This window comes from Lepus europaeus, chromosome 9 (genome assembly GCF_033115175.1).
Source record: "Lepus europaeus isolate LE1 chromosome 9, mLepTim1.pri, whole genome shotgun sequence".
Lineage (NCBI taxonomy): Eukaryota > Metazoa > Chordata > Mammalia > Lagomorpha > Leporidae > Lepus > Lepus europaeus.
In genome coordinates, this window is record NC_084835.1 from 80,029,503 (window position 1) to 80,250,011 (window position 220,509).

The 220,509-nt window shown below is 41.0% G+C and overlaps 1 protein-coding gene and 2 pseudogenes across 3 annotated transcripts; 2 read left to right on the plus strand and 1 right to left on the minus strand.

The window, feature by feature from the left end:
• Positions 1 to 21,436: 21,436 nt before the first annotated feature.
• On the plus strand, positions 21,437 to 21,881 carry LOC133766346 (U1 small nuclear ribonucleoprotein C-like; annotated as a pseudogene).
• Positions 21,882 to 31,755: 9,874 nt separating this feature from the next.
• Positions 31,756 to 35,223, plus strand: LOC133766347 (ferritin light chain-like; annotated as a pseudogene).
• An 11,856-nt stretch (positions 35,224 to 47,079) lies between these two features.
• Positions 47,080 to 168,527, minus strand: TRAPPC8 (trafficking protein particle complex subunit 8). 3 transcript variants are annotated; one of them, XM_062201509.1, is made up of 29 exons: positions 168,310 to 168,527; positions 157,869 to 158,063; positions 147,497 to 147,586; positions 146,555 to 146,729; positions 143,437 to 143,590; positions 140,911 to 141,004; positions 140,025 to 140,281; positions 138,953 to 139,068; positions 137,787 to 137,937; positions 129,496 to 129,596; positions 126,752 to 126,857; positions 117,818 to 117,949; positions 111,310 to 111,534; positions 110,360 to 110,468; positions 106,559 to 106,753; positions 105,448 to 105,578; positions 103,069 to 103,143; positions 102,120 to 102,246; positions 98,975 to 99,129; positions 89,639 to 90,081; positions 87,897 to 88,041; positions 86,738 to 86,834; positions 85,428 to 85,496; positions 85,280 to 85,338; positions 83,913 to 84,086; positions 74,383 to 74,484; positions 61,083 to 61,228; positions 48,910 to 48,999; positions 47,080 to 48,137 (listed from the first exon to the last, which is right to left on the minus strand). In XM_062201509.1, exons 1-29 carry the CDS (start codon positions 168,464 to 168,466, stop codon positions 47,903 to 47,905), a joined length of 4,305 nt encoding a protein of 1,434 aa, XP_062057493.1. In that variant the 5' UTR covers positions 168,467 to 168,527; the 3' UTR covers positions 47,080 to 47,902. The 3 variants fall into 3 exon arrangements, with proteins under 3 accessions (XP_062057493.1, XP_062057492.1, XP_062057494.1); XM_062201508.1 differs by having other exon boundaries at positions 140,025 to 140,284; XM_062201510.1 differs by lacking the exons at positions 146,555 to 146,729; positions 147,497 to 147,586; positions 168,310 to 168,527 and having other exon boundaries at positions 140,025 to 140,284; positions 157,869 to 157,956.
• Positions 168,528 to 220,509: the final 51,982 nt, after the last annotated feature.

A 220,509-nucleotide genomic window follows, 5' to 3' on the forward strand; every position in this document is an offset into this window, starting at 1 on the left:
AAGAATTTGTTTTTGAGAACTTCTTAATGTTCTTACAAATTTTTTGAGACCCGTTTCTTGCATTTCTTCTATCTCATCATCTTCATAATCTTGAATTGGGGTGTCTTGTTCATTTGGGGGCATCATAATGTCTCCCTTGTTCTTGTTTCCTCGGTTTCTGCATTTGTTGCTTGGCATTGTGGAGATATTTTTTGGTTTCTTTGCTGTAGTGGTTTTTCTCGTTATACTATGACTCCAGATTAAGTGGACTGTCTGCTTTTGATGGATCCTTAGAGGCTTATGATGGGTGTGGCCAGAGAGCTCTGTTTGGTTCTTCAGGGTTAAGGGTGTACCAAAGGTGACTCACCCAGGTTGGGAGTGGTAAATCTTCTGTCTCTCTCGCGCTCTCTCTTTCTCTCTTTTTAATTCAGAAGGGAAGTAATTCTGCACAGCTGAGTGGAATTGAAGGTAGTCAATGTATGAAATCTGGCCCCTGTGGGTATAATATTCATGTGCTCTGCCCCAAGGACCACACAAAGGATCTATGCAGTCCTCAGTGTAATCTCAAATTTCTCTGCAGTCTCCCACCAGGTTGCCAAGGTTACCGAGTTTGTGTACTCCTTGAGTTCTCTCCCATACCCTCAGTTTTTCACAGTCTCAGTTCATTAGCTCCACACTTTTACTATGTCCTAACCTCCTGTTATTTCTCCCCACCAGAGTCAGGTTTTTCTGTTTGGCTGATGGTGGGCGCCACTTTAAATATGTCCAAAATGGTGCCAGCTCTTTGTCTTGCTTGCCTTTGTAAGGTGAGTGGAGAGAGAGACTTGCGTCCGTGCCGATCCTTTTTAATTATTTATTTTTTTTTTTCTCTCCTCTAGTTAGCCTGGTGAACTTTCCCCAGCGGGGCTTCAAGCCTCGTTCCCTCTAGGCTCTTTCTGCCATTTCCTTGTCAATGTCTTGGCTACTGAGGTTTCAGCTCACCTCCCTTTCCAGCGCTGGTGTGTAGACTCCGCAGCTGGGCTCCCAAGCCATGGGTGCCCTTGCCCTCCACATAGGCCCTCCGTGTCACACCCACTAGATCCGGAAGAGCTTCCTCTGCAGTTTTTTTCCCTGAACCTTTCTCTGAAACTACAGTAACTCCACTTTTATTAAACTATCTTTTCCTGGTCTATCAGTGAGTGCCCTCACTATTCCGCCATCTTGGCTCCACCCTGTTTTAATCTTTATTTCCTAAATATGTTTGGCCTCGTAATAAAATGCCAACTATTTGTTATTTTATTGTTTTTAAATGAGTTGTTACTATCTGTTTGCGTGTTATTTGGTATGAATAGGTATTGGCCCCTGTATGAATTCTCAGGAAGTTTGGAAAATGACTGTTATGGGTTAAATTGGGCCCCATGCGCCCCCCTCCAAATTCACATGTTGAAGTCCTAACCTCAGTATTTCAGAATGTGGCCTTATTTGGAAATGGGTCTTTACAGAGATAATCAATTTAAAATGAAGCCATTAGGATAGGTCCCAACAGGGCTGATGTCCTTAAAAAAAAGGACATTTGAAGACAGGCACATCTACAAGGAGCCACATGTACATGAGACAATGCAAGGAGAGAGGCATGGAGCCAATTCTCCTGCACAGTCCATAGAAGGAACCACCGCTGCCAACACCCTGAGCTCTGGCCTCCAGAACTGTCAGAGACAACACATTTGTGTGATTTAAGCCACTGTTACAGCAGCTCTAACAAACTACCACAACATCATTTGGGCAGTAGAGACGGCATTCTTATGTGGAACTTAGTCAGTTATGGCATTTTTGAAAGAATCTGCAAAGAAAATGGTACTTGGACTCAGAGTTACAAGCTAACTGTGACAAAGATGAATATATTTGACCCAGGGGGACTAACAATTCCTTTATCACTATCACGTTATAAGGAAAAGAATGTCGGTGAGCAACAGCTGATCCCTTCATTCCTGTTAGAAGTTTCCCAACCGGCTGCCTGGGGAAAAGTCACAGGAAAACAGAGACTGAAGGGTGCCATCTGACAGAACTGTGGCTTGTGAAGACACATAATTGTAAGACAGTCCTTCTTATGGGCAGCTGTTTGGCCTAGTGGTGAAGACACTGGTTAGGATGCTCACATCCCACATCAGAGTTCATGGGTTTAAGTCCTAGCTCTGGTTCCTGATTCCAGCTTTCTCTCTCTCTCTCAAATAAATACTTTAAAAAATAACGTCATTTTTTAGCAATGTGATTATAAATATTAGATAATACTGGATATTGGGGCTGGTGCTATTGCACAGCAGGATAAGCCACTACCTGCAGTGCCAGGTAGTGCTTAAGTGCCAGGTAGACACTTGTTCTAGTCTCAGCTTCTGCACTTCCAACGCAGCTCTGTGCTAATGCACCTGGAAAAGCAGTGGAAGATGGCCCAAGCCCTTGGGCCCTGCCACCCATGAGACCCTTTGTCTGTCTCTCCCTCCCTCTCCTTGTAACTTTGCCTTTCAAATACATAAACAAATCTTTAAAGGAATACTGTACATTAGTTTTAATGTGATTTGTTCCTCTACATATTTCAGGTATTATATGTTTATAAATTAACATATTTATTTTTGAAAACTACTGGTTTTCAAAAATCATTCTGAATATATTTATAACACAGGAAAAACCAAAGGGATAATAAAAATAAAACCAGAAGTTACTAATATGGCATTTATACCTGTGATTTCATTAAATTTGCTCAGATATTTAAAACAATTAGTTGAAATAGTTAAGTAAAATAGTTTAAAATAGTTAAAGTAATTAAGATTTAACATGGGTAAGAATAATAAATACCTGGTAGACAGGGACCTTCACCACAGCTGAATTTTAAGAGCAATGTGCTACTCTGTTCTTGTTCCACTTTCAGAGTGCCTGGGAGCTATGTGAATGCTAATCATGGCTCTCACTGAAACAAGAAATTCAGCCTCGCGGCAATCTCTATTCCAAAAACTCTATCATGTAGTGCAAAACAATAGCCATTAAATTTATGAGACACTTAATGTAACTTTTCTTCAATACATTTCTATGAATCTCATTTTCTCTGGATCATAGTCAATGACTTCTGTTGAAAAAAATCCAATAGAACACTTCCTCCTACTCTCCAGCCAGTTTGTTTCTGTTCTTGGGAGACTGCTCCAAACAGGAACAAATGAGACTGGGAAGCATCCAGACCCTCCTCTACATCAAGTGGCCACGTCAGTCACCTCTTCCCTCACAGGGAAATTGGAGGAAAAAATAAAAGAAAGTTTCTAATCTCCTCCAATCAACCCAGAGGCCAGTGTGGTTTTGACCCAACCTAGGTTTTTACAGAAGCTTGAATGCAATAGTATTTAATAAATTAAGAAAACACAACATATTCAAATATCTTATATATCTCCTATTAATGATCAATTTGCCACCATTAAAGAAAAATTGTTAGGACGGAATTCAATTTTGGCCGGCGCCACGGCTCAATAGGCTAATCCTCCACCTGCGGCGCCAGCACACTGGATTCTAGTCCCGGTCGGGGTGCCGGATTCTGTCTCGGCTGCCCCTCTTCCAGGCCAGCTCTCTGCTGTGGCCTGGGAGTGCAGTGGAGGGTGGTCCAGGTGCTTGGGCCCTGCACCCGCATGGGAGACCAGGAATAAGCACCTGGCTCCTGGCTTCAGATAAGCGCAGTGCGCCAGCTGCAGTGCGCCGGGCGCAGCGGCCATTGGAGGGTGAACCAATGGCAAAGGAAGACCTTTCTCTCTGTCTCTCTCTCTCTCACTGTCCACTCTGCCTGTCAAAAAAAAAAAAAAAGAAAAAAGAAAAATTGTTGGGGCAAGCACTGTGGGATAGTTGGTTAAGCCACCTGTGTCACTGGCATCCCATATGAGTGCACATTCAAGTTTCGACTGCTCCACTTCTAACCCAGCTCTCTGCTAATGGTCTGAAAAAGCAGCAGCAGATGTTCTAAGTGCTTGGGCCCCTGCACCCATAAGGGAGACCTAGAAGAAGTTCCTGGCTCCTGGTTTCGGATAGGCCCAGCTCTGACTGTTGCAGCCATTTAGGGAGGGAACCAGCGGACGGAAGACCTCTCTGTCTCTCCCTCTCCCTGTCTGTAACTCTGCCTCTTAAATAAATAAATAAATCTTTAAAACTTAAAAATTATATTGTCTTTTTTTTTTTTTTTGGAGAGGCAGAGAGACAAAGTTCCCATCTGCTGTGCTGGTGTACACCCAAATGCTGGCAGTGGCTGGAGCTGGGCTGAGCTAGGGCTGCATCAGGCCTGGGCCAGGGCCACAGCTAAGGCTGAGAGCAGGAAACTCAATCTAGGTCTCGCACATGGCTGGTAGGAGCCCAGCTACTTGAGCTACCACTGCTGCCTCCTGATGTGTGAATTAGCAGGAAGCTGAGCCAAGAACCAAATCTGATATTATCAAATCAAACCTGATGGGAGGCTGGGCATCTTAACCACTAGGTGAAACACATGCTTCTGTCCTTTTCCAAAATGTAGAAAAATAAATAAAAATCCAAAGAAGAGTAAAACTTATTATAGATCCATTCTTAATATCTTAATTGGTAAATGATGGCTGACAGAAGACACCTACAATGTTTCTCAATGGCTGGAGCACAGTTTCCCAGTCTCACTACTGTAGACAGGTAGAGCTGGATAATTCTTTGTTGTGAAGTCCTGTGCACTATGGAATGTTAACAGGATCTCTGGCCTCTAACCACCTGATGCCTGTCACAATCCCTCAGCTGTGACAACCAAAAATGTCCCCAATGATAAATGTCTCCTGGGGACAAAACTGCCCTTCATTCAGAACACTGGATTATATGCAGTGAAGCTACTAAGACAGGCAACAACACGTTAGTCGAATCTCAACAACACTATGATGAGTGAAAGAAGCCTTGGCCAAGAGTACATACTGTATGATTCCATTTATATGGAGTTCTAGGGCAGCCAGCACAAATCTATGGCGTGAAAGAAAAGAATGGTGGATGCCTATAGAAAAGTGGGCTCAGGTGTTGATGGGATAGTTCACGAACTTTCTAGAGTGATGATGACGTTCTGCAACTCCATAGGAGGTTAGATTGCACAGGTGCATGCATTTGCCAAAAATCAGCAAATACTCACTGACGATTTGTACATTTCATTTTATCTAAAGAAAAAAAATTGAAATCATATGTATGCTGAAGAATTTTTCACTTGTTACCTTTTTATGTTTTAACATGGAGAACATATTTCATGAATTTCATAAATATGATTCTAGGAATACACTGATATTTTCCTCCTTCTCTCCCTCTTCCTTTCTTCTTTTCTCATAATATTTGTGATAACACACTTGCAGTTTACTTAAAATCACAGACTCAATGCTCCTCTGAACAAAGAACTCTACAAATAACAGGTAGATAGAACACCGTTCTGCAGGGGTAACAAGGGTTAGGCAACAATCAAATCACAAGATGCCAGTTTATCTCCATATACATTGTTTTTCTTTTTCTTGTACTCTGTATATTAGCAAAAAATCAATCTGAGAAAGCATATGATATTTGTCTTTTTGGGTTGACTATACTGAAATATTTACGGGAAAGTATATTAATATCTTCAACTAACTTTGAAATGTATCCAAAAAAAAGAAATGACTTGACAAAGAGAAAAGAGATAGAGAGATATGTGATAAAGTTAAATGTTTAATTAGAACCTAAGTAATAGATTTAAAATTTTTACTAAAAAAATTTTTTTAAGTTTTCTAAATGCTTAAAATTTTTCATAATAAAACCAAGGGGAAAAATTACATGCCTAATTAGTGGTGCCAGATGTCCTAAGTTCCCATATATATGTTGATTGAAAAAACCAGTACTTTGTTCTCTCACTTAATTCAGGTCTCTACTCAAATGTCCGTTATCAGAGATGTCTCTCATCCCCTTCCATAAAATAATACCACAACCCATTCCCAAGTTCTTACCACTGCCTTCTGCATTATTTTTATCTGCAGCACTTATATAACCTAACACATTTATTTCCTAGCCATTCATCTCCTGCTGTAAGAACATAAGCTCAATGAGATCAGATTCATTGCCTGTTTTATACACTACTTACTGTCCAAGGTCTAGAGCAATTTTGGCATGCAGTAGCAGCTCAATAAATATTTGTTGAATTTTAAAATGCTGAAAAATCAAGAAAATTTTTCATGTGCGAGATGCTAGGCCAGGCATATAAGGCAAGAACGGATGTAATTTCTGTTCGCAAAGCATATTCCATCTAGTTGGATGGCACAGGACAGTAATAAAAAACAGTGACTCACTGTAGCATAGGGAAGTGCCAAAGGAAAGATAAATAAAAAGCAAAAAAGCTTTTTGGAGATGAGACTTAAGCTTTATCTCAAGGAAACAGTAAGGAATACCTGGTTTTCTTGGAAGTCTATACTTGTCACTATAAATATATTTGGACACCACTCTTCAGGGTTCTATGATGTATTCGTTGCCATGAATTCACTCAATCTGAAAGGTGCTGACACAACAAAACTTATGAGATTCCCAAAGCTGGAAAGGGCTAATGACAGAAGAATCTGAAGATAAGAAGTAACTAACAGCCAGACCTCAGATGAGAGAATATGATTTACAGCTTAGGCAGAGGAATTTGCTTGGGACAGGAAAAGGGATCTTCTCCTCAGCCTGGAGGGAAAGAATTGTAAATACAGAATTTGTAAATACAGAATTGAGTGAGAAGAAATCAAGCAGAGAATCGTGGCCTTCATTTTCTCTCCAAAAGAAGAGTAAGGACCTTGGTCAAAAGCTAAGTGTACAGGTTATGGATAAAGGCAACATCCATTGGTCATGAAGAAATTCTTCAAACAAAATGTCTGGGTTCAAATCCCAATTCAGGTACTTAATAGCAATGTGACCTTGAACAAGTTATGAAACTCCTCTGTGCTTTTATTTCTTCATCTACAAAATGAGAGGAGTCAATGGCCAGGGGTGGAGTGGGGATGTGGGGGTCACGGGGACCAGCTCATTACTTAGGATCTCACTTAGTGCTGTTCCTGCAGTGGGGAGTAGGAGGGGAAGGTGATAGGGATTGGACTGTCTCCCCCAAATTCATATGCTGACACTCAAACCCCAGTGTGACTGGATTTGCAGACAGGGCCTTTCGACAAGTAATTGAGGTCAACTGAAATCCGGTGGGTGTGCCCAAACCCCGTGTGACTCTTGTGCTTATAAGAAAGGGAGGAAATGGGAGATGTGTGCACTCGGGGAAGACTGCGCGAGGCCCCAGGGAGAAGGCGCCAACTGCAAGTCAAGGAGAGGGCTCGGGAGAATCCAGCTGAGCCAGCGCCTTACTCTTAGACTTCCAGCCTCCAGAACTGAGAAAGCAGATTTCTGTTTGTAAGCCAGTGGTAGTTCATGATAGCAGTTCTGGCAACACAACACAGAGAGTGTGGCCCATGAACTCACTCAGCTTTGCATGACTAACAATCTGACATTGCTGTTTACACAGTAGGTAATCATTAAGGCCTGACCTGTATTTACCAAATTCATAAAATGTTGCTGTGGAGAAGAGTCAGTGCGGATTTACTGCACAGGCGCAATAATGCCCGCAGAACTCGAATGTGCGCTGTCATCGTCAGGTCACTCTCTCAGCCAATACTAGGGGAGCAGAGTTCTGATACGAAGATCTCTGGGTAAGTGTTAGAGGATAGGGAAGTGGAGAGTTTTGGAAGACCTGCTGTGGTCAGTGCTGTGGTGACATGGGCCCACGACCACACAACGAGATTACATCCCCTTTGTTTATTCCACTTACCGGATCCTAACACCCCCTGGCCTACTTCTTTCAAAATGCCTTCCCCTGCTACTTGGGGGAGTTTCCCCAGCTCCTGCCTTAAGGGAACTGAACCACAGGGAGGTCTCTCTGTTTCTTCTGGACCAGCAAACCCGATGGCCTTGGGAGGATAGCCACCAGGAGGGGACAGCTGTCGCTCGGAATGACTACTCTGATGCACTCTCTCTGGTCCCAGTTTGGGGATCCTGTTGCTACTAATTCCCCTGGGGACAGCTGAGATTGGATGGTGATTTTTACTAATTTTCTACTAATGTAGGAACACAGAAAACGATACAAAGAGCACCTGCTACCAAGTGTAACCTCCAGAACCCCAGACCAGCTTGCAACAGACCTGCACCCAGCAGGGGATGGTGCCACTCCCAGACATCTCTAGGCTTCCTGGATGATGCCTTCCCCCGTCCTCCATCCTGCTAAGGGCTGTGTAAAGCAGTGGAGGATGGCCCAAGTGTTTGGGGCCCTGCTCCCATGCGAGAGACCTAGATGAAGCTTTTGGCTCCTGACTTCAGCCTGGCCCAGCCCCAGCCATTGCGACCATTTGTGGAGTGAACTAGCAGATGGAAGATCTCTCTCTCTCTCTCTCTCCTTCTCTCTCACTGTAACTCTGACTTTCAAAATAAATAAACAAATGCTTAAAAATTATATCACAGCTAAGGAGATGTAAGTGGGGAATGGAGTATACTTAGAAATTTTTTTTCGGCCGGCGCCGTGGCTTAACAGGCTAATCCTCCGCCTTGCGGCACTGGCACACCGGGTTCTAGTCCCTGTTGGGGCACCGGATTCTATCCCAGTTGCCCCTCTTCCAGGCCAGCTCTCTGCTATGGCCTGGGAAGGCAGTGGAGGATGGCCCAAGTGCTTGGGCCCTGCACCCGCATGGGAGACCAGGAGAAGCGCCTGGCTCCTGGCTTCGGATCAGCGCGATGAGCTGGCCACAGCGGCCATTGGAGGGTGAACCAATGGCAAAAAGGTAGACCTTTCTCTCTTTCTCTCTCACTATCCACTCTGCCTGTCAAAAAAAAAAAAAAAAGAAAGAAAGAAAAGAAAAAAAAATAAATTATTTTTCTTCATTTTATTTGAAAGGCAGAAAGAGATAGAAGTAGATGATGATAATGATGATGAAGATAGACAATTAGACGGATAGATGGATGATAGAGACAGAGCTATATCTTCCACCTACCAGTTCACTTCCCAAATGTCTACAATGGCCTTTGTTGGCCAAGTCAAAGCCAGGAGCCTGGAATTCAATCTGGGTCTCCCATATGTGTGGCAAGGACCTAAATACTTGAGCCATCACCTGCTGCCTCCTTGGGTACACATTAACAAGAAGCTGAAATCAGCAGAACTAGGACTCAAATCCAGGTATTCTGATATGGTCTGCGGGCATACCAGGCAGCATCTTAACCACTGTGTCAAATGCCCGCCCCAGACTAAACTTTTAAAAGCTTATTTTTTGGAGTCTCCAGGATCCTGAATTCCAAAGGAAACCAAACCAGAATACAAGATGAACACCATTTACATTAGACACAGTCAGTTGGTCTCTGTTACGTAAAAACCTGCTCTCCTGGCTGAATGGAGACAGCCAGGTCAGAATGGGGTGAATTGTGCTAAAAGAAAACATTATGCATCTATCCTCCTTTCCTTGGGGTCTCAAGAAGGTTTTGACATTTTCTATGGGACGAACACTGGCATTTAATAGCCCCAAATTTGCATAATGGCTTTCCTTTTGTAGCTTTTGCTGTCCTAGCTAATTGCTTTGGAGTACTTCTGCTACATCTGTTGGGTTTTGCCACTTTCTAATCAACTCAAAATTCTCAATCTCAGCCAAGTCCCAGGCCACCTATATAAAAGTCTGTAGTGTAGCTGGCAGAAATAGAATTCATGTGATTTGCCTGGTGATATACGCAAGGCACTATCAGGAAAAAAAAAAAAAAAAAAAGAGGTAACAACCCAGAGAGGACACACAGTTGCCAAAAAAATCTTGGTCACCAGATGAGCTTGGAACAGTTTTACTCCCTCCCATCTTGCTGGCAGCATCGTTCTGTCCAGGGAGCCTGTGATTCTATGACAGTTCCCAAACTCCCCCAGGTAACACCGAGAGCTGCAGGATCCTGGGACAATAAAACTCAAGTTCTAGACTAACCTGGTCTTTGCCACATGTCAGTCTGCTCTGGCCCTGTGGCAGCATGGGCTAGGTTGGTTCTTCTATTTCCCAGGCTGATCATTTTTCCCATTAGGGAGGACAGGGGCTTGTCCCAATGAAACAGGGAGGCAGAGGGGGCAGCTGACCCACCTGGGGGTAGTTCCTATTATTTCAACGCCTACAGGACATGGGTTTGCTTCTTCTTCCTCTGGAAATAAACAGACTCCCTGCCTAGATCAGACTCCCATCAGTTTAGGGGGCCAAGGCTGACTTAGAGTGACCTACAGCTCATGATATGCTGGTGACAAGAAATATCAGACCATATAAGGAGCAAAAAGGGGCAGTAGCTATGTCAGGAAGATTATTAGACATGAGTGCCTGGGGAGAGGCCACAAGAGTGAAACCAAGGATGCTGATCTCCACCCAGGACCCATACAAGACCACCCACGTTGCAGTTTAACTTGTGGTTAAAGTAGCCAGATAAAATCAATCGGAATCAGCCAAACCAGAAAGATCTAGTTTATAGCCACATGCACAGAGCACTCTAAGGTATGCAACTCCCAGATGTCAATCACAAATGCCAATCATGAGTGTCAGGGCCACATCACTAGTCAACACCCATCACATTGTGGGGATAAAAGCCCCAAACCAGGAAGAACAGTGCCACGGGCGCTCTCACTTGGCCTGTTCAGCCCGCAGAATGTACTTTAATAAACTTCTGCTTTATTCTCCCTACTTTCGACTCTCTGAACAGTAAATCGTTACTTTCTTGGTGAAAAAGAGTGGAGACAGGCCGGCCACCTCTGGTATCAGCTAGAGTAGGGGGCGGGGCAAGGAATTTTTAAGTACTTCCCAAGAAAACCCTGGATGCAAACTGAGGCTGTCCAGTGGGGCTGGGAGTCTATATATAAAGGTAATTAAAGTCTGGCCGGCACTGTGGCTTAACAGGCTAATCCTCCGCCTTGCGGCGCCGGCACACCGGGTTCTAGTCCCGGTCGGGGCGCCGGATTCTATCCCGGTTGCCCCTCTTCCAGGCCAGCTCTCTGCTGTGGCCCGGGAAGGCAGTGGAGGATGGCCCAAGTCCTTGGGCCCTGCACCCACATGGGAGACCAGGAGAAGCACCTGGCTCCTGGCTTCGGATCAGCGCGATGCGTTGGCCACGGCGGCCATTGGAGAGTAAACCAACAGCAAAAAGGAAGACCTTTCTCTCTGTCTCTCTCTCACTATCCACTCTGCCTGTCCAAAAAAAAAAAAAAAAAAAAAAAAAAAAAAAAAAAAAGTCTTAATGAAGAATGGGATGGGAGAGGGAGTAGGAAGTGGGATGGTTTGGATGTGGAGGGTGGGTATGGGGGGAAGAACCACTATAATCCAAAAGTTGTACCTATTAAATTTATATTTATTAAATAAAGGCTTTCTATATTAAAAAAAAATGGAATGCAACCTCCCGTTCCATGAAATGATCCCTGTGATGTTAAACAGTCCAGAGACAGGGCCAGTCCCCTGGGAATGAGCCCTCACTCTGACTGTAGAGTGTATACTTTTGCTGTCTCAAGAAAATGCTTTCTGCTTGCTGTTCTCTCATTCCTTTTGTAGCAAAGTTCAGAACAGCTGGGGCTGGCATTGTGGCTTAGCAGGTAAAGCTGCCACCTTAGCTGCTGCCACCTCATAAAGGTGCTGGTTCGAGTCTCAGCTGCTCCACTTCCAACTCAGTTCCCTACTAATGATCTGAGAAAAGCATCAGAAGATGGCCCAAGTACTTGGGCCCCTGCCACCCATGTGGAGGACCCGGATGAAACTCTTGAGACCATCTGGGGAATGAATCAGTGGATGAAAGATCTCTCTTTGTCTCTCTAACTCTGACTTTCAAATAAATAAATATATCTTAAAGAAGCAGAACCTGGCGCTGAGCTGGTGGTGTGGTTCAGCAGCCCATAGGGCGCCAGCTGGAGTCCTGCCTGCTCCACTTCCTATTCAGCTTCCTGCTAAAGCATCTGGGAAAACAGCAGAGGATGGCCCAAGGGCTCGGGCCCCTACCACCCACATGCGAGACCCGGATGGAGTTCCAGGTCCTGGCTTCAACCTGATACAGGACTGGTCAGGGAGACAGATTAGGTTCATTAGCTGGAGGCCACACTCCCCTTGCCCCCATGTAATCTCACCTGCATCCACCCAGACTATGTAACCACTCCCCTTCTGGAAGTGAGTAAGGGGCCTAGAGAGCGCTCGGCCCGGCCCCTCTGGCCTGCACACTCGCTTGCTGGCGCTCTCTGGCCTGCTCCCTCTCCTGGTGGACCCCTGGAAATGACTGGTATGGGGATCCCTGTTCACTCTTTCTGACTCACTCTCCCCCAAAAAAGACGTCATGTCCCTGTGCGTTCTTCTCACTGTCCTAAATAAACTTAATCATGCTGCATGCTGTTTTTGAGCCTCTGCTTAGAATTCTTCTCTATGTAAAAGACAAGAGCCTAAAATATTAATTTTAGTCTAACCTAGCCCACAACAAACCTGGCCCAGCCCTGGCCATTGCAGCCATTTGGGGAGTGAACCGGCGCCACTGCTCACTTGGCTAGTCCTCCGCCTGCGGCACCGGCACACCGGGTTCTAGTCCCGGTCGGAGCACCGGATTCTGTCCAGGTTGCTCCTCTTCCAGGCCAGCTCTCTGGTGTGGCCCGGGAAGGCAGTGGAGGATGGCCCAAGTGTTTGGGCCCTGTACCCGCATGGGAGACCAGGAGGAAGCACCTGGCTCCTGGCTTCGGATCTGCAAAGCATGCCTGCCGTAATGGCCATCTGGGGGGTGAACCAACGGAAAAAGGAAGACCTTTCTCTCTAACTCTGCCTGTCCAAAAAAAAAAGGATATCTCCCTTTCTCTTTGTGTGTAATTCTGTACTTCAAATAAATAAACAAGTCCTTTTAAAAAAGGAACTGGTGCCACCAGGGGCTGCTAGGAAATTATTATGGTCAAGTGGAAAGCACAGGAATGAAATCAGTAGATATTAATTCCAAACCAACAATTTGTGAGACCTGGGACACTTAACGCTATGGTCATTTCAGGATATTCATAGAATAACTTTAAAATAGCTACCAGATATTAGAGCTTAATATGGATCAGGACTCATATTTAACATCTTATAATAAGATATATGAAATAAGATAAAACAAATGGTTCTCATAACTTCAGTAAAACCAAATGCATTAATTTTTATTCTCATGGCATTTTCTTGCTAGAACAAAGGAATGCATTTAATCCCATTTCATCTATAAAACTGCTTGAAAACTCCACCACTTGGGGCGAGTCAGCTTAAGCATGTCCCAAATTATACATGCCCTCCCTCTCTTATATTTAACAGAAATCACTTTTCAGTTAACTTTAAACACCTAAGAAAAAACCTAAAATCTTCAAGTCTTTCATACAGGCAACAGAATACAAAACATGGTTAATGCCATTCCTGAAAAATTCTCAGAGTAGCAAAGATTCCCCACATAAATCAATGGTTCATTTAATAATGCAGAAACATTCCAGTAAATACAATACATTGACAGCACCTTGGAGCTATGACAGGATTTTGTGAGGACTTGCTAGGTCACTGGGACACAAGTGGCTACCTTTACAGCTGGCAAGCTGAGCCCAGTGAAGAGTAACCCTGAGCATGTCATGATGGGATTCTGTGGCCTAAGATTCTGCCCTGGCTGTCACAGCCTCGCTCAGGACATCCTGAGATGATAAGACCATGTGTTGTAAACTGTTAACTTTGATCAATGCCCTTCAAGAGGGCATCCTGCCCTTTTACGCCCACCTTCTAGCTGTGGGTGTGGGTCTCTGCACATCGGCATGAGCCTCTCCCAACAGACAGCATCAACAGGCTGCTGCCCAGTGCCTGGGGGCTGAGCAGACCCCTCAGACCCCTGCCCCCGTCCAAGCACACTTCTTCCCCGCCCCATCGCCCTTTTCTCTGCTATCTTGTCTTCACTCTCCTGCTTCATCAGTTGCCTCTTCACGTTATTGGGGGTAAAAAGCCCTAAGAACCTAACACATGTGATCTACAACAAATTATAGTTCAGGTTTATTTTGCTTAAAAAAAAAAAAGATCAATTTGAAAACTTAGTGGGACAATGAGAAGTGAAGCAAGTTCAGAGCAAAGATCAGCAGAACATTGTTCCTAAAGTTGTGTATTTTTTTTTTAATTTCTTCCAGCAAATCAATGTTGTGAGGGTTCCCTAGAATGGGAACAGAAAGTTAACCTTTGACAATCAGACTGTTGGGGCTGGTGTTGTGATATATTGGATAAAGCCACCACCTGCAACACCAGCATCCCATTTGGGTGCCAGTTTGACCCCTGGCTGCTCCACTTCCAACTCAGTTCCCTGCTAATGCTCCTTGGGGAGCAGCAGAAGATGGCCCAAGTGCTTGGGATCCTGCACCCACATCAAAGACCCAGATGAAGTTCTGGACTCTTGACTTTGGATCAGCCCAGTTCCAGCCATTGGTGACCATTTGGGGAGTGAACCACCAGATGGAACACATTTCTCTCTCTCTCTCTCTCTCTCTGTGTGTGTGTGTGTGTGTGCATGCGCGCCTCCCTCTCTGTAACTCTTTCAAATAAATAAACCTTTTACAAACAGAAAAAAGAAAATCAAACTGTTAAAATCCATTACAATATAAGTCCATGTTACCGAAAGAAATAACTAAGCTACGCAAGCTTTTCTGTTTTGTTTTTAGTGAGTGGTGCAGGATGTAGGAACAGAAGGGCATTACGTTTTGCTTACCCATCTGAAGGTCCCCAAGGAAACTCCTACTGCTACAGAAAGGTGGGAAAGAGAAACGCATAGAGTCAGCATTTGGTGCGGTGGTCAGGAAGCCACCTGTGGCACTTGCATCTCATAGCACAGTGCCCACTGAGTCCCAGCTCCTCTGCTTATGATCCTGCACCCTGGGAGGCGGCAGGGAAGACTCAGGTAGTTAGGTTCCTGCCATCCATGTGGGCGAGCTGGATTGAGTTCCCACTCTCTAGCTGCAACCTGGCCCAGCTCTGACTGAACCAGTGGCTGGAAGATCACTCTCTCTCTTTCTGACTCTGTCTCTCTTTGAAATAAAATAAGTTTAAAAAGCAAAACAGAGATAAGCATAACAAAGGTATTTAACCAAAGTTTTATATGACCTAGAAACCTTCACAAATGAAGATTCAAAGACCCAGGGAACACTGTCTGCTTTTATGCTTAGGTTGGTGACAAATAGACAGCAACTCAGAAATGTGATTGAACAAAAGGGCTTGATCCAATAGTCATTAGACCGTGGGGGAACGGAGCAAGGTCTGTCTGTCCAGAGTCTTCCTGGCTTCTCAGAGTGACATACAACAGGACACCGGTCACAAGAGAATCTTCAAGGGAGAAAGGAAAAGTTCAGAGAGTGGCCGTTCTAGACTTCACGACTTGTTTTGGGGAAGAGGACTTCCTCTGGAGAAGAGGAATTGTTGAGTCCAAATTTCCCAATCAATGCACAAGGCACAGTCACGATGCAAAAGCAGAGGTTTATTTGTTACCAGCCGGCTGGGACCTCCTACCCACACACAGCCGTTCAGCAGTGTACAGGCAAAAGGTCCCCTTCCACATACAAGAGAAGGTTTTATAGCCTCACATAAACAAGTATGCACGTTACCCCATATGTAGGTTACCTTCTTATTCTCTATTTGGCAAGATATTAGGACCTAGCATGTTCATTGGTTCATTTAAACATAAGGGCTATATGTTATGTGGTGGGAAGGCCACACAAAGGAGACGGGGCGGGGAGGAACTGGAGGGAAGCATTGGGCCATAAATTCCAGGGGAGCTGGTGGGGAGCAGAAGGTCATAAATTCCAGGGGAGGTTTCTTTGTTCTCAAGGACCCAGCCTGCCTCCTTCCCTGTCCAGGATGAGGCCTGTTATGGTGTTACAGCAGGCAAGCAAGCAAGCCAGAGTACAGAAACGAAACCGGCATTTAGCAAGCTAGGGACTCCAACTCCCACAGAATCACCTAGGGAGAAAGAAGTGCAGGAGACTGGAGGGCAAAAAGATTTCGCTTCTGAGTCCCTTCCAGTCTTTTCAGCTCAAAGCAATCAGCAGGCCAAGGCCCTTGCTTTGGGCTATTGTGTCCTGAGCCCCGTACTTCCATCCAGAGGATTCAGATAGACTTTTTTTGGAAGATAAAGTTTTACTCAATGTATTTAGGGATTTAAGATATATATTATTATATAATTAGCTATAATAAATTAATCCATCTGATTTGATTATAAAGATTAAGTAAACTAGAATGCTGACTGACAGAATCAGCTAAATGTTATACTGTATGCATACCTACTTTAAAGTGGAAGATAAGGGAGTTAGTGTGAACAGATCCAGAAGTGAGACAGATTGGGCCAGAATTCATGATGTTACTTTCTTCTGAAGTAGGGAAGTTCTTTTAAGATTTTATTTATTTATTTGAAAGGCCGAGTTATAGACAGAGAGCGAGAGAGATTTTCTATCTGCTGGTTCACTCCCCAAATGGCCACAACAGCCAGAGCTGGACCTATCCAAAGCCAGGAACTTCTTCCAGATCTCCCATGCAGGGGCAGGAGCCCAAGCACTTGGTCCATCTTCCACTGCTTTCCCAGGCCATAAGCAGAGAGCTGGAACAGAAGAGGAGCAGCTGGGACATGAACCGGTGGCCATATGGGATGCCCATGCCTCAGGCGGAGGTTTAACCTACTAGGCCACAGCGCTGGCCCCAGGAAGTTCTTTTGACTTAGGCCCAACCACATAAGAGTGGCAGAGGTTTCAGTTTGCATACTGAACCCTGATTATTAGTAAAGGCAATGTGAACCAGTGCGTTTTGAAGGATCCTGATGTTCAGTCTGGATTTAACACAACAGGCCCCATGCCCAGGTGGTACAGTGGCAGCACATTTGGTCTCTACAGCAGGCCTCGTATCTGTGAGTTCTGTATTCATGGATCTAACCACTGCAGATGGGAAACAGTTGGAAAAAATAAATTTGAATCTGTCCTGAACATATAGAAACTTATTTTTGTCATTATTCCCTAAACTCTACAGAATAACATTGACTTACATAGCATTTACATCCTATTAGGTATTATAAAGAATCTGAGATGATTTAAAATACACAGGAGCAATGTGTATCAGTTATATGCAAATACTACACCACTTAATTAGAGGGACTTGAGCATCTGCAGTTTTGGTATCCACAAGGAGTCCTGGTACCTCTCCCTGGCAGATACCAAGGGACAAGTGCATTTCTATTCCAGGTAGCAAATGAGACGTCTACTTTACCTGTAAAAGTTACAAACATTGACTTCATTTGTTAAAATCACAAAAATGAAGCACTCATTAACAATTCAGTTACTCAATGTAATAGTTCTTAGGTTATTTGATGAGCACATCACATAAAGGTCACATTCTGGCTAACTCAAGTAAAGTCTCAGACAATGTACAACAGGAACCACAGGGCATGAGAGAGGAATAGACCTTCAGTTATTTTTTAAAATTAATTTTAGGGGGGAGGGCGAGGGAGAGAGTGAGCTCTTCTCTGCTGGTTCACTCCCCCAAATGCCAGGAACCAGGAACTCAATCCAGGTCTCCCGTGCAGGCAGCAGGAACCCAACCACCTGGGCCATCACTGCTGCTTTCCAGAGTATACATTAGCAGGAAGCTGGAATTGGGAGTGGAGCTGGGACTTGAACCCAGGCACTACTTTTCAGAATGTGGTCGCATCAATCAGTGCCCATGTCAACCCCAAACTTTAAATGATTCTAACCCTCAAGCTGTATATATTCCAGCTGAGATACCAGCTGTTATAAAGCAAAGAGAAGCCATTCACTCTACTTATCTGAATTCTTGAGCCATGGAAATTGTGAGCAATAATAACTGATTATCATCACAAAAACTTGGAACCATTTGTAACTGCATAATGAACTTGAAATTATTAACACTGGAAAAGAGAATATCCCTCACTGAAAATAGATAAATGAGAATTCTAACTGAATTAATTTCCCCTAGAGATTAAATCTCTCTGGGACATTCATTATCAACTCGCTAACTCTACAAAGCTGAAAACCAGCCCTGGGTTGTGTTGGTCTCTATCCAACTTGAGCTGACTCATCCACTACCACACTGTAACTACAATAGTTTCCTTACAAATAGAGGATGAAACTGAGCCCACATGTTAAATTTATAGCTTGATTTCAAATAAAGAATTCCTTTGATGAAGTGGTATTTGCATGGATTCATGATTCTTTTCTCAAGTCCCATCCTCAGATGTGTGTGCGTGTGTGTGTGAGTGAGAGAGAGAGAGAGAGAGAGAGAGAGATCACTAATTACTTGAAAAGGGGGCCAAGGCAGATAAATGTAGGAAGTTGCCGATTGCAAATCAATCAGAAATAAAAACTGGAGAGGTCTTTTGGACTACTGATTCAGACACTGGCTAAGATTCCCGTGGTACAGTACTGGGCTAAACACTCGACTTCAGCTTCCTGCTACGGCAGATCCAGAGAAGCAACAGTAATGGCTCAAGTACTTGGGTTTTTGCCACCCACATGGAGACTCGAACTGAGTTCCTGCCTCCTGGCTCCAGCTCTGACCCAGGCCAGCCTGGGTGCTGTGGTCACCTGGGGCACAAATTAGCAGATGGGAGCTCTCTCTCTCTCTTTCTCTTTCTCTCTGTCAATCTGCCTCACAAATAAATTTTAACAGTTTTGAAAAAAAACTCATCATCTTTGAAATGTTTACACAACAAAACAATAAATACTATTTACTTTCAATGGATCCATCTACTTATTACAAAAAAGATGAGTCCATAGCACCGAGTCATAAGATCTTACTTATGGCCATTAGGAAAAGTTATTTTTCAAAAAGTACTTTATATCCTTTTCGAAACTGGGAGGATATGGGGCAGTCAAAAAACACCTGAGAGCTGCTGAGAAATACTCCAGACTTTGGACCTCCACTGCACAGTTCTGGAATCTCAATGATCTGTTCACCCAGGGGGATCAGGCCCAGGGAATACTGAGTCAGAATATTCAGGCTCACACAGGACTCGTTTGATGCCAAAAGCCACCTCTGAACTTTTACAATTAGAAAATTCTCTTTTCACTGAGAATTCTATGGGTAAAAACGCAGCTAAGAATTTTAATGCAATCAGGGCTCAGAAAGGTGTGTCTGAAAGCATATTCTTACCCCCTGCTCATGCGGCCACCTCCCACACTCATGCCAGGCAATATCAGAAAAGGTACCCAATGCCTACCAACCTCTTTCAATATGTTAATTCACTGCTTCTACTTCTCTGACCATATACTTAGATCCCTAATTTTTTGCAGCATGACTGTATTTCAAGCAACACCAATTGTCCTCTTTTCCCCTCGCAGGAACACAGGGTCCGTTGTCCCTATGTGGTGGGCCAGTCAGGTTGGCATTCATGGAAACATCCAGATTTCTTTAGCATTTCTCGGTTGCCAGTCCCATGGCATTTCTTTCATTCCCAACAAAGGCACTGAAGTCCCAAAAGCCCTTCCACGTGAATTGCCGCTTCACCCATCAAGCAAAGGGGAGGAGGGCTTTGAAGGCAAAACACGAATGTCCCCATCGGAAGACATCAGACAAAATTGGAGGCTCTGGGATCTGCCACCCTCTCCCTCAAGGTTGGCACCGCGGTAAAGACACAGAGGGCTGAGTGCAAAGGTGACAACAGCCCCTTCCAGCCCAATTCTCTCTTTCCCCACCTGTCCTCCTTGGTCACCCACAATGCCTTCAGAGTTTTCTTAGGAAGCCTGCTCTGGAGAGAATGGCACTCTTCTGTAAGCTCAGCAATTCTGCAAAATCTCTGTCCCCCCCATGAAGAAGGCCTCCCCAGAACACCTGGCACGCTAAGAGGGACTGATGGCAGCTGTGCGTGCACCGCCAGCGGGAGCGCCAGGCCACATGTGGCCCGGGAGTGAGGCCAGCGTGTCAGCTCCCTCTGCTACGCTCACAACTGACGCAGGGCGCACCGCCTGGGGCTGCCACCAGAGCACTTAGCTCTCTCTCCCTCCATGGCTCCACATTTCTTTTCTCTTTCCTTCTTTCTTTCTAGACGTCCCCATGTTATCCTTGCAGCCTGATCTCCACAGCCTCTCCCTGTGCTCCGTTCTTTCTCTAGGAATCATTCAACTCCCTATTCTTGCCTCTTGGCCACAGGCGATTGGCCAGAGGCACAGACCTGACTCAAGTGAGATCAAGGAGGGACTTGGGGTCTTGGGACCAAGAAGGAAAAAGACAGAATCTATTATAAACATTATAAATCTATAAATAAATAGAATCTCTAGATTCTACATAGAGAGTTTTATAAAATACACAGATATAGAATAATCTAGATGTATAAAATCAGAAGCTATAAACTGTAAGGGGTTTGCAACTGTTGGTAGTCATGTTTCCAATTATCCTTGTTCTGACTTGATTTGGTTTCCTCATTTGCCACCAAAAGGGTACAAATAAATATGCTCCTCATGCCAGCATCTTAGCACAGCTTCAATAAACACCACCCAGGTCATGTTTTCCTTCAAGGCCACATAACAATAACTGCAAAGCAGACTGTAAGTTCTCCCCTCCTGTCACAGGGCCATTTGCACTGCAACAGGCCTATACTAACACTTTCGCTTTCGGTTAGCTAACACATTACTTGCCAACGAACCCTTCTACCTAAATGTATTAGTATTAGTTTCACCTGTTTCACTGCCTGGCCTCTATAGATCATGCAGCATAGAAAACGCCACCCTGAAAGTGAAGGACATCGCTGCGTCTTTTGAAGAAAACTCAGTGACTTGCGGTAAACATGTCACATTGAAGATCTTTTAAGTAACGTTGATTCCTTCTGTCCACCTCCCTACCTTAATTTCCCAAGAGCTTGCATTATAGACCTTAGTTCCATGGACAAACACCAGAGCTGCCTCTGGACTTAGAAGTTTCAGACAAGCAGGCTACCAGATCAGAGACACAGAAGAGGAGTTCCAGAGACGACAGCTCATCTCTGAGCGTCAGGAGCACAGCACTGCAAGACCACAAGCTCTGTGCCTCTACTCTAAAATTCATCTCCTGCTATGGGCCTTTAACCTACCTCGGATGAACACCTACAAACACTCCCAGCAGGGCACCTCAGCAAGCTCAGGCCACAAAGGACCTGCCAGTTCCAAGCGGTCTTCTCGAACAGCAGCTAACTCAAGTCCCTTCATTCCTTGGGTAGTTTGATCCTGCAAATCGAAACGTAACCAATTAGACCAGAAATGTGTGCTGGACACAAAGACAGTCATCAACAGCAGTATTTCAGACGCCTCTAGAGACGCTTATAATCAAGCCTTTACGGGAACCAGCCCAGAACCACTGAATCAAATTCCTGGAGGGGAAAGCGTGATCTGCAGTTTAAAACACTCACCAGGTTTGGCGTCGTTTCCAGAGTGGCCAACAGCCTGGGGAGCAACATGCCCAAGTTTTACTGTGACCACTGCAATCCGTACCTCGCCTACTCTCCACCTGTGAGAGAGGCACACAGCAGTGTTAGGAAACACAAACAGAACGTGAAAGACTTCCATCAGAAATGGGGGGAGGAGCAGGCTCAGAGCCTGACTGACAACAGCTGGGTTTCAACCAGGAAAGACGCCTCCAACTCCGTTCTTGCTCCTCCTCCTGCAGGGCGATGACCCCATGGCCCCCCGAGTCTCCGGGTCCTCCTCCGCCAGCTCCCCATCTGAGAGGGCCTAGTTGATGCCCTCCTCCTGCTGGGATGATGCCAGTGGGACCTGCTCCTGGAATGAGGCCACCCTTGGGAGGCCACATGCCACTGATGCCAGGGGCCACCTGAAGAGACCTCGCACCCGTTCCATGAAGGGGCCCACTCGGCCAGGAATGACCCTGCCAGACACATAGAGAGGGGAGGCCTCTTTACAGTCGGTCTATGTCACCTGTTCTGCTTTACCAGGAGGTCATGGTGCTGTGACTCTGGTGTTTTCTTACAGCATGACAAGGAAGACTTGCTCCCCCTTCCCATCAAGGAGACAGTAGTTTTGGAGGGAGGAAGTGAAAATGAAATCGTCAACTCTTTTAGTTAAAAAATAAATAAAATACTCACCAGGTGATTCTGAGGATTAACGGTTTGGCAACCTCTGGCCCGTAATCAGAAGAGGAGGGGACCCACATGTGAGGGGGCCGGTGCCAATTCTTCCTCACAGGCCTGGGAGGAGTGGGTGCAGCCAGAGCCTCCTCTTGGGGTGTTTGAAGGCAGCCACAGAGAGACCTGGGAGACTCCCACAGAGGGCTGAAACACACGAGTGGCCATGGGAAGAAGCAGCGAGAGTCACTACAGGAATCGGAGGCGGATCCTGGGCATCTGGACAGAAACCTCACGAGAACAGGAAGTGGTGGGTGGAGTCACTGAGGGAAGAGGCTGCCTGGCCCCAAAGGCAATGGAGTTCTGGGTCCATGGGGATGGATGTTCAGGGGCTGGGATGATTTTTCTGCTTAACTTCCTGTATTTCCCCTAATAAAGCCTCTGGAAATGCCCTGAAAACACCTAATTCATTCAATATTCTCTTCCCTTAAAAAAAAAAAAAAAAAAAAGATTTATCTGAAAGGCAAAGTAGCTGAGAGAGGGGGAGAGGCCATGATGGTCTGGGCAGGCCAGGTGAAGCCAGGAGCCAGGAACTCCATCCGGGTCTCCCAAGTTGGTGGTGGAGTCCCAGGCACCTGGGCCATCTTCCATTGCTGTCCTAGGCTCATTAGCAGGGAGCTGGAGCAGAAGACTTGAACTGAGGCTCACATGGGATGTTGGTGTCGCAGGCGGCTTAACGCTGGCCCTGATAGTCTTCTTTCCTTAAAAAGACAAGGCAAACACGATTGCTAGAGGAATGAGCCCTTTCAAGGGCCGTGACAAGAGCTTCTGAGGCATGATTTCCACCAGCACATCTCCAGCCATCACGGCAGTTTGCAATCGTCTGTGCCTCTTCATGACGAACTTCATACAACTACCCCTTTTCACAGAACTTCCCACATTTACAACTCCTGTTTAAATGCTGTGCAGCCTTAGTCATAATTAGCTTTTTTAAAGTTTTTTTTTAATTTATTTGAAAGGCAGAGTTACAGAGAGGCAGACACAGAGACAGAGAAAGAGAGAGGTCTTCCATCTGCTGGTTCACTCCTCAGATGACTGCAATGGCCAGAGCTGGGCTGATCCGAAACCAGGAGCCAGGAGCTTTTTCCGGGTCTCCCATGCTGCTTCCCCAGGCCATAGCAGAGAGCTAGATGGGAAGTGAAGCAGCTGAGACTCAAACCAACACTCATGTGAGCACTGCAAGTGGCAGCTTTACCTGCTACGCCACAGCGCTGGCCCCAATATATTATCTTTTCTTTTGGACAGGTAGAGATATAGATAGTTAGAGAGACAGAGAGAAAGGTCTTCCTCCTATTGGCTCACCCCCCAGATGGCTGCCACGGCCAGCACTACGCTTATCCAAAGCCAGGAGCCAGGTGCTTCCCCCCGGTCTCCTATGCGGGTGCAGGGCCCAAGCACTTGGGCCACCCTCCACTGGCTTCCCGGGCCACAGCAGAGAGCTGGACTGGAAGAGGAGCAACCAGGACTAGAATCTGATGCCCATATGGGCCACGGCGCTGGCCCAACATAATTATCTTTAATGGCACAGCTAAATCTCCCAGTCATTTACTGTTTGCTCAAATTCTGTGACTTACATTAATTTTTTTTTTGTGTTACTCTGATTGTTTGAGGAACATTTAGGGGTCTTTCAGTCCAGCAGGAGCAATGATTCCATTCTGGTTTCCTAAGAAATCGAGAGCTGAGCCTTAATGACTTCCCACTTATGTCTCAGTCGCGTTTATTTAAAACACTGCGTACCAGAGGCGTATCTAGAGCTGTTCTTCAGGTCACACTGAGAGATCTCCTTCAGGAAAGAATACCCTTCACTAAGTTTTTAACTTGGAGAACACACACAATTACCTATGACTGTAACACCTGACACCAGAAACCCCAATCGTCAAATTGTATACTAAAGTAGAGAACACTTGGGTGGGAATTCTTTCATTTTCTGGTGAGGAAGCTTAAGAAGGCTCTGAATTTCACAGTAAGGTCATCCGTGGATGGGGCAATGCCAGGACACAAGGACACAGAATCCAGAGGCCCTGGTGGCCCCAGCCTGGACCTAAGGTACCCTCACAAGCCTGGGCTCTCTGGGAACAAGTTTCGTAGGTTTTAAGTTGATCCATTCCCTTGTGTTCACACAGACTGTCTCCAATACTGGTATCAAATATTGATTTCCTCCTTCCTCCTCCTTACAATCACTTTCTTGTCCCCTGTTCCAGAAATCTACATTTTAATAAACTTCAGACACATTATTTATTTACAGTTCACCCCTTCATTCTCCATCCAATATATATTTCTTCATGGAGACAGGTGTAGATCAAGGCTATCAGAGATTCAAATCACAGAATCCCTTGACTCCAACTCTATACACCACAAATGATAGTTGGATCTTAATTTTGCTTCCTTGTTAGCTTGACTGCAAGAAGCCAAATATGAGATCTGCCAACGTGAGCCTTCTGACCCTCTTCCCAATGGCATTGCTTTCTGTGAATTAAGAAATGGAAATGCATGACACATTCTCCTCAGTGCACGTGTGTGTGTGTGTACACCTCTATCTATACACACGAGTCTCTTCCTAGCTTTCTGTCTAAGCCAGATTCCTAAATAGTCAAGGCTATGGAGCAGTCCCCTCTTTAAAAAAAAAAGATTTATTTATTTATTTGAAAGTCAGAGTTAAACAGAGAGATGAGAGGCAGAGGGAGAGAGAGAGAGAGAGGAAGGGAGGGAGGGAGGGAGGGAGAGGGGGAGGTCTTCCATCCGATGGTTCATTCCCTAATTAGCAACAATGGCCGGAGCTGCACCGATCCGAAACCTGGAGCTACGAGCCTCCTCCTGGTCTCCCATGCAGGTGCAGGGCCCAAGCACTTGGGCCATCCTCCACTGCCCTCCTGGGCCACAGCAGAGAGCTGGATCAGAAGTGGAGCAGCCGGGTCTCAAACTGGCACCCATATAGGATGCCAGCACTTCTGGCCAGGGCATTAACCCACTGCGCCACAGCGCTGTCCCCTGGCGCAGTCCCTTGAGAGCAGTGAAGTGGCCAAGGTAGGTAGCAACTCACAAGGGCTCTCAGGAGTGGCCGCAGGTCCTGATGGGTTGACAGCCCACCTCCTGCAGTGCCTGGAGGCTTACAGCTTAACAGTCAAAGTGGCAACAATGTAAGATTTAAGAAAATGTATGTTTTAAGAAAATTTCATAAGTAAAAACTTGAATTTAATTAACAAGTTGTATATCAACCATAATCAGTTCCAACCAACCGGAGACAATGTTGTTTTAAACTTTATCTGTTTGTTTGAAAGGCAGAGTGACAGAGAGAGGGAGAGGTATCTTCCATCTGCTGGTTCACTCCCCAAATGCCCCCTGGAACTGAGGCTGTACCACATCAAAACCAGGAGCCGGGAGTTCCATCTGGGTCCCCGTGTGGGTGGCAGGGATCCAAGCACTTGGGCCATCTTCTACTGCCTTCCTGGGTGCATTGGCAGGGAGCTGGATTGCAAGCAGAGCTACAACTCCAGCTCAGGCACTCCCGTCGGGGAAGCAGGTGTCCCAAGCAGTGGCTTAACGTGCTGCACCAAATGCTAGTCCCACCACCATTGCAAAGAATTTTAATTTTCAAAATAGCTATTTTTATGGATCACTAAATGAATATTCACATTTATGTATCTTAATGTTGCAAACTAGAAAGAATGTAATCACACATATGTACACACACACACACACATATGTACCTGGAGGACATAATTTTAATTTCTAATGCAACAATCACAAGTTGCCATACAATGCAGAGCTTAATTTCTTCAATGAAGATCAACTTTTCTCTCTCTTTCTAAAATTGTGTCTTTTCTATTTTATATCATTCTACCTCACAAAAAAAGAGAGAATTAAAAATACTACAAAACACGAGCACTGTGATATTCCTGTCATAAATAAGGAAAAGCTATCTTACCTGGCAAGAGTCAAAAATCCTCCACAATATCATAGCCTCTCCTATGGGGGAAGAGTTGCACTAAATATAGAACATCTAGAATGCATGCAAAGCCGAAATGGTGAATAAGAAAAAGGAACTAACAAGCTGTAAACCAGGTGCCAGCCTCCCCAGATAGAAAGATCCTGGGACTGTTGAAGCCCTGCAACTGCTCTCTCAGTCATTTGAGGACACCCGGACCACAGAATAATTTTCTTTTTGTTTTCTTTTAAAGATGTTATTTATTTGTTTGAAAGGCAGAGTTACGGAGAAAAAGAGAGACAGAGAGAGAGATCTCGCATCCACTGGTTTACTCCCCAGATGGCCTCAATTGGATGGGACTGGGCTAGGCCGAAGCCAGGAGCCAGGAGCTTCTTCCAGGTCTCCCACGGGATTGCAGGGGCACAAGCACCTGCTGCTTCCCCAGGTGCATTAGCAGAGAGCTGGATCAGAAGTGGAGCAAGGGCCGGCGCCGCAGCTCACTAGGCTAATCCTCTGCCTTGCGGCGCCGGCACACCAGATTCTAGTCCCGGTCGGGGCACCGATCCTGTCCCGGTTGCCCCTCTTCCAGGCCAGCTCTCTGCTGTGGCCAGGGAGTGCAGTGGAGGATGGCCCAAGTGCTTGGGCCCTGCACCCCATGGGAGACCAGGAGAAGCACCTGGCTCCTGCCATCGGATCAGCGCGGTACGCCGGTTGCAGCGTGCCGGCTGCGGCGGCCATTGGAGGGTGAACCAATGGCAAAAAGGAAGACCTTTCTCTCTGTCTCTCTCTCTCACTATCCACTCTGTCAAAAAAAAAAAAAAAAAAAAAAGAGAAGTGGAGCAGGAAGACTCGAACCAGCACCCATATGGGATGCCTGCACTGCAGGCGGAGGTTTAACCTGCTATGCCACAACCCCAGCCCTGACAGTTTTCTCTATCTGAAAGAATTTCTGATGATCATCAGACAATTATGGCAAAACACCAACAGGGCCCCTACACCCATGTGGGAGACCCAGAAGAAGATCCTGGCTCCTGGCTTTGGCTGGTGCCGGCCATTTGGGGAGTGAACCAGTGGATGGAAGACCTCTCTCTCTCTCTCTCTCTCTCTCTCTCTCTCTCTTTGCCTCGCCCTCTTTCTCCATAACTCTGTGTTTCAGGAAAAAAAAAAAAAGGTTCTACTCTAAAGGATAAATTTGCAGGAGGAGTGCATTCTAATTTTGCCTCTGAACGTAACTCAAGAAATCTTAAATGCTCGAAGGTAGCCTCCAGAGACACCGTCTGACTCCTATTGGGAGACAGTTCTCCACTCGCCTCTTGGATTTTTGCCTGTCTTCTGAGACAGAAGCATGAATTGCCTTTTTGCTTCAGTCTACCTTTCTCTGCATGTCTGTGCAGTGAACAGCCTCAGAGCCCAGAGATCTGCCTGTCCCTGGAGCTGAGGGCGGCTGCTGCCTGCGGGAATCACAAAACTCATCTCTGTTCCTGCTGTGAAGGTTAGGTGGGCCTGTTTACAGCCTGTTGTAGAAGACACTTTATGAATATTTCATAAACCACAGTTTGAATCCATGTCACCTCACAATCAGGGGAAGCCCATTGAGACACATGGATCGATGAAGACTGGACTTTAAACTTCTGTTTAAATTTGGAAATTTTGCCAGTTGGGCAATTTCACTCCATTTTCCAGACTCTGGTTTGTGTTCTTGTGGACACCAAGTCTTCCCTTACATCTCATTCAATTGCTACAGTGCATGGTATCAGCTAAAATTTGGGGTTTTAAAGAAGGGCCTGAGTTTGCCTACAGTTGGAGCAAAGCATCATGGGAGAGGCTATGGTGGAAGAGAAGACAGAAGCCAGAGAAAGCAGCTGTGCAGCCCAGGATGGCCTTGTAGTAGAATAAGTGCCTTGGAGATGGCGAAGAGAACCTGCCCCATCTAAGACTGTGTGAAAATGACCCTGGGAGATAGGGAATTCAGAGGAACCATTCTGCAACAGTAATGCTAACCTCAACCAAATTCATTGCTATACTAAAAATTGGGTTTATATAATAAACTATGGCTCATTATACCAGTCTGCCTCCACAAAGGTATCAGGTTGACCCACCCATCAAATACATGTTTTTGAGCCTAGAGCCTGTGCCCAGGCACTGTGCTCAGATCCAGAAGGAGAACAGTGAGCAAGACCTGCTTTTAACTTTCAGAAGGACCACACCCCTCACCAGCAATCAACTTGGTTTTATCAGGGTATGCTAGCAAAAATATCAATAACTGGAACTTTTTAAAAAATTTTTGAGAGGTAGAGAGAAAGAACGAGAGAGCTCCTATCCAGTACTTCAGCTCCCAAATTCCCACAATTGGGAGCAAATAACTCGATCTCCACCTCCCACGTGAGTGGCCAGTCCCCAACCATCTGAGCCTTCACTGCTGCCTCCCAAGGTCTGCATTAGCAGGAAGCTGGAGGCAGGAGCTGGAGCCAGGGGTCGAACCCAAGCATTCTCAGGTGGGATGCAAGTGTCTTAACCCCGAGGCTAAGTACCAACTCCCAAGGATATAATTTTTTGAGAAGATGAGTTAAGAAATCATACTAGGTTATTTATAGAAAATATAATAATAAGAAAAATGATCTGAATGGTGTAACCCCAGAGCAGGCAGAATATGTAACCAAACATATACCCATAAATATTATAAAACATAAATGAAGCAGTAACAAGAGCCCAAGGCAGAGATTTAAGGTTACAGGGACAAGAGAATAAAATAAAATATAACCAGGGTACAGATGAAATCAATATTGGAAGCAACACAAATAAGAGACACTGATGAAAAGACAGAAATATTGAGAGCAGGATTAAGAAAACACAGAAAAATAAAATGAAAAGTACAAAATTCTTCAAAAGGAGACCACAGTGAAAATGTTGATAAGTCACTTTGGATTTATTATCTTCAGAAATAGCCAACATGTATTAATAAGGACACAAAGATACCTAAGTCGTTCTGTATATCAAATAAAATGGGCTTTTAAAAGGGAACTCTCGCCGGCGCCGCGGCTCACTAGGCTAATCCTCCGCCTTGCGGCGCCGGCACACCAGATTCTAGTCCCGGTCGGGGCACCGATCCTGTCCCGGTTGCCCCTCTTCCAGGCCAGCTCTCTGCTGTGGCCAGGGAGTGCAGTGGAGGATGACCCAAGTGATTGGGCCCTGCACCCCATGGGAGACCAGGATAAGCACCTGGCTCCTGCCATCGGATCAGTGCCGTGCGCCGGCCGCAGCGTGCGTACCGCGGCGGCCATTGGAGGGTGAACCAATGGCAAAAGGAAGACCTTTCTCTCTGTCTCTTTCTCTCACTGTCCACTCTGCCTGTCAAAAAAAAAAAAAAAAAAAAAAAAAGGGAACTCTCAGGGACCAGCGCTATGGCACGGTGGGCTAAGCCTGCAGTGCCAGCATTCTATATGGGTACCGTTTCGAGTACTGCTGTTCCACTTCTGATCCAGCTCTCTGCTAATGTGCCTGGGAAAGCAGCAGAAGCAAGTCTGTTGGGCCCCTGCACCCACATGGGAGACTTGGTTGAAGCTTCTGTCTCCCAGTTTTAGCCTGGCCCAGCCCTTGCCATTGTGGCCATTTGAGAAGTGAATCAGCAGATAGAAGATTCATTCTCTCTCTCTCTCTCTCCCCACCCCCTCTATTTCTGTAACTCTGCCTCTTAATACATAAATCTTCAAAAAAGAAATAAAAGGGAATTCTTTTTTCATTTTCCTGATGTTCCCAAAGTCCCAGGATAAAACAGAGGCAGACAGCACTGCATATTCCAGTGTGATGTATGAAATGGCCTATAAAGGATTCACAGCCAGCAGCCAGTTGACAACATCCACTTCAAGAGTGTAAAAAGGGTGAAGGTGGGGCCGGTGCCGTGGCTCACTTGGTTAATCCTCCGCCTGTGGTGCCAGCATCCCATATGGGCGCCGGTTCTAGTCCTGGTTGCTCTTCTTCCAGTCCAGTTCTCCGTAGGAAATGGCCCAAATGCTTGGGCCCCTGCACCCTCATGGGAGATCGGGAAGAAGCACCTGGCTCCTGTCTTCAGATCAGTACAGCGCTGGCCGTAGCGGCCATTTGGGGAGTGAACCAAAGGAAAGAAGACTTTTCTCTCTGTCTCTCTCTCACTGTCTATAACTCTACCTGTCAAATAAATAAATAAAGAAGGGTGAAGTTTAGAGACCTAAAGAGAACTTTGGTGGAACAGTTTAACCCAAGATCCATGGATATTGTAGGGAATAGCAGTAATGCCAGGCTCATGGCTGAAAAAGCCTAAAATCAAAATTACGTGTTTGGCTAGCTCCTCTGGTAGAAGGAGGAGGAAAGGTGGTTGCTCTGGGCACAGTCTACATCTGTGGTTTGTTGGGACTAAGTTTGAGATGTTGACCATGCACAAGATAAAGTCATCCTGCAGCTGGATTTAAAGTAGGTTCACCCAAAGAGAACTGGGCACCCAAAAAAGCTATAATCAGCCACCCAAAGAGGTACTGCCCACCTTGGGGAACTTCAGATGCAAGAGCTCCAACAACGGGAGGTCCCCCAAGAACCTTGAATACATTCCCTGATAAAGAAGCAACTTTAAACAATGGCCTGGGCTGGAGCTGGGGCTGGAGCTGTGGCGTAGAGGGTAAAGCCGCCTCCTGCAGTGCCAGCATCCCTTAAGAGTGCCGGTTTGGGTCCCGGCTGCTCCACTTCCAATCCAGTTCTCTGCTATGGCCTGGGAAAGCAGTGGTAGATGACCCAAGTCCTAGAGCCCCCTGCACCCACATGGGAGACCCAGAGGAAGCTCCTGGCACCTGGCTTCAGCCCTGTCCATTCCTGGTTGTTCCAGCCATTTGGGGAATGAACCAACAGATGGAAGATCTCTCTCTCTCTCTCTCTCTCTCTCTCTCTCTCTCTCCCTCCCTCCCTCCTTCTCTCTCTCTCTCTCTAATTCTGCCTTTCAAATAAATAAATAAATCTTAAAAAAAAAAAAACCTCTCAGAGAATAGATTATCAGAGTATCGGTGAAGTAAGACTTCCCCAACCTCTTGCTTCTACTTCATCCTCTTACCAAATTCTGTAGGATTCAGAGGTAGCCAAGGAATATTGAGAGGGGAAAGAGGAGAGCACATGATGGAAAAAGGGAGAGGCTGGCCACCTTCCTCCCCAGCTGAAGGCTGTAACTGAGGAAACTGTATGGAATTCAGATGCTGGTTGGTGGGCAGCAGGTTGAGCTGCTGCCTGCGACAACGGCATCCCATAAAGAGCATGAGTTGGAGCCCTGGCTGCCTGCTCCACTTCCAATCCAGCTCCCTGCTAATGTGCCTGGGAAAGCAGCAGAGGATGGCCCAAATACTTGGGCACCTGCCCCAGCCATTGTGGTCATTTGGGCACTGAACCAGCAGATAGAACACCTCTCTGTCTCCTCCTCCCCACCTCCACCTTTCGAATAAATAAATCAATGTGGGCTTTTTTGTTTGTTTGTTCGTTTAAGAATGCTGGGTGTTAAACAGCTTGGAAAACTTTGGTATTGAAATTGAAGCATTCTTGAGATTTAACATGATGGAGGACATTGCAAGAGCTATGGCACTCAGTATTTTATCAAAGGGGCTGGTGGGTTTGAGTGTGTTACTGGAAAAAGAACAGAATTGTTTTCTGCTGCATCCTATGGAGTCTTGCCCTTTCCAAATCACAGCTACTAAGCCATGAAGTTTGCATTTCAGGAGACGGTGCAAAAGGAGGAGGTGAGTGCGAGGGTCGGTTGATGAGATGCAGTCTGTGAGGTGGTAGGTCCGGGGAAGACGATGCCTTACTGAATGCTAAGAAACATCAAAGGACTTTCAGAAAAACCAAATGTCTGATACTCAGTGTCAGCTGTGACAATCCCCCATTGCCACAGATCTTCAAGCTTCTGTTAAACACAGATCTGAGGTCACAGATCCTTCAGAGAGTAAGACAAGCAGGCATTTTATGATGAAATAGATTGTCCTTGAGATTTTGTTTTTCTTTATTTGCACAGCAACGAGTCAGACGGGGGTGAGGGGCAGAGTGGGGAGATGCAGAAACAGAAACAGATAGAGATCTCCCATCTTCTGGTTCACTCCCCAGATGTCTGCAACAACCAGAGCTGAACCAGGCCAAAGCCAGCAGCTCAACACTCATTCTGGATCTTCCACATGGATGGCAGTGACCTAAGTACTTGAGCCATCACCAGTACCTCCCAGAGTGAGCATAGGCAGGAAGTAAATAACAGGAACAAAAAATTGTAGTTTTTACAGAATATGTAACCAAACATATACCAATAAATATTATAAAACATAAATGAAGCAGGAAAATACAAACAAAAGATTTCATTGTTTGATCTACATTTACATAGCTAAACATTTTCCTGCATCTTTCAAGTGTGAATTTCTGACTTTTTATACCTGCAACATTCTCATAGCTATTGGTTCAAACTTGCTACAACTGTTTTTTTTACACAACTGTTTTTTTTCTACAACTCTTAAGTTTAAAGATGAACATCTGCAGGTAGGCATTTGGCACAGCTGTTAAGCCACTGCTTTTAACACCTGTGTCCCATGTGGGAGTAGTGGGTTCAAGTTCTGGCTCTACTTCCAATTCCAGCTCCCTGCTAATGCACACTCTGGGAGGTACAGATGACGGTTCAAGTACTTGGGTCTCTGCCACATGGGAGACCCAGACTGAGTTCTGGGCTCCTTTGGCCTGGTGCAAACCAGACTGTTGAAGGCTTCAGGGCAGTGAATTTGCAGCTAGAAGAGCTCTCCTCCCCTCTAATTAAGACTGATGGCAACAGGAAACTTGGGGAATGGGTGGGCCCCTGTATACTTGACCGAGAGGGAAAACCCTGTAAAGTGGTTGGCTGCAGTTGGGTAGTAATTAAGGACCAAAGAGTCTCAGCCACGAATGCCACTGAGGAATACGTCACATGCAAGAAATGAGCAAATAAAAAATTGTCTCACACACAAAAATAACTCTGTGTGTCTCTGTCTCTCTGACTTTCAAATAAATGAAACTAAATAAATAATAAAAACGAACATTTCTAACATTAGATATCACTGCAGCCAATGCCCAGGATACTGCCTCTAACCCTGCCTTTTTAATATTGTTGAATGAATGACTCAATGGAACTTCCATACTTGAAATCACTTTTAATAAAAATTTTGGTCAAAAAAAGCAAATACAGAAGCAAATCCAAAGTATGTACTTTCCTAAAACTTTTCAACATTGTGTCATGGATAAAAATATTCAGTTGTTTTAACTGTCTTCTCTTTTTAAAAGACTTATTATTTATTTGAAAGGCAGAATTACAGAGAGGCAGAGGGAGTCACACAGAGAGAGAGCTTCCATCCACTGATTCACTCTCCAAATGGCTGTAATGGCCCGGGGGCAGGGCCAGACCAAAGCCAGGAGCCAGGAGTTTCTTCCAGGTCTCTCACATGGGTACAGGGGCCCAAGTGCTTGAGCCTTGCTCTCTTGCTGTCCCAGGTACAACAGCAGGGAGCTGTTGTCATTGAAAATCACACATTCATTCATCTTGTAATACACACAATGTTTTTCAGTTCAATTCTTCTATGAGACTCAACAAGAATTTCCAGTGTGTGTCCTGTGCTGCTCTGAGTATTAAGATGTGAAGGAAGGAAGGGAGCACCTGAAGAATTATGCACTTATCTCTTACTGTTTCAACAGTGTTTAGGGGCCGGTGCTGTGGTGTAACTGGTAAAGCCGCTACCTGCAGTGCCAGCATCCCATATGGGCGCCGGTTCGAGTCCCGGCTGCTCCACTTCTGATCCAGCTCTCTGCTGTGACGTGGGAAAGCAGTAGAAGATGGCCTAAGTCCTTGGGCCCCTGCACCCATGTGGGAGACCCGGAAGAGGCTTGTGGCTCGTGGCTCCTGGCTTCGGATCGGTGTAGCTCCAGCCGTTGTAGCCAGTTGGGAAGTGAATCGGTGGATGAAAGACATTTCTCTCTCTCTCTCTCTCTCTCTCTCTCTCTCTCTCTCTCTCTCCCCATCTCTCTCTGTGTAACTCTCACTTTCAAATAAATAAATACTTAAAAAAAAAACAACAGTGTTTGAAGGGAACAGGCTAGGGAACTCTCTTCTGGTCCCCCATCCCCTGCCAATCTTCTCTCCAGCTGCCACCTCCAAGGGCGTCCAGGGCACACGCTGCTTCCAGGACCAGCCAACGCTGTTTTTGTGCTTATCTCCTTGTTGCTGACAACCGTGACCTCTCAGATTCACCAGAATTACCGCACCGACATGGAGGCTACCATCAACCCCTTGACTGATTTGCACCTGCACGCCTCCTACTCTTACCTCTCTCTGGGCCTCTATTTCCATCCTGGTGATGTGGCCCTGGAGGTCATGGGTCTATGAAACACAAGGGTGCCGAGAATCTCTTGAAGATGCAAAACCAACTCAGCCAGCACGAGCGCGCCCACTTCCAGGATGTGCGGAAGCCAACTCAAGATGAGTAAGGCAAAACCCTAGCTGCCACGGAAGCTGCCTTGGCCCTGGAGATAAACCTGAATCAGGCCCCTTTGGATGTGTTTGCCTGGGGTTCTGCCCACAAAGACCCTCATCTCTGTGGCTTTTCAGAGAAGCAGTTTCTAGATGAGGAGGTTGAAGAGCCGAAGTGACTCCATTTAAAAAAATAAAATAAAAAGCAGTCTCCGTTTCCCGTAGCAGACCCGAGTCCTTGTAACAGCAGGCATTCAGGCATTCCGGAGATATCAAAGCTTACCAAGGACAGCTAGCTCAGCAGACCAAGGGCAGCTCAGTAGAGATTACCAAATGAGGTAACTCCCTGAACCCAAGCCAAACAGAGACAACCGCCCCCCGCCCCCCGACTAAGAGCAACCCGGAACTGCCCTGCCAATCACAAAAGGCCCCGCACCCTAAGCCTTGCTGACATATCTTCCCTTTAAAAGTGTCCCCAAACAAAGACCCGGGCCTTCCTCTGATCTCCGCTGTGTTGGCTGGTCAGATGGGGTCCCTGCCGCGGCTTGTACTTTTAAAATAAACCTTGCTTTTGCAGTTCGGTGTGATCGGGTCGCTGATAACTTCTTGGGGATCCACTTATCTGGGCATAACAGAGGTGACACTCATCAAGAAGCTGGGTGACCACCCAACCAACCTCTGCAGGCAGGACTGAGCGAGTCTGTCTTCCACCAGCTCACCCCCAAGCGCCACCAGGAGCCTCCAGAGCCCAGTGGCCTTTGGGAGGGCTCTCGGCACCTGCTGGTATCAAGAGCTTCTGCCTGAAATCTGTCCCTCCAGCCATGAGACAGCTTTGTAACAGCCCTGGAGCCCTCTCCCAAGCCTGGGACCAAATGGAAATAAAGCTTTTGGCTGTACACACACACACACACACAGATGCAGGAAGGAATCTCATGATGTGTGTGCACAGTGCTCAAATCCACAATCAGAGCCTTGGCCCTGGAACAAAATTGGAAGCTTGAAACAGTGCAGTGTGCTAGGTTTTCGGATTTTAGGGTACAGAGAAGGCGAAGCATAGAAAAGACTTTATTTTGGGGTACAGAATGGAAGTAGGGTTAAGGACAGTGGGGGTTCAGCCTACCCAGACAGAAAACTGGGATTTGAAGCCAGACAAATCTGCAGACAAACTGCCTACAGTGTTGACGGTTTGGAAAGTCCCAGGTGCAGGGCTTTCCTGAGCCATAAACATTCCATTCCGCTCTGGATTCTCTGTCTGCACCCAGTTTCATAGACTTTGGGGATTTAGGCCTCCATGGCCTAACAGATTCTAACACAGTGGTCTCTGTAGATTACTGTAGAAAGAATTGATTATAGGCAGAGGGATCACAGAGCTATCTGGAGAGTGCTCAATTGGAATTTAAGTAAATCATGCTTAAAAATAACAGATTTATTGCACACCGACTACTAGTCACGGAGCCAAGAGATTTGTGATCCTCCTAGTGACCCCGTGTGATGGGAACTGTTGCTGCAGCTCAACACACATGAGATCAATCAGGCTGCTGGTCAAGGCATTGCCCCAGGTTCTCAGATATGGCGGGGGGGGGGGGGTGGGGGCGGCAAGCCATGAATTCAACCTGAGCAGCTTGTGCACAGAGAGGATGGCTTCTTATTCACAAGTAAAAACACAGAGACCCTTATTCTATGACTTAGCATATAGTACAATCTGCCTTTAAACACTTCTGTAAATATTTAAGTACCCTGGAGACGTCAATCCTGGTGTTGATCTTGGAATTAAAAGGCACTAGAATGCCTGACTCACTTTGGCATAAGGACTGTTCTGGGTTAAAGGCCATTGAGAGAACCAGTAGATGCAGGAAAAGCTGCTCACCCCCCATCCCCCACAAGCTGCCTAAACATAAACTACAAAAATCCCCACATACATGTATATGTATAAGGGAAATTTCCATTGTAATGATGTCTCCCTTCCAGGAAGAGAGCCACAACTGGAAACACTCATCCCCTGGCAGAGACTCCCACTGGCCTGTGACCACCCCGACTTACCTTCCTTTTCTCCCTCCTCTTCCCAGAACCGGCCCCTCCCCACATACTCCAGACCCCCTCTGCTCTGCGTAGCCTCAGAGAGTATATAAGCTCAGTCTTCTGGCCATCTCCTGGAGCCATATTTTTCCCTCTTTCTTAAGATTTATTTATTTGAAAGGCAGAATGACAGAGAGAGAAGGAGAGACGGAGAGAGATAGGTCTCCCATCTGTAGGATCACTCTCCAAATGGCCACAATGGCCAGGGTTGGGCCAGCCCAAACCCAGGAGCCTGGAACTCCATCCAGGTCTCCCACATAGGAGGCAGGGGCCCAAGCACTTGGGCTCTCTTCTATTGCCTCGTGGGGTGCGTTAGTAGGGAGTGGAATAGGAAGTGGATCAACAAGGACTCAAACTGGTGCTCTGCTATGGAGCGTCACAAGCAGCAGCCTAACTCGCTGTGCCACACACTTGCCCTACAGTCAGATTTTTCTTTGAGAATTCCTCCCAACTCCATTCAGTGTTACCTCATTTAACACAGATTGCAACATTCTAAAAGTAAATGCACTGATGCAAAATTGCACTCCTAGTGCCCTCTAATGGAGGTAGATGGTTTCAGGAATCACTTGCTAGGTTCAATTTTATTTTATTTAAATGTATGTATTTGAAAGGCAGAAAGAGGGAGCTCTCATCTGCTGGTTCACTGCCCAAATGCCTACAACAGTCAGGACTAGTCCAGGCCAAAGTCAGGAGCCAGGAACTCAAGGTGAATGTCCCACGTGGATGGCAGGGACCCAACTACTTGTACCATCTGCTACTACTTCCCAGGGTGTGCATTAGCAGGGAGCTGGTATAGGGAGTGGAGCCGCCCAATTCAAACCCAGGTGCTCCGGTATGGGATGAGGGTGTCCTAAGTGTGACCTTATCCACCAAGCTGGATGCCTGCCTCCACCTGCTAGGCTTTCATGAGCTCTTCATTGAAAGAAACATTATAATTGTACAGTCATGTGTCCCTTACCTGTGGAGGCACACTCCGAGAAATGTGTCCCTAGGGGATGTCATCTCCCCCACCCCCATTTCAACTTTCAATTATTCTTATACACTATTGCTGATACATAGGAAATCAGTTGAGTTTTGTCTCTTGGCCATTCACTTGTTATCTCCACCCATTCCAGAGAGAAGAGACAAGTAGACAGACAGAACACCCATCTACCCATTCACCCACTAATTGTCCACAGTGGCTGGAACCGGGCCAGGCTGAAGCCCAGAGAGAGGAAATCAACTTAGGCCTTCCACACGGGTGGCAGGAACCCAACTTTTTGAGAAATCATTGCTGCCTCTTCATTAGCAGGCAGCTGAAATCAGGAGCCGGAGCGAGGTGTGGAATCCGGGTACTATGATGTGGGATGCAAGCAGCAACCTGCACCTTAACCACTAGGCCAAATGCATGCCTTAGAGGATCTCATCTCAGGGCTACCCTTCCAAAGTGAGTTTACACAAAGCTAGGTGGTGTTGGTCAATCACTCGCTGTGGCCTTCTGAGGCAATCACAAGACGTATGAGGCTGCTGCCCGCCTAACATGGCATACTATTTTATAACAAACCTGTTGTCTGATAAGTAGGCATACACTCTAAAGTAATCATAAAAAGAATAACAACAAAAACAAACTGGTAACAGCTTCTTTTAGAATGTTTATTTCTTTTCATCTACATGAAATGCAGAGTGACAAAGCCAGAGACAGATCTTCCTTTCACTGATTCACTTCCCAAATGAGTGCAATAGGCAAGGCTGCCTGAAGCCAAAGGCAGGAGCCAGGAACTCCATCCGGGTCTCCCACAAGGGTGGCAGAGGCCCAGGCACTCCAGTTATCCACTGCCTCACAGGATGCAACAGCAGAAAGCTGGATCAGAAGATGAGCAGCCACAATGTGAACCAGCACTCCCATATGAGATGCAGGTATCCTCAGCAGTGGCTTAACTGCTGTGCCCCAATGCCCCCCTCAACATAGTTGTTTTTCTTTAAGATTCATTTATTTATTTGAAAGTCAGAGTTACACAGAGAGAGGAGAGGCAGAGAGAGAGAGAGAGAGAAAGTCTTCCATCTGATGGTTCACTCCCCAATTGGCCGCAATGGCCAGAGCTGCGCTGATCTGAAGCCAGGAGCCAGGAGCTTCTTTGAGGTCTCCCACGCGGGTGCAGGGGCCCAAACATTTAGGCCATCTTTTACTGCTTCCCATGCCATAGCAGAGAGCTGGATCAGAAGTGGAGCAGCTGGGTCTTGAACCAGCGCCCATATGGGATGCTGGTGCTTCAGGCCAGGGTGTTAACCTGCTGCGCCACACGGCACTGTTTTTTTTTTTTTTTTTTTTTTAAGATTTATTTTATTTATTTGAAAGGCAGAGTTACAGAGAGAGAGAGAGCCTCTATCCGCTAGTTCACTCTCAAAATGGCCACAACGGCCAGAACTGGACCAGGCTGAAGCCAGGAGCCAGGAGCTTCTTCTAGGTCTCCCACATGCATGCAGGGGCCCAAGCATTTGGGCCATCCTCCACTGCTTTCCCACTAGCGAGAAGCTGGATGGTCACCCATATGAGATGCTGGGGCTACAGGCAGCGGCTTTACCTGCTGCACCATGGTGCCATCCCCAATAGTTGTTTATTAGTATGCATTATGCACTGTACATAACCGTATGTGCTCTACTTCTATACAGCTGGCAGTGCAGAATGTTTACACCGGCATCCTCGCAGACCCATCATGCACTGGGCTACGTGACAATGATTACATCACCAGGTGATGGGATATTTTCAGCTCCTTTAGATTCTGACGGAACCAGCATACTAATGCAGTCCTTTTGTTCTCCAAAATGTTGCCATGCAGCACATAACATGGTGTCCTCTCTCCCTTCCCTTCACTGATTTGCTGACCTTGTCCAGGTTCCCCCAAAACATTGGCAACATCACTCCATGCTAATGTTTGTAGGTGTGGCCAAATTCATCATCGCACAGCAGTAGGTAGAGAGCCCAGCAGGGAGGAGAGCTGTGACTAACGTGAACAGCCAGCTCATTGGGCCCAGAAGAAGGCCTGTTTATCCTGTTGGTCACATAATTGTCAGTAGTGTCATCTCTCACTTTGAAAATCTCTTTTTGGATGAAAAGTTATGTGGTCTTCCTATCTATAGTCTTTATCTACTTATACCTGGTAGAAACTACATATACCTGCCCAAGTGAACCTAATAACTGTTAATGGCAAAAGGGACCAACTGCCACCCCACAAACTGGTAAGAGTTCATAGTTATCTATGCTCAATAGCCAAGAAATAAAACTGGCAGACAGGTTGAGACCAAACAACCCCAGCCTAATTAAATATTTAACTGTGTATCTGAGCTATCGTCAACTCAATTTTTATCTCAGTATCCTTGAAGTAGAAAATTAATCTTTGAACAAATTGCTGCAATCTTAGAAGTATGTGTTGAAAACACTGGCCTGACCTACCTAGGACTTTCAAAGAAGAGCCTTTACATGATGGATCTGACAAGTTGGTAGGAAGAAAGAAGTCTTACAAGAATCTGCAGCTACACACAGTGTTTCTCAGGCTCCCTGGGTCAATGTTACCCAGTGGCATGCAGGTCCTGTTTTCAGAATCAGGGTTGATGAAAATCTCAACGTTTAAAAACAACAAATGAAACCAAGAAATCAACAGCAAAAATGTTTTACAGTCAAACCAAATCACAAAATTGGGTTAAGGGGATAGAGCCTCTGGAATTGTTAGTAACCACTCCAATGATTATGCTCACATATTTTTAGGATGCCTCCACTATAAGATTCCAAAAACTGGAAGATTTCACAGGATACCTTAGCTCCTGACGAACTACAAACTGAATGTCAGGGCAATTTTTCACAATATATACCCAGAGGTGTGCTAACGGCAGTTTGTATCAAATTATTCTCCAGGAACACTTCTGAACCAAGAAAGTCTATGCAGCATACAATATACAACTAATAAAATATGCAACACCTTTGATGCAAATTCCATATAGCCTACTGATTCTCAGTTCTTTATTTTTTGCTGAACTTTTACATAGCCAGCCTATGCTGCAATTGACAAATGAGAATAATTCCAGTGTGAATGTTGATTATTTTTTTTTAAGAGGAAGAGGAAATTGTGAGGAAACATACCAGTCCTTGAGTAGTTCATCAGTGACCTGACCAACTTCTGTGCTAAGCTGGCTAATGGTTTCAGTCACTTGTGGAGTATTTTTTCAACTATCACAGTGTTAACAGCTCTACAGATATGGTAACCATTTTAATATACATGACTAACATTTTCTCCAGCATTTCTTAGGTCCAGAGTAGAAAGCAAGAATCAGTAAATCAAGTCCTAGGGTGTAGTATTAGCCGATTTCTTTGTTGGGAATATCCCCACCCTAGCCAACCTCAAGCGACCAGCAGGATATCACCAAATATGGAGCAGGGAAGAGAAGTGTAGTGGCACGCCTTTGTGGTATTTCCACCACACACATACAATAGACATAAATGCCCTCAGGAATATAGGTGTAGTAAAACATTTAGGAAGTGGTGAATTTTGAATGTTTATTATCTTTAATATATTCAGTTCTAAGTTTTTTATTAGTGCCTGTGCTTTTCATAGTTTTTAATATTTATTTATTTATTTGAAAGGCAGAGTTACCCAGAAAGAGAGAGATCTTCCATCCATTGGTTCACTCACCAAATGGCCACAACAGCCAGAGCTGGGCCAGGCTGAAGTCAGAAGCCTGGAACTTCATCTGAGCAGGGACCCAAATACTTGGGCCATCATCTGCTGCTTTCTCAGGCACATCAGTAGGAAGCTGGGTTGGAAGCAGGCACCATAAGCAGTGGCTTAACCCACTGTGTCACAACACTGGCCTGCGTACCTATGTTTACAATTGGCTCCCAGAGTTCCTGAGAACTTACCAACTGGATGTCTGCACCTTCTGAGGATGCTCTAGGACATCGTGACTGAGCCTCCTGCTATTCTCAGATTTTCTTTCCTAGGCTGTGTGTGTGTGTGTGTGTGTTCTAATAAATCTACGGTCCAGGGGCTAGTGCTGTGGCACAGCGCATTAAGCCACCAGCAGTGCCGGCATCCCATATGGGCACCAGTTGAGTCTTGGCTGCTCTACTTCCAATCCTGCTTCCTGCTAATGAGCCTGGGAAAACAGTGGAAGATAGCCCAGGTACTTGGGCCCCGGCACCCACGTGGGAGACCTAGAAGAAGCTCCTGGCTCCTGATTTCGACTTGGCCCAGCCCCCACCATTGCAGCCATCTGTGGATGGAAGATCTCTGTCTCTCTGCCTTTCAAATAAATCATCTTTAAAATAAATAAATCCATGATCCTCAATTTTCATGAAGGAAATCAGTGTCCCAGATGTGCCCTTTTCCTCTCTGCCTTGTCCACACACCTCTAGATGCAGGATGGAGGAGCTGAGAAGCCAGAGCCCCATGTTAACACCCAGAAGCACTAACACTAGTTGCTAACTGGAACACTCTCAAGACAACCTGTTCTCCTATGGGTGGAATCTTCAGTTTTCTTGAACCTGCAAAATGAGTTCTTTTGATCTGTCTTCTGGCGCAGCACCCCCAACCTTGCCCCAGGGTTGCCAGGATTCAGAATGGAACAAACCCAGGCAGACAGCAAGGCCACAGAGGCCCTATCTGTTCCAGATTTGCTGAGCTTGTCCCAGCCCCTCCCACCGGCCTCCTCCTCTAATCACAAGGGATCTTCCTGGGGCCTGCGCTGTGGCTCAGTGAGCTAAGCCTCCGCCTGTGGTGCTGGCACCCATATGGACACCAGTTCGAGTCCTGGCTGCTCCTCTTCCAATCCAGCTCTCTGCTATGGCCTGGGAAGGCAGTGGAAAATGGCCTAAGTGCTTGCGCCTCTGCACCTGTGTGGGAAACCCAGAAGTTCCTGGCTTCGGATTGGCCCAGCTCCAGCCATTGCAGTCATTTGGGGAGTGAACCAGTGGATGGAAAACCTTTCTATCTCTCCCTCTCTATAACTTCCTCTGAAATATATAAATCTTTAAAAAAAAAAAAAAAAAAAAAAAAAAGGCCTTCCTTTGAAACGCTCAGCTTTATTCCTCTAGCTGTAGCAGGACCGGGTTAAAATCTCACGTGACTGTTTTTGGAAGCCAGATACTCCTTCTCTAGTTAAGAAGTTATTTTAAAACTAGATTTTTAAAACAACAAATACTAGTATTTTCAAAGGAGTTCAGACTTTTAAAATATATCCTGATGGAACGTTGTTGAATAAACACAATTCACTTGCATAAATAAAACTCATTGTTTTTTAAAGACTTATTTTATTTGAAAGGCAGAGTTACAAAGAGGGAGAGTCACAGAGAAAGAGATCTTTTCAATCCGCTAGTTCGCTCCCCAGATGGCCACAACAGCCAGGGCTGAGCCAAGCCAAAGCCAGGAGCTTCATCCGGGTTTCCCACGTGGAAGCATGTGGGCCATCTTCTGCTGCTTTCCCAGGCACATTAGAAGGAAGCTGGATCAGAAGTGGAGCAGCTGGAAATTGAACTGGCACCCATATGGGATGCTGGTATTGCAGGTGGTGGCTTAACCTGCTGTATCACAGCACCAGTCCCCAAAATTTGTTTTTAAAAAAGATTTTTCCACCTGTTGGTTCACTCCTCAATGGCTGCAACACTCAGGGCAGGGCCAGGTAGAATCCAGGTGCCAGGCACTCCATCCTGGTTGCTCACATGGGTAGCTGGGACCCAAGTACTTGAGCCTTCATCTCCTTATCGCACTCAGTCTCGTTAGTAGGGAAGCTGCATAGGAAGTAGAGTAGCTGAGACTTGAACCACCTTCCAATATAGGATGCTGGTGTCTCAAGTGGTGGCTTGACATGCTGCATGTTGGTTTCCTGAAAACTCATTTTTTATTTTGCCAAGAACACCCAATTCTCAAATGTATCCCTTCTTGTTACTAGGTTTTAAATTAATTAGACTTATATGCCAACATAATTAATTCTAGTAGGTAAGGAACTGAGAACAATTTGAAGCCATTTTAGCTTAAAAAACAAAACAGAAACGTATGGGGCAGAAACCTAACATGCAAGTCTTTAGAGACGGCTATCTATAGCTCCATGATTCTGGAAACAAGCAGTGGAACATAAACAGAGTTAAGCTTAAGCCAAGCCATGAAATGGACCATTTTTCTTTTTTTCAAAGATTTTATTTGAAACAGAGGAGAGAACCTTCCAACTGCTGGTTCCCTCCCCCAGATGCTTGCAATAGCTGGGGCTGGACCAGGCCAAAGGCAAGAGCTTCTTCTGAGTCTCCCAAGTGAGTGCAGAGGCCCAAGGACTTAGGCCATCTCCCACTGCTTTCCCAGGTGCGTTAGCAGGGAGCTAGATCAGAAGTTGAGCAACCAGGACCTGAACTGGAGTTCACATAGGATGACGGCACTACAGGCGGTGGCTCCACATGCTGCACCATAGTGCGGGCCCTGGACCATTTTTCTTTAGCAACCTATCACTTTCTTTATTAGCTTCCTATTCCCCATTCCTACTTCTCCTACCAGCACTCCCCATCATTCTTGTAGGTGCTAGTTCTGTGTCTTATTTGTCTTAAAGCTCCTTGACACATATTTTAAAGGTGGATCAGAATGCATTATTAGGATATCTATAGGCATTTGCATTTTAATAGGCATGAATCTGTAATCAAAGAATTTCAGGTTGGTAGGTAAAACCAAGCCCCTACCCAGTGCCTTTGATGCAGATACTAGGTACTATCAGGCCCTAGCCCCCTGTGGTAGTCTGTTTCCTTACCTTGGCATAAAGTCTCTTTGTCCTGCTTTGATGATTGCAAATCAACCTATCACTAAAATTAGTTCACTAAATTGAGAGAATGATGCAATAGGTCCATCCAGCCCCCGCAGGATACCAGATTTATGGGGCTATTTATTTACAGATAACATCTTGATGTTCAGTCTTGTCTTGAGGGTGTTTTCCAGAAACCCCAGGCCTTAAGCAAAAAGTAACTACCACCTGCACATATTCCCCAGACTGACTGCAGCCCATCTGGCCATCAACGAAATTCTCAAAAGAACATGGTACCAATTGGAGACCTGCACAAGAAATGGACACTTCTAAACCCCAGCTTCAATCAGTAAGACCTCCAAGGATTCCAGAAATTAGTGATAGCTTTCTGGCTCCTTGTTCTATGTTTTGTAAAAATACTTTTGTCCACCACCCCAATGTCAGCGATTGCCATTCTGTGCGTTGGGTAAGCGACTTAGGCTGGAACACTACTTGGGCTGCATAAGGCCCAAAAATTCTATATTCCCCTTCATAGCCAATCTATAAGGTAATTCCTGTTAAAAGGCACTTCCGTTAGCTTGAGATGAATAGACACTGTCTTTGCTGTTCCCACACTGCTCAGGCCTACCTTTCAAGTGCCTTTGTCTCTTTTCTACACATTAATTTGGGAGATTCCTGCCTTCCTAATCTCTACTGGGGAAAAGCTTACAATAAGAGTGTAGAAAGCCTGTTACAAGTTAGTGTTAAATTTTCCATTACATTTGACATTAGTATTCTCCTTCTAGTTATGCTCAAAGCTTGTGTTAGATGTTGTTTCATTTGTTTATTGATTTGTATACTTATTTGGAGGATGAATGGAAAGACTAAGAAGTTGCCATTACCCTAGGCCATCTGGAAGCGAACTCTGGTTTTATTCATTTGAAAGTATCTTTACTTTATCCCATTACTGAAGAGAATTCTTGTTTAGTGCTCTGGCTTAGCCATTACTTTTCTTGGAAATCCTCTGAAGATATCCCATTGTCTCCAGGCTTCCATTGTTTCTCTTAAGAAGTCAGCTTTTGGTTTAAGTATTGCTACCTAAGTTTATTGTTTTGGATTCAAGACTGTTTCTACCTGATGATTCATCTGGATATAAGTTTCTTTTTACTTATGTTGCTTGGGATTTACTGAACTTCTTGAACCTGTAACTTGATGTCTATTTTAGAAAATTCTCAGAGGGGCTGGCACGGTGGTGCAGTGGGTTAATGCCCTGGCCTAAAAAGCACTGGCATCCCATATGAGTGCTGGTTTGAGACCTGGCTGCTCCGCTTCCTGTCCCGCTCTCAGCTATGGCCCGGGAAAGCAGAAGATGGCCCAAGTCCTTGGGCCCCTGCACCTATGTTGGAGACCTGGAAGAAGTTCCTGGCTCCTGGATTTGGATCGGCACAGTTCTGGCCGTTGCGGCCATCTGGGGAGTGAACCATCGGATGGAAGACCTCTCTCTCTGCCTCTCCTCTTTCTGTGTAACTCTGACTTTCAAATGAATAAATCTTTAAAAAAAAAAAATTCTCAGAGATTCTCTTTAAATAAAAGGGGTCTTCAAAAAGTTCACTGAAAACATGTATCATGAAAAACGTATGCATTCACTTCAAAATTTCTTTGGACCAAACATTTTTTTAAATTCCATTTTCCCACTGACTTTTTGAAGTAGCCTATATGACTACTATCTTATTCTCTTCCTCTTTTTAGGACTCAAATATTAGATAAGATTTCCTTAACTAAACCAGTTCTTTTAGCTTTTTGCTTATTTTCTATCATTTTTTCTCCTTGCTTCAACTGATATGATTTTAACCATCTTTCCTTTTCTTCAAAGCTTGTCAAATTTTAAGGCTTGCCTTTTAGCTGCTTCTTCCTAGGTCAACACTTTGAAGGTAAAGAAATCCCAATAATGCTGGCTTCCCCTCCCTGGAATTTCTTCTAGATGTTGATCCACTAAGGACAGATAATGTTGTTAACACTTTGTTTTTAGGAAGAAGATTTTCTTATATTTTGTTCAGACTTTTTTCTTTTCTTTAGCAGGAGGACTACATAACCCAATCTGCTATAACCAGCATCAGATCGGCAGTGTAGTTATTTAAAACAGATTAAATAAGCTTTGATCTTCTTTTCGAGTAGGATAAAAATGGATTATCTGAGTTTGTAACCAAGCATCAGATATGGCTCATTTAAAGACAAAATTCGTTTCCTTATGTAAAACAAGGCCATAAAGAGCTTTAAGACCAAAAACTAGGAGGAGTTGTGCAGCTGATTAAGGTGCTCGTGTCCTACTGTGAAGTAGTTGGGTTTGATAATCCACCTCTAGCTTCCAACTCCAGCTTCCTGCTAATGCAGATTCTGATAGGGAGTTGTGATGCCTCAAGTAATTTGAGCTCCTGCCATTAATGTACAAAACGTGACTGAATTCCCAACCAGCTTCAGCTCTGCCTGGCCCAGCAGGTGGAAGCATCTGAAGAATGAACCAGTGAATGGGAGCTCTTTGTCTGTCTGTCTCTGCCTCTCAAATAAATATATTATTTTAAAATTAAAAAGAACAAAGACTACACCTTCAATTCTGATAATAAAGCTTTCTCAGCAAATTGGGCTGGTACCTGCTATAATAATATGGTTGGCACTTATTTTAAATAGAGAATATATTAAGTTCTCAGAAAACCAGGTTTTAAAAAAGGCAAGGCATCTTATAAGTCTATACAGTGAATAGCATGTCTTTATTCTATTTACAGTACATTTGTTATAAATATAATACATTTTGAAAAGCTTATTTTTAATTAACTTGAGTAGATTTATCATTTAAACAGATCAACTCATTGTTAAAGTTATATAATAAGAATATGATAATTTTAAATGACAAAAATCTCATATTGTGAAATAGCGCACTCTATACTGAGATGAATGAGGGGGAAAAAAAGTCAAACTCCTTTCAAAACTATATTCAAAGCATCAGAAAAAATTTTTTTCTTTTTACAAAGTTATGTATAAGCCATAGGGACAATCAGATACCGAAACTTGAAGACTCTATAACCAAAGTTCAAAACAGATTTTAGAGAATTTTGTGAACATGGAAAAATTTGTATTTAACACTCTATAGAATTTCACAGTAAAGCTGGAATTTATAAACTAATGGCTTAACAAGAGTATTGCCAACAAGGCCTTTCTTTCCTCAAAATCATCTCCTAATATTTGTATACCATCGATAAGTTGTAACAGTAGACTTAGACATTGCTTTTTAAGACGGGACTTAATGAGGTACATGGGTATGTTGAAATTCTGTATTATGAGCAGGTAAATTATTACCAGGGTTTAAAGAAATATGAAAACAAAAACAAACAAAAAAAGAACATAAGTATTCCCAGTCCAATGTGCTTTGCATCATCAACAAAATGGCAAGTCAAAGAATTCTGCAGTGATCAGACCCCAACCTCCATAATGTTAGGTATTTCAAATACTGCTGTAAAACCCATTCAGCAAAATTAAACTGATTCTTGTGGATTTCAGTACAAACTTGCAAGCTGTCACACATTATTGATGATGATCAGGGCAGGCATGGAATTCTGCTGACTTGTTTCAAACACTGTAACTTGGTCCGACAATTTGGCAAATATCCTAGGAGTTCCAAGATTATAAACACCTGTATGAACAAAGCATGCTTTCAGCTGCAAACTGTGGATCTCCTGGCCTTTAAGCTGAAGTTTATACTGTGTCTGTCCAAGCCATGTGAATGATCCATGGATTTCCAATGCTTCTGGACTAAGGGAGGAGGAAAATAATAAGTTACAGAGCTTCCTCTATATTATTTTTTTCCCCAGAGTCCCATAAACATATTCCTTCCATCCAACAATTCTACTTCTAGGAATTATTTAATGAAGCCAGATACTTATTAATAATAACAATGTTCTATTATTATAACAGCCAACATGTATTAATAATAATTATTTTTAAGCATAATGCTAATAGTGAGTTATCTCATTTAATTCCCACATCTAGTAAATGATGAAACCTGATTTCAAATCTGAGCTTTTAATCCCTTGGTTATTCATATATAAAAATAAATGTGTACAGAGTGGTTATAACACTGAAACTGTTTGTAAGACTGAAAAATGGAAACCAACTCAGTACCCAGTAACTAATTTATGATATACATAAACTTGTAAAATATCTGGATTTCAAAGAATTATTCCAAATCCTGTTTAAGATATATGACAGTAATATTCAGTGTATGCTTCAAACTATTTTTCTAAAAATCCAAAATTTCTAAATGTCAAAAAGCATCTGGCTCTAGGAGTACTAGATATGGAGATATGGCACTAGATTTTTTTAGGTATTATTTTATAATCGGAATTTTAATATTTAATATCTCTGTAACACTTCCATAACACCACACACAAAATCAGGACATGACTGAGTAAACATTATCTTTCCATGTTACAAAGTTATTTATAGAATAAAACAATATTAAATTGCTCTAAAATCACTTTAAAGCTAAAGCCACAAAAGAACTTTTCACTGAAAGAATCTTTACCTTGTTGTTTTATGCCGAAGATCAACTATTACATCTACATCAGCCTGAGAACAGTTGGAAAGTAAAAGGGTAACTGGTACTAAACAAAGGCTAAGGAAGAAAAATAAAGAGTTAGCTGGTATTTTTTCCTAAAATAACTTTCTTTTCTTATTTTTCAATCTGAAAGGGAAAGAGAGAGATTGATCTTCCATCCACTGGTTTACTTCCCAAATGCCAAGGCTGGCTAAGCCAAACCCAGGAGCCCAGAACTCAATCCAAGTCTCCCATGTGAGTGGTAAGGACCCAAGTAATTAAGCCATCATCTTTTGCCTCCCAGTGTACACATAATCAGGAAGGTAGAACTATAAGTAGAGCCCAGACTCAAATGTAGGCACTGATATGGGGTGTGGGGGTGGGTACCAAGTGGTGTCTTAATTGCTATGCCAAACACCTGCCCCTAATTCTGTTGTTTTTATGTTCATTTTAAAAATCACTTAACTTTTTAGAACTTGTCCTGGACTGACATTTGCTTTCCTAGCTAATTACATAAAGGCATATATTTTGGAGAACATGAGAGTTTTTTCTATGTAAGTTATTAAAAAAATTCCTTTCAAGTGGACACAAGTTCTCAGTTAGCCTAGTTTCTGATATCACTTCATAGATTAACTATTTATTATTAAAAATGATCAACTATTTGTTTATTAAAAATGATCAAAGCCTCGGAAAAGGACAGGTAGTGACAGAAGAGGAAATGTGAATGGAGTAGCAAAGGTTTTAAATCAAGAACATAAGAGAAGCCAGCATTGTGGCACAGTTGTTAAGTCACTGACTGACGCCAGCATCCATATTGGAGTGTTGCACATTGGGTTCGAGTCCTGGCTTCTTGGCTTCCAATTCAGCTTCCAATTAATGTGCTTGGGAAAGCAGCAGAAGATGGTTCAAGTATTTGGGCCCCTACCACCCAGATGGGAGACTGGGATAGAATTCCTGGCTCTTGTTTTTTATCTGGCCTAGCCCTATCTGTTGCAGCCTTTTGGGGGAGTGGATCAGGGGATACAAGATCTCTTTATGTCTGTCTGCCTCTCTGTTACTCTGCCTTTCAAATAAACTTAAAAAAAAAAGTAAGAAATGAACATAACCTATGCACAAACGAAGCCTGGGATCTTCAAAAAGCTCATGGAAAGTGTATATTATGAAAAAGAATTAATGAACTTCAAAAAATGTTTTGCACGAAAATAAATTTTAATTATTTCCATTAACTATTTGAAGCATCCTTCTGTCTACATTTTACTCTACAAACACACACACACAAACAGTAAAGAAGAAAAAATGAAATCTTACATGCTCAAACAAAATAAATCGACTCAACAAATTTTATGCTTACATCAACTTTGTGTTCTGAGAAATACTTTCTAAACAATGTTGTAAAAACTGATTTCTCTAAATAAAAACTAAGATGACTTCAAAATCATAGCTCAGTTTGTGCCAATGCTATGTCCTAACCTTTCCCACCAACTTCTCACATGGCATCAAAGCATAATGAGTAGGTTTTCATTCTGAAGCAACTCATTAGATTCTACCTGCCTAACTTGTAGACCAGGACAGGAATCTGGGAATTTCTGCTACCTATTCTGTTCCCATTTGGTCTTCAAATGTCAATTCCCCATGCCTCATCTAAATGCTCCTCGTAGAAGCAATGTGAACATCTGGATGTCTCCTAAATCCAAATATGAAACTTATTACCTCCATTTCTCTCTCACTACCTCAGTGAACAGCACTCTCACCTATATCAACAAAAGTTAGCCATCAGACTGACTTCTCCTGCCCATTATCCCCCACTCTCAATCTTCACAGAATCCTGTCAGTTCTCTTTCCCACACAACTCTGCAATCTGGTTTTAACTTCATATCATCTAATTTCCTTCCAAGTTCACTCGTGATGTCTTTTGGTTTACTGCAGCAGCCTTTTAACTGGTACCCTGTTGCAACCTATTTTTTACATAGGTGTTGCTCACACTTCAGCATGTACTAGAATTGCCTGCTGGTCTTGTTAAAAAAATTACCAGGGGATGGTGCTGCGATGCAGTGGGTTAAGCTGCTGTCTGCAGCACCTGCATCCCATATGGGTGCCAGTTTGCGACTTGGCTGCTCCACTTCCAATCCAGCCCCTGCTAATGTGCCTAGGAAAGCAATGGAAGAAGACCCCAAGTGCCTGAGCCCCTATACCCACATGGGAGTCCTGGAAGAAGCTCCTGGATCCTGGCTTCAGCCTGGCCCAGCCCTAGATGTTGCAGCCATTTGGGGAGTAAACCAGCAGATGGAAGATTCTGTCTCTCCCTCTACCTATAGCTCTAACCTTGAAATAAATAAATAAATTTAAAAATAAAAAACAAAAAACAGATCAACTGTCCCCACTTTCAGAATTTCTGATTTAGTATGTCTGTGGTGTGGCCCAAAGATTTGCCATTTCTAACATATTCCCAGATGATGTTAATGGTGCTGGTTTGGGACCACATTTTGGAAGAATTTTTTTATTCATTTGCAAGAAAGAGTTACAGGAAGGGGGGGGGGGTGGAATCTTCTATCCGCTGGTTCACTCCCCAAATGGCTGCAACGGCCTAGAAACCATGTTCTGATGCTTTCCCAGGCACATCAGCAGAAAGCTGGATGGGAAGTGGAGCAACTGGGTCTCAAACCAGAGCCCACGTGAGATGCCAACACGGCAGATGGTGGCTTTTACTCACTATACCACAACACCAACCTCTGGGACCATATTTTGAAAATACTACTTTAACATAAATAGTCTTTCTAAAATGCTAATCCAGTGAGCCAACCAGTGCTTAAAGACCAAACTGCTGACAACTACCCCCTACTCCTGCACCCAATCATTTGGTTATTATAAGGGCTTGTGTAAAGAGCCAGATTGCTAGTATTCAAACAACAGCTCAATGACAGTATACCTCAGTTTCTGAACCATAAACTAGGACTAATACCCACTGCCTCTTGGGTTTGTGTGGTGATTAGATAAGATAAAACATGCTACATGCTAAGAATAATGACTGGCACAGGTTCAAAACCCCCATAAACAATTCAATACTATTTTTAAAGCTTATAGAAGCTAAACCCAGTGTAAGTCACCTTCTCTCTTATATTCTCACTGCTCTCTGGCTCTGTTTGATTGTCATGATCAAACTGCTCTTTTTTTCTGAACCACCCCTCTGTTGCTGTGGATTTGTTTCTGTTGAGGATTTGATCACTATTCCAAACAGTGACTTGTAGGCATCTGTAAATGCACATGGTGCCATGGGTATAAGTTGATTAGCAGGGAAAGCATGTTTTGGATAGTCTATTTCTAAGGTTCGTCACGTCTGGAGTAGTCTGTCTGCTAGCAGGTGATTGTCAACCTGACAACTGTCAGGTGACTCCGCGCCTCTTGCCCCCACCACGCTCCTCCTCCCAGAAACGAATCCACAGCAACACCCCTCTACCTTAAGAATACTCTCCCTACATCCTCAATGTCTTCACGCTTCTACATCTTACTCCAAATGAGATTTCACTGAGGGCTTCTCCTAAAGCCCTCTCAACAATAGATGCTGTATTTATTCCAACATCTTCCACCTCATGGTGTCACTGACGTAGTTCTTGATGCCATTTCTGGATGATTTTTTTCCTCCAATTTCTCCTATAAAGACATCCTCACTATTCTGTCATAAACTACTACTCCAAGGTTTTTATTCATCTTTCTGTCTCCACACAGACAAACTAACGCCAGTAACAGTAACACAGTACAGTAAGACTTCTTTAGAAGAGGAGGAAGGAATGAGTATTTAGAAATATTTGTGATAAACATGAGGTATGTGAAGATTGAAAACACCTGCTGCTTTGTCTCATGTCAATTCAGCTGCTACATCTGTCAAGCAGAGGCACAGCACTGAGAACTCTGCCACAGCTCTCCTCTTCCACATCCTTTAGTGGCATCACTTTAAAAAGCTTCAGTGTGTTTGCTTTCTTCCTTGAATTCATTTCATCATCATTCTGGACAAGTTAATTACCTGGCCAGATGATTCATTCAACACCTTCTCCAATCCTTGACCTGCTATCTAGATAATCAGTACTATATAAAACTCAGCCATCTATCACCACACCATGAATTTTTATCAATGACCTAAAGTTAACTACTCTGAAATAATCCTCATTCACTCCAGTCTCTGACCACTGTGTCCCATCTTTCCAGCTCTCTAGATTAAGGCTCTAGTTTCACAAAGACACTCACTCAATCCTCTATTGCAGGGGTTCTCAATCTTGGCAACTGCGGTACTTATGATTATTATTCATTCAGCAGATATTAATTCCCTTCACCTTTCCACTGTGACGTCATAGATTAGCCCTGTTGATTATGGAGGTGAGGCTATTTGGCCAATTAATGTTGTTCGATGTAATCAAAAGTGTTAAATGTACTTTTGAGATCTGGGTGACTTTTTGTATTCCAGATATATGCCATGAGAAAAACATGTCCCTTTGGACTGAGTTCCAAATATGTACAGTACAGACATGAGCCCAGTCTTCAAGTGCCAAATCCAACTAACTCACAGACTGAGGGAGAGCTTTAAAGAAATCATAGTTCTCTAACAGATCATTAAATGTGGGAATAAACGCCTTGCTGTAAGTTATTGAATTCTGTAACTGTAGTGGTTTCTTATGAAGCATTACTGTGGCAAGAATGACTGATGGAGATGCACACTGGCTTTATGTGAGAACATTTTAAAAATACAAGATGCCTGGGCCCAAACTCCCAAGAATTTTGACTTAATTAGCCTGAGTAATGGGTATTTCAAAAATGCCTAAGTGATTCTAATGTGCAGCCAGGTAGAAAAAACTGCCACATTCTATTCTTGAACCTGCCTTATTTCAACAGAGTTCCATGCATAACTTTGATTCTATGATTATTTAACTCACTTTTCCACCTTAGTATGATTAAACCTGTCCTGCTTCATGTTTCCCTATATTGCCTAGATTCTATGGTGTTTTTTTTAATCCTAGTAGAATGATACAGGTAATATCCTAGCCTCTAAAGTATAGCCAAAGTTTCAACCACTAAGGATAAAAAGAATCATGGAATCTGCAATATTCAGTACATACATGAAGCAGGACAAGTTTGATAAATATGGATATAGCAGAACAGTGGGTCAATATGAAATGTCATGGAATCCACACTCTGCATGGAAGTACGTGAAGCCAAGGCTGGTACAATAATGATATAATATGAAAGTTTTTTTTTTCAACTTTGGCTGCACATTAGACTCACCTGGAGAACTTTATAGAAAATCCAGATGCCCGACTTCTACTACAAGCCAAACACATTGGGATGGGACTGAAGCACCAAGCATCTGTGTTACATTTCCCCTGGTGACCCCAGTACACACCTGTATCAGACAGAGTCACACAAAATGAGTACTGGGCCACATTAAGACCTTGACAAAAGTCTAAGACCACAAATATTTTTAAAGTCAGCACTCTTAAGATATAAGGCAGAAGAAATTTCCACATGTAAACAGTGGCTGTGCAAATATGAAGAAGAAAAATTTTTAAAAAGCAAGCACACATGCACCAGCAGAAGCATACAAGAATATTCACAGCAATAGAATTCAAAACAATTAAAGTGTAAAAATAATCCAAGAGTTCATCAATAGCAGAAAAGTTCTGGTATATTCAAACATAGCATATGGCAATGAAAATTAATTTTACAGCTTCATGCAATGGTAGACTCTTAATAACAAAATATTAAATGAAAGAAACTGGACATAGAAGGAATATAGTCTGTAAAATTCTACTTACATAATAAAGTTAAACTCCACAGAAAACAAATACAGAGATGATAGTTGCAAAAACAGAGCAAAGACATGATGACTATTCTTGGGGATGAACAGGGTAGTGACTGGGAGGGGAGACCAGGGGGCTTCTGAGATATCAGCACTGTTCTATTTCTTGAGCACAAGTGATAATTTGGGTGTTACCTTTGTGAAAAATTACTATGGCCAAACATTTTTGTTTCAGTACTTTTCCGTGTTATATTTCACAATGAAACAGTTTCAAAATGGTTAGTACCACTTCAGTTACTTCTGAAATATTTATCTTAAGTCACTATGAAGGTCTGTTTTGGCCCAGTCAGTTTTGTCGTCAGCTTGTTTCTTCTCAATTCTCTTAGTAGTTATCCTAAAATTTCACTTTTATGAAATCCCTTACCCTTTTCTCTCTTATCTCCTACATTACATTGAATAGTTAACTCTACTACTTTAAATACTCCCTAAGATGGGGGCAGTCCACAATGTGTAAACTGGTTAAAATTTCTCCCCACTTCTTTCCCTGTTTCAATAAGACCAAATCCCTTCCTTGGTCCAAAGTCAATCCTGTCATTCTTTGACATGTGTAACTTTCCATTTAATAAATTCTACTACTCTCTATCCCACCATTTCCTCAAGATCATAAACATACCTATATCCTTCCTAGTAAGAAAGACATAATGAACAGATATTCCTGATCTCTATTCATATAGCCCAGCTCCTTGAGAGAGTGCTCAATGGTATTTTATTAACTTACCTCCCACTCTCTCCTCAACCTACTGTGTTATGTTTTTATCCCCTCTATCTAAAATCATGAATGACTTCCTTATTGTCTGATCCAATGAACTGTGCAGTGCCTTTACTCTTATAGGAGCCTCCTTGTAGTAACTGCCCTCTATTCTATCACCTATCAGATTCTCCTTAGGAAAGGAATCTCTGGAGGAGTGCCCACCTGCTCTGGTGGATGCCCTCTCTCATTAAAATCTAACAATGGTGAGAAATCTCCAGTGGACTTCTTGTCCCTGGCACATTAGTCCCTAGCCTACAGTAACCCTTGAGCTCCACCTTGCAGCTGCTAAACCTTTTGTTTCAGAGGCAGCCCCAAGTAGCTAATTGCTGACTAGGTGTCAAAGGCTTAAGGTATTTTTTTCTTTGAGTAAAAGGAAAACTAGGTTGAAATTCAATTAGAATCTAAAATGATGTCTTTGGTAAATAGAATTTGGTTCAACTATAATTGAACATCAGGTTTAAAGAAATTTCTGTCTTTTGAATATAGGAAGATCACTGCCTTAAAATATTGCTTTGTAACTTGCAAAACTTGTTTTATAACTTGCTTTAACAGGTTTCTGATAGCAATGAGTAATCAATTCTTGTTATAGCCCACTCCCCCTCCCCCAAGGTGAATTTTAAAATCTCTGGTTCAATGTCACTGATTTATATCTAGAGTTGTATAATAAGGAGTAGAACTTGATATAAATGTAACTTGATCTTAATTCAGATAGAGGTATAATCTCAGCATCTTCAGTCATCTAGGTGTAATTGCTAAATGTAAAGCAAAGGAGATAAATGTGTCTAAATGTAAACTCTGGTACTCTTGGCACCTTATAGTCTATGGAAAACTATTTGCGTTTGCTAACATGTTTTCATAAGTTGTAATTTACTTCTAAAGGGTTATTTCAAAATATAAATCAGCAGACTACAAGCAAAAGCTATTAGTCCATTTGACATAGAAATAAAATCTGATCCTCTGTTAAAGCAATGAGGTTTCTGCAATGCATATATGTTAGTAAATATTCTGAAATAGTGTTAAAAATCTGTTTAAAAATGACAACACCTCCTTTTGAAAGTTTTGCTTAATAGGTGACAGTTTTCTAGCCAGCTCCAGTAGGCTATTTTCTCTTCCCTAGTTCTGACTCTATTAAAACTGTTCCAGGTTATGGAATAATTCCATGTGCTAACTAATTTGTTTTTATTTATAATTCTTGGGATTACCAAAGATGGATTTTGTGTTCTGTTTAAGTAATCTATTGTGTTCTCTTAATGTCTCTGTTAAGTTCTAATTGTTTAAAAACTGCTGAGTTTCTATCAGGAGCTATGAGTTGTTTAAATATACGCTTATTTTAAAGCATTTGAGTAATCATTTTGCATCAATGATCAAATCTGGTCTATATTATGTCATGATGTCAAGGGATCCTATTTCAACCAGATATTTTAAGCCTTCATGGCACCCTTGACAGGCATTCAAAAAAAAAAAAAAAAAAAAAAAATCCAAGTCCCAAATTCTCAGACTTTGATATTTCCAGTGTTGGGCCCCTGGAAATATCAAAGGATATATCTCTAACATTGTAGAGATAGCAACTAATATGGCTATTTGGATTATATTAAAGGTACTGTCAAGATGTGAAGCAGTGCTAAATTTTGTTATGATAATGTAAAATGCTACTGATACAAATGTCCAAAAGCTTAAAAGTCTAATCATCTTGTATTATCAGACATAATGATTATCTTAATGAAAAAGGTCCAGAGGCCTAAAAGAGTTAAATGTTTTATAAAATCCTACAGGTGCTTTCAAAAATATTGTGTGGAATAAGCAAGTGCCTCTTGTTGGTTAATGAGTTTATAATTTTAAACCTGGCTATTTAAAGCCTTTGTCATCCAGAGTTTTATATTTTACAAATCCTAAAAGTCAAATTTACTGCTCATGAAGTTAAGACATTGTTGGTTCTGTGTTTAAATATGTCCTTCTAGGTTTCAAAGGACCTCTTTTTCCCTGACCTCTATTGTGTTGAATACTCCAAGACAGTTCTGTAAGCAGATAAAGCCAATAATGTACTACAGGTTGCAATTTAGAAAAAGTATGGTTAATTCAGATTACTAAGAGTAGTAAGTAATTCTAATTGGTTGAGGGTAATAAAAAAACAGCTAAAGATTTTAGGAAACTTACTGAAGCTGCTTTATTGTTCTATCTTGTATGTTATGCTACACATGTGCACATATTGTATGTCTACATGGGAAAATTTATTAAAAGCTTTGTTATAAAATACTGCTCAAACTGCTAAGTTAATATAAGATACCTTTTTGGTTCGTGTGACCTAAATCTCTGTAACAGATGTTTTAAATTTGCTGACATGTTTGTGCTTGGGTTTGCAGGTCAAACAAGTTATGCTTGTGTTAGATATTTAAGCAATGTTTCCAAATACGTGCACTCTTGCCTTGAAATTTATAGAAGGCATTGGACCTTCTAGTAAATGTTTTCATAAGTTGATATTTAACAGTTAAAATTGTTTGCTAAGTCTTCATTTGATATTGTTATTGTCAGTAAGTGATCTGGGAAGCTTGACTTGTTCCCTCACTTCTCTATTCTCTTCAAGATAGGAAACTAATTCTATTTTGAAGGACTCTAGGATGTACAATTTGATCTTTAGACCTTAAAAGGGATGGCTAACACTTTAATAATAGCTTAGCCAATATGAGAGCTTAAATTATGATTCCACAGCTAGATTTACTTTGCCATGAGTACAGTAAACAGGTAAAAACCTCCCTTTTTAAACCAAACAAAGGTGAAGTAGGCAGGCATACAGGCTAAAATTGATTAGATTTGTGAGCTGGAAGACCATGCCTTCGCCATGCCCCTGTGTGACTTCATGCCCTACCTGATACCTTCACCATGCCGCTGTGTGACCTCATCCCCCTACCTGGCCAGACCTGGGTGCCCACCAGGCAATCAGATTAATAACCACTCCCCTTTTTGAAGTAAGTTAAAAGCCTGGGACACAGTGTGTCTGGCCTGCTCTTCTTCCCTGGCCTCTTGCCAGGATGGGGCCTGCTGTAACCCTGAGCCTCCAGGGCGCATGGCCTTCGGGCCATGTGCTCTAGGCTTCCTGGCCCAGATACAGGCCTAGATGCTCATCCACGTGGCTGGTTCCTGGTGCTCGGTATGAACCCAGATTTACCTCTCTCCTTTAATAAAGCTCTCACTCTCCTATGCATCTTTCTCATTAAATAAAAGCTTAAAATGTACCATGCTGCCTCATTTATCTGTGCCGGTATTTAGAATTCTTCTCTAAATATTAGGCAAGAACCCTCTTGGGCTTATTAATATTGGGGATTTATTAGTAAGCATACAGTGAAATCGTATGGCATCCCAAATTCCAATAGCACTTGTGGCATCCCAGATAGCAATTCTGGGGAACTTTAAGGGGTCACATTTTGTATAAATTTCAGGGGGTCATGTCTGATTTCAAAGGGAGGGAGTTTTACTAATGACTTAAAATTTAATAAATAAGGTGGTTATCATTTTGACATAGCTTTTCTCATGGGCATCACTATTAGAACAAGCCTATAACTACAGATTTCTAGTTTAGGCCACCAAAGATTAGGGTGTGAGCATCTCCTTGCCTTGCATTCTCTTAAAGGTTTCCTCTGGTCTGCTTTAACAAAAACCAGGAGGAAGAGAAAGCCAGGCAACAGAAGCAATGTAGAGACAGGTGGCAGGCCAAGTAATGGCTGCTTTACACAGTGATCTGACATTGAAGAAACCCAACAGGCCAATCCACTGCATTGGTTTTCAATGTGGAAAGCAGGGCTTCAGCAGAAGCCCGCTTATGAAGAGCCCTGGCAGCTATGCCAGCCACTCAGTGGAAATGGACCTGCCCTGGAGTCAAAGGGCTCCAGGTCAGAGCCACAGACCTTGTTCGCTCTAAGCTGAAAAGCCCTTCACTAGTCCCAGCTTCCAAAGTAACCACTGCTGTCAAGGGGAGGCCAAGTAGCGTCAACAACATTGCAGGCAGAACTGTACATTAAACTAAAAATGTTTTCCTTTTAGAAATGCCACCTACCTTCTCTTCAAGCCAGCTCTCCTCCCAGGCCAGCTAGGTTGTGAAAGTCAACAGGGTATCTCCCTTATGATGTACCCCATGTAAACAGATAGATGGTCTGAGCCTCCTAACTGGCAAGGCCTTGAGGCCCACATGATTATTTTCAAGCCTTTGTCAGTTTCTATTTGCCTCTCAATGAAAAAAAAACAAAAACAAAAACTTGCTCAAGGTTTAGATACCTTTTGTGGGGCCTACAACGACACTGTCCTCGGGTTTTAGATACTGTGAGTTTAACTGCATTCCCCTGGAGAAGCCACCTCCTGCTGAGACGCCACCTCCTGCTGAGACGCTACCTCCTGCTGGAACCCTGTCTTGACTCCCCTTCCCAACAACACCCCTTTTCAGCATGAAGCAGCCAGAGCGATCATTGCCCAGTTCCCCCTAACAGAAGTTAAGAGTTTCAATCCTTGGGAGGTGGGAATGTGAGGAGTCAGATGGGTTAACAGTAGTCAGGGGATCTCAATGGAATTTTGGGGTGTAAAATATTTGCTTCCTTTCCCAAAACTTTATCTTTAGCAAGAACAAACAGGCTGCCCTCCTTCCTTTGGAGTCTCCAAAGTTACCATGAGAATAGCAAGGGAGCTCTTCCAGAGCTCACAGCTTATGGTGAAGACAAGTTACCTACCCCACCCTTAGTAGGCCAGACAAGATGGAGAATTGTAAATCAGGTCTTTTGTTGAGTTTATCTCCAATTTGTTGACTGACAGTTTGGTTTGCAAGACTGCAGTTAAAAACCTGAATGCTATGGGGCCTTTTGGGGTTCTTTCCTCTTTTATTTATTTATTTATTTTTGACAGGCAGAGTGGACAGCGAGAGAGGTAGAGACAGAGAGAAAGGTCTTCCTTTCTCCAATGGCCGCTGCGGCCGGCGCACCGCGCTGATCCGAAGCCAGGAGCCAGGTGCTTCCCCTGGTCTCCCATGTGGGTGCAGGGCCCAAGGACCTGGGCCATCCTCCACTGCACTCCCGGGCCACAGCAGAGACTAGACAGGAAGAGGAGCGACTGGGACAGAATCCGGCGCCCTGACTGGGACTAGAACCCAGTGTGGTGGCGCCGCAGGCAGAGGATTAGCTTATTGAGCCGCGGCGCCGGCCTCTTTCCTCTCTTGACAGCAAGATGCCTGCTAAGATGCCCATGTTCCACATCAGAGAGCTTCAGTTTTAATTTCAGCCCCAACTCCTGACTCCAGCTTCCTGCTAATGCAAGCAGCAGCAACAACTCAAGTAAATGTGTCCTTGCCACCCATGCAGGAGATGCAGACTGAATTCCTGTCTCCTGGCTTTTGCCTAGGCCAGTCCTAGCCATTGCATGCATTTGAGGAGTAAACCATTAGATAGGAGTGCTTGCTCTCTGTCTCTCAAACTAAACGAAATAAACTTCTTAAATATTTGGCTAATGCCACTGCCTAAATAACTAAAGATGTGAATGTGTATGTGTTTTTATACTGAAGAAAATTTTTTAAAAAATTAAATCTCAAACCTTTTTTGATGAAATGGATGATTAAATGATTCTGGGTAGTGAAGACTCATTTTAATGAGATTAGAAAGCTGCTCTACTGATGGCCTTGAGGAAACCGTAGTGTTTTCTGGTCTGAAAAATTTTAATAGTTCCATTTCTGGTGGCTCCTAAAAATAAAAAAAATAACAATAAAACACTGTCTTGTCTAAAAAATTAGTTATATACAAACAAAAGTTAAAGCTAGTAGAGATAATACACAGCATGAATAGTACCAGTACTTTTTCTGCTATTATTCAATAGTTGTTACCACTTTCAAAATAATCTAAGATCAAGAAAACAGGATCTGGAATATTTATTCATTCCCCACTTAATCATATGTTGGAGTGACACCTGAAGTTCAGCAATTTCATGTATTAACTCTGTGATCTTAGACAGGTTACTTAGTACTTTAAAATTTAACTTTCTAGGGCAGGTGTTGTGGCACAGCAGGGTAAGCCACTGCCCACAATGCCAGCATCCCAAAAGGGTGTGGTTCCTGTTTTGGTTGCTGACCCAGCTCTCTGCTAATGGCCTGAGAAAAGCAGCAGAAGAGGTCCAAATACTTGGGTCCCTGCCACCTAAGTGCAAGACTCAGATGAAGCGCCTTGCTTCAGGCTTCCGCCTAACTTCAGCCCCTGCCATTGTAGCTACCTGGGGAGTTAAGAAGGGGATGTAAGATCTCTTTCTCTGTCTCTCTCATCTCCTGCTATAACTCTTTCAAATAAATAAATAAATTTTTTCAAAATTTAATTTCCTATATATAAAATGTTGTTCATGATGATTTCAAAGGATGCTGTGATTCTCATCTGGTAAAACTGCTTAAAACTTGTGCTGTAGACAACCAACCTTATAGCATCTACTTTAGTTGAAAACTTAAAATTGCCTTAAAATTCCACTTTGATAGATTGCTGCATTTTAGAGATTATAGTGCTTTAGCTAGAGAAACTGAGTCTTAATGTGGCCTCTCAGGAATATTGTAAATATTTTTCTTTTAACTTTTATTTAATGAATATAAATGTCCAAAGTACAGCTTATGGATTACAATGGCTTCCCCCCCCCCGCCATAACTTCCCTCCCACCTGCAACCCTCCCCTTTCCCGCTCCCTCTCCCCTTCCATTCACATCAAGATTCATTTTCAATTCTCTTTATATACAGAAGACCAGTATAGTATATATTAAGTAAAGATTTCAACAGTTTGTCCCCATATAGCAACACAAAGTGAAAAAATACTGTTGGAGTACTAGTTATAGCATTAAATAATAGTGTACAGCACATTAAAGACAGAGATCCTACATGATATTTTTAAAAAATTAATTTTCTATGCAATTTCCAATTTAACACCAGGTTTTCTTTTTTTTTCATTTTCAATTATCTTTATATACAGAAGATCGATTCAGTATATACTAAGTAAAGATTTCATCAGTTTGCACCCACACAGAAACACAAAGTGTAAAAATACTGTTTTAGTACTAGTTATAGCATCATTTCACATTAGACAACACATTAAGGACAGATCCCACATGAGATGTAAGTACACAGTGACTCCTGTTATTGACTTAACAATTTGACACTCTTGTTTATGGCGTCAGTAATCTCCCTAGGCTCTAGTCATGAGTTGCCAAGGCTATGGAAGCCTGTAGGGTTTGCCGACTTTGATCTTATTCCGACAGGGTCATAGTCAAAGTGGAAGTTCTCTCCCCCCTTCAGAGAAAGGTACCTCCTTCTTTGATGGCCCCGTTCTTGCCACTGGGATCTCACTTGCAGAGATCCTTCATTTAGGTCTTCTTTTTTTTTTTTTTTTTTCCCCAGGGTGTCTTGGCTTTCCATGCCTACAATACTCTCATGGGCTCTTCAGCCAGATCCAAATGCCTTAAGGGTTGATTCTGAGGCCAGAGTGCTGTTTAGGGCATCTGCCATTCTATGAGTCTGCTGTGTATCCTGCTTCCCATGTTGGATCGTTCTCTCCCTTTTTGATTCTATCAGTATTAGCAGACACTAGTCTTGTTTTTGTGATCCCTTCGACTCTTAGACCTATCAGAGTCATCAATTGTGAACTGAAATTGATCACTTGGACTAGTGAGATGGCATTGGTACATGCCACCTTGATGGGATTGTATTGGAATCCCCTGGCAAGTTTCTAACTCTACCATTTGGGGCAAGTCCGATTGAGCACGTCCCAAATTGTACATCTCCTCCCTCTCTTTTTCCCACTCTTATATTTAACAGGGATCACTTTTAAGTTAAAATGTAAACACCTAAGAATAATTGTGTGTTAATTACAGAGTTCAACCACTAGTTCTAGAACAACAACAACAACAATAACAAAAAAAATACTAAAAAAGATAAAGTATTACATTGTACATCAACAGTCAGGACAAGAGTTGATCAGGTCATTGTTTCTTATAGTGTCCATTTCACTTCAACAGGTTTCCCCTTTGGTGCTCACTTAGTTGTCACCGATCAGGGAAAACAAATGATATTTGTCTCTTTGGGACTGGCTTAATTCACTCAGCATGATGTTTTCCAGATTCCTCCATCTTGTTGCAAATGACCAGGCTTCATTGTTTTTGACTGCTGTATAGTATTCTATAGAATACATGTCCCATAATTTCTTTATCCAGTTTACTGTTGATGGGCATTTGGGTTGGTTCCAGGTCTTAGCTATTGTGAATTGAGCTGCAATAAACATTAATGTGCAGATGGCTTTTTTGTTTGTCAAATTAATTTCCTTTGGGTAAAAGGAATATTGTAAATATTTTAATAAGCATTAGCCATTACGATCTAAATAAAAACAGTAAGTGTCTCATTTCATTTCTTGGCTATTTTTTCTCTATTTTCCCTCACCATCCATGAGCATTTTGATATTCAGCTTCCTATTAGCCTACTCTGATTTTGATCTATACCAAGGATTGGCAAACTACAGCCCACAGGCAAAATCTAGTCAGTCTCCTGTTGCTATAGGCCAGCTCTCTGCTATGGCCCAGGAGTGCAGTGGAGGATGGCCCAAGTGCTTGGGCCCTGCACCCCATGGGAGACCAGGAGAAGCACCTGGCTCCTGCCTTCGGATCAGCGCGGCGTGCCGGCCACAGTGTGCTGGCCGCGGCGGCCATTGGAGGGTGAACCAACGGCAAAGGAAGACCTTTCTCTCTGTCTCTCTCTCACTGTCCACTCTGCCTGTCAAAAAAAAAGAGAAAGCTTTATTGAAACAAAGCCATATCCCATTTGCTAACATACTGTTTATGGCTACTTTTGAATTCTAGCAACAGAGATGACTAATTATGACAGAGACTGGTCAGCAAAGCTCAAAATATTTACTTCCTGGTTGTTTTCAGAATAAGTTTATTGACCCCTGATTTTCTACAGCTGCAAAAGCAAGAACTAAATATGCTACAAATAAAATAAAAACTGTGATACTGGTTCTAACGATAAAGTTCTAGATTAATCCTATTGCCAAGTAACAAATTAATCATATTACATTTAAGTAACAACCTGGTGCTACTGGTAAAACAAAGATAAATTTATGCAAACACAAAAAGAGTTTATAACCTAGAAGTGGTTAACAGACAAGTATATAATCACATAGGCCAGTAATTTCATTTCTACAAAATATGTAAAAAGCAACACATTCCAAACTTGTTTGAAACATAAATGTACACAGATTGATTAAAATACTGTAGAGAGAAAATTAAAAGAAATAGGGGGTCAGCATTGTGGCATAGTGGGGAAAACCATTGCCTGCAGTGCCAGCATCCCATACGGTTGCCAGTTCAAGTCCTAGCTGTTCTACTTCTGATCTAGCTCTCTGCTAATGTGCCTGGGAAAGCAGTGGAAGATGGTCCAAGTCCTTAGGCCGCTGCACCCATATGGGAAACCCAGAACAATCTCCTGGCTCCTGGCTTCAGATCGGCCTAGCTTTGACAGTTGTGGCCATTTGGGGGAGTGAACCAGGGGATGGAAGACCCTTCTCCCACCTTCTCTCTCTCTGCCTCTGCCTCTCTGTAACTCTGCCTTTCAAATAAATAAATAAATCTCTAAACAATTAAAACAAATAAAGACGAACTTGAATATATATATAAAAGAACAGTAATAGAATAAAGGAGGAGGAGGGCAGAGGAAGAAACTGACTGTTAAACAGTCAGTATACGTAAAGGCAGGTAAAAGTATTTTCACTTTAAAGATGAGGAAAATTAATTCAAAAAGGTTAAAAGTTGCCCAAGATATTTTTAAGTGGGAGAGGTTATACACACAGTCCTATTTTACTCTCAAAGTCATACATTTAATTATTGTGCTATATGGCTTTTGTAGTCCAATCTTCCTTCTTCTAACCAAATGACTTAAAATTGCTACTGTTCTATATTTAGTGTTGCCTAAATAGAAAATTTAGATTTAAAGGACTGTCACCAATACCTCACAGCTATTTTTATTTTCTCTAAGGTTAAATTAAACTTTTGTAATGCCATGAATGCTCTCTGAGACCTTATACATTTCTGCTCTGATTCATTGTACAGCATTTTAAACTTGGATAAACCATGTTGTAAAATGTAATTTTTTTTTTTTTTTTTTAATTTTTGACAGGCAGAGTGGACAGTGAGAGAGAGACAGAGAGAAAGGTCTTCCTTTTGCTGTTGGTTCACCCTCCAATGGCCACCATGGTTGGCGCGCTGCGGCTGGCGCATCGTGCTGTTCCGATGGCAGGAGCCAGGTGCTTCTCCTGGTCTCCCATGGGGTGCAGGGCCCAAGCACTTGGGCCATCCTCCACTGCACTCCCTGGCCACAGCAGAGAGCTGGCCTGGAAGAGGGGCAACCGGGACAGGATCGGTGCCCTGACCGGGACTAGAACCCGGTGTGCCGGCGCCGCAAGGCGGAGGATTAGCCTACTGAGCCGTGGCGCCGGCCGTAAAATGTAAGTTTTACAGAGATAATATATAATGTGTCAGATAACAGTAAAAATACCTTGAGACTTCTCTTTCAGGGATTAAAGAAAAATGCTTTAAAACTTTTCTTAATTCATCTGAAACAACCCAGTGAGCTCTTAAATTAAAAAATAATTAAACAAAAGAAATTACAATGATCACTCTGTTAGACCTGTAGTTTATAAACCTCCTTCTTTCTTTTTATGGTGAAAATTTTACCCTTAAGTGAGCTGTATAAACATTTACATTTTACCTAACATGTAGTAAATGCAAAATATGAGTACATCTAGGAATCAAAATTATTTGATTAAAATATTTTTTTGGTTTCTTAATGCAGGAGAATTCAGTAATTCAGTATTCTCTGTCGGTTCATTTAATTATTACCAAGTATTTTATGTGCTACCACTATCCTAAGAGATTGTACTAAAAGATGAAATAAAGCAGACAAATTCACCTTCAACAAAGTAAGCCTGAGGAATGGATGGAACAATGTGAAAACTAAAGTTATAAAACTTCAGCCAACCGATTGCTTTGAAGTTAAAAACAGGAAATAGCTCTACTTATTTCATGGAACCTCATTTGTAAAATGGGGATAATTCCAGCTGCCTTCCCTATACAGTATTATAAAGATTAAAGAATCAGGGCCGGCGCTGTGGTGTAGCGGGAAAAGCCACCACCTGCAGTGCAGGCATCCCATATGAGCACCAATGATTCAAGACCTGGCTGCTCCACTTACGATCCAGCTCTCTGCTATGGCCTGGGATAGCAGTAGAAGATGGCCCAAGTCCTTGGGCCCCTGCACCCACGTGGGAGACCCGGAAGAAGCTCCTGGCTCCTGGCTTCAGATCAGCGCAGCTCCGGCCGTTGAGGCCATTTGGGGAGTGAACCAGCGGATGGAAGACCTCTCTCTCTGTCTCGACCTCTCTCTGTAACTCTTTCAAATGAATAAATAAATCTTTAAAAAAAGATTAAAAAATAAAAATCACTTTGTATAAGCAACAAAAATTCAATATGCTCCCAATCATTTTGTGAGTAATTCCTTATTTTTTAGAACTAAAAGATCTTCTGGCATATCTTTCACAGTTCCTGCCTCAGCTCTGGAATCAAAGATTCTTCCAAAGAACCTGGTTCCTTTTACTAGAGGACAGTAAGCTTTATGCTGAATTTGTGTTGCAAATCAAAAAACTGTAAGAATGCCAAATAATATGAGTAAATATTGCAAACATAAACATTCAATGAAAGAAGCCAGGCAAGAAGTGTATAAATGGCTTCACTTACGCAAGTTTAAAAAAAAAAAATTGGTTTACCTTTTGACTTGTAAGGCTTAGAGAAGTAATTAGAAAGATACAACAGAAAAATAGAACTACAGACCAATTTCCCAAATAAATAGATGCAAAAATCCTCAACAGAATTCTAGCCAATGGAATCCAACAACACATCACAAATACACCCAGACCAAGTAGGATTTATCCCTGGTATGCAGAGATGGTTCAACATTCACAAATCAATGTGCTACATCACATGAACAACTGCTGAACAAAAATCCTATGATTATCTCAATAGATGCAGAGAAAGCATTTGATAAAATACAACACTCTTTCATGATGAAAACTCTAAGCAAACTGTGTATAGAAGGAACATTCCTCAACACAATCAAGGCAATTTATGACAAACTCATGGCCAGCATCATATTGAATGGGGAAAAACTGGAAGCAATACCACTGAAATCCAGTAACAGAAAGGGATGCCCACTCTCACCACTGCTATTCAGTATAGTCCTGGAAGTTTTAGCCAGAGCCATTAGGCAAAAAAAGAAATCAAAAGGATACAAATTGGGAAGGAAGAAGGCAAACTATCCCTATTGCAGATGACATGGTTCTATACATAGGGGATCCAAAAGACTCTACCAAGAGACTAGTGGAACTCATAGAAGAGTTTGGTAAAGTAGCAGGATACAAAATCAACACACAAAAACCAACAGCTTTTGTATACACAGACAATGCCATGGCTGGGAAAGAACTTATAAGATCAATCCCATTCATAATAGCTACAAAAACAATCAAATACCTTGGAATAAATTTAACCAAGGATGTCAGAGTTTTCTATGATGAGAATCACAAAACATTAAAGAAATAGAAGATATAAAAAAATGAAAAAATCTTCCATGTTCATGGATTCGAAGAATCAATACCATCAAAATGTCCATACTTCCAAAAGCAATTTACAGAATCAATGTGATACTAATCAAAATACCAAGGACATTCTCAGATATAAAAAACATAACAGACCCCAAATAACTAAAGTAACCTCATGCAACAGAAACAAAGTTAAAGGCATCACAATACCAGATTTCAAAACTTACTACAGGGCAGTTATAATCAGAACAGCCTGGTACTGGTACAAAAACAGATGGGGAGGCCGGCGCTACGGCACAGTAGGTTAATCCTCTGCCTGCAGCACTGGCATTCCATTTGGCCACCAGTTCTAGTCCTGGCTACTCCTCTTCCGATCCAGCTTTCTGCTATGGCTTGGAAATGCAGTAGAGGATGGCCCAAGTCTTTGTGCTCCTACATCTGCATGGGAGACCGGGAAGAAGCACCTGGCTCCTGGCTTCAGATCGGTGCAGCGCCGGCTGTTGCAGCCATTTGGGGAGTGAACCAATGGAAGGACAACCTTTCTCTCTATCTCTCCTTCTCCCTGTCTGTAACTCTACCTCTCAAATAAATAAAATCTTTAAAAAAAAAGATGGAGGCCGGCGCCGCGGCTCACTAGGCTAATCCTCCGCCTTGCGGCGCCGGCACACCGGGTTCTAGTCCCGGTCAGGGCACCGATCCTGTCCCGGTTGCCCCTCTTCCAGGCCAGCTCTCTGCTGTGGCCAGGGAGTGCAGTGGAGGATGGCCCAAGTGCTTGGGCCCTGCACCCCATGGGAGACCAGGAGAAGCACCTGGCTCCTGCCATCGGATCAGCGCGGTGCGCCGGCCGCAGCGCGCTACTGCAGCGGCCATTGGAGGGTGAACCAACGGCAAAAGGAAGACCTTTCTCTCTGTCTCTCTCTCACTATCCACTCTGCCTGTCAAAAATTAAAAAAAAAAAAAAAAAAAAAAGATGGAGAGACTAATGGAACAGACTAGAGATATCAGAAATCAATCCATGCACCTACAAACAACTTATCTTTGACAAAGGAGCTTTAATCAATCCTTGGAGCAAGGATAGTCTCTTCAACAAATGGTGCTGGGAAAACTGGATCTCCATATGCAGAAGTTTGAAGCAAGACCCCACCTTATACAAAAACCCACTCAAAATAGATTAAAGACCTAAATCTATGACCTGGTACCATCAAATTATTAGAGAACATTGAGGAAACCCTGCAAGACATTGGCATAGATAAAGAGTTCTTAGAAAAGATCCCAGAGGGACAGGCAATCAAAGCCAAAATTGACAAATGGGATTACATCAAATTGAGATGCTTCTATATTGCAGAAGAAATAGCAAAGTGAAGAGGCAATTGACAGAATGGGAGAAATTATTTGCAAACTAAGCAACCCATAAAGGATTAACAACCAGAATATAAAGGGATCAAGAAACTAAACAACAATAAAACAAACAACCCAGTTAAGAAATGGGCAAAGGACTTAAATAGACATTTTTCAAATGGGGAAATCCAAATGGCCAATAAACACATGAAAAATGCTCAGGATCACTAGCCACAGAGAAATGCAAATTAAAACCACAACGTTTCGCTTTACCCCCATTAGAATGGCTTTCGTACAGAAATCAACAACAAATGCTGGTAAGGATGTTGGGAAAAAGGTACCTTAATCCACTGTTGGTGGATATGTAAACTGGTACAGCCACTATGGAAGACAGCATGGAAGTACCTCAGGAATCTAAATACAGATCTACCATATGATCCAGCCATCCCCCTCTTGGTAATTTACTCAAGGGAAATGAAATCAGCACATGAAAGAGTTATCTGTACTGCCATGTTTATTGCAGCTCAATTCACAATATTAAGATATGGAGTCATCCCAAATGCCCATTAACTGAAGACTGGATAAAGAAATTATGGGATATAGGCCGGTGCCGTGGCTCAACAGGCTAATCCTCCGCCTTGCGGTGCCGGCACACCGGGTTCTAGTCCCGGTCGGGGCACCGATCCTGTCCCGGTTGCCCCTCTTCCAGGCCAGCTCTCTGCTGTGGCCAAGGAGTGCAGTGGAGGATGGCCCAAGTGCTTGGGCTCTGCACCCCATGGGAGACCAGGAGAAGCACCTGGCTCCTGCCATCGGAACAGCGCGGTGCGCCGGCCGCAGCGCGCTACCGTGGTGGCCACTGGAGGGTGAACCAACGGCAAAAGGAAGACCTTTCTCTCTGTCTCTCTCTCACTGTCCACTCTGCCTGTCAAAAAAAAAAAAAAAAAAAAAAAAGAAATTATGGGATATGTACACCATGGAATACTATAAAAAACCCCAGTCATTTGCAACAAAATAGATGAAATTGGAAAACATCATACTTATCATACTTAGTGAAATAAGCCAGTCCCAAAGGGACAAATACCATATGTTCTCCCTGACACGTGATAACCTAAAAGACAATCTTAAAAGTGAAATTGACACTTTGAGAAGCGGTGACTCTGAACAGCCCTTGTCTACATTGTTGAGGAACAGTTTATTTTTTTCATACTATTGTTGAACTCTTTACTTAACATAAGAGTTAATCATATGTGTATAAAAAAGAATCACCATGTTCCTAAAGTTATAAATACAAAATGTATGAAGTTTGTATTCCTTAAATAAAACGTTCCCAGGTGGGAAAAAAAAAAAAAGGAAAGTGCGTGCTGATAAGGTTTTAAGAGGATACTCCACCAAGTTAATGGAAAATGAAACTAAGCTTATTTTGGTTCCAAAGTTTTGAAATCTATACATAGTTTTCTCATAATCTGCATTTTCCATGAACTCTTTGAAGATCCCTCATAAACATGAACTCCAACAACATTTTGCATTAAAAAAACACACAAGCTATTACTTGAGATTTTTAAGTTATAATAAATAAATATGTATATATCACCTGTCAGGAGGAAAACATGCTAACAATGATTATAAAAGGATATAGACAGCAGTAAGCAATTTACTGAGGAGATGTAAGAGAATTTCTCTCTTTAACCAGCTTAAGAGTAGCAACAAGAATTCTCACAATAAATGCTGCATAATTTGTACAATAGTTTTTCAAGAAAGATTTGATTCCATTTTATGATTTCCACAAGAAAGTAAGGTATGAAGTAACAATACCTATGTTTTATAAGTGAATAGAAAGTTAAAATTCATCAAGTCAAGTAATTTGCACTAAGACATCAATCTAAAAATCTCTGGGCTCCAAATCCATTACTTACTGCCTTCTGTTCCATTATTCACTGCCTATGTTCCAAGCTTAGGTAATCATCTAAGGAGAATATAAAATATTTCAAAAGTGGCATATGGAGAAATATAGAATATATGCCCCAAAGTACATAAAATGGGAGTACAGTAAATTTCACAGAAAAACCCACTTTTTTCTGAATGTTACCTTGTCATTGTTTGCAGTGTTCTAAATTATCAAAAGTTTATGACTATTTAAAACTAAAACTCAGGATTTCTAAGTTAAAGGCATTAAAAACAATTTCCTTAAAATAAGCAACAGATTAAGAGTTAAATTTATATCTTCACTAAACCTAAGAGAAAATGAACATTATGTAAAGCATCAAAGAAAAAAGTAATTGATATTATACAACAGCAAAAAAGATGCTAACACTAGGGGATTTAAGCTCGATGAGGATTATTATAGTGAAAGAAAAAATAGAACAGTTATGGGCCCATAATTATATTTTTGGCTAACAACAGGGCACATATTTGATGGTGGCCCATAAGATTATAATGCAAAAAAAAAAAAAAAGATTACAATGGAGCTGAAATAATAGGCCATGTATCTTATGGTTGTCCATAAGATTATAATGGGGATGAAAAATCTCCATTACCTAGTGACATCATGGCACAATGCATTAATCAATCACTTGTTTGTGGTGATACTGTTATAAGCAAATCTAATGAGCTGCCAGCTGTATATAAAAGTAAGCACATACAATTATATACAGAACATTTCTTATGATAATAAAGATGGGGGCCAGTGCTGTGGTGTAGTAGGAAAGCCACTACCTACAGTGCTGCCATCCCATATGGGCACCAATTTGAGTCCCAGCTGCTCCACTTCCTATTCGGCTCTCTGCTAAGGCCTGGGAAAGCAGTAGAAGATGGCCCAAGTCCTTGGGCCTCTGTACCCACGTGGGAGATCCAGAAGAAGCTCCTGGCTCCTGGCTTCAGGTCAGCACAGCTCTGGCCACTGTGGCCATCGGAGAGTTAACCAGAAGATAGAAGACCACCCCCCCCCCCCGCCTCTCTGTAACTCTGCCTTTCAAATAAATAAATAAATCTTTAACAATAATAAAGATGATTTACTAGCTTTTTTAAAATTTATCTTTATTTAAAAAAATTTTTTTTGACAGCCAGAGTGGACAGTGAGAGAGAGAGACAGAGAGAAAGGTCTTCCTTTACCGTTGGTTCACCCTCCAACGGCTGCAGCGGCCGGCACACTGTGGCCGGCGCGCCACGCTGATCCGAAGCCAGGAGCCTGGTCTCCCATGCGGGTGCAGGGCCCAAGGACCTGGGCCATCCTCCACTGCACTCCCGGGCCATAGCAGAGAGCTGGACTGGAAGAGGGGCAACTGGGACAGAATCCGGCGCTCTGACTGGGACTAGAACCTGGTGTGCCGGTGCCACAGGCAGAGATTTAGCCTAGTGAGCCGCGGTGCTGGCCAAAGATGATTTACTAGCTTATGTATTTTTCTATACTATACTTTCTATTATTTTAGAGGATACCCCTACTTATTAGAAAAAAGTTTACTGTCTAACAGTACGCTTTGTTATATTGGCAGCAGCCTCAAATACTTGACTTATCAAGAAACCACATCAAGTCACCAAACTATACTACCTAGGTTTGTGTAACTACACTATAGTTTATGATATTTGTACAATGAAAAAAACTTCTCAGTAAAGTGTTTCTCAGAACATGTTTCCATCATTAACCAATGCATGACTAACTTTACCGTGGAGAAACACAGCAGATACTGCCTTAGTTAAATGATATATCACTGACAATGGAACAAACTAATGTCATATATATTACCTGAAATATCAAGAAGGACATAACATCACTTACGTATTTTCTAACACACACACACATAAACACGTAAATGTAATCTAATCACAAAGAAGCATGAGAAAATGGTACTATAAAAATTAACTGGTCTATGTTTTTCAAAAATATCAATGTCATAATTAGTAAATAATGGCTAAAAAACTATTTCAAATTAAACAAGATATGACAACTAAAGTCATCCTGAACTAGATCCTATACAGGGAAAAACAGAATATAACTGAAACTTTTAATGACAACTGCATACAGTCTATATATAAGCATACTACATATCAATATTAAACTTCCTGAATGTGATACTTTTTCATTATGTAAAAAACTGTCTGTTATTAGGAATATTTAGGCACAAGTATTTAGGAGGAATGGTGTGGGGGCTGGCACTGTGGCATAGAAAGCTAAGTCTCCGCCTGCAGTGCCAACATCACATATGGGTGCTGTTTCATGTCCTAGCTGCTCCTCTTCCAATCCAACTCTCTGTTTAATGGCCTGGGAAAGCAGTGGAAGATGGCCCAAGTGCTTAGGCCCCACATGGGAGACCCATATGAACTCTGGGTTCCTGGCTTCAATCTGGCCTATTGGTGGCCATTTGGGGAGTGAACCAGTGGATGGAAGATTCTCTCTCTCTCTCTCTCTGTAACTCCACCTTTCAAATAAAATAAATACATTACAAAAAATAAAATTAAACAATATTTAGGGAAAATAAGGAAGTATAGTTAATGCTATCATCAGCTGCTATACACTCCAAAGAGCACACTTTATAGTTTACAATATACCCCATGAAGTTCTGTAATGATGTGGTCCTATTACAATGAATAAGAAAATGTAGAGAATGTTTCCCTTTCTCTTAAGCACATCAATTCTTTTCCTAGAAATGAATTCTGGATTTAATAGAAGGAAACTGCAAGATCATAGGTGCCTCTCAATACTCTTAATAAAGGTGCTAATGAATTTTAAAATCAATTTATTTTCATTTCCAATTTTAATCTGTCTTCTGTCACCAATTCTTGACCTAAATCCCAAAATAAATACCTGAACACACCCTACCTTATTAAAAACACAAAAAGCAGCCAAAAAAAAAAACCCTTACAAATTCAGAGCAAAGTCCCAAACCAAACCATGCTATTACCTGTTTCTGAGGCTGTGAAAAGGCTTCTTTTCCTATAACATGAAGGATAACATGATGTTGACCTTCCAAAATAAGCTGCTTACTGTCTTCCACGACATATGCCTAGAAAATACAAAGTATACTGAACCACATGGCAGTAACCACAAAAATACCAACACAACATTTGACAGAAGGTAGAACTATTATGGCTAGTATCTATCAACTATCAACACTCATGGCTGTATCTGCATCTCTAATTTATTAATTCAATCAATAAAGAATTTGTCCCAAAAATCTAACTTGCCGCAACATACCATGATTGGCCTAGATATCTGAGACACACCTTGAGATCTTTTGCAATGTACTCCAGAACTCTTAAGAAACTACTTAAAAAGAACTGTGCTGACATCTGTTATACCATCTGTGACTGCCAGTTCAACTCCAAGGTGCTCCACTTCTGATCCAGCTCCCTGCTAATGCACCTGGGCAAAGCATCAGAAGATGGGCCAAGTGCCTGTCCCAACCAATGTGGGAGACCTAGATGGAGTTCTAGGCTCCTAACTTCCATCTGGTCCAGACCCAACTGTTGCAGCCATCTGAAGAATAAACCAGTGAGTAGTCTCTCTCTCTCTCTCTCCCTCTCTCTCTCTCTCTCTTTCTCTCGGCCTTTCAAATAAATAAATATATGTTTAAAAGATTTTATTTATTTATTTGAGAGGTAGAGTTTCAGACAGTGAGAGGGAGAGACAGAGAGAAAGGTCTTCCATCCATTGGTTCACTCCCCAAATGGCTGCAACGACCGGAGGTGCACCGATCTGAAGCCAGGAGCCAGGTGCTCCTTCTTGATTGCCCACATGGGTGCAGGGGCCCAAGGACTTGGGCCATCTTCTATAGCTTCCCCAGGCCATAGCAGAGAGCTGGATTGGAAAAGGAGTAGCCGGGACTAGAACCGGCACCCATATGGGATGCTGGCACCACAGGCTGAGGATTAATCTACCACGCCACAGCGCCAGCCCCAAATATTAAAAAATAAAAAAGAATAAAAATAAAAAACTGTGCCAGAACACAGGCTCGCATCTTTACTGCACTGCCAGTATACAGGCAAAAGACTTACTCTTAAATTCTTTGTTCTGAAATGCCATAGGGTTGGTCACCCACAGCAGAGAAAAATTTATGAGTATAATCATAAATCCTATAAGTGGAAATGTCACATTCTTGAAGAACACTTTAAAAAAGGGATTTTTTCTTCCTACAATATAATGAGCTGATTTCATCTATATTAAAATGCTTTTTCTAGGTTATAAATCTTTTCCTACCGAACTGCTACAGTTCTGAAAAAATACTGTAAATGATTGTGATTTACTATTATTGTCACATTATGCAAATAAAAGGCTTAATTTTTTCAAAAACCTAATTTTCTTTACCATTAGATTCACACAGACATAAAATTATTCAGTCAAAATGCTATGTAAGTTTCTAAAGATTTATTTATTTATTTGAAAGAGTTACACAGAGAGAGAAGGAGAGGCAGAGAGAGAGAGAGAGAGGTCTTCCTTCTGCTGGTTCACTCCCCACTTGGCTGCCATGGTCGGAGCTGCACCAATCCAAAGCCAGGAGCCAGGAGTTTCTTCTGGGTCTCCCATGTGGGTGCAGGGGCCCAAGAACTTGGGTCATCATCTACTGCTTTCCCAGGCCATAGCAGAAAGCTAGATAGGAAGTAGAACAGCCGGGACTCGGAAGAGCACCCATATGGGATGCCAGCACTGCAGATAGCAGCTTTACCCCTATGCCACAGCACCAGCCCCTGTACAAGTTTCTAAACACTTACTTTTAAGTTCTTTATCATGGACTAGTGAAAGTTCCTTTCAACATATGATACTTTGAAATGAGCTGCACTAAGGCACAGGATAGACAGGACTTGCTCGGCACCCATGAGTGCAGAAACCAGAAGTGCAGGAAGGGTTAAACACCTGATGGATGACCTTTAGCCCAGAGGGGATGTATGCTGACAGATGAGGTCCTAAGACATGACAGCTATCTTTCCAGATGGTTCCACGGGATTGAACAGCCACTATACCTATGGCTATTTCTGTAACATCCTCCACCCTGCACAAAGGCTTGGATTTTTAAAACAAGCTTTAAAAAAAAAAAAAAGAGATATATTTATATATATTTGAAAGGCAGAGTGACAGAGAGAGAAGAAACAGAGAGAGATCATCCACCCAATGGTTAACTCCCAATGCCACAATGTCAGGGTTGGGCCAGGCCAAAGCTGAGAGCCTGGGACTCCATCCTGATCTCCCAGGTGGCTGACAAGGCCCAAGTACATGGGCCATCATCTGCGGCCTTCCCAGGCATATTAGCAAGAAGCTAGAATGAAAGCAAAGCAGAAGGACTCACTCCAACTCTCCAATATGGGATGCTGGCATTGTAAGCATTAGCTTATTAACCTGCTGTGCCAAAAATACAGCCCATTTTTAATTAAGATTGGTTACAAATTGTACTATGTACCCTTCGTAACTACTCTTTTCATAAAAATGCCACCCAAGCTCTTAGCTTTCCTGAATCATATTTTATTCAGAATCCTATGTTTCCTCTGCATCTTATTCAACAATTTAAATTTCAAATCTGTAATTTAACAGGTCATTTTTTTGTGCTAAGTTACAGCCCTCACTTAAGAAATGTACCACTTTTTCAACTATGCACACAATAAACTTATGATAGGTACTTCATATTTCATTCTTTATTCAAATTCCCATTTTTCAGCTAAGGAGCATCACAGTCTTTTTTTTTTTTTTTTTTCTTCTTCTTGTGATTACTCATACTAGTAGTAGTCTTTACTTCAAGGAAATGTTTTGTTTTTAAATACCACTTCTCTAAACCTAACAAAGGTTAGCTATGGATATAACATTGAATATGCAATTCAGAAGCATTACTCAAAATCTTGTCTCATAAATATTAAAAATTCTTACATGGCATGAACCTGTGGAGTAACAGTCACAAATATTAAAGGTCAATTATACATAATGCATCATGGTTTATATTAAGGGGCACTGAGTCTGAAAATGAGATCCACTTTATAGCAAGCTTTATGAGCATTTGATTTTAAGCCAATAATGTACAACTCACCTTTCTAACATGAAATACTTTCTATAATCAATTAAAGTACCAACTCACGTAAGCAGTATTTCATTTGAAATTCATACAAACCCAGCTTAGTTTAAAAACAAAAAATACGGCTAATCCTCTGCCTGCGGCACCAGCACCCCGGGTTCTAATCCCGGTTGGGGCACTGGATTCTGTCCCGGTTGCTCCTCTTCCAGCCCAGCTCTCTACTGTGGCCCAGGAGTGCAGTGGAGGATGGCCCAGGTCCTTGGGCCCTCCACCCACATAGGTGACCAAGCTCCTAGCTTTGGAAGCACACCGGCTGTAGCAGCCATTTGAGGGGTGAACCAACGGAAAAAAAAAAAAAAGGAAGATGTTTCTCTCTCTTGAACTGTCTTACTCTGTCAAAAAAAAAAAAAAAAAAAAAAAAATGCAGGGGCCATTCTACATGGGCACCTGTTGCAGTCCTGGCTCCTTCATTTCCCGTCCAGCTCCCTGCTAATATGCCTGAGAAAGCAGCAGAAGATGCCCCAAGTGCTTGGGCCCATACACCCATGTGGTACACCTGGATGGAGTTCCAGGCTTCAGTCTGGCCCAGCCTCCAACAGCCATGTGGGGTATAAACCAGCAGATGGACTATCAGAGAGACATTTGTGATCTCCCTCTCTATACATAACTCTTCCAAATAAATAAATACTTTTTTTAAAAGGCTTATTTAAAAACTTGTGGTTTAATAAAAAGGACACTTTGGAACAGCTGAATCAATTCAAAATACATGAGTTGATCACCTACTACTGGTATGTTTCCACACAGATTCGTATCAGACAATACAAATTCAGAACTTCATCACATAGTTCAGGTGAGCATTTTTGGACAAGATATGTAATGTCAGTGTAGAAATATTTTTTACAGATAGGTAATGCATGTAAATGATACAAAAGGGTGCAATGTAAAAATAGGGCTCCTCTGTACTACAGTTCAGTTAACTTGCAGGGAGAATAATACTTAAGAAATCTCATTCTACCATGTGTGGACTTTATTTGGAGTCAGTTATTTCAAACAAAGTAAAATGGTATTTTCAAATAATCTGGAAAAACTAAACACAGATCCAAATTTAAATAATTATTAGGAATTTATTATTAATTTGGTTGGTTGACATAATAATACTATAAGGTTATATTAAGTAACCATCTGATAGAAGCACATAGAGAAGTACTGATAAATGAAATATCACCTAAGTCATTTTAAAAAATACTACAGCAAAAAATAAAAGATTTTAAAAAACAGGGGTTGGCACTGTGGTGTAGTGGGTAACACTGCCACCTGAAAATACCAGCATCCCACATGGATGCCAGTTCAAGTCCTGACTGCTCCACTTCCAATCCAACTCCCTGCTAATGTACCTGGGAAAACAGCTGAAGGTGGCCCAAGTGTTTGGGCCCGTGCAAACACATGGGAAACCCAGAAGAAGCTCTTGGCTCTTGGCTTTGGCCTGGCCCAGCCCTGGTGACTGCAACCATTTGGGGATTGAACCAGAGGATAGTAGATTGCTCTCTGTCTTTCTCTCTCTCTCTCTTTAACTCTGCCTTTTAAATAAATTATATGTTAAAAAAAAAAAAAAAAGGAAAGGAAAAAAGAAAAATAAAAGGAAGGAAGGAAGATAATGTGGGCAAGCAAGTAGATAAAATATGAGTATCAATAAATTAATGCTTGCTGGAGCCTGAGTAATGGCTATCTCCAGGTTCATAGTGATATTTTTCTCTTTTTAGAGTGTCTGAAAATGCCTATAATAGAGTTTAATATCTGCTTCCATGGACCTTGTCATATTTACAGTATTCTTGGTAATATATAAGAGAAAGTCATCTGATATAAATTAATTCTTTTTATAGGTAAAAGAAAAAGTCATATGGAGCTGTTACAAAATTATAAAACAACTTTTTTTAAGAAAGCTTTTTTTAATGAATACAGTTTACAAAAGTACAGCTTTAGGAATATAGTGGTTCTTCCCCTCATAACCTCTTTCTCACTGCGACTTCTTCTCAACTCCTACTCCCTTCTCCCATCCCATTCTTCATTAAGATTCGTTTTTAATTAACTCTATATACAGAAGACCAGCTCTATACTAAGTAACGATTTCAACAATTTGTACCCACATACACAAAAAGTATAAAGTACTGTTTAAAAACAAGTTTTACAGTTAATCCTCATAGTACAACTCAGAGGTCCTACTTGGGGAATTAGTGCACAGTGATTCATGTTGTTAATTTAACAATTAAGACTCTTGTGGGCCGGCGCTGTGGCTCAACAGGCTAATCCTCCGCCTTGCGGCGCCGGCACACCGGGTTCTAGTCCCGGTTGGGGCACCGGATTCTATCCCGGTTGCCCCTCTTCCAGGCCAGCTCTCTGCTATGGCCCGGGAAGGCAGTGGAGGATGGCCCAAGTCCTTGGGCCCTGCACTCGCATGGGAGACCAGGAGAAGCACCTGGCTCCTGGCTTTGGATCAGCGAGATGCGCCAGCCACAGCGGCCATTGGAGGGTGAACCAACGGCAAAAACCTTTCTCTCTGTCTCTCTCTCTCTATCCACTCTGCCTGTCAAAAAAAAGAAAAGAAATAAAAGACTCTTATGTATGATGACAGTGACCACCCGAGGCTCTAGACTGAGCTGTCAAGGCTATGGAAGCATGTTGAGTCCATAAACTTTGTCAGTATTTAGACAGGGCCATAAGCAAAGTGGAAGTTCTCTACTCCCTTCTGAGAAAAGTACATCCTTCTTTGATGGCCCCCTCTTTCCACTGGGGTCTCACAGAGAACCTTCATGCAGAACATTTTTTGCCACAGTGTCTTGGCTTTCAATGCCTGAAATGCTCTCATGGGCTTTTCAGCCAGACCAGAATGCCGTAAGGGCTGATTCTGAGATGAGAGTGCTATTTAGGGGATTTGTCATTCTATGAATCTGCTGTGTGGACTGCTTCCCATGTTGGAACATTCTCTCCTTTTTAATTTGATCTATTGTTATTATCAGATACTTGTTCTTATTTATGTGATACCTTTGACACTTAATCCTCTCTATATGATCAACTATACACTTATATGATCACTTTAACACATCAGATGGGAATATTACCACCTAGATTAATGGGATTTGGAGTCTCATGGCAAGTTCTTAGCTTTACCCTAAGGGGTAAGTCTGTGGGAATATGTGATGAATTGTATAGCTCCTCCCTTATTCCCACTCTAATTTTTCACTGGGATCAAATTTCAATTGATTTTATACACCTATGATTAATTCTATGTTAAGTAAAGAGTTCAACCAATGGTATTAAATGGGAAAAAATAAAATAATAAACTGTTCCTCGATAGCCAAGACAAGGGCTGTTCAAGTCACTGCTTCTCAGAGTGTCAATTTCACTTCTAAAGGTTTCCTATAGGTACTCTGTTAGTTGTCACAGATCACAGAGAACAAATGGTATTTGGCCCTTTGGGACTGGCTTATTTCACTAAGTATGTTTTCCAGATTCATCCATTTTGTTTGCAAATGACTAGATTTCTTTTTTTTTTTTTAACCGCTGTGTAGTATTCCATAGAGTATATACCCCATAATTTCTTTATCCAGTATTCCATTGATGGGCATTTGGGTTGATTCCATGTCTTAGCTATTGTGAACTGAGCTGCAAGAAACATGGGGGTGGCCAGCACCGCGGCTCAATAGGCTAATCCTCCGCCTGCGGCACCGGCATCCGGGTTCTAGTCCCCGGTCGGGGCGCCGGATTCTGTCCCGGTTGCTCCTCTTCCAGTCCAGCTCTCTGATGTGGCCCGGGACTGCAGTGGAGGATGGCCCAAGTGCTTGGGCCCTGCACCCACATAGGAGACCAGGAGAAGCACCTGGCTCCTGGCTTCAGATCAGCGCGGTGCGCCGGCCGCAGCGCTGGCCGCAGCGGCCATTGGGGGATGAACCAACGGAAAAGTAAGACCTTTCTCTCTGTCTCTCTCACTGTCCACTCTGTCAAAAAAAAAGAAAAAAAGGAAAAAAAAGAAAGATAGGGGTGCAGAGAACTCTTTTATTTGCTGATTTCATTTCCCTTGAGTAAATTCCCTTGAGTGGGATGCCTGGGTCATATGGTAGTACTATATTCAGATTTCTGAGGTATCTCCAAACTGTCTTCCATAATGGTTTTACCAGTTTGCATTCTACCAACAGTGGATTAGGCTACCTTTTTCCCCATATTCTTAGCAGCATTTGTTGTTTTTTGATTTCCATATGAAAGCCATTCTAACCGGATTGAGGTGGAACCTCATTGTGATTTTGATTTGCATTTCCCTGATAGCTAGTGATCCTGAACATTATTTCATGTGTCTGTTGGACATTTGGATTTCCTCTTTTGAAAAATGTGTTTTAAGTCCTAGGCCCATCTCTTAAGTAGGTTGTTTGTTCTGTTGTTGTGGAGTTTCTTGATTTCTTTGTAGATTTTGGTTATTAATCCTTTAATGGTTGCATAGGTTACAAATAACTTCTCCCAATCTGTTGGTTGCCTCTTCACTTTCCTGACTGTTTCTTTTGCTGTACAGAAACTTCTCAATTTGATAATTCCATCTGTTAATTTTGGCTTTGACTGCCTGGGCCTTTGGGGTCTTTTCCAAGAACTCTTTCCCCAATGTTCTCTAATAATTTGATAGTGTCGTGTCATAGATTTAGATTTTTAATCCATGTTGAGTGGACTTTTGTGTAAGGTGTAAGGTAGGGGCATTGCTTCATACTTCTACATGTGGAGATCCAGTTTTCCCAGCACTATATGTTGAAGAGACTGTCATTGCTCCAGGGATTGGTTTTAGCTCCTTGGTCAAATATGAGTTGGTTGTAGATGTTGGGATTGATTTCTGATATCTCTATTCTGTTCCATTGGTCTATCCATCTATTTTTGTAGCAGTACCAAGCTGTTTTGATTATAACTGCCTTGCAGTATGTCTTGAAAACTGGTATTGTGGGCCAGTGCCGCGGCTCACTAGGCTAATCCTCCGCCTTGCGGTGCCGGCACACAGGGTTCTAGTCCCGGTCAGGGCACCGATCCTGTCCTGGTTGCCCCTCTTCCAGGCCAGCTCTCTGCTACGGCCCGGGAGTGCAGTGGAGGATGGCCCAAGTGCTTGGGCCCTACACTCCATGGGAGACCAGGTTAAGCACCTGGCTCCTGCCATCGGATCAGCGCGGTGCACCGGCCGCAGCGCGCCAGCCGCGGCGGCCATTGGAGGGTGAACCAACGGCAAGAAGAAGACCTTTCTCTCTGTCTCTCTCACTGTCCACTCTGTCAAAAAAAAAAAAAAAGAAAGAAAGAAAGAAAAATGGTATTGTGATGCCTCCGGCTTTGTTTTTGTTGTATAAGGTTACTTTAGCTATTCGAGGTCTCCTGTAACTCCATATGAATTTCAGCATCATTTTTTCTAGATATGAGAAGAATGTCTTTGGTATTTTGAATGGTATCGCATTGAATCTGTAAATTGTTTCTGGAAAAATGGACACACTGATGATACTGATTCTTTCAATCCATGAACATGGAAGATTTTTCCATTTTTTTGTATCTTCTTCTATTTCTTTCTCTAATGTTTTGTATTCTCATTGTGGAGAGCTTTGATGTCCTTGGTTAAAATTATTCCAAGGTATTTGATTTTTTTGCAGCTATTGTGAATGGGATTGATTTTATAAGTTCTTTCTCAGCCACGGCATTATCTATGTATATGAAGGTTGTTGGATTTTGTGTATTGACTTTATATCCTGCTACTTTACCAAACTCTTCTGTGAGTTCCAATAGTCTCTTGGAACATTTTGGATCTCCTATGTATAGAATCATGTCATCTGCAATAGGGATAGTTTGACTTTCTCCTTCCCAATTTGTATCCCTTTGATTACTTTTTCTTGCCTAATGGGCTCTGGCTAAAACTTCCAGGACTATATTGAATAGCAATGGTGAGAGTGGGCATCCCTGTCTGGTACTGGATCTCAGTGGGAATGCTTCCAATCTCTCCCCATTCAATATGATGCTAGCTGTGGGTTTGTCATAAATTGCCCTGACTGTGTCGTGCAATGTTCCTTCTAAACCCAATTTGCTTAGAGTTTTCATCATGAAAAGGTATGTATTTTATCAAATGCTTTCTCTGCATCTGTTGAGACCATTGTATAGTTTTTTTCATTATGTGCTGTTTTTTCACATATTTGTTAATGTGATGTATCACATTGATTGATTTGTGAATGTTGAACCATCCCTGCATACCAGGGATAAATCCCACTTACAGTGGATGGAAGACCTCTCTGTCTGTTTCTCTCTGTAACTCTGCTTTTCAAATTAATATTTAAAAATTTTTTAAAAATAAAAAACTGGAAATTTTAAGTGTAAAAAAATAGTGGTATACATTTGTTCTTCAGCTTTAAGAATCCAAATAATTTGGTAACACATACCTTCCATAATATGATAATATTCAGATCCACCTCACTGCACTTTTGAATCAATCTCACAGCATCCTCTGCTGATTGTTTTTCTGGATGCATAGACAACTGAGCTTGTGGTTTTTTCAAGTCTGAGGATAAACTTCGATAAAAGAAGTCTGCACATGGACTTGCTGAACTTATTATCTGTTGAAAGAAGTAACTTATCTAAGTGATCTATCAATTTATTTTGTCACATATATTTAGTCTCAAATTCTGACAAAATTTATATTTTAGTATACTTACATCACTTGCCTGGAAGTATTCCAAGAGAAACATGATAAAAATCACAACCTTAATGTAATTTAGTAGTGTTGTTGATATTTCTAGAGATGTAAGAATTTTTTTTTAAATAAACAAAACAGATAACTGAAGTCCTCAAAGCTAAATTCAACCATTCAAGAATCACAGTATCTTCAAAAGTCCCACATGTGCGGGAATTACTGGGCTTCTGGAGCTTTGAAATATTTCTAAACAGCTGCTTCCTCAAATGATCAACTGATAATCACAATGTGAAAAGTGAAAAAGTGTAAGTACAGTTTTAATTATCAAGAAGAGCACACAAACAAGGTGGTATCCTGCCACTTGGAAATAATTACGTGGACTTTTACACACAATGTTCAGTATTTTTGAAAATAAGTCCCCAGTGAATCTCCTCAGATGACCTGCAGGACTAGTTAAAAATACATAGTCCCTATCTCCACCCAAGACATAATAAACCAGAGTTTTAGAGGTAAAGGGGCAAAGCCTGTATTTTTACAAAGCCCTCCAGATGTAGGTCCTTAATACTCAAAACTAGGATTTGCAGACTAACACCTAAACCTTACTGGGGTTGCTTGTAACAATCTAGAACATTGGATTCTATCCCACTTAAACTAAACCAGAATTTGCATTTTATAACAAAATTTCCAGTGACTTAAATGTACATTTTTTGAGAGTTTGAAAACACTGTTCTAGGTGATTCTTGTGCCTAGCTTATCATTTGGGCCTCAAAACCACAAGATATGCCAAAATCCACACAGTTTTAACAGCTAGATGTTTACTACGATCATTTTCTGAACTAAAAGGAAAGTTCCCCTAAATAATCTTTTTTTAATTCCAAGAGGTATACTTATTTCACATGACAGACTTAAAAGAAAGTTAACTTCAAATAATTAATTAAATAGTATAGTCCACATCCTATTTTTAGTTTGTTTACGGGATGGACATAGGATGCAAACTCAACAAAGATATTCATCTTCCAGAGACTGAAAATTACAAAAGCTATAGGTTCCAAAAACAATAAGATATTCCAGAACAACTTTGAAATAAATCAACCACTATTGTGCTTATTTGCATACCTGTTCATTTCCAAAGATGATATCTGCAAAAGTATACTTTTCTGAGGACTGTGTATTAGCTAAAAAACAGGAGGAAAAGAATATTGATACCACTGACATAAAATACAAAATGGTCATTTAAGAAAGTATGAAAGTAAAATGAGTTTACCTTCTTTTTCCTTACATCTTATTGCCTTGAAGCAAAACTTTCCTTTCTCCCTACTGGCAAGTTTGGCGTCTAGAAAAAAAAAATTTCAAAGATGTTTCTCAGTTTATGACATGGTAAAATCGAACTCATTATTCCAATTTTTTGGTCAAGCTGGAAAATAATTTATTGAGTATAATAGTGCTTAAAGAAAAACATCTTTACTTTCATCTCAATGAAACAAATGTTTACAAACATCTTAAAAAAAGAGAAACTTCAATTTTCTCAAGATACTCATATATGTCTGTGTGTGCATATATTTATAAGGATACTTCAAAAAGTTTGTGGAAAAATGGTATTAAAAGATGTTGATTTTGGCACAAAAATTTCAAATGCATGGATATATGGGATCTTAAAATCTTTGTGAAAATTTGGGTAGGTGACAAAGCAGCATGAATTCCGAAACTTTTTATATCAAACTAAACTTATCTTTTAATTCAATTTTTCCATAAACTTTTAAGTACCTTAATGGGTCTATTTCATTCCAGATTAACAAGAAGTTTCAAAGATAAAAACTCTGGGGCTTCAGCCCAATCCTACCATTCTGTCATTTATTTCTTCTTAGAAAGTTTTAATAGATATGATTTATACCAATATTATTATATGCACATACTTTGCTATGGTGCATTTTTCCATTATGGCAGGCAATCAAAAAAAATGTTAAAACATGTATATTTTAACAACTGAAAGAATCTGTCTGAATTATAGCATAATTTACATTAAAACTACACTGAATTTTTCCCTATAAACATAACAGTGTAATAAACTTCAGAGAATATATACATTTTCCCATATTTTGAGTTAATTCCCTTCCATAATATCCAAAAGTAAGGCTTAATATGATGCTAAGGGTTTAAATATTTTTATGTCTTTTGAAAAATATCACACAATTCTTTTCCAGTAAGAGCAAGTATCATTTTTTCAGCTTCACCTCAATCTTACAACTGCTGCCTCCCTGGGTGCAAATTATCAACAGGGTGCAGAGCCAGGAATAAAACCTGTACAACTGATAATAGGATCTGAACTGCTAGGCCAAATGCCCACCATATTTGAATTTTTGACAGTGATCATATGACTCACTGATTTTACAAATTAAAAAAAATAGAAAAAAAAGTGCAAGGGAATAAAAATATGGGAAAGACTGGATCAAGATAGGTGATTTAAAGTCACATAAACTAATGAAAACATAAAGTACCAATAATCTTATAATCTGGCACTAAAGCAGTGAAGATGTCAAATTTATTTTTTAAAAAAGGGGAAAAAAAGCCACAAACCTTTGTTTTCTGAGAGATTTACAGATTTATATAATTTCCAGTGTTTGCTGCTACTTGATACTTGTACTATATGGAATTCCTTAACACCTGCTTCACTCTGTCAAAAAGAGATGTGAGTCGTTTGGAATTTAAGAACAATAAATAAGAATATTCCAATGAGGACAAAAGTCATACATCACTATCAAAGTCAGTATCAATTAACATAAGATAAAATTTATAATTTGAAAAAAGTAACAATACATATTTCAACAGGTTTGGGCAATTTAACTATCTCTCTAAATATTCTTAAAAAAGAGAAATCGGGGCCAGCGCTGTGGTATAGTGGGTAAAGCCGCTGCCTGCAGTGCCAGCATCCCATATGAGTGCTGGTTCAAGTTCCGATTCAGCTCTCTGCTATGGCCTGGGAAAGCAGCAGAGGATGGCCCAAGTCCTTGGGCCCCTGTACCCGTGTGGGAGACCTGGAAGAAGCTCCTGGCTTCAGATCAGTGCAGCTCCAGCCATTGTGGCCATTTGGGGAGTGAAACATTGGATGGAAGACTTTCTCTCTCTGCCTGTGCCTCTCTGTAACTCTGCCTTTCAAATAAAATAAATAAACCTTAAAAAAAAAAAAAAAAAGATAAATCAACACTTTACCCAAGAAGTATTTTTCCCCTTATTTGAGAGGCAGACAAGAGAGAGAGAGAGGTTTGGGTGGTGGGGGGGAGGGTTTGGAAACAGATAAGCAATGGCAGAGGCTGGGCCATTCTTGAGCATATAATTCAGTCTAGATCTCTCCAGTTGGGTGGCAGGGACTCAAGTACTTGAGCCATCACCTGCATTAGAAGGAAGCTAGAATTGGGAAGGGAGATTGGACTTGAACCTAGGCACTCTGATATGGGATGAAGGCATCTCAAATGGCCAATTAATTGCTGTACCAACTGCTGCTCCCCAAGATCTCAGTTAGATTGAAATTACCACCATATGGGGCTACTTGTCCTATGAATATGTAGCATATTAGTACTAGCAGATCCTTTTATTTGAAGAGTTTGAAGAATGAAATTACAAAATTAATGGAGACGTAAGATGGTAGCACGTTATTTTAGTTTCTGTTCTCCTGTGACAGAAAAAGAACTGTTAAGAACAAAGAAAACACTTCAGACACAGTTAAAAACCAACTTACAGTATTGGTATTCTCCACATCCACAAAGACTAGCATATTGCCTCCTTTGCCTTCTTCATCAAGGGAATTACTTCTGCAAACAGTGGCTCGTACATTCAAAGATCGGCTGGTACAAATAACTGCAGTGTGTCTTAATATTCTGTGCCTAAAGAAAAACAAGACCAAAAAAGAGTTTATTCTAAGATCCTCTCTGTATGTTCTGATTCTCTAATTCCAAATAAAGATTTTAAAAAATGGATGAATCTGGTGAGCATTTGGCCTAGCATTAAAATGTGGATAAGAATACAGGTTTTCTGAGTCTCAGCTGATTCCCAATTACAGCTTCCTACTGTTGCAGACCCGGGGAGGAAGCAGGTGTTGGCTCAAGGACTTGGGTTCCTGCCAACTATGTGGGAGACCTGGATTGACTTCCTGGCTCCTAGCTTCAGCCCAGTCCAGCTTCAGCCATTGCAGATTTGGGGAGTGAAACAGTGGATGGGAGCACTGTCTGCCTCTCCAATTAAAAAAAAAAAAAAAAAAAAAAAGATACCCATAAAGTAAAATGAAGTAAAAACCTAACTCCAGTTCTACTCCTTCTCTATTTGGAAGGCAACTGGCAGTCTCCCTGACTCTGGGCATTTTCCCTGTACATCAAACTCATCTATATAATACATGAAATAACCCTTCATATAGTAATGTCTTAATTAGGTCTCTTCTCTGATAGTACTTCCAAAGTTACTGAACAACCACAAAATATACTCCAGACTTTAACCTGGCATTCAAAGCTCTCTACCATATAACTTTATATTGCAAAGGTTCATTCCCCCTTTACTTCTTTCACAGAGATTTTACACCATGGCTTAACTGTGTTTATTTTATATTCCCTAACTTGTAAATCTTTGTTCATAAACACAACCACTCCCTGGAGTACCCACTCCTCTATTGACTATCCTCATGATAGCCAAATTCTGAAATGTTCACTCTCCTTGGAGGAAGCTCATTTTACTACCAAAAGAGTCAACAAAGCTTTCCCTGATTGGGCCAGAGTACTCCCTCTCTCTATCATCTTCTTAAGGAGAATTAACACTTACTGAAGGTCTAAACTATACTCAGTACTTAAAAATATTATCTCATTTTGCCTTTCTGTAAGTTTTAGAAGACATTTTATTTAGATATTTAATTAAGTAAAATAATCATAGTACAATTACTGCTAGCTAATTCTCTAAAATTGACAACAGTGCTATCACTGTATATTTTGCTGTACAATATATAGGCTACAGATCCTGCTATGAGCCAGGTAGATTTGATTTCTTCAATGATTAATCACTGTAACACCACCATGTTCTGCAAATATACACATTTTTTTCACATATTCTCAGAGAAGGGAGGACATAAAGGAAAAGGAAAGGTATAATAATTTTCTTTAAAAAATGAATATAGGCAAGTTGTCTTTAATATATAAATGATACTGTTTTAATACATGGTACATGTTAATTTCATTATCATCTGATGATTGGCCACAATAGTTAGTCATATCTTTCTTAAATTTATAGATAGAAGCAACTAAAGTTAAATTTTTTCCACTTTTAGCTACCTAGAATGTATAGTTATATTCAGGACAATCTTAGATATGTATAATTTGCAAGGAGTATTTCTTGATACATAATGATATATATATATTAACAAATATCAAAATGTTCACTTGAAGATATGTACATATATTGAACATAAATGTTAAATCAAAAATGTTTTATAATACTCACCGTATTTTAGGCTGCCTTTTGACACTTTCATAGTAAAACAAAAAGTTAATTTCATGGACACCTTCTTCATCTGGCCCACGTAACCACATTGGTAGCTGAACTGAAGCTCCAGGTAGAAGAACAGCATCAGGAAGGGGAACAGGAATCACCTCTGGCTGACTTCCTATGCCAATGTCAAAGTCTACAGAAGAAGCTGATGATATGAGCGCTGTACACACAGAGGTAGAATCTGTCACAACAGTCTTGTACGCACTACAGTTTTCAGAAGCTGAGGGACTTAGTGGTGTTAGGACAGCAGTATTACCACCGAAAGTAAAGAACTCTGGACGTTTAGAAACAACCTTCAATCCAGTAAGAGGACATTTGCTGACATTGACAAATTCTACATATGCTTTTCGGATTTCTCCACAGAGGAGCCCTGTAGGAAAATGTATAAAGAACACCTGCATTGGAGGGAAAAAATATTATTATATTGTCTGTCAAAATTTCTGAACCTCTAATGAAAAAATGTTAATATGCTGTATTTCTTAACTAAAAGTTTGCAAGTATTTCATTAATTGTCTTGAGTATATAGACTTTACAACTCCATTTCAGAAAACACAACACAGGAAGACAAATGTTTCTCTGCCTCTCAGATTTTGGAATTATGAACTGAAGGCAAGAATACCAATTACAAGAGGGCTAATATTCTTTTTTTTTCTTTTTTTCTTTTTCTTTTTTTTATTTTTTGACAGGCAGAGTGGACAGTCAGAGAGAGAGAGAGAGAGACAGAGAGAAAGGTCTTCCGTTGCTGTTGGTTCACCCTCCAATGGCCGCCGCGGCCGGTGCGCTGTGGCCAGCGCACCGCGCTAATCCGATTGCAGGAGCCAGGTGCTTCTCCTGGTCTCCCATGGGGTGCAGGGCCCAAGCATTTGGGCCATCCTCCACTGCACTCCCGGGCCACAGCAGAGAGCTGGCCTGGAAGAGGGGCAACCGGGACAGAATCTGGTGCCCCGACCAGGATTAGAACCCGGTGTGCCAGTGCCGCAAGGCGGAGGATTAGCCTAGTGAGCCGCGGCGCCGGCCAAGAGGGCTAATATTAAAACATTCACTACTTTGTAGATTAAACATGGCTCTATGAATAATTATCAGAAGTCTTAAAACCTTTATCATTGGCAACCTAATAAGTAGATCAACTATTATTTTCACATTAAGATGAAAAGATATAATGTGGGTGTTAAAGGACAGTGTGCAGACTCATGACCCCATTAACCATGATTTTAAAATCCAACCAGCTCTCAGTCACTTCAGGCTTGCATGTAAGGGCAAACCTTCACCTGTTAATGAAGATTTTTTATAGTCTTTCCTAGTTAGTCCGATATTCAAATAGCTCACTCAAGAAATATGAATGTGTTTCATTATCAGGTGCTGCCACAAACTGGAAGGGGTTAAATAACACTTCACGCATACTTCCAAAAATTGGTTTTCAAAATTGACTTCTAACACTTGGTTTTATGATCTCGGGCAAGAGATAGAGGAATTGTACTAAACAGGTAAAAATCTGGACTAACAAAATTACCCAGTAAGTGACCTGCATTTAAAAGATCCTTACAGGGGCTGGCATCATGGCACAGTTAAGCTGCTGTCCAGGACACCAGTTTGAGTCCTGGCTACTCTATTTCTTGTTTGTTTTTTTTAAAAAAGACTTATTTATTTATTTGAAAGTGAGAATTACACAAAGAGAAGGAGAGGCAGAGAGAGAGAGAGAGAGAGAGAAAGAGAGAGGGAGGGAGGGAGGGAGGTCGGTCTTCCATCCACTGGTTCACCCCCCAATTGGCTGGAGCTGCGCTGATCCGAAGCCACAACCAGGAGCCTCTTCCAAGTCTCCCACATGGGTGCAGGGGCCCAAGGACTTGGGCCATCTTCTACTGCTTTCCCAGGCCATAGCAGAGAGCTGGATAGGAAGTGGAGCAGCCAGGACTCCAACTGGTGAGGCTTTACCTGCTATGCCACACCGCCGATCCCTGGCTGTTCTATTTCTGATTCAGCTCCCTGCTAATGTGCCTGGGAAAGCAGCAGAAGATGGCCTACGTTTGGGCCCCTGTAACCCATGTGGGAGACTTGGATGGAGTTTGACTCCTGGCTTCAGCAAACCCCAGCTGCAGCCATTGAGGCCACTTGGTGAGTGGACCAGCAGATGAAAGATCTCTCTGTAACTCTGCCTTTGAAAAAAATAAGAAAATCTTTAAAAAAAAAATTCTTTATACTTAAGTATCACAACTATGTGGACAGTATCCAAGGAAGGAGAAATACAAGTATAAAAACAACAATATGGGGCCAACGCTGTGGCATAATAGGTTAAGCCTCCACCTGCGGTGCTGGCATCCCATATGGGTGCCAGTTCGAGTCCCGGCTGCTCTACTGCTGATCAGCTGCATGCTAATAGCTTAGGAAAGCAGAAGGAGATGGCCCAAGTGCTTGGGCCCCTGCACTCATGTGGGAGACCCAGAAGTTGTTCCTGGCTTTGGATTGGCCCAGTTCCAACCGTAGCAGCCATCTAGGGAGTAAAACAGTGGAAGGAAGACCCCTCTGTCTCTCCCTCTGTAACTGTCTCGCAAATATATAAATAAATCTTAAAAAAAAAAAAAAAAAAAAAGAGGGAAAATGTCCTAATAAACAGCTGAGAGTCCCAAGGGATTTACGACATTCCGTACAAACATCCTGTGATTTTTTTTTTTAATTTAAACCTAAATGGGACTTGATTATAGCCATATTCTTTTTTTTCTTTTCTTTTCTTTCTTTCTTTTTTTTTTTTTAAGATTTATTTGAAAGAGAGAAAAAGAGAGAGGGAAAGAGAAAGAGAGGTCTTCCACCTGCTGGTTCACTTCCCAAATGGCTGCAATAGCGAGGGAAGGGCCAGGCTGGAGCCAGGAGCCAGGAGCTTCTTCCAGATTTCCCATGTGGATGCACAGGTCCAAGCACTTGGGCTGTCCTCTGCTGCTTTCCCAAGCACATTAGCAGGGAGCTGGATTGGAAGTGCAGCAGCTGGGACTCAAACCAGCTCCCATACTGGATGTCAATGCTGCAGGGAGTGACTTAACCCACTATACCACAACACCCATCACTATAGCCATATTCTTAAGGAATCAGATAAACTTTGGTGAAACAGGTAAGAGGGAGTATAGATGTTTGATACAGCAGTTCAGAAGCCACTTGGACACCATAACTGGAGTGCTTGAGCTCAAAGTTCCAGCTCCACTTCCAATTTCAGCTTTCTGTTAATGCACACCATGTGAGGCAGCAGATGATGGCCCCTAGTAGGTGGGTCCCTGCCATCCACATGGAAGATCTGCATTGAGTTCCAGGATCCTGGCTTCACTCTGGCCCAGCCCCAGCTACTGAGGACATTTGAGGAATGAACTAGCAGATGGAAGATATCTCTTGCTCTCTGCCTTTCAAAAAAAAAAAAAAAAAAAAAAAAACTGTAATAATAAAAGAAGAACATGGATATTAGAAAACACAGACTGAATGAAGAAAACCAAAATAAGATAGGAAAAAATAAACCTTACATAGCATTATACTGAAGATATTTATCCTGCACTAATTAATCAATACCAAATAAGCTAAAATTTGTGGGAGAATATCAACTTTGAAATGTTACATCCGAGAGTTGCATTATTACAGAGTAAAGACATCCTAAAACACAGAGACAATTGATGCCAAGAAGACTATGGCATTAATAATAGGAAGAGTGATAGATTAAAAGACCAGTGATACAAAATGTGTACTGATCATGTGTATCTTAAGAATACAGGTTTTGGGAGTTGGTGTTAAGGTGCAGATTAAGCCACTGCCTGCAATAACAACATCCCATGAGAGTCCCAGCTGCTCCGTTTCCAATGCAGCTCCCTGCTAATGTGCCTAAAAACAGAGGAAGATGGACCAAGTACTTGTGGCCCCGCCATCCACCCGTGTAGGAGACTCTGATGAGAGTTCCAAGCTCCTGATTTTGGCATGGCTCAACCCCTGGCCATTATAACCATTTAGGGAGTAAACTGGCAGATGGAAGCTCTGTCTTTCCCTCTCACTCTGTAACTCTGCCTTTCAAATAAGTAAATCTTTTTTTAAAAAGAAAAAAAGGGATAGCTTTCATCTGTAGAAAAAAAAAATATATACATATATTGCACTTAGACTACTTGACAATAGTCTTTAGATTCTCACTCTGAAGAAACCAAAACTGGAAACTTAAAAGTCACAAGGATGTGGTTTAATACATGAAAGACAAAATGAAACTTGTACTAGAAATCTACCCCAACATTCACAGAAAAGGCCTCCATCCTAAATATACTCTTCACAATAGTAAATAAATGTACATTTGTATATTGTAAGGAAAAATCTTTAGGATATAGATATGTCCTTTTTTTTTTTTTTTTTGGTCCTTCAGTTTACAACCTTTTTTGTTTAATCAACCAAAACATTACTTGTTATGTTGCAATAAGAAGTTCTCTGCTCTAAAATACCCTCTTCCAGAATTGCAACCATAACAACAAAAAATTTTTAAAACATTTATTTATTTATTTGGAAGGTAGAGTCACAGGCAGAGATGGAGAGGGAAAGAGAAATGTTCTATATTCTGGTTCACTCCTCAAAGGGCTGCAACAGCCAGGACTGGACCAGGCTGAAGCCAGGAGCCAGGAACTCCATCCCAGGTCTGCCACATGAGTGGCAGGGGCCCAAGCACTTAGCCATCTTCTCCTACCTTCGCAGGTGCAATAGGAAGAAGCTGAATCAAAAAGGAGACAGCTGGGACTTGAATTGGCACTTGGATATGGATGCCAGCATCATAAGCTGCAGCTTAATCCACTGGACCACAAAGGCAGTCTCATAAATTTTTTTAAAAAACTATGATTTGCAGAAAGCAAAGTTAAATGTAGAATTACCAATATCAAAAACAAGATTAATGGATTAATGCATATTTAAATACTGGTGAGTCCAACAGAGTTTAAAATCAGGTATCATCTGGTTCAACTTTCCCCATTTTATAAGTGAAGATAAGGCTTACTTAATCTAAAATTGAGCTCTGTTCATAGCAGTGTACTATCTGTAAGGCACTCACATAAAAATCACTTCTACATTTAGCAATCTTAGTTATCTGAAGAACATCTAAATGATAAGACTTAATGGAAATTGTAAGGCAATAGAACCATTAAAAACTGCATATTTTGGGGTAGGTGTTGTTGCCACTGCTTACAATACATGTACATCCTATGTCAGAGGGCCAGCTCGAGTCCCGGCTACTCCACTTCTGATCTAGCTTCCTGCTAATGTGTCTGGAAGGCAGCATATTAATGGCCCATGTACTTGGGCCATGTAGGAGATGTGGATGGAGTTCGTGTCTCCTGCCTGCTGTGGCCATTTTGGGAAAGAACCAGTGGATGAAAGATCTCTTGTCTCTCCTCTGTCACCCTGCCTTTCAAATAAATGAAAAATAAATTTAACTGCATATTTTGGTGTCTCCTCCTGATAAAATTACAACTTTGACCACGAGGATCAGAAAAACTTTCCATTTTGAAAATAAGCTCTCACTGGGGCCAGCGCTGTGGCGTAGCAGGTTAACGCCCTGACCTGAAGCACCGGCACTCCATATGGGTGCTGGTTCTAGTCCCGGCTGCTCCTCTTCTTATCCAGCTCTCCGCTATGGCCTGGGATAGCAGTGGAAGATGGCCCAGGTCCTTGAGCCCCTGCACCCGCGTGAGAGACCTGGAAAAAGCTCCTGGCTCCTGGCTTCAGATCGGCACAGCTCTGGCCCTTGCAGCCATCTGGGAAGCGAATCAGAGGATGGAAGACCTCTCTCTGTCTCTACCTCTCTCTGTGACTCTGTCTTCCAAATAAATAAAAATAAATCTTAAAAAAATAAGCTCTCATAAATTGCTACATGTACAATTCCAAACAAAATGTTTATTAGTTATTTCCAAACTATAATGGTGATTAGCACTCAAATAACATTTCAACTCATCTTCAGTCTCTTAACTCCCAGCAATAGCACTGCAATCCTAATCAAAATCATTATTGTGAGAACTTGACAAGCTTGGATAGAAATGACACAGTATGGGGAGAAAAAAAGAAAAAGTTATGAGAGGGACCTGACTTGCCATATTAAAAATAAAATGCTAAGGCAACAGTATGGCACTGACACAAAATGAAAAGACGAAATAATATCAAACAGAATAGGCAGCATACAAAAAACAAACAAGTATGGGTACTTCAGGATATTAGTATAAAAGCAAGATGGCATGAGTTGTTTATAGCCTATTAATGGTACTGGGACTTAGAAACAACAAAATAAAAAACTATCAGATGGGACTTGAAATCTTGGGGGTTGAGTTGGTATAGTGGTGTAGCAGGTAAAGCCTCTGACCTGCAACATAGGCACCAGTTCACTGCTTCACTTCTGATCCACCCACGTCCCTTCTAAGGGCTTGGGAAAAGCAGAGAAGATGGCCCACGTGCCTGGGCCCCTGTCACCGTTGTGGGACAGGGGAGACCCAGATGAAGCTCCTGGCTCCAGGCTACTGCAGGCCCAGTTATGTAAGATCTCTCTCTCTCTCTCACTCACATACACACACACCCACCAGGTTAAGCCATCGCCTCAATGCCAGCATCCCACATAAGCACCGGTTAAAATCACAGCTGCTCCACATCCAATTCTGCTCCCTGCTAATGTGCCTGGGAAAGCAGTCAAAGACAGCCCGAGTACTTGGGCCCCTGCCACCAACGAGGGAGACCTGGATAGAATTCCATGCTCCTGGCCCTGACCCTGTACTGGCCACTGCAGCCATTTTGGGAGTGAACTAGTAGATGGAATTTTCTGTGTCTTTCCCTCTCTCTGTAACTCTGGCTTTCAAATCAATAAAATTAATCTTTAAAATAAAATCTCAACATGATAAAAGATACCAAATTGGGGCTGACGTTGTGGCACACTGGGTTAAGCTGTCACCTGCAATACTGGCATCTCATATGAGCACTGGTTTAAGTCCTGGCTGCTCTACTTCTGATCAGGATCCCTGCTAATGTGCCTGACAAAGAAGCTGAAGATGGCCCAAGTGCTTGGGCCCCTGCACCCATATAGGAGACCCAGATGAAGCTCTTGTTTCCTGGCTGTGGCCTAACCCCAGTTCTGGCTGTTGTAGCCATTTGGGGAGTGAAAGGATGGAAGATCAATCTCTGTCCGTGTCTCTCTCTCCCTAACTATAACTTTCAAATAAATAAATCTAAAATAAAATGCACACACATACAAGAACTACAAAAAGTTTATTTTAAAATAAAAGAGAGACACCAAATCAAAATCACAATATGTACAAAATACTTGTCAATCAGAAAGCAGCCCTCAGGTCCTTCTCTTAAGTCTTTTATCTGCCCTATAGAATTCTTCAAATGTGCAACAGAATTCAGCAAGTGTCAAACTGGGAAAAATGCATATAACTCAACACACACAAACCACCTAGCGGTGTTCTCATGAGTGATCTACCCTACCGCTATAGTCGCAGATTACTGAAATTATCCAGTAAGAAAAAAAAAGGAAATAATATCCAATTATAAGAGTATAAACAGGCAAACATTTGGACATACAGAAGTAAAATATCATTTGGACAAAAAAAAAGGCCGGTCAAAAAAATAAAAACATTGTCATCTCACACCAATCTTACTTGAAAAAGTGTATTAAAAAAGCCTGAAAGTATCCATTATGGCATAGATTTGAAGTAATGGGCATACTCATTATAAAGATAAGTGAAAATTACAATAGCCTTGCTGAAGGTAATTTTGTAATATGTTGCAAGACTGAAAATTTACACACCACTGATTCAGTAATTCCATTTCTAAAATGTCTAAAATGGAATATGGATAAAACATACACATACACATAATGATGTTTACGGCAAAACTATTTATAATGATGAAAAACATAACCATACCCATTGAAATATAAAGTGTGAAAATATGGTATACTCAAATAAAAGGAAAACCAAAAGCAACTGTTAAAAAAGTATTTTTATTCACTGAAAAAAAACTTAATGTTGTTAAAGACAAAAAGGAAGTTAACAGGATAAAACAGGTAGTACAATTCTATTTATAATCACTAAAATTATCTATATGTAAGTGTACAATGAAAGGTCTGAAAAGTTAAACACCAATTATTATCACTGGTACATTCTGGAGGTAGGTTGCTATGCTGAAAATTCCCCTTCTAGGAAACCTGAAGATGAAGGAGAATGGGCCTTCTTGCAGTGCTCATGCTTACATGATACAACCCTGCCTTTGGTTTGACTCTCACATAGATCCCTGATCCAAAGATGGTCAAATTTCTCTTCCAGAAACTCAAAATCTGAAGTGGTACAAAGGTAGAGTTTTTTAACAAAGGCCATATCCAAGCAATTTTTCTAGAAGTTTAGATAGAAACATTTGCTCATAAACTCCCTGGAGTTTCAAATCCTTTCTCTTCTTTGAGACTTGTTCTGTAAATACTTCAGTTTCCATGGACTATTCCAATATCCTTCTAATAAACAGTTCCTTTTCTCTTTCTCTGGTTATACTACCTAATATTAGTTTCTATCTTTTATAACTAAAAGATCTCCAATTCAGATAGTACGAAAGTAATAAAGGGAGCTGGTGCTTTAGCACAGTGGGTTAAGCCATGGGCCACAGGGACAGCATCCCATATGGCCGCTGACTTGAGTACCAGCTGCTCTACTTCCGATCCAGGTTCCTGCCAATGCACCTGGGAAAGCAGTGGACGATGGCCTGAGTCCTTGGGCCTCCGCACCCACGTGGGAGACCTAGAAGAAGCTCCTGGCTCCTGGCTTTGGCCTGACACAGCCCTAGTCGTTGCAGCCATTTGGGGAGTGAACCAGCAGATGGAAGAGCTCTCTCTCTGCCTCTTGTCTCTCCTTTTCTTGCTGTGTAATTATCTTTCAAATAAATAAATCTTTTTTTTAAAAAAAAAGTAATGGGGTAGGATAAGAGGGTAAAAGAAATAATTGTTTTATTCATATACTTCCATAATGCTCAAAATTTTTACAAGTATTCATTCACATTTTTAGAATTAAAATAAAGAGAGATACTGATTTCAATAACCACCATGTTCTTTTAGAAGTGTTTCCCAAATTGTCATTGATATTTTGAGAGCTATTGGCTGTGACTTAATGCCAATTTGTGTGACTACCTTATTCTTGTGAGTCTATTAAACACTAGCTTAACAACAAAAATATGGTTCAATGTAATATCACCAGCCTCAAATTCTAAAATCAATTTATTCAAAATATCATCATTAAGCCCAGGAAAATTTAAAAATCAAAATACCTCCAAGAGTGGCATTTCTTCAGTGATTATGGGATCTAATCGTCGATCAGGCCCGTATTTAATAGATGTTTTCTCTTCTTTTGTGTTATTAAGCCGAGGGCCTTGAATTTCTAAATCCTGTCTCCCTCGGACTGACATACTCAAGGAATGTTTTCCTGAAATGAAGAATAACCAATGTTTAAAGTAATTTGGTATGTTAACTGGCATCAATTTAACTTAAATTATAAATTTTGTTTCAAATAATTTCTAGAAAAATTTTAGACAATATGACTAATAAAAATTTAGAAAGAAAAAAGTAAATATATATTAACTGCACATTTAATATAACCTGTGATATGTTGCTTAATTTCTCATTTTGGATTTACTTATATTGCTGAAAGGTTACACATCACTAAACGGGAAATCCTTTGAAACCTATATTTAACCATAATACCTATTAACCAGAAAGATCTGAAAGAACTGCTAGCTGGACACAGACCAGGAGAAGAGATACATGTTTTCAAATGAAAAAATATTCAAAACACTGAATAGGTCAACTTTTCACTTTTACTAATATTCAAATATACAAGGGTATGAATTATTTCTGTGAAATAATTCTCAAGAGACTCCACAAAGAACATTAAATACTATATAGGTAGTTTTTTCAAAATTTAGCTTATTTAACACTTATATGAGATTTTCCCCCAAAAGCTTCCATTCAGTACATATGCATGTGAAAAAGGTAGGGTGTGCAACACTTTCCAGAAAGACAACTCACAGCCTTTAATGTGCTGAAGGCCATGGTGAAGATCCCAGATCACATAAGTGTAATACTTTTATTCCCCCACTTCATCAGACCCAAATCCCTACTAGCATTTTACATAACAATGAATTACTCCAAACACCAAAAAAAAACTCTGCATACAGGATTTAATAGTTCATTCAGGGTCTCCTTGCAATAATATTACATAACATACAAATTATGACATTAATGCACATACTTGCTATCTTAAATGAAACAATTACTACTTTTTATTGACAACCTTAACTCTGTGGAACCAGATGGATAATCTAGTTAAAGATAAATGAGAAAAGGAGCTTTAAAAAGTTTTTAACAGAGTGTACATGTGTGTATGCCCATGTTCTATATCAGAGTGTTTATGATGAAGTCCTACCTCCACTTTTTTTTTTTTTTTTTTGGACAGGCAGAGTGGACAGTAGAGGGAGACAGAGAGAAAGGTCTTCCTTTTTGCCGTTGGTTCACCCTCCAATGGCCGCCGCGGCTGGCGTGCTGCAGCTGGCGCACCGCGCTTTTCCCATGGCAGGAGCCAGGTGATTCTCCTGGTCTCCCATGGGGTGCAGGGCCCAAGAACTTGGACCATCCTCCACTGCACTCCCTGGCCACAGCAGAGAGCTGGCCTGGAAGAGGGGCAACCGGGACAGGATCAGTGCCCCGACCGGGACTAGAACCCGGTGTGCCGGCGCCGCAAGGCGGAGGATTAGCCTACTGAGCCGCAGTGCCAGCCCCACCTCCACTTTTGATTCAGCTTCCTGCTAATATACAGGGAGGCAGAAGATGATGGTCCAGGTATTTGGGTTTCTGCCACCGAAGTGGGAGACCCAGACATCAGCCTGGCCCAGTCCCAGTTATTGTAGGCGTTTGGGAAATCAAGCAGCAGATGGAAGAGCGATCTCTGTCTTCTTTCTCTCCCATATCACCCTCTCCCTGCCCCCTGTCACCCAGCCTTTCAAATACATAAATACAACTTTAAAACAATAAAAGGTCCTTAATATCCAGTTATCTTGCTTTAAAAACACACTAAATTAGCAGGAGTGTTTCTAAATAAATCTTATCTAGCACTCATCAACCAAGTAATACTAATATAGTACTAAAATGCAGATTACTATACTCAATTTTAATGAAATTTTTCTTTATAGTCTTTTAATTCTCATGCATTCGTTTCACTTTAAAAAACTGTATTCAATTATCCTAGCTATGTAAGCAACTAGAAATATTCAACTGAAGACTGACCAACACATCTTTCAAGTGTTCTAGAAGATTTTTCAATATTAATAACCAGCTTTTTTTTAGAAAATTCATGTCTATCAATGACTAGTCACCTTAATGTGTTACAAAACAAGATGCATCTAATAAAATGAAGGACTAAAAGTAGGCGGATTTATAGTAAACTTCCCATCCTGGCATCCAGTCAACCTAACCTCAAATAATTATACATACAAATTCAAGGAAATCTTAGATCTGGAAGCGTTCCCTGAATTTAAAAAATTTAAAAAGTGAACTTTGTTAAATATGTATTAATATATCTTATAGTTTCAAAAATTTGTAAAACATACTGCCTAGGGCACCAAGAATATCAGATAACCCTAAAGAATTACTCTCTTTACATATCTGATGATGGAATTTAAAGTATCTAACAACCAATGATATGGAAAACACTGATCTTAATTAAATTTGTTCCATATTTTATAAGAAGGAAATATTCAAAAAGTAGAATATGTTATGGTGTTTTTTGTTTTGGCAGGAGACATCTCAATCGATGGTTAGAATTTACTAAATTTGGACCGATAACCTTATGTAGAGCTTAAGAATTACCAAAGGTAATGTATCAGAAGGAAATAAAGTTGTTCATTTTTAAAGCTATGGCAGAGGTTAAAATAATCTAAATTGGGCTGTCATTGTGGCATAGTGGGCAAAGCTCTGGCCTGTAACACCAGCATCCTATTGGGTGCCGGTTCATGTCCCAGCTGTTCCACTTCTAATCCAGCTTCCTGATAATGGCCTGGGAAAGCAGTGGAATATGACCTAGGTACTTGAGCTGCTGATACTCACATGGAAAACCTGAAAGAGCCTCCTGATTCCTTGCTTCGGCCTAATCCAACTCTGGCCATTGTGACCATTTGGGGAGTAAACCAGTGGATGGAAAATCTCTCTTTCTGTCACTCCCTCTTTCTATGTAACTCTTTCAAATAAATAAATCAATCTTTTTTTAAAAAGAAATCTAAATTAGTTATTTTTACATCTGACTTAATGCCTTTTTCTAAATTCATTTAAACCTATTTTCAAAAACACCTCTTTCTGTTCACTAATTCTTTGGAATAATTCAAGTGTTAATTGTCTAATTTTATAGCAATGCTATAGCGTTACCTGTGTGACATCCAGGAAGAGCACCAATGCCATCTACTGTCAGAGAGCCCTGAATAGTGCCAAGATTATAAACAATTCCCAGAATATGCAGCTCCCCTATGTGATGGGGAAAGAGCTTTAGTCTTGCCTGTGGAAATATTTAAGTCACTCTTATTATGATTTCATATATCTTCAATAGAGCAATATGCAAATTCTGTAAATTCTGTAATGTTGTAGACATATAAACTTATGACTGCACTTTTGAATATCAGTTTTTCTTACAGAAAAGCATCTTCTTCAAAAGAAAATCCTAAGTTCAATAACTGTAGCCTGGATCCTTAATACTTTGAGTAAAAAAATTAAAATACTCTGGCCAACTAAAGAAATATTAAATTACCACATTGACACAAAGAAAAAAGTAAAACCTACACCAGGTCTCTAAGGAAATTAAATTAAAGACCACGGTAGGGACAGGTATTGTAGCACAGTGGGTTAAGCTACCACTTGAGACACCTGCATCCCATATCAGAGTGCCTAGTTTGAGTTTCAGTCACTCTGCACTTCCGATATAGCTCCCTGCTAATGCACCAGGGAGGCAGCAGATGATAATCCAAATACTTGGGTTGTCACCTCTGTTGGAGACCCAGAAAGAGTTCCTGGCTCCTGGCTTCCACCTGGCCTAGACCTCGCTGTTGCAACCACTTGGGGAGCAAATCGGCAGATGAAAGATTTCTGTCTCTCTGCCTTCCAAATAAATAAATCCTTCATTAAAAAAAAAAAAAAAAAAAAAAAAACTACAAACATACTTTTCCCACCAATATCTTCCTAAACAATTCCAGCTTCCTAATCTTCCAAAGTTTACTTTTTTAAGAAATACATATAAAAGATTTGTGTAATTAGGCCAATTTTTAAATTTTCAGCTTACTTTTAAAAGGACATCATAAGAAAAAAAGAATGATGAAATAATTACCACTTTAGATTCTTCGCAATTAATTAAAAATTCAGAAATAACTTCTGTTCCAATCATTTTAGGCTCACTTGTAACCTGAAAAATAAGTTACTTTATAAAATACACATTCTAAAAATAAAACATCATATTATTACATTAATACTCTGGTAGACCAATACTTAAAAAAACAGTAACAATAATGAAACGTAGCATTTACTAAGTTAACATTTACTAGGTTTTAACTACACCTGGAAAAAAGCCATGCTGTGCTAGGCACTTGCTATTTCTTTTTCATTTTGTTCAGTCCAACTCAAGTGAGAAGTGATCTATCTATTCAAAGATGTAGCCACCAAGACAACACCTCAAGAGAAAAAATTGAGCAGCTTACAGTCAGCAGTGGCCAAAATGGTCATTTAATTTAATCTTTACAGTAAGAGCCAATTTCTCCCAGATTTAGTTCCAACCACACTCTCTGCAAATTGGTAAATCACACACAGAACAGATGACGGCAGCTTAAGTAGGATGCAGAAAAGATAGGTGGTCAATAAAAGCAGTGAAAGAGAAAGGAAGGCCTGTTTTCTCCAAACCAATGACATTTTAAGGGGCTAGAGTCTCTAGTTATGTAGTAAAGCAGACTTTACTAGTTCTCATGAAAAGCAAACCTGATCCTCAAAAATACTATTTTACTCTTACCATGAAATTAGTTATTTGACAAGAAATAAAAATCAAATCTCCCTAAATTCCAGTTCAGCATTTTAGTCTATCACCAGCAGAAACTCATAAAAAAATGCAAAAAGTTTGAAATTTATAGGAAAAATTTTGTTTTAAAAATATTTCACAACACACAATGAAAAAATTTCATGTTATTTTATTAACTCACCTCTAAAATCTTCAACCTGACTAGAAATCAATGAAATGCAGACACCAGCGTTGTGTTGTAGCAGGTTAAGCTGCTGCCTGCAATGCTGGCATCCCATATGGGGGCCTATTCAAGTTCCAGCTGCTCTACTTCCAATCCAGCTCCCTGCAAATGCATCTGGGAAAGCAGCATAGGTAGACCCGAGCGCTTTAGGCCCCAAACCCATGTGGAGACCTGGATGAAGCTCCTGACTCCTGATATTGGCCTGGCTCAGCTATCTGGGGAATGAACCACCAGACGGAATAGCTCTCTCTCTGTCTTTCCCTCTCTAACTCTGCCTTTCAAATAAACAAAATAAATCTTTTTTAAAAAAAAAAAGAAGTGGAAAATAAAATAGTAAGATGTATCTTTTACCCATAAAATCAACAGGCTCTTTTTTTTTTTTTTTTTTTTGACAAATAATAATGCTTAATATTACAAAGATGAGAAAACCAACCCCATGTGGTGCTGGTGAGAAGCTTGCTCAAAAATCAATATGTATTAAAATAATTACTCCCTAGAGTCTCCTAATTTCATGCCTACAACTCTTTCCTACAGAAATAGTCTGAAGGCCAAAAATAAAGCATAAAAATATTCACCACTCGGGGCTGGCGCTGTGGCGCAGTGGGTTAAAGCCCTGGCTTAAAGCACCGGCATCCCATATAGGCACTGGTTCGAGTCCCGCCTGCTCCACTTCCAATCCAGCTCTCTGCTACGGCCTGGTAAAGCAGTAAAAAGATGGCCCAAGTCCTTGGGCCCCTGCACCCATGTGGGAGACCCAGAAGAAGCTCCTGGCTCCTGGCTTCAGATCGGCGCAGCTCTGGCCATTGCAGCCAATTGGGGAGTGAACCATTGGATGGAAGACTCTCTCTCCCTCTCTCTCTCTCTCTCTTTCTCTCTGCTTCTCCTCTTTCTGTGTAACTCTGACTTTCAAATAAATAAATAAATCTTTTAAAAAAAATATCCACCACAGAATTACTGTGACAATAAACAAATGAAAACTAAAACATCAATGACAGAATAGCTTATAATTCATCTACATGATAGAACACTAAACAAAAATGAAATGTTTAGGAATTTTATTCAGAAAACACATAAAACACAATGCAAAAAGCAACATACATAATATTAAGGAATGTCAAACATAAGGGAACATCAAAAAGTTCAGAGAAAATGGTCTTAAAAGGTAAGTTTAATTTACTGCAAAAACTTTTTTTTAAATTTATATGAAGACTTTTATAATACACAGTTTCCATGAACTTTTTGGAAACTCCCCACTTTTATATGAGAGAAACAAATAAATGTCAATAATTAGAAAGACATATAGCAAAATGTTGCAACAATTACTTATATATATATTTGGAAGACAGTTTTATTCCTTATGCTTTTCTATCTTCTTAATTTTCAACAATAGCTCACTGGATAGAAGTTGAAATGTTATTATAACATCCATTAGGCTATAACTGAAACATGCTTATTACAAATACCTTTTAATAACTTACTAGTTCTTTAACTTCTTCTTTATCCTTTCCAGGGAAATTTTCAGGATGAAACTTCCAGAGCAATGACAAATCAGTTAACAAAAGGGGAACCTTCAAAGGGTTTCTAAAAGCCACTTCGACTGTAATTGGTTCTATAAAAGAAAGATCTAAATTACTAACTTTAATAAACCTCACATCTCACCCTAAGTTTTGATTCTCTAAACACACCTTGCTTTCATAGCTCTGCATTCTTGCCTAAATTATCCTTTACTAGCTTGTAAATATCCATATCCCATTTTAAAATCACCCTCTTTGGATTTCTCCAATTTCTTTGTACAAAAGAATGTTATTCCCTCATGAATATTCCAACATCACACAGAATATATAGATACTTGAGTTACATTGGGGTTATGTCCTAATAAAGCCATAAATTGGAAATATCATAAGTTGAAACCTATTCAATACACCTAAAATACCAAACATTATAACTTAATACAGCCTACCTTCAGCATGCTCACAACACTTATATTAGCCTACACCTGGGCAAAACTACCTAAAATAAAGCCCATTTTTAATGAAGTATTGAATACTTCATTTAATTTATTGAACACTCTACTGAATGTGAAAAAACAAAATGGTGCTTTGTATTACTAGCTTAAGAAATAACCAAACTGCAAAGTAGTTTCTACTGAATGTGTATTTTTCTGTTTCTTCTTAAAGTGCATAATTGCATTGCTCCAAAGGTCTAGCACTGAAACTTTCTGCAAACCTCCATTAATGACTACTGCATAAAATGAGGCAGGGAGTTGAAAAGTACAGCTGTCACAAAGTTTCTATTCTTTACTCCAGTTTCAAGTGTGGATCACACTCCAGCTTTCCCATCAGGATATTAACTCTCACTCAGCTGTGTAACGAATGTGCATTGTTTGGACACAATACACATACATCTGTATACATCTGTACTTGTACTAGCACCCACTCTGTTTGGTTGCATAAACGCACCTCAGTAAATTACATATTCCTAATTTATTTTTACATTTGCTGCCTCCAGTAACATGCTATACACTGTAAATTAAATTAAATCTGCTTTAGGTGAAACAAAAAAGCACAGTTAAAAATTCAAATATATCACCTTCCACAACAGCAAGTGGAAATCTTGAGTTATCTGAATAGCTGTTCAAACAATATTGTGTGGGATAGAAATTGGAGGGAATTACTCCTTTGTTAACCACAGCTACCACTTGCTCTTCAAGTTCCCGCCACTGTTGAGAGGATTCAGAGTCATATTCTTGATCAAGACTTACATGAGTAGCTGCTTGCTTTTCACCTAAGAAAATAAGTATCACAATTAAATACACATGTCTGCACATCTGTCACCAAATAAAACATTTTAGATAAAAATTGAAATTATCCAATTCATATATACAGTCCTGCCTATTTCCAATTCTATGAGTGAAAATATACTTATATTAATATATACTAATAGGCCTGCACCGTGGCTCACTTGGCTAATCCTCCGCCTGCGGTGCCGGTACCCTGGGTTCTAGTCCCAGTTGGGGACTCTTCCCTCTGCTGTGGCCAGGGTGGGCAGTGGAGGATGGCCCAAGTGCTTGGGCCCTGCGTCCGCATGGGAGACCAGGAGGGGGCACCTGGCTCCTGGCTTCTGATCGGTGCAGCACACCTACTGTGGCAACCATTTGGGGGGTAAACCAACGGAGGGAGGACCTTTGTCTCTAACTCTGTCTAACTCTGCCTGTCAAAAATAAATAAATACATATATATACACTAATATAATATGCATTTATATTAATATATATTACACTCATACTAATAATATAATAAAAAACATTATAAAATATACTTAATGAAACTTAGCTTAAAAATTGATATTCTTTTCCTCCTGACTCTGAAAGAATGCATTTTCCCTAGGCTCCACAAATAATTTTTGTATGAAATATTTCAAACAATATTTACAGAAAAGGTCTGTAGAATAATATAGCAAACAGTTGTATATTGAGCTTTGTTAAATGCCAACATTTTTTTAGAAGATTTTTATTTATTTGATAGGAAGAGTGACAGAGAGGGAGAGACAAAGAGTTTTTCCATCTACTTGTTCTCTCCCCAAATGGCTGCAACAGCTGGGAGCTGGGCCAGCTGGAAACCAGGAGCCCTGAATTCCATTTGGATCTTCCACATGGGTGGCAGCAGCCCAGGCATTTGGACCATCTTCTACTGCCTTCCCAGGTACATTAGCAGGCAGCTGGATCCAATGCGGAGCAGCTGGGACTCGAACCAGTGTTCACATGGGATGCTAATATCACAGGTTGCTTAACCCACTGCGTCACAATGTTAACTCCCCAAATGTCAACTTCTGTCACATGGTCCTGTTTTTTCATAAATGGATGTTATCTGTGTTGGCCCTATTTTTTCATAAATGTATGATGCCCTCTCCACAATTCTCACCAATCCCTTCAGTCTCCCTCACCCCAATGGCATCACTTTTGCCAGAGCTATTCTGAAGATGAAGTGCATCACTCTCATCCATGATATTTTATCACATATGAATGACAAACAATGCATTAAAATTGGCTTGTGTGTTTGAAAGTTACACTGTAACTGAATTTTTGCACTTGACATTATACGATGGGAATTATCCATAATCAAACATGTAGAGGGGCCAGTGCTGTGGCACAGCGGGTTAAAGCCCTGGCCTGAAGTGCTGGCATCCATATGGGTGCCGGTTCTAGTCCCAGCTGCTCCTCTTCTTATCCAGCTCTCTGCTATGGCCTGGGATAGCAGTGGAAGATGGCCCAAGACCTTGGGCCCCTGCACCCATGTGGGAGACCCAGAAGAAGCTCCTGGCTTCTTGCTTCGGATCGGCGCAGCTCTGGACGTTGCGGCCATCAGGGGAGTGAACCATCGGATGGAAGACCTCTCTCTGTCTCTACCTCCCTCTGTAACTCTGTCTTTCAAGTAAATAAAATAAATTTTTTTAAAAAATGTGGAAGCATGAATCCTGCAGCGTGAATCCATTATACGAATAAAACAAAATATACCAAAATGTATCAATTCCTTCTCTACCAAGAATTTTAGTTTTTTGACTTTTTTTTTGACTATTAAAAACACTGCTTCCAGGTTCTAGTCCTGGTTGGGGCGCCGGTTCTGTCCCAGTTGTTCCTCTTCCAGTCCAGCTCTCTGCTGTGGCCCAGGAGGGCAGTGGAGGATGGCCCAAGTGCTTGGGCCCTGCACCTGCATGGGAGACCAGGAGGAAGCACCTGGCTCCTGGCTTTGGATCTGCGCAGCTCTGGCCGTGCCGGCCATTTGGGGAGTGAGCCAATGGAAGGAAGACCTTTCTCTTTCTCTCTCTCTCTCTCACTCTGCCTATCCAAAAAAAAAAAAAACAAAAACAAAAAAAAAACCCACAATGCTGCTATAAACATGCTATTTTTTTAAAAAACATCAAATTATCTCTCAAAGAGAAACATTAAGCTGAAATACAAAAATGTTTAAAATTATAAAAGTTTATTTTAACATGAATCAACAGTCTTAATATACTTATAATTTTGGCCCCATAAAGCTATTCTAGGGCTAAATTCTAAAGAAATTATTCTATATTTAAAAAAAAGAAAAAAAGCAAGGGTCCAGCATTTTGGCGTAGCTTTGGCCTGGCCCATCCTCACCACTGCAGTCCATTGTGGAGTGAACCAGAGGGTGGAAGATATCTCTCTGTCTCTCCCTCTCTCTGTAACTCAGACTTTCAAACAAACTTTTTTAAAAAAATTAATAGATTTCAAAAAGGAAGCCTTAAAACAAGATGGGTAACTGTTCTCTGCTTTTACGCACATTTGAAAATTTCCACAATAAAAAGCTACCCATTATACAGGAAGATGTCCACCACAGTATGATTTTATATAACCAAAATGATGGAGGGGAGAGGTGTCTGGCACAGCAGGTAAGACTCCACTTAACTGTATCAGAGTGACTGGGGTCCAGCCTCAGCTCTGCTCCAATTCCAACTTCCTGCTAATGTGCACTCTGGAGGTAACACGTGATGGCTAAAGTATTTGTGTTCCTCTCATCCAGAACTTGGGAGACCTGGATGGGGTCCCTTGGTCCTGCTTCTACCTGGCCCAGACCCAACTGTCGAAGGCATTTGGGGCATGAACCAGTAGATGGGAGATTTCTTTCTCCTTCTGTCACTTTCTTTCTCTGTCTGGTTTTCAAAGTAAATTTTAAAAAGATACAAACAATCTAATAAACATTAAACTACTTTATATAAATTAAATGAAGTATTTCACAAATATTAAAAATATTTATTAAAATTATGTAATAACAGCAATTTTTATGTGAAAAATATTATGCAAGAAAAGCTGTTATAATTATGACTGTTTTGTTTTCATTGTTTTTAGTTTTTAAGGTTAGAATGAAAAGCAGTCAAGTAGTAGCTATCTTCAGGTACCAGGACAATCAGTGAAGTGGTATAGTTATTTATTTTCCTATACTCAACTACACATCATTTTTTTATGGTGAAAGGAAAAAGTAAACTTAAAAAAATTGTCATTGGCCGGCGCCGTGGCTCAACAGGCTAATCCTCCGCCTTGCGGCGCCGGCACACTGGCTTCTAGTCCCGGTCGGGGCGGATTCTATCCCGGTTGCCCCTCTTCCAGGCCAGCTCTCTGCTATGGCCCGGGAAGGCAGTGGAGGATGGCCCAAGTGCTTGGGCCCTGCACCCGCATGGGAGACCAGGAGAAGCACCTGGCTCCTGGCTTCGATCGGCGTGATACGCCGGCCGCAGCGGCCATTGGAGGGTGAACCAACGGCAAAAAGGAAGACCTTTCTCTCTGTCTCTCTCTCTCTATCCACTCTGCCTGTCAAAAAAAAAAAAAAAAAAAAATAGTCATTAAATAATGAGGCCAAATAAAACTTTACTAACCATCTGCTGGTCGTCTGTCATGTCCAAAGAAAACCCGTGTCGCTGAACTGTTAATGTACGGTACAGGAAGTTGTGGTAAAGGACCATCTGGAGAGAGCTGACTCACATTCTGGGAAAAATAGGAAAGAAAAGAAGCCATTGAGAAAAACTACATTTTCTTAATGTATGTTTCCTCATCTTTAAAATACGTACAAGGTATTAGAGACATGTTAAGCAAAAATATTAAATATATAGTTTTACTTACTATAACACAGTCATAAAATTTTACAACTAAGAACTTCAGTCATCACTTATTCTGGCCTCAAGAGAACTTCCAAAGGTTCCTCAACTAGTTAGTTCTCTTTTAAGGTTAAACATTCAAGTATTATTTTTGTATGCACTTTGCTTCCTGTGAGTCATGCTATCTGCCAAAATTCTAACTCATCTGGCTTCAAATTAATAAAAGTCTAACATGATAGATATTTTCTGCAGAATAGATCACAATTACAACTCTTGTCTCAGTGAAATATTCTTTCTTCCTAGTAATTTTTCTGGGCTATCGCATAATAACCTATTTTCCACAGATCCATACCTTCTTCTCTTTTCTATGAAAAAAAAGGGCACATATGTTGACAAGTGATGGTGAAAGGAGTCACTTTTACTGTAAGATCAATTGTGATACTATAAAAACACAACAAAGACACAAGCCAGAAAGCTTGTGGTATCATTTTTTTATGATTCTGATAGCCACAAATCAAATGTTTATTGAAATATTAAAATTATCTTTGAAGAAAATGAGGGGCAATGCAACCCAAATCTATGACCAAGAGGCCTAGCCAGCCACAACTTTATTACAATAGTTAAATATATTCTAATATAAGTATCTTAAGAAACAGTAACAAATATACTCTTTTGCTGAAAATAACCCCTATACACAATGGCAATATCTATTCCCGAAAATAAGTACTCACCTTATAAACATAAAGATATTCTCTAAGGAAGGTGCCCTGTTGAGCAGCAGACTGTTTACTTTCATTGATTAAAATATGCCTGAATGCAGACACAGCATTGTCCAATTGCCTAAGCGTATAGGACTGGCGCCCAATAGTGAAGTTAATGTGATCCTCTGCAAGAGACCAGCCTTTCCCTTTGTAAACTTGCATGGCTTGACAATAGCAACGTAAAGCATGTTTCTTCTGTAAGAAAATAATTAAAGTATTATAATACAAATCTTGAACTGAAAAAAATAAATACACACACACACATATAGAATCAATAACTGGTTCTTCCTTTAATAGGGAATGAGAAAAATGAAATTAACATTGATGGCAATCCCTCACAATTATATATGGAATATATAACACCTTATAGATTAAGTTTGTGTATGTTTATGGTGAAGAAAAGCAGAAAACACGAAGCGAAAGAGATACCACTCTGTTATGGCATCCACTCACTATTTCTCTGAGCAGCATCTTAAAAGGTAAACTTCAGAAGCAAGTGCTCACCTCTCAACTTGGCTTTACCTACCTTGAATTCTTTCTGGGGAAAGGCAAACTAATAATTTTCAACATCTAAAATGGCAAGTTGATTTCACTAATATTATGATTAAAAAAAAAAAAAAAAAGACAGTTCAGTACATTTTCAAAGAATTTTTTGAGGCCACTGCTGTGGCTTAGTAGGCTAAGCCTCCACCTGCAGCACCAGCATCCCATATGGGCACCTGTTCATGTCCCGGCTGCTTCTCTTCCAATCCAGCTCTCTGCTATGACTTGGGAAAGCAGTAGAAGATGGCCCAAGTGCTTGGGCCCCTGAACCCTTGTTGGGGACCAGGAAGAAGCTCCTGGCTTCGGATCAGCCCAGCTCTGGCCACTGCCACCATTTGCTAATGAGCAGGTGAAAGATTCTCTCTCACCCTCTCCTCTTCTCTTTCTCCCTTTCAAATAAATAAATGAAATCATTTTAAAAAATAATTTTTCCTATCCAGGAAGTACTTCTATAAAACTTTCTTTATCCTTGCTTGCAATCAAAGACTTTCACTGAATTTATGTGGTCACATATGCCATATGCCACATTTGCATAGGTCAACCTTAATTTTTTGCTATACTGGCCCAGCCATGGTGACTTCCACCTGTCTGTCTCCCACAACTCAATAGTCAGTACTGTGACCAGAAGAGATTATGCCTTACAAAATTCAGATATAGTATTGGCTTCCTCTTTAGGATGCTGTCTGCAAATATGAAGATGCACATGTTCAGTGTACCTACTGAAGTACTGAGAACATCAAGAGATTAAAATCAATATGTTATAAAGAATATATTCAGAATGAAAAATTGTACAGAATTCCAAAACCTTATGACTATTGCAATAAAACTGCAAAACCTCCTATGGCAATAAATGTCACCAATAAACAAGCTCAAAAGAAGACTACCACATTTCTTACAGCAAAGCAAGCAGCAGTATATTTGACAGAAAAGATGACCAAAAAAGGGGAAACAGGAAATTCATGGTGATTAAGACCATTATTTTAAAAAAAAAAATTTTTTTAAAACACACCTGGCCCAGCCCCACTCATTGTAACCTTTTGGAGAGTGAACCAGCAGATAGAAGACTCTCTCTCTCTCTCTCGCTGCCTTTCAAATAATAAATCTTTATAAATAAATAAAGTCCCAAAGAAAAGGTCCAAGTTTCAGTCAATCACAATTAAAGGAGACAGATTTTATCTAGATCTGTCTGTGGAATCACCAAGTTCTACTCACTTGTCACCTCTACTCAACTAATGGAAGACTTGGACACACTGAAGAAGTCACTCCATTTGAAATGATCAATGATTATAGGAAAAACCCTTAAGACATTGCAGAGTTGAAAGCTGATGTTCAACATCAAAAATCTCCAATGAGAGCCAAAATCAACCACAGAGAAAAAAATGCAATTAAAAAATTGTAGTGTAAAAAACAAAGAGGCTGTAAAGCAGGCAAGTACCTACTCTGTTCAAAGGCAAGAAGTCTAATAAGTCAGGAATAGTAATGTCCATTTAGGAGTTTCCAGAGCATATGGAGCCATGAATCAGAATTAGGGGCTTGGTTGTTAGTTTATAACTGATAGCTGTTTTAAGAAATTTAACTTTTTATGGTTATTTTATACCACTGCATTGGGCTGACTGAAAACATACAGCGTATGCCAAAACTACATGCATGAGAACTGCTGTTTTGGTATTGTTTGGTAGTGATAGTTTGGCAATTTTCTTTTTTCCAGTGCTACATCCCATCGCAACCATAAGCAAACAGGTGGTATTAATTATCACTGCCATCCTCTGAATTCAGACAATTTCCATCTTAAAACTAGAAGGTGGTGCCACAAAGAATTTTTCCTTACTAATCCCTGTGTCAGCATACATTCTTGTACCCACTACTCCTGAAAGGAGTTATTATAAATTTTGAATCATGCATAGTCAAAATTGTCTTTGTGGGTTTTGAAAAACGTATTTTCTTGAATAAGGAATAAAGAAATCAAATAAAAGTCATTTGTCACTTGATAGCCTGCAGTGAGACCAACTTATCTCTTTTGTGATATTCCTACAACGATATCAAATTTGAATTGTCATGAGAAAAATATTGTAAAACTTAATTTAAAAACTCCACAAAATAATTGTCCTGTGATCTTCCTAAATGCCAAGGTCATAAAGTCAAAGGATCCTTGAACTGACAAAGAACAAAAGTTTTTAGAGAAAGAATACTCTTCTGTATTATGGTTACAAGGGAGAAAAGTTCTTCTATCTACAAAATAGAAAATACATACTAAAGTATGAGGGCAATAGGCACAAGGCAGGCTGGAGGTGGGGGATATAATGTACCTCATAGATGGCTCAGATTTAAAAACAAAAATTTCTAATGGATGCAACTGGAAGACATCATGTTGAGCGAAATAAGCTGGACACAGGAAGACAAATACCGCATGTGCCCCCTTATATGTGGGAACTAAAATTAAAAGCAAAAAACAAAATGCCTGAGTGTATCAGTATTGCTGGAGATACAGTTTTGTAAAACTTTGTTTTATACCTTTGTCAAGTTAAGGTTATGCTACTGAAGTTTTAATAATGTGATTATTTTAAAATTTACTGTATATGAGTGAAATGGTCATTTCTTGATGCAATTACTGTTCATAACCCTTGCCTATATTCTCACTAGAGTCTTATTGCTTTTCATTTGTTAAATTTCTTACTTCGTGAAACAATAAATCTTACTGTAAAGGAAATTTAAAATGCTATCTCAAAAAATGAAAGGAAAGGGGGGAGAAATATCATTATATTCTTGGATTTGTATTTATAAAGTATTTGAAACTGTTAAAAATGAATTTTTAAAAAATCTTAACATATTTTTCTTTAAACTGAATGAAAGGCTGAGAGATGAACCAGGACTTGAGGGAGAGACAGTAATGTCCAATAGAGTGGGAAAGGAGGAAGCACAATCTGTGAACTTTGTTCCAGTATCTGGATCAGGTATACCCATAGCCCCTTCTACTCTGCATTTTATCATTTTGTGACGAGAAATTTCCTTTCGTGCTTAGCCCTGTCACTTGCAGCAAGCCCTGAATTTTTATATCAAGAAAATTGCTGGAGCTGGGGCTGGCAGTGTGGTATAGTGAGCTAAGCTTCTGCTTGAGCACCGGCATCCTATATGGTCACCAGTTCATGTCCCAGCTGCTCCATTTCTGATCCAGCTCTCTGCTATGGGCCAGGAAAGCAGTAGATGTTGGCCCAAGTTCCTGGGCCCCTGCACCTGCTTGGGAGACCAGGAAGAAGCTCCTGGCTCCTGGCATTGGATCAGATCAGATCAGATCAGCTCAGGCCATTGCAGTCATTTGGGAAGTGAACCAGTGGATGGAAGACCTTTCTCTCTGTCTCTCCCTCTCTCTGTCTGTAACTCTACCTTACAAATAAATAAATAAATAATTTTAATAAAAATTTTTATTTTTTTCTCTTTATGTTGATAATTCATACAACTAAGAATAATGAAGTAATTCAACTGCATTATATTTTTAACTAATAACTCAAATATACCTGAGGTAATAAAAAAATTCTAACCTGGACTTATAACTTTTCTATAATCTTGAAACATTTTCTAGATACTTACATGTTGTTTCTTGAAAAAAAAAAAAAATCCCAATTGCTATTTAACATTTATTAAAAGAAACAGACTTAAAACAACTGAATGTGGTGAAGTGTTATGTTCAAATGCATTTGTTAAGATTTTCTAAGTATCCAAAGATACTTAAAAAAGGTAACAAGAATTTAAAAGCCTGTCTTTTAAAGTAAGAACAGAAAGATTACCCAGGTTATACTGGACAAAGTCACATGCACTCACCTCAGTACTTTGTTAATTTTTTTTCCTGACTTGAAATTTTAGTAATGTCAGGTCTGCATTTTTTAAATGCTTATTTATTTATTTTCATCAACTTGAAAGGCAGAGTGATGGAGAGAGTGTGGGAGTCAGATCTTCTATCCATTGGCTCATTCCCCAGATGCTTGCTACAGCTAAGTATGAACCAGGCAGAAGCCAGAACCTGGAATTCCAGCCAGGTCTCCCCCATGGGCAGCAGAAGCCTAAGCACTTGGGCCATCTTCCAGTGTCCTCCGGGAAGCCTTATTTGGAAGCTAGATTGGAAGCAGAATAGCCAGGACTCAAACCAGCACTCCAATATGGGATATGGGCATTGCAAGCAGCAGTTTAACCTGCTGTGCCATGATACCCACATACAGCCCTTTTTAAATGTCTTATTCTTGCTGATATTCTTAACAAAAATAAAAAATAAAAAAACTGAACTATAATAACTTCTGAGACAAGATTAGCAATACAGCACAAATTCTCAAGCACAGAGAAGACTAACAGAAGTGGCACTGCTATATAATCTTCCTTGTCCTCATTCACCAACACTTATCCTTAATGCAATTGTCTGATTAACAAGTTGGTGCTTCTTAGAAACAAACTGGTCTTAGAACTCTATGTTTTCTATACTCTATGTTTTCTATATGCCCTATCTTCCATGAAAGATGAACTTGACTAGGACATAGGACACATATTTCCTTTTCTAGCATTACTTGCATTCTAGTCATACTCTTAGGATTCTACATACTGTTCATGAAAAAATCTTTCCTGAGTTTAGAGTATATAGGGTGTTCAAGAGACAGCAAACCTAGTTACCATGGAATCAATACCTCCAAAGGGTAACTAAGTTAGAGACCAAAAGCCAGACAGTAGATATATATCAACATACCACAGATGCAGCATTTTTAACTTTCTAAGCACATCCCAGAAGCAATATACCCTATAATTTAAGGAGGTAAATACAAGCAGCTGTTTCTGTTTCCAATGATATTACCATTCTTGCAAATGAGACCATTCACAAAAATGGACAAAGATGCAGGGGAAAGATAACAATTTCAATAACAGACAAGTGGATCATTGCTACCAGGGCATATAATTTTCTTAGGAAGCAAAAGAAACACATGTTAATACTTTTGTCACTTTTTGAATAGTTAACTTTTTTAAGCAAAGACAAATAGTGAGATAACGTGCTTCATTTGCACTTGCACTTACTATGGAAGAAGGGCTGTGAAAAATGAGTTATGATTTTTAATGCTTTTCCACTTTAGAGACTTAGAAATTATAAAATAATTTTAAAGGTTTTCAAATTTAATATGAATCAAGTCTACATATTTCTTACTTTCCACAGGTTCCAAAAACAGGAATTCAATCTTGAAATGGTTAAAAGTCATAGTATTTTTACCTGAAATTTAGGGGGATTTTTAAACATTTTTATTTCTTTGTACCTTTAAAATACCATACATTTAAAACACTGGCATGTGTTGGTTAGTACAGACCTGTAAAAATGCAATTATATTAATGAAAATTTATATTAACTAAATTTTAAAAATGAGGATTTTTACTCCCTAGTACTCCACACTACTAGATCAAAAGCTCCTTAAATGGCAAGATCATATAGATTTCATGGTGTATGCTTAGTACCTGGTACAGTCTCTGAAATACACAGGTAATTATTCAAATCACATCCCTACCTAAATTTATAGTAAACCACAATCTCATTTGTTCCAACTACTCTTAGCCTCTAACCAAGGTCTCTCCTATAATGCTTATAGGGACAATTGGGGCTGGAGATATCTCTTTAAATCAATAAAGATCCCTTCAACTTAACTGCTTCCAGAGTCAAGAGACAGAAAGTCAAGCTGTAAACCTAAGATCAAAATTAAAGTTCAGATCTATCCAAATCTTATGTGTTTAACTAATGTAATATATTACCTCAGAACAAAATTTATTGAGCTTTTAGGACTAATATTAGATCTCAACGCTTCTCGGCCTTTTGGCTAAGATCAAGTGTAGGACTAATATTAGATCTTAAAAAAATTGACCAGTGACACACATTATGAAATATTTTAGTTATTCATTTTAAATAAAATGTACTCACCTGTCCTGCTTTACTAAACCGATGACCTGCCAATATCATATGAAATGCATATTTTCTAACCATGGGACTCTTCATGTTTATAAAGCAATGTGCTGCCTGTTCCAAAAGAAGTGCACTTCGAAGATCAGAATCCTATTGAATGTTGAGAAGGAAACAAGGTTAGTTTCAGAAAATCGAAAGTTAAAAACTTAACTTGTGACAAAACATTTACTTTCTTAACATATAGCAAATCCAATGTGTAACTTATGAGGACAAAGAACAAGGGGCAATCTTGATTCTTCCTTCCAATAAGCACAAGCTTCTACAAAGTCTTCAAAAAATTATCATGCAATATTTTATTTTATAAAATTTAAATGTCTGGTTATCATATGAGCCATGTAACAAATCTCTGAAGAACTGCAATTCTTTATCAAATGAAAAAATAAAAGCATTACAAAACTCAGACTTGAACACACGTACACCACTTACATACAAAACGGGAAACACAAAGCACAGAAAAAAGATACTTTCTTTTGTAAATTTATCTGTGACCTCTCATATTTCTACCCATCCAAGAAAAAAAGGCAAGATAAAACAGAATGTGCACAAGTTATGAAATAACCTAATCTACTACTTTACTTTCTGTAAAGTTTTACTGTATTTAAAGGAATCTTCAATTTTTGCTATAATTCAGGAGGGCCAAAATGACTGTTAAGTGATTACTTTTTCACTTGCTATTAATATATTAGTAAGCAGTACAACATTTTCAAATCCATTTCCACTCCAAATAATCCTTACAACCAAACATCTATGAAAACCACATACTACATTTACACTGTCATCTGTTAAAATAACCTTTGAATTGAAAGAGTCATCATCAGTTTACAAATAATTGAGAAAGTACTAAAAATTGTTGATTAAGTATCAACAACATTTTCACCAAAACTTTCTCTAGGATTTCAGCTATTCTTGGCTGAACTTACCATGCCCTTCCATGTGTTCTGCTGCCATTATTTTCCCCAGGAAAAGTTGAAAACAGAAAACATTGACTTTAAATGCAGTAATTTCAACAGATTATAGTTACGTAAAAAAGTGTTCATAAGACCAATTTAAGGGCTACACATTTCTGAGGAAATCATCTAGAGAGCACTTATTAAAAATGGTAGTTATTGATTTTATGTATATAAAGAGAATTGAAAATGAATCTTGATGTGAATGGAGGGGAGAGCGAGTGGGAAAGGGGAGGGTTGCGGGTGGGAGGGAAGTTATGGGGGGGGGGGAGCCACTGTAATCCATAAGCTGTACTTTGGAAATTTATATTCATTAAAAAAAAAAAAAGGTAGTTATTATATCATTTCAATCCTTATTGACAAAAAAACTTAATCATCAGATTTGTCAGGTAACTAATAATCCAAAGCTAGTAAGCAGAAAAATCAAGAATGTATAATTAATGAGTAATTCTTAACCAAGGGTATATATCAGAATTATTTGGGGGATTTTGGGAGCTTACTTTTTTTTATTTAGGAATTTTTTTTTTCCTTTTAAAAAGTCATTAAACCTTTTTTTTTTTTTTTTTTTTTTAAAGAATAAATGAAGAAGGGCCAGCATTGTAGCATAACAGGTTAAGCTGTGGCACCAACAACCCATATGGCCCAAGTTCTTAGACCCAGGTGAGAGACCAGTGGAAGCTCCTGGCTTCTGCCTGGCTCAGCTCCAGCCATTGTGGTCATTTGGCAAGTGAACCAGCAGATGGAAGATCTCTCTAACTCTGCCTTTCAAATAAATAAAATAAATCTTAAAAAAAAAAAAGAATAAATGAAGAAAAGGTGAGCCTCTCTGACAGAGCTAACTCTTGTGAGTATTTTGGTATTTCACATGTTACTTCTCACTCTCCTTCTCCCTTCATGTGTCTATGTGCATGTTTATGACGATGCCTAATACCTAAGATTTTTAAAAAATACAGTACTTTTTTTTACACATAAGTGGTATCAGAGTACCTTGTTTTCACTTAATATCATGGGTTTCTTTGAAGACATCCAAATCCTTCATTTCTTTTAAAAGTACATTGAATTCCAACGCATAAATGCACCATAATTTATTAATACAGTCCTCAGTTGACTAAGTATGGCTTCATACTTGTTACTATAAAAAATTTATGGAAACATTTTTGAGTAACCATTCAAATATTTTCGTTAAATTGCTGGAAGCAGAATCCCTGAGTTAATGAGAGCTACGCATATACTTCAAATTCTAATTAATACAGCCAAATTGCTACCAAAAATAGCACTAATACATACTCTCATCAACAGAGAAAGAATGCATGTTTTCCACTCTACTCAGAAAAAAGGCTTTTAAAATTTTTTTACATAACTAATAAAAGAAAAATGATACCTTGTTATTTAACAAACATTTATTTAACAGTATAGCTGATATGTTTAGGGGCCTTTGTATTTTAGCTATGAATTGCCTGTTAATACCATTTTGTAAATGAATTTTTGTGACTTCTTGGTTTCTAAGGGCTTTTTGTATATTTGATATCAGTCCTTTGTCACACATTTTACAAAAAGTATTTCTCAGTTTTGACAGGAAATAGTTTATTCTTTTATAGTCAATCATGCTATGTTAACCTTTTTCAAGGCTTCGAGAAAATGTATCAAAGAAAGAATATTTTTATTCATAGATTTTTAAAAGTACATTTTCTTCTAGTATTATATTGGCTTCATATATATGTATATATGTTTAATATATATATACACATATACATATATATATACACACATATATATATATGTTTAAATTATACTGGTTTCACTTTTTTTTTTTTTTTTTGACAGGCAGAGTGGATAGTGAGAGAGAGACAGAAAGGTCTTCCTTTTTGCCGTTGGTTCACCCTCCAATGGCCGCTGCGGCCGGCGCATCTCGCTGATCCGAAGCCAGGAGCCAGGTGCATCTCCTGGTCTCCCATGCGGGTGCAGGGCCCAAGCACTTGGGCCATCCTCCACTGCCTTCCCGGGCCATAGCAGAGAGCTGGCCTGGAAGAGGGGCAACCGGGATAGAATCCGGTGCCCCAACCAGGACTAGAACCCGGTGTGCCGGCGCCGCAAGGCGGAGGATTAGCCTGTTAAGCCACGGCGCCGGCCTGGTTTCACTTTTTGTTACAGTTTAGTCATTATAATATATTATCACATAATAAAGTAGGAATCCAATCAAAAAAACTGATTAGATGTCACAATATCATTTAGTGAATACCAAAGCCTCACCACTGATTTTAAATAATACCTTAATTATATGCAGTATTAAAATTCCCATCCTATTCCATTAACCCTGTCTATTATCACTGCAAATGCTTTTAATCTCTGTAGCCTTATATTTTAATAGCTAGAACAAGTCACTCTAACTAGCTTTTCAATCTGAGAATTTCTTCAGGCCTCATCAAGTTTTATAGTTCTTTTTAAGTCCTACAAATTTCTTAAGTTTATTGACACAAGCATACACAAACACACATTAGACACATGTATGTTTCTCAATTGTCTATGCAAACTGCAAAACTTGGATGGGCAGCGATCCTGGTCACTCTAATTAAAATAATGAAAGCAGAGGGCTGGTATTGTGGCATAATGGGTAGAGCTGCCACCTGCGATGCTAGCATCCTATATGGGTACCAGTTCGTGTCCCAGCTGCTCTACTTCCAACCCAGCTATCTGTTAATGGCCTGGGAAAATTGGCAGCAGATGGCCCAAGTGCTTGGGCCTCTGCTACACAAATGGGAGAGTTGGAAGAAGCTCCTCATTCCTGGCTTCAACCTGGCCCAACCCCAGCCACTGTGGCCATCTGAGGAATGAACCAGTGGATGGAAGATCTCTCTCTCTCCCTCTCTCTGTAACTCTTTCAAGTAAATAAATAAATCTCGAAAGTAATAAGAATAAGGAAAATGCCCTTGGTATCTTTGATGGTTCATAAATAATTCTAATGGAAAATCCAGTTGAGACCAGCACAATAAACAGTCTTCTCAAATTTAACACTCAAAAGGGCTGAACAATTCAAGAGCGACCTGGAAGTGCAGGGCTTGTATTAACAGATGAAACAAAATTTTGACTCTTGCAGGCAGCAGACTGTTAGATAAACAATCAGTTTGCAGAGCTAAATGCACAGCTGTCATATTTCACTGTGATTTTATCATCATTAGACCTTATCTCTTATACTAACACCCAAAACGTTAAAAGCAGTGTTTTGAGGGGGATAAAATGATTCTGGGGGAAAAAAAAAAAAAAAAAAAAAACTGTCATCAGTAGTGATAGTATAAAAATGAAAGTATTTTACAAAGTAGTGGTTTTATTCAGAAATCAGAAACTTTAAAGGAATGAAATTTTACTAAGAGTTAGTTCATACTTATGATAGACAAATCTATTATATATGCTGTTTGAGGAACTAAGAAAATAAAAAATCTAGGGGCTGGTGCTGTGGCATAGTGGATAAAGCCACCACCTGTGGAACCTGCATCCCATATGGGTGCCAGTTCAAGGCCTGGCTGTTCCAATTCCAATCCAGCTCCCTGCTATGGCCTGGAAAAGCAGCAGAAGATAGCCCAAGTCCCTGGGCCCCCGCATCCATGTGGGACACCTGGAAGAAGCTCCTGGTTCCTGGCTTCAGCTCTGGCCGTTGGGGCCATTTGGGGAATGAACCAGCAGATCGAAGACTTTTCTCTCACTCTGCCTCTGCCTCTCTGTAACTCTGTCTTTCAAATAAATAAATCTTTTTAAAAATAAAACAAAAATAAAAAATCTGTGACAACATTTCAGCATGAATTCCTATCTAAAAATCTGCCCACAACCAGGGAAGGCAGCAGAGCATGGCCCATGTGAGCTCCTGCACCCTTGTGGGAGACCCAGAAGCAGCTCCTGGTTCCTGGCTTCAGGTAGGCCCAGCTCCAGACATTGCAGTCATTTGGTGAGTGAACCAGTGGATGGAAGATATCCCTGCCTCTCTTCTCTCTTTCTCTTTCTCTAACTCTGCCTTTCAAATAAATAAATAAATCTTTAAAAAAAAAAAAAATCTGTGATACCATTACAGCAAAAACTCTTGCTCACAACCAGGGCAACAACTTAAAGTGAGAATATGTAGTAAGAGAAAAAAATCATCTAAGGTAGAGGCCTTGTTGTGGCTTGAACATGGCTTTCATGTGTTGGAAACTTAATCACCATGGCAACAGTGGGGAGGATTAGTTATCATGAGAAGAGATTTCTTTATAAAGCTAGTTCTACCCTCTAATGTCCTGTTCTGCCTTTCCACCTTCCACAGGGGATAACACAGTATGAGGCTTTCACCAGATGCCAGTGCTATGATCTTGGGGTTCCCCAGTCTCCAGAACTGTGAGCCAAATAAATCTCTATTCTTTATAAGTCACCCAGTCTGTCCCATTCCATTATAGCAACAAAAAATGGACAAAGACAGAACTTAATTACCATTTCCATAAAAAACACAGTTACTAAAGTGAATTAAATTTCAAACAAAACAGTTTATCAATTTTAAGACTTTTTCTTTGTATGACTGTGTAGTTAACAGGAAAAGTGTTATCAGTGGATCAATTTCCCATAGGACTAATTGCTCCCACGCTGAAGAAACATATAGAAAATTGCTATCAATATCCCTTAACACTGATATGTCATCTTTTACACCAGTTACAGAAGCAAAGCCTTATGAGTTCAAAATAGGTATTCAACATGAACATAAGACACAAGTAGCACTGTCTTTAGAACCAAATTCAAACATGCTCCACTATGTGTTAATAAATCTGACATGTCTAATTAACAGGGTTTCCTGTCATTCTGACAGTCCCACAGTGTTAAACAAAATCCACTTGCATATAAATTTGTAGTCTCAAAACTAAAGCCAAATACACTTTTTCACCAGGCCTCATAGCTGTCTTTTGCTACAACAGTATTGACAAAAATGTAGGAAACACAATTCATGAATGTCAGAGTATGTAGTTTGGCTCTCTAACCTCAAGACAGTGTACTTTCCTTATCATACAGACTTTATAGTTCACAAAATATATACAATAAACAAATTACTGGTTAAGATTTAACATAATTTCAGATATATTATGTCTAGCAATCTTTGTTTTCAAGTTATACTAAAAAAATAAAAAAGTAAGAATGGTATAGCAAAAAAGACCTTTGAGAAAAACCATTTCTGAGGAAATGCACTACTACCTGACCCAACCCCTCCATTCAAGGCCAATAAATGTAGTATATTTTCTAGACTTTCAAGACAAAATAAACCATCCAGATTTGGAAAATAAGGGTGAAGGAAAAAAAAAAAAAAAAAGAAGAATGACAGAAAACAGTAAGGTTATAACGCCAACAAAAGATCTGCTCCAAAATTCTGAAGACAGAATGGCAATTACAAGTATTTAAGCAAGAAAAACAAAAAGAAATTTTATTCAAGCTTTTGAGTCATAAATTCTTTTTACATTTCACTTAAAGTTCCCAAATTGAAAAACACAGCAACACACTGAAACCCAAGATCAAATTATTTATTATAACAGAAAATATCAATATACTGAAGAGCCCACACTCAGCTCTACCAAGTAGTTTATTATCTAATATCTGTTCACATTTATTGGTCAGTACACATGCAACATCAATTATTAAATATTTTAAAATCACCCATGAACCTAACTAGTTATATCTTACAGAAATATTTTTAGAAGAATTAATGGCTTAATTCAACAAATATCTGTAGAGTATCTACCACTGGTGAAGTCCAGCATTAGGCACTAAGGAATAAAAAATGTAACAGGCAACACTGTCTCCTGCCCTCAAGGAGCTAACAACTTAAACATAATTTCCAATGTAATATAACAAGTCAGACTTCACTACATTACATGGAAAGCAGAACAGACACACTTAGGATGATGCAGAGTATAAAGAAAGACCATCTGAAGGCCATGACTGATAGCAGGACTAATAAATTTGGTGTGTCAATTAGATGAATCAAGAGGAAAAAGGTCATAGTTCAGGAGAAAGACATTGAGGACTTGAACAGTAACAGGAGGAGTTTTTAAAAACAAAGAGAAGTACACTAGCAGGACAGGAGAATATAGGAGCATCTCAAGCAGTCTCTGCCTTGAGCAAATAAAAGCTACCACAGATAACATAATTAAAAATATCACTTGATATCAAGTAAGAAATTTTCAGTCCACTGATATGTTAATTTAAGGGGAGGGGATGAGTGGGGATAGGAGTATGACATAGTAGTTAAGATGCTGTTTCAGATGCCCATATCCTGAATCAGAGTGCTTGGGTTCAAAATCCCATCTTGGTTTCCAAAGCAAGCTTCCTATCTGGGAGGCAGCAGGTGACAGCTCAAGTACTTGGATCCCCGCCACCCACATGGGAGACCTGGACTTGAGTTCTGTCTCTTGGCTTCAGTCTCCCACTTCTGGTCATTATGAGTATTTGAGGAGTAAACCAGAAGATAGGAGATTTTTGTCTCTCTGCTTTTCAAATCAGTAAATTAAACAAATAAAAATTCAAAATAAATAAAATTCACAATAAAAATTCAAAATATAAAGAAATCTTGGAAACATTCAAGTACATAAGCTAAAAGACAGTTGGCCAAACAAATGTAAAGTTCAAAGAGACATCAGGATTAGAGACAGATTTAAAATAAAAATCATGACTATGAACAAAATCTTTCAAATAATGTATAAGGTACAGTAGTGGTTCAAGATTTAAAACTCTAAGGTAATGTAACACTTTAAAACACTTTTTAAAGGGAAAACAAAAGATTTTTTTTATTTTGTTCCTTTGTTAATGAATATTTATCTTAAAAAACATATCCTGGAGCTGGCGCTATGGCATAGCAGGTAAAGCCGCTGCCTGAAATGCCGACATCCCACATGGACCCTGGTTCGATACCTGGCTGTTGCACTTCCGATCCTGCTCTCTGCTACGACCTGGGAAAGCAGTAGAAGATGGCCCAAGCCCTGAACCCACGTGGGAGACCTGGAAGAAGCTCCTGGCTCCTGGCTTCAATTCAGTATAGCTCTGGCCGTTGAGGCCATTTGGAGAGTGAACCAGAGAATGGAAGACTTGTCTCCCTCTCTCTCTGCCTCGCTGTAACTCAGCCTTTCAAATAAATAAATAGATCTTTTTTAAAAAAAATATCCTAGGGAATGGGTGTTTGGCTTATTGACAACTATGTATCACATGGGGTGCCTGGAGACAATCCCCCACTCTAGTTCCTGACTCTAGCTTCCCACCAATGCAGACTCTGAGAGGCAATGGTCATGGATCAAGTAATTGGGTTCCCACCACCCACAAGGGAAACCTGGATTATGTTGACTGAGCCACTGAAGGCATCTGAGGAGTGAACCAGAAGAGAGGAGCTTGCTCATCAGCTTTCTCTCTCTCTCCACACACACACACACACACACCCACCTTTAACCATAATTATGATGGAATTACTACCATGTTTTACATGCCTATGGTCAATGCAACTCAATAACGTCTCTTGTAAAACCTTCCATAGAAATAATGAAAGGATTATCTTTTCTTCCTTTTGAAATATTCATGATATACTACTGGTAACTTTTTAAAATGTTCACAAAGTTCATACTAAAAATCAGATTAAAAATTCTTCAGAGATAACTTTTTATATTAGAACTGATGCTTATGCATTTGTTTTAAATACTGTTTTGCATAGGACAGAATGTTACTAAGTCATGCCCAATACAATCTGTGGTTAATAAAAACAAAATATAGACTTAAAATATGTCAATTACTTCAACTTATAAAAAGTTACATTTAAAATTAATTCAACAAATAACTCAAACAACCATGTTATAAATTCTCAAAGAGATTACCCTACAAATTTTGCTTTGTCCATCCTCTCAAAAGAAAGCTATACTTTTAAATTAATGAACAATGTCAAAGAAGGCAATTTCAGTACCTCACTAGTCAACCGTATTAGGAGAGCTGCAGCTTCTGAGTACTTGCTTTGACTTTTTAAAATTTCAGCACTAAGCAATACGCATCTTTCGGCCAATACCATATTCCTAAATAAAAAAGAAAAATGCAATCAACACTATAATAGCTTGTCACATCCAAAGTTACCACATGTTCAGCAACATTCCAAATGTAATTTAAGTACAAAGAAGTCTATGTCTTTGTTTTCCTCTTACCAACGATATTAGAAAGAAAATCTTCAAAGAATCTTCAAGGAGTTCTCAAACCCATCTAAGCATTTTACCATTAAATAATGGTAAATAATGGCAGTAAGAATACAATGTGAAGACAAATTTACTGTATAAAAAACTCAAGAATTCAACTAGTATCCTGAATCAGCAGCTAGTTACCATAAAAACAGCTTTGAAATGATTTGTTTCTCCTTCTTCATTCCAAACTCTGATTATGTATGTTTCATTTTGCTGGCCATTTTTAGGAATATTGATACATATTCCTTATGGCAGTATTACTGAGATGTCTCAGTTGGGGATGACATAAGGTCAATCTTGTCTGATCGATTCTTCATGAAATTTTTTTGTAAAAGTATACAATATTTTTTCCCACAGACTACTACATAAGAAATCTAGAATTATTCATTCTTGAAAAGCAAAAAAAAAAAAAAAAAAAAAAAAAAAAAAAAAAAACCAAAACACTCTTACTGTAAAATTACAAAAGAAGATCTTTTTGTTCCAAAAAAGTAGCAGCAGTTTTTCTCCTTTTACTTTCTAATCCCTGTATCATAATATAACTTGGTTTTAAAATTAACAACCAAGGCTTACTAACTTGTTGAACTCATTGTAAAAGACCATTCAAAGATATTTAAAAAATATAATTTACTACTCTCAAAAATTTCTGTAGTAAGGGCATACATTTGGCCCAGTGGTTTGCCTAGCAGTCAAGATGCCTGCATTACGTATCAACGAGTGCCTGGGTTTGATACCACCTTCTCCTGACTCTGGGAAATAGCAATGATGGTTCAAATAATTTGATTCCTGCTACCCATGTGGTAGACCTGAATTGAGTTCTTGGCTCAAACTTGGGCCTTGCCCTAGTTCCAGCTGTTACAGGTATTAGGGAGAGAACCAGCAGATGGGAGGGCTATCTAATTAGTAATTTCAAAGCTACCATAGTTATCTGTCACAAACTTTCTACAAATCATGTTCTTTCTTTCTTTCTTTTTTTTTTTTTAATTTTTGACAGGCAGAGTGGACAGTGAGAGAGAGACAGAGAGAAAGGTCTTCCTTTTGCCGTTGGTTCACCCTCCAATGGCCACCGCGGTAGCGCGCTGCGGCCGGCGCACCGCGCTGATCCGATGGCAGGAGCCAGGTGCTTATCCTGGTCTCCCATGGGGTGCAAGGCCCAAGGACTTGGGCCATCCTCCACTGCCTTCCCGGGCCATAGCAGAGAGCTGGCCTGGAAGAGGGGCAACCGGGACAGGATCGGTGCCCTGACCGGGACTAGAACCCGGTGTGCCGGCGCCGCAAGGCGGAGGATTAGCCTAGTGAGCCGCAGCGCCGGCCCAAATCATGTTTTTTCTTAAAAGGTTAGCACTCATGAATATCTAAGACAGGCTTGCTTTTTTTTTATTAAATGTTTATTAATTTTCATGTATTGAAAGGCAGAGTGAGAGCAAATGCTCCAGTGCAGCAGATTAAAGCGACAGCCTGCAGAGCCAGCATCCCATACAGGTACCAGTTCAAATCCTGGCTGCTCCACTTCCGATCCAGTTCCCTGATAATGCACCTGGGAAAGCAGCAGAAAATGGCCCAGGTCCCTGTGGCCCTGCACCCTCATGGGAGACCCGGCAGAAGTTTCTGGCTCCTGGCTTCAGCCTTGCCCAGCCCTAGCCATTGTGGCCATTTGGGAAGTGAACCAGCAGACAGGAAGATCTGGGAAATATATCCTGGAAAGCATCAGAAGATAGCCCAAGTCCTTGGACCCCTGCACCCACATAGGAGACACAGAGGAAGATCCTGGCTCAGGCTTGGCTGTTGCAGCTATTTGGAGAGTGAACAGTGAATGGAAGACTTCTCTCTGTATCTCTCTGTATCTCTCTCTCTCTTTCTCTAACTCCGACTTTCAAATAAATAAATCTTTTAAAAAAGTTATCTATTAGGCACAGTGGAAATACTGAAGATACAAGTATTCTAGGACATAATCCCCATCTTAAAAGCAGAAAGTGATACAATTAAAAAGTGGAGCGCCGGCGCCGTGGCTTAACAGGCTAATCCTCCGCCTTGCGGTGCCGGCACACCGGGTTCTAGTCCCGGTTGGGGTGCCGGATTCTATCCCGGTTGCCCCTCTTCCAGGCCAGCTCTCTGCTATGGCCCGGGAAGGCAGTGGAGGATGGCCCAAGTGCTTGGGCCCTGCACCCACATGGGAGACCAGGAGAAGCACCTGGCTCCTGGCTTCGGATCAGCGAGATGCGCTGGCCGCAGCGGCCATTGGAGGGTGAACCAACGGCAAAAAAGGAAGACCTTTCTCTCTGTCTCTCTCTCTCACTATCCACTATGCCTGTCAAAAAAAAAAAGTGGAGCATGGCATTCCATTAAGGGAAAATACACTTCAACTTGTCTCTGACTATGTAAACCTGATTTGAAGGTTAAGGCATGAAGAACAAAACACTACGTGTATTTAGTAACTACATAAAATTTACCTCTAGATGGATAGAATATATTAGTCACCTACTTGCAGATATCTCTGTACGTCTGAATTGCTGTATCCATATAATGAGCAGGGTATGGCCTGGGTGCTCCTGGCTGAAGAAAAGCTGACACTGCTGCCATTTCCTAAAGGAATAAACATAACGTTTACTAACCCAAAAGGAAAAACAGTCTTTGGCATTCTGCAAACCTAAAAATTAGAGTTAAGTTTACTAGAGTTTCTTACTGTATTCACATATGAAATACTTAGAGCCTAATGCAAACTCAAAAAAAAAAAAAAAAACAGGTGTGTCTGTGCTTATTTTCTTAAAATTTTTAGTCAAATTCCAAAGATTTAAATTCAGTATTTAAATGAGATTTCCAAAACTTAGTAAGTGGGCTTGTATATATACTACCAAGCAAGTGTAGCATGAGATTTCTGCTCTACCACTTCACTATTTTTCCCTAGCATATAGGAGCAGAGAATAGACTAATGATAAAAGAGCAAACTAAAGTCTACCTTGGGAGTAGATAGTTAGCCTTGGTTAAGACACCTGCATCCCACACTGGAGTGTCTGGATTTGATTCACTGCTCTGTCTCCTAACTCCAGCTTCCTGCTAATGCAGATCCTGGGAAGCAGAGTGATGGCTGAATTAATTTGGTTTCTGCCATTCGTGTTGGAGACCTGGATTATATTCTAACTCCCAGCTTTAGCCCTAGCACAATCTACAACATTGTACGTATTCAGGGAGTGAAGCAGCAGATGAGAGGTGTTTTTCTGTATCTATCTGTGTTTCTCTGCTTCTCAAATAACTAAATTTTAAAAGTACAACTCTTGGGGCTGGCACTGTGGTGTAGCAGGTGAAGTCAACGCCTGCAACACTAGCATCCCATATGGACACCGGTTCATGTTCCATATGCTCTACTTCCAATCCAACTCTCTGATAATGGTCTGGAAAAAGCAGCAAAAGATGATCTGGAAAAAGTGTTTGGACTGGACCAAGCGGGATTTACCCCTGGTATGTAGCGATGGTTCAACAGTCACAAATCAATCAATGTGCTATATCACATTAACAAACTGAAGAACAAAAACCCTATGATTATCTCAATGGATGCAGAGAAAGCATTTGACAAAATATAACACCCTTTCATGATGAAAACTCTAAGCAAATTGGGTATAGAAGGAACATTACTCAACATAAGGCAATTTATGAAAAATTCACGGCCAGCATCATAGTGCACGGGGAAAAGTTTGAAGCATTCTCACTGAGATCCAGAACCAGACAAGAATACCCACTCTTACCACTGCTATTCAATATAGTCCTGAAAGTATTAGCCAGAGCCATTACGCAAGAAAAAGAAAATAAAGGGATTCAAATCCAGAAAGAGGAAGTCAAACTATCCCTATTTGCAGATGACATGATTCTATATAAAGGGGATCTAAAAGACTCCACTAAGAGACTATTGGAACTCATAGAAGAGTTTGGTAAAGTAGCAGGATATAAAGTCAATACACAAAAATCAACAGCCTTTGTATACAGACAATGCCATGGCTGAGACTGAATTTCTAAGATCAATCTCACTCATAATAGCTCCAAAAAAAAAAAAAAAAAATCAAATGCCTTGGAATAAATTTAACCAAGGATGTCAAAGATCTCTATGATGAGAATTATAAAACATTAAAGAAAGAAGAAGATATAAAGAAATGGAAAAATTTTCCATGTTCATGGATTGGAAGGATCAATATCATCAAAATGTCCATTCTCCTGAAAGAAATTTACAGATTCAATGCGATACCAATCAAAATACCAGAAATTCTTTTCAGATCTAGAAAAAATGATGCTGAAGTTCATATAGAAACACAGGAGATCTCAGATAGCTAAAGCAATTTTACACAACAAAAACAAAGCCAGAGGTATCACAATACCAGATTTCAAGACATACTACAAGGCAGTTATAATCAAAACAGCCTGGTACTGGTACAGAAACAGATGGATAGACCAATAGAATAGAATATAATCACCAGAAATTAATCCAAGCATCTACAATCAACTTATATTTGACCAAGGAGCTAAAACCAATCCCTGGAGCAAGGACAATCTCTTCAAAAAATAGTGCTGGGAAAACTGGATTGCCACATGCATAAGTACGAAGCAAGACATCTACCTTACACCTTACACAAAAATCCACTCAAAATGGATTAAAAATCTAAATCTATGACACGACACCATCAAATTATTAGAGAACATAGGCGAAACCCTGTAAGACATTGGCACAGGCAAAGAGTTCTTGGAAAAGACCCCAAAGGCCCAGGCAGTCAAAGCCAAAATTAATAAATGAGATTACATCAAACTGAGAAGTTTCTGCGCTGAAAAAGAAAAACTCAGGAAAGTGAAGAGGCAACTGACAGATTGGGAGAAATTATTTGCAAACTATGCAATAAAGGATATCACTCATGTCTGTCCCTCTCTCTCTGAAATTCTTTCAAATAAATACATCTTTAAAAAAATTCTTTCTAATTGTAGCATCAAAAATATGAAAACAGTACACAACAGGTTGTACTATGAATATATTCTGCTAATTACACTCTAGTTTATATCCTATATCACATAAAAAAGTATGGTGATTATTTCTTAGGCCTATTATTACTAACAAAATTTACTTCATTTTTAAAAAAATCATTCTGTTGTCAATGCCCAGGACTTTAGCTAATGTTTCAAATAAAATAAAACTGTTAAAAAAATTAGAAATGAAAGTTAAAATGCAGGTTTGATTTCTCTTAGTAAAATACCCTACTACATTCATCCTTTGCTCTTAAATAATCTAAATGTTAATAAAAACTCACCTAGAAATAAACTGGAAACTTTCATAAACTGGAGGAAGAAGCACTAATAACACACATTTAAGGGCAATCAATTTATTTCTTTGTAACATTTTTTAAACCAGGGAAAAAAGCAAGAAATTTAAATTTTCTAAAAACCTGCTTATGATTAAAATCTTTAACTTGACAGATTTAAGTTCCATGACAAGAACCATACCTGCCCTCAGCAGTGTCTGCTCCAAAATTTACTGACTGAAAAAAATACATTAAAATCCATGTGATAAGTCTACAGCTCTGAAACATTTTTTAAAACTAGTTCATATTTTAAAAGAAACTAGTTTATCTTTTAACCACTATACATAGCAGTTCTAAACTGCACAAAAATATTTAATGTATATTAAATATATGGTATACTATGTTGTATATTGTAGTGTATATATAAAAATATATGTACTATAATATGAACTATATATACTGCACTTATGTACACCATAAAAATGTACTAATAAGACATTCTGTAGGAGAAATATGGGCCAAATTTTAAGTGACCTTTCAATTTAATTCTGCAGTAAATATGAAATCAATATTACATCAAAAAACTAGCATAATCGCTACAGATACAAGTGAGGACATTATAATGATCACCTCAAGTTATTGTATTTTTTTTACTTTTTAAATATTTATATATTTATTTGAAAGGCAGAGTTATGGGGGGGGAGGGTACACAGAAAGAGATCTTCCATCCACTGGTTCACTCCCCAAACGGCCACAGCTGGGCTGATCCAAAGCCAGGAGCGTCTTCCAGGTATCTCATGTGGGTACAGGAGCCCAGGGACTTGGGCCATCTTCCACTGCATTCTCAGATGCATTAGCAGGGCGCCACATTGGAAGTGGAGCAGCCAGGACTCAAACCAGCACCCATATACACCCATTACACCTCAGCACCAGCCCCACTGTATCATCTTTGAAAAGCAACCATTATATTATTTCTTATATTCTATAATAATGGATTGATACATTTTCAAAGATTTTCAGTAAGAATTAGAGAAATCTATATACTGTTCAGTTAATTATGATAGATTAAACTGCAAAAAATATCTGCTAAAGAATTTCTACTACTGCTTTTGCTATAACATATATTTTGCATGTGTGACTACCATAACTCATTATCTTCTACAATTTTCATCTAAAAAGAACATGTAACATATTCTACTGCAACACAATTTTACTTTACTGATTAGCTAATAGGTAAATGGCAAATAAGTGATATTAGTATTAATGAAATTTGTATTCATTCATACACAATTTTTCTTAGGTAAGAGGTTCAAAAAAAGTAATATAAGGGGCAGGTGTTTGGTAGAGCAATTAAGTCACCACATGGGACACCTATATCCCATATAGGAGTTCCTGGTTCAATTCCTAGCTATTCTATTCCCAATACACTTTCTTGCTGATGTACAAACCAGGAGAGAGAAGATGATAGCTCAAGTACTTGGGTTCTTGCCACTGAGACCTGGATTGCATGCTGTGCTTCTGGCTTTCGTCTGGCCCAGTCCTGGCTGTTGTATGCATTTGGGGAATGAACCCGAGGATGGAAGATGGCTATCCATGCATGCATTTCTCTTTTAAATAAAATTTAAAAAAATTTTTTTTAATTTATTATCATAGAATTATAACCTTCAGCAGGAATAGGAATGCCCTAAAGTCGGCAGAAATACAGGCAAGACAAGGAATGACAATGAGCCATAGTAGAAGCCGCTGCCTGTGGTGCCGGCATCCCACATGGGCACCAGTTTGAGTCCTGGTTGCTCCACTTCTGTTCCAGTTCCCTGCAAATGCATTAGCAAGAAGCTGCAGTCAGGAGCTGGAGCAAGGTATCAAACCTATGTACCTCCAGTATGGGGCAAAGATGTCTTAACCACTAGGCTAAAGACTCACACTGGTAAAGAGGCTTTTATTTGCATGTGAAGAGGCATAGAATTTACTGTGTATTCATGGTCTTATGAATACATGGTTTTCCGCTGGGAAAGCAGCAGAAGATGGCCCAAGTCCTTGAGTCCCTCTACCCTCATGGGAGACTTGGAAGAAGCTCCTGGCTCCTGGCTTTGGATCAGCCCAGATTCGTATATTTGGGGAGAGAACCAGTGGATGGAAGATCTCTTTCTCTCTCTGTGTCTCTCTAACTCTGCCTTTCAAATAAATTAATTAATTTTAAAAGAAGAGATACTGGAAGGATCCTTTCAGTATCATTTAAAGAAAACAAAAATTGAATGCCTATACTTTGTTCCACACACACATCCTCTCCAGAGACGGACATCCCAGCCTTGCATAGCTGTGGACTCCAGGCAGGCTATACTTTCTTCCATGTTCAACTTCATGACAGCTCCACCAGAAGATGCTTTCTCTATCCACACCTCCAGCCAGGATTTATTTACAAAATGGTTTCATGTATTTTTTTATATTCTCTGAGATAACCTTCAACCATGCTAAGCCACCTGTCTAGTTTATATAGCACATCTGGATAGCATTTAATGTTTTTGTTTGTTCTCTGGTTACACAGATCAGTAAGTTTCAAGAGGACTGTCCCTATTCTATTTTTCTCAGAGGCTTATTATTCTTAAGGCAGCTTCTAAAGACTATAATGCTTATCGGGTGCACACATATCATTATAGTAAATGCACCTTTATTTTCCAGAGCTAAACAATTTTCTGTGATACAATGGTTACCTCTACTTAAACAGTTTAAATGTGGTATATATATATTAGATAGAATTTAAGAATGAAAAAGCTTTCAGCACCAGAAAAATCTTAGAATTCTTATCATACCTTTATAAAATTTTTACTTAAACATTTGATTTGCAGGACAATATATAAATTTTTATAATTATAAATTTATACCCATGTTCAAGTATTAATGAAATAACAAATATTTTTAATTCATAATAGGTTACATTATGAATACAATAAATGATCAGAAAATATTTAGCCAAGGAAAAATCACTTAACTTTTCAAACATTTCTAATCATGAACACAATGTATTTTCAGTTCCTGAGCAAGGTTTCTAGAAAGATAGCTTTTTTTTCATTAAAAACTTATAGAAATAAAAAGCAATACTAATACAATCGTGTTATCTTACCTTTAAATTTTAAGTTATCTAATTTTATATATGAGGGTTCTTTCATTTAAAAAAAATGAAGATAAAATTTAACTATTTTAGTGTAAAATATTTTGAAATCCACACATTGTACTTTTTTAAAGATTTATTAAATTTATTTGAAAGACAGAGTTATAGAGAGAGGTAGAGACAGAGAGAGAGGTCCTCCATCTGCTGGTTCACTCCCCAGATGGCCACAATGGCCAGAGCTGCACCGATCCAAGACAGGAGCCAGGAGCTTCTTCTGGGTCTACCAGGAGGGTGCAGAGGCTCAAGGACTTGGGCCACCTTCCATTGCAATCCCAGGCCATAGCAGAGAACTGGATCGGAAGAGGAGTAGCCAGGACTAGAACCAGCACCGATATGGGATGCTGGCGCTTCAGGCCAGGGCTTTAACACACTGCACTACAGTGCCGGCCCCATGCATACTATTTTAAAAACACTATTCACTGTCAACTTTTTCAATACCCTTGCATACATGTATTTCAAAATTTTTGCACTAAATACTTCTTTCAAATCTAATTTCCATAAACTTTTTGAAGTAATTTCATATATACAATATTAAAATGCAAAACAGACGCCAATTATTACTGTCTACATAATTAGCAGTGAATGGAGGTATTTAGAGCTCTTATACACTTTTGTCTTCACACTTTTATTGATAAGCTTATACGCTTTTGACAAGATTAAACAGTGTCAGTTCTACTCTTCTCTATAATACACACAGATTACATGTATATCTCTAACAACTTTTTAGAACATTGAAAGGCTATTAAGGCCACAAATATATAAAAAATTCTTCTAAAACACCTGGGATTGTATATCAATTACAAAAACTAACATAATCAATGCTTACTATTAGCTATTATATATATATTTTTTCAGACTTTAAATGGCTGATACTTCATCTACTTCTATGCCAATAAGACTCAAATTCTACCACTGAGAAACCTGAAGCTTAGATTTAGTCAATAATTTGCCTAAGATGACAGTCTGTGTTACATGACATGTTCTCAACCTTCATATTGTCTTATATCAAACAACTTAAAAACATTTTCAAGGTTTAAAAGCACCTTATACTTTTTTTTAAAGTACCTTTATACTGTGTATTAAAATGAAATTCAGGGGCTGGTGCTGTGGCATAGCGAGTAAAGCTGCTATCTCCAGTGCCGGCATCCCATATGGGCACCGGTTCAAGTTCTGGCTGCTCCACTTCCGATCCAGCTAGGCCATATCCGATGCTATCCGCATCCGATCCAAGTCCCAGAGCCCCTGCACCTGCGTGGGAGACCCGGAAGAAGCTCCTGGCTGCTTGCTTTGGATCAGCACAGCTCCAGCCAATGCGGCCAACTGGGGAGTGAACCAGCAGATCGAAGACCTCTCTCTCTTTCTCTCTCTCCTTTTCTCTCTCTCTGTAATGCTTTCAAATAAAATAAATAAATCTTTAAAAAAAGGAAATTCAAATTGAATTTTGAAAGTGATACAAAAATTAGAACGTACGAACCAAAACTAAGAAACCAACTTCCGGCCAGCGCCGTGGCTTAAGGCTAATCCTCTGCCTTGCGGCACCGCCACACCAGGTTCTGGTTTCAGTTGGGGCGCCGGATTCTGTCCCGGTTGCCCCTTTTCCAGGCCAGCTCTCTGCTATGGCCCGGGAAGGCAGTGGAGGATGGCCCAAGTGCTTGGGCCCTACACCCACATGGGAGACCAGGAGAAGCACCTGGCTCCTGGCTTCAGATCAGCATGATGCGCCAGCTGTAGCGGCCATTGGAGGGTGAACCAACGGCAAAAAGGAAGACCTTTCTCTCTGTCTCTCTCTCTCACTATCCACTCTGTCAAAAAAAAAAAAAAAAAAGTTTAAAAAAAAAAAAGAAACCAACTTCCACAGAGCCAACATTTAGTGCAGTTGATAAGATGCAGTTGGGGCACCTGCATCCGGTATCAGAGTGACTGGGTTCAAGTCCTGTCTCCACTCCCGATTCCAGCTTCCTGCTAATGTACCTCCTGGAATGCAATGGTAATGACTCAAGTAATTGGGTCCCTGCCATCAACACAGGAGACCTGAATTGAGTTTCCAGCTCCCAGGCATGTGGGGAGTGAACCAGCAGATGGGTACTCTCTCTCTCTGTTTCTCTTCTGTATCTCTGCATCTCAAATAAATAATTTTCAAAAACTCAGCCTCATATATGATTATCTTAAACACACTAGTTTAAGTTAGCACAAATGAATCCAAAAATCTCTAAGACATTGTATGCTCTTTGAGTATAATTCTATTCTAGGGATGCTGTTTGCCTGTAGGAGAAATTTCTAAACTATATACAGTAGCAAAAATAAGGAATTATAATACTACAGAATACCAACCAAGGCACCAGCTGCATAAAGCATTGCTTGATCATTAAGAAAATCCTTCTTTGCAGTATGATAGCAACTGTAAGCCAAATCATAATGCTGCACCAAAAAACATAAGTCAGCCATCTTCCTGATTTGAAGCTCTGGTGCTTCTGGTGGATACCTGAAAACACAAAATAATTAAAAAGACAATTTACTGAAGCCAGCAAATTGTGGCGGGTTAAGCTGCTGCCTGAGATGCTGGCATCCCATATCAAATGCTGGTTCAAGTCTCAGCTGCTGCACTTCTAATCCAGCTCTCTGCTAACGTGCTTTAGGAAAGCAGTGGAAGATGGCCCAAGTACTTGGGCCCCTGCCACCGACATGGGAGACCCAGATGGATTCCCAGGTTCCTGGCTTCTGCGACCATCTGTGGAGTGACCCAGCAGATGGAAGATTTTCCCTTCCATTTCTTCCTCTCTGTCACTCTTTCAAATAATAAAAATAAAGCTTAAAAAGAAATGCATAGTTCATGACTTCCCACAGCACTAAATATAAAATACATAATAAGCTGCTCAACTGTCCAGAAAGTGATCACAACTAATTGTTTTATAGGAATTCTAAATCCAAGAAGGTCATTTTTCAAAATTATTTGAACAGAAAAGTTATTGTATGTATTTGGGAACTTCTTAACAGAAGGCAAGCATTCTCTCTATGGTAAATTATGAAGCAAACGGTTAATTCCAAGTGATATACTTTCATATTCAAACAGGAAAAATCCAAAGTCAATTATTTTACTTTTCCTTAAAGTAGGATTTTGTATGAAACAAAATCTGCTAAATATATACATGTCTTAAAATAATTAGAGTCCAATATTTTACATATAGAAGAGTTATTAATGAATACCTAATCTAACTGCACCTTTTCTACAAATAGGGAAACTGAAAAGTGACTTTCCCAGTTATCTTGTTTATTTTTAGATGTCCAATTGCCAGTTTTTAATAACTAATAATATATTATTTTAAAATATTAATGAGTAATTTACTTATAGACACTGTTCCTATCTATTTGAGTTTTGACCATGAAACCAAGAAAGTAAAAAGATAATTATTTTTTGCAGGACATCACATAGATGTCAGACAGACATACAGATGTTTAGACAGAATTAAACACAGGAAAAATAAAAATATTTTACTCACAGCAATCCAGACGTGTTTTTCAGTTCATTGATGCTCTTTTCTGGAACCTTATTGCCACTAAACCATTTTTTAGTTGCAGAAAAGAGAGATCGACTCAAACCTTTTCTTGATATTAGCTAAGAAAAAGATTACATACATTGACAAAGATGAAAAACTTTTCTTTTATATAAAAAATTATATAAATTATATAAAAAATGTCACCATAAAGCTTTAAAAATGAGGAAATATTCAATTTAATTACACAGACTAAAGAAAACTATTTAATATGCTGGAAAAATCCTAGTGAAAATAAGTAAGTTGCTTTTGAAGTTGAACAGTTTCATTATTGATAATAATTGCAGTTAAGTCCTGATATTGATCTAACAAAAATAAAAAAACTGCAAATATTTTAAGTAATTTATACTACCACGTCCTTTACTTTTAAAAAATTTTTGAGAGGCATATTGTGATGAACAGAGAGACTGAGAGCTCCTATCTTTTGGTCAACTCCCCAAATGCCCATAATGTCTTGGCTGACTGAATGCCAAGAACTCAATTCAGGTCTCCCAAGTGGGTGACAGGAACTCTAGTTACCCGAGCCGTCACCTCCATCACTGCTGCCTTCCAGAGGCTCCTTTGGCAGGAACCTAGAGCCAAGAGCCAGAGCTGGGAACTGATAAGGGACTTGAGCATCTTAATAGGTACCTTATAAAGCTAAACACTCCCTATACAACTACATTCTTAATCTACTACTTACTTAAATTTAAAAAATAATGATCCAAGAGCAAGAATTTGGCCTAGTAAGATAGCCACATCTCATTACCACAATATCTGCCTTCAGCTCCCAATTCTGGTTTTATAAAGACTCTGGGAGGTAATGATAATGACTCAAGTGGTTGGGTTCCTACCACCTCCATGAAAGATCTGGATTGAGTTCCCAGCTCCCAGGTTGGTCCTGTTGGGGGCATCTGGAGAGTAGACCAAGAAATGGGAACTCTCTTTTTGACTCTCTCCCTCCCTCTCTGCCTATCAAATACATAATAAAAAGTGAATAATAATGATGATGATGATGATCCAAAAACTTAATTCTTACCTGATCATTTAATTGCCGAATTGTTTTCTCTATATGTGGTAAAAGGCCTCGAAATGTGAACTCTTGGATAAACTGTCGAATTCTATCATGATCAGTAAGTGTCAAACATGCACCATGAATTATTCCAGTATTTGCTTTCTTTGTTTCATGTAATGATGAAGCAGATTTTACATGATCTGGACCATCAATGATGTTAGAAGGGTCACTGGATGGGTCCAACTGAAGTGGGTGAGCTCTAAAGTTATTTGGTAAGCCGTCTACTGAAAAACAGATCTTTCTTTTAATTTTTAGAATACAACAGAAAATTGTGATACTATCACCACACGGCTAAAGAAAAAAAGTTGGAATCCTTTATTTTTCTTAAAAGCTTAGAAATCTAAGACACAATAACATCAACATTTTTCCCTACAAAATTATAGTGCTTGAGTTAATACTTATTAAAGGTAACAGAAATGTTTAAATTTATGTAATCAGAAAATGAAGAAAAGTAGTTTTTAAATAAATTACTTTTAAATAGAACAACTAAGCCATAAGTAAATTTATAACCAAAAAATTCAGGTATCATCAACAAAATTATAATTTAAAATACAGAAACAAAGTTCTGAAAATCATGCAAACTTGAGAAATAATGAATGCTATGTATTACAACCTCCTTTGCTTTCTAGCTTTTTTAAAAAGAAACTTGATACATTACTCTTAGAAAAAACCTAAATACCAAAATAATCAAATTCAAATGACTCAATAAAATCTTCAGAAGAAAAGCTAACCTTCCCATTACGTTTCTGTTATGAAAATCACCTACATCTTTTATCTAAAAAGGTTAGCATGCTTTGACAACAGTGTATATCTTCCATCAAAAGAGAACTTAGAGAAAATGTATCAAGACCTTTGACTTCGTTATCTAATCCATCCAATGACAGCAAGTTACTATCAGAATTCTTATGTGAAGTTACAGTATAAGGGCCATCTTCATAGGATTCCTATCAAAATAAAATAAAAAAGTATTAGCAATATTTAGCCATACTTAAAATACCACCAAATATCTCAACAACCATGGTTGCTCTTCTAATTGTTAGCCTCCTTTATTGGCTATAACAAAACTCTTACAGTCCTTCAAATTCTTAACTACTTCCATGTTATTCTCTCACTCCAATTCACATCTACTATATTCTCAAATTACCTTCCATATTCACTCTTCTACCCTTGTTCTTCTGAACTCAAAATATCTCACTTTATCTGTTTACATGTACACATGCATATATATATACACACACACACACATATCATATATAATACAGGTATTCCATAGAAATATACATTTCCTATGAATCTTACATAAGAAATAATGACAAGAAATATAAAATACTAGAGTCAAGCAGGGGAAGAAAGAGGAATTGGCTATGGAATCTCCAGGGTCATGGACACAGTGCTAACAGGTCAAATTCTGAATATATGAAGTGTTTTGGAAAAATGCTCAATGTGTAATTTATACAATGTAGTTTATTCACATAAAAGCATCAGTTTCTTAGTCAGCAAAGAATATTTAAACTAAAAATACTCAGACAATTCTGTCAGACCAGTAAATAAGAAGTGTTACTCTGAGTGCCATTCTAAAAGATATAAAACTAGGTATATTTAGTCTGAAAAACGAGAACACGAGAGCTATTTTTTTATATTTTTGAAAATTGTCCTAATGGAAAGCTGATATTGATCCCTGCCCATAAGTAAAAGCAAAAGAAGAAAATTTATGGTTGTTCAGACATAGAATGGGTCACTTAAAGAGAAAGTGAGTGCCATCAGTAGATGAGGTAGTCATTCATATCTTTAAAGGAAACTGAAGCATTAGGGGTTAGATTTAATAACCTTTAAACTACCCTCCAATCCTGGGCATCTAGGATTCTATTGTTGTAAAATTTCCAGTACCTGTGTCTTTTGTTAAAGGTTCTTGAACTAGAGGGCAAGCATGGTGGCACAGCTGCTTAAGCTGCCACTCACAATGTATCCTATATTGGAGTGCTGTTTCAAGTTCCAGCTGTTCTGCTTCCAATCTAGTTTTCTGCTAATGCACCTAGGAAAGCAGGAGATGGCCCACGTGCTTGGGCCCCTGTCAGCTGTGTGGGAGACCAAGATGGAATTCCTGGCTCCTGGTTTTGTCCTGGTTCAGCCCTGGCTTTTGTGGGCATTTAAGGAATAAACCAACAGACAGAAAAAAAAATCTCTCTTTCTCTCTCTCTCTCCTTCCCTCTCTCTCTCTCTCTCAGTCACTCTGCCTTTCAAATGAATAAATAAATAAATATTATCTGGAAAAAAAAAAGTTCTCAAACTGGGTAATTTGATTTACATTCCCCCTCACACTTATAGATGGCTAGACTAAATGGAATTTTAGTACTGAATGGACCTGTAAGACCATTAAAAAAAAAAAAAAAAAGCTCGTTCACATTCAACTGATTCTTTTTTCCTCAGATTTTTGCTTAGCATAATCTTAAAGTCAACAATCATCTCAATGTTAAAGTGATTATCAGGATAACACTACATCTAGATTAAAAATTCTACAGTAAGAAAAATAAGGCAAATAAACAGATTATTATATATTTATATTATAAAGTTCAAAAGTCACATAAACTTTATTATAATTAATATTTTAAAATATCACATAAAAAGCACATAATTCAGTTTAGTTGCACAAAATCTATCTTCCATTTATTTAAAAATCCTCTTTCTAAACAAAACAGTCAACTCTTGATTATCTGACCTAAGCATAGAAACTTGGCATTTGACTACTACCAAGTTTCATATAATTGTACCATAAATGACAGAATGCAAAATATTATATACCCACCCACTTCAGCCAACAAACAACAATTAACATTAGTCCAGAGTTCTAGATTTAAAAAGGAAGAAATAAAACTTCCTGGAAATTAAGAAGGAAAGGAAATCAAAAGAAAGGGAAAAAAGCCCACCCACCTAAAAAGTATGAGCTCCAAAAGGTGGCCATAAGAACAGCATGTTGAAATGTAGGAAGGCAACCCCAGAGCATGTGGATAATAAAGAATTGACTGTAAGCATTCATAATGAATTAAATGGACAAGTCAAAAATGCTATTCTCTACATGTCTAGCCAATCTAATTCGAACCTTAATGTGTAATTCACTTTTCATCTTTTAAGAAATAATTAAATATTGTATACCTAAAAAGAGTAAACATAAGGGATCATTGCAGCTGGTTTAAAAACAGCTTTTGAACCACTGATTTTAGAGATCATAGCTGATGAATCAAACTAGCCAGGATCTACAAGACAAATATTACTGACTGTAATAGTTAAACTAAGACATCAAAAATTCTACAGTGTTATTACGTCAGAAAACTCAAATACAGCTTTTGTGGTTGCTTTCATTGTTGTTTTTTACATATACCTGGTTTTGAATACTATTTTTCTGCAGATATTGACTCCAAGGATCTGGTATCTGTTCGTCTGATGCTTGATTAGATGTTCGAGAGTTAATTTTAAGTAAATAGCAACCCTGAGTTCCGTACTTCTGTTTCATGTCTTCATAAATTGATTCAGCTCTTTAAAAAAACAAAAGGAAAGAAGTTTGTAATAAGTAGGGAGCTGACCTTAGGCAATAATAAATCTTAAAATAAAATACAAAGTGGGGGCAGCGCTGTGGTATAACAGGTAAAGCCACTGCCTGCAGTGCCAGCATCCCAAATGGGCGCCGGCTTCAGTCTCGGCTGCTCCACTTTTGATCTAGCTCTCTGCTATGGCCTGGGAAAGCAGTAGAAGATGGGCCAAGTGCTTGGGCCCCTGCATATATGTGGGAGACCTGGAAAAAAGCTCCTGGCTTCAGATCGGCGCAGCTCTGGCTGTTGTGGCCATCTGGGGAGCGAACAAGCAGATGGAAGACTTCTCTCTCTCCTCTGCCTCTGCCTCTCTGCAACTCTGCCTTTCAAATAAGTAATAATAAATAAATCTTTTTTAAAAAATACAAAAATAATCCTCAAGAGAGAAAAGAAAATTAAACTACAGAATAATAATTCAAAAATCAAAACAAAAACTGTGATCCTAACTGAAATTTAGCCAGCTTCGTTATCACCTTAAAGTAGAGTTTCCAGGGGTTGGCACTGTGGCATAGAAAGTTAAGCCTGTCTGCAGTGCTGGCATCCCATATGGATGCCGGTTGGAGTCCCAACTGCTCCATTTCCAATCCAGTTGGCAAGTACTTAGGCCCCTGCATCTACATGGAAGACCCAAAGGAAGTTCCTGGTTCCTGGCTTCTGCATGGGGAGTGGACTAGTGGATGAAAGATATCTCTCTCTCTCTCTCTCTCTCTCTCCCCTTCTATCTATTTCTGCCTTTCAAATGAATAAATACAAAAAATATTTTTAAAAAAGGTACAGTTACCAAATATTATTCCAAGGAATATAATTCTACAAAATATTCCTATATGTTATTCAAAAAGAAAAATTTTGGCAGTCAAGCTAGTTCAGAGGAATCACAGAAAACAATACCAGTTTCTTTACAGCAGACCATCTACAAGCCTCCCATTTGCTAATTGTGCACCGTGAATTTCCAAAAAGTAGCTTCAAATTTATAGATCAGGAACCGTGTAACTCTCAACTATGAGAACTAGTCCTTCAGGAAATATGACTTTGGGAGATTCTAGCTTGGAGAATATTTATCAATAAATGTAACTGCTAAAACAGGTAAGTACAGCTCCAAAAAACTGACAAAATAGGACACAATTCAAAGAAAGAAAAGGAGAGAGAAAAGTGAGCAAAAACAGCTGAAGTATTTATAACATAAAATCCACTTTTTCTCTTGCAAAATTTATAGTAGATGGATCCATGAGCTGCATCTTAGATGCAACAAAAAAATTCTTACTGCCATATTTAAAGGTAAATAAATTTGCTGGTTGGTGGGAGATAATTCAAATAAAATATCCTACCAACCATCAAAAATGAAATTTTGATTCACAGAGGTAACCTAGTTTAAATGGGTATTTACCAGTCAATCAGTCACCAGGTATAAAAACAAAACAAAAACATGGAAAGTCTTAAAACATATTCAAATGCGAATGCTAACACTATACAAGTAATACGCCCATCAAACAACTAAATAATACTATACACTATAAAATTAAGGTTGGGTAAGTAAAAGAGTTTAAAAATTTTATATAAAGATAAAAATATACATGTGTATAGATACATAGACTCTGGAACATTAAGCCAAATTCCTGCTTGTTTTACCAATGATACTGCTAAACTTAAAAATCACTAACATAAGACCTGAATTATCACCTAAATATCCCTGTTACAACAATTCAATGCAAGATATATGTCATACTCAACTGATAGAAAATAATTTTAAAAGCCAGTTCAAATTATTTCTGTTTATATAATGTACTTTATCTAACAGGTTACAGATATTTCAAGAAATCCTACAGATTAATCCTCAGAGTAACTATTAGGTTCTGTAGAGGAAAATTTATTAAAAAGATAATTTGTACACAGAATAAGGGTAAAGAATTATTTTTAAATTACACATTCTAAATGGCACCGCAATATCAGAATAATAGTTTGAAACAAAAGATTTGATCTACAGGGCTAGTGCTGTGGCATAGCGGGTAGAGCTGCTGCCTACAATGTTGGCATTCCATATGGGCACCAGTTCAAGTCTTGACTGCTCCATTTCCAATCCAACTCTCTGCTATGGCCTGAGAATGCAGTAGAAGATGGCCCAAGTCCTTGGACCCCTGCACCTGTGTGGGAAACCCGGAAGAAGCTCTTGGTTCCTGGCTTTAGATCAGCACAGCTCCAGCCGTTGCAGCCACTTGGGGAGTGAACCTACGGATGGAAGACCTCTCTCTCTCTCTGCCTCTCCCTCTCTGTGTAACTCTTTCAAGTAAATAAATAAATCTTCAAAATAAAAAGATTTGATCTACACCTGAAGCAAAAGCCAAAATAAACTCTAAAGCCATAAAAGGAAAATTGTTTTTAATGTTCACCTTATTTTTCAACATTTTTCAAGATAACTTATTCATAAATTTGAAGGTAAAAGAACTACAGCAAGTCACAAATGACAAACATTAAAGGGAAGAGAATAAAGAAATGTTTGGATTTTTTGAGACTGAAAAACATCAAGAGTAAAAATATAAAGTGGCAACAGACTAAACAGTAAAAATTGTCTATAAGCAACAGTCATGCACTGAATATTAAAGGAAAACAGGAAAAAAAATGAGAACTACTTTTATATAAAGAAAGAAAGAACAGCAAAGACAGACAGATGTAAAATGGTCAAGTGCTGTATACAGCTATATACTAAAAACAAAATTTGGGTAAGTATATGAAATCTAACATAAAATGACTGCTGAATGTAACTCCAGGATAATCAACAGTAATCAGTAAATGCTTTACTGATAGACTCTTATAATAATTTTTTATATTCTTGGATTAAAAAATACATATAAACGTCCAAATTAATATTAAGTCAGTTTATAGGAAAAAAATGAAAATTAAAAAATCAAAACTTACCTCTGTTCATCTCCTGAACTGACATCATGTAAAAGTACGTAATATTTAAGTGTATTTGGTATAAACCATTTGGGGTAGGAATAATCATTATTGTGCTGAATTCGATGCTGTTCTTGTGACAACTTTGAAAACTGTTCCATAGGTTCAGCATCACTAGATGAAGCCACCAACATACCTTGTAAACCATATTATTAAGGTAATTATCACTTATCACTCATGGATAAAAACTATGCTATTAGGATAAACTTTCAAGAAATTTACTCAGCTAAAAAAATCTGACTTCCTAAGCTTTCACTGTAAGCACAATGCAATTTCTCCAAACTCCAAAGTAATTCAAAGTTCTGCATCTTAAATATGATTCTATTGACTGTTTTTGTATACTCAATAAAGACATTCATAAAAATTAAAATGGACTCTATCAAAATTGCAGAACTGTCAACATTCTGAACAATTCTGTTGTCTTACTCATTTCCCATCCTCCCCACTGCAGTTTCATACTACATCCTGTTCATTTTTCTCTATAACCTCAACAAGAAAATTAAAATATGACAATGTTCCATAAGGATAAAAAGGTTACTAAAATACAGAAAATGATCTACATCTGTGCTATAGAATAAGCAACTAATTCTTAGGCAGTCAGCAAATGCAGTTAACAATGACCATTTATATATTTCCTCATTCCAAAATGGTTTTAAAATCTTTTTAGCAAGCTAGAATAAGGAAAAATAATAAGTCCTTAAAAGTCTTATAATAAAAAATTAATTTACTACAGAAGTTCTGTACTTAGGATGTTATTTAACAAAACAAAATCTGACACATTATCAATAAAAGAAATGTTTGTGTTCTCCATGTCCTCTCAACAATTTTGCCTTCATTTAACTATTTCTGAGATTAGTAACTTCATTAACATTTGATTTTAAGGAAACAAAGTTCAAAGGATACATGCTAAATAGTGGTTCAGAAATTCATGATCTGAGGCAGGCATTGACTGAAGAAAGGTCTCTCTATAAGACTCAAACCATGGAGTAGTAGCTAAAAGTAATACACAAAATGGTTAAAATTCCTTAATACAAACAATTCAGAACAAACAAAATCTCAGTCTATATTCCTAAAAAGTATGAAAGGTCACTTCTGGCAGTAACCAAGCATTTTCCACTGTGTATTTAGACAAACACATGCATTAGTGTGTGTTTATGCCAATCTCATAAATATAGTCACACATAAAAGCATATGTATTTGCAAAAATAAAGGTGAATTATTCCCAAGCCCATACAATGTTCCCATAACCTACTTACCTATTAATGCTCAATATATTACATATGTGAGTAAAAAGATTTTAGAACTAAATTTTGTGCCCTGACACTGATCACACTGTCATAAATTGATCCTTTTCAAAATTATATCACTTTAGCAAAGCGGTTCTCAAATAAGATATTGATTCCAAGGAAACATTTGGCAATGGTATGGAGATATTTTGTGCTGTCACAATGAGGGAAGGGATGCTACTTGTATCTAGGTAAAGAGGTCAGTAAAGGTAAAAAACTTACAATGCACTAGAGAAGAAGGCCACTAAAAACAAAAAATCATTTGGCTCAAAATGTCAACACGGCTACAGCTGTTAAACTCTATAACCTAATCAGATTATTAGGTAGAATTTCAAAGGATAATTACCTTATAATCAAATACAAAGAGGTATATTTCCACTTTTTTTGTATACATACATGTGATTTTTTAAAAAGATTTATTTACTTATTTGAAAGGAAGAATTACAGAGAGGAAGAGGCAGAGAGAGAGAGAGAGAAAGAAGAGTATCTTCCATTCGCTGGTTCACTCCCTAAATGACCAAAACAGTCAAGAGCTGAGCAGATCTGAAGCCAGGAGCCAGGAGGTTCTTCCAGGTCTCCCACGTGGGTGCAGGGGCCCAAGGACTTGGGCTATCTTCTACTGCTTACCCGGGCCACAGCAGAGAGCTGGATCGGAAGTGGAACAACCAGGACTCAAACCAATGCCCATGTGGGATGCTGGCACTGCAGGTGGTGGCTTTACCTGCTAAGCCACAGTGCCAGCCCCATGCATATGATTCTTAAGAATGTCAACTCTTTTGCTTCATACTAAGCAATTTTTTTTTTTGGACAGGCAGAGTGGACAGTGAGAGAGAGAGACAGAGAGAAAGGTCTTCCTTTGCCGTTGGTTCACCCTCTAATGGCCGCCACAGCTGGCGCACTGCAGCCGGATCACCGCGCTGATCCGATGGCAGGAGCCAGGTGCCTATCCTGGTCTCCCATGGGGTGCAGAGCCCAAGCACTTGAGCCATCCTCCACTGCACTCCCTGGCCACAGCAGAGAGCTGGCCTGGAAGAGGGGCAACCGGGACAGAACCAGCGCCCCGACCAGGACTAGAACCTGGTGTGCCGGTGCCGCAAGGCGGAGGATTAGCCTATTGAGCTGCGGCGCCGGCCATACTAAGCATTTTACAACTATTTGTTTCATCTGAATTCACTTAAACTGAATCATTTCAATATATTTGGACAGATTACTACATCACAGCTTTACTCAAAGGACACTCCATTCCTAGGTATTTATGAGGATCACCAAACTTTATCCCAAGCTTCTGGCTTGGGATCATTGAGGCCATTTGGGGATTGAACTGGCTGTTGGAAGTTCTCTCTGTCTGTAACTCTGCCTCACAAATAAATAAATAAATAAATATATAATAGTACAGTTATATTTAGTTATATTATAGTAACAACTTCATGTTCAAATGGTGAAATAGAATAATCTACATGAAAAACTGGAGAATGACAGATAGTAATATCTGTTAGAATATGAAACCAATTTTCTCATAAATCCTTATCATGTATCCTCCCCTTTCTAAATCAGTCAAAATTAGCCTCTATCTGTAAAATAAAGGCATATTTTTATTTAGCACTAATAACATGAAAAGAAAAAAGATAATGAGAACTTTGGCTAAATAAGACAAAATCTATGTAGATATGAGGAAATTACTGATTATTCATTATTTTTTATTTACTCTGTTGTTTCAATACTGCTTAAATTTGACAAATAGGTAATGGCTGATCTGTACAGTGATCTGCCCTCAAGGAGACCCAACAGGCCAGTCCACTGCAGTGGCTTTCAATGCGGTAAGCCTGGGCCTCAGCAGAAGTCAACTTGTGAAGAGCCCTGGCAGCTCTGCCAAGAGTTGGATCACTGGAAATGGACCTGCCCTGGAGTCGAAGGATGCCCAGGTCAGAGCCACAGATCTTATTGGCTCTAAGCTGAAAAGCCCTTCCCTCAGCCCAGCTTCCAAAGTGACCACTGCACCTGAGGGGATGGCCAAGTAGGGTCAGCAACATTGCAGGCAGAACTGTAAATTTCTTGTTAGAGATGCCCCCTGCCTTTACCTGGCCAGCTCTCCTCCCAGGCCAGCCAAGTAATGAAAGTCAACAGAGTGCCTTCCCCTAGGAGGTTCACACCTCCCTTAGGATGTACCCCATGTGAAGAGATAGATAGGTCTGGGCCTCTTAACTTACAAGGCCTAAAGCCCAACAGATTATTACCAAGCCCCTTCTGTCAGGTTCTATTTGCCTCTCAATCAGAAAACTTAATTGTAGCTTAGACAGCACCTTTCTTAGCTCCTCTAATAATGACTCTGTCCTTTGTTCTAGACCCTGTCTAGCGCACTTGGGCCTCATTCCTTCGTAATCATAACCTCTACTCTACCTCCAATGGCTCTACTCCCAACCTGTGTGTACTGATGGTCCTCTTCCCCACTTAATGCTGTTTAATTGTTCAGACCTGGTTAATGCCACTCTTATTGGTTACTATCCTCACCCTGTCTTTTATGACCTTGTCTAAATATGGTCAGAGTCGGTGAACTTGGAAGGCTTCCATAGTCTTGGCAACTCATGATGACAGCCTAGGGAGTGTCAATTTGTTGGGTCAACAACAGGAGTCACTGTGCACTTGCTCCTCATGTGGGATCTCTGTCCTTAATGTGCTGTACATTGTGATTTAATGCTATAACTAGTACTCAAACAGTATGTTTCACTTTGTGTTTCTATGTGGGTACAAACTGTTGAAATCTTTACTTAATGTATACTAAATTGATCTTCTGTATATAAAGAGAATTGAAAATGAAAATTGATGTGAATGGAAGGGGAGAGGGAACGGGAGAGGGGAGGGTTGCGGGTGGGAGGGAAGTTATGGGAGGGGGAAGCCATTGTAATCCATAAGCTGTACATTGGAAATTTATATTCATTAAATAAAAGTTTAAAAAAAATTGACAAATAGGTAAGTGTAGTCACAAGAGAAGGAGTTTGTCAAATGGATGGGGGTGGTGTTAAATAATCTGTGGTACAGTCATTAAACGGATGCACTATGTAGCTATAAGAGAAAGGGGAAAGTCTCCATATATTGCAATGAAGTGTCTCCCAGATATGGGAATTTAAAAAGCAGCAAAATAACATGAATTTTTGTGGAAGAAAACAGAAAGGCACTGCACATGTATTGGCTTATATTTTCAAAGAGAAATTCCAGAAAGAGAAATTTGATTGATTTAATTATCTAGCAGGGAGAGAGGTGCTGAGAGACGAGAAAGGCACTATAGAACATGGAGAGAGGCTAGACCTCTCTGTACCTTGTTTTATAGTTTTTTGCTGTAGAAACGTATATATAATTAAAATGGAAGTGCCAAAACAAAGCAAAATACACACACACACGCACACAGACGTTCTTAAACTGAATTAACTTCCTAAATAGTGCTGCAGGAAGATACTAGGCACTCAACTAAGGATATGAGGAACAGACTTAATATATCTGGCAGAATTGCATTTCATCAATTCAGACAGACCACATTTAGGTTGATAAGGTTAAGTTTTCCCTTCAGCTAAATGTTTCCTTGAAAGGCTAAACAGGAAATCTTCCTCCAAGTTTGTTAAATAGTAGTAAATGAAAGGCATCCTTCAAAGCAAATGACATTTTTGTAGAAAGTGGGAAATAAAATTATACTTTTGAAAATCTTCATGTTAACAGGAAACACATAATGACCATCCTTTCCTGCTCAAAATTCTCTTGTTTATTTTGGGGTGAAATCATTACTTTGCATATCCTCTTCCAATCCTACATGTCCTTTGTTTAGAATTCAAACAGCAACCATGTCACCCTACTAGTTGAAAATTTACCCAGAACTGCTTGGTCTTAGCAAAGAAGGGAATGTGTTTTTCCACTTTATCAAAACAAGATGCAGTTAAACCTATTCTATTAATGGAAATGCCTGGATATGGTACCCAATGTTGGGAAACAAAAATAAACATGATGGGTAATGTGATAACACTTCAAAAAGTTAATGGAAAACTGAAATTAAAGGATGTTTATTAAGATGCAAATTTTTAAAATTATTTTTTTCATAATACATATTTTCAATGAACTGTTTTTGTTCTTGAGACACAGAAAGAGACAGTGTACACCAATCGATTGGTTGACATCCACCCCTCAAATGCCTGCAACAGCTGTGAATCAGCCAGGTTAAATTTAGGAGTCTAGAACTCAATTCAGATCTCCCATGTGGGTGATAACAACCCAATTATTTGAGTCATCACCTACTGCCTCCCAGGGTTCACATTAGCAGGAAGCTGGAGTCAGGAGTCAGAGCTGGGTGTAGAACCCAAGGACTTCAATGTGAGAAATCAGGCATCCTAACTAGTGTCTTAACCACTAGGCCAAACATGTGCATCTCTATAAGCTGTTCTTTTTTTTTTTTTAAGATTTATTTATTCATTTGAAAGACAAGTTACAGACAGAGAGGGAGAGAAAGAGAGAGATCTTCCATACGCAGGTTTACTTCCCGGATGGTCACAAAGGCCAAGCCTGGGCAAGCTGAAGCCAGGAGCTTTTTCCAGGTCTCCCATGTGGGGGGCAGGAGCCCAATCACTTGAGCCATCTTTCATGCTTTCTAAGACCATAAGCAGAGAACTGGATAGGAAGTGGAGCAGCTGGGACACAAACCAGTGCCCACACGGGATGCTGGCACTGCAGGCGGTGGCTTAACCCACTATGTCACAATGCAGGCCCCTCCATGAGCTGTTTGAAAACCCCTCAAAAGTGATAGGAGAGAAACAAAAGTTGAATAAGCATAATTAGTCCTCCCACATTTTAGAAAAACTAAGTAGACATATTAATTAAGACAAATACTAAAAAGTTACAGCTGAGTGGAAAAAAGTATCCAAGGAGCAAAATGAGAATAATCTGGAAAACTGAAACCACCACAAGAAATACCTGTATATAACAAAGATACTTTCAGTTCCATCAATGTGTCTTTCCAATTACTGTACCAAGGAACATTAGCTTTAAATGACTGATCTGAATTAAGAAAACATGGCACTGTTAAGCTGGGGTTCTGAGGTAAATATATAATATCTACTTCTGAAACAGAAATGAATAAAGCCCTCTTAATAATTCCCAAAGAGTATTCTGTTAAATGGAATTTTATTCAAATGAACTCAGTACTTCATCATATCTTGTTCTGTTTTCAAAGTCATAAAAAAAAAAAAAAAAAGTTGAAAAGAGGTGCCTTAAAGCAGCAGGGAAGAAGCTGAAGAAAAACTTATTGTCTAGTATGTCATTTATCCTAATCACTTGGGATTCTTTTCCTCTTAAAGATTTATCTTTTTTTTTTTTAAGATTTATTTATTAATTTGAAAGTCAGAGTTACACAGAGAGAGGAGAGGCAGAGAGAGAGAGGTCTTCCATCTGATGGTTCACTCCCCAGATGGCCGCAACGTCTGGAGCTGCGCCGATCCGAAGCCAGGAGCCAGGAGCTTCTTCCAGGACTGCCACGCGGGTGCAGGGGCCCAAGGACCTGGGCCGTCTTGTACTGCTTTCCCAGGCCATAGCAGAGAGCTGGATGGGAAGAGGAGCAGCCGGGACTAGAACCGGCACCTATATGGGATTTCAGCGCTTCAGGCCAGGGCATTAACCCGCTGCGCCACAGCGCCAGCCCCTTAAAGATGTATCTTTTTTAAAAAAAATTTATTTATGTAGTGGAGGATGGCCCAAGTGCTTGGGCCCCTGCACCCAGGAAGGGGCACCTGGCTCCTGGCTTCAGATCGGCAGCGATCTCTCACTGTCTAACTCTATTTGTCAAATAAATTTAAACAAAAGAAAAAAAAAAAGAAACTAAAAAAAATTTATTTATATATTTGAAAGGCAGAGTGACAGAGAGACCATGAGGAACAGAGACACAGGTTTTCTATCTCCTGGTTCACTTCACAAATGGCCACAACAACCCAGGCTAGCCTGGTCAAAGCTGGGTCAAAGCTCCACCCACGTTCTTCCATGTGGATGGTCTTCCAATCCAGCTCCTTGCTAATGCTCCTGGGAAGCCAACAAAAGATGGCCCAAGTGCCTGGATCCCTGCCTCCAACATGTAAGACCCGGACAGAGTTCAGATACTGACTTCAGCCTGGCAGAGCAGCGGCTGTTGCAGGCATTTGGGGAGACAACCACCGATGGAACATCTTGTTCTGCCACTCTGCCTTTCAAGTAAAAAATACAAACAGTTCAACTACAGTGCTGCCTCTACCTCTTTGGAACCAAAGAGCACATAATCCCCTCTGAAGAGTTACTGGCAAAGACCTGAGAATACATGTAATATTATCAGCTAAAATAAATTCACATAACCAAATCACAACTACATTGTTTCTATAAACTCCCCAACCACTTTAACAGGCTGTTTAAAAGCAAATTTATAATAAGGTCCCTCAGTACACAGATAGCCAGACAACAGAATTGATAATTCATCCTCCTTTTTAATGTTTCTTTTTTCTTTAATAGAAAGAGATAAGAAACTAAATAGCTCCAAATAAAAGAATAATAAATAACAAAAACTAAACAACCCTCTAGCCTACTCACAGCCTTAATACCCAGTAAGGAGTTCACTAATAAGGTTTTCATAGTCAGGGCTTTAATACTTCAGTTTGAAATATAAAATAATGTCAATGGCTTGCCAGTTGTTTGAGTTCAACTTTCCAACATGAAAATGAGAACAACCCAAACTGAGGAATAATCTGAATGACACAGAAATAAGCCAGCATCAATTTATTAATATCTGCAGGGTTAAGACACCACAACATAAGGGGCTGGCATCGTGGCTCAATTGGTTAATCCTCCACCTGCGGAGCCGGCATCCCATATGGGCACAGGGTTCTGGTCTCAGTTGCTCCTCTCTCAGTCCAGCTCTCTGCTGTGGCCCAGGAGGGCAGTGGAGGATAGCCCAAGTACTTGAGCCCCTGAACCCGCATGGGAGACCAGGAAGAAGCACCAGGCACCTGGCTTCGGATTGGTGCAGCACCAGCCATAGCGGCCATTTGGGAAGTGAACCAATGGAAGGAAGACCTTTCTCTCTCTCTCTCTCTCACACACTGTCTATAACTCTACCTGTCAAATTAAAAAAAAAAAAAAAAAAAAGACACCACAATGTGAAACAAGAACAGTATAGCACAAAAATGAAAATTCAAGAAACAAAGAAATAGCTTTTAAAATAAGACAGAAAACATTAAAATTTCAATAGAAGAGTCAGAGCATAAAGTCACAGGTATCTCCCCGAAAACACATGGAAAGAAAAAAAGAGGACAATATTAGGGAAAAAAAACTTAGAGAATCAATTCAGGAAGTTCTAAATCAACTAACATTAGTTCCAGAAAGAAAACAGAAAACAATGAAGAAATTAACCAAAAAGAATACAACAAAAATTCTCTGGACGAAAGAGTATGCATGACCATGCTAACAAAAGGAGTTGCTGAGTATACAAGTGAAAAAGGAATTATAATATGTCCAACATGAAATTTCCAAACAGCAGAAATAAAGAGTTTCAGAAAGCTGGACAGATGGAGGGAATATGAATAATAATGACTTTTACCTTCTTAAAGAGTTATAATAGAAACTAAAAGAAAATCAATTTTGAGGAAAATGACTTCTAATACATTTAGTCAAACCATCAATCAAGTATATAAAGTTAGAGTATTTTTAGACTTCTCAAGAGTGTTACCTTCCATGTACCCTTTCTCAGCAAGTTATACTGTAGATGTCCTTCATTAAGTCAAGAAAATACACCAAAAAAAAAAAAAAAAAAAAAGCTATGAATGAAAGACTACAGAGAAGAGAACAGAAGGAAACAAATCCCAATATGATGACTGTGGAGCAGGCCTTATGGAGTAATCAGCCCAAAATGGAGTAGAATAGTGTTTCTGAACTTTTATTTCATTACCTTCCCAGAGTAAGAATTTTTAAGACTTTTCTCCTAATCACTGTCTCCAGCATCAAAAATCCTTTTAGTAACACCACAGATATATCGCATCTTTTTTATGCACTGTGACTCTTCAGGGAGATAAAAATTACTGTAATATCTAAGATTTCTTTACTCCCAAGAAGCAATTTTTTCCTTATTGAAGAATAACCATAGCCACTGACAACACAGGCAGTACAGAGAGAGAACACTTCCAAAAGGAGATCTTAATAAATGGGTCATCTGACAAATAAATCTGTCAAACAGAATATCCTGTTGAGAACTTTGAGAAACCAGAGATAGATATAAAGAACTCTAAACAATACGTTTTTAAAAAGACAATTACTGAGGCCGATGCTGTAGCTTAGCGGGTAAAGCTGCCTTCTGCAGTCCCGGCATCCCATATGGGCGCCAGTTCAAGACTCAGCTGCTCCACTTCCAATCCAGCTCTCTGCTATGGCCTGAGAAAGCAGTAGAAGATGACCCAAGTCCTTGGATTCCTGCACCCACATGGGAGACCCAGAATCTCCAGGTTCCTGGCTTCAGATCAGCACAGCTCCAGCTGTTGCAGCCATTTGGAGAGTGAACCAGTGGATGGGAGACCCCTCTCTCTCTTTCTCTGCTGCTGCCTCTAACTCTGCCTTTCAAATAAAATAAGTAAATCTTTAAAAAAAAAAAAAAAGACAATTACCAACTTCTGAGAAAACAAAACACTGTATAAAGAAGCTTGATAATTGGCTCAGCAGTGAACATTTAGTCATTACACTATAAACTGTGAATATAAACTATTAGGGAAATGAGGAAAAATAGGAAGGAGATTAACTATGATACATTCTCATCAATCATAATAAGAAGCCAATTAATAAAATTTAAAGTTGACTAAGCCATTGACAGACATATAAAAATATTACTTAAGGGCCAGTGTTGTGGCACAGCAGGTTAAGCTGCCGCCTGCAATGCCAGCATTCCATATGAGAACTGGATAGAGTTCCTGCTAACGTGCCTGGGAAGGCTGGAGAAGATAGTCCAAGTATTTGAGACCATGCCATCCACACGGGAGACCTGGACAGAACTCCTGGGTCCTTTGGATCAGCTCAGCTCTGACCATTGCAGCCATTTGGGGAATGAACTAGCGGGAAGATTGCACTCTCTGTCTGTACCTCTCTCTGCAACTTTGTCTTTCAAATAAACAAAAATAAATCTTAAAAAAAAAAATCTAGGCCAGCGCCATGGCTCACTTGTAATCCTCTGCCTGCGGCGCTGGCACCCCAGGTTCTAGTCCCAGTTGGGGTGCCGGGTACTAGTCCCGGTTGCTCCTCTTCCAGTCCAGCTCTCTGCTGTGGCCCAGGAGGGCAGCAGAGGATGGCCCAAGTGCTTGGGTCCTTGCACCCACATGTGAGACCGGGAGGAAGTACCCAGCTCCTGGCTTCGGATCGGTGCATCGTCATTAAGGGAGTGAACCAACGGAAGGAAGACCTTTCTCTTTGTCTCTCTCTCTCACTGTCTAACTCTGCCTGGCCAAAAAAGAAAAAAAAAAAAAAAAAAAAACTACCCTATGGCCTTCAATATGCAAAGATTTTTAACACTAGAAAAGAATCACATCAAATATTAACATGGAATTTCACCAGCAGTTTTGTTATGAGAACATATACCATTCAAGTCAGATTAAGCACTGATAAAAGATTATATATTAACATATCTTATAAACATTTCAATTTAATACTAAGCAAAATAAAAATATAACTTAATGCTTTATATGAAATTATTTATGTGACAAAAGAATGTTGTTTTATATCTACTTTGAGTTCTTTCACTCAACAATTACTTATTAGGCATATATTAGAGATATTCCTTTAAATAGTAGAATAAATTAATGAGCCAAAGTTCCTGGCACTGTTTTTCACAATTGTCTTTCTAGGCTCTAGCACTCAGTAAGCACTTAAACACTTGTAGAATAATCTCCAAGTCACAGAATTACTTTTCCTAACAAAATAAAATTTCATAAGAAATAACAATACACCTTGTTACATACCACTGATGTTAAGGTCATAATCTCCTGCCGTAATCACATTAGCGACTAATCCTTCTGCAGGCTGACTGCCAGAAACAACATCATTCAAAAGCTTCCGAATGGCTCCAGGCTGTGGCGGTTGGGTGATAATGTTGCTTACTGTTATCTTCAAATTTTTAATTATGTGAAGCTGATTATTAGGATCTCTCATGTGAACTTAAAAAAAAAGAAAGAAAAAGCTTGAAATTAATTTTACACAGTGAATAATAACCCCAAATTGGGTTAACAGCTTACAAACAAAATGGATGCTCAAATCAGAAAACCAGAAATTCCAAGTGGAACATTCTTCTAGAAATATAAGTGGTTTTTCAATGTTCCCTTAGATACCAAAAGGGTTAGCTAAACAGTCTAATATTAATCATAAGATTTCTTCCTCTTCGACAATGCTACTGTTCGTAATTTCCTACTACAGGTTCTATCTTCTATGTTTGAAGTTCTCAAAAACCAACCACCTTCTCTAATTCTCACCTCACACTAAGGCTGCTCAAAGGGTAGTGAAAGTATGTGGTATAAATAAAGGGCAATGCTGCTTTGGGCTTCCTTCTATTTTCTCCAGTCTTCTGCCTACATTCTCAGCCTTTGTTTTATGATCATAAAAACCAATGCCCACGGGGCCGGTGCTGTGGTGCAGCAGGTTAATGGCCTCGCCTGAAGCACCGTGCATCCCATATGAGTGCCGGTTCAAGACCCAGCTGCTCCACTTCCCATCCAGGTCTCTGCTGTGGCCTGGGAAAGCAGTAGAAGATGGCAAGTCCTTGGGCCCCTGCACCCACGTGGGAGACCTGGAAGAGGCTCCTGGCTTCAGATCGGCACAGCTCCAGCCGTCGTGGCCAATTGGGAAGTGAACCAGCGGATAGAAGACCTCGCTCTCGCTCTGCCTCTCCTCTCTCTGTGTAACTCTGACTTTCAAATAAATAAATAAATATTTTTTTTTTTAAATGCCCAGGGCCAGTGTTATGGCATAGTGGGTAAAACCTGCAACTCCAGCAAACCATATGGGCATGGGTTCAAGTCCCAGCTGCTCCACTTCTGATCCAGCTCCTTGCTAATGGCCTGGCAAAAGCAAAGAAGATGGCCCAAGTGCTTGGGCCCCTGCACCCATGTGGCAAACCCTTAAGAAGCTCCCCTGGCTATTGCAGCATCTGAGTGAACCAGGAGATGGAAGATCTCCCGCTCTCCCTCTCCCTCCCTCCTTTTCCCTCCCTCTTTCTCTCTCTCTCTGTAACTCTTTCAAATAAATAAATACATCTTTAAAAAATGTCTGCCCTGGTGCAGGATGTTGATAATGGGGGAAGCTGTGCATGTGTAGGGACAGGGAATACATAAGAACCCTGTATTTTCACACTCGTGTGCCGGGAACCTATAATGGTCCTAAAAATTAAAGTCTGGGGTGGGGTGGGAAGGACGGCACTGTGGCGTAGCAGGTAAAGCTGCCACCTGCAGTGCCATATCCCATATGGGCACTGGTTCAAGTCCCGGCTCTCCTCTTCCAATCCAGCCCTTGCTGTGGCCTGGGAAAGCAGTGAAAGATGGCCCAAGTCCTTGGGCACCTGCATCCACGTGGGAGACACATGAAGCTCCTGGCTCATTGGCGCAGCTTGGACCATTGTGGTCATTTGGGAGTGAATCAGCAGATGGAAGACCTCTCTCTCTGCCTCTCTGTAACTCTGCCTTTCAAATAAATAAATAAATCTTAAAAAAAAAAATAAAAATAAAGTCAAGGGCTGGCATTGTGGGTAAAGCCTCCACCTGCGATGCCAGCATCCCAAATGGGTGCTGGTTCACATCCTGCTTGCTCTACTTCCAATCCAAGCCCCTGCTAATAGCCTGAGAAAAGCAGCGGAAGTTGGACCAAGTGCCTGGGCCCCTAAACCTACATAGAGACCGAGATAAAGCTCCTGATTCCTGGCCTTGGCCTGACTCAGTCCCAACCATTGCAGCCACTTGGGGAATGACCCAGTGGATGGAAGACTGATCTCTCTCTCTTTCTCTTCCCCCCTCCCCCTCTCTGTGTATCTCTAACTCTGACTTTCAAAATAAATAAATACATCTTTAAAAGTAAATAATCCCAGAGGGAAGGGTGAGGGTAAATAGAGGGTCCATACCCATATCCATAAAAACTGCAGTCTAAATACAGACTGGGCTCTCAGTTCTTTCCTGAGATGCCTACCTGGTCCATCAAGTGCACTCTCTTCATTAAACTTGGCTAGCATGCTTACTGCTTAGAAATAATAATTATAATCAATGCCACATCCCTTCTCCCACTCCAATAGCTCCTGCCTCCACCTTTGCTAATGAAGTCTTTGCCCCAGTCTCTGAAATTTATAACCAGCAGTTCAGAGCGTCAGCAAAGGAAACAGCTTGAGGCAATGGTAGCAAGAAGACAGAGCCCACAGACCACATTAGGAAATGTGAGCATAATCCAACAAGACGGTTAGTTTGGAAGCAGTTCATTACAATGAATAAGTCCCCAGCTTTTGGAGTCAGACCTTATTTAAATCCCAAACCACAACTTGTCAACTGGGTTATCTGGAACAACTTTTTTTAACTTTTTGCGTCTTTCAATTTCCTAATATTTAATACATGATTAATAACTACTTCACAGGGTTATTTTAAGGCTTTAGGTAAGATACTGCTACACAGGATACAGTAAGTATAAATCAGTGAGTACTGTGCCTGACAATAAGTGACGGAGGCCATATTAGAAGCAGGTGCATCATCTTTTTCAATTGCATCACAGGTCATTATATACAAGGAAACAACTTATATAATGTGTTTGGGGACCTACTCATGAAAAAAGTGCCATCCGGGGTGGGTATAGGGCATGGTGATTAAGATGCTGCTTTGGATGGTCCTGTCCCATATCAAAGCACCTGAAGTTTGAGTCCCAGCTCTACTCCCAAATCCAGCTTCCTGCTATCACACATCCTAGGAGGAGCAGGTAAGTAGTGGGATCCCCAACCACCCACATGAAAGACCCAGATTGAGTTCCTGGTTCCAGTCTTCACCTTGGTCCAGTTCTGGCTGTTGTGGCATTTAGGGAGTAAACCAACCAGATAGGAGATTTTTAATAATTAAAAATGTTTAAAACTTTTTTTCCCCAGTAGAAAATGCCTTACACCAAACAACGGCCTTTTAATAAGCTAGCCTATTTTTTCAATTTATTTATTCATTTAAGAGGCAGAGAAAGGAGAGTGAGGCAGGGTGAGGGGGGTTGAGGGGAGAGAAAAAGGAAGAGGGAGAATGCATGTGCACCTGTGAACATGAGTGCTCTCATCCAGTGGTTTACTCCCTGATCGCTGTGCATGGGCTAGGGCTGGTCAAGCAGGGAACTCAAAATAGGTTTCCCATGTAGGTGGCAGGAACCCAATTACTTGAGTCAATTATCATTACCTCTTATTGTTTACACTCGCAAGAAGTTGGAATCAAGCATCAAAGCTGAGTATCAAACCCCAGGTACCCCAATGTAGGACACAGGGGCCCTAACCACTAGGCCAAAGGCCCATGCTGCCTATATTTTAAGTATAGTTATATCCATAAAAAATTGTCTTTCTAAATTTCCTATGTGCTCTTTCTGTTAATTTCTAAATCTTAAAATACACAACTGTATTTTTAAATAATGTATGTGGTACAAACATATACACTAGTATTATAAATAACGTACAGAACGTATACATGCAATTCCATCATTGTGGTTGCCTAAAATGAGGGATGGATGCAAATGGACGAAAAGGTGGAAAGAGGAGTTAATATGTCTAATGCTTCATTTCTTTTTAAGACAAAGAAAAAGATAAGCAAATATGACAGAGGGTTAATTTTTACTAGTTCTGGGTAGTGAGGAGCTGGGTGTTTCTTGCATTCTTCTGTAATCATTATGCTTTCTAATCTTAAATATACACACATGCAGGCCTCTTTCCATAATTACACATCCCAGCTGGCCTAATTATGTATCAGAGAAGTAAACAAAAGGCAATACTATGGTGCGTTCAGATATCTTTAGGAACATACTGTATAAGTATTTCCTTTAAAGTTGGTCCATAATTGTCAAACTGCAGACTCCCTTTAGCCAGTTACCTTTTTTAAAAAAAAAATTATCTTTATTTATTTGAAAGTCAGAGTTACAGAGAAAGGGAGGGAGGGAGGGAGGGATGGATCATCCACCTGCTGGTTCACTCCCCAACTGGCCGTAATGGCCGGAGCTGCACCAATCCGAAGCCAGGAGCCAGGAGCTTCTTCCAGGTCTCCCATGAGGGTACAGGGACCCAAGGACTTGAGCCATCTTCTATTGCTTTCCCAGGCCATAGCAGAGAGGTTGATCGGAAGTGGAGCAGCCAGGACTCAAACCAGTACCCATACTAGATGCCGACACTGCCAACGGTAGCTTTAACCGCCATGCCACAGCACCGGCCCCGCCAGTTACCTTTTGATATTCATAAGTGTTAACACAAAATGATATTCCTGCAGTTCTGCACTATATTCACGGGGAGTTTATCAGTTATTAGATAATCCTACTGACAAATCCAAAACAGATTAGGTATGGCAACCAACATCTGAAATAGTCAAGGATCCCTATTTCCTGGTATTCGTACTCTGTAGTCCTGCCCCATGTTCCAGAGCTAACAAATTGAACACAGCAAAAGCAACAGTATTTTACTTCTGAGATAAAGTCTATGGCTTCGAACTTAGGTTCTCTCACTGATGACTCACTCTGAAAGAGGCTAACTGCCATGTGGTAGGGACACTCAGCCTATGGAGAGGTACACGTGGCATAGAACAGAGATCTCAGGCTGACAGCCAGTAAGGAACTAACACTAGCCAACAACCATGATGAGCTTGGAAGCAGATCATCCAGCCCCTGATTCCTGTAGCTGCTCCTCATAGCTCTACTGCAACTTCAGGAGAGACCCGGGTGGCCAGAACCACCAGACTAAGCTACCTCCAGATTCCTGAGAAACTGAGATAATAAAGCCTTCTGTTTTAAGGAACTAAGTTTTATTACAAAACAACAGATAGGTAATACACTAGTGTATCACAAAACCAATCTAATAAAGAAAGCAAACCAAAGAATGATTAAGAGAAATACTTTTAAACACACACAAAAATCCAAAAGCCTTATTAAGGCTTAAGATTATAACATCACAAGAGGCAAATTTATATGCAACAGTTCATTTTCAAAATGAAACTCAGCTCTACTACTAACATACTTTAAGTTACTAAGAAAATGTAATTTCTTGAGTACTATATATTATTATTATTATTATTTTGACAGGCAGAGTTAGACAGTGAGAGAGAGAGACAGAGAGAAAGGTCTTCCTTCCGCTGGTTCACTCCCCAAATGGCCACTACGGCCGATGCACTGCGCCGATCCGAAGCCAGGAGCCAGGTGCTTCCTCCTGGTCTCCCATGCGGGTGCAGGGCCCAAGCACTTGGGCCATCCTCCACTGCCTTCCCGGGCCATAGCAGAGAGCTGGCCTGGAAGAGGGGCAACTGGGACAGAACCGGCGGCCCCAACCGGGACTAGAACCCGGGGTGCCGGCGCCACAGGTGGAGGATTAGCCTAGTGAGCCGCAGCACCGGCTTGAGTACTATATTATTAAGTTACATCTCCCAGTATGTGTTCTATGGAATATCCATTCCTCAAAATAGTTATTTCTGAAATCTTGATTCCACACTGAAATAAATTTGGAAAACAATAGATTACAATTTTAGATGTTCTCTGTATAACAAGTCTTGCTGGAGTGTAAATGACACTGTAATTCTCCAATACTAAGCAAACTTAATATGATTACAAGACTCTTTTTCAGGAAGCATATTACACATCTGGTACTCTATAAAATGCATTTAGAAATATTAAATAATAATGTTTTTAAGCTTTCATCTAGCATACCAACCTAAATGGCTAGGGAAAAAAATCATAAAATGTACAAAAATAATATAAACAATAATTATATCTAAATTTTGAAATGTGGATTTGAATTTTAATCATAGGTTGAAACTTAAAAACTCTAGAGATTACCTAGTTACATCAACATGGTAGTTTAAGATGAAATATCTCTAACAGAAATTTAAGAAAACTAAAGGCATTAAGTTTCTTCAAAGGTTCCTAGTCTAATCTGCCAATTTTCCTAGTTCACTCAAAAACTGTTTAAGATTTACATAAAATTGCATTTTATTCTTACACTTTTGACCCTTTTATAATCAATTTCAAGATACTAGTCATCCCTCAGTATCTGAGGGATTGGATCCAGACTCGTTCAGCTCCTCATCCAAAATCTGCAGATGCTCAAGTCTCTTACAGGAGTATGAAATGGCACAGTATTTGCATATAACCTATGCATATCTTCCAGTATACATTAGATCATCTCTATATTACTTATACTAATGAATACAAGGTAAGTGCTACGCAAATAGCTGTTTTACTGTTTTGTTTAAGGAATAATGAAAATGAAAAAAAGTCTGTACATGTTCAGTATAGATCCAATTTAATATTAAAATACTTTTAGTCCACAGTTCTGGGTGCAGAACTCAAAAGATATGGAGTGCCAAATGTAATAATATGCTTTTTAAACATGAAAGTCATGTATTTTCAAAAGTTAGTGTTTAAGTAGAGTGAAAACTTACAAAATGTCTAAACAATACAACTTAATTAATATTAATACCTCTACTCTTTGAAACATATGGTCAGTGGAAATTCTTAAATATTAGGATCTCAAAACGTGTGAGCAATAAGTTAGGTCTCAGACACATATCAAGTATCATCAAAATACATACAACCACTTGTAATATAAAAAAAAAATACTCTCAGGGCCGGCGCCATGGCTCACTTGATTAATCCTCCGCCTGCAGCGCTGGCATCCCATATGGGTGCCAGGTTCTAGTCCCGGCTGCTCCTCTTCCAGTCCAGCTCTCTGCTGTGGCCCAAGAGGGCAGTGGAGGATGGCCCAAGTGCTTGGGCCCCTGCACCCGCGCGGGAGACCAGGCGAAGCACCTGGCTCCTGGCTTCGGATGGGCACAGCACCGGCTGTAGCGGCCATTTGGCCATTTGGGGAATGAAACAACGGAAGGAAGACCATTCTCTCTGTCTATGCCTCTGTCAAATAAGTTAAAAAAAAAAAAAAAAAAAAACTCTCAGGTTTTTAAATGCACCTAAGGTGAGGCCAACGTTGCAGCACAGTGGATAAAGTTGCCACCTGCAGTGCCAGCATCCCATATGGGAGCCAGTTCAAGATCTGGCTGCTCCACTTCCAATCCAGCTCCCTGCTAATTTCCCTGGAAAAACAGCAGCAGATGGCCCAAGTGCAGGCATTTGGGGAGTGAACCAGCACATGGATCTCTCTCTCACCCTGCCTTTCAAACAAACAAACAAAATTTAATTAATAAACATTAAAAACAGGAGTGTACTAATATTGAGCCTCAATCACTGCACTGTCCAATACAGAAGGAAAAGGGGACATGTGACTACTTAAAATGTGTTTAGTTAAACTGAGATATAATGTAAATATAAAATGCACACAAATGTAATGAAAAAGAATCTAAGGGACCAGGGCTGGTGCTGTGGCATAATAGGTTAAGCCTCTGCCTGCAGGGCTGGTTTGAGTCCCAGCTGCTCCACTTCTGATCCAGCTCCCTGCTAATGGCCTGAGAAAGCAGTCAAAGATGGCCCAAATGCTGGGGCCCCTGTACCCACGTGGGTGACCCAGAAGCAGCTCCTGGCTCCCAGCTTCAGAATGGCCCAGCTCTGCCACTGCGGCCTTTGGGGAGTGAATCAGGAGATGGAAGACCTTCCTGTCTCTCCCTCCCTTCTGTCTGTAACTCTGCCTCTCAAATAAATAAATCTTAAAAAAAAAAAATGTAAGGGGCCAGCGCTGAACACCAGTTCAAGTCCTGTCTGCTCCATTTCTGATCCAGCTCCCTGCTAATGCACCTGGGAAAGCAGGGGAAGATGGCCCAAGGGATTGGGCCCCGTCACCCATACTGGAGAGCTGGATAGAGTTCCCGGCTCTTGGAGGATCTCTCTCTCTGACTCTCCCTCTCTCAGTAACTAAACCTTTCAAATAAATAAATCTTACCAAAAAATGTAAAATATCTCGGTAACTTTTAAACAGACTACACACTGAAATGATAGCATTATAGAAATAATAGGGCTAAATGAAATGTATGCCAAAACTAATTTCATCTGTTCCTTTTTATCTTTTTAATGTGGCCACTAAAAGCTTTCAATTATATATGTGACTCACATTATGTTACCACTGGCCAGTGTGGTAGCCTTCAGGAGTCGGTATTTGGCAAAGCAAAGACACCACTAAGGACACCTGCATCCTATATCAGAGTGGCTGGGTTTGAGTCCTAGCTCTACTTCCAATTCTAGCTTCCTGCTAATGACCATTCTGGGAGGCAGTAGGTGATCGCTCAAGTACTTAGTCTCTGATACCAACAGGGGAGACTCACATTGACTTCCAGGCTCCAGGTTTTTTTTTTTTTTTCCTCTTAAGGTTTATGAAGGCAGAATGACAGGGTTGGGGAAGTTAGGGCAGAGAAAAACAGACAGAATCTTGTACCAGTGGTTCACTACTCAGACAGCTGTGAAGCTAGGAGCCAGGAACTCCATTCATGTGGGTGGCAGGGGCACAAGCACTTGGACCAACATTCACTTCTTTCTCGGGCCCATCAGCAGGCAATTGGATCAGAAGTGGAGCAGCTGCAACTCGCAGATAGACAAAGGATCTGAAATTCTTGGCATGGTAAAAACCTCGTGCCAGAGTTAGACAATTCGAGATACTGATGTTGGAGAAGCCTCCTTTAATCAAGATATCGTAAAACCATGATAAAGCGCTGCATTTTCCTTGCCTACTACTTTTGGCATAGAAAGAAATCCACACAATGACACGAGAAATTCCTTTCCTCCATGTTTGCTTGTTCATAGGAGCAATATATAAAAACGGAAACTAGGAATGCAAGCCAGCTCGGGACTCCCAACAATGCCTAGACACTGGTTTCTGAATGTGCTCTGTCAGGAAGCGGACACCTGTGCAGAGATGTCTTTCAAATAAATAATAAAAATTCTAAATGAGAATAACATAGAATTTAATGAGACCCAAGAGAGAAAAACTACATAAAGCAGGGATCAGGTATTAATTTAATTATTTATTAATAAAGTTGGAAACAGTAAACTGGTTCTCAAGTGTTTCTGTTTGTTTTTAAGAATTTAAGTACAGGATAGAGGGGCAGTTTGTTGTTTTTGTTGACTTAATACAAGACTGGAGGTGCTAAGGTCATGACTAAAGTACAGACTGCCGAATATCCAAGAGTTTTTTTGGACAGCTCCCTCTCTCCTTCATATACAGCTAACCTGTAATGGAGCACTTTTCCCAAAGAACACCTGTGGCTTATAAATACAAGAATTTATAGTATAGCATTGTTTTTTAGCGAACGTCATCAGAACCAAATAAACATTATAGCTGATTACTTGGCACAGATTTATTAAAGGGAAAGACTGCCGTCCTCCTTACTATTAACCCTCCACCTAGTCACTAATGCACAACTCCTTCCCTCCTTTGCCAGTCTGCAGAGGGGAAGTGGAAGCACACCAGGGGCAGGCGTTATGGTACAGCACAGGGGAGCCTTCATTTTAGAGACCTGAACAAAGAACTTTACATGCACTTGCAAAACACTGATTCTACCATTACCTGGCGCACTGTTGGGGTAATAAAATGACAAACATGGTTTAACCAATAGCATTTTCCTTAACAAAGAGCTTAAAGCTGGAGAAAACAGGCAATTCCTCAACAGGATACATTTCTCTCTCTAGTTAAGTTTCCATTTGAAAAACCAAATTTTAGGATTTTCCTTTCCCTATAATCTAGATTAACTCCAAATACCCTGAGTAACCGCGACCTTTCATTCCCTGAGAGAGGTTAAGCCAAATACTGTACACCTAAGAAAATGTTTTTAAGTGCTCAAAGAAAAAGTGAAAAAGCTCAACAGTTGAGACTGAGTCCCAACGCTAGAAATACTCAGGACCTAAACAAAGAGTTCAGCTGAACACCGCGGGGGAATGACAAGTCTTCCCTTCCTCTTAGTCCCCGTCGGCCTAAGAAGCCACATCCTCTCCTATGCGCCTTGCAAACTGCCTGATTCCTCACTCGGCCCCCGGGAACAGTACCGACGCCCTTCTCGGGAGCTCACTTTTTTACACTAATTGCGGAACCGCCGGCACCATCCGAGGGAAGAGCTGTTCAGAGAGACGGGAGGCTGGGTCGGAGCTGTCTTGACAGCCTGCCTCCAGCGCCCTCCACCCGCTCCGGGACGTAAACACGGCGCGTCTCGCCCCGCGCGCCCCGGACTTCCTCCTCTCGGCCGAGGCTTCGCCGGAGCCCAGCGAAAACGCCGGCCAACCACGTACCCTCGGAAGTGAGACGCGAGAAGGGCTTCAGCAGCTCCGCGAAGCTCAGGTGATTGAGACGAGTGAGCCGCTCGGCTTCGTCGCTGCACAGCGCGGCGACACAGGGCACGAAGCAGTCCGGGATTAGCTCCTGCACTGACTGAACACACTGGGCCATCGCCGCGGCAGACGCGGCGGTGCCACCCGCGCTCCGGCCCTCCCGCAGCAGCTGAGCCGGCGGCTGCCGCAGCTACCGCCGCCGCCGCCCGGCGGCCTAGCCCGGCCGGGCGGGGCCCCGCACTGGAGCCTGGAGACGAGGAGAAGGAACAGACGCCGCCGCCTCGGCTCCCGGGGACGCAACACTGATCCCCTCCCCGTCACCGCCGCTCCTCAGCGCTCGCCCCGGCGTCCTCGCATTCCACTCAGATAGGTGGAGTCACCCACAACGTCCACTTAGTCCTCCGGACAGCAAATCCTTGGTCACTGCCCGACCGGAACCGCCATGATAAGACCGAACCCTGACCCACCGGCAGTACTACTCCCGGCAGCCTCCGCGCCCACCCCTCACGTGACGGTCGGAGAGGCGGTAGGGGCGGGGTGCAGAGCAGAGGAGAGAAGGGCGGAGAGCGACGGAGGCCGGTTGGGAGGCTGGAACCGGAAGTGGTGTGCGGGTGACCCCATCTACGGGGCGGGACCGTGGGCGTGGTCGTGGGCGTGGCCGCGTGTGTTGGGCGGGGCGAGGAAGAACCGCCGCTCTAGGCCGTGTTCTCAACCTGTGTGCAGTGTGGTGGGCTTTCCGGCGGCGGTTCACGGTCAGGGCTGTTCCTGCGATTACTCTTCCGAGTAGGCCTGCTCTATTTGGCGCCCTTAAGGCTCTGCCTAGCTGCAGTGAGTCTACGGTGGCTGCTTGCGCCGCTCCCTGCGGTCTCGCTGTGCGCTGTCCGCCTCCGAAGGGCACCTGCTGAGGTGTGCAGCCCGCCAGGTGCCCGGGAGGGGGTGGTTTCTCTGGAGCCGCCCGGCACTGGCCGTGTATCCTCTGACTGCCACACGCGTGGACTCAACCCACGGCAGAAAAGTGTGCCGAGGCGGGTACTGCAGTGGACGGGCGTGTCAGGGAAAGCTCGCGCTGCTGCACTTGGTCGGTCGCAGGGGAAGGGTATGCCCGCGAGCGGCTGCGTCGCGGGTCCGCCGCTTCTTCCTTCTTACCCTCCGCACGGGTGTCCGCCTCCTGGCAGAGCAGAGTCGGAAGCCAGTGTCTAGGCATTGTTGGGAGTCCCGAGCTGGCTTGCATTCCTAGTTTCCGTTTTTATATATTGCTCCTATGAACAAGCAAACATGGAGGAAAGGAATTTCTCGTGTCATTGTGTGGATTTCTTTCTATGCCAAAAGTAGTAAGCAAGGAAAATGCAGCGCTTTATCATGGTTTTACGATATCTTGATTAAAGGAGGCTTCTCTAACATCAGTATCTCGAATTGTCTAACTCTGGCACGAGGTTTTTACCATGCCAAGAATTTCAGACGGGAGAGGTAAGCCTCTCTCCTATAAATTAAGAAACGGGAGGTAAAGGACAATAGGGTCCCTTGGCCACACAGATCCTTTTGAAGAGATGCGGAGTATAAGCGGAACGCCTGGAAATACACTTGCTTGCCTCTCTGCACCTGAGCACCTCTTAGAAAGTATCTTGTTCGCAATAGCCTATTATGTATTTTATGAAGATCTGGAAGGCAGGTGCTTAAAGGCTCCAAACAAAGAAATGATAAGGGAATGGAAATGGCAATTACTGTGATTCAGTTAGTAAAGGCTGGGTAGATACTTGAAATAGCATAAATATGTAAGATTATTACATGTTTAAAAAGTATGAAACCCTTGTAGAACTTAAAAAATTAATGAAAATTATTTTTTTGAAAAATTCTTCTCATAAATCCTTTTGGAATGGTTAGACTTTATGAGACTCTCTCATAACTGTGACTGAAGTCATAAGATACATTGAGGAGTAGAGGGAGAGGGCTCCTAAATGCAAACTTACTACTTTAGAACTCAAAAGTTAAAAAGGCATTGTGATGCAGCAGGTTAAGCTACCACTTGGGACATCAACATCCTGTTTTGAGTGCCTGGGTTCAAGTCCCACCTCCACTTCCTATCCAGTTTCCAGCTAGCTCAAACCCTATGAGGCAGCAGATGATGGCTCCAGTACCTGGGTCCCTGCTGGGCATCTGCGAGACCCAGATGGAGTTTCTGGCTCCTGGCTCCAGCCCTGGCTGTTGCAGGAATTTGAGGGAGTGAACCCACAGGTGGAAGATAGCCACTTTCCCCCTTATCGCTCTGCCTTTCAAACAAATAAATAAACATTTTAAAGGCAATTTATTTTTATACTGAGTAAAACTACCTGTATTTTACTTTGAGAAGAGTTTCAAGGGTAATTTAGCCTATACGGATTTTTTAAATTTTAATATGAAACTCACATACCGTAATATTCACTTCTTTAATATATTTGAGTAGAGTGGGCATTGTGGTACAGTGGGTTAAGCCACCACTTGGGATACCTGCATCCTTTATCAGAGCATCCATTCAAGTTCTGGCTATTTTGTTTCCAATCCAGCTTCCTACTAATACACCCGGGAAAGTAGCAAATGATAGTGTAGCACTCCTATTCCTTCCACCCATGTGGGAGACCTGGATGGAGTTCCAGGCACCTGGCTCCAGCCTGGTGCAGCCACAACTGTTGCAGGCATAGAGGGAGTGAACCAGCATATGGAAGATTTCTCTCCCTTTCTCTCGTTCTCTCTCCCTGTCAATATACCTCTCAAATAAGTAAATCTTTACAAAAAAAAAAAAAAAAGTACTTACAAGCTGGATTGGAAGCAAAGTAGCCAGAATTTGAACCTGTGTACCGATATGGAATGTAGGCATCACAAACAGCAGCTTTAATGGCTGTGCCACAGCAACAGTCTGTTTTTTTTTTTTCTATTTTAAAGATTTTATTAATTTGAAACACAGAGTTACAGAAAGAGATAGAGACAGAGAGACATCTTCCATCTGCTGGTTCACTCCCCAGATGGCCGCAATGGCTGGAGCTGAGTCCATCTGAAGCAAGGAGCCAGGAGCTTCTTCTGGGATTCCCACATGGGTGCAGGAGCCCAAGGACTTAGGCCATCTTCTACTGCTTTCCCAAGCGCATTAGCAGGGAGCTGGATCAGAAGTGGAGCAGCCAGGACTAGAACCGGCGCCCATACAGGATGCTGGCGCTATAAGCCAGGGCTTTAACCCACTGCACCACAGCACTGGCCCCCAGCAGTGTCCTTATTCTTTTTTTTTTTTTTTTTTTTTTTTTTTTTGACAGGCAGAGTGGACAGTGAGAGAGAGACAGAGAGAAAGGTCTTCCTTTTCCGTTGGTTCACCCCGCAATGGCCGCTGCGGCCCGCAGCTGATCTGAAGCCAGGAGCCAAGTGCTTCTGGTCTCCCATGTGGGTGCAGGGCCCAAGGACTTGGGGCATCCTCCACTGCACTCCCTGGCCACAGCAGAGAGCTGGACTGGAAGAGGAGCAACCAGGACAGAATCCGGCGCCCTGACCAGGACTAGAACCCAGGGTGCCGGCGCCGCAGGCGGAGGATTAGCCTATTGAGCCACGGCGCCGGCATCCTTATTCTTAAATGATAGTTTTATTGAGCATGTAACTCAAAACTGGCAAATATTTTTTTCACAATCATTTGATGATATGCATTTATTAAAAAAGAAATACAAATATAAAATTCTGTGATTTTTTGACATGTTCAGGAAAGTTGTGCAACCATTGATATTATCAAATTCCAAAACATTTTTGTCACCCAAAAGGCAAACCAGTACCCATTTTCAGGCACTCTGCATCCACCCATTCTATCCAGCCACTGGGAATCACTAATCTAGTTTCTTTTGGTACAAATTTATCTATTCCAGCCTTGCATATACACAGACACCTATAGTATTCTGTCTTTGTGTCTGGTTTCTCTCACTTAGCAAAAGATTTCAAAGTTCATCCATGCTGTACGTACCAATCCTGAGCTTATCTTATGTACTGATAATCTCATGTAATAGATCCACAAATAGTGTTTTCAATGAGAAACTTCGCTCTTCAAATCTTTCCTACATTTTCCTGATCTTTCTTTTGCCAAAAGGCAGTTTGAATTGCCAAAACACCTTGAAGGAGATGAGATTTACAGTGGCCATAATAGCAAGCCTTTTTAGTCAGAATTGTTTCAACATCAAGACAAAACAAAAAATTAAACTTGTACCAACTTCAGCAAAGAAGGGAATTTAATAGCTCATGCAACTGCAGAAAAAGGTGACATAACGCTCCCAGGAAAAAAGGAAGAGCTGCAAGAATAAGGGGTTCAGGGAGCAAATCCTAGGACTTGGCACCAATTCTGTTTGGCTTCATTCTATAGGAAGCCTCTCTCCACAGGGTAGAGTCTGTCCATGTGCTCAGGTCATATCCTCTCATAGTAACAAAGCGAGCAGAAATGGAATTCTTTGTTCCCAGCATCAGTATATTCATCCCAGGGAATGGCTCTCATTTGACCTGCTTGAATCAAATGCCTTTCCCTGAGCCTATTAATTTCTCAGGGGAAGGGGAAACATTATTGACCAGATATGGAGTTACATTTCAATACTAGCAGGCAGGAATATAGGATCTATGACTAGGAAAATGGAAATGGGAGTGTGCATTGTGGCATGATGTCATTGGGACATTCGAGTCCTCCCTTGGGTTCCAATCCAGTTTCCTGCTGATGCACACCGTGAGAGCCAACAGATACTTGCTCACAGAATTGAGTCCCTGCCACCCACGTGGAAGACCTGGATGGAGTTTCTGGCTCTTATCTTTGACCTAGATCAGGCCTGGCTGTCACGGCATTAGGGGAGTAAACCAGTAGACAGAAGATCTCTTCTTGTTTCTCTCTGTTGTTCTCTCTCTGGTTTTCAAATAAATACACAAACAAACATGAACATTTTTAAAAGAAAGAAAATAGAGTCAGGATAGTTTACTAGACACAAAGAATACCCATCATACATTACAAACTACTGTTTGTAGTGCTCTGTGGCACCCACATGCAAACTTTTTCCCGTATGATTCTAGGAATGCCTGCACCCTGTAACCACCTTTCTTTAAACTGAAAATAGGCTCTTCTTCTATCCAAAGGTGGATGAGCAAAAATCATCCACATCCAGTTGCAGACTCCGTACCAAACCCAGGGATCTCTGGATGATACATGCTTTCCTTGGTCAGATCTGGACGTGGATCTTCATGGTCTTATTACCAATGGCAAATTTTAAATGAAATCCCCAGTCAACAGTGAAAGAATATAGGAAAATCTCAATTCCATTTTTTGAAAGGAGTAATAGTTTACAAGATACTTCCAAAAGCTCATGGAAATTCATTTTAAAAAACTAAGCATGAGCCGGCGTCGCGGCTCAATAGGCTAATCCTCTGCCAGCAGCGCTGGCACCACGGGTTCTAGTCCCAGTTGGGGCGCCAGATTTTGTCAAGTTGCTCCTCTTCCAGGCCAACTCTCTGCTATGGCCCGGGAGTGCAGTGGAGGATGGCTCAAGTCCTTGGGCCCTGCACCCACATGGGAGACCAGGATAAGCACCTGGCTCCTGGCTTCAGATCAGCGCAGTGCACTGGCTGCAGCGGCCATTGGGGGGTGATCCAACGGAAAAGGGAGATCTTTCTTTCTGTCTCTCTCTCTCACTGTCCACTCTGCCTCTCAAAAAAAAAAGAAAAAGAAAAAAAACAAAACAAAACAAAAACTAAGCATGGATTTCAAAATTTTTGTAATCTAAATGAACATATTCCACTTTTCTGTGAAACCTTTTTTTGAAGTGTCCTCATGCAGTGGTCACTGGACAAGAACAGCAAAACCACACATGCTCTCCAGTAAATGGAATGAATTCAGTGGCTGATCAAACTGATTTGCCCCTGTTCCTGCCTGCTGGGAGGATATTCCCTGCTCAGTATCCTTCAAGGCCATTCCAGAGAGAAATGAGAACAGTAGGCAAAGAATAACCTCTCAAGGCCTGTGCTTACTTGTTGTTTGCAACACTGTAAGGATCTGGGGATTGTCTGAGGATTTTCTGGGATAATAGTGCAGACAATTAGTAAGGATCATCCGTCTTTCCAGCATGTTGGTCTACCATCTTCTGACTTGTCCTCAGCTACAGGGTTACAGCTGTCACTGCCACATCTACTTTGTAGCCTGCAGGAATAAGGAAAACAGAATGGGAAAGCACATCTGCTAGTTTAAAGTGAGTTAGAGAAATGCCATTCAACGATTCCACTTACAACTTCACCAGTGACTCTCATGGTCATGCCTCTTCCCAAAGAGGCTGATAACCATAGGCTCCAGGTTTCTGTTGTGAAGTGAAGAAGAGGAGAATAAGTATGGGATACCAGTTTGGGGTCTCCTCTACAATGTATTAGGAGGTATTTGCATGGGGCCTAGGATATCACTCTTCTCCGTTTTTCTGAAGCCTCTAGGCTCTGCACGTCCTTGCATCACAAGCTGTTAGACAATTTCCCTATGTCCAGCAGAAAAGGGAAGCTGTGACTGTCCAGACCTGGTGGTGTGCCCACCCTGAAGGCCAAGAGGGCAGCATCTGTCACTCAAACAGAAGAAGCCTAACGGACAAACCAAGAACACAATAATTAGTAACCTCTTTTCCCAGTAGTGAAGATGAGACCCAACTTTCTTCTCTCCCCCAGTGGAAGAATCTCATGAAATGTATGCTATGCAGGTGGGCTTATATAAAGGTACTTCCAAAAGCTTGTGGAAAAATATAACTAAAAGCGTGAGTTTATTTTGTTGGTAAATTTTTTTTCCACGTGTGAAAAATATGTATATTGATAAAACTACACATGGGCCAGCGCTGTGGCTCACTTGGTTAATCCTCCACCTGTGTTGCCGACATCCCGTATGGGCGCTGGATTCTAGTCCCGGTTGCTCCTCCTCCAGTCCAGCTCTCTGCTGTGGCCCGGGAGTGCAGTGGAGGATGGCCCAAGTGTTTGGACGCCTGCACCCGCATGGGAGACCAGGAGGAGGCACCTGGCCCCTGGCTTTGGATTGGCATAGCGGCATAGCTCCAGCCGTAGTGGCCATTTGGGGAGTGAACCAATGGAAGGAAGACCTTTCTCTCTGTCTCTCTTTCTCACTGTCTAGTTCTATCTATCAAATAAATAAAAAAAAAAAAGAAAGAAAAAAGAAAAAACTACACATGGATACTAGAATTATTTTGGGGAGCACCAAAATAAACTCATGCTTTTCTTTTTTTTTTTTTTTTTTTTTTTTTGACAGGCAGAGTTAGACAGTGAGAGAGAGAGACAGAGAGAAAGGTCTTCCTTTTTCCATTGGTTCACCCCCCAAGTGGCTGCTATGGCCAGCGCATTGCGGCCGGAACACTGCGCCGATCCGAAGCCAGGAGCCAGGTGCTTCCTCCTGGTCTCCCACGTGGGTGCAGGGCCCAAGTTCCTTGGCCATCCTCCACTGCACTCCCGGGCCACAGCAGAGAGCTGGACCGGAAGAGAAGCAACTGGGACAGAATCGGCGCCCCAACCGAGACTAGAACCCAGGGTGCTGGCGCCACAGGCAGAGGATTAGCCTAGTGAGCCGTGCTGGCCAATGAACTCATGCTTTTAACCCAGATTTTCCATGAAGTAATTTGTATGTTAATACATCATGCTATCAAACATTCACGGATTGTTTTATTTTGTATGTATGATATTGTCGGTCTCTTCTTATAGCTGATATGACTAAGTTTTAAGAGTATGGACACTGCAATCGTGGGGGCTTGGATTCAAAAGCAGCTCCACCACTTGTGAATAAAAATATCACCATTTTTGATCACCATAGTGATCAGCACAGTGCTTTATCTCTGTTGTCTACTACTCTGCCTGTCTCACAAACCTCAAGGCGCGTACATGTCACCAACTTTCCAGAAGCAAAAGTGGAAACCCAGAGCAATTAATTAATTTGCCCTAAGATAGCACCGAAATCAGAAGCAGGACTCAGTTTAATCCCAGAGTCCTCATTATTAGGATAAATCGGTTTTCCATTTAAGTTTCCATATTTTCAAAGCACCTACAGAAATTTTAGCTTGTAATAGTATATAACTGTTTTGCAAAATATCTGTGACTTGACAAATTGTTTATCTTTCCTGATCCTCATAGTATTTAAGCTTAGAAGGTTGATACTAGGAGCCTGTGTTGTGGCATAGTAGGTTAAGCCTCTGCCTACGACACCAGCAGTCCTGGCTGCTCCACTTCCAATCCAGCTCCCTGCTAATATGCCTGGGATAGCAACAGAGGATGGCCTAAGTGCTTGGGCCCCTGCACCCATGTGGGAGACCTGGGTGATGGTCCTGCCTGGCTCAGCCCTGGCCGTTGCAGACATTTGGGGAGTGAACCAGCGGATGGAAGATTCTCTCTCTCTCTCTCTCTCTCTCTCTCTCTCTCTCTCTCTCTGTAACTCAGCCTTTCAAATAAATAAAAAATAAAGAGAGAGAGAGAGAGAGAGAGAGAATAGGAAGTTGGGACCAGAAGATTTCGTGTATTCATTAAAATGTGAAGATTTGAGCCTATCACTCTCCACTATGATTAAATTTCACTTATTTCACCAGCAGATGGTGCTATGGAGTACAAGTTTTAAAAACAGTTCTAATTTGAGAGTACATAGTCCCACAGAAAAAAACTTACCTATATATCAAAGCATTAGAGGTTAGGGGATGCCCTGAACATATTTGTAATTTATGAGTTCATTAAGCCAGAGGTTTTATGTTATATTACTTTAAAAATACTAAAAAGATTTAAATGCATAATCCACATGTTGGCCCACATTTTTTATTTTATAAACTGTACTGCATGTTCTAAGAAGGCCTATTAGCATTAAAATTCTTACTAAAACAGATGTATTCATTATGATGAATCATAACTGCAAACTTGCACCCCTAAGGCCCTTTATTTTATACTTAAATTTAAGTTCTGGGGCCAGCGCTGTGGCACAGTATGTTAACGCCCTAGCCTGAAGCACTGGCATCCCACATGGGCACTCGTTCTAGTCCCAGCTGCTCCTCTCCCGATCCAGCTCTCTGCTATGGCCTGGGAAAGCAGTAGAAGATGGCCCAAGTCCTTGGGCTCCTGCACCTGCGTGGGAGACCCGGCAGAAGCTCCTGCCTCCTGGCTCCTGGCTATGGATCAGCGCAGCTCCAGCTGTTGAGGCCAATTGGGAAGTGAACCAACAGATGGAAGACTCTCTCTACCTCTCCTCTCTGTGTAACTCTGACTTTCAAGTGAGTAAATAAGTCTTTAAAAATAAATAAATAATAAAATAAAAATATTTAAGTTCTACATAAACTTCCTCCAATTTAATCTGCAGCAAAGAAAGATCTTCTAAAATTGTTTTCCTATTTTATGCTTCTTACATAGACATAACATTGGGACTTAATTTTAAATTATGTAAGACTACTGTATTTGGATATGAAAAACATAGATATAGAGGGAAGAAAAGAATCTAGAACATCTCAGCTCTAAACAATTAACCTTTATAACTGCTATACTTTTTTTTTTATTTGAGAGGTAGAGTCATAGGAATGGTTAAATCAACCTAATTAGCATAACACACTACTTCAATACTTATCATTTATTTGTGGTAAGAACCTTTAAAACCTACTGTCTATTGAAGCAATCTTCAAGTATACGATGCATTATTATCACCTATAGTCACCATGTTGTGCAAGAGATTTCTTGACTCTTGACTTTCTCTGTTTTTTCCTAAGATTATTTAATTTGAAAAGCAAAGTTACAGAAAGAGAAGGAGAGACAGAGAAAACCATCTGCTGGTTCACTCCCCAAATAGCCACATGGCTGGGGCTAGGACCACAGGAGCCCAGAATTCCATCAAGATCTCTCAAGTGAGTGGCAGGGTCCAAGTATTTGGGCCATCTTCTCCTACTTTTCTGGGCACATTAGCAGGGAGCTGGATCAGATATGGAGCAGCCAGGACTTGAACCAATGCTCATATGAGATGCCAGCATCTCAAGGAATGGCTTAACTCAGTACACCACAATGTTGGCCCAAACCCATGACTTCCTATTTAGGAAAAATTATAATCTCATTTTTATCTTCAAGAAAACCATTCCCAAGGTTAGATGCCTCTTCAGGCACACAGCTAGGTAAAACCTGTCAGTTTTCTTTCTGTCTCAATATATGTTTCATTATATTTCCTCTGTTTATATGCTTATTAGAATTTGTTTGTTTGTTTGTTTGTTTGTTTTGCCTCCCCAAGTCTTAAAAATTATTTAAGACAACAGACACTGTTTAAATGAGTTCCTTTTTATAAAAGTCTAATTTCTGGGGCCGGCGCCATGGCATAGTAGGTTAATCCTCCGCCTGCGGCGCTGGCATCCCATATGGGCGCCGGTTCTAGTCCCAGCTTCCTCTCTTCCAATCCAGCTCTCTGCTATGGTGTGGGAAAGCAGTGGAAGATGGCCCAAGTCCTTAGGCCCCTGCACCTGCGTGGGAGACCCGAAGAAGCTCCTGGCTCCTGGCTCCTGGCTTCAGATCAGCACAGCTCCAGCCGTTGTGGCCATCTGGGGAATGAACCAATGGAAGGAAGGCCTCTCTCTCTGTCTCTCCCTCTCACTGTCTGTAACTCTCAAATAAATAAAATCTTTTTTAAAAAAAGTCTAATTTCTAACAAATTAGGTATGATTTCATCTACACAAAAATAAAAAGAATCATCACAATTGTTAAACAGTCTCCAGAAGTTGTGTACTTTTTTTTTTTTTTTTTTTTTTTGACAGGCAGAGTAGACAGTGAGAGAGAGACAGAGAGAAAGGTCTTCCTTTGCCGTTGGTTCACCCTCCAATGGCCGCCGCGGTTGGCATGCTGCGGCCGGCGCACCGCGCTGATCCGATGGCAGGAGCCAGGTGCTTCTCCCAGTCTCCCATGGGGTGCAGGGCCCAAGCACTTGGGCCATCCTCCACTGCACTCCCTGGCCACAGCAGAGAGCTGACCTGGAAGAGGGGCAACCGGGACAGGATCAGTGCCCCGACTGGGACTAGAACCCGGTGTGCCGGCGCCGCAAGGCGGAGGATTAGCCTAGTGAGCCGCGGCGCTGGCCCCTTTTTTTTTTTTTTTTAAAGATTTATTTATTTATTTGAAAAACAGAGAGACAGGTCTTCCATCTGCTGGTTCACTCTCCCAGTGGTTGCAACAGCTGGGTCAGGCCAAAGCCAGAAGCCAGGAACTTCTTCCCAAGTCTCCCACATGGATGCAAGTGCCCAAGCACTTGGGCTATCCTCTGCTACTTTCCCAGGCACATTAGCACCGGGCTGGATTGGAAGTAGAGCAACACAAAGGACACAGGACACAAAGACACAAACGAGCCCATGCAGGATGCTGGTGCTACAGGGGAGCAGCTTTACCTTCTGCACCACAACAGTGGCCCCAGGTTGTGTACTTTTTATGCAACTTACTATAGAAGTTAAAAATATATGTGATTTTAAAAAATTTTAAGAGACCTAAACACATGGAAAGATGTCTTTTGTTTATGGGTTGGCTTAATATTGTTAAGCTGACTTACATCCTGGAGATAGCAATATCCTAAATTGATCCATAGATTTACTGCATTTGCTAGCAAAATTCCAGGTGACTTTTTTTTTTTTTTTTAACAGAAATTGACAAATTGGGACAGGTGTTCAGCACAGTGAGTAAGGTGCCACTTGGGACACCTGCATCCCATATTGGAGTGCCTGAGTTCATGTGTTGGTGCCATTCTTGATTCCAGTTTCCTTCTAACGCATACCCTAAGAGGCAGCAATGATGGCTCAAATGGTTGGGTTCCTGCCACCTGCATGGGAGACCCAGACTGAGTTCTAGGCTCCTGGCTTTGGCCTGGCCCAGCCTGGGCTGTTACGGGCATTTGGAGAATGAACCAGCAGATGGGAGATCTCTCAGTCTATCCTGTGTGTGTGTGTGTGTGTGTGTTCACCTCTCTGCCTTTCAAATAAAATAGTACATTTTTAAAAATTAAAAAAGAGAAAACAACCTGGTGTTAAAATGGAAATGGCATAGAAAATTAATTAATTTGAAAAAAAAATTATGTAGGATCTCTGTCTTTAATGTGCTGTACATTGCTATTTAATGCTATAATTAGTAATCCAATGGTAGTTTTTTCACTTTATGTTGCTATATGGGCAAAATGTTGAAATCTTTACCTAATATATACTAAACTGATCTTCTGTATACAAAGAGAATTGAAAATGAATCTTTACATGAATGGAAGGGGAAAGGGAGTGGGAAAGGGGAGGGTTGCGGGCGGGAGGGAAGTTATGGGAGGGGGGAAGCCATTGTAACCCATAAGCTATACTTTGGAAATTTATATTCATTAAATAAAAGTTTAATAAAAAAAATTTTTAAAAAATTAAAAAAGAGAAATTGACAAGTTGACCATAAAATATATGATGGAGCTTCAAAAAGTTCACGGATAATAGATGTATGATTGTGAGCATTTCCATGAACTTTTTGAAACCTTCTCTAGTATGACAACTTATATGAATGAGAACAGCCAAAGCAATCTTGAAAAAGAACAAAGTTGGAGAACTCACACTGCTTACAAACTTGCTACAAAGCTACAGTAGCAACAGTGTGGTACTGGTGTAAGGGTAGACACATAGGCTGATGGGATAAAATTGAGAGCCCCCAAATAATCCCCAGCTTGTAAGGGTGATTCATTTTCAAAAGGTTGCCAGGAAAAATACATGAGGAAAAGATAGTCTTTTCAATAAAGGGTGGTAGGACAACTGGATAGCTACATGGAAAAGAATGAAGCTGTACTTGGTGCTGGTGCTATCGCGTAGCAGGTAAAGCTGCCACCTGCAGTGCCAGCATCCCATATGGGCATCAGTTCATGTCCCGGCTGTTCCACTTCCGATCCAGCTCTCTGCTATGGCCTGGGAAAGCAGTGGAAGATGACCCAAATCCTTGAGCCCCTGCACCCGTGTGGGAGACCTGGAAGAGGCTCCTGGCTTCGGATCAGCAGAGCTGATTGTGGCCAATTGGGGATTGAACTGGCGGATGGAGGACCTCTCTCTATCTCTCCTCTCTTTATGTAACTCTGTCTTTCAAATAAATAAATAAATATTTTTTAAAAAATAAAGCTGTACTGCTATCCCTGTTTCTTAATATGATACTAAAATCACAAGCAACAGAAGAAAAAGAAATAAACTAAACAGCATCAGGTTTTAAAAATTGTGTTCCAAAAGATACCATCAAAAAGTGAAGCTAGCCAACAGAATGGAGAAAATTTTTGCAAATTATGTATTTTATATGATCTCATAAAAGCATGATAAATACTACCAAAAACTAGATAAATACTACCAAAAGTATGATAAATACTGCCAAAAACTATACCAGAAAACATAGATACATAAGGGAAGAAAAGATTTGGGATATATAAAAAATTATTAAAATAATTACAAAAAGATTAAAAATAGCCAAAGGATATGAACCTACTTCTCCAAAAATGATATACAAATAGTAAGCACATGAGTAACTTCATTAGCTGTCAGAGACATGAAAATAAAACCATAGTAAGATACCACTTCATACCCAGCAGAATACCTATAATCAAAAAGAGAAGAGCAACTATGGAAAGACATGGATAAACTTGGACCTTCATACACTACTGGTGGGAACATAAAGAGTGCCCAACATAGAGTTCCTCAAACTGTTAAACATAGTTACTGTATGATCCAACAGTTCTACTCCCAAGGGAAAGACAAAAATTTATGTCCATGAAAAAGCTATACACAAACATTCACAACATCATTATTCATCATGACCAACCAATGAAAATAACTCAAATGTTCATTAGTGCATAAATGGGTAATACAATGTACTACATCCATGCAGCAGAATATTATTTGTCACTAATAAATATGAGGCCAGCATTGTGGCGCAGGGGGTTAAACCACCACTTACAGCACCAGCATCACATATCAGAGTGCCTGTTCAAGTCCCAGCTGCTCCACTTCTGATTCAGCTTCCTGCTAATGTGCCTGGAAGGCAGTAGATGATGGACTAAGTGCTGAGGCCCCTGACACCCATGTGGGAGACACAGATGGAATTCCTGGCACCTAACTTTGGCATGGCCAAAGTTGCAGCCATTTGGGGAGTGAACCAGTGGATGGAAGATTTCTTGCTCTTTCTCTCTCTGTATCTCTCTTTCTCTCTCATGCTCTGCCCTTCAAATAAATAAATCTTCTTTTAAAAAGCTGTTTCCTCAATCAATGTTATTATTGTCTGCTTCATCTCAGCCTCTTCTCTTATGGAATCTTTTTTTCGAAGTCCTCCGCCTCCTCCATATATTTATTTTTGTGTACACACACACACACATCCCTGACTTTCTCCCTTTACTAATTTTTGCATCACACATATTAACATGGCTGTCGAATTCTCAGCTCTACAGGAGATAATAAACCATAATCTCTATTTTTCTGGTTTAATTTATTAAAATAGAAAAGGTGATTAGCTGGTTTAAATGCCTATCCTTGCTTCAATTTCCATGATCAGTGACAGTCACATACCATTGGATGTTCTATGGGAGAGGCAAGCAATGAGCCCGGTATAAAATTTCCCCTTACTGTACCATCACTTCATCACCCTCTTTTCATCTGATTAATTCCTCCTTAAAATATTTATTTATTTATCTTATTTGAAAGGTACAGTGAGGGGGACAAGAAGAGAGAGGGAGACCGAAAGAGAGAGAGAGGTCTTCCATCTGTTGGTTGACACTCCAAATACCTTTAACAGCCAGGGATAGATCAGGCTGAAGCCAGGAGTCTGGAAATACATCTGGGTCTCCCACATGGGTGTCAAGGACCCAAGTACTTGGGCCATCATCCATTTCTTCTCCACATGCATTAACAGAAAGCTGGACTGGAAGCAGAGTAGTTGGGATTGGAACTGGCATTCTTTTTTTTTTTTTTTAATTTTTTTTTGACAGGCAGAGTGGACAGTGAGAGAGAGAGACAGAGAGAAAGGTCTTCCTTTTGCCATTGGTTCACCCTCCAATGGCCGCCGTGGCCGGCGCGCTGCGGCCGGTGCACCGCGCTGATCCGAAGGCAGGAGCCAGGTGCTTCTCCTGGTCTCCCATGGGGTGCAGGGCCCAAGAACTTGGGCCATCCTCCACTGCACTCCCTGGCCACAGCAGAGAGCTGGCCTGGAAGAGGGGCAACTGGGACAGAATCCGGTGCCCCGACCGGGACTAGAACCCGGTGTGCCGGCACTGCAAGGCAGAGGATTAGCCTAGAGAGCCGCGGCGCCGGCCGGAACTGGCATTCTAATATGGAATGCCAGCTTCCAAAGCGGTGGCTTAACCCACTGGGCTACAACGTCATCTCTTCACCTCATGAATTCTTTTTTTTAATATTTATTTATTTATTTGAAAGGCAGAGTTACAGAGAGGCAGGGAGAGAGGTCTTCCATCTGCTGGTTCACTCCCCAAATGGCTACAAAGGCTAGAGCTGTGCTGATCCAAAGCCAGGAGTCAGAAACTTCTTCTAGGTCTCCCATGTGGGTGCAGGGGCCCAAGAACTTGGGCCATTCTCCACTATTTTCCTAGGCACATTAGCAGGGAGCTGGATCAGAAGTGGAGCAGCTGGAACTTGAACCAGCATCCATATGGAATGCCAACACTGCAGGCAGCAACTTTACCCACTACACCACAGTGCCAGCCCCCTGATTAATTCTTATTCATTTACTTGAAAGGGAGGTGGGAGGGGGAGAAGTCTTCCAGCCACAACAGCACAACAGCTGGGGCCAGGCCAGGCCAAAGCCAGGAACTGGGAACTGCAGCCAGGTCTCTCATGTGGGTGGCAGGGACCAGGGACCCAACTATCTGAATCATTACCTGCTGCCTCATAGGTAGATGGCTGAGGCTCAAGTAATTGGGCCATCACTTGCTGCTTCTCAGGCGCATTACCAGGAAGCTGGATCAGGAGCAGAGCAGCTAAGACTCGAACCAGTCCATCCAAAATGGAATGTAGGCTTAACCTGCTGCATCACAACACCCATGTGCACCTGATTAATTCTTATCCTTTCAAATTTTAGCTCAAGTGTCACCTTCTCTTGAGATAGATTTTCCTGACCCTCATATCTAAACTGTCAATGGCTCTTTTATGCTTTACCTTTGGAAAGCAGTTTGGTGCCATGTATCAGGAGCTCTGAAATTGTTCATCATCAGACTTCAGTTGATTCCACTGCAGAGGCTCTATTTCATTCAACAACATTTATTTCAGGTTCTGCTCCAAACCCTGTGGTTTTGAACAAGGCCACCTCAGATCTGCCATTATGGTGTTAGGACTCTTAGCAGGTGGGCTGCTCTCCATGGTTCTGAACAATACTTGGCCATGAAGAAGACACATGCCTCGTTCATGAATTTTCCTGGAGTTAAGAAGCAAAGAAAAGAGAGTAAAAAAAGAGAAGTGAAGAAGACAAAAGAAAAAGTATCATTACAGGTATAGACATTCATAGATATGGATAGAAAAGCAAAATTGATAAGGCAGGTATTGTGGCACAGTGAGTCAAGCCACCTCAAAAACTCTGGCGTCCTATATCGGTACTGGTTCAAGTCCCAGTTGCTCCATTTCTGATCCAGCTCCCTATTAATGTGCCTGGGAAAGCAGAGGAAGCAGAAGATGGTCTAAGTTCTTGGCCTCTGCAGCCAATTAGGGAATGGCCTAATGGGTGCAGCTCACTTGTGCTCTCTCTCTCTCTCCCCCACCGTATCTCTCTCTCTCCCCTGTATCTCTTTGTAACTCTGCCTTTCAAGTAAATAAATCTTTTTTAAAAAAAATCAAAATTGATTTTGAGATAATTTTCAAATAGTTTCAACAAATAACAAAGATATTATGACATTCCCATACAAACAAACAAAAGGAAACAGTTGAAGAAAAATAACTGCATACCAAGCAATGGAATCTGTGCAAGATTTAAAATGAATAAGTAAGTTTAATCATGAGAATAACAGAATATTTAGAAATATATTAACTGGGGGCCAGTGCCATGGCTCACTTGGTTAATCCTCCGCCTGTGGCGCCAGCATCCCATATGGCCACCAGGTTCTAGTCCCGGTTGCTCCTCTTCCAGTCCAGCTCTCTGCTGTGGCCCAGGAGGGCAGTGGAGGATGGCCCAAGTGCTTGGGCCCCTGCACCCACAAGGGAGACCAGGAAGAAGCACCTGGCTCCTGGCTTTGTATCAGCGAAGCGCCGGCCGTGGCGGCCATTTGGGGAGTGAACCAACAGAAGGAAGACCTTTCTATCTGTCTCTCTCTCTGTATATAACTCTACCTGTCAAATAAATTTTTTAAAAAAGGAGCTAGATGAGAACAATGAATTCTTTAAAAAAAGAAAAATATTAATTGAATTCCATCTTAATGATTGCTAGTTATCTTTAATATCTATATTTAAAATTTTCTGAGAAACTAAGATGATTATTTATGTTTCAACCATATATAATTGTACTAGTACATTTTATCTGAATAAGAAATTTCTCATGTTTTGTTGGTTTTCTTCCAAAAAATATTGATAGGATTCCTATTTTCTGAACTTAATGTCCAGAACAAGCTGGAGAGATCTTAAATGACTTTTTTTTTGTATTTATTTATTTGAAAAGCAGAGTTACAGAGAAAAAGAGAGGGAGAGACAGAGCTGAGAGAGGTCTTCCATGCACTGGTTCACTCTCCAAACGGCCACAAAGGCCAGAGCTTCTGGTTCAAAGCCAATAGCCAGGAGCTTCTTCTGGGTCTCCTACGTTGGTGCAGGGGCTTAAGCACTTGGGCCATCTTCTACTGCTTTCTCAGGCCATAGTAGAGAGCTGGATCAGAAGTGAAGCAGCCAGGACTCGAACCAGCACCCATATGGGATGCTGGCACTGCAGACAGTGGCTTAAACATGCTGTGCCACAGCGCCAGCCCCCAAGCTCTTTTAAGAAAACCATTTCTTCTGTGGTGAGCTCCGCCTGCCTTCTTATCTCCCATCCCTGCCTTTGGTTGTGACTTTCACAGAATAGAGAAAACGTTCTGTTGTGGGGCCTGTCGGCACAGGAGGAGCTTTACCTTACTCCTGGGACTCCAGCCACCTGGCTTTCTGGGTGACGCTGATGGCAAAGCCTGATTTTCTCCCAACTAATCAATGAAATCCTTTTTCTGTTTCATTATCACACTTGCTTTCTAGCTCAGGCCAGTTTCCCAGCTAGGCTAAGCCACATTACCAGATGGACCCCTAGGTTTTCTGGCCCTTTTCACCATTCCTGCTGTGACTCCTATCACCAGCACTCCAGCGCTCTGGTATAGGATGCTGGCCTAGCAGAGAATGGCTTACCTGCTGCATCACAGCACAAGTTCCCTCTTTCTTCTACTTAATATGAGACTTCAAAGCTATTCTAGGGGCATGGAAGGGGGCAAGATTTTTCCTCCACTCTTGGAAGAATCACTGGAATGAACTGTGAATAGATTAATAGGAGAAAGGTCAAATAAGTGTATTGACCTTGCAAGGGATAGCTGATACTTTTGTTAGCATTCTGTTTGGAATTTTTTCTGATTTCCTTTATGATTTCTTATTTTTCATAGAATTTATTCATTTATTTGAAAGGTAGAGTTACAGAGAGAGAGAGAGAGAGGAAAAGACAGAGAGAGAGAGATCCTCCATCTGCTAGTTCACTTCCCAGATGGCAACAGCAACAACAGGGGCTGTGTCAGGCACAACCAGGAGCTTCTGCTGGGTCTCCCACATTGGTGGTAGAGTCCCAAGCACCTGAGCCATCTTCCATTGATTTCCCAGGCCATTAGCAGGGAGCTGGATTTGAAGTGGTGCAGCTGGGCTCAAGCCGGCACTCCTATGGGATGCTGGTATTGCAGTCAGCAGCCTTACCAGCTACGCCATAACACTGGCCCATCCCTTACGATTCTTTGTTTTACCTATAGATTATTTATAAGATTGTTGTTTCATGTCTAAATATTTGAGGGTTTCCAACTGTTATTGTTACCCGGAACAGTTGCTCAGAGATTCTTGTCTTCACACAAGAAAGAATTCAAACGTGAGACAGAGAGTAGTGGTAAGCAAGTTCGCAAAGTTTAATAAAGAGAATACACCTGATAGATCAGGTGGGCATCTTGGGAAGGAACCGAGTATGCCCAGTCTGCATTTGGACTGGTAATGAAGAGAGAACACCTGTCAGACCAAGTGAGCTTCTCAGGAAAGGATTGAGAGCTCAGTCTGTAATCAGACCAGAATTCTTATCCACCCCTAGGTATAGGATGGGGGAGATTCTCCTAAACTGACCCCAGAGAGAAGGCTGGAACCCACCTAACAAAGCTATTAAACAAGAACAATACTTTAGATGTGTAATTGTTGGTCAGGCTTGCTTCCTCATTTTTCCCCATTCTACTACACAAAAATTCCCATTTTCTTTAAAAATTCCAATTTTGGGGGCCAGCAATTGTGGCATGGCAGGTTAAGTTACCACATGTGACACCAGCATCCCATAAGAGCACTAGTTTGATTCCCAGCTGCTCCATTTTCCCATCTAGCTCCCTGCTAATGTGCCTGGGAAAGCAGCAGAAGACAGCTTGGCCCCTGCCACCCACATGGGAGACCCAGATGTAGTCTGAGTCTCCTGGTTTCAGCCTGGCCCAGCTTTGGCTGTTGAGATCATTTAGGGATGAAATATCTCTTTGTCCCCCTCTCTCTCCCTCTCTGCCTTTGAAGTAAATCTTTTTTAAAAATTCCCATTTTCTTTGGCCCCTCCTACACACACAGGCTAATGACTACCTTGCTACCTAACATTATGAACTATATATTTGTGTCCCACAAAATTTCATAAGTTGAAATCAACCCTTGAGTGCAGTTGGACTTGGACTGAACTTGGGGCTTCCACCAAGGGCTGAAACGGGGGCTCTATACATTGCATTGAATGCAGATGCTGGACCCCCCCCCCCCCCCCCCCCCGTAAGGTCCCAGCCTCCCAAACTCTCTCCTTTACCTTAGTTTCCTCACCCTACTTTTATGACTACAAGCCATCAGTTACTAAAACTAACTCACTGAACTGAGGGAGTAATCACCAGGAGGTCATTTGTTAGATAACATCTTAATGTTCCATCTTATCTCAGGGGTTTCTTTTGCAGGCCTGGAGCAAGAGGAAACCACCACCTGTATGTAGCCCTCAAGCAAAATTCCCTAAGGTACACAGCATTTTTGGCCCATAGAAGGAGGGTCATGAGCCCTACAAACCAACCAGGAACTCGGGCCCCATCTGAACATGCACCTCTCAGCCCCAACTTCAGTCTATAAAAATACTTACCCCTAACCTCTTGGGGAGCCCAGGAAATAAGTGATCACTGCCCAACTCCATGCTTGGTACTTTGCAATCTATGCCTCTTTTCTTTCACTGCCCAGGTTTTAGTGATTGGCTTCCTGCCTATCAGGCAAGTGGACCCAGTTCTGGAAGCTCTATAGTAAATTCCTCCAACCAGTTTTGGGGGATTCTCTATATTATAATTAAGGTTGAAGAGATCATGCAGTTGGGGTTCTGATCTAATAGGATTTGTGTCATTATAGGATGGGACATCAGAGACGCATTTGCTGTCTCTCCAGGAATACATACACCCAAGCAAGGCCTTGTGTGGACACTGCAAGCAGCTATCTACAAGCCAGGAGGAGAGCACTCACTGTTACAGAACACCCTCAAAACTCAGCCTGCTCACCCAACACACAGCAAACCAAGGAAGTAGGTATTTATTTCAAAGTGAAGAGCAAGGAGCCAGGCAGGTATTGCTTGAATTCTAGGATCCCTGCGGGCTTAGGGATCCTTATAGATTGATGCTGGAGTTGAGAGGTGCGTTTTCAGCTTCTGTCCATGTTCCTTGTTGATCTGTAATGCTTGTAACCTTCCTTTCACTCAACAGTGATATTGTGTCCTGGGAATTTTGATAATGGCAAAGCGGACTTCAGTCAATCAGGTGGTTGCTACTTTTTGCTCAAAGCCTAGAAACAAAAAGCTCAAGACAAGACCAAACATCAAGATATTGTCTATAGAGGAGATAAATGATCAGGAACCCACCAAACATCAAGATGCTGTCTATAGAGGAGATAAATGACCCCTTGGGTCTTTTGATCAGGAATTGTGGAGGGCCTGCTACAGCATTTCCTCAATTCAGTGAGTTGATTTTAGTACAAGATTTATTTGCAATAACAAAGACAGGGCAAGGACATTTTAAGCTAAGAGAGGGAGGCAGGGAGACCATGCAAGACTAGGACATGAATGTATTTAGCATTTGCATCCAAGGCACTGTACAGGGCTCCATTTCTTCACCAGAAAGCAACCCTGTCGGCACTTGGTCTTGGACTTCCTAGGTTCCAGAACTATGAGAAAATAAAGTTTTGTTGTTTAAGTCACACAATCCATTTTGTTATAGTATCCTGAGCAACCCAAAATACCAAAGTATCCTATTTTTTATTTCCAATTTAATAGTGTTGCAGTCAGATAAAATTTTCTTAATTATTATTCTCAATTCATTATCCTTTTTAAAAAAGATTTATTTATTTTATTTGAAAGGCAGAGTTACAGAGAGAAAGAAAAGGAGAAACAGACAAGACGGAAAGACAGAGATCTTCCATCTACTGATTCACTCCTCAGGTGGCTGCAACAGCCATGGCTGAGCCAGGCTGAAGCCTGGAGCAAGGAGTCTCATTTTGGTCTCCTATGTGAGTTGCAGGGGCCCAAGAATTTGGGCCATTCTCTGCTGCCCTCCCAAGCACATTAGCATGGAGTTGAATCAGAAGTGGAGCAGCTTGGACTCGAACCAGCACCGATATGGGATGCCAGAGTCACAGGTGGCGGCTTTACCCATTATGCCACACAGAATTCATTCTGTGGGAATAATTCTGTGTTAAGAGTGTTTAAATCCAATTTAAAATTGATCCCATTTAAAAAATAAGAGTGGGAATAAGAGAGGGACGTTTGTACAGTTTGGCACACGTTTCCACGGACTTACCCCTAAGGGTAAAGCTAAAAACTTGCCATGGGACTTCAAATCCCATTAAGCTAGGTGGTACTAATGCCATCTTTCTAGTTAAAGTGATCATTTTTAACTGTGTAACTGAACATATAGATAGGAGTAAGTCTCAAAGGGATCACATAAATAAGATCAAGTGTCTGCTAATAACAATAGATAGAATTAAAAAGGAGAGAATGACCCAACATGAGAAACAGGCCACACAGCAGACTCAAAGAATGACAAATGCCCTAACAGCACTCAGGCCTCAAAATCAACCCTTAAGGCATTCTGGTCTGGCTAAAAAGTCCATGAGAGCATTTCAGGCATGGAAAGCCAAGACACTGTGGCAAAAAAAAAAAAGACCTACATGAAGGATCTTTGTGAGATCCCAGTGGAAAGAAGGGGCCATCAAAGAAGGAGGTACCTTTCTCTGAAGGGAGGGGAGAACTTCCACTTTGATTATGGCCCTGTCTAAATAATGATGGAGTTTGTGAACTCAAGAGGCTTCCATAGCCTTGGCAGCTCATGACAAGAGCCTCGGGTGATCACTGACATCATAAATAAGAGTGTCAATTGTTAAATCAACAACGGGAGTCACTGTGCACCTGCTCCCCATGTAGGATCTCTGTCCTTAATGTGTTGTACTATGTGGATTAATGGTAAAACTTGTCTTCAAACAGTACTTTATACTTTGTGTTTGTGTGGGTGCAAACTGTTGAAATCTTTACTTAGTATATAAAGATAATTAAAAATGAATCTTAATGAAGAATGGGATGGAAGAGGGAGTAGGAGGTGGGAGAGCGGGTATGGGGGGAAGAATCGCTATAATCCAAAAGTTGTACTTTGGAAATTTATATTTATTAAATAAAAGCTTTCTAAAAAATAAAAAAAGAAGCAGGGGTGAGATTATATCTCAAACCCTCTGCCATGGGATGTGGGCATCCCAAGCATCTGCTTAACCAGCTGTACCATAACACATTTTTCTACATTTACGTTTCCATGCACTTTGGAAAATCAAGTTCATCTTGTTTCTGAGCCTTTTTTCTTCTCTTAGATAAACATTTAGTAATCAGTGTACTAGCCTTGTTTTCTGCTGACTGGCAACAGTGACACTGCAAATTTCAGTTTTGGCTGCTAGCAGTTTAAGGGGAAAATCTTAATATTCCTAAAACATAAATATTTAAATTGAAGTTATGCTATATCATTAAATGATAAAATTAGGGCTCTTATTTTTTAGTAGAATGCCTTATTGCACTTCCTACTGTTTACTTACTTTGTTTATGTTTTAATTTATTTAAGAGCCAGTGGCAGCGAGTTCCCATCTGCTGGTTCACTCCCCCAAATGCCCATAATAACTGCACCTGAGGCTGACAGAGCCAGGATCAAGAAACTCAATCCTAGTCTCCCAAGTGAGTGTCAGGAGCCCACTTACTTAAGCCATCACTCCTGCCTCCCAGAGTCTTCTTTAGCAGGAATCTGGAGTCAGGAGCTGCAGCTGGGAACTGAACTCCATGTGGGACACAGGCATCTTAACTGCTAGCATAACACCTGCTCCATTTATTGTCTATTTTAAAGATCAAAGCTGACTGACTGGAAATTGATGCAAGAGTTTGGACAATTTAGTTCTTTCTTTGTCTACTTTTCCTGCTAATCCCCTAGTTCCCAAGTGGAGCAAACAAAACAAAACAAAAATCAATTTAATCAAGTATTTGGATAGATCAGACAAGGGAGTTCATTTACTGTGAATTATATGGTTAGCTTTCCACAGTTGAATCATTCTGCCTTATTACATATGGATCCTTTTTTTTTTTTTTTTTTTTGACAGAGTAGACAGTGAGAGAGAGAGAGAGACAGAGAGAAAGGTCTTCCTTTTCCGTTGGTTCACCCCCCAATGGCTGCTGCTGCCGGCGCGCTGTCGCCAGCGCACCGCACTGATCCAAAGCCAGGAGCCAGGAGCCAGGTGCTTCTCCTGGTATCCCATGTGGGTGCAGGGCCCAAGCACTTGGGCCATCCTCCACTGCACTCCCTGGCCACAGCAGAGAGCTGGACTGGAAGAGGGGCAACTGGGACAGAATCCAGCATCCTGACTGGGACTAGAACCCGGTGTGCCGGCGCCGCAGGTGGAAGATTAGCCTATTGAGCCGTGGCGCCGGCCCACATATGGATCCTATCTTAGATCTTTAGATACTATATTAAGGTATGGAAAGGCAGCTGAGAGATGAGATTACTCAACTCACTCATATAAATTCACTTTGGACTTCAAGTGGCCTTGCATTAAAAAACTTGTTAATAAAAACACCAAACAATATATAAGGGTTAGTAATAGCTATGTTCCAAAGCTGGCCCTGTGTATTCATTTACTTTCGATGCAGATCATGGTTCACATATTTAAGTAATTCTCCAGAGATTATCAGAAGACAGAAACCCTGATCCAGTCTTCCTTATAGATTTCTCAAGCAAGTCCTTACTATGCATATACCTACATTCTCTAATTTTTACAAAAATGTGATGGGAGACCAGGATAAGCACCTGGCTCCTGCCATCGGAACAGCGCGGTGCGCTGGCCGCAGCGCGCTACCGCGGCGGCCATTAGAGGGTGAACCAACGGCAAAGGAAGACCTTTCTCTCTGTCTCTCTCTCTCTCACTGTCCACTCTGCCTGTCAAAAAAAAAATAAATAAATAAATAAAAAAGCAAAAAAAAGAAAAAAAATGTGATAAATAACTAAATATATGTAATTTTGCCCATTGATTTAAAATTCTGAGTACAGGAAGATGTATACTTTCTAAAAAGACCTAAGGACCTGGAATTCTTCCCTTATTCTTCAAAATGATGATAAGGTTAAGGAATTTTGGGTTAGTTCTTAGAACTCCAAGTAGACAACCTTGAATAATGATAGTTATTTGGTATGTAGTCATAACATGCATATCACATGCTCTTTGATGATCTGTTTAGCATCAAAAATCACTTTCAATTAACTCAATGTTAATGTCGTCTTTCAGCTTGTTAGCAATTCTTACTCAGACAAAGTTGCACTAGATAGGACTTTGATTCAGCCATGACCACAATGTGACTCTTGGTCAGCTCTTGTGTGCTGGTACCAGTTAATGATATCATGGCTTTTCTCCAAGGGGCTAAAGGGCATGTTGCTGGGGAAGCATCCCAAAGAGGAAACTGGCATGACCTACTTTCTAAAGTAAATATGAGTCATAGTTTTTTCAGCAGGGTACATATTTTTGTGATATGAAAAAATGATTTTTTTACATTGATCAAGTAAAAGAATGGCCTGATGTAAAAACACTTTGCCAACATCAGAGTTAGGAATCACCATTTTGTCCAAGGAAATGATCCACTGAGCAGGATATAAAAATTACTTGTTTGCTCTCACATCTCCAGTAATTGATACTATGCCTGCAAATAGTAGGCCCTCAAAACACAAACAAAACTTCAGACAGTAAGGAAAGGAAGAAAAGAGGAAGTACTGAAGAGAGCAATGGAAGAAGTTTCAAAAACGCCAGATAGGGGTGGGTGTTTGACCTAGTGATTATGACACTGCTTGGGACACCAGCATCCCATATCAGAGTGAGTACTTGGGTTCAAATCCAGGCTTTGCTTCATACTCCCAACTTTCTGCAAATGCACACCTGGAAGGCAGAAAGTGACAGCTGATAGTAGGATCTCTGCCACATATGTAGAAGACTAGATTGGGTTTCCAGGTCTGTCTTCAGCACTGCCAGCCCTGTCCATTGCAGACATTTGGGAAATGAACCGCTAGATAGCAGTGCTATCTCTCAATCTCTCTCTCTCTCTTTCTCCCTCCCTCTCCTCCCCCCCCCCCATATATTTTTTTGAGAGACAGAGAAGTCTTCTATCTGCTGGATCACCATTCAAATGGTGACAACAGCCAGAGCTGGGCTGATCCCAAGCCAGGAGCCCGGAACCTCCTCAAGGTCTTCCAGGTGGGTGCAAGGGTCCAAGCACTTGAGCTTTTTCCAGGTGTATTAGCAGGGAATTGGATTGGAAGTGGAGCAGCGGGGACTTGAACCATAGCAGCAGCTTCACTCACTAGTATGTAGCACCAGCTCGCTCGCTCTCTCTCTCTCTCTCACTCTCAAATAAATTAAATACAAGTCATTTTTCGAAAAGCCACCAGATAAAGATCCAACTATTGGTGCAAGGTGGGGTCTCTAAAATCAGTATCCAAGGTTATTTTTTTTCAACTTTTATTTAATAAATATAAATTTCCAAAGTACGACTTTTGGATTATAGCGGTTTTCCCCCCATAACCTCCCTCCCACCCACAAACATCCCATCTCCTACTCCCTCTCCCATCCCATTCTTCATCAAGATTCATTTTCGATTATCTTTATATACGGAAGATCAACTTACTATATACTAAGTAAAGATTTCAACAGACTACCCCCACACAGACACACAAAGTATAGAGTACTGTTTGAGTAATAGTCTTACCGTTAATTCGCATAGTACAACACATTAAGGACAGAGATCCTACATGGGGAGCAGGTGCACAGTGACTCCCGTTGTTGATTTAACAATTGACACTCTTATTTATGATGTCAGTGATCACCCGAGGCTCTTGTCATGAGCTGCCAAGGCTATGGAAGCCTCTTGAGTTCACAAACTCTGGTCTATTTAGACAAGGCCATAGTCAAAGTGGAAGTTCTCTCTTCCCTTCAGAGAAAGGTACCTCCTTCTTTGATGGGTCGTTCTTTCCGCTGGGATCTCACTCACAGAGATCTTTCATTTAGGTCATTTTGTTGCCACAGTGTCTTGGCTTTCTATGCCTGCAAAACTCTCATGGGCTTTTTAGCCAGACCAGAATGCCTTAAGGGTTGATTTTGAGGCCAGAGTGCTATTTAGGACATCTGCCATTCTGAGTCTGCTGTGTATCCTGCTTCTCATGTTGGATCATTCTCTCCTTTTTAATTCTATCAGTTAGTATTAGCAGACACTAGTCTTGTTTATGTGATCCCTTTGACTCTTAATCCTATCATTATGATCAGTTATGAACTTAAACTAATCACTTTGATTAGTAAGATGGCATTGGTACATGCCACCTTGATAGGATTGAATTGGAATCCCCTGGCACGTTGTTTCTAGTTCTACCATTAGGAGTAAGTCCGAGTGAGCATATGCTGAACTGTACATCTCCTCCCTCTCTTATTCCCGCTCTTATATTTAACAGGGATCACGTTTTAGTTAATTTTAAACACCTAAGAATAATTGTGTGTTAATTAAAGAGTTCAACCAATGGTATTAAGTAGAATAAAAAATTCTAAAAGGAATAAAATAGTAAGTTGTTCCTCAACATTCAGGCCAAGGGCTAACTGAGCACCTAAAAGGAAACCTGTTGAAGTGAATTGGACACTATGAGAAACAATGACTTGATCAGCCCTTGTCCTGACTGTCGAGGAACAACTTACTATTTCATTTCTTTTAGTATTTTTTGTTATATTTAATACCAAGCTTCTTTTTATATAAATAGAGACACAGAGGAGTTAACTAAATTTCTAAGGTTCCAATTCCAATATCTCAGTCCAGTTAGTTAGTGAATCATGTTTTGACTTTAGGACTTTGACTCTCAATCACTGCTTGTTGTGTAACACCAGAGAAGCTACAGAAGGTTTGGTTAAAGAGAGGCTGCTGGCTCCAGATTAGTCATACAAGCAAGCTCAAATTGGAGAAGTGTGGGAGAAGAGGTCATAGTCACTGCTGGGGTTTAGATGTGCTTTCTTCTCCAAAGCCTGTGTGCTTGAAACTTGACACCAGTGTGGCAGTGTTGAGGGGTGGGAGGGGATTGGGCCTTTTGAAGGAGCAAGCTGTTCTTGTGGAGTGGGTTAGGTCTCACAAGAGCAGAGGAGTCCCTGAGAGCAAGCCTGGCTCCTCCTTAGTCTCGTGCTGCCTGGCTGCTCACACATGTGCCTCTTCCACACATGGCTGGTTCCCTTTTCAGTTCACTGAGTTCTGATGCACCCAGGGGACAATCACCAGGGCATTGGTGTCCTATTGTCTGGGCCCTCCAGCCACCAGAATCAAATAAACTTCTTATTTTATGAAAAATACCCAGTCTTAGGTATTTTGTTGTAGTGATGCCAAATAGACTAATACAGCCACAGGCTTAGAAGAAACTCTGAGATTTAAATTATTCGTTTGAAAGGCAGAGAAAAGGGATGGTGGCAGAGAGGTGTGGAGTATCTTTCATTTGCTGATTCATTCCCCAAATGCCTGCAACATCTGGGCCAGCCAAAGCCAGGAGGCTGGGAACTCAATCCAGTTTCTCCTACATAGGTAGCAGGGACCTAAGTACTTGAACCATCATCTGCTGCATCCCACATGCACATTAGCAGGAAGCTAGAACCAGGAACTGAGCCGGAACTTGAACCTAGACACTCTGATATGGCATACAGGCATCTCAAGCAACTTTTTTAAAAAAATGATTGTATTTATTTACTTGAGAAGTAGAGTTACAGTCAGAGAGAGGGAGAGACAGAGAGAAAGGTCTTCCATCTGCTGATTCATTCCCCAGATGCTTGCAACAGCCGGAGCTGAGCCTATCCAAAGCCAGGAGCCAGGAGCTTCTTCCAGGTCTCCCATGCAAGTACCAGGGCCCAAGCACTTGGACCATCTTCTATTGCTTTCCCAGGCCATAGCAGAGAGCTGGATAGGAAGTGGAGCACCTGAGACTCAAATCGGTGCCCATATGGGATTCTGGCACCAAAGGCTGAGGCTTAGCCCACTATGCCACAGTACCAGCCCTCAAACAACTTTTTAATGACTGTGCAAAACTCTGGGCCCTGCGATTTAAATGAATGATCAAAAACAAGATGTGGCAGAGGAATTTAATCCCAGATACCACACTAAGACTGAACAAAGTGACATGGACTGTCTTTTCTTTACAAAGGCCTGTACATTAAAAATAAAATACGATAAAAATACAATAAAAATAAAAACAAAAAACACAACTTTTTAAAACTTATTTATTTGAAAGGGAGCAAGAAACAGAGAGAGTAAGAGATATCTCCTATGTACTGATTCATTCCTCAAATGCCCACAACTGTCAGAACTGGACCAGGCTGAAATCAGGAGCCAGGAACTCAATCCAGGTCTCCGACATGGGGGGCAAGGACCCAAGTACTTGAGTCATCACCTGCTGCCTCCCAAGGCATACATTAGCAGGAAGCTGGAATCAGAAGTGGAGCCATGACTCGAACTCAGGCATTCAGACCTGGGTTGCAGGCATCCCCAAGAACCTGTTAACCGCTAGGCCAAGTGTCTGCTCCAGGCCTGTACTTCACTACACACCCCATAGTCCTTTCATGTAATATTCTGGGTTAGAGCACACGAGATCAAACTTGCGGTCAGGAGGTAGCTCTCACAGATGACAATTTGCCAGTGGGATGTGGAGGCCATGGCAGCACACATGAAAATGACTTCCTCCAGCATCAGTCTTTAGGGTGTCACTAAATGTCATTCCCAGAGTACAGGAGAAAGTTCTGCCTCCAATCTTTGGAATATGTTGAGTTAAACAGGTTTCTTCCATTCAAGACATTTACAGGATTTTTAAAATACTACTATGAGTTTTTTTGGCTCTCCAAAAGGCCAGTTGGTTCTCAGGCACTTTCCCAAATTTATTTGACCATAAGCCCCTCTCTTTTCCTTAAGTGTTGAAGAATTTATTTTCTCAGGGAATATACCTAGGGACAATGGATTCCTTTTTTGTTTTTTCTTTCTACTGAAATTTCCATTTCCTATCACAAACAATTACATACACACTTGTAAATGTGAAACTTAAACAAATGTTTCATAAAATGATACTCAGCTTTTCTACATGTGTTGCACATGCCTTCTATTCTATTTTTATTCCTTTTTTTCCCCCTAACACATGATAGATTTTTTAACTCATGGAACTGATTTCACACCTTATAAATGGGTGATAATCTACAATTTGAAAAACATTTTTTTTTTGCTTTTGCAAATACTGTTATATGATGTAGAAGTTTCTTCTCTGTATCCCTTTAATCTTTCACCTGTGAGTTGTGTCATATCATTGGCTGAGCCTAAGATCTACTCAAGCTGAATCTAAATAATGGAAAAGGGTAAAGTAATCCCCTGCTATTTCATTACAGTTACAGTGAAGCATACTATAAGGGAACATAGTTGAGAAAGCAGCAAAACAGAGTGAGATCAAACAGACATCAGTGTCACGGCAAGACACTTTGACCCATGAAGGGAAGGAAGGGCAAGCAGAGCTGTGTTACGCTCTGACCTACTGCATCTGCCATTGACAAGAATCAAGTACTGATTGCCAAAATCTCCAAGATCTATTATTCAATGAACAAAGTTAGCCAAAGCTTCAGCACAAAAACCCTCAGGATAAACTCCACCAGAGTCCTCCTCCACCATGCCACTGCTCCTGCTTATTCCTGCCAGCAAACATGGAGTTTTTGTGAGAAATCAAAGGTATCTGCCTGACAGCCCTGATTTGGCTCATTTGAACTTATTTTTGTTTTCTGATCCCAAAACGTCTTTAAAAGGCACCCATTTTCCCTCAATTAGTAAAGATTGTACTTGCTATGATTAAATTTCCAGGAGCCTCAGTCTTCTAGTGATGGACTTAACAGCTGGCATCATCACTTACAACAGTTTCTATAATTCGATGGAGCTAGTGTTGAAAAATAAAGGTCAAGTATTTTTTCTGCCCTTTCACTCCATTTTCCCAGGAACTTTCTGAAATTGCCTTGCATTCTGCAGAACATCTCATAATTGTGTCGCTGACAGGAGTTACTATGGGAAGAACACTGATTTTTCACTGTGTATCTCTTTGCATGGTTCGATTTTTCACCATAGACCTGTACTAGTTTTTAAAAACAGTAATGTACTAGTAGGTGGATAAGTAAGCCCCTTTCAAGAGATATTGGAAAACAAAGAGATTTTCAATATTTGGTTTTGTAAGCCATTGCAAGTGGTAATGTCTCTGGGAAATAAAAAGACATCAATAGGTTTGAATCTTGAAGGCATATGTAATGTATGCATTACAGCAACTGTTAGGCATTCTGTTTCTGTTTCTTTCATTGGAGTCTTGACTTTATTTTTTTAATTTCTTTCTTTTTTTTTTTTTTTTTTTTTTGACAGGCAGAGTTTGACAGTGAGAGACAGAGAGAAAGGTCTTCCTTCCGTTGGTTCACCCCCTCTAAATGGCCAGGAGCCAGGTTCTTCCTCCTGGTCTCCCATGTGGGTGCAGGGCCCAAGCACTTGGGCCATCCTCCACTGCCTTCCCGGGCCACAGCAGAGAGCTAGACTGGAAGAGGAGCAACCGGGACAGAACCAGCACCCCAACCAGGACTAGAACCCAGAGTTCCGGCGCTGCAGGCAGAGGATTAGCCTAGTGAGCTACGGTGCTGGCCGTCTTGACTTTATTAACAAGAATCACCTCTGCCTGAATGTGTCCTCTATTCTACTTCTCCCTCAATATGCAACTTCCATGAAAATCACAGGAGATTAGGGGAGGTCCAAGTATGTGTTTGTACGACAATGTCAGTTTTCCATTTTACCTGCAATGGAGTAAAAGTGCCAGTGGCAGAGAACAAAGGAGAAACTGAAGCAGAGGAATGCTCTGAGGGGCAAGGGCACAAGTGGGGAAGTAAAGAAAGCAGCTGGGGTAACTCAGGAAGGGTAGCAGCAAGGCCTGAGTGTGGTGCAGCGATTAAGCCAGGAATGAGCATCAGTTCAAGTCCCCACTCATGCCTTCCTATCCAGCTCCCTGCTAATGCACCGAAGAAAGTCATGGAAGATGGCCCAAGTACTTTGGCCCCTGCCACCCACGTGGGAGACCCAGATAGCTTTCCAGGCTCCTGGCTTCAGCCTACCCTAGTCCCAACCACCATCATAGCTATTTGGGGAGTTAACCAGCTGATGGAAGATCTCTCTCTCTCTCTCTCTCTCTCTCTCTCTCTTTTCTCTCTCTGTCTCTCCCTCTCTCTCTCTGTAACTCATTCAATACACAAATAAATCTTTTTTAAAAAAATTATACTGAATGGATTGTGAGGTCTCATGTTACAAGAAATATTTCTTTCTAACATGAGATCTGGGTCTGAGAATGCTTGTTTCATGTACAATGAGCTAAGCAAATACTTGAGAAGATGTACAGTATCCAGACAGTTTTTGAAATTAATGATACAGTCCTGTTTAAAACAATTGTGAAAAAACAAAGTTTAATTTGTTTAAAGCTTCTGTTTAAGTGGTCATCAGTGGCACAAGACAAGCAGCAACATTGCTAAAAGTACATTTTCAGGAGGCAAGCATTTGGCACTGTGGTTAAGCTATCCCTTGGGGTGACCACAACCCATATCTGGGTGCTGGGGTTCAAGTCCCAGCTCTACTTCCAATTCCAGTTTCCTGTTAATGCACATCCTAGGAAGTGGCAGGTGATGGCTCAAATACCTGTGTCTGCCACCCAAAGGGAAGACCCAGATGCAGTTCCTGGCTCCTACCTTTGGCCTGGTCCAGCCGGTCCTGGCTGTTTTGGCAAATGAAACAGCAGATGAAAGATCTTTCTGTCTGTTTCTTATCTCTCTATCTCAATGTCTTCCTAATAAAATTGAAATGAATAACAATTTTAGAAAAAAACTGTAACAAACGTATATCTTCATAAATATATGTGAATTTACCTATGAATCTTTCCCCTACTTCATCTCAACAGATTGTTTTCAATTTTATTTTTGCTTTCATGTGTTAAGTTGTTGAATACCCAGGCACTGATCCCAGTTTGGGCTTCAGCTTTTTTCTAAATGCTTGAATAATGGCCCAGATTATGTCTCGTTTTTAAAGCAACAGCCTTTCAGCCTAAAGTGAGTCAGTCACTCTAGCGGATGTGAGTTTCTAAGTTGGCAAAGGCTACGGACCCAGTTAGCAATCCTAGTATGAACGTCTCTGAGAATTTGGGAATCTCCAAACCTGCGTGCCTATGTGCATGACACCTGGTTTTACAAAGTTTTCTGTACTCTCAAGAGAAGACCCTTCAATCAATATTCTGTACTCCGATTTTAGGGGACAACACAAAAGGAGGTCTGTCAGGAGTTCAGTGCTGTTCAAACGGGCTCAACCACTTCCTGGGAGCTCTCTCTTCCTTGAGTGCCTGTTGTAAAAGTTTTGTAAAAAATATAGCCAACTTCATTTTTTTTTCTTTCTTTCTTTCTTTTTTAAAGATTTATTTAGTTGAAAGGCAGAGTTAAAGAGAGGCGGAGGCAGAGGCAGAGAGAGAGAGAGAGAGAGATCTTCCATCCACTGGTTTACTCCCCAAGTGGTCGCAATGGCCAGGGCTGGGCCAATCCAAAGCCAGGAACCAGGAGCTTCTTCTGGGTCTCCCACATGGTGCAGGGGCCCAAGCACTTGGGCCATCTTCTACTGCTTACCCAGGCTCATTAATAGGGAGCTGGATCAAAGTGGAGCAGCCAGGACTTGAACCGGCACCCGTATGGGATGCTGGTGTCACAGGCAGCAGTTTAACTGGTCACACCACAATTCTAGCCCCATTTTCACTTTGAAGAGGTTGTCTAGCCTTTCCTTTGTTTAAAGGTAATGAAGAAGAATTTAGTACCTTGGAAGACATCTCCTTTTCTTTTTAGGAAACTCTTCATCACTAGAAGGCTTTTGTTCACGTTTCTTCCAAATATAACCACTGGTGCTTACCCAGGCCCGCATGTCTTTTGAGGAAAGCAGAGTGAAAGCATTCCTCACACAGGTGGCCCCTTCTCACCACATGAAGACAACCAGCAACCCATTGTATTCTCTTTATCTTCTCTCTCCCCTGTGACTCCAGAAAGAGGTTGGAGGAAATTGCATATATACATACAATACATGGCTCCAGAAAGTTTGGATGTGAGTCACATACTGGGATTTATTATAAATGTGAATCTGGCTGTGTTTAATGTACTTTATAGAGAGAGACTAAACAAACAAAATCTCTAGAAGGCATCAGAATTGGAATGCATTTGCAACTTGCTGAGAAACTCTTCTTAGAAGTAGGTGTGGGGGCCAGCATTGTGCCGTAGAAGGTTATGCCGCCGCCGGCAGTGCCGGCATCCCACATGGGCAATGGTTAGAGTCCTGGCTGCTCCACTTCTCAACCAGCTCTTTGCTAATGTGCTTGGAAAAGTGGCGGAGAATGGCCCAAGTCACTGGACCACATAGGAGCTGGCTTCATCCTGGCACAGCCCTGGCCATTGCAACCATTTGAGGAGAGAACCAGCAGTGAAATCTCTCTCTCTCTCTCTCTAACTCTTTGAAATAAATAAAATAAATCTTTTTTAAAAAAAGAGGTAGGTGTGATTTATTCTTTTTTCATGGCTATACTTGAGTAATGGATAATTTGACTGTGATTATTTCATATGTGCGTATATACAAAGTTAAAATAAAATAACAGCATTCCTAGGGCTGACGTTTTTGACTGAATGGGGATAACATACTCTGCAGGATGCTTTCTTCCTTGAGTGACCCACAAGGTGTTGATTAGCTTGAAGGCCAGGACCGGCTTATTCTTAGTCTCACCGATGCCCAGTATAATAGTGTGCACAAAGTTATCTTCAATAAATGCTTGTTGAACTGAATTTACTTGAGTTTCCAGAAATGGAGAGACCACCAAAGAAGGGTACAAATAAATGGGGATTGAACTTAATGGAAGATTTTGAATTGGACTCTTCTAGTGTTGTCCTCTTGCCTTCCAGAAATGCTCTCAAGGAGAAGAAATAAACTGAAAACATTTTGGTTAATTATGTCCAGCTCATCTTAGAAGCTCTGCCTCTAGAATTTCAATAGTCTGATAGCCTGAAAGCAATGACTTCTTTTTTTTAAAGATTTATTTATTTATTTGAAAGGCAGAGTTACAGAGAAGCAGAGATAGAAAGAAAATGAGAGAGAGAGAGAGAGAGGTCTTCCATCCAATGGTTCATTCCCCAGATGGCGGCAACAGCCATAGCTGCACCGATCCAAAGCCAGAAGCTAGGAACCTCCTCTGGGTCTCCCACGTGGGTTCAGGGGACTTGAGACATCCTTTACTGCTTTCCCAGGCCATAGCAGAGAGCTGGATCAGAAGTGGAGTAGCTGGGACTCGAAACAGCGCCCATATGGGATGCTGGTACTGCAGGCAGCGGCTTTACCCGCTGTGCCACAGCACCAGCCCCAGCAACAACTTTTTTTTTCTTTTAAAGATTTATTTATGTATTTGAAAGTCAGAGTTACACAGAGAGATGAGAGGCAGAGAGAGAGGTCTTCCATCCGCTGGTTCACTCCCTAGATGGCCGCAACGGCTGGAGCTGAGCCGACCTGAAGCAAGGAGCCAGGAGTTTCTTCCGGGTCTCTCACATGGTGCAGGAACCCCAGGGCTTGGGCCATCTTCTACTGCTTTCCCAGGCCATAGCAGAGAGCTGGATCAGAAGAGGAGCAGCTGGGACTAGAACTGGCACCCATGTGGGATGCTGGTGCTTCATGTCAGGGCTTTAACCCACTGCGCCACAATGCCGGCCCCTAGCAACAACTTTTTATGTGTCATCATTAGCATTCTTTTCCTTTCAAGTCACTGTGTACTTTAGACATAGCCTTCTATGGTAAACATTTTTGAATAAAAGGAGAAATGATAGACAGGGATGTTTTGGGAACGTATATAGGGGACAACTGTACAAGGCTGGGAGTCAGAGAAACTCAAGTCCATGACCTGGTGAAGAAATTGGGAGACCCCCCCAGGAGAAAGGTTAGGGTGGGAAGGAAGCTGTTTGGGAGTCACAGCCAAGGCGAAGCTGCTGTTGGCTGGACCTCCTGAAAGCATTCTGACCCAATGACCTACTTCGTGCAGGGCTGACTGCTGTAGATTACAGCACAGTGCAACCGCCAGGGCTGTAAGTGCAAAACACCCCATGTCCATGTGTGCTTGTTTGAGGACTACTTGTACTTTAACCAGATACTCAGATTAACAGCAGCTCTTGCCCTATCACAGGAAGCACAGCTGTTTTCTGAGAGTAAAGCAGGCATGAACTTGGCCCTGGATTCACTTGGCCCTGGGAGAGTTTGACTCAGCTGACAACAGAAGTCCAGTCAGGAGGGCAGAGGACAGAGTCCTCAGGTAAGCGATCAGCATCTGGGAGATCTGCTGGATGGTAACCTCCACTTACCAACCAGCCCGGATTTCAGGAACAGGCTCTCTACTCCCAGGGAAAGAACACACAATGCCAGACAAAGCCTGCATACCGGAATTATGGAACATTGGCCCGGGATAATGTTCTGTGATGCTTGGCGCCTTGATATAAAAAACATCCCCTTTCATCCTCAACAGGATCCTGTTTAGGACAATAAATTTTATGTGATAATGGGCAGGGAATTGGAAGGATACCAGAAAAACAACTTTTGCAATAGGAACCAAGTTAAAGACCAGCTTTATAAACTGGGGCAGAAGGGATCAAGGCAAGAACTGTGACCTAGGACCATTGGGTAGGACAAGCAGGCTGCCCCTGCAGTTACTAGGAATTTCCATGACACTATCAGCCATTTCCCACACAGAATGACAATGAGGGCCACATCTTTACTCACAACAACCCCTTCAATCCTCCTCTAAAACACAGGGGGATATGTCTTCCTAAATCAATATTTCTATTCTCAGCCTCATAGTGCAGAATGACCATTATTTACTTACCATTTAAAACAGTGCCTACTATCCCTGAAGAACAAAAAGTTTTACACTGGTATTCTTCCCAAACATATGGACAAGGCACTCTACAAGGTAGAGGTCGCATATTGCTTCTAACTTAATTGTAAAGTTAGATAGTTATATAAGTTTTAAAACAGCAGATTTATAGAAACATAGTGTCTGATTAATTGTTAAACCACTTGTGTTAACTATAATTTATTTTTATTTATTTATCTTCATTTCTATTTGAAAGGGAGATACATAGACTGAGATTTTTCCATTCCTCTGACTGACTTCTAGAAGCCTGCAAGAGTTAGGGTCCTGACGGGGCCAGCCCTAAGTGAGGTACCTGGAACTAAATATGAGTCCCCCATGTGGGTGGCAGAAATTGAAATACTTGAGCCATCACATGCTGACTACCTGGGTGCATATTAGCATGATACTTGAATTAAAAGAGGAGTTGGGACTCTAACCCATGCACTCTGATATGAGATGTGCAGCTCCAAGCAGTATCTTAACCACTGTGCCAGACACTCTGGCTATAATTTTTATCAAAGTTCAAAGAGAAAGAGTAACCATTTCGGACGATCAAAGAAGTTTATGAAGGCAGAGAAGCATCAGGTCTTGAAAAACTTCCCCTTTATTATGTATGTATTCCTTGTCAGGCACGTTCACGTAAGGATTCTTATTTCTCAGAGCAACCCTGTGATGTAGGCCTTAGGGTCCATAGTGTATGAAGGAAGCAACTGAAGCTCAGGGGGCTTACACAGCTTGTCCTGGGTCACTCAGCCACTGCAAGGCAGAGAGGGCTCAGACTTACTTAAACATTTCTAGTTTCCCCACGAGGGTCAAAAAATCCAAGTCAGGTTGAACTGTATGAATAACTACAGGGAGATCTAATAACAGAAGGTGTATTGGAACTTACACCAACAACTCTGCTGGATAGAGAGATTTCAGGTGAAACAGTGGCACTTCAAGTAAAAAGTTAAGTAACGAGTAGTTGGGGAAAGGCCTTGAACAGTAGTGCAAACAGCAACTAGAAACTCTATGTTTGGGCCAGACCCTCCATGCCTGGGGCTCAGGTTAGGGCATAGAGCTCAGGGTCCTGGGTTGTGCTCAAAGGTAAAAGGGCACAAGCAAGGTACTTGCTATCAAAAGAAGAATCAACCTAAGACTAGAAGGTACAGATAAATTGAAAACTAGAAAAGAAAACAGAGGTGATGGTGTCATGGAGTGCAACGCAAGAGCTGTGGATTCAGTTAAGTCTCGACTCTCCCACTTACTATATGCATGACTTCAGGATGGTCACTTGGCATCTCTCAGATTTTGTTTCCTCGTTTGTGAATTATACTTACTTTAGGGTGGATGTTATGGTTGATTCCTGAAAGTCCTTATCATCTCAGCTGGTCCATGTAAACCAATCACTTAATCTCATTCTCCTTGCTAATGACTGGTCAGGGGATGACAAATAAAATATCAGGAAAGATGCTGTGGACTGAATTGTGTCCTCTCAAATTGATATATTGAAGCTGAAACCCCTCAATGTGCTGGTATTCGGTGACAGGTCTTTGAGAGATGATTAGGTCGAGATGAGGGCACGGCACTAGGGCACAGAAAATCAGAAGGCTTGTTCTCTCTCTCTCTCTCTCTCTCTTTCTCTTTCTCTCTCTCTCTTTCTCTTTGCCATGTGCGGATACACTGAGAAGGTGGCCTTTTGCAAGCCAAGAAAAGAGCCTTTACTGGAACCTTATCATGGTTGTACCTTGTTCTTTGACTTCTAGAACTACAAGAAAATAAATTTCTGTGGTTGAAGCCTCCCAGTCTATGATTTTTTATTAAAGGTGCCCAAGCTTACTAATACAAAGGGCTTAGTGAAATTGGGAAAGTTTTTCCTTGCTCTGTTAAGAGGAACCATAAGAAATCTCTTTCTCACTCCGTTTATTGGAAAAAAATGTCACTTCAACTGCCACCTGCACCCATTCCACACCACTAGGGAACTCACCTTCAGAACAAAAGTGATAAATAGAATTGGACAGAATTGCAAAGGAATGGAAACAGAACCTTGATCAGAGCATGCCTGAGGCCAGTGCTATTGTATCTCCTATTACATAAGGCAATTCAATTTCTTATTATTTAAGCAACAGAACTCTATAACTTGCATATGATAGCAACCCAGTGTTATTGTGAGGATAAAACCAAATAATTAAGAGCCAGCATTGTGGCGCAGTAGGTTAAGCTACTGCCTGTGATGCAGGCATCCCAACCAGAATGTCAGTTTGAGTCCTGTTTGTTCCACTTCCAATCCAGTTCCCTACCAATGCACCTGGAAAAACATCAGAAGATGCTTCATGTACTTGGACCCCTGCCACCACATGAGAGACCATGATGGAGTCCCTGGGTCCTGGCTTCATCTTGATCCAGCCCTGGCTGTTGTGGCTATTTGGGGAATGAAACTGCCGATGGAAGAGCTCTCTCTTTTACTCTCTGTCTCTGTCTCTTGGTGACACTCTTTTCATAAAATTTAAAAAAAATAATTAAAGACCTTATTACAGTGTATGGCAAATATAAATCATAACTATTATTGTTTTCAAGTAGGTAGCTAATTTGTAGATCACTCAACATAGTTATCATGACTGGGATATCTATCTACCAGAAATTTCCTGGCAGTGAGGGCTATCATGATCAGAATTTGTCTTTGAAAAAGAAAGAAGACTGGAACAAGAGATAGGGAATTAGTGTGGGATTTGCTTCCTGGCAAAGCAGATTTAGAGTCTGGTTGACAGGAACATGACCAGCAGGAGAAACAGCAGAATTGACATAAATGCCAACAGCCATGAGCTCCTGCCTAATTTCCGGTTTTCAGCTCCAGGTTTTCCTGTGGCCCTAATAAACCAAACAGCCAGTTCTACCTTAGAAACTTCATTACATTCTTTTCCTTGCTCTCAATAGAACTTCCATTATTTGTTTCACTGGAAGTCACTCTTACATAAACTCTACTTCTTTTGTTTAAATGGTCACACTACTTAAACAGATGAAAAATAGTAAAATTAAAGTAGTTTATGTAGTTCTTATTCAGTTGTATGTTTTTTAAAGAGTCAAGTGGCCTAATTGTGTATTTAAAGCAAAGCAATAAAAACATCTGAAAACTATTCCAAAACCACATTGTTTACTTGCTGCTGAGCAGTTTTTAAACAAAACCAAGGTAACCAGGAAGATAGTTGCTCTAGGCCACTGGACAGCTCTTCCTTGAATTGTTGTAACTGGTAATTAAACTGGTATTCATGGGATGGTTGTTACTGTTTTCTATTTTTATCAGTTTGCCTGTAAATTCTGAAAACTCTTCAGTCCTTGAATATTTATGAAGTCATTTCCTTGTAAGAAGTATGTAAAAGAGATTAAATTTGCAGTTGTGACCTTAAAACAAAATTTAGAAAATATGCAAGATTTGACTACAAGGATGTTCAGTGTAGCACTATTTATAATAGCAAAAAAAAAGGAAAAAAAAACAACAAAAACCTCAATGTCCAATAATAGAGAATTGGTTAAGTCAATTATGGTCCATGTGTAAAATGCCATTAAAATATATGGTATGGGGGGCTGGTGCTGTGGCACAGTGGGTTAATGCCCTGGCCTAAAGCGCCGGCATTCCATATGGGCTCCCGTTCCAGACCCAGCTGCTCCATTTCCAATCCAGCTCTCTGCTATGGCCTGGGATAGCAGTAGAAGATGGCCCAAGTCCTTGGCCCCTGCACCTGTGTGGGAGACCTGGAAGAAGCTCCTGGCTCTGGCTTAAGATCGGCACATCTCTGGTTGTTGTGGCCAATTGGGGAGTGAGCCAATGGATGGAAGACTTCTCTCTCTGACTCTCTTCTCTCTGTGTAACTCTAACTTTCAAATATATATATATATATATATATATATATGGTATGGGAGCTGGCGTTATAGAGCAGTGAGTTAGGCTACCATTTGTGATGCCAGCATTCAGATTGTCTGGTTGAATCCCAGCTGCTCCACTTACAATTCAATTTCCTACTAATGTGCCTTGGAAGACAGTGGAAGATGGCTGGAGTGCTTGGGCCCCTGACATCCATATGGAAGACTAGGATGGAGTTCCTGGCTCCTGGCTTTGGCCTGGCCCAGATCCAGCTGTTGTGGCTACTGGGGAATGAATCAGAAGATATAATCTCTCTCTCTCTCTCTCTCTCTCTCTGCCTTTCAAATAAATAAATAAATCTTTAAAACAACTGCCCAAATATATAATATGAGCCAATAACAATATTTTAATTATTATATTTATTAACATAGAAAGATCAGTGGTAATGACCAATAGATAGTGGTGGCTATGAAAACTGAAGCGGCACCAGATAGGAAACTGTTAGAATCAGGACAGGGGCCTGTGGCATAGTAGATTAAGTATTTTCCTATGGTGCTGGCAACCCATATGGGTGTTTGCATCCCAGCTGCTCCTCTTATGATCCAGCTCTCTGCTTATGGCCTGGGAAAGCAGTGGAAGATGGCCCAAGTGCTTGGACCCCTAAACGTGTATTGGAGACCTGGATGACGCTTCTGGCTCTTGGCTTCCAATTGGCACAGCTCTGGACGTTGCAGCCATCTGGGAAGTAAACCAGTGGATGGAAGACCTCTCCCTCTCTCTGTCTGTAACTCTGCCTCTCAAATAAAAACATATTTTAAAAAAGAATCAGGACAGCCCTGCAAGGGTCTGCAGCAGTACCTAACAAAATCTGGTAAAGCTCACTGAAGCAGTTACTGTGGAGTAGTAATAGCTCCCCAGGGGAATCAACTCTTTGGAAAGCATATGTAGGCTACCTCATGATAACCTCCAGAAAGATTTCTGCTTAAACTGAAGGAACTGGAAGAGATCCTGCATCAGTAGGTTGTAGCTCTGAGAGTTTGTAAAATTAAAAGAAAATTATTAATTTTTTTGAGAGCCAGAGAAAGACAGCTCTTTCATCTGCTGATTCACTCCCCGAATGCACTCAGTAGTCACAGCCAGGGGCCAAAGCCAGGAGCTGGAAACTCAATTCTGGTCTCCTAAATTCCCGGTCTCCTATATGGGTGGCAGGAACTCAATTATTTGAACCGTCACCACTATCTCACTGTACCCCATCAGCAGGAAGATGGAGTCAGAAGCCAGAGAAAGGCATCAAACCCAAGCATTCCAAAATGAGATACAGACTTCCTAACCAGCACCTTAACGACTAGGCCAAACCCCTGCTCAGAATCAGTGAACTTTGAATGATGATTGTTATGTTTCAGTATGTTCTAATAACAGATAAGGCCTTGGAAAATGGCTTAGTCTTACTTTTCCCATGAAGAACATGTTTTTTGTTTGTTTGTTTGTTTTTGGGTTTTTTTTTTTGTTTGTTTGTTTGGTTTTTTTTTGGTGAGGGATGGTTTAAAGATTTATTTATTTGAAAGGCAGAGTTACAGAGATAGAGGGAGAAACAAAGAGATCTTCCATCCATTAGTTCACTCCCTAAATGACTGCAACTAGGAGGGCTGGGCCAGGCCAAAGCCAGGAGCCAAGAGTTTCTTCCAGGTCTTCCATATGGGTGTAGGGGCCCAAACACTTGGGCCATTCTCTGCTGCTTTCCCAGATGTGTTAGCAGGGAGCTGGATAGGAAGTGAAGGATCCAGGTGCCCACATGGGATGCCAGCACTGCAGGTGGTAGCTTATTGTCATGATGCTAACGCCAACAACAGTTTTTACTATATAAACACAGATGGCGTTTTTAGAAAAAGATTTGTTTATTTGAAAGGCAGACAGAGGGAAGGACAGAGACAGACAAGATGGAGTGAGAGATCTTCCATCTTCCATCACTCCCCAGACACTCTCAATAGCCAGGGCTGGGCCAGGCTGAAGCCAGGAGCCAGTATCTTAATCCAGATCTCCTCCCTGAATGGCAGGAACTGAGAGGTTCTGGTCATCATCCACTGCTTCCCAGTACCATTGGTGGGAAGCTGTATCAGAAACAGAGGGCTTGAACTCAACCTAGCACTCCAATACAGATTACAGGTGTCCCAAATAGTGGCTTAACCTGCCTTCCCACCCCAAAATGATATATTTATACACCTTCGGGAAATAGATTGTTTTATACCACTTTCAAATAATTTAGAATTGTTAACAATTATTAATCATTTCTTAAAAATTCACTAAATTCCTGGAATTTACGCTAAGTACATATATAGGTGAGAGAAGTAAAAGTTTGAGTTTGAGTTGAGAGAATACCAGTAAGTGTGGAATAGTTATGAGACACCAGTTACAAGGAACTTGCACTTTTATCTTTTTCCTACCATGTTTAAAACTTTGTGCTAGAAGGTTAAGTCTTTAAAGTTGAATGAGATTGTGCCCCTAATTGGGGAAACAGATAAAATCCCACTTTTACTTAATTCTTGATATTAACACTTTCAAAATCAGCACATCTAATATAATGAACAATGAGTCACCATTATGATGGCAATATAAATAAAGATAAATAAATATGCTGACTGTCCCCTGCCTCCACTGACATAATCCCCTGTTTAGCCTTTATCTCTAAACTGTACTCTACAATTGATTATCTCTCTTACGCAATTCTTTGGGCTGAAAATTTACTATGAGATTCTTCGGTAGGATTGGAAATTAGTCTGAAAAAGTTTCCAAATTCATCAAGCTTTACATATATATATATATATATATATATATATCTTGCCTATAAAACTAGTCAATCCAGTTGAAGTACTAATAGATCACTCCCTAACACCCATTACTTCATTTACCATTTATTGAACCAAATAGTTAAGAAACTGGTGACAGCTGCCCCAAATCAATAAACACAACCTACTCCCCAGTTGTTACTTCAGGATTATTATGTTAATTCAGGTCTAAGCTATTTTGATAATTCTTCTTTCAAGAATAAATATGACTCAATTCAGGCCAATAAGGAAATTTGTTGAGAGTTTTTGGACAGTGTCCTCACTTGGACATGTTGTAACTGCTCAATCCTCAGGTGATCCCCGTGGCCTGGAAAGTTTACCATCTGGAAATAGGTTGCATAAGAGATAGGAGAGGACTCTGCTGACACTGACCCCAGATACGGTCAAGGAGGAATTAGATGAAAGAGATTGGCAGTGTGGTTCACCAATGTCCTCACCCCTCTGCATGGCACAGAACTCTGACTATTCCTGTCCAACAGGTCATGATATGTGTTTTGGAAGAGGGAACACTGTATGCTTTTGCCCGGTCTCCCATTTACTATCTTTTTTTTAAAAGATTTATTTATTTATTTGAAAGAGTTACAGAGAGAGAGAGAGAGAAAGAGAGAGAGAGAGAAAGAGAGAGAGAGAGAGAGGTCTTCTACCCATTGGTTCACTCCCCAATTGGCTGCAATGGCCGCAGCTGTGCCAATAGGAAGCCATGAGCCATGAGCTTTTTCTGGGTCTCCCACACGGGTGCAGGGGCCCAAAGACTTGGGCCATCCTTTACTTCTTTCCCAGGCCACAGCAGAGAGCTGGATCTGAAGTGGAGCAGCCGGGACTTGAACTGGCGCCCATATGGGATGCTGGCACTGCAGACAACGGCTTTACCCGCTATCCCACAGTACCAGCCTCCCATTTTCTATCTTTTTAACCAATGATCTTGTTCATTGAATATGAGGGTGTTGGAAGGTGACTTATTCCGATACAGGCCCCTTGCTAAAGAAGACCACAAAATGTCCAGATTACTGATCTTGGTTCTAATACCACAAGGAGAGGACTCTTGGGTTGTCTTGGGTGACTGCATTTTATAGAAGTGGCATCATTTCTGAGGATTCAATAGAAACCGCAGTGCATTACTTAGATCTCTCTGCAAGACCAAGGCACTCATCTCTGCCAGCTGCCAAGAGTGATATCTGGTAATGGCTTACAGCCAACTCCCACTCTTAGTATTTTCCTGCTTACAAATTATACCAGTCCTCAGGGGGAAACCTGGACCTGACATGACTCACAGCGGTGGCTGGTAGTGTAAAAAAGCCTCAATAAAGCACAACTCTAGAAGATCATCCCTGCTCTACCTCTCCCTACAAGATAGGTTGATATCAGCCTCTGTGAGAACCACAGTTCAACTTCCCCTTGCCCAGTCCCTCTGCCTTCACTCACTCACTCACTCACTCACAGGGGTTGATCGCAAGAGTACTACCCAATAACTTTTGTGCACCCAAATCCCTATTTCAGAGTCTATTTCCTGGGAATCCATCAGCGATAATAGATGATAAAGATGACAATGTTACGGAACAACCACCCTTTAAAATGTTTTATATCAAATATCGCACTCAGTTCTCACCTCCCTATGTGATAGGTGCCAATCCTGTTATAGAGATAAAAAGAATGAAGCACAGAGGGGAGCTGGCGTTGTGGCACAGTGGGGTAAGCCGCTGCCTGCAGTGCCGGCATCCCATATGGGCTCCAACTGAGGTACAAGCTGCTCCACCTCTCATCCAGGGCCCTGCTAATGTGCCTGGGAAGGAAGCAGAAGATGGCCCAAATGCTTGGGCCCCTGCTACCCATGTGGGATATGTGGGACATCCAAATGGAGATCTGGGCCCCCGGCTTTGACCTGGCCCATCCAAGGTCATTGCAGTCATTGGAGGGATGAACCAGTGGATGGGATAGAAAATTTCTCTCTCTCTCTCTCTCTCTCTGTAATGCTGCCTTTCAAATAAATAAATAAATAAATCTTAAAGAGAGAGAATGAGAGAGAGAGGGAGAGAGAGAAAGAATAAAACAGAGAGAGCTTAAGCAGACTAAGTTCACACAGCTGGGAAGTGCCAAAACTGGGGTCTAAGCTGAGGCATTCTATTTACAGAGCTCTTTTCTTTCTTCCTTCCTTGCTTTCTTCCTCCCTTCCTTTCTTTCGATTTATTTATTTATTTGAAAGGCAGAGTTGCAGAGAGAGAGAGAGAGAGAGAGAGAGAGAGAGAGAGAGAGAGAGGTGTCTTCCATCTGCTGGTTCACTCCCCAGATGGCTGCAACTGCTGGAGCCACACATCCAAAGCCAGGAGCCAGGATCTTCTTCCAGGTCTCCCATGTGGGTGCAGGGGCCCAAGGACTTGGGCCATCTTCTACTACTTTTCTAGACCATAGCAGAGAGCTGGATCAGAAGTGGAGCAGCTGGAACTCGAACTGGCACCCATATGGGATGCCAACGCTGCAGATCAGAGCTTTAACCCGCTGTGCCACAATGCCAGCCCCAGAGCTCTTTTCTTTTAACTGTACCCTTTTTACACTATGAGAAACAGAGACTTGATCAGCTCTTGTCCTGACTGTTGATGTACAATGTATTACTTTATCCATTTTAGTATTTTTTTTGTTCTAGTACTATTGGTTGAACTCTGTAATTAACACACAATTATTCTTAGGTGTTTAAATTTTAACTTAAAAGTGATCCCTGTTAAATACAAGAGTGGGAATAAGAGAGGGAGGAGATGTACAATTTGGGACATGCTCAATCGGACTTGCCCCAAATGGTGGAGTTAGAAACGTGCCAGGGGATTCCAATACAATCCTATCAAGGTGGCATGTACCAAAGCCATCTCACTAGTCCAAGTGATGAATTTCAGTTCACATTCGATGGCTCTAATAGGTCTAAGAATCAAAGGGATCACACAAACAAGACCAGTGTCTGCTAATACTAACTGATAGAATTAAAAAGAAAGAGAATGATCCAACATGGGAAGCGGGATACACAGCAGACTCATAGAATGGCAGATGTCCTAAACAGCACTCTGGCCTCAGAATCAGCCCTTAAGGCATTCGGGTAGGGCTGAAGAGCCCATGAGAGTATTTCAGGCATGGAATGCCAAGACACCATGGAAAGGAAAAAAAAAAAAAAAAGAAGAAGAAGATCTAAATGAAAGATCTCTATGAGTAAGATCCCAGTGGAAAGAATGGGCCATCAAAGAAGGAGGTACCTTTCTCTGAAGGGAGGAGAGAACTACTTTGACTATGACCCTGTCGGAATAAGATCTAAGTCAGCGAACTCAAAAGGCTTCCATAGCCTTGGCAACTCATGACTAGAGCCTAGGGAGATTACTGATGCCATAAACAAGAGTGTCAACTTGTTAAGTCAACAACAGGAGTCACTGTGTACTTACTTCTCATATGGGATCTGTCCTTAATGTGTTGTCCAATGTCAAGTAATGTTATAACTAGTACTGAAACAGTATTTTACACTTTGTGTTTCTGTGTGGGTGCAAACTGATGAAATCTTTACTTAATATATACTTAATCGATCTTCTGTATATAAAGATAATGGAAAATGAGTCTTGATGTGATGGAATGGGAGAGGGAGCAGGAGATGGGGGGGTGTGAGCGGGAGGGAAATTATGGGGGGAAGCCATTGTAACCCATAAACTGTACTTTGGAAATTTATATTTACTAAATAAAAAAATTTAAAAATAATATATGTAATATACAGACACATAATAAAACATAAGTATATTTTATTACAAAAAAAAAAAAAAACCACCTCTACCCTTTTTAAACATTTGAACAGTACTTATCACATTCCAGCCACCTCTATACCCAGCACCACTGTGGAGAAACTCAGCGCCAAGGAAAAGATCAAGTTACTACAAGAATCAGATGAGCCCAGATCAAGTTAAGGGATGGGCTTAGCTTGCCCCTGTTACAGAGGACCAGCAAGTCTAGGAACTCCCTTACTCATCCCTAGCTTTTTAGGCTGTCTCAGGGGGGACAGGCATCGAGGTCACTAGGAACCAACAGCTCCTTCACACAATCCAAAGACTTTGGTCTTCTTTCACAAAAGAAAGTGACAGGGCAGCTGCCACTGAGGACAGGAAAGAGGTCAGAGGAGAGCCAAAATCCGAAAAATCTCCAGATTGCAGTCAAGCCACCTCCCCTCCAGACCTATCAATGTGTTTACCAGAGATTCAACTGGGGAAATGCCTAGGCAATTTATTTTTTAAAGTATTAGTTTTGATTCTTGGGTTGCAAGTAACAAGAGCAAACTTTACCTATCTTAAGCAAAAAAGAGAACCTTTTGGTAAAATGGGACATTTCACAGAATCCAAGGAGAGTCACAGGTGGGCCTCAGGAAAAGCCCAAACCTAAACATTGCAGGAAATTCCTCCTGTTCTGTCTTTTCCTGGTGCTTCTGCTTTTTTTTTTTTTTTTTTCTCACTACCAAAAGGCTTTCTTTGTTCTTCAGTCCACAACCTGAATGTTACATGTTACAGCTAAGAAATGGATTTATTTTCTCTCCTTCCCTCTCTTCTCTATCTTTTGAAATCTCTCTGCCGCCCAGATTTCGAAATCTTTACAGAACAGACTTAGCCCAGTGTGGGTCAAGAAGCAAGCCAGCCCTGAACTAATAAACAGTGGCTGGGGGTTGGGGCTTAGGGGTTGGATCTAAGGCCACTTCTAGGAAAGTGGTTACTCTTGCTGAACAGAAAGGATAGAGTGGGTGGGGACAACAATAAAGGGAAAAGAAGTTCCTGGCACCATTCACAGGGACAACAGGGAATACAAGAAAATGAAAGCAACCTTACGGGATTATTTAGGAAGCTAACCTTTGAGATTTCATTTTGCAGAACAGAAAATCCAGTGTAGCAGTTCCTGAGACTTAATGTGCACACAAACTGGTGTGTACACTCCAGCTATGCAACCGACAAGCTGGCCTTGTGCCAGTTACTTCACACACAATACTGGTCCAAGGGTTAAGGATGAATGAGTTAACCCATGTCATATGCTTAGCATCGCACTATATTATATATCTATATCTATATCTATATCTATATCTATATCTATATCAAATACCTTATATAAATAGTAACTGATGTTATTTTTGAATTTCCCTCAATTGGCTGAATACCATTTGAACAGCAAATAAACAGAATTTCTGCTGCTTTGTCTGCACCAAGTCATAAATCACGGGTACCATGAGAGCTGCTTGGGCCTGTGGGGTCAGGCTGAATCAGGTGGTTTCCTCTGGGGGAGGCCAGTGGTTCCTGAGACACAAAGTCTGCAGTGCTGCGTTGCTGTATTGATTAACTGTGAAGGAATTCTCCCTGCGGGGGTTTGACAATAGCAGAACCATTAGTAGCATCTCCTTGAGAGCCATCTGGCATTGATTTTTCCACTGTACTTCTGAAGGATAACTCTCTGGAGCCTGAAAGGGAAGGAAACAACGACTCCTCTCTTACCTCTGCAGCTGTTGGCTTAGAATCACTTGATTTTTCTAGATTCACTTTTAAAAACAGTTACTTATTTACTTATTCATCTGAAAGATGGAGTGACAGAGAGGAAGGAGAGACAGAAAGAGAGGGAATGACAGAGACACAGAGAGATAGATCTTCCATCCACTGGTTCACTCTCCAAATAACCATAACAACCTGGTGCTCTGACAGATGTGGGTGTTGTAAGTGAACCACAATGCCTATCCCTCTATATTCACATTGATGACACAGCCATAACCTAGAAAAACAGCAAAAAGCCATTATTTCCAAGTTAGCCCTTGTAGGTGCTATGAGCCATGTGGTTTAATTTAAATATTTTAAATTTATGTATGTACATATATATTTGAAAAACAGAAAGACAGCCAGAGAGAGCTCTTTCATCCACTGGGTCATCCCCCAAATGCTCACAACAGTTGAGGCTGGACCAGGTCTAGGCCTGGAGCTGGGAACTCAATTCAGTTACTTAATCTTTCACCACTGTTTCCCAGGGTGTGAATGAGCAAACAGCCAGAATTGCGAGTGAATCTGGGACTGAAAACCAGACACTTTGATGCAGAATATGGGTATCCTAAGTGGCATGTTAAACATTATACCTAATAGCCACCCCTCAATGGAAAATCTTTGTTCAGTTTTTATTCCTGTAAATACTTTGTTTAGAGTAGAATTAACCCCTACTGTTAATTTTATGTTACCCTCACATAAAAATGTTTTATTTAAAGTCTGCCTGTCCTTTGTATTGCTGCCACTGTAAAGATCACTGATAATAACTCCCATTTTTTACTAACATTTTGGTGATTCATTCTCCATTGGCAATGGCAGTCAGATGATTCTCTGAAAAAATCAAATAGCGTTGCCATGAAGCCTTTTGCTTGTCAGTTTCTATATCATGGTCAACAATTATACAGTTTAAAGATAAATCAAACTTTCCAGAGCTTTATGTTTCTTTAAGTAGAATCCTCTTTGATCAGGCTCCTATGTAAAAAAAAAAAATTAAGCCTCCATTTAACAGATTGTATTAAAGAATGCTTCTAATCACAAAGTTGTTTATCACAGCAACAGTAGAAGTATCTGGCTTAACACATTGGAAGCGAAGACAGTTTTGTATCAATAGAAGAAGAAAATCGACTAATGCAATTCATTAGCTCTATACGTATAAACTGAGAAACAATTGTGGCATGTTATTTTTCCTGCTGGATCCAATCACCCAGTTCCTTGAAGAAGGATTTATGGATTTAACTTAATTATTTTCATGTGATGTTTTTGTATACCCCTGGATATTTTGCTTTTAATAAACTTCTATTGCCAGTGATATTTTGTTTTAGTATATTTCACTATAGTGGAAAAATGGTACACTTTTCTTTTGATGATCTTAGTTGAGGTTCTAAAACGAATTAGCTTAATTCCAGTGTTCATTGATTCACATCTCTTCTTTCAGCATCTGTTGCCAGTTGCAAAGGGATCCCATCTAGCCATCACATCACCTTACATGGCAAAGCACCATCCATGAGAAGACTTTGTATTCCTAGCACAATAGAGGGTTGTCACACAGCATGTCATCATTCTATCCGGCCCATGGGTGTACACCTACTTTTACCCATGTCCCATAGACTCTAGATGAACTATGTCTCTCCACTTCTCCACTCTGTCCCACTTTTCCTATTGCTCATGCAAAGAGCCAAAAGATCACATATTCACAGGGGAAAAAAAGAAGTCCATAGACACTGCACAAAATGTATTTAGTGCTTTTTTATATATAAGAAATTGTTGTCTATTTCAGCATTTGAGGATAACAGGGCTCTTCCACATATGTAAGTGATTGGGAATTTGATATGAAAAAGCAACAGCCACAACTCTTTGACACTGTTATATTTTAAGAGGACAAGTTGCCTTCTAGGTTTGAGGCACAGAAATACAGCTCTTATCACTAATCTTTCTAGAAACGTCTGTGAAAATCTGTACATAGTTGTTGGCATCATTTCTACATCATTACGACTTAACTGATACCTATAATTTTTCACTATGGTACCTATCTCTCAATTGCCTTTCATTTTTAATTAGGGAGACACAAGTTAGAAACAAATGGTGTGTTGGACTTGTTTACATAGTTGAGCTTTCCATTTGTAAAATAGTAATATGATTTCTATCAACTATATTAGGACACCTTTATTATTATTATCTATACTGTGCCTTACAAAAATCAAGCCTGCTTGTTTTCACCATATTCTATTTTACTTTAAAGTTTTGGGAATTTAGAGTGCAAAGTTTTAAACACATTATGGGGAATAGGCAACACAAATAGGAAAGACTCAGACCTGCTTATATATTTGAAGGAATAATGGGGAAAAGTGGTACCACGGACCTGTATAGTCATATAGTGGTCAGAGGCATAGACTTAGGAGTCTGAAACATGGAATAGCAAACATTGCTCAATCAAAAAGGGATTATTTGGGCAATGTAGCAGACATTGATCTATATATGCATATGTTTCTATAAATGTATGTATGTATATGTATATATGCACATATATATGGATTAGTTGTTGGAACCCTGGCACACATATTTACATATATATATGATTATTTTATTTGAAAGGCAAAGTGACAGAGAGGGAGATACAAACACACACACAGAGATCTTCCATCTACTGGTTCCCCATGTGGCTACAATAGCAAGGGCTGGGCAAGGCTGAAGCCAGGATCCAGAATCTCTCTGGTTCTCTCACATGGGCGACATGTTGTCTGCTGCCTTCCCAGGAGGCTGGAGCAGCCAGGACTTGAACCAGCACTCCAGTAAGGAGAATGCTGTCTCATTTTATCAACAAATGATGCTTCAATTTGTGGAGATGTGCTACACACTCTTCAAGAGCACATTGTGGGTGTTTGTATTTCTGTAGGCTACTATGAATCTTTATCACTCTGGGTAGGTTTATAGATTATTTTTAAGATTGCAGTAGTCTCCCCTTACCCGTGATTTTACTTTCCCTGGTTTGGTTACATGTAGTCAACCTCAGTCCAAAGTTTTAAAAGGAAAATTCCAGAAATGAACAACTCATAACTTTTAAACTGAGTGCCATCCTAAGCAATGTGATGAAATTGTCTTGCCTGTGATACAAGTCAGCTCTGTCCAGTTTGTCCACACTGTATATGCTATCCACCCATTAATTACTTGGTAGTAGTCTCAGTTATCAAAACAACTATATCACTATGA

Excerpts from the sequence above, each read along its gene's own strand:
- TRAPPC8 (XM_062201508.1), bottom strand. The coding sequence starts at position 168,466 with ATGGCCCAGTGTGTTCAGTCAGTGCAGGAGCTAATCCCGGACTGCTTC. Across the intron at positions 147,587-157,868 it reads TTATGACCTTAACATCAGTG|CTACTACTCCATGGTTTGAG; the intron begins GTATGTAACAAG and ends TATTACTTTTAG. Across the intron at positions 48,138-48,909 it reads CTTCGGCATAAAACAACAAG|TCCAGAAGCATTGGAAATCC; the intron begins GTAAAGATTCTT and ends CTCCTCCCTTAG.